Here is a 243,434-nt window from a genome sequence, read left to right as displayed (position 1 = left end):
TCAGATTCATGTGACAAGATTTATCTCTGCTAAAACCGTGCTGAGCCCTAGCCTGCTCTAGGTTAGGATAGTGCTGGGGTTAATGAAAAGCTGAGTTCCTGGTTTGGGCTGTGCTCTTTGGGTGCAGGAAGCTGTTAGTCGAGCTCTTTCCCTTTCCCGCTCCTCTCTGTGTTGCACTGCCTTGCTGGATTTGGCTCTCTTAGCATTTGCAAACCCAGTGTGTGTGTGTGTGTGTTCCTGAGGAGCACGTCTGCAAGTGCCGGACGCTTTGTGGAAGTGAAACCTTTCCCCTCCTCCCCTGCCTTCAGTCCTGTGTGCCTCAAACGTCTGTGGCGGCCGAGCAGGATCACTTATAACTCTTATCGCTATGTCTTCTAACCTATAACATACTTCTGAAGCCGATATGGCTGTGAATCTTTAAAAGCCTTATACCTACAGAATGCACTTGCTGGGCCTCCAGTGGAGTAGCTATTAATATTTAACTGAATCCTATCTGCCTGACGTCTCTCCTTGCAGTCACGGAGATATCTTGCTGCAAGTCAGCAATTTCAACAGCCAAGGCAGGGCTGGCCTGCTCCATAGTATGGGCACAAGCTTCCTGCTCCTCTGTTGCATACCTAGGAGCAGGGGCGGATTGTGGGAAAATATTGGCCCGGGGGATTTTTCTCCATACTGGTCCATGGGTACCCAATTACCCACACAATATAATTTACATATACATGCACACACACACTTCTTAAAATGAATAAGCATAAAGAAATTTCCCAGTCCCACGCTCCTTACCTGCGAACCGTGCAATTCTACAATTAGGCAGGGCCTGAGGCCAGTCAAGGAACAAAACTGTAAGGCGGCACCAGGATAAAGTGTCCTGTCTGGCCAGCTCCCTCAACCCTCAAACAATCCACGTTCCCAGAGGAGTGGCAGATCGTGTCAGTGATAATATTTCTAGGAATCTGGCGACCCAGCCACACTGTCAGGAACCCCACCACCTGTCTCCCATGTTTCCCCAGCATCTGTGCAATGGGGAAGTGGGAGATGGGTGAATGGTGGGGGATGTGTGTGTGGGGTGTCATAGGTGATTTTTACAGCCTTGTTCCCTCTCCCCCAGCCGTACCCACACACAATTCAAAATTATGCATTAATAACAGAGCTTACATGAAGACGGACATAAAAAATCACTTATAAAAACATGTATATATTTACATGCACTACTTAAGTACCAGCCAAAAAATGCTTCAGAAAAGACACTAGGAATTCATATGGTATTAGGCCTTCTGTAATACATTTTGGGTGTGGGCTTGACCCTTAGATAGCCATTAAGTAAATTGAATTACAATATAGTAAACCTCCTATACCAAAACAGCGCTAGTTGTCAGCCTTCAAACAGTAACAGTGTTGCCTTCCTATGAAAAAGGCAATACTGCAAATATTACACTAGGCCCTAAAACACCAATACAGCTGCTATTAGGAAATGGAACAAGCCAAACTGCTATAGATCCCTACACACTAGCAGAATGCAGACAGATCTCCACCAAATACAGAATCAAAAGAGACCATGAAGCATAAACAGAAACCTGTAGACAAAAACTGAAAAGGAAACTGCAACAAGATAGACACTGTATGGAGTGCAACAATGGAAAAACTGAAACATTACCATTCCTTACAAAACATTAAACAATAAAATCAAGTGTTGCGATGCTGCCCGCGGATCTAGCCGCGAGTAGCCTCTTACCTTCCTTGCCAGCCTTCCCAGTGCTGTTCCTTCACGGCCTGGAGGCCGCCGCTGACACCTCCATCTCCACGCAGCATGAGCTGCTGCCGACCAGGCCTCCCATGTGGCCTGGGAGCCATCGCCACCACTCCTTCTTCCGTGGCCTGAAGGCCGTCATCAGCGCCGACTCTTCCGTGGCCAGGAGGCTGCCCTCGATGCTCCTCTTCATGGCCTGGAGGCCACTGCAGACTCCGCCACCTTCCTTGCGGCCTGAGCACTGCCTCCTCCTGCTTCTTCGCGGCTAGGCTGCCGCCAATGTTCTTCTTCTGCAGCCTGGAGGCCGCCACCGACTCTGCTGGTTCTTCGCGGCCTGGAGGCCACCTCCAACATCCTCTTCCGTGGCCTGGTGGCCGCTCCAGAGCTCCTCTTCATGCGGCCGAGAGCCACCATCAATCTTCTTCCTTCGTGGCAGGGAGCCACTCACTTTGGGGCCTGCTTCCTCTTCATTCAGCAGGCCATCGCTCTCCATACTCCTGCCTCTTCCTAGGCACACTGCTGCGCCTCCTTGCGTTATTTAAAGTGCCAGTAGTGGGCAGTCCTCCTGGGCTCCTCCTGCTGATGTTCCAAGGCGTTTCCTCTTCAGCTCTACAAAAGGGCTCAGCCTTCAGTTAGTCTTCGTCTTCGCAAGGAGTTGGTCATGGAGTCGGACCTCTCCTGGATCTTCAGTTCCAGCTCTTCATTCCAGGAGTCCTCCGTGATCCTTCTTCACTTCTTCAAGGCACTTTGTTCTTCGTTGGTCCTCCTTGTCTTCATCCCTGATTCTTGAACCTCCGTCATCGTCTTCATTCCATGTTCTGGTCTCTTGTCGGATCCCATCCTCTTGTCTTCATGTGTCCCAATGTCTCCGTGTCTTCAGATGTCCTGATGTCACCATGTCTCCAGATGTCTTCCCATCTTCAGATGTCCTGATGTCTCCATGTCTCCATGTCCAGATGTCTCTCTATCTCCGGATGTCCTGAAATCCCCTTGTCTTCGAATGTCCAGACGTCTCAGCCTCCTGATGTCGTTGTCCGTCATGTTCCAGTTGTCCCTGTGGTCCTCCTCTCGAGGCCCCTGATATCCAGATGCCATAGACGTCCTGATGTCCCGAGGTACCAGTGTCCATTTATATCCGATGTACTACATTCCAACCCTGATGTTCCAAGTCTTACTTCTGATGTCCTTTGTCAGGTTCCGATCCTGAAGTACTGTCAGTCCTTAAGTTATGGGTTAAGCTCGCTCGCCCCGGACCTCATCTTCAGCTGACCTTCCTGGGAGTAAATCCATTTCTATCCGGTGTCTGAATTTGGTGGCTGGAGCCCCCTTCCAGCAGGATCTGTTTTCGAGCACTGCCCGGATTCCTCCTGGTTCCTAAGCCTCTATCTTTGTCTGAGTATCCCGAGTCCTTTTCCTCGCCTGAGTCTTTCCAAGTTCCAAGTCCTCATTGGAGTATCCGAAATCCTCGCCTGACTCTTCAGAATCCACTTCTGATCTTCACCTACGTCTGAATGTCTCGTCTGAGTTCCAAGCTACCTCATGTCCTCGTCAAGTCTGAGTTCCAAGCCACCCCACGTCTTCGTCTCGTCTGAATCTCTAAGTACCAAGTGTCCTCGTCTCGTCTGAATTTTCAAGCATCCTCGTTTCATCTGAGTCCCAAGCTCCACGTGTCTTCATTTCATCTGAGCCGCCGAGCTTCCTCGCCTTCTTCGAGCCATCAGCCTAGTCTGAGGCCGAGGGCTCGTCTTGTTTCAAGCTCCACTACCATCGCCTGTCCTCGACCTCTGTCAGTCTGCCGCATCTGCCGCTACCCAGTGGCAGGTTTGAAAGGGCTATCGAGTGGCCAGAGGGCTACCCCAGAGACCAGCATTGCGTTGTTGGGTCTCTACCAATACATGCAGGTTCGGCAGAGGTTAGGGCAGTGGTCAGCCTGCTCTTCCCATGCTGGGGCACGTCTTGCCTGCCGCTGCGCTTCCACGGAGCTCCTCTCTGCAGTCACATCATAGTTCATGGACACACATCCCCTGGAATCTGGAGCGCTCCCTAGCGCTCCCTCCCGCAGATTCCAACATCAAGAAATATAAAACAATCATGGCCTCCCCATCAGCGGCTCTTCTTTAGAGCATCCCGAAACCAGAGGTTCTCAGCGCTGGTGGGGAGGCCAGGTCCCACCAGCCAAACAAGCGTCAGGGCTGAGAGTGTGGGATGCACTCTTTCTACCCCCGTGGCATGCCCATGAATTGCGTCTCACTTCCTGCAGGGGTACTTTGGGGGGTGGGGGGAGGGGCATTGCTACTGTGCAGCTATCCTGCTCGTGCTGCAGGGCTTGTCATCGAAACACAGCCCCGTGATGCCCTCCAAGCAAGCAGGAGCAGACGAGACCACGTGATCAGCTAGAGTGGTCCACCAGGGGAAGCCGATCCCCCGACAGGCTAATCTGCCCCTGCCTAGGAGGGGTCAGGTTGGTGTTCTGGCTGACCGCACAAGAACTGCAGGAGACCAAAGCACTGGTAATGAATGATGACTCCTTCTCTAGCATAATGTCTCCAAGTGGGTTTGTTTTGTGCACTCTATGTCAGGAATCAACCTCACTTGTAAACCAGGGGATGCTGGGTGCGATCTCACTCTCTCAGATTTACTGCTAGTTATCATCTTAATTCTTGCATTCTGCCAAAGAGAGCTTGGGGGGTGGGGGGCAGGCATGGGGAAGTGTGTCCTTTATACATACTTTGACAGGAATCAGTCTCATAAGCCAGAGCATTTTGGCTCAATCTATCCAGTTTACTGTTAATGCTCTGTTTAATATTTGCAGTGAGCCAAAGAGAGCCTTCTTCTGCAGTTAAGAACATAAGAAAATAAGATTTGCCATACTGGATCAGGCCAAAGATCCAACAAGCCCAGTATCCTGTTTCCAGCAGTGGCCAATCCAGGTCACAAGTACCTGGCAGGATGCCAAACGGTTGATAGATTCCAAGCTGCTTATTCCAGTGATAAGAAGTGAATTTCCCCAAATCCACCTTAATAATGGTTTATGGACTTTTCTTCCAGGAACTTGACCAAACTATTTTTTAAATCCAGTTACACTAACAGCTTTTACCATATCCTCTGGCAACGAATTCCAGAATTTAATTATGAGTTGAGTAAAAAATAATTTTCTCCTATTTGTCTTATATGTATCACCTAGTAACTTCATTGAATGTCCCCTAGTCTTTATACTTGTTGGAAGTGTAAACAACCGATTTGTGTTTTTCCATTCCACTCTACTCATTATTTTATAGTCCTCTATCATATTTCCCCTCAGCCATCTCTTCTTCAAGCTGAAGAGTCCTAACCTCTTTAGCCTTTCTTCAAAGGGCAATTGTTCCATCCCCTTTATCATTTTGGTTGCGCTTATCTGTACCTTTTTTTTTATTCTGATATATCTTCTTTTGAGATGTGGTGACCAGAACTGCACACAATACTCAAGATGAGGTCGCACCATGGAGCAATACAGAGGCATTCTGATATTCTCTGTTTTATTCTCCATTCCTTTCCTAATAATCCCTAGCATTCTGTTTGCTTTCTTGGCCGTCGCTGTACACTAAGCAAGGGATTTAAACATATTATCAATGATGATGCCTAGATCCTTTTCCTGGGTGGTGACTTCCAGTGTGGAACCTTGCATTGTGTAGCTATAATTTGGTTTACTCTTCCCTACACACATCACCTTGCACTTATCCACATTAAATGTAATTTGCCATTTGGATGCCCATTCTCTCAGTCTTGCAGGGCCTTCTTGCAATTTCTTACAATCCTCTTGTGTTTTAACAACTTTGAATAATTTTGTGTCATCAGCACATTTGATCAACTCACTTGTCGTTCCCATAGCTAGGTCATTTATGAATATGTTAAAAGGCAGTGGTTCCAGAAGGGATTCCTAGGACATTCCACTATTCACCTTTCTTTTGTATCTGTGGACACCCGGGCTAGGGTGAAATTGGCTCTACATGCAGGGAGGAGCCCTGCAGGTTCTCATCACTCACAGGTGGACCCAGGCGAAGCAGAAGTCAGTCAGGAGCTTCACCTTTACCAGCCCAAGTTCCCCTTGGGTTGAGCCTTTGGGTGCCGAGGCTGGCAGGACTTAGGCGAAAGTCTCTGCTGATGATGTGGTCCAAGGGCAGGCTATGGTTGGAGGCAAGCGGCATTCAGGCATATCTAGAGTCCAGGCAAAGGGTCGAAACCAGGTATCCATCTGTGGGAGAAGAAGAGGGATGGATAGGGTGGAGGCAGGCTGGGCAGGCAAGGCAGCAGTGGGCTGGACAGATGGAGGCAGGAACACGCCGGTCTGATGAAGGCAGGAACAGGCTGGGCAGATGAAGGCAGGAACAAGCATCTCACACTACTAGACATAACTGAACCTACTGTTGAGCCAGAGAGCGTCGGAAGAGCTGCCCTTATATAGGGTGACAGGAATGATGTCATCAGTAGGGGCCTTTGAGAATTTCCCAACGTGGTCCCTTTAAGAGTCCTGTCATTGGCCACACATGCGCCTAAGGGGCACGGCAGAGAGAGGAGTTGGCGGCATTTGTAGGCATCCTGCTGACAGAGGGATCGGTAGTATCCTGCCGCATGTCAGGAACAGTGGCAGCCGGCTGGAGTGTGCTGGCTGCGAAGGTAAGAGTGATGGCTTGTGGGGACAGCCTGTGAGATATCAAATGCAACACTTTCTCCATTGAGAAAATTGACGATTTAGCCCTACTCTCTGTTTTCTATATTTTTAACCACTTCTCAGGCCTCAGCAGAACATTGCCTCCTATCCCATGACTTTTTAATTTCCTCAACAGTCTCTAATGATGGACTTTGTTAAATGCTTTCTGAAAATCCAGATACGTTGTATCAACTGGCTCACCTTTATCCACATGTTTATTCACGCCTTCAAAAAATGTAACATAGGGTAACATATCAAGGTGCACTTGGAATTTCTTCTTAATCAGGCCGTGGTGCCCAATACAATTAGGACTATTTCTGTATCTTTCTTCCAAATTTTCTTCATCTCTGTGTCAAGAGATGGGGCTAGTGAGCTCTTGGGCTGCTGTTAAGTTGATAGAGCCTATTTTGTGTGGGCACAAGATAGGCCTTAACAGGCGGCAGCTGATACACCCCAAGGCAAAGTCTGAGGCTGAATAGTGGTCAGGGCATTTACATTTATTAAAATTTATGATTCGCCTAACACATCAGGCCTAGGCGATGAACAAGTGAACATACATAATTGAGCACAAAATTACATATCACAGTTAAAACAATGAACAGAGCGCAACAGACATCTTTAATAGACAATCTAAAATAAAAAAATAAAATTAATAAAATATTAAATAATATTAAAAGTGTAAAATCAAAATTAATAACATTGATCAATAAAATAAATCATAACTTAAAATTAAATGACATGAAGAAAAAAAAAAGTAAAATAGCTCTGTGCTTCTAGAAATAGGCTAATTTAAAAAGAAAAGTCTTAATTTGCTTCCTGAAACTCTTCACTGAGTCGCACTTTCTGATATCCATTGGAAAAATGTTCCATAGGATAGACCCAGCAACAGAAAAAGCACATGCATGAGTCATATGCAATCGTGCGACTTTTGGTGAGGGAATCTCTAGTCCTCGTTGGGAGGAGTGCAGTGTTCTTGTTGGTTGATAGAACTTCAAAATTGTATTAGCCCAGTGACATGATTGATCATTTAGAAGCTTAAAAATTAACATTCCTACTTTGTATTTGATTCTTTCTTGTATTGGTAGCCAGTGTAGCTCAATTAAGGTTGGTGTGATATGATCATTTCTCTTCAAACCTGAAAGAAGTCGTGCGGCAGAGTTTAGCAGTAGTTGTATTTGGTGTAAAGATGTAGCCGGAATCCCTAAATAAAGACTATTACAGTAATCAATTATAGGAAAAATGGAAGCTTGTAGAGTTGTTCGAAATTAAGAGGGATGGAGAAGCTTTTTAAGACCAGAGAGGACTTGAAGCCTATGGAATCCTTGTTTGATTTGGGGGCGAAAAGAAAGAATGCTATCAAGAAATACGCCAAGGCTTTTGATATGATTCTTTGTTGAAAAAGAAATACTGTTCAGGGTGATAGTCAGGGCAGGCTGAGAGCAAGGCAGAGTCAAGATACTGGCTGAGGTCAAGACAGGCAGAGAGCAAAGCAAAGTCAAAGTCCAGACTGAGGATGAGGCAGGCAGAGGACAAGAAGTCAAAGTCCAGGCAAAGATCAGCATGGGAAGTCAGTCCAAGGAAGACACAACAAGGAGGCAGGAGCAGGCTGGAACAAGGCAGGAAGACTGGAAGAACAGGGTACAAGCAGGACAGAGGCCACTAGTGCTGCAGTGAGCAGGGTTCCTATTGGAGAGGCAATGGGTATTTGCTTCAAGCTTCTCTTTATACTAGGCAAGATGTGATGTCATTGGTGCGTGTCACAGGAAGTCCAGGCACAGGACCTATAAAAAGGCTCAGGAGCTGCAGGAAGTTTCACCAGGGTCCTTGGATGCAACATGATGCTGGAGGCGATTCAGACTAGAGGGGAGGGGCATTGCACTCTGATTGCAACTGTAGGCTATTTGATTATCTTTTCTCCGTACATTGCACAGAATAGTTTTCAAAGGGGTACGCACATAAGATATGTGCGTACCCCCCGAAAACCTGCCCCAAGCTCCCCCTGCGCGCGCCGAGCCTATGTTACATAGGATCGGCGGCATGCGCAAGCCCCGGGTTGCGCGTAAGTCCCGGACTTTCCTGGGGGGCGTGTCGGGGGCATGTTGTGGCGGCGCGTCATCCAGGGGCAAGGCCGCGGGCATGGTTCCGGCCCGGGGGCGTTTCAGGGGTGTGGCCGAGGCCTCTGAAACTGTTCCTGGGCCGGGGAATCGCTCGCCGGCGGCCGGGCCTGGGCAGGCGTAACTTGGGAGAGGAAGGTGTGGGGGGTGGAGGGAACGGAGGCAGGCTGCGCGGCTCGGCACGCACAGGCTGCCGATTTTGCGCAGCCTTGCGCGCGCCGACCCTGGATTTTAAAAGATACGCGTGGCTACACGCATATCTATTAAAATCCGGCATACTTTTGTTTGCGCTGGTCGCGCGAAGAAAAGTACGCGCGGGCGTAGTTTTTTAAAATCTACACCTGTGGGTTGCTCCAACGTTCCTGATCCTGTCTTATTCCAGTGTTCCTGTTTCGGCCTTGCTCCAGCCTTGTTCCTGTTCCTGCCTGCCCTGCCTCTTCCAGCCTGCCCTGCCTTGTCCAGTCCAGCTTCCTGTCCTGCCTCATCCATGTCCTTCGCTTGTCTGCTTGATTTTGACCTCTACTTTGGACCTGGACTACTCTTCTGCCTGCCGCCTGCCTCTGACCTCTGTTACGGACCTTGACTGTGCTTTGCTTACTGCCTGCCCAGACCCTTGGCCTGACCCCGGTAACTGCCTGATCGCTGCCTGCCCAGGCCCAGACTCTTCCTTCTTGACCACCCTGTGGGACTATTGCCTAAGTCCTGCCGGCCCCTGGAACCCAAAGTCTCAACCTGTAGGAAATAGGGCTGGTATAGGTGAAGGTCCAGCCTTGTCCCAGCCCGGGGTGTGTTTTGCCAGCTGTTGGCATAGGTCTAATAGGTTCACCTACTAGGCTGCGTCAACCACGTCACAGCACAAGGGTCCACTACCATCACAGTGGGCCGGCAGTGGAGTTATTTATTGTGAGTTTGTTGTATTGTATCTTGCTCTTTGTTGTGCATTGCTTTGGGTGGCCCTTTAAGGCAGTATACAAAATCTTTAAAAGAAATACAGTGAAGAGCTAGAAGAGAAGAATGTCACTCTCCTCTTAGGCGAACTTAGGGGGTCACCTCTGGCGCCGACCAGTAGGGGGCGCTGAAGAGCAGCCATGTGGTGCTGTGAGTGGAGCCTATCCCGCTTGCGGCAAAAGAGATTCGTCGGGCTGCAAGCAGCGACCAACCTGCCCGCGGCCCTGAGAAGCACACAGTCGGTGGCGCAAATAAGGTAGGAGTCAGGGTGAGAAGAGGGTGGGGGGTGGTGGAAAGCAGAAGGATCGCCTAGGGTGCCTAATACCCTTGCACTGGCCCTGAGATCAGGGGTGGGAGCTATAAATACATTTACTTACCCCTAGGTGCTGAAATGCCTTCTTACAGCTCTGCACAAGAGATGGAGGCTGCAGTGCTTGGCCTAGGAGGAGGAGGGAGCCTGCGTTACAGGCTAAAGCGTACAGGGAATCTTTAAAGGTGCTCCTGCCTATTTGGTTCAGGAATAAATGTCACTTGGAAATAGCAGGGGATTAGAAAGTTTCAGACCTTAACTGGGGTCAGAAACATCAGTACTAGAGCACCCTATCGGGGAGCCCTTTCCATTAGAGACAGGACAACTAGTTTCTTTACTGTCTCCAGCACCCAGATCACATGGGATAAAATGAAATAGAAGAGAGTCACTTAGTAAGTTTTGGCACCTCTTCCACATTTCCCTGCCCTGAAGGACCTTCAAAGATGGATTTTTATGATTGGGTGGGACATGCTCTGGCAAAGATAAATGACTTGTTAATCTCCTCAGGTGTAGGCAGCTGTAGCGTTTAACTCTGTACTGGTTATTTTTTTATCCCTGTGTATGGGGGAAAAAACCCCCTAAACGCTTATGTTTTGGGTTTGTCAGTCTCTCTTGTCTGCACTGATGTTACAGGCAAGGAGTAGTGGTGGGCAGGTGGACAAACTCTAAACATAAGTTCTGGTGAAGGAATTAGTCGGGGGGGCCGGAGGAGCGGGCCTGTTGAGGGTTCCTAGTCCACAGTAGCCGAAGAGGAAGTGATGTTGTCGGCAGCCCAAACAGAGGGGGCTGGTGGAGTTCTCCAGGCCTTACCGCTGTGCCTGCCTCCCTTTCCTCTCGGGGGCATTTTCTCTCCTACCAGCTCCCCCTCAGGCAGCCCAGAGAGCTTTTATTCTAAGCAGCAGCAGGAGCCGTCATTCTGAAAATTAAGGGGGGGGGGGGGGGAGGTAATTAATAGCCCAAGGCTACAATATTAAAAGGTTAAATGGAGACAATGATAAGACTTTAATATTTTACATCCCTAGTATCCACGACAATTCCCGTATTCCAGTCACAAGATGAAGATGAGTTTCTCTCCCTGATCCTCTTTTTACCTTCTCTCTCCCCGCCGAATGCAGTCCTGTGTCCTTTGGCCCAATCCTGGGTCTTCACCTTCTCTCTCCTCTTTCACCGATTACCTAGTCCTCTCTTTTCTTCTCCACCCTCTCCAGGGCAATCTTTATCCCCTTCCTTTTTTTTCACCCAGCCCTGTAGGAGGAGTAGCACCTCATTACTTCATATAGCTTCTTGTATTAGATTAAAACCTTTCTTTTCAAATTAGCTTTTTTTAGTTAGTTCTTAATTTCTGGTCTGGTTTTATTTATTGCTCCTAATACTGTCTTTGTTTTATGAAGTTTTATCTGATTTTATTATGTTACGATTTATTTGCTATTTGCCTTTTATGATATGCTAGAATTGTTTTATTTATTATTTATTGCCCCCTTATACTGTTTTTGTTTTATGATGTTTAAATTTGATTTTATGATTTACTTGTCATTTGCCTTTTATGATATGTTGAATTGTTTTATGAATGTCTTGTACATCGCCTAGGCCTTTTAGAGTTAAGCGATTCACAAATTCTGAATAAATGTAAATGTAAATGGTATAACTCACTCAGAGATGGCAGATTGGTAAGAACAATGCAGGATCTGCGTGGCACCACATGGCTCATATCACAGCATGGAACCACATGACAAGGAGAAAAGATGCTAGTAAAAATACCACTCCCTTCAACCAGGAAGGAGCAGAAGGGAGAGAGGATTGGGGCCTAGAGATTGGGGTAAAGCTCGCGGACAGCATCTGGCACCCCCAGAGCATTTTTATCCAACTTGCCAAACACCTTCCTGTCTGCAAAGCAAACCACCTGCGTCGGCAGGAAAAGCAGCCAGTGTTGGCAGGATGCCCATCCCCCACCAGCAAGAGGAAATCTCATGGGGGCAGTGGCCATTTCTGGTGGGGAGCCCAACCTCCGCCAGCAGCAAGACGGAATCTCGTGGGAGCAGCAGCCATTGCTGGCGGGGTCCCCATCGCCCGCTAGCAAGACAGTTTTGCACAGCAGCAGCGGGAGCAGCGACCAATGCTGGCAAGGTCCCCAGCTCCCGCCAGTAAAACAAAGCCTGGCGCAGCAGCAGCCAGTGCTGGCGGGGTCTCTAACCAAGGCTGGTGGAAGCACTAGGCCTTGGTTGGGCACCCCGGTTCTGGGAACGGCGGTGATGGCATCTTCTTCTCTGGTGCAGGCAGGAAGAAGCTGCTGCAGAGGGAGTAGGCTGCAACATGGGCCCGTGAGGTGGAACGGAGGTGGCCCCAGGGCAGCGTCTGCCAAGAAGAGCAGGAGCAGTGCAGTATCTGTAGAATAGGCGAAAGGATGAGAAGCCTAAGCAGAGCAGAGAGGGCCTACGTGGCACAAGAAGTCAGAAGGCAGAGCATTTTGGGGCCCCTGCACCCGAAGGAGTTGTTCTGAGGGCCAGGCTGTTGAAGGAGGACACTGCTGCTGCTCTTGTGCTTCCAGAGTGGGAGTTAGTGAAGTGAGACAGGGAGTGTTGTGTGTATGACTGAACATGTGTGAAAGTGTGTGTGTGTGTGATTAAGCATGTGTGAAAGAATGTGTGTACCATAACCCTTCTTCTCCCCCCACTAATCCATGACCATCTCAGGGTACCTGGAAATCAAAAGTTTCCAGGTATGGAGGTTGGGCTTTTTTTTTTTTTTTTTTTAATCCTTAGTAGTTTTAATTATTAGATGTTTTATGTGTCTGCTGTTTTGAAATATTTTATTTGTATTTGGAAAATTAAAAAAAGATAATCTTTGAGTTTTTTAAATTATTGTATTTGTCAGCGGTTTAGAAATATGTATTTTTATTAGTATGGTTTCACTATTATGACTGATGTTTTATATTTCTTGATTTGTTGTATGAAGAAGGATAATTTTTCTGTTTCTCCATTGTTGTACTGCATATAGAGTCTGGCTTGTTGTTCGGCTTTTGTGTGCAAGTTTTTATTTATACTTTATGGTTTGTGTATTTAATGAGTGCCTGTTTTCTGCATGTGTGACTGAGGTGAGATATTCTGCTAACATGTAGTCTTTGTGGAGGGATCTATAGGAGCCTGGCTTGTTCTGTTTTCCCAAGAGAAGGTGTATTGGTGTTTTAGGGCCTGCTATAATATTTGCAGTATTGCTTTTTCATAGGTAGGTTTGTTTGCAGTTAGTGTGGTTTGGTATGGGGGGTTTACTATAATATACCGGTAATTATAATTCTGTTTATTTATTTATTTATTTAATTAAAAGTTTGCCTATACAAGCTATGGCAGATCTAAGCGGTTTACAACTAAAAATATATACATAATCAGAAATAAAACAATCCCATTAAAATAAACATTGGGGGTTGGATAATGGATTGGGGGGGAAGATTTGTGTTCATGGAAATGGTGAGGAAGCCGGACTCATGTTTGAGAGTCAGGGAAGGCTAGTGAGAATAGATAAGTTTTAACAGCTATTTTGAATTCATTTTTTATGGTACATTGTTGGATAAAATTGGGTAACATGTTCCAGAGTGTTGGGCCCACTATGGAGAAGGCGTGTTTGCGAGTTAGATCTAATCTAGCGGTTTTGACGGATGGAACTTTTAAATAGTTTTTATCTGTTGAACGTAAGTGACAAGGAGGTTGGTAGTGATGTAAAGATGAGCATAACTAAATAGATGATGCATTATGTAGTAGGTTGTGAATAATAGTTAAGGTTTTGTATTGGATGCGTTGAAGGATGGGTAACCAATGTAGTTGTTTCAGGACTGGGGTAATATGTTCTTTGCATGGAGTATTGGTAAATAGTCGGGCTGTATGGTTTTGGATCAGTTGGAGGGGCTGTAGAATATAGTCAGGAGGGCCTAAGTAAAGAGAGCTACAGTAATCTAAACTAGACAGAACTAGAGCTTGAAGTGCAGAATGAAAATCACTTGGAAAGAGAAGGGGTTTGAATTTTTTCAATAAGTGAATTTTGTAGAATGAGGCTTTTGTAACAGCTGAAATATTGGTAGACATGGATAGTTTAGAATCTATAATGACACCTAGATTAAAAGCTTGTCTGCATATGGGAATGGAGCAGTTTTCAAATTTAAATTCCGGTGGAGGGGCACAGGCTTATTGTTTTTAAATAAAGAGTAGCTAGTGACAAAGTGTGACTCCAAGACGTGTTATATGGAAGGATAACTTGGATGTCATCGGTATATATTTTGAAATTGAAATTGCGGCCGGATAGGAGGTGACATAACGGTAACAGATATATTGAATAAAGTTGCTGAGAGGGCCGAGCCCTGGGGAACTTCAGAATCGGTGAAAGACCAATCTGAGTGGTGGAGGCCGAGATTGACTTGTTGTGGGCTATGCGACAGGAAAGAGTTGAACCATTGGAGGACTTTGCCATTAATGCCAATATTTGGAAGATTGGAACAAAGAATATTGTGATCCAAAGAATTGAAGGCTGCGGAAATATCGAGGAGTATGAGAATATAGTCTATGTGGGATTGAGTCAAAAGATGAAAGCAGGAGAGATTCAGTACTTTGTCCCTTACGGAATCCATGTTGATTTGGGTGCAATATATTGTTTCTTCAGTATAGTTATTTACTTGATGTAGGACCATGAATTCAATTATTTTTGCTGGTGTAGTTAGTGAGGCAATTAGTCGATAATTAGTTAAGTTTGTTGGATCAGTTACTTTCTTTTTGAAATTGGAAGAATGGATGTTTGTTTTAGGGAACGAGGGAAAGTACTGGAAGTCAGTGATAAATTAACTAGTTGAGTCAAGGATGGTGAGATTGTCTCACAGAACATAAGAACATAAGAACATAAGAAATTGCCATGCTGGGTCAGACCAAGGGTCCATCAAGCCCAGCATCCTGTTTCCAACAGAGGCCAAACCAGGCCACAAGAACCTGGCAATTACCCAAACACCTAGAAGATCCCATGCTACTGATGCAATTAATAGCAGTGACTATTCCCTAAGTAAACTTGATTAATAGCAGGGATGTCTAGGGATGTCTAGGGCAGGGATTAAAAAGGACTATTGGATATTTTTATTTTTGAGAGAATTTTTATTTTTACTTTTGGTATCAGTGTTGATGGGGGAGAAGTCAGTCCAGGAATAGATAGTTGCTGATTGGAATAAAAGGTGGCTGAATTTTAAAGATAAATTGGAAATGTTATCTTTAAAATGATTAGCAATGTCGTTACAGAAGGAGTCAGAAATATGGTCAGCGGAATCGTTTTTAGTGGAGGTTAGTGATTTTACAATACTGAATAGAGCATTATTGTTGCCATCGGCAGCTTGTATTTTGTGAGCCTAGTAGGATTTTTTATCAAGATCAATTTGTTTTTTATATTTGTGTAAGTATGAAAAGTAAGCGTTTTTCTTTGTCCCCACCCCCACCCCCACCCCCGCACCTTCCCGGTAAGTTTAATCATTTGAATTGTCGCATGTGGCCCTTTGTTTGAAAGGTTTGGGGCCCCCTAGGATAAGGAACCAGGATCAGGGAAGTTGGGGAGAGGGAGGGAGGATCTGGAGGGGAGCATGGAGAGAGAGGAGGGTGGGAGCATGAGTTGGTAAGAGGCTCACAGCAGGTATGTTCTTTTCCTCCTCTTGTTTCCTCTCATGCTTCCCTTCCTTGCCTTTCATCCACTGCTGGCCAACATTTCAGGCATTTTTTTTTCACTCCCCCAAGGGATTTTATGCCCTCGACGGCTGCCCCCACTTACCCACTTCTAGCTATGGTCCTGGACTGAAATATACTGGATTTGGATCAGGTACATTTCTTTTTAATTTTATCAACAATCAGCAGTTGATATTTTATTTGTCTCTGACCCGATCACGACAGGGCCGAAGTTAAGCTTTTGATGCTCAGGCAGGACTGCAGAGTGTGGTGGGTTCCCCCTCTGGGGGCCGGAGGTGCCCGAAAGCAAGCAAGCAAGCAAGCAAGCAAGCAAGCAGCAGGAGGCTCCTCCTCGGCCCTGGAATTTGGCGCCTTCAAAGTCTGGCGCCCTAGGCCGTTGCCTATACAGAAATCCAGACCTGGATTACGTTACAAACCGGTTTCTGGAAGTCTGGTCGGTGAGGAAGGAAGGACAAGGGCCTGCTCAGAGTGCCGGGATCGAGGAGTTCCCTGTCTGAGGTACAGTAGATCTGGCTGAGAGAAGCTTGGTTTGCCTTCCCTGCCCTTTGCCTCCCCATCCTCTGTCCTGGAGGTGGGGGCGGTGCAGTGCTCAGTTCTCACTATTGCTCAATGCTTGGGGAGCAAAGGCACCGGTGCCTCGGGAGTGGCCACTGATGAACTCTCTCGCACCTAGCACGTGAGAAACTAATTGAGCTTCTGTCTCCCTCGGGAGGGCAGATTCAGCGGGTCCATCCTGTTACAGTGTTTCCCTGCAATATCTGGGCCACATGGGAGCCCCTTCCCTGCCTCCTCCCCGACTCTGTGGCGTGTCTGTGTGAACAAAATGTTCCAGAAGGCACTGGCTGTGCTGTGGCAGGTGAAGCCGCTCTGAGCAGGAGGACTCTTGAGGACGTTTTGTTTTTTGTTTCTATTTCTTTCTCTCCCTCTAAAGCTAGGCCTGGTTGAGCTGCCAAAGCCACAGCATTAGCAAAAAGGTCTTAAACCTTGCCTGTTTGGTAGATCTGTTGTGTCCTCTCTGGTCATATTCACAGTTCTCTTTTCTTTTCCTCGGTAATATATATATATATATATATATATATATATATATATATATATATATATATATATACATACAGTATATGTAACCCCTGTGCTGGGATAGTGGTACCAGAGGCCATATCTCAAATACAGTTTCAGGTGGTAAACTCATTGTAATATTAAAGTGCCTTACTTCAGGGTTACCTGAGTGGAGGAAAGATAACTTTCAAGGCCCTTCACATTGCAAATACTTATTTCCCAGTTTACAGTTCTTGTATACAGCACGGATGAGTGCTCAAGACAAATGGATGTTGATGGCCCTATTAGTTATTCCCGCGCGATCCAGAAAGCAAAATGTGCAGCGAAGCCGCACATTTTACTTTCAGAAATTAGCGCCTGCCCAAAGGCTGGCATTAATTTCTGCCGGCGCCGGGGAAGTGCACAGAAAAGCAGAAAAAACTGCTTTTCTGTGCACCCTCCAACTTAATATCATAGCGATATTAAGTCGGAGGCCCCAAAATTTAAAAAACAAAATTTAAAATCGGCCCGCGGGTCGGAAGACGTTCACTCAATTATGTTGGCGTCCGTTTTCCGAACCCGTGGCTGTCAGCGGGCTCAAGAACCGACGCCGGCAAAATTGAGCGTCGTCTGTCAAACCCGCTGACAGCCACCGCTCCTGTCAAAAAGGAGGCGCTAGGGACGCGCTAGTGTCCCTAGCACTTCTTTTTACCGCGGGCCCTCATTTAAATACTGGATCACGCGCCCAGAAGAGTGGCCTGGGTGTGCGTTGGGAGAGCGGGCGCTCGCCTCGGAGCTCCGGCTCTCCTGCCGATTTTACTGTATCGGCCTGATACCGTGAAATGATTAAAATGTTCTTTACAACCGTTTTGGTTCAATAACGATGTTACAAGTGCTTTAAATAAACTTGTGACTTCTCACAGTCTTAAGTTTAAGAGGTTAAAGCCAATAAAAATGATTTTGGGGGGGGGGGTAAAGATGTTAAAGCCAATTGATTCAGTCTTTTATCTGATGTTTCTCCCATCCCATTGGTTTGGAGGGGATGGAGGACCTGGGCCTGAGATGCCACCTGGTCAGGGCTCGGGTGACCGCGGTTGGGGACTTGCTAGAAGCGCCTCCATGAGAAGGTGCCCAGCGCTCTCCAAGTTCTAGCAAACACCATGCTTGGTGGGGGGGGGGGGGGGGGGGGGTGGCCATGCAGGCCACAGATCCCCGCCCGAACACACCCCTCGGCGCTGCTGGTGGGGCCTAAGATGCCAGAAGGTGGGCCCTCTCAGGAAGCTCAACCTCCTCGGGTTCCCACAGCCTTAGTAAGCTGTGGGAGCTGCCCCCAGCGAACTTCCGAACCGTGTCTTGGAAGTTTCCGGGCCGGCTGGTGACCCATACTGTGCACCGCCTCGCCCTCACCTCTCATCCCGACACGCCCTGGCGGGAGGTGTTGGGACCAGGTGGTGGGGATGGGGGGGGGGGGGCGTCACCGTTGGGGGGGGTCATTCTACTCCGGGATGATCCCCAGCTATGAAGGGGACCGCTCCTGGAAAGCTGGCACATGGGGACGTGGCCACCGGCCGGTTTAGGGCGCACGTTTTCCGGGCAGACCCCTCCTGTCTTTTCTGTGGGCAGGAGGAGGATTTGTTCCACCTGGGGCTTCGGTGTCCCAGGCTGACCCCATTCCTATCCTTTTTTTTTTTAATAATTTTTTTATTTTGCATTTTTCAATAATTCCAGACTGCTCTTTTGGGGAGATCAGTTTACATTTCGGGAAGTTTAATATTCTAATATTAGTATTTCTCAGTTCATTTTCTAGAACTTCCAATCTTCTACTTGCTACCATTTCGCCTTTTAGGATTGAATTTTGGGCTATCTCAATTTTATTTATTTTTTCTTCCAAATGTGTTGTTTTCTCCATTTGCCCAGCAGTAACCGTTTTTAAATTGGTAAAAGAATCTTGAGTACCTTTTAAAGTGTCTGTTATGGACATTAAAGAATTCTGGAGAGTAAAAATAGCGAACCATAAAGACTCTAAAATTATACTTTTTGTTTTTTCCAACAGTTTTAGTGTAAGAAAAGGTACCGTTTGAAGCACAATATTTAAGTCCTCTGTACCTCTAGATAATTCTGGTGTTATTACCAGGACGGTTCCGTCTCCTCCCACAGCTCCTTGGCTTTCGGAGGGTACCCCTCCCCCCACTGGGGTGGAAGTCCTCGATCCACCCTCTATAGCAGGTGTCTCGATCTCCCCTGGTAAGCCCACCTCAAGTGTACTCACTCCAATCAACGACATCCGTTGTTGGGAGAGTTCTGGGCTTGCAGCTTGTATCCTTACTGGGGGGGGGGGGGGGGGGGGGGGGGGAGTCAGCGGCGCTCCAGGGCTCAAAGCTGTTTCACCCGCTAGCGACACCATCTGCACACCGGACGTCGCAAGCACGGGACCTCTCTGGAGTTCTTCCTGCCTGGGAGTAAAACTCCGAGATTGAAGTCTGCACCAAAGTCTGCACCAAAGGAGAATTAGCAGCACCTGAGGGAGTCTCCCTTATCCTGCCTTTTTTTTTAGTATGCGGCATGGCGTTTATTCCATGGAAAAAATGATGAGGTAAATTTCAAAAAGGCTCAATTGCAGGAGCTCCAATTCTGCGTCCTCTCAGTTCGACACCATCTTGGATCTCCTGCTCTTCCTATCTTTTTGAAGGCTTTATTTCTGGGCTTTTGGTTAAATTTCACCCCACACCTCCTGATTTACGGGCATGCGTCCAGGACAGGGCCTCTGCACGAGAGGGATGACCTGACCTGGTCAACTTTCTCCTGTCTGTCACAAGACATTCAATCTGGCAGTTGAGGAAGGAGAGGTTGGCCAAGGGTAGGTCCCTCGACTGCTGCAGGTGGATTCCAACCTGCCAGCAGCTGAAATGAAGATGAGGGCCTGGGGCTGCTGGTATATCCCAACCAAAGAAGAGCTGGAGATGCCTGCAGGTTTGTCTGAGAGGGAGCTTGTGTATGTGAATATATAAGAAAGAGAGGAGAAAGTTTGTGCATCCCCCTCCCACTACTCCTGGACAATCACAGGGTTACTGGATATCAAACGTTCTCAGGAATGGAGAGCGTGAATTTTAAAATCCTTTTTAGTTTTATTTTTCAAGTGTTATTTACTGTGTCTGTTGTTTTGAAATATTTTATTGGTGTTTGGGACATTTAAAAAACCTTGTATATGAGTTTTTAAAAATAATATTATTAGTATGTTTTTAGTATTATGATTATGTATTTATTTTATTTCTTGATTTTATTGTTTGATGTTTGAGGAATGATGATGGTTCTGTTATTTCATTGTTGTACTGCATAGAGTGTCTGGCTTCTTGTGGTTTCCAGTTCAGATTTTGTCTGCACATTTGTATTTCTACTTTATGGTTGCTCTATTCTGTATTTGGCGAGGGTCTGTTTATGTTCTGCATGTGTGACTGAGGTGAGGCATTTTCCTAATAGGAAGTGTATTAGTGTATTCGGGCTTTCAGAGGGTCAAGCCCACACCCAACACACATCACAACAGGCCTAATACCATATGGATTCCAGGTGTGTTTTTTTGCAGGGATTTCTGGTTGGCATCACAGCAGTACATGTAAATATAATGCAAGTGCTATTTCTACATCAGAATACAGTACCTTGATATTTTTCATGTAAAATATAAATACATAACTCTTAAGTGTGTGTGTGGAATGGGGCAGGGGGTGGTACATTGTGCAAGGCTATAAGGTTCACCTGGGGCACCTAATCCCCTTGCACCAGCCATGGGTTCAGGAGAGGGGTGACAGTTTTTAAAGTTTGTATCACTGAAGGGAGCTGGGCTTTTTTTTTTGGGTGGGCCCGGGACAGAGAATGAATGAACGGGGGGGGGGGGGGGGTGCAACACAATAATTGTGAAAGTACCAGATTCATTAGTGTGTCAGCTTATTTACAGCTATATTTAACCCCTCTAAATAATTTAAATTATAATAATAATCACTGAGTCTTATCTCTTAGAAAGCGATCTAACTGCTAGGGATCCAGAAAAACAAATGTATTATTCTGATAAGTTATTAAACATTTACATGGAAATTTAAGGAAGAAACTGGCACCTATATCTAGAGCTCTTTGTTTAAAAGAAAGAGTTTCCCACGTGCTTGAGTAGCTCTAGAAACATCTGGGAAAAAACCGGATTTTTTGTCCACAAAAAGCCAATTGTTTATTCTGAAAGTATTTATAAAAAAAAGCAGATCTTTATCTTGTTAGAATATTATCAGTAGAATCTTCAAGGAAAGTAGAGATTCCAGGACTCTCTAAAACACCCATTCCCCTTTCCTGAGCAGTGATCGCTTTCTTATTAGGAAGGTAATATATTTTTTGATAAAACTGGAATCTTATCCTCATCAAAAGATAACAGGGTGCATTGACTGTGAGCTGGGTAGAGTTGCTGTCTTCCATCTGTTCCACAGTTAGAACTGGGGAAAAAAGCCCTAATATTGTACAGTACACAGCTCAGATTTCTTTATCTCAGACAGTCCTGAGCTAGATATCATATTGCCTGTTCTCAGTGTTTCACTTTTTGGTGGGGGCTGTTCTGTTCCTACACGTACATTTCGATGTCTTCTGGTCCACACTCCCTAATCCTAATACATTGGGTGGATGTAGCTGATGAAGAGGACTGGGGAAAGCACTGAACCCTGGGGCACTCCAGAGATGAGAGCCACAGGTGTGGATGTTTTGTTGGCCCATGAGGCAGACTGTAATCGTTTGCCGTCTCCCATCCCTTCTTTAGTCACCTCTAGCCTCTCCTCTTCCATGGCTTAGTACATAAAACCCACAATTCAATAACATCCGCTACCTAGTACCCCTTTAATCACGTATCTCTCTTCTCCATCCTGTTTAGTCTCCAGTAGTTCCCTGGAAACATTAATTGTAGATTAATTCAGCAGCTCTGCCTTTCCTGGGGTTTTCTCACTCGCATGAAGCACTTGCCCCACCCATTCTTGTGCTAATTTCTGCTTCGGATCTTTACTAAATTTATTTGCTTTTTTAAATATTGTAAGAATTTTGTCCTTTTAATTTGGGGAGTTGATTCCTTTCAGAACACGGAGGGATAGAATATTAATTGCATTCATTACTCAGATCTTTGATCTTCGACATACTTGTTCCTATCCTGTACTAGGTCTTGTAAACACACCATTTATCTCTTACCCTATTATTAGTATAAGGTTATAGGAGAAAGTCTGAAGAATTTAACGCTACTCCCATGACTTCAGTGGTTTGGAATTCAAGCCGGTTCTCTTCCTTTTGCAATTTCCAGTCTCTGTTGGTTGTTTTATTTATTAAATTTGTTTCACACCTGATCATATTAATGCTCCAGGCATGGTACAGTATAAAATTTCCTTTCCAGGAATCAGTGACATAAAACAATAATTAATAGGCAAGCAAAACATACATTGTGCAATACAGACAAACCACTCTATCTACTAAGTTGCAATCAGCATCATAGGTAATAAAGCAGACTATAAAGATGCCCGAGATCTCAACTTCAATAGAGAAGATCCAAACTCAGGTTTTTATTTTATGCAAATATTTTAATTAAATAATAATGCAAAATTCTGCAACAAAGCTATTATAAAACAAACCGGGTCCTATTTTCTTCACTCTTTAAAAAAGGGCTTTAATTCCCTTTCAGAAAAGAAAGGTTAAGATGCATGGGGATAACCTGCAAAGAGCGGCAGTTATTACAATAAGCAACTTGCTGGGTAGACTGGATAGACCATTTGGTCCTTAATCATCCATCATTACTGTGTTGCTATGTAATCAGATTCCTCTGCTCCAGAGGAAGCCTGCTCCATAGTGAAGGACTGGCTACACTAAAGGCTCTACCACATACAACTAATCTCACATCCTTAATTAATGATCTGAATCAAAGAATTTATTGTGAGGATCTCAAGGGTTGCATAGGAAGGTACGGCTGAAGCCATTTTTAAATACAACAGGCCCTGTGCCTGTAAAGTTTTATATACAAGGAGATCCATATTCAAAAGCCATTTAGACAGATAACATAATAGTTATCCATCTAAATAGCTTACTCAGATATAGTCAGCCCTTAACTGGCTAAATTCTAAGTTCTAGCCGGATAAGACGGGGGTGTTCCGGGAGCAGGCAGGAGGGATTCTGGGGAGATTGTCAGACAGCTCCGTTGATAAAGCTGGTGGTTAGCAATCTGTTGTTATTTAGAATAGTTGTGGATGGATCCTTGGACCAGTGGCAAATGATCACCCCCTTGGGGGAAATCCCGAGAGGGACCACTGGTCAGGCTTAGTGTAGGAGACAGACACACACTAGTTCTTTTATTAAACAGTATATGGAACCACCAGAGGTGGCAGTAGTGAGCTGGAAGCACCCGGTTGGGCTGTAGTCCCTCAGGTACTGGAACAGCGATCCCCAGGCGGCTGAGCTGTAGAGAAACTAAGAAAGTGAGTAGGCAGTATATGCAGAGTTCTGGAACAAGTCCTTGATGGTAACACTCACACAACAGTCTCTTGAGGCAGCCCAGGAGATGGTATGCATTAGGCCCTCGAGGAGCGAGTACCTGGTCCCAGGGAAAGCTCTGAGAGATAGATGGAAACTCACTGATCTTATAAGCAGCAATGACTTCTTAGCAGAAATGGTATTCTGGAGCAGGTCCGGGACGTGGGCCCTCGAGGAGCGAGTACCGGTTCCGGATTGCGAGCTGAAAAGAAAAAGAGAGAGCGAGGCCCCCAAGGAGTGAGTACCTCTAGTGAAGTCCGAGGAGGCAGAGTAGCTAGGGTTGCGGAGAGCGAATCCCATCCGCAGTGACCAGGAGGAAGCTAGGTAAACCAATCCCTTGCTAACTCGTCTTGTTAGGGAAAACTGAGACCTTAAATATCTGGAGCTGGTGATGTCATCTCAGGGGGACGCCCCTGAGATTCGCGCCAACGCTGGTACATCAGTCGGGCTGCACGCGCGCCCTTAGACATCTAGTCAATATGGCGGCTTGCAGCATTGAGCCGGTCCGGGAACAGTGGAGGAGGACGGCCAGGAGGTGCTACAGCAGCTAGCCTTCCACCAACCCCGAAGGGAGTTGCCAACGAGGTAAGGTGGGTGGAGCAGAGACGTCGGACAGCGACGGACACAACAGAGATATGGACTTAGCCATTTACCTTCTGTGGCTAACTCTGGTCAAGTTGTGTAGGGCTGTTCTAAAGTTAGTCAATTATACATAACCGGCTAAATTAATATACCCTGCTGATTAGCCGGTGATGTATATCTATATAACCAGCACAGCCGCATAGCAGCTGAAAAAGGACTCCAAAGTTTGGAAGTTTAAACTGCACCCTATATTCCATGGGAAGCCAATGTAGGCTCTTCAGAACGACTTCTATGATCTTTTAATGAAGAATCTGTCACAATTCAGGCAGCAGCATTATTAATTTCCTTGGTGACCTCAGTCTACTTCCCATCTACATACCTGGGAACTCTCTGGCTCCTGCTCTCAACCTGGTCCCCACACTGCCATCATCACACCCACATCACATTCTCACAAGTGGCCTTAGGCACCTGGATGCTGAAAAACTCACTGCTGCTACCAGCTTGACGCTGCCTCGGGATCCAGTGTTCCCAGTCCCCCCTGCAAGGACTGACTCGAGCAGCTCATACCGCTACCTCTCTCTTTAGGAGACCAACATTACTGCTGCACTCACTGCCAGGCAGGAGAGAAAGAATAAGTAGTGTGCGTGAGAGAGGGAGAAAGCGTGGGTAGGAGAGGGAGAGAAGAGAGAGTGTGAGCATGGGTGGAGAGGAAGAGCGTGAGCACGGTTGCGAGAGGGAGAGAAGTGAGAACGTAGGAGAGTGTGAGTGGGCAAGTGTGTGGGGGAAGAGGGAAAGAAGTGTATGAGAGTGAACTTGTGTGCGAGTGTGTGTGTGTATGAGAGAGGAGAAAATGTGTGTGCATACCACCCTCCCACCTGCAGTAATCCTCGACAATCTCAGGGTGACTGCAAATGGAAAGCTCCCAGGTGCTGCCCATCTGTACGCAGTAGAGGCTGGTTTGCCAGAGCTTTCATCTCCTCCACCCTCCGCGGCGCCATGGAGACTTCAGATTCTGATCTCGGTTTCCTTTGAATTCACGCACAACCAAATTCTTAACATTGGGAAGGGTCATTTTCAAACACTACCCATATCGATGCACAAGGCACCCGCAGACATCAGCCCAAAGGTTCAAAGCAGACGTGCATAAGTCCACCTTGAAAAGGTGCGCATTTTCCCGGTACAATTGGGCGCGTGGCCGACCTTCTCCTGGATGCGTGCCCACCTGTGCGCACAGTCAGGCTTGCTCCTTTCCAGAGGTAAGTCTTTGCATGTTAGGTGCATTATATGCACTTGTGAAAGTTGAAAGGATGCGTGCAAATCCTTTCCGTGCCCCCAGCTTCACATTGCATCTTGCAAATGCCTGTACAAGTAAGGGCATAATAGAATTACACACGAACGTTTACACAAAGCTAATTTCCAAAGAGCAATTTATGCACATAAACCAGTTTTCTGCACATAAACGCTTTTGAAAATCCCATGCAGGATATTTTTCTATATTCCATTTTTCCCCTCCCCCTTTTTTTGTCCCTGCATCTGTTCTGTTCTCTTTCCAGTTGTCTCCGTCTTTATCTGATCTTGTGTTTCACTTTTCTTCTGTTCAAGTCCATTCATTCCTCCTTTAATGTAGACATGTTTTTTCCTGGCCATTGCTAATTACTTTGGGGTTAGCTCTTCCTGTGAAACTGAGATAACAGACATGGAAGAAATAAAAGAGAGAGAGCCTGTGCCACAGAGAAAGTCTCTCCAGGAAACTTGGCCAGGCTGTGCAAGTTTCATTGTTCCGGGGCCTTCCTTCCTAAATTTTCATCCAAGCTTCCTCTGGTGAATCTTATCAGTTCCTTCGCTGACAGTCCCTTTCACAGGCCTTCTCAGTCTATTATGGTTTGTTTCTTAGACTGTATTCTCACCCCCTCTGCATTGGGTAAAATCCCTAATGTGCAGGGTTCTTGTTTCCTCCCAGTCCCAGAAAAGCTACATTCCCAGTTTCTTGAATGGGGTTATTTGCTTCTGCAGGGAAGTTAAACACACTCTCCCTTTAGCAGATCAATTTTAATCTGCAAAGGGGGTGGAGAATTTGATTCCCTTCTCTTTCAATACTTTTATGACTTATCCCAAAATGTTGTTTTGTTTTTTTTGTCCAGCAGTTTCCACCTACTCCTTTTAACACAGTAAATGGCACAAGAAAAAAAATCCATCAGGTCCATCCAGTCTGCCCAGCATGTGTTTTTTAGGGTAGTAACTGCCACTCCATGTAGATTACCCATATTAACCCCCTTCTCTTCATTTCCATCCTTTAGCTGAGACCCATTTTCATTCAAAACTATTCAAGGCCATTCCCCCCCCAGTTTTCTTCCTATCTCTCATTTCAATTAGCCCAGTCATCGCAGTTACAATCTTTGATCTGGAGGGGGGAGGGGCGAGCATGCAGCAGGGCTTTTGGAACCCTGTAATCATGGGCTCACAGTCTGGCCACTAGGTGTCGCCATTGCACGATGACCAGCACTCTCCCTCCCAGCAGGGGGGCTGTGAATGCAGTCTCCACACCATCCCTAGCCCGGGCTGGCCCAACACAAGAAGCAGAAGACCTGACCCAGGAACTGAATCCTGCACCCCTGCATTGCAGCACTGCCACTGACAGGGCAAGTATCATGGGTGGGGCTCATCGTCCAGGCCTCCCCTTCCCACTGGTGAGTAGGGGGAGCGGCGTTTAATGCTGTGCCTGCTGCCAGCTGGCTTCTCTCTAGTGCCAGGGCCAATGCAAAGGGGTTGGGTGCCCTAGGCACCTTCAGCCTTGTGCTGCCCCCAGCCACGCCCCCGGTCGCAGCCCCGACTCCAGGAGTAGGGACCACATGCCGCCACTCCTCCACCCCTCAAAAAAACTCACAAAACACCTGGTCCAGCGGGGAGCCCGGGAGCAATCTGCTGCTGCCGGGTCATCGGCTGCCACTAATCAAAATGGCGCCGGTGGCCTTCAGCCCCTACCATGTGACAGGAGCTACCGGTGCCATTGGTTAGCCCCTGTCACATGGTAGAGGCTAAAGGCCACCGGCGCCATTTTGGTTAGTGGCAGCCGAAGCCCTGGGAGCAGCAGATCACTCCCGGGCCCTCCGCTGGACCACCAGGGGGGCGTCGGGAGGGTGGCACAACGGGGGGGGGGGGTAAGCAGGGTAAGGTGGGGGCTGGGCAGAATTTTGAAGGGGCACTTTTTGCCCTTTCAAAATTCTGCCACCTGAAGTGGCCGCGAGCAGCAGCGGCACCCCCTGAATCTCGGCGCCCTAGGCACAGGCCTAGCTCGCCTAGTGGTTCCTCTAGCCTTGCTAGCAGTTTGAATGCACAGAGGCTCTTCATCCTTGTGGGTCTTGCCAGCACCAAGTGTTCATACCACCAGCGTGAACTCAACCAGTGTAGGGCTGCAGCCATGGCATAATTACTGCTATCTTCCTGCCGGCCAGAAGAAGAGGGAGAGGATTGCACAGGCGAGTGAGGGACTCTGGCGCAAGAGAAACACAGAGGAGAAAAGATCACAGGAGGGAGGGGTGGTTCAGGGAAAAGATTGTGTGGGGGATGGGTTTGGGGGAATGAGAACATCATGTCCTCCCTACCCCCCCAACAATCTTTTCTTTAAATAATTCATGCTACAGCTGGGCCAGATTTTGTCTTATTCTTTGTACATATTTAATGATGGCAGATTCTTTGCCATGTCTTCCACCCCCCATCCTGCTATTCGAACAGTGGATATTTCAAATGCACAGTTGCATGCAGGAGCGAGGAGGTAGGTGGCATCCTGCACTCGATGTTGGAAGCAGCAGCTGGACAGGTTAGAGGAGTCAGGGCTTTGGGGCACAGAGAGAAAGGACTTGTTTTTTTGGGGGGGGGGGGAAGAGAGCAGAAACTGAGAAATTGATAGGGGTAAATGGGGAAAGCAGGGGAAGAATGGAACTCAGGTACTAGGGGAGGGAAAATGGGGACTTGGGATTAGGGGTGAGAACAGGGACTTGGGGGAAAAACGGAACAGGAACTTGGGGGGGGGGAGAGCAGGGATTCTGAGATTGGGTGGATCAGTGGGGTCTCAGAGATAAGAGTGGGAGGGGCAGAGCAGGGAATACGGGATGGGGAGAATCTGAACTCTGAGACTGGGCAGGGGTTTGGGGTGGGATAGCGGGGACTTGGCAGTTGGGTGAGGATGTGTTAGATGTGCCGGGGGTGGGGTGGGGGTGGGGTTGAAAGCTGATTTGTATGATCTGAAGGACTGGAAAGAGGGTGAGAGACAGTGGAAAGAGATAGGGGTGATGTGATGTGATGAGAAATAGGGGATGGGCTAATGAAAAAGGTTATAGGAGGGTGGGTAGGGGGTAAGAGACAGGAAGATAGGCTGGAGGCCAGGGAGGGAATGGGTGACAGGGAAACAGGTAATCATGCCAGTGAGCTCCAGTCCTGCTGTATCTGGTCTTACCCCAGGTGACATCACTTCCAGTCCTCAGACTCTCACACTGATGGCGAGGTGTCATGAAGGGGTGCCCCTTTAGTAGATCTTTGGAGATTGAGTGGGTTTAGTTAATTTTAGGGTTCTTTGTATATCTGGTCTTGCTATATATTTTAGGCCTTTGGCTAACTTCACATTCTTATGATTCATTTTATTATTGGTCTGGAACTTGCTTAAGTCTGCCTCAATCATTTTCTATTTTAGGAACCTTGGTTTTCATTTCTGTCATGTGTCTCTCGCACCTGTCCTTAATATATAAGAATTAGTTTTACCAGAGGTAAATCTTGGCAGACAAATCTGATCAATTTCTTTGACTGGGTGACCAAAGAGTTGGATGAAGGGAGAACGCTAGATGTAGTACACTTGGATTTCAGCAAGGCCTTTGCCACAGCTCTGCACAGGAGGCTTGTAAATAAATTGTGCGCCCTTGGTATGGATCCTAGCGTGACTGACTGGGTTAGAAACTGGCTGAGCGGGAGGAGACAAAGGGTAGCAGTAGATGGAGTTTTCTCGGGGGGGGGGGGGGGGGGGGGGGGGGGGGGGGGGGGGGGGGGGGGGGTCTCAGGGATCGGTCCTGGGATCAGTTCTTTTCAACATTTACATAAGCAACATAGCGGAAGGATTATCGAGAAAGGTTTCTCTTTTTGCTGATGATACCAAAATCTGCAACTGGGTAGACAGATGTTGAGGTGTGGAAAACATGAGGCAGGATCTAGCAAAGCTGGAGGAATGGTCTAGAGACTGGCAGCTAAGATGTAATGCTACAACATGCAAAGTAATACATTTAGTATGCAAAACCCAAGGGAGAGGTACAGTATTGGAGGTGAAATTCTTCTAAGCACAAAAGAAGAGTGGGAGTTTTGGGTGATTGTATCTGATAAACTTAAGGTGGCCAAACAGGTGGATAGGGTGACAGCAAAAGCCAGAAAGATGCTTGCCAGCATAGGGAGAGGAACTGTCAGCAGAAAAAGGAAGGTTGATATTTCCTCTAAAGAGGTCCCTGGTGAGACCACACTTGGAATTCTGGAAAAATCACCTTCAAAAGGATATAAACAGGATGGCGTTGGTCCAGAGGGTGGCTACTAAATCATTATTGGTCTTTGTTCTAAAGCATATGGGGATCGACGTAAAGATCTAAACATGTATACATTAGAGGAAAGGCGAGATAGGAGAGATATGATAGAGACATTTAAATAACTCACAGGTTTCCATGCACAGGAGGCGAGCCTTTTTCAGTGGAAAGGAAGCTCTAGAACAAAGGGTCATGGAATGAGGGTGAAAGGGGATTTATCTTGAGTAATCTTAGGAAATGTCTCTTTACAGAGAGGATGGTGGATGCATGGAACAGCCTCCCAGTGCAGGTGGTGGAGACCAAAACAGTATCTGAATTCAAGAAAGCATGGGATAAATACAGGATCTCTGAGGGAGTGATGGGAACTGTAAGGTTAGATAAATTGGACAGATGGGCAGACTAAATGGGGCATATGGTTTTTTTTTCTGCCATCATGTTTCTGTTAATCTTGAGAAAGGCAAATATGCTGACAGTGTTAAACACAGACAGAAGACTGATCAGCCCCTTGCCTGATTTCTATGCTGCGTGTATCCCAGACAAAAGCACTTCCCCCATTCGGCTTTATTTGATCTTATATGTAACCCCTGGGCTAGTTATTCCTGGATAGTGGTTCAAGGGGCCATATCTCAAATCACAGGCTGGGTGGTAAACTTCCCTTGATATTAAATTACATTATTCTCCAGATTTCCCTGAGTGGGGGGGGAAGACAAGTCTTCTAAGCCTTTTTGTATTTGCATTTAATTAAATCTCAGTTAGTAACTATTGTATACAGCAGTGAAGACTGTTTAGTTCATTAAACAGTTAAAAAAAAAAAAAAAAGCACACTGGAAGCTGTGATGGTTTCCAATAATAACTTTACTGAATTGTTGTGGAATGATGAAATTATCTTTATATCGATGGGTCTTCCATTTAGATGTTACAATCAAGGTTTTGGAATACATTTGTGACCTCTTTAATACTTCACTTTTAATAAGAGATGTAAAAGCCAATTGTCCAAATTAATAAGTATAGTTTTCCTCGTCCTGCCTCCTGGATTAGGGTAAATTTCTCTCCCCTGTAGATGGTGATTATAATGTTTAGTCTTATTTAAATACAAAGTCTCATCTCCTGCCTCTCAAGTAGTTCTCTCTTTCTGAGAAGTTCTCTTCCAAGTACCAGCCTGTTAGTGCTGTTCCTTCTCTCCCATAATCTTCAGTAGATATACAAGGGCCCTTGTGGGGGGTCCATCCAACTCCTTTCTTCCCTCTCTTCTGGATAGCTGTAAGCCTTCCTAATTGTGGTTTCAGACGATCCCAGGGTCCTTCTCGGTGAAAAGAATCTCTTCCATGGTGATGTTACACCAAAAGCCTGAGCCCCTAGTTCATGGGGAGACCCGGGAAAAGGAAAAAAAAAAATCTTTTTACAGAAAAGAGGGGAAAATGCATGAGCCCAGGAGGGTGGAAAAACTCCCAGCTCAGCAAAAGGAAAAGTTTAAAAATTGGCTCTTCAAAAATAAAGGAAGGCTTCTCTGACTCCATATCTATCCTAGGTCTCGTTTTGAGAACCCCAGAGGCCTTACCCCCTTTAACATAATCCAAAACAGGGGAAAAGCATGACCTGTTGTCCCTAGGAATTATAACAATGCCATATAGTGAAATGGTGGTCAGAATATTTATGGCAGCGGAACTCACCATTTGCACTCTACGGGAGCTAATTATCCACGTTATTGTTAAGTTTCCTCCCCACACAATGGAATATTTTGTATGGTTCCTGGTAGAGAACCAAGGAGCTCTGTACCCGGGGCAGTTATAATAAGGCAGGGTAAAGTGGCCGCCTCAGGTGGCAACATTTTGGAGCAGCAAAAAGTGCCCCAAAATGCCTGGCAGCCGCCTCACCTTCAGCCGAGAAAGGATGAGGCCCCGTGCCTCGCCAGAAGCAGCGCTGGCAGCAGAAAAGGACAGGAGTCGTGTGCCACCTGTGGCTGAAAAACCGGAAGCTGCATGGCCGCTGGTGGCAGAAGTTAAAGAGGAGTTGACGCTGCCGGGAGAAGGAGGACAGGAGGAGTCAAGCGCCGCAGGCCGAGCACAACCTGCCGCCGGCCAAAAAAAACTGAAGAAGCCTCAGGTGGAGCCTAACCCGCTGGCGGGGAGCCCAGGCCAGGCTAGCAAAAGGAGACCTGGTGGCCCCGCTCGGGAGGACATCAGCCTGCGCGGAGGCTGGGCCCCGCCCTTAAAATTAGACCTGGCAACCTCTCAGGACATTGGCTGTTGGGGACGTTGGGCCCCACCAGCAAAAAAGAAGACTCAGCGGTTCTGTCAGGGAGTACATCGGCTGCTGGGCAGAACAAACCCCAACAGCCAACAAAGAGCCAGAAAGGAAGAGGGATGGATGAATGGAGGAGACTGGGTGAGAGAGGGGAGGGTTAAAAATTGGTGTGAATGGGAGGGGAAGTCTGGAGAGGAAAGGGAAAGAAGGACAGGGGATGAGAGAGGGAAAGGTGTTAATGGAGAAGATGTGTAGGGGAAAGAATGGAAAGGGTGGTGAGTGGAGGGGACAGAAGGGGAGGGAGTTTGTGCATAAGATAGCGTGTGTGAGAGAAAGGGAGCACACGTGAGAGAGCATGTGAGTAAGGCAGGGAGCAAGAAAGCAGAAGGGAGCGAGCATGGGAGAATGAAATAGAGCAAATGTGTGAGAATGCATATGAATAAGGGAGAGGGGAGAGAAGGTGCAAGTGTGTGAGGAGGAAAAGGGAGCGACTGCATGAATAAGAGAGGAGAAGGGGAGAAAGTGATCAAGAATACGAGAGATTGTTTAAGTAAGAGGAGAGGGGAAGGGAGGGAGAAAAAGTGTCAGTAAGAGAGAGAGGGAGGGAAAGAGCATGTGAGTAAGGGGGTGGGAGAAGAGAAAGTTTGTATGTCTGCCACATTCACTTCACCTGCCTCTAATCCACGATGTCGTCTGGGTAATTGGATACTAAACGTTCCCAGGTATGGTGAGTGGGAATTTTTTTTCCCCCTTATTAGTTTTAATTATTGGGTGGGGGGGGTGTCTGATTTTAAATATTTTATTAGTGTTTGGAAAATGTTTAAAAATTATGACTTTTTAATTATAGGATGTTCTATCCATTGCCTGCTTTAAAATGTTTATTTTCTTTATTAGTATGATTTTACAGTGATTGATGTTTTACTTTTTTTTTGTTTGATATGAGGAATGATGTTTCTGTTTTTCAATTGTTGCATACAGGGTCTGGCTTATTGTAGTTTTTGTCTGAGTATTTTTAATTTTTCATTTATGTTCTCTTTATTTTGTATGTGGTGAAGGACTGTGACTAATGTAAAGTATTCTGCTAATTTGTTTCTGTATAAAGATCTATAGCAGCCTGGTTTGTTCTATTTTCCTAATAGGAGGTGTATTTTTTTTTAGGGCCTGGTATAATATTTGTAGTGTTGCCTTTGATACTGTGGACCATACCCTGTTGTGCCAAGAGTTGAACAACATTGGAATTGAAGGCAGTGTTCTCAAATGGTCATCTGCCTTCTTATCTAATAGAACATTATATATTATCTAATAGACAAACTGGGCAATCATATATCCGATATTTTCCATATCGATACAGGTGTCCCTCAAGGCTCAGCACTCTCGGCAACACTATTTAATATCTATATGATCCCACTGTGCAAACTGCTGGCAGATTTAGGAATTACATTCTTTCTATATGCCGATGACATACAGTTCTACATTCCATTTTCCAAATCTGTTGAAAATACAGTATTGATACTTTCAGCCTATATGAAAACAACTCAGCAGGAGCTATCACAGTTTAAACTAACATTAAAACCCTAAAAAGGCTGAAATCATCTGGTCAATCAGAAGCTCTTTAATAGCTAAACCACTGGCTCTAGACCTTGGTAATTTCCAAATTACTCCCTCAAATCAAGTAAGGGATTTAGGTATCCAGCTAGATGAGAACCTTACTATGAAAAAGCACATCATTACAGGTTAACACCAAGTTGTGGATATTACATTGGCTGAAACCTATATTAACTTTTGAAGACTTCAGAACTGTATTGCAAACTCAAATTTTCTCAAAGCTAGACTACTGTAACTCCTTATTTCTCGGTCTTCCCGCATACCTCTTAAAACCATTACAAATACTACAAAATGCCTCAGGAAGGCTCTTGTTAGGATCCAGGAAATTCAATCACATTACACCCTCGCTAATTTCTCTACACTGCCTACCAATACAATCCTGAATCTATTTTAAAGTATTATTGCTAATTTTCAAAATCATTCATTCTAGTAACACCAGTTTGATAGGTGTGACATTACAACCATACACGCTGCAGCGAACACTAAGATCCCAAAATAAAGGATTACTGACTGTTCCAATAATACAGAGCACACACCTGATGCAGGTAAGAGATCGTGAGTTTTCTATAGCGGGCCCAAAATTCTGGAATTCTTTACCTGACATGCTACGTATGATAACTGACAGAAAGAGATTTAAAAGTGAACTAAAAACATGGCTATTCAAAAACACATACAACCTAACTTTAACATCAGAAAGTAAAGATCTACAGTAAAAGGACAGGAGATACTAATGATGCTTGAGAAGCAAATTAACGAGAGATTGTAAGAACCTCAATACAAAAGACAGAATAATATGTGAAATCTGTTATCGTGTCAATTTTTATTTCTATTTTATTTTATTCTATTTTATCTTGTACTTCACGTCCCATGTCCTTAATCTTTAACTAATATGTATTTGAACAATTCAATTGATAGATATTGATGCCTGGTAATAAATACGTCCTATGTAATCTGTCATTATTTGCAGATTTACACCTGTGAATGTCATTATTGTAAACAGTTGTGATCTTTACTTAGAATGATGGTATATAAATTATCTAAATAAATAAACACTGTTTATGTGCTTAAAGTCAGTACTGTTTTGGTATGGGAGGTTTACCATATTGTAACTGTTGTAGATCAGTTTACTCATGGCTTTGAAGCTAACACCCAACACTTGTTACAATAGGTTTAATACTATATGGATTCCAAGTGGGGTGTTTTTTTGTAGAGTTTTCTAATTGACACCACAGCAGTGCATATAAATATAATATATATCTTGTAAGTGTTATTTTTACCTCAGAAGACTGTACTTTGAATGACCTTTTTCATGTAAACTGTCAGCAGAAATGCATTAAGTTTTAATTGTGTGGAAAGAGTCAGGTTTGGGGGAACAAGGTTGTAAGGTTCATCTAGGGGGCCTAAAACCTTTAAACTGGCCTTGAGAGCGTGCCGTACACCTATACCCACCATTCAACTATCTCCCACTTCTCTGCAGTGCAGATGCTGGGGAAGGAAGAGAAATATGTGGCTAGGATTCCTGGGATTGTGGAAGGGTTGCCAGCTTCCTAGAAGTATCATCATTGACACTCTATTTGCCTCGCCTTTGGGAACCCTGACCCCTCTCCCTCCCCCAGGCATTTCAGATCACAAATGGGCCAGACTCTAAGGGGAACCCCCTCCCTTCTCCATGATTTGACCTGTGCGGGGGAAGGGGGCATGCGCCACGTCATCCCTCGCCTCAGGCAGCAGGTTGCCTTGAGCCGCCCCTGACTCTACCTACAAATTGCATGGTTTGCATGCCCAGTAGCCTCTGGGCCCTCTTATGGCCTTTGGTATTGCTGGCACTATGCTTGGTTGGGGATTGCTCCCACTGCCGTCTTCCGAGATGATGGTTGATGCTGAGGTTTCTGACCTTAAGCAAGTGAATTGGGGAGTGCCAGTTTTTTCTCGTGGTCCTTTAACATAAACAGCAGTTGTCCCTAATTTTTGAGAACGTGACAAGTGGGCACTACTTTAAATTGAGAGTGAAAATGAAACTTTTCAAGCCCATTCAGCTATATTGGTGCTAACTATGCAGCATTTATTTTGGAACATATATGAATATTGCTGACGCAGAACCCATGAATTAAGGGACTTACATTGTTAGTGGAACAAATGCTTAACCACATATTGGGGCCGATGCAATAAATTTGCATAGAAAGCGGGCACTGAACAGTCAGTGCTTGCTTTCTTAATGCGCCTCCAGGCGCCACCCCCGGGGGGTGCCCTGCAATATTTAAATTAGGGATCGTGTTAATAAGGAGGCGCTAGGGTTGCTTGCGCGCCCCCAACGCCTCCTTGCTAACGCGAACCCGATCGGCATTGGCGGTCCGCCGGTTAGGAAAACTGATGCTGAGTTTATCAGTGTCTGTTTTCCTAAACACCTCACAGTCACACAGCCGGGGGGGGGGGGGGGGGGGTGTCAGGAAACAGACGCTTGTCATTTGAGCGTCTGGTTCCTGCACCCGACTGCCATTGGGGTTTTTTTTCTATTCTTTAACTTTATTTAAGTTTGTTTTTCCTCCTACTTAATATCGCAATGATATTAAGTAGGAGGCAGTACAGAAAAGCTGTTTTTTTGCTTTTCTGTACTGGTTTAAGGAGCGCTCAGCAATGACCCTTTCTGAGGTAGGGTTTGAGTTCTGGGCATAGAGTGCTGTTTTGGTACGGCAGATTTGCTATACAGGTTCCAAGCACCTATTTTGCAGAATTTTGAGTTACTTTACAAGTAAAGTATTTGGCAATGGAAAGAGTTTGAGTTGCTGTTACTGAGGTGACACCAGAATTTGAATTTATGAATATGACAGCAGATAAGGACTATTAAGCCCATCTAGTTTGCCCAATTCCACCCTCAGTTTAATGCCATAGACTCCAGCTGATCACCAGCTGTCCTTTCCCCTCTTTACCACTAGGGATACTCTATGTTTATCCCAAGCTTTCTTGAATTCCATTACTGGTTTTATCTCCATCACTTCCCCTCGAACTCCTTCCATGTATTCACCACCCTTTCTTTGAAAACATATTTTCTTAGGTTGCTTCTGAACCTGTCCACCTGGAGCTAGATATTATGACCTTTTGTTCTAGAGCATTCTTTCCTCTGAAAAAGGTTTGCCTCTTGTGCCTGATTTATACTTTTGGAGGTTGACAGGTGGTAGGGGATGCAGTCATGATCTATGAAAATTCTATATGCCTTGTATTTTAGCAAACCTCCACCCCAAGGGTTTCCAAATCCAGTCCTCAAGACTTACCTGACTAGCCTGGTTTTCAGGATATACACAAAGAATATGCATGATATGTGTTGCCTCTATTGTATGCAAATCTATTTCATGCATATTCAATGTGGATATCCTGAAAACCTGTCTGGCTGGGTGTGTCCTGAGGACTGGGTTGAGGATCACTGCTCCACACCATCCCTTTTATATTATCATCTATTTTCTTGACAATGTAAGAACTGTACTACAATGGCTCTTGATGGCTCCTCAGTACTCAATTAAGTTGCCAAGGTGTGATGTGCTCTCTCTGCTCTGTAGAGACTCCATGGGAATTGCCATTAGAATTTGACCCTGGTTTAGGATTTGTAAGAGGAGTTGGAGCATACTATATTGCCACAGCACCCCCTGTGCAGCTGCTGCAGTGGTGGGCGCCACCTGAGAACAATGTGGGATTTTTGTTTGGAATTTGAATAGAGGATTTTTTTTTGTTTGTTTCCAATTCTGTGTTGGCTTGGGCAATAGGCATTCTCAATTCTGTGTTGGCTGGGATACGACAGGGGTTCTCACTTCAGTTCTTGAGACAGGCCTAGCCAGTCGGGTTTTCAGAATATCCCAATGGACATACATGAGATATCTATGCATACAATGGAAGCTGTGCATGAGAATCTCTCTCATGCATATTAATTGTGGATATCTTTAAAACCAGACTAGCTAAGTCTGGGTTAAGAACACACTACTGGTCCACACCCGGTGGTGGCAGAGCATGTCTCAGTATTTTGGATTTTTTGGACTTTATTCTGATTTTTCCTGGTTCCTCTAGTTCTGCTCAGGGAGCAGATGACAGAAACCCCCTATTTGCTGATTCACATCCACTGTTTGGAGGGTGGTATCTCTGCCTTTCGTGTAGCTCTTGGAGATTATTATGTGATTTGTCCTTTTGTTTCAGGAGGAAGTTCCTGTCAGGAGTGGAGTAAGAGAGAGGAGTTTTCCTTGCTATTGACTTTCAGCCAGAAAGATCCAGTCGCCATCGGACCGAAAAGAGAATTTTTGTGAAATACATCTGGAGACCCACCAGGAGTCTCTATTCCCGGAAGAGAAAGAACCAATAGGATTGGAGGCACTGAATCACCTCAGGTATTTCTTTCCTTTTTGTAAAGGGAGAACCATTCCACCAGGGCGCCCTTGGAGCCTTATTTTCCACATCCTGGAGGGGGAGGATACCCCAGAGCATACATACTGAGGGACACTTACACAAACCAAGCTGAATATTGATCATGGATGTTACAGTGAGGAAATATGTGATCCCAACTTGCAACCACTGACAAAGTTTTACAGTAAATTATTTTCTTTGGAAAAGACATCCTGACTGTCCTGTTTTATTCTGGCACCAGCAACCTAAGGAAGTAAGTTAATAGATAACACCCACAAAAAAAAGACTTTTATCCTACACCTTGGACCCTGGAGGTCCCCCCCCCTCCCCTGCCCAAATCATTCAGAAAATCTACACAGTTAGCAGTACTATGTCTGGACTTAGCTCTGGGACTGAGTGTGACCCTCCACCTTCCTAGAATACCCTAGAAGAATGGCTACCACAGTAAAAGACAAGTTTTCTCCAATGCTAAATGTCTCTCTTTGAGCAGCCTTGACTCAAAGTCTCTGATATCGCTTTTCTTTTCCCCTTTCAGTACAGTAAAAATGTATTTATTTCTCCTTGACCTATTTTCTAAGTCGTCTCATCCTTCTTTCCCTTGGCTAGTTTCAAATATTAAAAGTGTGTCACTCTGTACCCTGGCGCCATCTCCTCTGCTTTTTTACTAGCATGTGCTTCTCCCGCCGCAGTTTCATCAGCTTTACTAGTGCTGTTTTTCACCACCTCTGCCTTCTCCGCTGGTGTGTTCAGGGCAGCAGCAGCAGTAGTGTCTGCCCTTCAGGTCCTTTACCAGTTTCCAGTCAGAGTGGCATTGTGTTTGCCCCTGTCTCCTCGCTCCACGACGGCCGCTGGCTGCGCGTTGCACTGCTGTTCCGCAATTCTTCCTGCTCTTTCTCCTTTGTCCCAGGATTCCGTTTCCGAGCCTTGTCAGTCAACTTCATTTCTAGGTTAACCCAACAGAATTTTTTTTTTGTTTTTGTTTGATAAAGGCTCACACAGTGGTTTAATTCTGATTTTAGCTCTTTTGTTACTGAGCAGACACGGAGCTCCTGTTTATTTCATGTTGTCACCACCCATCCCGATTAAAAAAAAAAAAAAAAATTAGCTAACTTTTATTAGAGGCCTAAAACAGAGGGTTTGGATTTCTATTTTATGTGGTGTGGTTTTTGTGTGTGGTCGCGCATGCTCAGGCCCAGACACCGGGATAGCTATAGCTTGCACCACTGGGCAACAGCCTCAGTAATCAAGGAGCAGGACACAGAAGGCTTATAAAGTGCATACTTTATTCTTTTCTATTACAAAGTGGAACATAAAATAAAGTCTAAACGAAGCAGGCTTTGGAATTTTAAGAAAAAAAAAGATCACAAAACCTAATAAACAAACTAAGATGCTGAAGATGACAAAGGGGCATCTATGTAATCATCCATTACTGGCAACGATTAATATTAAAGTGTGGTATCTTTAAATCATGTTTTTACAGAGATAACAGAAGACTGGAAAAACAATAACTCCAAACCATTAGCAATACCCCAGCTGAGAAGTGCAGCATCCCTCCCTCATTCTATAATGAAAGAGCAGGTATTAAATATCCTTCCTCTTTAGAACAGCAAATCCATTCCGTACATCACATCACCGATAAAAGTAATCAGAGCGTCTTAAAACTTAGTAAAAGCCACTGTGTAAAAGGGAGCTCCTTGGGTGGCTGAGAGAGGACTTCTAGCGCGAACCTCTGTTTACTACAGTCCTTGCTCAGGATTATGGAGCTACCCTGGGCTTCCAGATGATCAGGGGGATGCAGCCTTGGTTTCTTAACTCTCTGTTTTAAAACTCTAGGCTTTCCAGTCCTTATTCCCCTCCCCCCAAATCAATAGCACGGGTCCGAGCATAGCATGAGAATACGAGCATTTTTCATATTTTTTGTAAACCAAGTGAAAAAATATATGGAAATCATTCGACTTGCCCTTGGCGCCCTGAAAACAAAAGAGCAAGCAGTAGCGCAAAGTCTTTGAAAAATGCTTTTAATTTGCATTAGTGCTGCTCTTTTTTTTTTTTTTTTTTTAATAAGAAAAAAAACAAACCAAAGTATTTGAGAATAATGCTCAGAAAAAAAAAATAGGTTCTTTGGGCCTATGGGGGCCTATAGGAACTGCTTCCACAGTGTTTCAAGTTCTTCCCAGGCTGTGCAGCAGGAATGGAGCCGCCAATCCTATTGAAATGGCTCCAAAGGTCTCGTTTTATTGCAAGTGACTTTTAAGTGTTTGCACACTTAATAATATCATAACTGTTCCACCTTACAGCATCCATACTCTCATAGTTGATGACATGACTGCTACAAGCCTTAAAAAAAAAAAAAAAAAAAAAGAGTCCTTCTAAAATATATTCTCGGTCATGCCCTTGCAATACTGTTTTGAGAACTCTAGGAATAAGGATAAGAACTGAACAGTTAAAATAAGCATCATCTCCCAACCACTGAGGCTGTGCATAAATGTACTCACGTGTAATCAATCGGGTGCTGGGCAGGCTCCACCCCCCCCTAACCACAACTCTTCCCAGGCCATGCTACACTGGCAGAGCCGAGAGAGGAAGGAAGCACAGACTTCCCCACTGCGGGGCAATTTTTCTACACAGAAACATTTCCTTTAGGAACTAGGCTAAGGAACATAACACTCATTTCACTGTTTAGTCAGGTCAAATGCGAACCCAAACTTGTACAGGTAAAAAAACCCCAAAAAACCCAAGAGGCCGATATTCAGCCACGTGGAGTCTGGGCAAAGTTATCTGGATGAACTTAAATCAGATATTCAGTGGCATGGACGCACTGCTGATTCTATCTGGCTGCCTCGAAGTTAGCCAGATAAGTTTATCCGGCTAAGTTTAGGCCTGACTCTTAGGGATAATGCTGAATATCTGTATTATCCACCTAAGCTATCTGGATAACCTTGCTCTGCTTCAATATGCTTCCAAGTTATCCAGATAAAGTTTATCTGGCTAAATACTTAGCGGGCTAACTCAGAGGTGGCCCCTGCAGCGGGAAATGGACACACCACAGTTTATCCAGCTTGCAAAGTCAGCCTGACAAACGATTTGAATATGTACCTCAAAGCAACTTGTGCACTTACCCGATGCACTACCTACATTTATCTCTCTATAACATTTGATTTCCCCCCAAATCCTCCTTCCTCAGACAAAGATGCTGCACTTCCTGACACATAATACATTATATACTTAAAAGATTATTATACCACACACATATAATATATTCTATATATTTTATCTTTAATACCTGTGTATTTGATATATGGCAACATGTGCACATATATATATACATATATCTATAAGTTTACCCATACACACACACACACTTCTAAGATGGAGAATTAATCTTCTGCTAACACTGGCGTGCTATCTTACTTCAGCAGGCAGCAACAAAATCAGGTTTTAGAAGCCAACAAAACTTAGCGGAAACTTTTAAAAACAAATGGAAAAACATGGGGAGAAAAACTACGTGCCACCTCGATTCAGGGAGAGCGTCCTGTGATGCGAGGTGTCTTGTGGGACCCAGTTAGTGCACCTGCTTACTAGCTGGCTACTGCAAATCATCTTCTCCTGGGCTGCTGCCTGTGAACGAGCTTTGATTAAAAAAAAAAATAAATAAAATAAAAGAGACCTTTCATCCTCCGTAAGCCAGGGTACAGAAATAATACAGCAGGTAACTCCAGGCATTTCACTTGTCAGTGCCGACGCAGGGTGGAGGAGTGGTTAGAGCAGCAGGCCGCCAACCAGGGAAGCCAGGGTTCAAATCCTGTTGATACTCCTTTGGCAAAAGTCATTTCACCTTCCACTGCCTCAGGTACAAACAGATTGTGAGCCCTCTGGGATAAGGGAAGTGCCTACATTATATGAACGTAATCCACTCTGAAATGTCACGATACATGGAATATAAATAAAGTTATCATTATTATTGCATACAAGACCACAGTCATCAAGCCACTAAAAGATATTTGACTGAAATACTGATTTAAAAGCAATAATTCTTTCATGAATTGAAAATAATGAAAATCAGGAAGTTATCATGGGAAGAACAATCTATTAGCATCCACAACACGATATCCCATTGCTCAGTAAGCTATAAGAAACTGATACCTAATCCTTTCTTAGATGCTAGGGGGCCTGATAGTCAGTAGGGATGTGAATCGTTTTTTGACGATTTAAAAAAAATCGTCCGATATTTTTTAAATCGTCAAAAATCGGTACAGTCCGCGATACAATAGAAATTTTCACGATTTATTGTTGGGGGGAGGGCGGGAAAACCGGCACACCAAAACAACCCCTAAACCCACCCCGACCCTATAAAACTAATCCCTTACCTTCCCCCACCCCCCCCCCCGAACCCCCCCAAAACATTTTACGAGTACCTGGTGGTCCAGTGGGGGCGGCCAGGTTTTCAGTGGACCACTAGATCACCAGGTAAGTCCTACTTATCCAGTGCTATACGCGCTTTCAAAATATCAGGCCCATAGTGCCTAAAAAGCAGAACTGAACTGGTGACTGCGACAACCAAACAGAAACTGCTGCCAATCCACAGGGAAGTACCACAGCAAAACTGCCGACACGGGAAAGCACGAGCCAGTCTCGACTTCAAGAGAACGCCAACAAAGGTGGTATTATGAAAAATTAAACTATTACACTCTACACTGAAAACAGTGGCCGGCGATATCGCAGACACAAAAACTGAAGTCAGTAGTTCATCAACACGGCCATGATGGTCGTCAGCCAGCATGCAGGATCTTTGCGGCAGAGAAATGCTTGCATACGTTGGAGAAAATCTGCCAAGGGCACGGGGAAAGAAATCTGAAAGTGTATAGAAATTGATCAGCAAAGGATGAAGGCTGTCCTCAGGTACAGCAGTCTGAGAATGACTGGCAAACCAGAAGGTACACAGGGAGGTGGCAGAAGACTGGTGGAATCCACCCGAGTTTCAAAACGTAGCTGAATTCAAGAGGATGAAAAGTTCCTAACATGAGCCAGAGGAGAACTACCTCATCCCCAATTACTTAGTAGTTCCTTACAGCCTAAATATAACTTATACTGACATATTGCTTGTTAATTTGGTTTGCATACTCGGCTTATTAATCTTTACTGGATAGCACGTACTTTTAATTCAAATACCTATTAAAATTCTTTGCTAGGGACTAACCATATCTTTCCTTATCTTTAGGATTTTAATTAATCAGAGAGAATGGCTTTAATTCACAATGCAACAATTGTGGTGCTTATGTCCCAAGTCCTATCATTTGGAGAACCAAGGGCTGTCCCTTTTGCCTTCAGCTGTCTAAAATTAAAATGGAGCTGATCCATCTAAGGGAGCAATTGGCCAGGATTCAATTAACCTCCCCTTCCTTGAAACATCCATCTGTCACCCATCTCCCACATCAATTATGGAATCCCAGGGAAAAATGTTTTACCTTGGGCTCAGGTAGAATCAGACATGTGACACTCAGGCACCCACCTTCCCCAAGTTTACAGCAACCTGTACCTCAACCCCTGCTCCACAGAGTTATCAGACATCCAGGATTCAAAAACCCAGAATCAATTGGATAACAGTAGGTTCTGGCAGAAAAAGACCTATGACGGTCATGCAAAGGGAAAATAATCAATCAGCAAAAAAAAACCCCAAACAAACCAGAAAACGTTCTTAGGAAGTGTAACAAAACAAGGGAGAAAAATTGGAAAGCTATGACTACAAATGCTTGCAGTTTGGGCAATAAAATCCCAGACCTGCAGGCCTTAACGGTGGAGGCAGACTTGGACGTTGTTGCTGTCACGGAGTCATGGATCACTGATTCTCATGACTGGGATACGTCCATACCGGGCTATAACTTGTTAAGGAATGACAGAAAGGACAAAAAGGGGGAGGAGTAGCACTTTGTGTCAAAAATAATATCCAAGCAACTGAACTGCAAAGAAAGTGGGGTAGAGAAGAAGCATTATGGGCCGTCCTAAAAAAAAGGATGGTGCATCCATTTTTACTGGAGTGGTGTACAGGCCTCCGAATCAGACGGAAGAACTAGACAGAGATCTGATCAAAGACATTATAAAGGTGGGAAAGAAGGGGGAAGTGTTGATTGTTGGTGACTTTAATCTGCTGGACTTGGATGGAGAATCCCTTCTGCAGAATCTAACAGAAGTAGAGAGATAGTGGATGCCCTGCAAGGGGCTCTTTTCAAACAAATGGTAACGGAATCCACGAGGGAGGGAGTTTTACTTGACCTAGTGCTGACTAACGGGGATAATGTCTCTAATGTCCAGGTGGGTGCTCACCTCAGCACCAGTGATCATCAAGCAGTATGGTTTGATATCACAAATAGGATACGGAGAACTGACACAAAGACCCGAGTTTTGAACTTCAAAAAAATGGACTTTGTCGAAATGGGGAAATATCTGAAGGCAGAACTTGAAGACTGGGAGAGGTCGAACAACAGTGGGCCAAACTAAAAGCAATTACAAAAGCAACAAATCTATATGTTAGAAAAGTAAACAAAAGTAAGAGAAATAAGAATCCAATCTGGTTCACAAAGGAGGTAGCTGATGTAATAAAAGCAAAAAAAGCAGCTTTTAAGAAATATAAAGAATCCCAAAAAGTGGAACACAGGGAGGACTATCTGGTGAAACTGAGGAAGATGAAAAAAGTAATCAAAGAAAGCAAAACATCAGGCAGAGGAAAGGATTGCCAAAGAGATAAAGCGAGGTGACAAAACATTTTTCAGATATATCAGAGAAAGGAGAAAGGTACATTGTAGTGTAGTGAAATTGAAAGGGGATAAGGATCAACGGGTGGAGGGAGATGATGAATTAGCAGAAATATTAAACAAATACTTCAGTTCAGTGTTCACAAAAGAAGACCCTGGAGAAGGATAGTCACTTGTTATCAAGACTGTAGAAGGGGGTGGAGTAGACAAAACTCCATTTACGGAAGAGAATGTATGGGAAGCGCTAAGAAAACTGAAAATGGACAAAGCCATTGGGCCTGATAAGGTTCACCCCCAGAATACTGAGGGAACTCAGATGTGCTGGCGGGTCCACTGTGTGACCTGCTCAATAGATCCCTGGAAAAGGGTGTAGTGCCTAAGTGACTGGAGAAGAGCGGTGGTGGTCCCGCTTCACAAGAGTAGGAGCAGAGAAGAGGCTGGAAACTACAGGCCGGTTAGTATCACATTGGTGGTGGGAAAATTAATGGAGACTCTGCTGAAAGAAAGGATAGTGAACTATCTACAATCTGGTGGGTTGCTCGATCGGAAGCAGCATGGATTCACCAAGGGAAGGTCCTGTCAGATGAATCTAATTGATTTCTTTGATGGGGTGACTAGAGAACTTGACCAGGGAAGAGCGCTCGATATAATTTACTTGGATTTTAGTAAAGCTTTTGATACGGTCCCACACAGAAGACTCATCAACAAAATGAGAAGCTTGGGAGTCAGCTCCAAGGTGTTGGCGTGAATTACAAACTGGTTGATGGATAGAAGACAAAGGGGGATGGTAAATGGAACCTACTCTGAAGAGAGAATGGTGTTAAGTGGAGTGCCACAAGGATCAGTGTTGGGACCGGTTCTGTTCAACATTTTCGTGAGCGACATTGCGGAAGGGTTAGAAGGTAAATGTTTGTCTATTTGTGGATGATACTAAGATCTACAACAGAGTGGACATGCTGGAAGGAGTACAGAGAATGAGACAGGATTTAAAGAAGCTGGAAGAGTGGTTGAACATATGGCAGCTGGGATTCAATGCCAAGAAATGCAGAATCATGCATCTGGGGCGTGGTAATCCAAAAGAACTATATGCATTGTGGGGTGAAGGGCTGATGTGCACGGAGCAGGAGAGAGACCTTGGGGTGATAGTGTCTAACGACCAGAAGTCGACGAAGCAGTGTGACATGGCGATAGCCAAAGCCATAAGAATGCTGGGCTGCATAGAGGAATATCTAGTAAGAAAAGGGAAGTGATAATCGCCTTGTACAGGTCTTTGGTGAGGCCTCACCTGGAGTACTGTGTTCAGTTTTGGAGACCATATCTCAAAGGAGACAGGATGGAGGGGGTTCAGAGAAGGGTGACAAAAATGGTGGGTGGTCTCCATCAAATGACTTATGAGGAGAGGTTGAAGAACCTGAATATGTACACCCTGGAGGAAAGGAGGAGCAGAGGTGTTATGATACAGATCTTCAGATACTTGAAAGGTTTTAATGATCCATGGTCATCAACAAACCTTTTCCATTGGAAACAATTTAGTAGAACTAGGGGTCACGATTTGAAACTCCAGGGAGGAAGACTTAGAACCAATGTCAGGAAATATTTCTTCACAGAGAGAGTGGTGGATGCCTGGAATGCCCTTCCAGAGGAAGTGGTGAAGACTAAAACTGTGAAGTTTTTCAAAGGGGCATGGGATAAACACTGTGGATCCCTAAAGAGCTAGAGGATGGGAATAAATAAAAAAGCTAAACCGGCACGGAGCGGCAGTTACTACCCTTAAGAGAAACATGGGGGTGACCTGCACAGAGCGGCATTTACTACCCTTAAGAGAAACATGGGGGTGACCTGCACAGAGCAGCATTTACTACCCTTAAGAGAAACATGGGGGTAACCTGCACGGAGGGCAGTTACTATCTTGGGAAGCTTGCTGGGCAGACTAGATGGACTATTTTGGTCTTTTTCTGCCATCATTACTATGTTACTATGTAAGTGTCTGCAACAAGAGACGTGCTTTAAACATATTGGATCTAAGCAAACTGGTCACACTGCTGAAAATGAACACTGCAAAAAGAGCAACTTCTTTACTGATAACACCTCAGATATTAAAGGAACTAGTGATGGAGGCTGAAGGGTCAATGATATCGAAACAAGAGGGGCAATTTTCACCCACTGTCAACCCTATGGTGTCTCAAATACCCTCTGGGAAAGGAGGTCATGACTGCAGCATGCCCTCAATAACAGAAAACAAGTTGGTGATAAATGCGATTGGAGCCGGTACGTGTTTTAAAGGCAAACGCATTAATATATTAAGAGCAGACAGCCTCAGTTAATGTTCATATACTAACGGCTGGCTGTTCAGTATTGTTAATGTTAAGTTTTCTAGCAGTACTGTTTATGTCTGGGGTTCAAGGTAGTACTTGGTTTCCAGGGAGAACATGCTTTCTGGTACCGGCAGGTTGCATAGAGTTTTGGTTCTATGGCCCCAATGTAATAAGGTGCGCTCAGCATGCTACTGTTTTAGTCTCAAGCACAGCACATTGCTTGGGAACCTCGCATGGAAATCCCATTCAAATGACATTAGCTATTTCCCCCACCCCTTCAGTGCAGAGAGATGAGTAGGGTATGCACACGCTTTCTTAGCGCTGGAAATTTACCTCCTAATCCAAGGTGGAGTAAAATTTCCAGGGACAGTCTATAGGCAGAAGCGGGAGCTCTGGGGCTGGGACCTGGAGTCGGGATTTTATGTGTAGAAGACATGCTTTGTGCACACAGAGCAGGCATTCTGCATATACAATACAATTTATATGCCTATAACTTTCTGCGATGGACATTTTCCGTGCATAAATCATACTTTATGTGCACAAAACAAGCATAAATCCTAAAAATCTTTTATGTGCACAAAACGTGATTTGTGCTAGTTTTAAATTTAAACTTGGGCATATTGCAGAGACTCTCCTGCGTCACTGTGTGCTCAGCCTATGTTTTAACTCAGGTCTGTGTGCAGATTGTGCAAGTCGGGGCACTTTTTAATTCCTGATGCATTAACTCACTGCATTCGGAGTTAACAAATATTTTTAGTGAATGCATCAAGAAACTGCGCCGAATTTCAGGGCAGTTTGAAATACTTCCCTTATTACATCGGGCTCTGTGTTAGGAGACGTCCACATGTGAAAGATAATAGGGGGATGGGGTGAAAATCAGCCTCACACAAGTAAATGCAACATTTTTGTTTTGGCTTATTAATGCTATTCTTTTCGGTTTTATCTGGCTTTTTTTTTTTTCAGGGAGGTACAGCATGGGAGGGAAGGTAGGAGAGTTCACGAATGAAATCATCAGAATACTTTGAAAAATGGAATCCGTCCCAGAGAACATGAGCATCACGAGAGTGAGACAGCAAACCGCTGGAAGAAGCCAGACACGCTGGCCAGGTAACAAGCCAGGAAAATATATACACACATCCTGATAATGTTATTCTAAGAAATAGAGAACGGTAATAATAATCTCTTTGAATCTAAATATCCTAACTCATTTCCTGAAGAAAAACATTTTGTTTTAAGCATCTCGGTTTTCTGGAGTCAGAGGCTGCCCTACTGCATGAGACACCGGTGCAGGAACTGGAGGAAGAGAAATTAAAGCTGGACAATGTGTATTGTTGTAGCCAAGGATGTGAGGGGGAAAACAAAAAGGAGGCATTGCAGTTCTGAGTCATACAATAATCATCTTTCAAGATTACCAGTGCCCTCAAAGATATGGATGGAAGGCATATAATTGTTCTTCTACTAAGAGGTATTATGAACCTAACAACAGGAAATATATATCCAGCAGACTGATTTATTTTGAGAACTCCATACAAATATATTATCCATTCCAAACATACCACTGATTCTCAGAGTAGACTAGAATATAGATCTTGACCCATTACTCAATGAAGTCGTACCCCTGAATTAGCTATGGGAGGCTATGCAATAGGCTAATGGATATATGAAGTCCAATTCACCCCACTGACGGGGATTATTCCTTTTTTCTCACCAGCACATGAGACTTCCTCCAAAACTGATCAGTTTCTGGTATCAAAGAATCTGATTTTTGAAAAGTCACAAGACTGTTGGAGTTGGCAACACTGAAGTCACAGATCACGCTCTAGTAACATGTGAAGTCCTGGGAGTGGCTGACAACGTAAAAGCTCAAAAAAAGGTGACCTAAATTGGGGGCTGCTGAGGGAGGCAGGTGAAAGACTGAAATCTGGAAAGAACCACAGCATTTCATTCTGTCCAATGCAAGCTCAGAAAATAGAGCTAAGGCTTTTGGGGAGGCCTGCAAAAGCCAATATTCGAGGTCATAAGAACATAAGATATGCCATACTGGGTCAGACAGAAGTCCATCAAGCCCAGCATCCTGCTTCCAACAGTGGCTAATCCAGGATAAAAGTACCTGGTAAGATAGTATACAATAAATAGATCCCATGCTGCTCACATACAGTGGTAAGTAGTGGCTTTTCCCCCAAGTCTACTTGGAATTGCACACAGCATTCTAGGTGCAGTCTCACCATGGAGCAATACAAAGGTACTATGACATTCTCCATTTTATTGATTTCACTCCTAATAATCCCTAACATTCTGTTTGCTTTTTTGACCGCTGCCGCACACTGAGCTGAAGATTTCAAAGTTTTGTCCACAATGATGCCCGGATCTTTTTCCTGGGAGGTACCTCCTAATATGGAACCTATCATCATGTAACTATAGTGTAGATTGCGTTTCCCTATGTGCATCACTTTGCATTTGTCTACATTAAATTTCATCTGCCATTTGTATGTCCAGACTCGCATGGTTCTCCTGCAATTTTTCACAATCTGCTTGTGATTTAATAACTTGGAATAATGTATCAACCGCAAATTTGAGCATCTCATTTGTTGCTCCCTTTTCCAGATCATTTATAAATATATTAAAAAGCATCATTTCCAGTACAGATCCCTAAGGCACCCCACTGTTTACTTTTCTCTACTGAGAAAACTGACCATTTAGTCTTACTCTCTTTTTCCTATCCTTTAACCAGTTCTCAATCCACAATAGGTCATTGCCATGTATTCCATGAATTTTCATTTTCTCAGGAGTCTCTCATGAGGCACTTTTGCCTTCTGAAAATCCAAATACACTGTATCTACTGGCTCACCATTATCCATGTTTATTAACCCCTTCAAAAAGTATAGCAGATTGGTGAGGAAAGATTTCCTTTGTGTTAATCCATGCTGGCTGTATCCTATTAAATGTTCTGTGATTTTGTTCATTAGAATAGTTTCCACGATTTTTCCCAACACTGAAGTCACTCACTGGTCTATAGTTCCCTAGATCTCGCCTGGAGTCCTTTGTAAAGATCGGGGTTACATTGGCCACCCTCCAATCTTCAGGTACAATTGGTACGATCCCAAATATAGGTTACAAATCACCAGTAATAGATCTGCAATTTCATTTTTTAGGTCTTTCAGAACTTTGTTTGTATATCATCTGGTCCAGATGATTTGCTACTCTTTAGTTTGTCAATCTGCCCTACTTCATCTTTCCGTTTCACTGCAATTTGTTTCAATTCTTCCAAATCATCACCACTGAATACCGTTTCCGGCACGGGCACTGCCCCAACATCCTCTTCAGTAAACACTGAAGCAAAGAATTAATTTAGTCTTCCCATGTTGGCCTTATCTTTCTTAAGTGACCCTTTAACCCCCTTGACCATTTAATGGTCCAACTGAATTCCTCACAGGCTTCTTGCTTCGGATATATTTTTACAAAGTTTTTACTTGAGTTTTTGCCTTTATGGCCGGCTATTTTTCAAATTCTCTTTTAGCCTACCTCATCAATGTTTTATATCTAACTTGCAATGCTTATGCATTTTCCTATTTTCTTCACATGGAACCTTTTTCCAATTTTTTTAAAGAAGTCCTTTTGGTTAAAATAGCATCTTTCACCTCTCCTTTTAACCATGCGACAGTCATTTGGCCTTCCTTCGACTTTTTTTAATGTGTGGAATACACCTAGTCTGCATTTCCAAGGTGGTATTTTGAACAATGACCATGCCTTAATCTTTGGAGCTACACCTTTCAGTTTTTGAAGTTTTCTTCATTTTTATCAGTGTTTCCCTTTCGAAAGTTTAATGCTAGAGCTGTAGATTTACTTAATGTCCTTCCTCCAAGAATTAAGTCAAATTTGATCACACTAAGATCATTGTTGTCGAGTACCCCACCACCATTACCTCTTCCAAACCCTGAGTTTCATTTAAGAATTAGATCTAAAATGGCGCCACCTCTCATTGGTTCCTGAACCAACTCTCCATCTAGAAACCTGACTTTCCTAGAATGTCCTGATGTTAAAGTTACCCAGTCAGTATTTAGGAATTGAAGTCTCCCGTTATTATTGTGCTACTAAATTTGTTAGCTTCCCTGATTTCTCTTAGCATTTCATCATCCATCTGTTTATTTTGGCCAGGTAGATGGTAGTATATTCCTATCACTATACTCTTCCCCATCACACATAGAATTTCCACCCATAAAGATTCTATTGTACATTTAGTCTCCTGCAGGATCTTTATCCTGTTGGACTCTACGCCACCCTTAACATTCGCTCACAGAGTTGATCCACCTTATCATTGCGATATTATTTCTACGCTGTTATAGCACTGTTCTGTTGGTTATCCTCCTTCCGCCAGGTCTCTGAGATACCAATTATGTCTCTCTCTTCATTCAATGCTATACTTTCTAACTTTCCTATCTTACCTTTTAGACTTCTGGCATTAACATACAGACATTTCAAAGTAGGTTTTTTGTTTGTATTAAAAACCTGCTTTATCAGTTAACATGGGCCTCTCTTGCTTTTTTTTGGAACCTCCCTATCAGGATGCTCGAACACCCCTGTTACTTTATTACCCTTTGAATATGCTTCCCTCTGAACCATACGCTACCTAGCGACTGTCTGCTTTCCCTTATTGTTCTAGCTTAAAAGCTACTCTATCTCCCTTTTAAAGGTTAGCGCCCAGCAGCCTGGTTTCACCTTGGTTAAGGTAGAGCCCATCCTTTCGGAATCGGCTGCCCCTTCCCCAAAACGTTGCCTAGTTCCTTACAAAACTGAATCCCTCCTTCTCTGCACCATCGTCTCAACCACACATGGAGACTCTGGAGATAGCAATAAATTATCCCAGAAAAAAAGAACCAAACCAAAGAAGAACCATCTTCTACATAAGATGCAAACTATCTTCCAGAAGCTGACAAGGAAACAGGTAGAACACATTAGTACAGGGGTCGGGAACCAATGGCTCGCGAGCCAGATGTGGTTCTTTTGATGGCTGCATCTGGCTCACAGACAAATCTTTAATAAAAAAGTAAAAATCTAACAAAACCCCCCACCCTCCTGATGGCCCCCAAGACCTCCAAAATTAATTTACTACAACCCCCCACCCTCCTGACCCCCCCCCCCTCAAGACCTGCCAAAAGTCCCTGGTGGTCCAGCGGGGGTCCAGGAGCGGTCCGGGAGCGATCTCCTGGACTTGGGCTGTCGGCTGCCAGTTGTCAAAATGGCGCCGATGGCCTTTTGCCCTCACTATGTCACTGGGGTCGACCAATGGCGGCGGTAGCCCCTGTGACATAGTAAGGGCAAAGGGCTGTCGACTGCCAGTAATCAAAATGGCATCGACGGCCCTTTGCCCTTACATATGTCACAGGGGCTACCGCCGCCATTGGTCGACCCCAGTGACATAGTGAGGGCAAAGGGCCATCGGCGCCATTTTGACTATTGGCAGCTGACAGCCTAAGTCCAGGAGATCGCTCCCGGACCGCTCCTGGACCCCCGCTGGACCACCAGGGACTTTTGGCAGGTCTTGGGGGGTCAGGAGGGTGGGGGGTTGTAGTAAATTAATTTTGGAGGTCTTGGGGGGCGCCAGGAGGGTGGGGGTTTTTGTTAGATTTTTACTTTTTTATTAAAGATTTGTCTGTGAGCCCTGGACCCCCGCTGGACCACCAGGGACTTTTGGCAGGTCTTGGGGGGGTCAGGAGGGTGGGGGGTTGTAGTAAATTAATTTTGGAGGTCTTGGGGGGCGTCAGGAGGGTGGGGGGTTTTGTTAGATTTTTACTTTTTTATTAAAGATTTGTCTGTGAGCCCTGGACCCCCGCTGGACCACCAGGGACTTTTGGCAGGTCTTGGGGGGGGTCAGGAGGGTAGGGGATTGTAGTAAATTAATTTGGCAGGCCTTGTATGGCTCTCACAGAATTACATTTTAAAATATGTGGCGTTCATGGCTCTCTCAGCCAAAAAGGTTCCCGACCCCTGCATTAGTATCTTTAACAAAAAAGCAGAGGGAGTAAGCTACTGGCAGAACAACTAAAAAATTATAAAGAAACCACAGTGGTATTGAGCATAATAGATCTTAAAATTAAACAAAACTTTGCAAATTTTGTACTTCTTTTAAGACTTATTATGAAAAGCTTTATTCAGCTTGAGTTCTAAGTGAAGAGCCATGGGAGCAGGGCACAGAGGAGACTGAGCTACCAAAATTAAGTGATTATTTAACAGAGGGGCACTAACCAAGCAGATATCAAAAGAAGAGATAGCCATGGCAATTACAGCACTACCAGTAGAGACGTCTCCCAGAGAAAGCAGGTTTCCAGGAGAGTTTTATAAAACATAAAAAAATGAGCTGGAACCTATTTTGCTCCAAAACTACCAGGAGATAGAAACAGGATAGCCTTAATTGCTGTTATCCCTAAAAAACACAGCAGGGATCATAATACAGTAGAAAACTATAGACCTGCCTCTCTCATAAATACAGATAAAATGTATGCCAAGATCCTCACTCATAGGATGGAACAGGTGTTAGTAAGTGAAAGTAGATCCTCAGCAAACAACATGAGACCATTTGTATCCAATGTGAAAGGAGAAGGATTCCCAAGAGCCAACTGTAAGCATTCAAACCACACTGAATGGCACTACCTGTTGAGAGTTTTTAAAGCCTACAGCCTGGGCACTGGTTTTACTCAGAAGAAAATGCAATCCATTTTTATCAAGAGCCATATGCCAGAATGCAATGTGATGGATTAAGATCAGGAACCTTGTGGGTTTAAAAAGGGCACAAGACAGGGATGCTTTAGAGTTACTGGTAACTGCAATCGGGAATGAATTGTGCATATCAGAAATTAGAACAGCTCAACAAGAAGACAAAAAAATAATGTACGCAGGCGACATCTTACTGGAATGGACTACGAAGAGGATGGAATATTTGGAATTATTAAATCTGGGATTAAGTAACATATAATATATTGGATAATATCAACCGCTTTTTAGATAGCATGCAGGCTAAATTTAAAATGTGGGGGGAAACTAGAAGCACCCAAAAAGACAGTACTAAAACAGAATTAGATCCTGGGAATGACACCCTTCTGTGTACCTGCCACCATTTTGCAAAGAATGAATGCGTGCTTTAAACAATTTATCTGGGGTATTCCTTGGCCTAGATTACATATCACCAAGTTACAAGTAACAGGGGAAAGAGGTCTTAGATTGCTGAATATGGAATTCTAATATCTAGCTGTCTCCAAGACATCTTAGAGTCAAAGGGAGAACCTTTTAGAGTCATTTGGAAAAGGAAGCGGCATAGTTTGGAAAACCATGTACCGTAGCAATATGAAAATCACCATCTCGCACAATCCCATTTTGAAATAAAATAAAAAAGCATGAGTTAGAATCAATAGGTTACCAAGAATGGACCATAAAAGGCTATTAAATATTAGTATTTGGTAAAATCCATATATAAGCATAGAAGGATAAACTGATCTACTGGAAGGAATGGGAAGATTGGCAGGAGGGAAATCACACGTCTTGATCATACTATGGACAGTAATGGGACTTTCTTTGTTCATCTGCAGATCTTCATGAAAACTAACTCTTCAGTTTCATCACATTTTCAGAGACTTAAAGCTAGGCTCCATCCTGCTGGAGGAATCTTGCTATACTCAGGCCTTTAGAAAGCCCCCTAGGAAACGACATGCAGCATCGTGGCTCTATAAACTCCTCTTGGAAATCACGTAGCCAGATTTATTACAGGATGCAAACTGAAACTGCAGTGAGAATCAGAATGAATGATTATAAACACTGGAAAACTATCATGGCATCCCTTGCCGGTTACCAGAATTGTCCCAGAGAAGTTAAAGCAAAACTGTTCAATTCAAAATAGTACACAACTGCCACTGGACCTCCGATAAAGTTACAAAAATCAGCAAAAAGAGATCAAGTGGACTTGCTGGAGATACAAGAAAACAGAGGAATCTCTCACAGCTGTATACAACTTTGATATTTCTGGAAAAAAGATTAGTCGTTGATTTAGAATACCTTGAGAATGACGACATACAACAAATGTCCAGGGTGGTCAGAAATAACTTGTGGACGTGTAAGCGGCGATGGTCAGCCACTGCTCTAGCAAGTGCCAAAGGACTACTTCCGAAATTATGGGAAAATGGATGGCCTCGTTTCAGATGCTGAAAATGGCCACGTCCCAATGCCCAATATATGAGCAGGACAACAATTTGCTGATATTTTCCAAGATCTAGACCTTGTTCCTAACTTCCCAGCACGACTGATAAAGATGCCTCAGCCATTGATCCAAAGTGGAAGGCCAAATCTGCAGTGTGATCGCCTCCTCCTCATTTTCTTTTTGGAAATATCATTGTAACGCTTGTAAATTGACATTTGCAATTTTTGGACCGTGTACTGGAATCTGAACAAACGTATCTCCTCACAATGTATCACACCAGATTTTATTTAATTTTTACAAATACTAATCAAGATAAATATTACAAAAATAATAATTACTGGGAAGCTAATATCACAGACCCCTCGTTTATTTGCTAATTCTTTTCTCAAACATTGCTGATGCTGGCTTGGCCAGAACCCTACTCACCAAGAGCAGCAACCAAATGCTGAAAATCCAATACTCTACCCATGCCAGATTCCTTAACGGCTTATTGATAGTATTTAAGGATCTAGACACCTGACTCTTCCTCTCTTCAAGAGACCACTTCAGTACCCATGGCCGCTGCCTGCCCTGCATCAAAACCCAGGGCACTATGGGTATGCTTGGCCAAACCTTGGTGAGGAGAGGGAGGGAGATCGATGGGGGTGATTAATCGTCACTCTTTCCTTGGCCAGATATGGATGCCAATCATTAGTCTGGGCAGAAATGGTCCTGAACAAGGTCAGTAATTTGTATTCTTGTTCAACCCTTTCCAGAGGTCAGCAGAAGCTAAACACAAGCCTAATTAAAATGGCTAGGGTCTGTCACTTTTACTTAAATATAAAAACCCTCTGCTCCATAAGTGCCTCCATCCAGGCAGCCTGATGGCACAGGGGTTCTGTGTTGGCACCAGACAGTTTGAGCAAATCCTAATTTGGTTTCCTGCTCTGGGCAGGGCTTGGTGTTGTCAGGCCCTGCACTGGGGGGGGGGGGGGGGAACCTGATGGCCCAGTTAAGAACAATACTGTCCCACCTTTCCAGCTTCAAGAAGTTATGAAGGGGAGTGGGGAGAGAACGGCATGTGGGCCAAAAGGGGCCTTAGGTGTTAACCTTGGTAAAATTAATCAAATGTCAAGATTTGCTATTATAAATGCCCCATTAGTAACGAGAGAGAGAATAACCTCCACAACATGTGAACTATTTCATTCACTTCTCCTAGTGAGATGAAAGGGCTTCTTTCTAGAGCCCCGGTACAGTGCACGCACCCACCTCTCTCTCTGCCTCGCATGCTCAGAGCTGTGCTTCAAGGGTCCTTGCTGAGTGGCATTGATCCCCTAGTGCTTCCCAGCAGCTCGTGCGCAGGCTCTCCCCCCCCCCCCTCCCCCCCTCTTCTTTGCCTTTGGCCGATGAGATTTTCGTTGACGAAGCAGTCTTCCTGGAATGGGAAGACAAATTTGGGAAAATGTTTTCCCAAAGAGCCAGAGAACTCTCCCCTCCCCCAACCCTATAGCGCTGTGATAATCAAACCTAGAAGGGATCCCCTGATGACACGTTAACAGACAGCACTTTCTGACAAATTCAGTAAGACTACCAATATCCCTGTGGCTTCAAGTCAATTTTTTCTGTACACACACATTATTAGCACCTGCCTGTATGTACATTAGTACTGCTGATCAGATTTATACAGTAAAGCACAAAAAAAACAGATACAACCAAAAATGATTCATTAGCGGACCATCATAACACCAGAGCGGCTACTTTGTAAAAACTTTTCTCTGCGAGAACAGTCATATATAAATCATAGGTCCAAGGGTCTTTTATACTTATTTTTGGCTTACTAAATGTGCAATTTATAAATGACAACAAATTATCCAAAAAAAAAGGTTGTTTTTTTTAAATAGTCCAGCAAGTATAAAAGATTCTTGGACCTATGATTATATATGCCCGTTCTCACAAAGAAAAGGTTTTACTAATTAACCACTCCGGTGTTATGATGGTCCTCTAATGAATCATTTTTGGTTGTATCTGTTTTTGTGCTTTGCTGAATTCATAAAATGTTGAGTGTTTTGATTTAACTTTCACTCTTACTGCTGGGATTATTGATGATGACATATATTTACGGTGCCGTAGGCAAATGGTCTAATCCAGTTGGCTGGTGATTACCGAACATCTGAATCCATGCAACAACCACTGTTTCTTTGTATCTTCCTCTCTCCAACTCCACTCCCCACTCCCCCCCCCCCCCCCGCCAGCATACATGCCCCTTTCCTCCAGCAGATGCTTGTGCCAGTCCCAACTGGCTGAGGGCTGAAAGGGTTGTCATCTCTGGAGCTGAATCCTACAGTATCAGCCAGATATGTGCACCTGCACCTAGACCACCCCCCTCCCCTATGGCCCAGATGTGATACTTGATACCTTCCTGTGTGGCTTGCACCTGAAGGCTACGATTCCCTGATGAGAGCTTGGGAGAGACACCTTTTAAGAAAGAACGAACTGCTGCAAAAAATTAAACTGGTTTTAAAAATCCTCCCATGTTTTAACTGATCATCAGTACATCCATGTGATCACCATCAGCCAATCAGATTGATTCATTTGTGTTCCAAAAATATTATATCTATAAGATAAGACTGGTCCCTGCCATCCATACACACACCTCTGTATTTCTGGGCCTTTCTCCTTAGTCCTCAGACACGACCTCTGTTCCGAAGCCTCTGACACCACAACCTTGCTTTGTGCTAATCAAAAGACTGAACTTTCTCAGGCCACAGCAGCAGAAGAAGCAAGAGAGAGGGAAGGGAAAAAAAAAAACCTCAACACGATGCACTGGTCCTGGCTGAAGCGGAGCGACGATCTGTGACACGACTCTCTCCTGCAGAATACACGGAGGGAAACCATGGCCACAGTGCCCCATCCACTCCTCCCCGTCTCACTAACCTTAACAGCAAAAGGGGAGGGGAAACAACCTAAAACGGGTACGAAAATCCTTTCCCGGTGTCAAGTGACCAAACAGCATCTCCCCCCCACCCCAAAACAAAACAAAAAAAAAAAAAAAGAAGAAAAGCAACACAGGGGGTTATGTTTGTTTTTTTTTTTTCTCCCTTTCTTCCAAATCTAAAATCAATAATCTTCCCATTTCATTCTGCTGACTGGAGAGCTTACCTCTCCCTCTCTCTCTCTGTTAATCTGCTCCGAGTTACATGGGCCCTCCCTGAGGGTGAAGGAGGGGCTGTGGGAGAGGACAGGTGGGGAGCACACTCTTCCCCCCCCCCCCTTACACGCCGTCCTGCAATAAGAAGTTATATTTGCCAAAGTCGTCGTCGCTGGGGCAGAGCAGCATGTCCTTGCGCGCCTTGGCCAGCTTCTGCTTCAGCACTTCTCGCCGGTCCAGCCATTCTGCCAACTCCTCCTGGCTGTGGGCGCACGGGCACTTCTCGCCCTCTGGGCACGACTTACTCTTCTGGTACCTTTGGGGGGGGAGGGGGGAGGGAAGACGACAGGAAGGCCGTGAGCTGCGGGGCCTCGGTGCATTATGGAAGGTCAGGGTAAAGGGGAAGGCCACCTCTTAACTCACAGAGACCCAGAGAAGGTTAGGCCAGAACACAGGGAGGGGGACGACCTGCAGTGTCATTACTCATCCAAAAGCAGAAACAGAATATTCTATTAAGAGGCAAACTCAGAAAATGGAGCATCTCCTTCCCCCCCAGACTACTTTCTGTTCCTGCTGAGCACCAACTTAGTGCCTGTTTTACAAGGCCCAGCCTTCTTGGTGAGGAGGGACTGGGAAGGAGGCTGTTGAGATCCTGAAGCCTGTTTCCTCAAGTTTTAATTAATTAAAGGGGGAAAACCCCATTTATTCCATGTACTCTGGCTGCTTCAGATAAAAGCTGACTTACCCGAGGCTCTTCCTTTTCTGTGATAGCAAGGTTTGTCCTACTCAAGTCAATATTTCGTTTCCTTGCTACTGAATTTTTAATTTTTTGGGAGTGGGGAGGGAGGCAGCAGTTTCCTCCTGCTCCTTTTGGACTTCTACCTCAATTAGAACCAGGGCTGGCATTTGGTATCATGAGCCTTCATTCTTAACTACCCAGGGATCTTCCCACATTTTATATCTCCATCCAAAATGAGACCAGCCATTGCCAAGACAGTCCATGGCCAGGAGTCACATACCAAGGACCCCTCCGGACATCTGCCACTGTGGTCCCCAAGTCTGACCACTAGATGTCACCATAAGCAGATGACTGGGGCATCCTCCCTCCCAGGGACTGTGAATACTGCCCTCTGTAGTACCCCCAGTCCCATCCTGCCTGGTGAATGGAAAACCTGAACTGGGTCCTGCACATGGCAGTTCACAGCATTGCCAGAGTTGGCCCCCAACGCTACTGCATTTTTAAAATATTTATACACATCATAATTTCATCCCGATACTGATTTTACTATTTGTGTGGTTACTCCCTGTCCTAGGATCCTTATCTCCAGTCACTTCCCTGCAACCTGGTTGGAACCACCTGCACTTCCTGAAGCCCTTTTATAAGCCAGGTAGCCAGCACTTCCTGTGGGCACTGACTGATTATGTCATCTCTGCTCTAGTATAAAAGGAAGTACAGTACTACCACCCAGTGCCTCAGCAACAGGTCTCCTGTTGTACTCCTGCTTGCAGTGCTAGTTGCTTTATGTTCCTGCCCCCTTTCCAGTATCCCTGCCTTGTTGTGTGGCAGCCCTCCCATTCAGTCCCAGTCTTCATCTCCTTGGCTTTGCTCTTCACCTGCTGACCTCGGACCGGACACTGACCTTGCCTTGCTTGCCACCCGTTTTGGACCTGCCTAGGCTTTGAATACGCTTTTGCCTGCCTTGATCTCGGACCGGACACTGACCACACCTTTGACTGCAGCCTGCCACAACCTCAGCTTGGACTCTGAGCTGAGGTCAGAGTTTGAGCTGAGATTGCCCTATCATTGGTCTGAATCATGTCGGGGGGGGGGGGGGGGGGGTGAGAGAGCCACCTCAAGGTACTCCCACTGCACATCAGCCCAAGGATGCACTCCCTTGCCTAGTTACAGAGATTTCATAAAAGCAAGATTGCTTGAATGGCAAGTGCAGGTAGAGAGTGGAGTTAAGTGTGACATTCTGAGTAAGGGTTTGGAAGAGTAGGAGCAATTCGTTATAGGAAATTTGGTTCTTACCTGATAATTTTCGTTCCTATAGTACCATGGATCAGTCCAGACTGTGGGTTATGCCTTCCTTCCAGCAGATGGAGACAAGAGAAAAACTTGAAGAGCAACCCCCACTCTTAACCTGGTGTGCCACCTGCATCTCTTCAGTATTTCTCTGTCTCCAGCAGATGGAGGTGACAAACCCTGCAGTCTTGCCCTTTTATTTGGTTACAGGGAATGTGTTTCCCCCCCTATTCCTTGTGCTAGGATTCTCTGTCCTGGTAACACAAAGTAAGAAGGAAACAGACCTTTCCAATACACAACCTGTTTGGTAGGGATTGTCTCAAGTTTGACTTAAGAGGTCTTTTGCAATTCATTTTCGGAGCTCTTTTCCCCAGTGAATCCCTGGCTCAGGAAGAGAAGGCCCTGTCTTTGGAAGGACAGGGATAGAGAAGACCTGCCGATACCATCTCAACCCCCAGTGGATGGACAGTGGTGATTTACCGCAGGAGAGCCCCATTTTTTATTTTTTTTGGTGAAGATCTTGCTTTTTGGTTTGGGAGGAAGTTTTGCTGCCACCCCTTCCCACCCAAGAGTGCGTGAACTCTTCCTGTTGAAGGATCCCCTAATTTACCAACTGGAAAGCAAAACTGTAAGTAAGAATGGTTTACTGCACCTCCATACAGGACTGGTGAAGCAGTGCTTAAACGAGGATGTCTGGCACTATTTCGTGGACCAGAATGTCCTACTTTTACCGTTTCTTAGGTTAGTCCTCCTCCCTTCCCTCCCCTGTAGCGACCTCTCCTCCGCTGAAGAGAGCTGTCCAGCTCAATTCAGCAATTAACGGAAGAGAAAAAGTGAGAAAACTAATTTAGGAGCCAACACGTGCCAGGGAGGGATCCGGACCACCGGATGTTTGTTTATTTATAGCTTTTCTATACCGTCGTTTAGTAATGCACCATCACAACGGTTTACAGTTAGGCACAAAATATGTCTGGTTTCTAAATTATCTATAGGGTGCCAGTTTTATACAGTAACATAGTTCAATAATATACTCTAAGTTAGAAGTGGGATGGATTTTTATTTATCTGATTATTAGGATAATCATATATGTATATACTGTTTTAAAATTAATATTTAATTGTGAGTAAAAATAATAAAAGTACTAAAAGAATAAAAAATAATACATACTGCTATTTTACAGGTGACTTTCAGCTGTATGTATTTGTTGTTTTTCAGTGCACCTCACGGTTACGGGATGGGGGCATACAAAAGGGTCACCGACCCCCAGCCCCCCACCTCAACCAGATAGGGTAGGGGTTCCTTATCAGCAACCTCGACCCCCTGGGAGGAAGGCTCTTAAATTTAAAATAAACCAACCAAAAATTCCTAAACCAAAACTGCAGGGTTCAAGCCTCAGTCCTGCCCTGCTGGGAGACAGAGAAATACTGAGAAACTGCAGGGGGCATCAGCATAGATAAAGCAGTGGCAGTTTTATTTTCTCTGTCTCCACCTGCTGGCACGGATGTATAAACCCAGGAGTCTGGACTGATCCGGTACGTACAGGGAACGAGGATTTCTGGCACTATTACGTGGACCAGAACGTCCTACTTTCACCGTTTCTTAGGTTAGTCCTCCTCCCTTCCCTCCCCTGTAGCGGCTTCTCTTGCCTTCCCCCTCATGTCTGCTTGTGCATTTTTTACTTCATCTTGTTTAAGAGACCCTGGTGTTCCCGCCCCTGTGCTCCTCGACCCTTCTCCCCCTCCTTCCTGTGCCCCTTGGTCCTTTTCTCTCCCTTCTCTGAGCTCACTAGTGGTGCATTCAAGGACGCTCCTGAATCCTCGCTTCGATACCAACCCCTTAACCTACCAACATTTAAACTTTTCACTCCTCTGATTGGTGCTTCCTTTGATCTATCAATGCACTGCAGACATGCACTGTAGTAACATGTAGGTAAAATGCTATTTGCATGAGCTTATATTAAACAAAATACAGCATAACGGATTTCATCCCCAGTAAAGAAAGTACAGGATTTCTCCTGGAGACCATATATTAAAATAAAATGCACCCAAGCCTCTACACTGAGTTTTATTTAGAAATGCTCCTTCCCAAGCATCCCATTCTGGAGTGTGTTCCTGTCCTGTAAGATATATTCTTGCGTTCTTTATAGATTCTGCGCGGGGCAGCACCGTCGCAGGTTTCACCTCTGAATTTTGGGTGTCACACTAGCTCCAGGGCTCCCCCAATGTTCATAGGCTCTGGGATGGTAACTAACTATGAAACAGATAACGTGCCTTCTCCAGCACTTAAAAATAGATAATTTAATTACTGTTAGCTTTAAAAACTTAACATTAATCAAATAAATCTGTTTCCACTATTAAAGAGTTCGCGTAAATCTGCTCATTTAATTTCACACAGCCTAAGCACAGCGGGCAATCCTGGAGATAAAGCGACATGGGGGAGAGGGAGGGATGCCAGTAATTATTTGGCGGGGGGACGGTGTGTACACTGGGGGAAGGAGGGTCCTTATACAAACCTGCTGCAAAGGCGGAACTCGCCCATGGGGAAACGGAAGCGCCAGCCATCCCCCGCCTCGCTCTCGGAGGTGAACACCTTCTCCTTATGCTTCTCTGTCTGGATGTGCTGCTGCCACTGCCTCTCGCTGTTGCTGTTCTTGCCGCACAGCCAGCAGTGGTACCCCGTCTGCCGGAGAGAAGGCAAACTCAGGAAACACGGCACTCCTTCCGCGCCGGGTGCCAGAGTCACGCCATCCCGCGTCCCCCTCACCTCACCGAGCCTTCTCCTCAGGCACAGGAGAGATGGGGGGGGGGGGGGGGGGGATGCTGCGGAGTTACACTGGAGCCATCTGCTGGCATCCCTGATATTACCGACGTATTAAGTGATAATCGATTGTTTCAGTTTGTTTGGGTTTTTTTTAACCTCGAAGCACCTTTTGAAATGGACTCAGGACAAAGTGGATGTTACCCATTGGGCCTGTTCCCAACAGCTTGTATGAAGCGAAGGGCGCATCGCCTGAGAGGCAGGATTAAACCCCATGCACATCTCCAGGCACGACCCTGTATCCCCTCGCATAATCTCTGCCTTCTCACCGGAGCAGGCACTCTAGTTGTTTTAGCATCTCTGCCTTCCCATTCTCTAGCTGTGTTACAATTCTCAAACATCAACTAAAAAATAAAAAATAAAAAAAGGTCCTCAGGATGCACAACTGGAGTGCTACAAGCAACTGAGGGACCTCACAATCTGGCGGGGGAGAAAGGCACGAGACTCAGGGAACCTAAGTCAGGTGAGCCATCAGGGCAGGAATCAGGCACAAATCCACCCAATTTTGTGGAGAAAGCCCCTGGGCAAAAGGAGACAATCCCATCAGCTGGCATTAGCCACTTTTGAACAATGTGAATGTATAGATACCAAACATTTGCCACTTACAACACACACTGTTCAATATCACTGCATTCTCCTCACACCCTTCTCCTAGCAGCCGGCAATCACAAGTATTACAATGATAGGGAGGCAGAGGTGAGGGTGGTAGATTAAACATCTAATAGAGTTAGGGACCGGGGCATCTCTACCAAAGTCTTAAAATGATGCCTAGTGGCGAGTGTTAAAACCTGATAATAGGCAGAAGGGAGACCCACGGAGGAAGTGAGAAGATAACATAGTTACCATAACGTCTGCATAGTCTGTGGGCATCTGGATCTGCTTCTCTCCTTCCCGGGGGGCCACTGGCGTCCCCTCTCCAGGCCTCCCTGGGGTGTGCTTCTTCAGCCACATGTCATAGATCTGCTGTATGTCCAGCACTGTGTACAGACGACAGGAAGAAGATTCGTCAGAGCTTCATGGTCCATCACTAGTCACCAAGGCTCCATCACATGCACAAGCCCGGATGGCTTTACACATGCCAAGAACCAGAGGACTGTTAGCCCAAGCCACGTGGAAATGTTGTGGCTTACTAAGTGCCTCTAGATTTTTAAATGTTACCCAGACTTGCAAGTTGTATTAGCAGACTGGGGGTCTCAGTACTGGAATAGCAGTAGGTGCTGCAGGTTGGGAATGAGGTGCAATGGTAAGAACATAAGAAATTGCCATGCTGAGTCAGACCAAGGGTCCATCAAGCCCAGCATCCTGTTTCCAACAGAGGCCAAAACCAGGCCACAAGAACCTGGCAATTACCCAAACACTAAGAAGATCCCATGCCACTGATGCAATTAATAGCAGTTAGAGATGTGAATCATTTTTCTGACGGATGAAAATATCGTATGATATTTTCAAATCCGTCAAGTATCGGGGGGGGGGGGGGGGTGTCCCCGAAAGCGATAGGAAAACCCCACAAAGTTTTCGGGTGGTTTTCTTATCGTTTTGGGGGGGGGGAAGAAAGGGCATACAGAGTAGTGCATGTAGCGCCCTAAAAACAGAAGCCGAGATTGGTAGAAAAACAAGAGAGGAAAAGGTGATGGAGGAGAGGACTTAACTACACCGGCACATACATTTACTCTCTTTCATGAAGGTCCACATGTCTCTCTCCTCGGGGCTGTGAGCGAAGGTGCAGTTGCCCACATACTGGCATTTCCTGTTGTTCTGGGCATGGATACACAGCTGCCAGGGGACAGAACAGACAGATCTGGTTACTGAGGCAAAACCCAGCACATGAAACGCACTCTTCTGTGGCTCATTGGACTTGTCTAGCACAGTCACAGAGGTACAGTCGAAAAATGATTACTGGCTTTCCACCTCGATCCAAAGATTCACTTTCTCTCTTAACTCCCCACACTGCTCGCAGATATAAAGGCAAACCCCCACCTGCAATGCTGAACCACCAGGCCACAGAGCTTGCACATTCACCTTCCACAACCCATGCTTACCCTTCCCCTCCCAGGACTTCACATGTAAAAGGGATATTTGTAAGGTTACTGAAATGGGAATCTGATGGTGGCAGCCATTATTTTACAGCTGTGCTGTAAAATAATGGCTGCTGCAGCAGCATAGAGACTTGGTCCAGCTTGCCGAGTCAGTGCCTGATGATGTTGCTGAGTCATAGTAGCTTCAGGGTGCAAATCTTTGCTGCCGCAGCATGGGCATAAACAAGTGTCGGCACACCATGGCCTAAAACCCAGCCTTCTTCATTAGGGGGAAAAAAAAAAAGTCTCCATCTAGTTCCCAGCAGTCAGCATCCCAATTTGAATGGGTCACCCTTGCTGGCAGTCTTAGCTGAGGAGGGCAAAGACTGCATACAGGCTTGGAGACTGGAGGTCTCCCTTCCAGAGCAGGGTCGGGACACTGGTGGGGGCCTTGCGGGGAAGCTCACACCCCTGCAGATAACGTTACATGTTCTGGGGATAAATGGAGAACCCGAGTTTCCGGAACTGGCGGTTCAGCATTTTTCACAAGTACTAAATTCAGTAAACATACATACGACAAAAGCCAGGCAATGGGGAGGACCAAGTCTCAAAGGGCTGGGTAAATAGGTATTTGCCCTAGTTAAAAATGTCCCCCTCACAGCAGCTAAAAGTACACCTTGGCTCCTGCTGTAGGCGCACTTTTAGCCAAATCAAAAACGAGGCATTCCCAGGTATGTCTTTTAAGGTCATGGAGGTAAACAGTGTACATACGTTGGCGTTTTCAACTGCACATGCGCTGTTTTACCCTCAAGTCACCATTCCCAGAAATAACAAGTGCAAATGTATTGCCCCTCCCCCCCCTCGTGAATGCTCACATCATAGTGCTGCAGGAAGGAGCGGATAGCCGGCAGGGGGCGCACCGAAACCCATTTCTTCTTCTCCTTAGACATCACCAGTAGCACTCGTCGCTCCTTTGTCCAGCTGTGAACGGATGCAAAAATGGAAAAAAAAAAAAAAAGAGGGAAAGTATTTAATGAGGATGGTTGTGACCTCCACGGAGGACTCCATCCTGACTCCAACCTGCTTAGCTGTTCCTTTGGGAGACCAGGGGCATGGAGAAAAGCTCTGAAAAAATGACAGGAAGTCCTGAGAAGTGTGGGTCCTGGCCTAGATTTCAGCTTAAGCTCCTGTTGCTTGGGTTAAGCTTTGAGACAAGATTGACTGCAAACACTGTTCCTACAGCAACTCCTAGTGGCCGACGAAAGGATGACCATGGAATTAGCTGCCCAGATGCTTTATCCTGCTCTTGGCCTCAAGAGGGCGCTGCACTATTTGATCAGTATGTGAAAATACTGATGGCTATGGATGATAGCTCCTTCATTTATCTATTGTTTCAGTCTAGTCGCTATACCAGAAAAGTACTCATAGCGGCATACAGCGGTCCATAAGTAAAATAAATGTAAGACACAAAACAGTACAATCACCACACAAAATATAAATTGAAATACTGAGGCTGATATTCAGGCTATGTAGCCAGAAAAGTAAGGACTTATCCAGCTGCAATCAGCAGTCGCCACTTAGCTAGATAAGTACTTATCCAGCTAAGTAGTTAGCTGGATAACTTGTGGGCAGAATGTGGGTGGATTGGGGAGGAGCTATTTATATGGTTATTTTAGCTGGATAAGTGCTGATATTCTGACTTGTCCAGTAAAGTTACCCAGATAAGTTAAACCTGATCAATAGCAGGTCTGAAGTTAGCTGGATAAGACTTATCTGGCTAACTAGTGACTTCACTGGAGATATTCAGCAGCATAGATGTGCAGCTGAATATTCCAAGTAAGTTATCCAGATAAGCTTTACCAGGCTACCTTACTTAGCTGGCTATGTCTGAATATTGACTTCATAATAACAACGCAGACAGACCGACCTAGAGATAAGTCAATAAAAGCAAAAGCATACAGATCAACTTACGACAACAGTCTCAACCCTTCAGTAGCAACCCAAGGACAGACAAACTAAGATTGCATCTTTTAATACATCCCCAAGTTTCATGAACTAGGTACTTCAGCAATAGACCAAACATGAGGGAAAAGCAGAGAGAAAAATTGCACTTTTTAGTAGCTTTCTGAAAGTACCACAATCATGGGTATTTTTTTTTTAAAACTTTTTATTTCTTCACATAGAAATGCGACAATGTACAGATAATTGTAATATATGTCAAAAACACCGTATTGAAACAGAAGATTGTACAAAAAGATCAAATGCTGCAATTCATAAAATAAAATAATCTCTAACAGGGTCATTTTTACACTTTTTTACATTTTATCCCCAGCCACTATATCCATAACATTCACACCCAAAGACTCACACATTTATACCATCCATTCATGAGGAAATATTTTGCAGTAGACCTTGATGATCATACAAGGACTAAAGAAAATTGTAGAGACCAGAAACACCTTCCCATAAATACCACAAGCCCATATGGGCCCACAACGAAAAGACTTACCATATATCAGAGAATCCACTCAAATCTAATGAATGTTGCAGTTTTTGAGGAAACAACTTAAAAAGTATCTATCCATAACTGAATGTAATCCTTATGAACCTTTTTATGAAAGTGTATGGCATCAAAGCGCTCTACCAGTTTTTGATACCACATCGAACCAGGACTAAAAGCTTTAATATACACGCTTTGGCCAATAAAATCTGGATTAGAACATATTCAGCCTGATATTTAGAGATACCGGGAAAGCCCGCAGAGAAACCAGGAGCAAAGAGTCACCAGAAAAAGGCAGTTTACAATGAGTTATCCTCTCAATCATTTTGAACACTATAATCCCAGGAGGGAAAGAGTACAGGACAAAGAAGAAAGATGTGCAAAAAAAGAGCTTCTATGTATGTGACATTTAATACACATATCTGACTCTATGAGATTCATTTTACATGCCTGGGTCGCATCTATATATTTCATACGCAGCAACCTGAACTGCATTTCCTGAAGTTTGGCATCAACAGTTCTTCTAAAACCCATGTCGAAATGACGAGTCATTTGTTTCTCAGTTATAACAACTCCAGTTGCTGAGGACCAAGTTCCTGGCAAGAGCAGAAATTAAATAGGGAGTCTCCAGAGTAAAGCGCAGATTATGCCACTAGGACAAAGTATTATTGTACTGCTTGGATTTTTTTTTTAATAATGTTAATAGAGGAGTCCTGCGAAAATACATTTGTTGCTTGAGAGATCATATCATTGTCATAATGCCCGACTTGTAAGTACATATAAAATTGACTGGATCTTACTGTGTATCGGGAGACTAATTGTTCAAACGAAATAAGAGCACCCTGTTTTGAATTACAGACATCCCACACCGCTTCCACCACTTGAAAACTGAATTTTGTAACCCAGGGTGAAACTCATGATTGCCCACAAACTCTTATCAGTTCAGTAGCATTTGGATTTATACCCCACCACTTACATAGAAACCTCCAAGCCATCAACACAGGTCTAATCAACACATGTCGTCTGACAGATGGAGGCAGAGCTATGTCTCTGGTATGAAGCAGATTGACTGCTGAAATCTGGGACGAAACATTTTCAGTTAAGTCAGGTACTTCAGACTTGTACTGTCCTCTGCACCATTCCCAGCAAAAGCGAAACTGGCAAGCAGCATTATAATATCGGGAGTGGGAAAGCTTCAAATCTCCATAGTTTTTTGGTTTTTTTTGAGCGCATAAAGATAGACATTTTTAGAATAATAATTTTAGAAACTTTATTATTAGAAATAATAATAATTTTAGAAATTTTACCCTGCCAGATAAAAGCACCCACAATGGAATGTAGACAAGTTACATCTTTAGTTCTCAGCCAAACAGGTAACATCTGTAAATTATACAACAATTAGGTAACAGACATTTTGGAGTGCACAGCGTCCAAACAATGAAAGAGGAAGATCTTTCCACAGCAAAAGCTGTTCTTCAAAGGAAAGAATTAATTTGATGATATTTAGCTCATATAAAGCAGATAAGACCCTGGGCACCCAAATTCCCAAATATTTTATACTGCTCATTGACAAGTTGAGGAAAAAAACCCCTTTCCATTCACGTTATAAGGCAGTCGAGAATGGAAAGCTTCCGATTTAGAAAAATTAATTTTCAACCCTGCAAAATGTCCAAAATCATCTAACACAGTCATAAGCTTTGGAAGCGATATCTGAGTCTGTCTGAGAAATAAGAGCATGTCATCAGCTAAGAGTTATATTTTATGTTTCTTACCACCTAAGTGAAATCCTTCAATCTCTGATATACTTCTGATGCTAATAACCAAAGGTTCCACCATTACAATATACAGGCAAGGGAGAGAGAGGGCACCCCTGCCTAGTCCCACACTTCATAAAAAGGCATTTGTCATTTTGTCATTTATTAAAATACTGGTGGAGGGATGAGTATATAATAACTGAATCCATAATATAAAAGTTGAGGGATACCATACCTTTGCCAATACCCAATGAACATTATCAAACACTTTTTCAGCATCGAGGCTAAAATTAAGCCTTGTGAGTTAACGTGATCCACCGAGCTTCTAGCTTCCAAAAGCTTCCAAATGTTAGTAACTCCATGCCTATTCTTAACAAAACCTGTTTGGTCATCAGCAACTAGATGAGGAGCGACTGTATTGAGACAGTTAGCCAAAATTGACGCTAAAATGTTTTAAGTCCACATTTATTAAGGAAACTGGTCTATAGGTCCCGGGTTTTGAGAGGTCTTTACCAGGTTTGGGGAATACTACAGTCAAAGCATGGTTCATATCAGCATTAAATTCACCACGATCCAGACAGCAGTTATACATCTGAAACACCAGATCTTCTATCTTATCATACAAAATCTTATAAAATTCGCCGCCAAAGCCATCCAGACCTGGCGATTTGGCCAATTTTAAGGAAGTGATAACAGCAAGAATCTCAGATACTGAAACAGGTTTTTCAAGCATTTGTGTATGCAATTCTGATACTTGAAGGCGGCTAAGATTTTTAAATTATTTTTCCTTAGTAGCCTCCACACCCGATCTTGCTGCATACAGTTGACAATAAAAGTCCAACATTGTCTCGGCAATCCTCTTCTTTTGAGGTATGGGTATTGCCACTCATCAGATAAAGTCAGCATGGCTTTACCCAAGGCAAGTCTTGCCTCACAAATCTGCTTCACTTTTTTGAAGGAATTAATAAACATGTGGATAAAGGTGAACCAGTAGATGTAGTGTACTTGGATTTTCAGAAGGCTTTTGACAAAGTTCCTCATGAAAGGCTTCTAGGAAAAGTAAAGAGTCATGGGATAGGTGGCGATGTCCTTTTGTGGATTACAAACTGGCTAAAAGACAGGAAACAGAGAGTAGGATTAAATGGACAATTTTCTCAGTGGAAGGGAATGGGCAGTGGAGTGCCTCAGGGATCTGTATTGGGACCCTTACTTTTCAATATATTTATAAATGATCTGGAAAGAAATACGACGAGTGAGATAATCAAATTTGCAGATGATACAAAATTGTTCAGAGTAGTTAAATCACAAGCAGATTGTGATAAATTGCAGGAAGACCTTGTGAGACTGGAAAATTGGGCATCCAAATGGCAGATGAAATTTAATGTGGATAAGTGCAAGGTGATGCATATAGGGAAAAATAACCCATGCTATAGCTACACAATGTTAGGTTCCATATTAGGTGCTACAACCCAAGAAAGAGATCTAGGTGTCATACTGGATAACACATTGAAATCGTCGGTTCAGTGTGCTGCGGCAGTCAAAAAAGCAAACAGAATGTTGGGAATTATTAGAAAGGGAATGGTGAATAAAACGGAAAATGTCATAATGCCTCTGTATCGCTCCATGGTGAGACCGCACCTTGAATACTGTGTACAATTCTGGTCGCCGCATCTCAAAAAAGATATAATTGCGATGGAGTAGGTACAGAAAAGGGCTACCAAAATGATAAGGGAAATGGAACAGCTCCCCTATGAGGAAAGACTAAAGAGGTTAGGACTTTTCAGCTTGGAGAAGAGACGGCTGAGAGGGGATATGATAGAGGTGTTTAAAATCATGAAAGGTCTAGAACGGGTAGATGTGAATCGGTTATTTACTCTTTCGGATAATAGAAAGACTAGGGGGCACTCCATGAAGTTAGCGTGTGGCACATTTAAAACTAATCAGAGAAAGTTCTTTTTCACGCAACGCACAATTAAACTCTGGAATTTGTTGCCAGAGGATGTGGTTAGTGCAGTTAGTGTAGCTGTGTTTAAAAAAGGATTGGATAAGTTCTTGGAGAAGTCCATTACTTGCTATTAACTGAGTTGACTTAGAAAACAGCCATCACTATTACTAGCAATGGTAACATGGAATAGACTTAGTTTTTGGGTACTTGCCAGGTTCTTATGGCCTGGATTGGCCACTGTTGGAAACAGGATGCTGGGCTTGATGGACCCTTGGTCTGACCCAGTATGGCATGTTCTTATGTTCTTAAAGCTATAATATAATTGTTAGCCTTGGTGGGTTGTTTTTTTTTTTTTTTTTTATCAAGTGTGCTAGCATTTTTCCAGCTTTATTTCCTTGCCTGAACATGAAACACTTATAGGGGTAGATTTTAAAAAAGTGCGCCTTCGCGTACTTTTGTTGGCACACCAGGCGCCAACAAAAGTACGCTGGATTTTAGCAGATACGCGCGTAGCCGCGCGTATCTGCTAAAATCCAGGATCGGCGCGCGCAAGGCTGCCGATTTCGTGTAGCCGGCGCGCGCCGAGCCGCGCAGCCTGCCACCGTTCCCTCCAAGGCCGCTCCGAAATCGGAGCGGCCTCGGAGGGAACTCGCTTTCGCCCTCCCCTCACCTTCCCCTCCCTTCCTCTATCTAACCCACCCCCCCGGCCCTATCTAAACCCCCCCCCACCTTTGTCGGGGGATTTACGCCTCCCGGAGGAAGAAGTAAATCCCCGCGCGCCGAGACACGACCTGGGGGCGGTTCCGGAGGGCGTGACCACGCTACCGGACTGCCCTGGGCCGAAACCATGCCCCCGGGCCTGCCCCCGAAACACCGCATCCCGCCCCCAAAACGCCGCGCCGATCGGCCCCGCCCCCGACATGCCCCCGACACACCCCCCTCAAAAAACCCCGGGACTTACGCGAGTTCCGGGGCTCTGCGCGCACCGGCAGGCCTATGGAACATAGGCCTGCCGGCGCGCAAGGCCCTGCTCGCGTAAATCCGGGCGGATTTACGCGAGCAGGGCTTTTAAAATCCGCCCCATATTGTACTATATGTTATACTTCCCTTTGGTATAACAAGTGGTTCAGCGATTTTCTGAACTTGGGAAGAGTGAATAAGATATTTCTTAAGGGACCGCAACTGGGTATATAATCACAAGATTTCTAGATCTATTTTTATGTGCCACATAGGCTATAACATGCCCCCGCATAACTGTCTTCCCCCCATTCCAAAAAACTTCCTCAGAAACATCAGGCATAGCGTTAAGATTCACGTAATCATCCCATTTATCTTTTATATGTATTTATATCCTAATTATTGAAAGTTACACTATTTATGCTGTTATACTATATAAGACACTCTGTAGGACATATCGTTGTTCCCGTTTAATTTACTGTAAGAATTATCTTTGAATTTAAAATGTAAAATAAGAAGGCCCTGTCCTCTTAGAACCAAGTTACAATGTAAACCGATGTGATATTCCAGATCGAACACCGGTATATAAAAACAAACAAACAAACAAACAAATAAATAAATAAAAGCATGAAAATTAGCATCCTCAAATATCATAGATGGGAATCGCCATCAATATGCAGAAGACCCAATGGAACCTAAAGTTAATTCAAGCAGGACTGGGGTATGGTGACAGACAGTAAAAGTATCAATGGAGGCGGTAATTATTTTAGGAAACAGGGATTCAGAAACTGAAAAATAATCTATTCTAGAGAAGGCGTTGTGAACGTTCAAATGAAACAGTCCAGCTCCATAGGATGAAGAGCATGCCAAATATCTATCAACTGGAAGTCCTTTTGTAGAAAAAACAAGCCCGCCTTCAAGCTTAGAATGAATAGGCTTCGTATCTAAAGAGGGACATATTGGTAAACTGAAATCACCTCTCATGCTAAGTTGATGTTGCAAAAACTGCCCCAATTCAGCAACTAAGATAGAAAAAAAGGATTGAGAAAATACATTTGGGGCATCAACATTACAAAAGACTAATTTGTGGTGTGCTACATAGACACTCAGAATAAGAAACAGACCCTCTTTATCCACAATTTTTTTGCCCAGAACAAAAGGATATGACTACTGACCCGGAAAGAAAATTCACAGAGCACTCTGAGAGGGATAATTTAAACCAGTACAAAGCCATATCCTGGACCTTGTACGACCACAGATGATCTAATAGGATTCCGTGGCTGATTGTGTCAAACGTGGCACTAAGGCCTAACAGTATGTTAACAGAGTTTCTGCCTTTGTCCAGTATGTGCAATAGGTCATCAAAAAGACACCCAGGTCTGATCTACACTAATATGTGTACATGATATGTTCATTATTTCTTTCCCCTGAAGAGGGCACATCTGTGCTGAAATGCTAGCATTGGGATTCACCAACATGGTCTCGCTTATGATTTGGAAACGTGACATTTTAGTGATCATTAATATGGTATTTGTCTAGAGTTTGGAAAGGTGAGATTTTGTTTGTCGAAGTCCAGATAGTGATTGTGTTTCCTTACGGGACATTATCTATCATCCTTCTTTAGAAGTTTAGTACATCTTCTTCAGTTTGCTGGACTATCTTTTTTGTGTCTTTACACAATTTGCTAATGAATTTGCTGAAGAATTTGAAGTTCTCTTTTTGTTTTCAGGCTTTAAGCTTGTTATGAATGTTTATAAGAGAGTCTTTTCATGCTCATTTTCTGTTCATACCCCAGATAAGTCCAGACAAGTGGGTTTTGCATCCCTACCAGCAGACAGAGGCAGAGAATAGGAACTTTCAGGTACTGCTACATAACCGAGAATGCCACCTGCAGTCCCTCAGTATTTCTCTGTCTCCAGCAGATGGTAGAGGTGCAAACCTGTAGTCTGAGAGTAAAAAAAAAAAAAAAAAAAATTGGAGAATTTAAGAAGCAGCAAGAGAGAAAGGAGTTAGTGCTCCCTGAGGTGTTAGGCACCTTTGTGGGCCAACCCTCAGCTGGAGCCGGGTGCGCCCGAGGAGTTGGTAATCCCTGGCTGGCTCTGCCTGCATCTTCCCAGGGGACTGATAGCCAGGGATCCTGGTTCCCTCATCCCCGCAGAGGGCTTCTCCCCAGATTGCCCACTGGCAGCAGTGGAAAATGACAGCCTTTGTATTCACTTATTTTTTTGCTGTCAATTAAAAAAATAAATAAATAAAAAGTCCTTTGACTGGAGCTGAGGGTTAGGGCTCTATTGCGGGCAAGCCTTGCTGCGGCAGGACTGCGATCGCATCGGGGAGAGGCAAGAGCGGTGGCGAAGTGGCCCCTGAGGGGGGAGGCCACAGTGCCCCTCGAAAAGGGTCAAGGTGGGCCTCTTGGGGGCCTCTAGAGCCTTGCTGCATCACCTGGGACTTATTCGGCCCACAGGTGAGATGGACCACGCAGATGCCAAGGATTTTGCACATCCAGAGGATCCGTTTGAGAATGGTAAACACCTGGGGGACGATCTGGGAGATGACTCAGTGGTTGTCCTAGGAACAGGTGCACCGGGCAACGATCTAGGGGTGAATAATAATGTGGACAATCTAGAGGAGACTCTGGTGAATGAAGGGGATGACCCAAGGATCATTTGGTTATTTCAGAAGGAGGAGTTGAGGCCCCTTATTCTCCATGTCTTGGAGGGAGTACCCTTGTTTCTGCCCAAGGTTGTTTCCTCTTTTCACCTTAACCAAACAGTGGAGCTTCCCGCATTTCCAAATAGGTCCAAGATGCCAGAGGCAAGGGAGCTTCATTTGTTGGATGTTCGTTGGATACTGTTGCAGTATCTGAAGGTCACCAACAGGTTCCGGGGGTCTGACCATCTATTTGTATTGTTTGGCGGGCCAAAGAAGGGATGTAAGGCTTCTAAGGGTACTGTTGCTCGTTTGTTGAAAGGAACTATTTTTTCAGCCTCTCTCTGCAAGGGTCGAAAGGGACCAAAGGAGTTGCGAGCACACTCTACTAGGACACAAGCAGCCTCTTGGTCTGAATGTCAGCTGATGTTGCCAGAGGAGATCTGTTGGGCGGCAACATGATCTTCGTTGCCCACTTTCTCTCGGCATTACCAGTTGGTTGTTCAGTAGCTGGCGGAACTGAGTTTTGGCGAAAGTGTGTTGAGAGCAGATCTTTCGCATTTCTGCCCAATGTAGGGGTGCTTTGGTACATCCAACTTGTCTGGACTGATGTGATGAACGAACAGCAAAAGAAAATTGTTTCTTACCGGCTAACCTTTGCTTCTGAAGTACCCCAGATCAGTCCAGAGACTCAGCCCCTTATTTACGAAATACCGAAGACCATTCAGCTTGCATGGATGCAATCTGAGGATTTTCATTATGTATATATTCAGAACCTATTCAGATGATGGGTATATATTCAGAACCTTATTCAGATGATAGATAAGACCGGACGGCTTGGCTATACCAGGCACGTCGTCAAAAGGCTTGCTGATGCGATCCCGTTTCCATCTTAAAACTTATATCTGAACATTTCAAAAATATTTTTTGAAAATATTCATTGAGAATACGTCAAATATTTCGGATGGTGAAAGATTTTGATATAGTAAAAGTTGATCCCTTTTGTTTGTGATTGATATATTCAGAACCTAAACAGGATTACCAAGTTTAATTGGTTCCATGGAGTTGAAGGATTCTAGTTCAGAGGGCTCCAACCCTTGGTTTGATGTTCACCCTGAGAGGACAGGGGATAGTTGTGTTTCATTCTAATTTGGCTTGGATACAGGTCAATACTTGGCACTCTCAGTTAAGTAGCAGTGCCTCAAAGTTTTTATTCTCTGCCTTCATCTGCTGATAGGGATGCAAAACCCACTTGTCTGGACTGATCTGTGGTACTTCAGGAACGAAAATTAGTTGGTAAGAACCAATTTTTCTTTATAAGTGCTTGAAACAAATTTTTGTCAGGTTGCATTGTATACATATAATTATTTTTCCCTTTATGTTTTTATTTGTGTGGTTGTATGACAGTTTTTTTTAATCTGATTAACTTGAATTCTAATAAAGTGATGTTTTCAATAGATTGAATATATGTAAAAGAACTGTTTATTGTATTATTTCTTATTTCTGGAATAAATTAAATGCATTCTTTATAAAACTGGGGGTTTTTTGCTTACAACCCTATATTTTGTACATATATTGGATTTCTTTAGGCTTGTTTTATTGCTTCTCCTTTTTCGTTGTCATTCAGTTACAGCTCTTTCAATCAGCTTACTCGAAAAGGACAAGTCAGCTACCAGATGATTGTTATCAAACAAACTGAGCTGCTTTAAAAATGGAGAGAAAACTGCATCCTTCAAACTTCAATGATGTGAGGTGAAGAAATGCAAGAAGAGATCTGGCAAGGGACTATAAAGAGAGAGGCAAAGATCTTGGCCAGTTTAGTCCATTGCTGATCTCCCAGAGCAACTCATGCAAGCTCAGAATATGGCCTGAAGGTTGCCACACTATCCGCTTGGGGGGGTGGGGTGGGTGGGGAGCAGTACCCACATATGCTAGAGTCAAAAAATACCTAAATATTCCACTGGCTACATGAACTAGATGCAAAGATGAGCAGTGTCTGCAGCAGCGCCCAGCTGGAAGAAGCATTCTAACCCTTATCTTTCCCAGCCAGACTGGGGTCCGTCTCTTCTACAGCTGATGAAACAGGTTGAGAGCTGTTTTCATGCAGATTTCTGAGCTTTACCAAAGAGCGCAGGCCCACAAAACCCATCTCCTGACACTGCCCAGGGTGCCACCGCTACTGCTCTCACCAAGGTCACTAATTGGTTCCGTGTTTTTTTTTTTTTCTTTTAAACTATTTAATTATTTATTCGCCTTTTTTTTTTTTTTTTTTTTTACAGAACAGGCTGATCCAGTCCTGGTTTTACTCCCACAGCACACAGGGATTTGTGCTGTGGGAGTAAAACCAGGCAGGCATTGAGGTAAAACCAGGAGCTGGATCCCTGGCTCACATGAAGAGTTTTGTCTGTGCTTCAGGACATTAAAAACTCCATCACAAGCAGAAATAAAGTGTATGTACCCGGTACATATACTTTATTTCTGGATTGACCTTAAATACACACATGATCAATGATACAGCCCCATATACTCAAAATACCCTGAAGAGCATTAAGCACGCCCTGTAATGCCTGCCCTTCGTCCAGCCCATTACCTGTGCCGGGCCTTGGCACTGCAGTACTTCAGGTCCTTGTCTGGCTCCACTACCTGCCCATTCCGCCAGCACTGCCCACATACAAACTTCATGTTCAGATCAAAGGTGCTGGGTGTAGCAGTTTTGGAAGGAACCTGGAGAGGAAGGAGCAAGGAGGAAAGATAGCAAAGGGGGAAAAAAAATCATCAATGGTTTCTGAACTCCATGGCTAAAGCAATTTTTTTTTTGGGGGGGGGGGGGGGGGGGGGAGGGTTTGCAATAAAAATGTTTCAAACCAAACCGTCTTTTACCATATACAAACAGGGGTTACTATATTCAGCACAACAAGGGCTTCCCACTGGTGGAAAGCATAGATCTATACCTACCCAAATTTTACCCATAATCCTTCTGTACCTGGAACTAAGATGTTTTCATTCTTATTGAAACATACTGTAGACACATAGAACATGATGGCAGATAAAGGCCTTATTGCCCAGCTTAGCTTTACAATCCCTTCCTCCCCTTCAGAGCTCCTCTATACTTGTCCTGAACTCGGACCCTGTTCCTGTATCCACTGGGAGAACGTTTCCTTACATTACTCCTGATTTTACCCACTTTCATTCACCTCACATGACCCCCCCCCCCCCCCCCTTGTTCCAGAGCCTCCTTTCTGTTCACAGAGACCTGCCTATTCCAAATGAGTTCTCAGAGACTTAGAAAGAAGCAATATCATCTCCTTTTTCCTGCTGGCTATTCCTCGCCTTAAGCACCCAAGCATCCTGGCTTTTGCTCTTACCTTGTTTGGCTACCTTAAGATCATTAGATAGAGTCAGCCTCAGATCCTGCTCTTGTTTCGTGCATAGAACTTCACCCCCTATACTGTACCATGCTCTTGAGTTTTTGGAACCCAAATGCATGATGCTTTTTTTTTTTTTTAGGGTTAAATCTTAGCTGCCAGACTCCAGACCATTCGTCAAGCTTCAATAGATCCCTTCTAAAGGTTTTCACAACTTCCAGGGTATCTAGGCAAAACATTTCTTGATAGTCCTTATGTGGTATCGTTTATGAAAATGTTGAACAGAACCAGACTGAGGACTTATACCTGGGGTACACCACTGGTAATTCCTCCTTGCTCAGCGTGAGCTCCATTTACCACACCACTGGGTCCAAATCACTCAGTTTCTAACCCAATCAATTTAGGGCCTATACCAAGGGCGTTCATCTTGTTTATAAGTCACCTATGCAGAGCTGTGTCAAAGGTCTTATTTGAAATCAAAGTACACTACATCTAGTGTTCTCTCCTGATCCAACTTTCTGGTCACCCAGTCAAAGAAATTAATCACATTTGTCTGGCAAGACCTACCCCTGGTAAAATCATACTCCGTTTAAGAGGGATTATGGATAACTGGGAAAGGACAACTGTCACTATCCCTGAAACTTTCATTCTGTGTAGCTTCCAACAACACAACTTGTGGGAGGATGCTTTACTGTCCAGGCAACAGGAAAAATGGGCAGCGACACAATATATCCACATTCTGTGCACTTCGAACACAATATCTGAACAACAAGGAACCAAAATACAGTTATTACTAAAACACCACAAAATGAGGATTTGGAAAATATAGAAGCAATGCCTTTCCTTCCTAAAATGTTATTGTTTTTCTCATAATTTCTCTCAAAGCCAACTGTGTGGAAATACAACATGTTTAGTAATAATGCTCCAGTGTCATGAGGATTTGTGTGAACAAACAAACATAGAACCTGAGGGCTCATTTTATCTGCCCAAATTAAAAACAAACCCATCCTATTAATCTCTCTGCAATATCGCTTACAAAAATATCAAATACAACCATCCCCAAGATTGATCCCCAGGGGAATCCACTGATAACTCCTATTTCCTTGGCGCAAACTCCATTTCCTACTAGTCTTTCATCTGTCTCTATCACTCAACTGGTGCCTTACTCTGAGTTACCTAAAAGGCCCATCCCTAGACTGGTCAGTTTATTTAGTCTCCTATGCAGGACAGTATCAAAATCTCTGCTGAAATCTAAGGATACCACATCCAGGGCACACCTCCAATCTCATTCTCTAGTCACCCAAAGAAATTGAAAAGATCTATCTAACACAATCTCCCTTTGCTATTTAGGACCTTGCAAGTCACAGGATTCAAAATACTTCACTTTCGTTTAGTGTGGTCTCCATTAATTTTCCCACCACAGAGGGGAGGTTAACTGGATTGTAATTTCCTATTTCTGCCCTATAATCCCTCTTACGAAGAGGCGTACCATTCTCCCTTTTCCAGTTCCACAGAATTCAAAAGACTGACGGGTAGACCTTCTCTGCATTTCCTTAACATTCTAGGGTGTATCTTAACGTTTCTCAACATGGTCCTGGAGGATATCCACAATGAATATGCATAAAATAGATCTGCACGCATTGGGCAGGACATGCATTTTCACTATGAATATCCTAAAATCTGACTGTCTAGGGGGGTACTCCAGGACTAGTTTGAGAGATGCATGTACATCCCCATCCGGCCTCAAATATATTCCACTTTTAGGTTGTTAGTTCCATGCAAACGCATGTTTTTGTAAAAGGTGTGGCATCTACAACACTACAATAAGCATCCCCTCCGACTACCTGTGGTCATTCTCCAATCCCTTGTTTGGTGAACAAAATTATTTGAACAGTATTATTGCTTTGTCCTTTTCCTGTGGATCAACACACTGCAGCAGGAAGTGATTCTGTAGCAAGGACCTACTCTCCAGATGATGTATTGTCCCCTCTCCACCAAGGACGTGTCTCCCAGTGCTACTGTCCAGGAAGGAAGGGTTAGGTCGCCTGTCACAATTGGTGATTTATTAGGAATGTAGCTAGCTGGGTGGTTGTGGATGTGAGAATCGCCTGGTAACATGCCTGCCTGATGCGAAGGTGGCGGACCTCACGCATTACCTACATAAAGATTTTAAACAGTGCAAGCAGGAGCCAGCTGAGGTGGTACTTGTGGGCATCAATGATATAGGAAAATATGGGAGGGAGGTTCTGGAAAACAAATTTAGGATCTTAGGTAAAAAGCTGAAATCCAGAACCTCCAGGGTAGCATTCTCTGAAATACTCTTTATTCCATACGCAGGTCTCCAGAGGCAGGCAGAGCTCCGGAGTCTCAATTCATGGATGAGACGATGGTGCAAGGAAGAGGGATTCAGTTCTGTAAGGAACTGGGGAACCTTTTGAGGAAGGGGGAGTCTTTTATGAAGGGGTGAGCTCCACCTTAACCAGGGTGGAACCAGGCTGCTGGCGCTAATCTTTACAAAGGAAATAGAGCAGCTTTTAAACTAGAACAAAGGGGAAAGCCAACAGATGCTCAGCAGCGCATGGTTCAGAGGGAGGTATCTTCAAAGGATACTAATTAAGCATTAGAGGGTCCAATAAAAACAAAAGTAGTCCATGTACCTATAAAGTAAAGAATCACCTGAGCTAAAAGATTCCAAATTATCCCTATCAACTGAAAAACAGGTTGTTAATACAAACAAAAAAATGCACTTTGAAATGTCTATATGCCAATGCCAGAAGTCTAAGAAGTAAAATGGGAGAATTAAGAGTGTATTGCAGTGAATGATGAGATATACTTAAATTGGCATCTCAGAGGCATGATGGAAGGATGAGTATCAATGGGATAGCAAAAAGCCCACTGTTTGCAATCACAAATTCCAAGACTGAATACATTGTCAAACAAAACACAAAAAGTCTTGGTAGCAATTTATTAACTGATGAGAGGAAATCATCATGTAAATGTGCGTGGGACTGCCACAAGTTCAACCTAGAACTACCTACATAGGTTAATTCTAATTTGGTTCAACTTTTTAACTCTGTAACACCACAATCATTGCTTGTTGAATATCCATAAAGAGCAGGTTAGCTAGAAGTACACTTTCTGTCCCAGAGTAACCAACTCACTTAACTTGTGGAATGAAACTTTAAGATCTTTCCCGACATGGAAGCGGAGGATATGCATTCAGAAGATCCTTACCGCAGTAGCGGGCAAAGGCGTCTGAGGCTGGCTTCCTGTCGCTCCTGTACAGGAAGCAGAAGTGGCTGACTTTGCTGTTGCAAGGGAAGGCAAAGAGATTCACATCCGGGGTTCCCCACAGGTGAAAGATCCAGTCTGGAGACAGAGATCCAGTCTGGAGACAGAGAACTCCTGAGGGACTGCAGGAGGCACACTGGGTTAGGTACAGTGTCAGTAAAACTTTCTTTGTCTCCATCTGCTGGCAGGGAGGCAAAACCCAGGAGTCTGGACTGATCTGGGTACGTACAGGGAACCTGCGATTCCTAATTCCTGCGGTGAGGTTAAGGTCTGCATCATGTAAGCTAGATTAGGAATGGCCAACTGGTATCCTGCGAGCCACATGAGGCTCCCTGAAAGAAAAACTGAAGCTCTTTGAACTCCGCGGGCAGTCGAAGAGTGTTTTTTTCCAAGGTATGCATGTGCACAGCCACAAACTTTATACCTGGGGCTGTGCAGGTCTTGGTGAGACAGCGGGAGGAGCTGTGCCATCACTGCTGTAACTCCTCCCTACCAGCGCTAGTATCGCGAGTGCATGCAAAACTCACAGGCCCTGCAAAACAGGGGCAGAAGCACTGGTTCAGCTGCCCAGTAGAAGAAAGATGGTGCCCCCAGCATGGGAAAGGAGAAGTGCACGAGAGGGAGAGAAAGAGTGTTTTCAACATACAGAGGTCGGGGTGAGGATGCTGGGTGAGGGGGAAAAAGAAGTAGCAGGGAAGATGCTGGGAATAGGGGGAAGGAAGGCATCCTGCATTTCCTGCCTCTCTATATTAATTATTTTGTTTAGCTCGTGTCAGTGGGACCTAAGGGAGGTAGGAGATGGTGTCAGCAGAGGGAAAGGCAGGGTCAGCAGCCTGCAAGGGCAGAAGGAGGCAGCACTTCATCAGCCCAGAGGAGAACTGGTGGAGACATGGTAAGAAGAATAAAGGGGGGAGAAGAAGGGTCAAGAGAGATGGGGTTTTGAGAGACAGAGACTGGTGGGGCAAGAGAGAGACATTAGTAGTGAAAGGGTGGGAGAGAGACCGGTGGGGCCAGGATGAGAGAGATCGAGTCTGGTGGAGCCAGGGTGGGAAAGAGAGAGCAAGTGACATTTGCAGTGACACAGTGCGAGAGAGATAAGAGAGAGAGACTAGTGGGACCAACGTGGATGAAACGAGCGAGAGAGAGACTGGTGGGCCAGGGCGAGAGAGGGAGAGAAACAGAAGAGGAGGACACTGGTGGGCAATGCTCTCTGTAAGCTCTGCATGTGCATATGGGTCATGGAAGACGTGCATACAGGTGAACAGCCTACACAAGAAAACAGAATGATGTTGCAGAGAACACTGCACTTTCTTGAACACACAGCCCATAAAAAATGATAGGGAACATTGCTGATGAGGCTAGGATGGGGGGAGAGTGAGAGAGACTCGTGGGGCCAGGGGGACAAGGAGGAGGTTGAATGATTTGGCCCTTTCTTTGGTGACAGAGGTGGGGGGGGGACGGGGGGGGGGGGGACGGACAGGGAAGGGACCCTAAGCCACTCTTCAAGGGTGAATCTCTCTGCTGCGCATCAAAACACCCTGAGGGAGCTTAGGGAGTACCCTCTCTGTGCCTTACATGTTTGTATTCCATCACTATAAAGCCTTCCTCTCTCCACCCATGACACTCAAATTATGGAGACTCCAGTGCTGAGACTGCAGAATGTAACTAATCTCCTCTTAAAATGACTTAATTCTAGTGCAAATAACCTCAGTTTGAACAGCCTTTCAGTATACATAAGCCCCTACATCCCCTTTATGAGGGCAGAGCGTCTTTAGGGTGGAGTGGGGTTCAGCGACCTAAGCAAACGCGGGCTTCTCTCCATTATTCCCCCTACTCTCCACAGGCTGTGGCACATTTCTACCTGCGTATCTCAGGTCAGCAACACCGCGCCACAGCAGCCTCCTGCTCTCTCCTCCTCAACCTTCCTCATGCTAGTGCAGTACAGAGTACCTGGCACCACAGGTCTGTGCGATTAATGCTCCACCCGCAGCGCTGACGTACCGGAGCGCCGCTGGGCTTCCCCGCTATCAATCAGACTTTTCCGTGCCGGCATTTCGAAGCAGCCGTGCTTTTCCAGGCTGCCGCATGCTTCCGCCCCTCCCATACTGGGTGTGAGACAGGCAGAGGAGCATTCCCCCCCCCCCCCCCCCGGGACCAGGACCATTGCTTCAAATGCCCCCATCGCTACCCAGTTCCATGGACAGAATGGGGACCGAGCCAGTGACACACGGAGCTGTAACTGGCGAGGTACTGCCCAGCAACAGAGAAGCCCGAAGCCACGGGAGCTCAGGATCCAAGGCACCAAAGAACATCAGTTAGAATCATCTGCCTTAAGACCCATCTCTCATCTCCACATCCAGCCGGGAACTACCAACCCCAGGGCTCTGAAGGAATTCCATTTGAAGTGACCAAGCATAGCAGTGACCTTAGCGGGGGCTTCATTTGGCATCACAGGATCCTTCCCTTTAGTCCCATAGATGTCTTCCCTCCCTTTCATCCATGACCCTAAAAAGTGTGAGTGGGGGAAGGGTTTGGGGCCAGACAGACAGATACTTCTCCTGCCCTTGCCTGAAATGCTGCAGTGCTGCACTGTCTTGTCCGGCCCTGCCAAGCAGAATTTCTTTAATAAAATAACGCTCAAGCATGTTTCAATGCCCCTCTTTCAGTAACCCTTAAGACCTGGCTGATAAGATGTCTGGTAGGATTAGGCAGCTAAGAGAGTTCGGCTATAAAGAAAGCTTCTAGCTTTATCTGGATTGCTGTGCACCCAATGAATCAAGGAAAACCAGCTGCAGAAAGCAGAACAAACGGTCAAAACCCCCCTCCGCCCCCCCCCTATAGATACAGACAGTCTCACACACACACACACAGATACACACTTGGATGCAGGCACAAACACAGGGACCTCTGGGACTCACTTTGTTGCGAGAGGCTCGGTTGGCGCTCACTTCCAGTGCTTGCCAGTATTTCTTGGCTTCCTGCAGAATGCCCTCGTGGGTCATCCCTAGGGGGGAAAAAAAAAAAACAAAACAAGAGCCGGGTCATGTCCGACAGCAGGGCCAGTGCTTGAGAGTTGTACGGCCTGAGCACTGGGTTTTCTACTTCACTGCTTCCAGGGCTGCAGACGCCATCTCCTCTCGCACAGACCTGTCTGGGCGCTCATGCCCTGTATCTCATCACCCTGAAGCCCTCCCCAGGTGCCCCAGGCTGCGAGCGGAGCAGGAGCACCGCGCTCTTCAGAAGACAGTGGGAAGGATGGATGGGGGGGGACGGACGGACGGACAGGAGGAGCTGTACCTGAGTGCTGCTGCAGCAACCAGACCTTGAGCTCCATGAAGCTGTGGGCAAACAGGCAGCTGTCCTCCAGCAGGCATCCGTAGCGCACCTCGTGCCGGCACATGTCAAACTGGTAGTGCTTCTTGAACGAACGGATCTTACTGTACTTCACCGTGCTAGAGCGCAGGATGTGAACCAGGCACCTGTGTAGCCAACAGCCAGAGAAGTACTTAATATATCTTTACTCTGCTTTCTATTGCGCAAATTCTTAATATGATGTTGATCAAAACAAGGAAACTAAAAGCAATCCCCCCCCTACACTCTCTCACCCCTGAACGAGCAGAAGCACCACTGCAGGGGTCTGCGTCAAGAGCCAGCGATGGCACAGAAAAGCAAAGTTACTTACCCGTAACAAGTGCTCTCCACAGACAGCAGGACAAATCAGCCACACAGGCGAGCAATGTCATTTGACAGCGCCGAGACAGAAAAGCTCTCTCAGAGTTCAGAAAGAGTGAGAAGGTTTTGAGTCTCTTCAGACTTTGAGGCAAGCTAACCTTCAACTCTCAGAGGAAGAGAATGGAACTGTGTGGCTGATTTGTCCTGCTGTCTGCGGAAAAACACCTGTTACAGGCAAGCAACTTTGCTTTCTCCATGAACAAGCAGGACAGTAATCAGCCACACAAATGGGGACTCCCAAATGGAGGAATACATGTATCTGTTATGTTTTTATACCAGCAGTGGAACATGCAACTCGTAATTTGATAGAGGCTGCAGGGAGAGTTGAAGGAATTAGTTAAACTTTGGAGAATGGCTTGGCCAAAACTGCTATCTTGGCAAGAAGCATTTTCAAGCTAGTAAAGAGCAGTAAAAGTATGGATAGAAGACTAGATAGCAGCTTTGCAGATTTCTTCTATGAAAGCAGAGCGAATAGGGGTTAAGGAAGCTGTCATAGCTCTGACTTGGTGGGCTTTTACCTTATTTTGAAGCTGTTGTCCTCATTGATTATAACAATAAGAAATGCAATCAGAAATCCACACAGTAGAGAGTTCTTTTGTAACTGAATACCCTGTTTACCCAAGATGAAAGAGAGAAATAGTTGGGAAGTCACTGTTCTCTCCAAATAGAAAAATAAAGCTCTTCTGAAGTTCAATGCATGCCCTAACTGGCAACACGATGGATTGATTGAAGTGAAATGGAGAGACCACTTTTGGTAGAAATTTGGAATGAGTTTTCATAACTACTCTGTTTGGAAAATTTGGGTATACAGTGAGTATGAGACTGCTGCATGCAACCTGCTTACTCTCCAAGTAGAAGTTACTAAGATGAAAACCAAAATCTTCCAAGAAAGGAATTTTAAGTCTGCTGTTGCTGGAAGCTCAAATGGTGATTTCACGAACTGAGCCAGAACTATATTTAGATCCCAAGTAGTAGGAAGATCTTTAAATGGATGTTTAAGATCAGTTAGACCAGGGGTCGGGAACCCATGGCTCGCGAGCCAGATATGGCTCTTTTGAGGGCTGCATCTGGCTCGCAGACACGTGTCGCCATACTTCGCGGTTCCCCGCTGACCCAGCTGCTCCCCGGTCCTCCGTCGCCCGGGCTTAAAATGCTGTCAGCCCGGGCGGAACGCGGCAGGACAGCTGGAGTCAGCGGCACCGGCGTGCTCTCTTCTCCTCCCCCCCCCCCCCCCCCCCGCGGCCCGGAAGAGGAAGTGGAGAGCATCGGGTGCCTGCGCGGGAAGAAGAGACCACACTAGCGTGGTCTCTTCTTCCGCGCAGGCACCCGATGCTCACCACTTCCTCTTCCGGGCCGCGGGGGGGAGGAGAAGAGAGCACGCCGACTGGAGTCATCCGGGTGCCTGCGCGGGAGTCATCGGGTGTCAGCCGGGTGCCAGCGCTGGAGTCATCTGGTGCCTGCACGGGTCTTCCCGCGCAGGCACCCGATGCTCTCCACTTCCTCTTCCGGGCCGCGGGAAGAAGAGAGCACGCCGTGCTCTCTTCTTCCCGCGGCCCGGAAGAGGAAGTGGAGAGCATCGGGTGCCTGCGCGGGAAGAAGACTGCAGCGCGGCTCGGAGGAAAATGAAAATCTTCAACCGCGGCCGATGGGACTCCGCCTTCGCCTCCGCGAGGGCTGAAAATGAAGGAGGGTAGCGTTGGGAGGTGGCTGCTGCTGCCGCGAGTTCCCGGGGGGGGGGGGGAGAGAGAGAGTGAATGAGCGAGCAAGCATGTGTGATTGAGATCCTGTGTGTGTGAGTGAGAGATTGCATGTATGTGAATGATTGAGAGCCTGTATATGTGAAAGAGAGTATGTCTGTGATTGAGATCCTGCCTGTGAGAGAGAGAGCATGAATGTAAGTTTACCATTGGGAACCTGTATGTGTAAGTTTGTAATTGAAAACCTGTTTGTTTGAAAGAGTATGTGTGTATGATTGAGATCCTTTGTGTGTGAGAGAGATCATGTGTATGTATGATTAAGAGCCTGTGTGTATAAGTAAGAGAGAGATCATGTGTGTCTGTGTCTGATTGACAGCTGGTTTAGGTGATGGAGCATGTGAGTATGTGATTGAGAGCCTGTGTTTAAATGAGAGAGAGAGACCATGTGTGTCTGTGTGTGATTGAGAGCTGATTTAGGTGAGGGAGCATGTGAGTATGTGATTGAGAGCCTGTGTGTAAATGAGAGAAAGAGAGGACATGTTTGTAAGCATGTGAATGAGAGTCTGTGTGTGAGAGAAAAAGACAGCATGTATTTATGTGATTGAAAGCCTGTGTGTGTGTAAGCGTGAAAAGATAGACAGCATGGGGTAGATTTTCAGAGCCCTGCTCGCCTAAATCCGCCCAAAACCGGGCGGATTTAGGCGAGCAGGGCCCTGCGCGCCGGGAAGCCTATTTTACATAGGCCTCCCGGCGCGCGCAGAGCCCCGGGACTCGCGTAAGTCCCGGGGTTCTCGGAGGGGGGCGTGTCGGGGGGCGGGCCCGGTCGTCGCGGCATTCCGGGGGCGTGTCGGCAGCGTTTTGGGGGCGGGTACGGGGCGTGGCTACGGCCCGGGGGCGTGGCCGCGCCCTCCGTACCCGCCCCCAGGTCGCGGCCCGGCGCGCAGCAGGCCCGCTGGCGCGCGGGGATTTACGTCTCCCTCCGGGAGGCGTAAATCCCCCGACAAAGGTAAGGGGGGGGTGTAGACAGGGCCGGGTGGGTGGGTAGGTAGGGGAAGGGAGGGTAAGGTGAGGGGAGGGCAAAGGAAAGTTCCCTCCGAGGCCGCTCCGATTTCGGAGCGGCCTTGGAGGGAACGGGGGGAGGCAGCGCGGCTCGGCGCGCGCAGGCTATACAAAATCGATAGCCTTGCGCGCGCCGATCCAGGATTTTAGTGGATACGCGCGGCTCCGCGCGTATCTACTAAAATCCAGCGTACTTTTGCTTGAGTCTGATGCGCAAGCAAAAGTAGGCTGATCGCGCTTCTTTTAAAATCTACCCCCATGTGTGTAAATGTGTAATTAAGAGCCTATATAAGTGAGAGAGAAAAAACATTTGTATATGTGAGTGACTGAGAGCATGTGTGTATAGGTGTGTCATTGAGAGCCAGTGTGAGAGAGAGCGCTGGTATGTGACAGAGAGGAGAAAGTTCCAAGCAAACCACCCCACCTCCTGCTAATTCAGAACAATCTCAGGACACCTGGATATCAAACGTTCCCAGGTATGCAGAGCAAAAAAATTTTTGTATCCTTATTATTTTTCATTACTGGATCTTTGTGTCTGCTATTTTGAAATATTTTGTTGGTATCTGGAAATGTTTTATATGAGTTTTTAATTATTGGATATTCCACTCATCAGCTGTTTCGAAATATGTTCTTTTTGTTAGTACAGTTTTACTGCTGATGATTTTATATTTCTTGATTTGTTTTATAAGGATGTGTGATGTTTCTTTTTTCCTTTGTTACACTGCATACAGAGACTCTGGCTTGTTGCAGTTTCCAATTCAGTTTTTGTCTGCATGCTTCTTGTTATGCGTTTTGGTCTCTTTATTCTATGTTAGGTGAGGGACAGCACGTGATTCAGGTGAGGTTTTCTGCTGGCGTGTAGTTTCTGTGTAGGACTCTATAGCAGCCTGACTTGGTCCGTTTTCCTAATAGGAGATGTATTGGTGTCTTAAGGCCTGGTGTAATATTTTCAGAGACTTATTGTACTTTAAAAGTGTGATCTTACATAAAATGCACACATTTACTTGTATTTAGTTTTAAACATATTGTATGGCTCTCATGGAATTACATTTTAAAATATGTGGCGTTTATGGCTCTCTCAGCCAAAAAGGTTCCTGACCCCTGAGTTAGACCTTTCATGAATCTGGCAACTGAGGGTTGCTGGGAGATTGGAATTCCTCCTGAGTTCTGGTGGTACGTTCCTATAGCACAAAGGTATGATTTTTGGTGAGTCAACAGCTAGCTTAATCTATTATATGTCTCTGTTGTTGTTTATTGTTTTCATTTTTTATTTATTGTATTTTTGTTATGCTGATTATGAATGTTTATTTGTAAACCACATTTTATTTTTACTGATAATGCGGTATATAAATTTGTTAAATATATAAGATGAACTCTGACCAATTTAGTTTTTAATCCTGAGTCAGATAGGCTTAAAAGGTATTGAAGGTGTGTTCTTAGGATTTGCACACAGTATTCCAAATGAGGTCTCAACAGGGACTTACAGAGGGGCAATATTACCTCCTCCTTTCTACTAGTCATTCCTTTCCCTTTGCACCCAAGCATCTTTCTGACTTTTGCCATCACCTTATCCACCTGTTTGGCCAAATTAAGATCATAAGACATTATCACCCCCTGATCTCACTCTTGTTTCATAATTAGAAGAATTTCTTATTAATCTTCTCCCATATTGGGAATCAATTGCAAAGAGGTCACTGGAAAGATCGGCGGGACAATTACAACCAAGGAACGATGTCAAAATGTGAACTTGCTCATCGCCACGCCATGACTGGCGTCAGTAGTTATAAATTTATCACAATATGCCTTGACGACTGAAGAAGAAACAGTTTTGTCTAGAGGTTTATCGTTTGTCCCCTCGGTCCCTCTTGATTCTTTTCAGTTCCATGTGGATTTTGAGAGACTTATACACGCACTCTTTGAAATTATATTTCATCCAGTTTCCTGTCCGTCTTTTTCACGAGTACAGGATAAATCAAGGTGGTGTCCTCCTGGTCCTTTAGACAGTATTCTAGACAAGTACAAACAATTAGTCCTAAAAAATGTTGATCATCCACAATGTTTCAGGTTTGGATAAAACAGGACAAGATGGGTGCAGCTGAGACAAAAGCTTTGAGCACACTCAAGTCTGATAGCTCCATTGTGATTAACAGTGCTGACAAGGGTGGTTCAATTGTGATTCAGGATAAGAAAACTTACGTCTCACACATCCTAGAACAACTTAAGGATTGCACCACTTACAGAGCTTGAGACTGATCCTTCACCTTTTCTATGAAAAACTATTGGTGATAGGCAGCTCTAGAACAGGGCTTCCTTACCATTACAGAAAGTACACAAAGATTTGGAAAAAACCACAGGGAAGACCCATCATCTCTGCTAATGATTCGGTTTTGGAGAGACTTTCAATCTATGCTGATACTTTTTTGAAGCCAATGGTCACTAGGATTGGTTCTTATATAAAAGATACCACCCACTTCATCAATATTTTGGAACAAATTGCTTATGACTGTACTGACTATTATTTAGTGACTCTGGATATAAAATCCTTGAATACATCGATCCCTCAGGAAGAATCACTATTAGTCATGCATGAAGTACTGGAGAACAGAACATGTCCACATCAGGTCCCCACCAGCTTCATCATAAAACTTACTAGATTAGAGTTAACAAAAATTTTTTTTGTCTTTGAAGATGTTTTTTATGAACAAATTTCGGGGACAGTGATGGGTGGCACAATGGCCCCTTCGCTTGCCAATTTATATTTGGACAAATTTGAAAGGGAATGGGTGGAACATTCACCATTTGGAGACAACATTAGGATGTGGAAGAGATTAATCGATAACATTTTAATGATTTCGTCTGGAACTGAATGCGATCTTTTACCTTTTCAAAGTGGTTAAACACATGTGAGGATCATCTGCAGTTTTCGATGAATTTTGATTGGTTTAAGATCTCTTTTCTCGATGTGATGGTGATCAAAAATTAAGCAGGGACAGATCGTAACACTTTTTTACAGTATTCAAGTTTCCATCCTCTCCACTTGAAAAAGAAGCCTTCCTTTTTCTCAGTCCTTACAAATACGCAGAAACTGCACAGAGGAAAGTGACTTCAAAATTAATTTCAAGGAATTGGCCAAATTATTACAAAGGGGCTATCCTTATAGGTGTATTAAACAGGCCTATAAGTGAGCGCTTTTTTCCAGCCAGGATTTATCATCATCTAGGGTGAAATCCACAGGTGAGGAGGAACAGACATTAACTTTTGTAACTCCATTTTCACGGCTATGCCAAGGATTATGAAGATTATTCGGAAACACCAACACATATTAAGTGTACACCCTTGTTTCAGGGAGCACACCATTCGTGTCTCCTACACTTGTTCGAAAAATCTTAGGGACTATCTATGTCCCTTTTTTTTTTTTTTTTTAACAACAATTGGATCATCATCAGATATGAACATTGTGTAGGGGATAATTCAAATGTGGCAATTGCTCTATTTGTGATGTTACATTTCAAATCACGGAGTTCCACAATCCATATGATCAACATGTTGTTTATCTATATAAACATACCACATGTTGTTCCACCTTTGTGGTATATGTAATTTTATGTCCCTGCCCATTGTTATATATTGGCAAAACTATTAGACATTTTCGAGTGAGGATGTTAGAGCACAAGAGTTATCTGAAAAGATGCAAGATGGAAGCCCTTATTGTTTTATATTGCATGCAACAGCATCATGACTTTTCTAAGCTTAAGTGTTTCATCACTGATCATGTGCATCAGCAGGTCAGAGGAAGTGATTATGGTAAGTGGTTAGTGTAACTGGAACAGCATTGGATCTATTGCCTCAACAGCCTGGCACTTTACAGTCTGAACACAGCTTTGGAATTAAGTTCTTTTTTGTAAACATTGCTCCTTTTTGTAAGCATTGCCTTGTGTGAGCATGGCACCTGATGGACTAATCACAGTAATTGAATGAAGTGATTTTTTTGTAACTCTGTTTGGTAGCATTGGCTGCAGCAGCTAATAAGGGTTGTGCAACATATTTATTTATTTATTTATTTATTTATTTATTTAAACATTTTTTATATACCGCAGTTCTAGCAACAATATTGCTAATCACTTCGGTTTACAAGTAACTTTGGGATGACAAAACATATGTATGTCTTACAGAGAACAGGAATATGAACTGGGAATGGTTAAGATAAATATAAATATATATAACTTCCAAACATTAAACATTAGATTATTATATGACATTTTCAACAATGAGTATGAGTCTAACATAAATAGCGGTTTGCTTATCGAGTGTTAGTCCTGTAATGTGTCAGCCGTCGTTGGGGGGATTTGGTGTATCTGAGTTCTTGGTTGATTAGTTAATTAGGCAGTTGGGTATCTGATGAGATGATCCTGCGGTGATAGTGGAGATATAGATCCATTCATACAAAGGCTTGGGAGAAAGGCCAGGTCTTGAGTCTTTTTTTGAAGTTTATTGGACATTGATCTAGCCTAAGGTTCGGAGGGAGAGAGTTCCATAGGATAGGGCCTGCTGCGGAGAGTGCTCTTTTGTTTGAAGATGTCTTTAATGGAAGTGTTTTTAGAGAGCCTTTTTGTGCAGATCTTCGTGGACGAGAGGATGAATGCAGCTGTAATGGGATTGTGAGGTCTAGGTGTGTGGTTTTGTAGATGGCTTTGTGGATGGTCGAGAGGGATTTGTAGAGGATTCTTTGTTTTATGGGGAGCCAGTGGAGATTCTTTAAGATTGGAGTAATGTGGTCCCTTTTTTTGTTTTGGTTAGAATCCTGGCAGTGGCATTTTGCAGCATTTGTAGAGGTTTGAGGGAAATAGCTGGGAGGCCAAGTAACAGAGAGTTGCAGTAATCCATTTTTGAGAATATGATTGCTTGCAACACAGATCTGAAGTCATGAGGGTGGAGTAAAGGTCTGAGACGTTTTAAGACTTGGAGTTTATAGAAACAATCTTTCACGGTGTTGTTGATGAAGCTTTTGAAGTTCAGTTGGTTGTCCATGATAACTCCTAGGTTTTTTACCATGGGCGATAGAGTAGTTGTTGCCACAGGATGTGCGTTGGAGAGCTGGTATTTGCCTTCTTGAGTGATGAGGAGGAATTCAGTTTTGTTGGCATTGAGAATTAGGCAGAGATCCGCAAGCAGCTTGGAAATGGAAGTGAAGCATGAATTCCAGTACTGGAGGGTTTCTTGCAGTGATTTAGTTATTGGGATGAGAATTTGTATATCGTCCGCATATAGGTAGTGTTTTAGATTCAGTTTAGATAGTAGGTTACAGAGGGGGAGCAGGTAAATGTTGAATAAGGTCAGAGATAAGGAGGATCCTTGAGGTACTCCAAGGGTTGTAGGAATGATTTAAACCAATTGAAAGCGGTGTTTTTGATTCCAATTTCTGCTAGACGGTTTAAGAGCATCTCATGGTTTACCGTGTCAAATGCCGCTGAAAGATCAAGGAGTATTAAGAGGCACGGTTGTTTTTTCTCCAGGTTGAGGAGAATGTTATCATTTAGCGAAATTAAAAGTGATTCTGTACTTCTGGATTTTCGGAAGCCGAATTGAGTTGTAGCTAGAATTTGGTTTTTGTCTATGAATTCGCAGAGTTGATGGTTTACGATTCTTTCAAGGATTTTTGCTATGAGAGGGAGATTTGCAATTGGCCGATAGTTGGCTAGGTTTTCCGGTGAGAGATTTGGCTTTTTTAGAAGTGGTTTCAGCGTGGCAAGTTTGAGTGGGGTTGGTACTAGGCCTTGAGTAAGTGAAGCATTGATAATTTGAGATATTGGTTTAGCAATGACTTTGGCACTTGCTATGAGAAGATTTGCCGGCATTGCGTCAAGAGGGTGTGAAGACGGTTTGAGTTTCTTTAGTATGTTTTCAATCTCAAGTGAGGATGCAGGTTCGAAGGTATCCAGGATTGAGGTACTTGGTACATGAAGTGATGAAGCTGCTGAGGTTGGAAGTTGAGGGGCCAGATTATTGTGAACTTGAAGAGGTTTCACATTATATATATATATATATATATATATATATATATATATATATATATATATAGCTGCACATTAATGAGCTATAAATATGTTTTCATTTAAGGGACTCTTTGAAAGTTGGAATGTTTTAGAGGTTCAGTACATTTATGACTCATCAGGCATGAGGCTATGGATCCATACAAAGATATTCTCCTTCATTGATTTTTTTTAGACATTATTCTTGCACTTCCAGTAATTTTTGGGAGTTTTAATAATGTACAGTACTGTTAGTTTTTTCAATTAAAATAGATAAAAATCTCTAATTAATAAAAGTAATTTTCAGAATGTGCAATTGATTCCCAAGATGGGATAAGATTAATAAGAATAGTATTAATTAAATAAATAATATATAAATAAAAACAAGTTGATTGGATTTTATCCCTGTGAGCATGCTCTCAGTCGGGCAGGGTTGAAAGGCAATGCTCATGCGCCAGCATTTTTGTCTGCAAAAGATGTGAGAGCTGTGAGCTCCGGTATAAGGAAAAAAAATTGCTGGATGCGTTCGTTAACAGTGAGTACGAAGAGGATTTTTAGCAGTGTGATGGATTGTACTTTTGGCAATATGTATTTTTTTGATTGTTGTTGCATTTTTCAGATGACGTTTGGAATTTCTCTTTGAGATTATAATGCCCTGATGAAGACTATTGGGGAAACGCTGGCCAACATCAGCATTTTATTCACAGGAACTGAGAGGAATTGAGAGTAATATTGAAGTGGTTTTTTTTGAAGAGAACTTCGATTCAGCTAAGTGATTTTTTCAAATTTCAAGTTGATCATTATTTTTTGCTGTTATGTTATGTGTGGAAAGCTGAAGTATTTTTTAAGAAAGCTCATTTGTTCACATACACTGCTCTTGTTTTTGTAGAAAATGTGTTTTTTTGAAAAAGACTTTTATAAAACAAAATTCAAATGATATTGATATAAATGAGTGCACATAAAGGTTGGTTGGAGGCTTTTTTGACCTATGATTGAAATAGAGCGAGGCCTCAAAGTGAAAGGCACTTGCTATTATTCTGAGGTCTTTTTCCTCCATTACTTTTGAATTAGAGTTACAATCCGGTGGATGACCAGTAGTATATTTAGAAAAAAAAATTTCTGGGAGAACACTGTGGTGTTTTTTGTTTTTTTTTACCTATTTGCTGATGACATCCAAATGTACATCAAAATGGGGCCCAACCAAATTGCATCAATTGCAAACCTCAATTGTTTTGACAGCAGTAGCCCAATGGCTTATTGAATGTAAACTCAAGCTAAACCCCTCCAAATCAGAACTCCTCTGGCTCAGCTGACAAGGTCATCCCCTATGATTGTTGCCTTTCCAGTCAGGTACCCTGATACAGCCTAAGGAGACAGTACTGGGCCTAGGAGTTCAGCTCAACCAAAATCCTACCATGGAATTTCACATTATAAAGGAGGTAAGGACTTTTTTTTATGTATCTGCCAGCTGCGCAACTACCTTGACAGAGTCTCACAACTGCAATCCATGCAGTGCTCATCAGCTGAGCTGACTACTTCAACTCCCTATATAATGGTCTCATGCAATAAAATGTAAAGTGTCTCCATCTCCTTTCCACTAGAATTAAGAGTCAATTGACCACATTAAACTTGTACTCCACAAACTGCACTGGCTCCCTGCCAAATGCAGGATAACATTTGAAAACTCTCTGCTTCATATACAAGTGCATGAATAAGCAAGCACCCAAGTATTTCTCTCAACTTCTTTCTTCCTATACACCTCACAAGAGATCTCCAGTCCTTCTCTGGCTTCTACTAGATTGTGATCCAGTAGACGTTGTGCTTTCAGCACCACAAATTTAGAACAAGATACCTCTACCCCATGACTTGAGCCTTGCTACTCTACTTTCAGAAAAATAAAGCTAAGGCATAGACCTACCCTGCAGAGACCCCATTCCCCCTATTCTAACTCCTTTTCTTCCGAATAAGGACTTGAAGTTATATATATTGGATTCCCTATGCTTTTCCCAACTATAAACATCTCAACAGCACTTTGTTTTTAATTCTGCCTTCAGTCATTCTTGCTAATGTATAAATATATAAATAGATAATACCTCAACCTTTGCTAGATCCCTCATAGTTTCCACATGTTCCTGGGTGTCAACCCTACTGCAGATTTTGGCATCATCCGCAAAAAGTCAAAACCTTTCCCAATAGTCCTTCACACTCTCTCTCATGAAAATGTTGAAAGAACAGTCCAAGGAACATTCTCTGTGGCACATCACTAGTAAAGCCTCTCTCTTCAGAATGAACTTTGGCCTAGATTCATCAAAATGCTATAAATTTCGCATGGATAATGCCTGCGATAAGGAAAAGGGTTGTGTTTAGGATTATGTTTGGCGTAGTATCGTGATACATCTATCTTCGCAAGCTGCGAAGTGCCCCGACAGGCTTTTCCTTATTTTTGGGCCAGATGGGCTTTCCATCTTTGAAGGCAACTGTAGCTACTGTGATTTGAAACTGAGGTTGGTGAAATAAGTGACCCTTCAACAGATTTGCAGGATCTCTCTACCATGCCAGAGAATGGATCAGAGCTTTGGATGATTTACTTTGTGAGAAAGTGGCTGAGCCCATTTCATATTGTACCATTGAAAAGAGGTAACATGAACTGTTGAAATTATGTGACCTAACGCCTTAATGAAGAACCAGGAAGCACCTATTTCCAATCTGAAAGAGTTATGATTATTTCAGTCAGTTCTTCTATCCTATACTCTTGACGCTAAAGGGTGAATTTTCAAACACTTGTGCGCATAAAAATGAACATATATGCATATAAGTAGCATTTACTTGCATATGTGCTATTTTAAAAACCTCAAATATATGTGCGTACTTTGCTTTTGTGCATCCATATACATGTGTAAAAAGGGGGCATTTCAGGGCAGGGCCAACATTTATACTCATAAGTTGCTATTTTAAAAGACACGCATGTAGATTTGCCAACTTACTTGCATAATTTTACACCTACTAATTATCTTGCATAAGGTGTTTATCGTGTCGTGTGCTATTGGCTGAGTGAATGATCTGGGTGAACTGAAGGGAATTCAGATTGAAGATCCAGGAGGGTTTCAATGACCTGGGGAAGGACTGGGTGAACTGGTGGAGTAAAACTAATAATTTCACTTATGCGCACATATTTTAAAACAGTGGTTCTCAACCTTTTCTTGGCCAGGACACACCTGACAGATGGTTCTCACATGCGTGACACACAGAACGTGACCATCACGGGGCTATATGTAAACATGCACTCTGCATCCACAGGAATCCCCTCAACCCCAGCAATGAGTGCAGAGCAGAACTAGGGCATTACCCTGTACAACTCGCCATACAAAAAAGATATTCTGGTTCTGATGACATCTCAAAAAAGCAAAACAAACTCCCTTTACTACCAGGCAAAATAGCCTTCCTTATGAAAAGACAGTAATTTACCACTAATGCATATCCTATTGAGAAAACACAACAAAAAAGACTGATACAAATGCCTACATGCTAGTAAAATACCTCACCTCGGTCACATACCCAGAACTGACCTTCAAGTACAGAAAAACCACAAATTATAAATATGGAGACAGAAACTGGAATGGAAAACCAAAAAAGCCACTCTGCATGCAGTGCGAACCTGGAGAAATGGAAAGAGAAATATAGCACCTAACAGACTCTCAGGATTTGCAGTAATGCATACAAACTAACCCACACAAAGTTACACCTGTATTATTGAACACACTCAAACAGTAACAATCCTATCTAAGAAATACAACTATTAAACCAGGCCCTAAACACTAATACATTTCCAATTGGGAAAACAGAATAAGCCAAGCTGCTATAGAGCCCCACACAAAAATAATTGTAAAACTATACTAAAAATGTTACAAAACAGCTGCTGAACAGAATAATATCCAACAATTAAAAACTCATAAAAATTATTAAAACATGCCCAAATCTCAATAAAATGTTTCAAAACAGTAGACATCACATAATACCCAATAATTAAAATGGCAGTCAATCAAGAAAAATAAATTTCAAAAGCCACCTTTACTTACCCTCTCCAGCAACTCTCCTACTCCTTTCCCTTCCAGGCTAATAGCACTCACCAGAAGCAGCAAGGACTGCTGAAGCTCTGTCCTCACAGTCCTCTTCCTTAGCGCCCACAACCAGTCACTCACACATACACACACACACCCCCCAATTAGACCCCACGACCAGTCTCTCTCTCACATATGCACACTAGTCATCTTCCTGACCAGCCTCTCTCTCAATCACACTCATGCTCTCTTATATACAAGCGCTCAATCACACACAAATGCTCTTGCACCCTTTCACACCAGTTCTCACCAAGGCACCGATTCACACCCACAAGCTCTCACCAAGGCTTCCATTCACACCCACACACACCAGCTCTCACCCTGGCATCCATTCACAACACATAAGCTCTCATGCAGGCACCCACAGACACAAGCTCTCACCCATGCATGCATTCACACCCACAGACACAAGCTCTCACCCATGCACCCATTCACACGCAGACACACAAACTCTCACCAAAAGCTGCTTCTTCCTTCACTGCAGGGATGGGCTCCAGTTCCGCCGCAGATTTACTCCGGGGGGGGCCCTTCTTTTTTCGCCACCATGGGGATGGGCTCCCGTGGTGGCCTCAGTCGGGGTCGGGTTTCCGATTCGCCGCCACGGGGATGGGCTCCCGTAGCGGCCTTGCTTGGTTGGGGTTGGGTTTTCCTCTTTGCCGCCACGGGGATGAGCTCCCATGGCGGCCTTGCTTCGTTGGGGTTCGACACTGCCATTCTTCCCACCCCCAGGCTATGTGATGCCTGTCTCATCGGCCAATCAAAGGCTTCCTCCCTTCTTCCTACTCCCACTGGCAGGTAGAAGGGAGGAGGCTTCTGATTGGCCTGCGTGGGGGCAGGCAGAAGGAGACTTCCCATTGGGCAGTGGGGTTAAGAAGTGGGGTTAAGTTACCTCTGTAAATTTTTTACGCTGCTATCCTTATCTCCTTCCTCCCCCAGTTCTACAACCTTGTTTTATTGTAACATTTGCTTCCTTCGCACTTGTTAAAAGAACAGTTTTTGCACCCCCTGTTATATGTAAACCGGCATGATATGATCTTACCATGAATGCCGGTATAGAAAAACCTTAAATAAATAAATAAAATAAATAAATAAGAAAGGAAGCTTCCAATTGGCCCTGCGGGGGCTGGAAAAAGGGAGCAGGAAAGTACAACGGGGCAGTGGGACACCGGGAGATGCGACACACCTGCCAGTTTTTGGCGACACACTGGTTGAGAAGTGCCGTTTTAAAATATACAGATTTCTGCAATTAATGGAGACTCTGCTGAAGGAAAGGATAGTGAACTATCTATAATCCAATGAGTTGCTCAACCCGAAGCAGCATGGATTCCCCAGGGAAAGGTCCTGTCAGACAAATCTGATTGATTTTTTTTGATTGGTTGACTAAAGAATTGGATCGAGGGTGAGCTTGATGTGATTTACTTGGATTTCAGCAAAGCATTTGATACGGTCCTGCACAGGAGGCTTATGAATAAAATGAGATGCTTGGGAGTGTGTGCCAAGGTGTTGGAGTGGATTGCAAACTGGTTGACAGATAGAAGGCAACGTGTGATGGTAAATGAAACCTACTCTGAAGAGAGAACGGTGTTAAGATCCATAGTGCCAGATCCCAGCCCTGGGTCTGACTGCAATGGAAGACCAAAAGGAGCAGGAGGAAAACTGCTGGAACGCTGCCCCCCACCCCCCAAAATAAAAAGAACACTACAGGTGTCAAGTATCATGCAGGTACTTCTTGGAAGTACTTAGGACCCTCATTTAAATACACCTTGTACAAATCACTGTCAAGCTGCTAATTTTGTAATTCTTGCAGCATCTCCTTTGTGAATCTTCTGCATCCCTAAATCGGGAGCAAACTCTCTCCCACACACCAACAAGTAGATTTTAACAGCGTTGATCGAGAAAAAAACGTCCCCATACACGCGTAAGGGGGCTGCGCGCGAGCAACGCAAATTTTTTAGAAACCAGGTCAAGAATAAGGAAGCAGAAAGGGGATGGGGCCTGGGCATTCCAGGGTGGGGCCAAGACTTACACGCGTAAGCCCGGAATTCTGCAAGAGTTTGAGCCACAGGGATCCTGAACATCGGGGGAGGGGAGGGGGGGGGGGGGAGAGAGAGACTCTGACAATCTGACAGTCTATACCTCTCCCATTGTAACACAGGCACTTTCAACTCAGGGTGGGTTGGGGGGGAGGGGGGAGCGGTGTTATATTGGTCTGCCTAGGGCACAAGGGTCTGTAGACCCTTGTAACACTGCCCTGCCCCCCAAACCCACCCTGGGTTGAAAGTGCCCCTCTTACAGAGAGAGACTGTCTCTCTAACAGAGGCTCAGGCTCTCTTTCTCTCCCTCCCCCTTAATATGGTCACTTGTGAGAGCACATGCGTAAAGGCTGCACATATATGTGCAGCAAGGATATTTTAAATGATACATGTGTACTTGGCATGCACGATATAAAACTGAGCGTATCTTTGTTCGCGTGTCCAATATGCACATTTATGGGCGCACGCGTGCCCCTTTCAAAATTTACATGTAAGCGAGTACAATTGGTCCATTCTAATTAAGATGTCACAAATGACATCACACAAATACTGCATGAACCAATCCCATATCTACCTGTGATCCTCTTTCAAACCCTGCTGCTCCCAAAAATTCAGGCAAACAGTAAGGAAGAAATCAGGAAATACAGCAAATGCATTAACTGATAGAATGTGAGTAGTGGTGCAGCCATGCAAGCTTCCGAAATACTACACACTACATTTTAGGTTCAGTTTCTTTTCATATCATTTGATGCATGCAAACCCAGTAGCCCTGAGATTATGGAAAAGGGAGTATTATTGATGCTGAAGTCCAAAGATGTGATCAGATGACATGACGGCGGTTTTCTCACATCAACACAGGCGGTATAAGTACCGTTCCATGGACTTATACCGCCTTTATTCCAAAAATATCTCATTGCCTGTCAGGGCATTTCAGCCACTTCCTAGGTGCACGGGCATGAGCACGGACTGATCATCTTCTGCTGGAAAGCATGCCACCCTTGCAGCAGTGGTGGCACCTTGCAGTCGCTGGAGGGACTGTAGGTGTCTAACCTCATGGGCGTTTCAGCTCCTCCTCGAATTTGTTTCTAATCAAGAAGCTAAACTAGGCTCCCACTTGCCTGTCCCCCAGCACTTCCCGCACACTCACTTGTGGTTTTCAAAGCTGTGCTGGGTTACGAGGTTGGCACAGACCACATTGTTCTCCTTGTTTCTTTTGCTGATTATTCTGGGCTTGCTGTCAAAACAGATCTGAAAAAGAAGAGTGAAAAAAAAATCAGCTACATACAAAGCCTGGGTGCTAGTTTACAGGGAAGGAAGGAAAAGTCATTTTTAGGGACTTTTAACTTAATGATCTATGTTTATATATTCAGTGCTGAGAAAATGTTTGTGAACTCCCTATGATTAGATCCTAATCTAAACCCCGATAAGAAAGAAACTTACCTCCGCTGAAGAAATAATTCAGACAAAAAGGATATATGTTAACTATTTATTCAACAAAACGATTCAACGATAAAGTATCCTTGGGTGAAAAAGTATATGAACCTTCATTCAACAACTGGTGGTGCCTTCTCCAGCTCATCAGTCTCTCGCATCACCCCGATGCATTCTGGCCCATTCTTCCATACAGAAATGCTTCAACGCTGTGACACCTGAGGGCTTCTTTGCATGATTAGCAGTGATGGATTTAGTATTCTGCCATCCCTAAGGCACTGTTGCTGCTCTGAGCCCCCTCCCTCCACCTCCAAAAAAAAGATCACAGGGAGTAGTCAGTCCAAGGCACAACCCCACAGTTTCCTGCAGCAGCTCAGGGGTAGATTTTCCAGCAAAACTTCTGAAGCACCCTGGCAAAAATTTCCATCCTTTATTTCATGTTATAAAAATTAAGTCATTTTTTAAACTTGCTTGTGCCTGTACTTTTTTTTTTTTTTAATTTCAAGAGAAAAAGATCTCGAGTATCAGTAGAGAGAGGAGTTTGTCAGGATGTGGTAAAGGCAGTTAGCATTGCTGGGTTTTAAAAAAAAACAACCCAAAACAAAACACATTTGGACAAACTCCTGGAGGAAAAGTCCATAAACTGTTATTAAGCAGGTAGACTTGGAGAAAAAGCCAGTGCTTATCCTTCAGCATTAGCAGCTTGGGATCCTGCCATTTCCCATTATCGTCATTGGAGGTCACAAACATTTTTTCTCAGCATTGTATATACACACAAACATTCATTCTGTCTGACCTCACTATCCACCGGGAAGGACGTCATAGTGGCAACTGCTGGAAAGAATTACGACGAATGAAGTTGTGTACAGAGTCTATAAAATAAAACCACCCTTAAGATAACGTCCTCTTCCCCCGTCGGCAGCTTCAGGGAATACAGGGCCTCTAACAGCCTGCTCCTTTTGCTTCAAAAGACACGAGCTGGGCTACCCTTTCCCCGAGCACGTCAGATGGAAAAAGCTGCTCTGTGATGCCGCTTCCTGACCCAGGATGTGAACAGTGAGGTCAGCGGCATTCTCGAACAACGAGAGCTGGGGATTCTCCTCCTTTCAAGGGACATGGGGAAAAAAAAAACCAAAAAACTTTTCACTAGTTCTGTGCTGTCCTCAGCAAAGTTGCTGCCATCTCTGAGCACTACCTTGGAATAGCACAGGGAAAAAGGCACCAAACCGTACAGCTCCAACTCTCTTTACTGTCCCCTGCCCTAGTCCTCCAATAAGCCTCGGTACACAGCTCTCATCTCGGGCCTTTCTTGGCTGGGTCGGCGGGTAACAGCTTCTAGCAGACCACTGCAAGCGTCGCCCTGCAGCTTCCCGCCACAACCTACAGTAATCCGCACTGCGGCCAGGGATCCCACAAGGTAGCACAAGCAGCACCGCCAGCGAGCCACCAAACAGGACCCTTCCCCTCCCCCCTCCTACCTCACACAGGAACATGAAGATGCCTTGGTGATCATGAAGGAGCTTGCTGACGGTCAGGCTGCTGCCCTTCATGCCGGCCAGTGGGTTGAAGAGGAGGTCGCGGTTCAGTGTCCCCCTCCGCTCTTCCGTCCACACGTCAATCTCTTCCTGGTAGTACCCGAAGGTGCAATTGTCACCATATTTGCAGTCTTGTTTGTTCACTATGTCTAGAAAACCACACACACACACACAGAGCAAGGGGCTGAGGATCAGAGCTGGCAAACGTGAAGTCCTCGGGGTGTACACTCACCTCCTCCCCCCCCCCCCCCCAGCAGGGGCGCAGTGTGCCAGCCAGCGCTCTAGCGTGTGCAGACGAGTACGGCTCCGAGAGACTCAAGAGTGCGGAGCAAGCCACTCAGCACAGCTGTTCTCACGGGAGCGAGTAACAGGAATTAGATCTACTTTATGGGATCAGCCGGCTGCTTGTGACCTGGATCGGCCCGCTGTCACGAGACAGGATGCTGGGCTCGATGCACCTTGCTCTAACCCAGCACCCTGCGCTTCTCACGTTCTTTAAGAGCAGCCCATCCACTCGGGCCAGTGGAAGAAAACGTGCAATCAGGTTAAACACATTTTACGTCGGGATTTTTTTTTATATAATCTGTGGAGTTCCCCCTCCCTCAAAAAAAAAATCGTATTTCTGTATTTTAACTATTACAGAAAGAAAAGATGCAGAACAGAAGCATCCAAGCAACACTGTATCAGGAACACTGTATCAGGAATGCACTGTATCAGGAATGCACTGTATCAGGCATGCACTGTATCAGGCATGCACTGTATCAGGAACACTGTATCAGGAATGCACTGTATCAGGAATGCACTGTATCAGGCATGCACTGTATCAGGAACACTGTATCAGGAATGCACTGTATCAGGAATGCACTGTATCAGGCATGCACTGTATCAGGAACACTGTATCAGGAATGCACTGTATCAGGAATGCACTGTATCAGGCATGCACTGTATCAGGAACACTGTATCAGGAATGCACTGTATCAGGAATGCACTGTATCAGGAATGCACTGTATCAGGCATGCACTGTATCAGGAATGCACTGTATCAGGCATGCACTGTATCAGGAATGCACTGTATCAGGCATGCAGCACTAGAATAAAGCTGACATGGCCTACCAAAATTCAGCATTCCTTACTCGGCTTTTTATCTTGAGCACAACAAGTTACAGTGCTGAGCACAGAAACATTACAACTGAATCATTTATGTACTAAGAAACTGCATCCTGTTAACTGCCAAAGCCAATACGGGTTGGATAAGGTGAAGGCATGGGCCCCCGCGTGTCCCCGGGACGGTCTTCCCTTTGGTAAGGGGCAGGCGTTCTTTTTTCCACAGCAACACCTGGGTATCTGTCACAAGGCAGGGCCGCCTTCTGCAGCCTCCTGCTTGTGGGCATTTACTTTTTTTTGCAGCATGGTCAATGGGAGCGGTGGTTCATGCTCATCCACACAGTATATTTAATGCTCGCATTCTCTTCCCACTGGCTTTTCCAACTTTTCATTCCTAATATCTTGATCAGGTGTAACACAAGCTAGGAAATTCATTCCCACCCCCCACCCCCCCAACTGACATTCATAAATTCTCAAAGATGGATTTTCTGTGACAGAATTTAAATGTACACCCTTGCTCAGTAACAATATCTCCGACATACAAATTCCAAATAACCAGAGCTTGAATAATCTTAGATTTCTTCACCGACAGCTGAAAAGCAGGCAGAGAGTCTTGAACACAAAAGACCAAATATGCCCCTAAGCAAATCAAACTCTGGAGACAAACCAACCCACCCTGTTCAATATTAACCTGATGGCAATCATCCCAGATATGCCTTACCTGACATGTTTTTAGGTCTGTCTGCTGATTAGTTTTATGCTAATATTTCTTGATGACTAGCTATGATTTTATGTTCCTGAGTTTGGTGTTGCTGTCTGAAAGGCAGAATACAAATGCAAGTAAATAAGTAAATATCTGGAATTAACCAGCTCATGCAGAATCAGTTCTCTCGGCTTCACTTGGCCCACTCATGTTTGGCTCAATACATCTTGGCTCCAAGACCAGTCTTCTACACGCTGGCCGGCTCTAAACGACGACTGAAAATTGTTGATATTTTCATGTCATTTGCAAACAAAAGCACATCCCTGGTAATAGACACCTTAGTAACAACCGACAGTCTTGATGTCTCAGCTACTCTGGAACACTTGCAGGAAGAAAACGCTTCTTGTGCAATGCCGCTGGTTTCATCCAACTTACAGCCTCAACAGAGACAGGACATTGAAAACAGGTAAAAAATGTAAGAGTATTTCCCAATGGTTTATGCACGACTCAGTTACACCAACAAGCAAAATCTATTGGGGTTGAATTTTTCCAAAAATTCTCATGCAAAGGATTTTTTTTTTTTAACCTGGTATCCCGCTCTTTCAGCAGCTCTAGGCAAGCAACAACAAAATGTCCACAATCAAATCATTTACAGAAAAAAAAAAAACAACCCACTGCTTTATTTTTCAGATCAAAGACATTTAGAAATTTTCCTCGGAGATCTGCCTGTTGGATAAGTCTGATTATTGTCCCTTAGGATGAACTTTAGCTCTCTGTCAGGCCGATACAGAAAGAAACCCAGGAGAGCGTGCGAGTGCCCGCTCTCCCGGTGCACGCACAGGCCAGTGTCCTGTGCGCGCGATCCAGTAAATAAAAATATGCTAATAAGGGCCCGTGGTAAAAGGAGGGGCTAGGGACACTAGCTCGTCCCTAGCGCCTCCTTTTTCATAGGAGCGGCGGCTGTCAGCGGGTTTGACAGCCGACGCTCAAGTTTGCCGGCGTCGGTTCTCAAACCTGCTGACAGCCACGGGTTTGGAAACCGGACGCCGGCAAAATTGAGCATCCGGTTTTCAACCCGCGAGCCGATTTTAAATTTTTAATTATTTTTTACTTTTGGGATCTCTGACTTAATATCGCCATGATATTAAGTCAGAGGGTGTACAGAAAAGCAGTTTTTACTGCTTTTCTGTACACTTTCCCGGTGCCAACAGAAATTAATGCCTACCTTTGGGTAGGCATTAATTTCTGAAAGTAAAATGTGCGGCTTGGCTGCACATTTTACTTAGTGAATTGCGCGGGAATAACTAATAGGGCCATCAACATTTTCAACGTGCTAACTTTACCCCTTATTCAATAAGGGGTAATAGCGCGTCGAAAACGCGCTTCCAACCCCCCTCCCCTCCCCCAAAACTAATAACGCCCGCAACATGCAAATGCATGTTGATGGCCCTACTAGTTATACGTCTCATACCATATGATTTTTAACTGCAGACCTTGCACCATGCTGGTGGCCTTTCTCTGGACTGCTTCCAGGCTGTGGAGAGACAGCCTCCAGAACTGGACACCATATTCTAGCTGAGGTCTCACTGCTGATCTATACAGAGGCATTATCACCTCTTTTTTTTTTTTGCCTCCTTTCCAAAGGAAAAGAAAGCTAATGAGATTGCTATGCCTCCACTTGCTCTCCCCAACACCTAGAGAGAGCACTTCTGTTGCTGTACTACCATCCTGCCTGGACACTTGCCTTCCCTTCACCACCGTTCCTGCGCCTCGGAGCCGGGCAAGCTCCGTGCTGCTGACATCATCAGGGCGATGGCTCTTAGGACCCGCAGCGATGAAGGAGCCTGACAAAGGGGCACACCCCTTTTGTTCACTCCTGAGTTTTTCCTTCTGTCACTAACTTTTAGCCTCAGCATTTTAGATTGCTATCTCCCACTCTCTTCTCTTTTCAATCATGGAAATCGCCACTGTTCTTGGAAACGGTAAATATGGTCCTTCTGCTGCACAATCTTACAAGACCCATTATCCCTCTAAAAACCATCACAGAGGTTCACTGGCTTGTATAATGCCAACTATAACTGCAGATACCATTATTTTCTCTACTGTATCTATTCTTTACTGCAATGCCCAATCAGTAAGGAAAAAAACACCAGTTATTTTTGATCTGATCGACAGTAAAAAAAAAAAAAAACCCGGACTGTTTTTTTTAATTACAGAGTCATGGCTCACTGAATCTGATAATGTGACAATAAATAATCTGTCCAAAAGATTATACCGCCTTCTCTAAACCTAGACCGAATTGTAGAGAAGGCGGCCTCCTAGCGATTGTAAAATCTTCCCTTTCCCCAATAAAGAAAGAACTGCCATCTATCTATCCCTATGAAATTCTACCCATCACCACCTCTGCGTTAAATATAGGCATCATATATTGTCTCCCTGGTCTTTTACACTCAGATTCATCTGGTCTGCTTGAATTAATATTCACATTACCATTACATCTATCACAAACAGTTTTAGTTGGTGATTTCAATTTACACATCAATCTTTCTCCACCACCACCAGCCGCAGTTTCTTTTTTACATGCCATGGCTGGTTTAGGATGGTAGCAGATATTTAAAGATCCTACACATATCTGGGGCCATTCTTTAGACCTTGGGGGGGGGGGGGGGGTTATAACTCTCTCTTTGCCTCAATATCTTCTGACAAAACTCACATTAATCCAATACCATGGTCGGATCATTATCTCATCTATTTCACTCTGAATTTAGCTAACCATGCTGCCTCCTCAAACCACCATTCTCAGGTGAAAAAAAGAAAACATGTTTCAGCTGAAGTTTTCATGGAAGCTTTCATCCCTAATATGCCATTATCTCCATCTAAATGTGTCAATGACTCAGTTTTCGCCTGGAACTTCGCTATTATAAAAACTCTACATTCTGTGGCTCCGATAAAAATCTTTTCAGTGAAATCCAAACCAAGTGCCCCCCGGTATTCTAAGTCGCTCTGCTCACTAAAGACCTTGTTACGACAAAAAGAGCGTCTATGGTGTAAATCTAGACTTCTGACTCAAGGAACAAATACTGTTGCACTCTCCATCTAATAAAAAAGAAATCACCATTGCTAAAAAAAAATCATACTATGCAAACAAAATTTCATCTGCTAATGGAAACCCTGCCATACTTTTCAACATATTCAAATCCTTGACGACAACTCATCAAAACCTTGACAAATCTATTGACCAACTGTTCTTCAATAAGACTGTCGATCATTTTAAAAATAAAATTGATATGATAACGAAGGAATCCTCTCATCTTCCTTTCCCAAAATCTTCAAACCCCCTGCCTGATCGCAACTGGTCTACTTTTTCCCCAGTCTCATCAATTACACTGCAATCAGTTTTAAAAAAGCAGAAAATCTCCAGTTCCCATTAAACCCTGTTCTGGCCTCCTTTTAGAATCAATTGGGGAAGTTGCTACTGATCATTTATGTAAACTGGTTAATTTATCCCTAGAATCTGGATCCTTTCCTGATATCTTAAAACAGACTTCAATTCTTCCAATATTGAAGAACAATCCAAAACTTTGCGGATCTCAATGATTTAAGACCAATCACTTCTCTTGCCAAACTCATAGAATCCATTGTGCTGCATCAGCTGACAGATTTCCTTTTTGATCATGATATCCTTCATCCCAATCAACACGGCTTTCGCCAAGGTCACTCTACTGAAACACTACTGCTATCTTCCTTCGATACATTTTTACGCGGTTTTGACTCAAATACACACTTCATCTTAGTCTTTTTAGACATTTCCGCTGCCTTCAATACTTTGGATCACCAAATTTTATCATTAAGTTTACAATCCATAGGAATTAATTTAACTGTTCTTGACTGGTTCCAATCTTACCTAGCCAATCGTACACAACAAATTAACATTGGTATGCATTCTTCCAAACAATATACAGTTTCTTCCAGCGTTCCTCAAGGTTCCTTTCTAACCCCCATTCTCTTTAACATTTACTTACGCCCCCTTTGTCACCTACTCTTCGTGCACGACATCCAATTCAAAATATATGCTGATGATAAATTCAGACATCTCACTATCAAAACATATTTCCGCAACATTTAAGAATTCTTTTTTTAAACTGCAAATGCTTAAACATTTATGTCCCCCTTCTATTCTTCTGTGATTTTCGTACAGTATAACAATCCCTAACTTTTTCTGGTATTGACTATTGTAACGCCTTATACCTTCGCTTCCTGGATATTGCTATTTGACCTCCACAATTAATACAAAATTCAGCCGCTCATATCTTATCAGGTTCACCTTTAAAAAACCCACATCACACCAGTCTTGTTCTCTCTTCACTGGCTCCCAATTAAATTTAAAATTCAATACAAAATACTCTATTATTCACTCACTTTTACTCAATCCTTCATCGCTCTGGCTATACTCCATTCTCCGAATTTATAAACCAACAAGGCACTTGAGATCTCTAAACAAAAATCTCCTTGACATACCTTTGGTTCGATTGGCTAGACGTGATATGACTAGAAAAAGAGCCTTTTCCGTCGCCTGTCCTTTATAATGGAACACCTTACCGGACTCACTTCGTTAAAGTTCCGATCCAAAAGTATTCAAAAAAAATCACTAAAAACTTATCTCTCAACATATCTGATACATAACATACTTAACCTTACACCAATCACATTTGCACAGATATGTTTTTCTTCTCCCCCCCTTTTTGTTCTATTTTATTTTAACCCAATTTTAATTTATTTTACTCCACAATTTATTTAACTTTGCTATTTTTGTACGTACTATTTCTTTTATTTATGCTTGTATTATCATTTTATTGTAAACTGTTTTGACCAATTATTTTTTTTTATTGAAAATGTGGTATATAAATTAATTTTAAATAAATAAGGTTTTTGCTTGGTGTCCTAGCCATAGCAAAATTTCAGCATATATCAGGAGGAACACAACGACTCTGAAAGGGGTAGGGTTTTTTTGGGTTTTTTTGATCCGTGCATATGCACAAACCGTGGACACACATCCCAAACAGGTAGGCCCCTTACTTTTGGGTAGAGCTTCCTGAGTTCGATATTCATTGCCACTTAGCTGGTGAAGTTCTGACTTAGCTGGCTAAGTGGTGCTATATGGCTACTTCAGCCGCACTGACCAGCTGCCACTTACCTTTGTCTAACTGGCTAAAGAGTTAGCCAGGTAAGTGAGAGGCAGGAATGGGGACTTTCCGAGGCAGAGCTACTTATCCAGCTAGGTGCCGATTTTCAGTCTTATTCACCTTAGTTAGCCAGATAAGTCTAGGTCAGCTATTTGGCTGTCCTACATTTAGCCAAATAAACTTCTCCAGCTAACTATAAGACAGCTGAGAATATTCAGCAGTTCAGCCGCATCGCTAAATATCTCAGCCAAATTAGCCGGATAAGTTTATCTGGATAACTTGCTCAGCTGGATATAGTGGCTGAATACTGGCCTCCTTTTTCTCCTGGTTATGGCCCCTCCCTATGCAATCCAGCATCCCTCTGGCTCTGACTGCCACCTTAGCACCTGGTTCCACTACCTGGAGATCATCAGACACTATCAGCCCGAGGTCCCTCTCCTACCTAGCTGGTTCACATCAGCTTCTCATCCCCATCACGTACCACTTGCTTTTTACATCAATAATACAATAACTAAAAATTCAAAAAGGAACCAATCTTATATGCCTTAGAGGGGATGTTATGGAGGTGTAGGATGTGTGCCTGCCTAGCTCGGGATCCCAACCTCCTTATTTTGTTATAGAAATGGGTTCTTTTTAAACTTTGCATGTCGGCACAGTTGTTCCTGCTTCACTATACCTCATGCAATTGGAACGCCAGTTTTCAATGGATAATCGGCAGGTTTATGGCCTCCAGACCGCAATGATAGGAGAAAGAAAAAAACAAACTGGTGAATCAGAAAATGGTGGCCGTCTCAGTGTCCCTCTGTCGCTTGGAACAATGGAAACTAGAGATACAGAAGTAGCAGCAGCGATGGTAGCTGTTTTAAAGACAAATAGGGTCATTTTCCAAGGTGTGATAGCCCATTATCGCAACAGTAAAATTAAAATTAGGAGAAGGGGTGGAGTTTGGGAGGGGTTTAGGGAAATGGGGTGGCAGCACCACTGCCGGCGATAATGTTTTGGACATTATCGCTGGCAATAGTGCGGGAAATAGCACCACCTTTTAGCATGGGGCTATGGGAGTGATAGTGTGAGGCATGGCCGCACCACGGCAGGTAAAACGAACGTGTCTGACCTAACAGATCGTGTGCACACATTGGAAACAGAGGTAATGTCACTAAAGGCAGATTGCGATCACAGAGTCCTTAAAATTGATGACTTAGAAAATCAATCGCAAAGGGGTAACTTAGGCTTTATTGGATTCCCCGAGAACATCCATGATTATGAGCTGGCTGAAGTCCTAGAAGAATGGCTACCACATGTGCTGCAGCTCAGTAGAAAAAAAGATGGCCAACTCAGAATAGAAAGAACTCACCGCCTGGGGCCAAAACTAGAGCAAAGAATCAAGCCGAGACCAGTTATCCTGAAAATGCTGAATTCCGAGCATAAGTTGGAAATTTGCAGGCTTACCGAAATAACTGAAAGCTTCTCTACGAAGGAGAACAGGTATTGATATTTCAAGATTACTCGGAGATAGTTACTGCAAAATGCAAGACATCTGCACCGATCTGTGCTCAATTAATCAAGAGGAAATTGCAATTTATGTTGCCCTTTTCTGACAAAACTAAAAGGACATCTTTGAAAATAAGCTGATTTATGAATTGGTTGGTGATGCTGCAGCGTTTTTTAAGTCACTACTAGTAGACAGTCTGGCTGAGATCAGGACATGGCTGGTAAGGAAAATAGCCCCAGGGAAAGATAGCAGGAGAATTGGCTAAAATGCTATACAGGCAGTGATGCTACTTGAATAAACTTTGAGGTGTTTATTTTTCTACCCGCCGAGTCTTTGTGGGAGTTATTAGAACATTTTAATTGGATAAAAAAATATCCTCCGCTGCCTTGTGTAAATAAACATGAGACCCTAGTCACAGCACTCTAAACAAGCTCCCTTGACTGCATAAAAGCTATGGATCGATCTTCTAATGACAGTTAAACAGCAGATGACCTGGATCTTCAGCAGTTAATACAAAAGCTGGTCGACTCTGGGTCTGGATGATATGCTGCAAACATCGCGTTGGATATGGTGTTAAGAGTTTTGGCGCTCAATGTTGGAGATCTTTAAATACGATTTTGCCAATAAACATGGGTCCTATTGGGACTCTTGTTGCAGTTCAATGATTTAATCGAAGGTTAAGGACTTCTTTTATAGATCCTTTTGACAGACTGAGAGGATCTGGAAAGAGGCTCGTCACAGAATAAACTGGTTCAAGTTAATATGGTTACAGTATGAATACTAAATGGATTCTTCTGGAGGGTCTCTGATCAAGCACTTTTGACAATTGTCAGAGACAGTGGAGAACATCTTTTTTTTTTCCTTCTCTCTTTATTGATACCTCATATATTGCTTGGTTGGTGTGATGGTGGGAGGTGGGGATCCACATGTCAATAGCAGGCTTCTACACCCCTTTAGTAAGATGACAGTGTATGGGAGGATGGAGGTAAAAGGGGGGGGGGGGGGGGGGGCAAGATGTCACATGGGGAGTAGGGATGGGAGTTGTAAACCAGAGAGTTAAGGGTAAGGTAAGGGTGAGTTTCTATCACGTGAAGTCTGGTTGGGGTGGAAGAAGTCACTGGTTAGAGTCTAGGCTGGGGGCTCAGATCAAGACTTGGGAAGTGTTAATGAAGATGCACAGGAACTGAATATGAATAGATAGCAAGCATAATGCCTCAAACATTGCTTAAATATGTTATTTGGGATGTATCCGAGATAGGTTCTATTTATAAGCACTATAAAATATTGCAAGCTTTGCGGCATCAGAAGGTGAAAATAGCACTTCTCCAGGAAACACATTAGATGAAGGTGAACATAAGAAACTTAGGTAGGGTTGGGGAGGTGTTTTCATCACAGTCGCAAATGGAAAAGCAGGTGTAGCGATTTTGATAGGGAAACAATTGCTTTTCAAGCTACCAAGATTGTAACTGACCCAGAGAGGAGATTTTTGTTGATTGTAGGTATTTTATTTGGTCAGAGTGTAACCATCTATAATGTTTATGCCCCGAATACTTATCAGCACTTCTTCACCCAGCTGGTGAAACTACTGCCTAGCAAAACTCAGGGTCTCCTTGTGATCGGTGGGGGCTTTAATTGTGTTCGAGATCCAAACATGGATAGGTCCTCTGGTACTCGTATGGTGGGGGATCATCCATTGAAAGGAGAATCTTAGGTTTGTGATGGCTTGGACCTGGACAACACTTGGCATATCCTACATCCATTAGATAAAGAGTAAATGCATATCCCTAGAATTCATGGGTTACACTCACAGACTGTTTGTGGGAGGCCAGGCCTTCTCGAGAGTAACTCGAGCAAAGATAGGGCCCCTGGAGATTTTCGATCACTCCCTTGTGTGGCTGAAAGTTGAAGGTTTTCGCCTTGCTGAGGTGATAGTAATGTGGAGATTCCCGAGGTATTCTCTACAGGGGCTCAAGATTTAGGGAATTTCTAAGTAAGAAATGGGAAGACTACATAGCTTTTGATGCAGCCCATAGAAATACACCAATCCTCTTTTGGGAAGCAGCAAAAACAGTTTTGCGTAGGAAGATAATTTCATATGTAGCGGCCCAGAAGTAGACATTGACAAAGGAGGTGATACAACTTGAAAAGCAACTGCAGTATATAAAGAATGCATATGAAACTAATGTGACAGCAGGGAAAAAGCTAGATTTTTGGAAGTATAGTCAACTCTAAATTCATTATTGCATAAAAGGGCACAAAAGTCTCTCATGTACTATAAAGCAAGATTCTATCAGTATGGCAACATTCAGGGAAAATGTTGGCGACTAACTAAAAACTGGGGAGGAGTGCGATATATATTTTCACTAAAAGTTCCATGTCAACATGTTACAATGTATTACGCCCCTGAGGCGACAGTTCAGTTCCCATGTAAACCGGTGCGATATGTATTGTATACAGGAACATCGGTATATAAAAATTAAAAACAAATAAATAAATAAATAAATAAATATAAAAGCCCTGAGAAATAGTATGGGGGGAATTAAAAATTCCACTAAAGATATTTGTGAAATTCTTTGCTCATTTTACAAAGAGTTGTATAGTACTACTTCGGTAGATGAAAGGCAAATCGATGATTACTTGAAGAAAGCTCAGTTACCAACATTGACTGATTCCCAAAAGGAAATATTGAATGCCCCTAACTCAGTTGGAAGAAATCCAACAGACTATTTGGCACACTCACCTTCTTAAAGTCCTAGAGCCAGATAGATACCCCGGAAAATTTTATAAGCTAATGGGAGATAGAATATTACCACTCCTAAGCACGATGTATGAAGAGCTTATTGAGAAGGGATTTTTTCTTGGTCACCATATTTGGCTTATATAATGGTATTGCATAGACAGAGGCGAGATCCATTATAACCAGGGTCATATAGGCCAATTTCACTGCTAAACTTTGAAGTAAAATTATTAGCTAAGATAATTGCAGATCGTTTAGCTAGGTACTTATCATCATTGATAAAGGAGAACAAGTTGGGTTTGTAAAGGGGAGGAGTTCGGTATATAACGTTCGCTACATTTGCTTCAATGGAGATCAGTGCCAGGCAAAAGCTACCATTGCTTCTTTTAAGCTTTGATGCTGAAAAAGCATTCAATCACATTAACTGGAGATTTATGTTTGCAATTCTCAAGGCAATGGGTATAGAGTGTTACTTTAACAAAGTGGTGAGGGTGCTATACAGTAAGACGACGGTCTCAGTGTTAGCAAATGGGGTTCAGTGAGAGAGTTTTGAACTTAAGAGAAGTACACATCAGTGTTGCCCACTATCCTCTCTTATTTATTCTTATGTTAGAACCTCTTTTAACAATGATTTGGGAAAATAAGGCTATTAGGGGAATTAGTGCAAGGAATGAGAGTTTCCCAATATTTAAGCTTTCAGCTTTTGCAGACTATGTCTTGGTTCATATTATGGAAGTGAGGACCTTCGCTGCCGGCTCTCCTAGAAGAGCTTACTAAATATGGTTCATTGTTTTGTCCTTATTAATTTTAAACCCTGCCAAAGGCAGAAAGAAGTTAGGATCTTATATGGGCATCAATTTCCTTTTAGCTGGGTTAGAGACTCATTGAAGTACTTAAAGATAATATTGTATAGGAATATATCCAAAGTGCATAAGGAGAACTATAAATGTATGCACACTCAAACTACGAACCTTTTATATTCTTGGATGGACCTCCCGCTTTCATTAATGGGGCGGATACATTTATATCAGGATGATGATACTCCCGAAATGGTTATATTTGCTCCTGAAGGTACCTATGTGGTTGAAAAAAGGGGAAATTGGAGGCATAGAGCGACAAATTCGGCAGTGCAAATGGTGGAAGGCTAAGCCCTGTATACAGCTTCTGATGTTAACAAGGAAACAAAAAGCAGGGAGGCTTAGGATTGGCAAATATAAAATATTACAACAGGGCTCGCAACTTGAGACATGTAGGCGATTGGATTATTGGGACTACATTTTTTACTCCCCTGGAATGGAAAAGAGCTTAGTGCGGCCTGAGGAATTACGGTATATCCTACATAGGTCCTGTTTGGCATTACCAAAATATCTCCAGGAAAGTATCCTCTTGGCTCCAATAATCCGAGAACGGCAATGGTTCTCTGAGAGGGTAGGGTTGGATTTATCGTTATCTCATTTTTTATCCCAAGTTTTTCAGGAATGGGGGGGGGGAAGGATTGTTACTTTTATATCATGCTTTGTCCGAAGAGGGTACTATTCTACCTTTTCCAGACCTGTGTTGATTTACCTGTATTGGGGAATGATGATTTTTCTCCAGGATCACAACAGGAAAATTCATCTTTTCCTGATAATTTTCATTCCTGTAGTATCACAGATCAGTCCACACTCCTGGGTTTTGTACCCCTGTCAGCAGATGGAGTCAGAAAAAGGTTTATTGAAACTGCTATATAACCAAGTGTGCCACCTGCAGTCCCTCAGTATGGACCTGTATCTAAGCCAAGATGCCCATAAATCAACTAAATTTAACAGCCCAACCAATACCCCACAAACCGGAGGCTGGTGACGCTGAAACTCTCTGGGAAAGGAACCCAAGCACAAAACAGCATAGTGACCAGCTAACAATTCTGAAATAACTATAAACCAACAGACAAACAGAGCAGACGACTCTCCCCCCTTCTTACTATGGGCGGGTCTCTGGACTAATCTGTAGTATTACAGGAATGAAAATTATCAGGTAAGAACCAATTTCCCTTTCCAGCATGTACCCAGATCAGTCCAGACTCCTGGGATCTACCTAAGCCCACTAAACTGGGTGGGACCTGGAGAGTCTTGCTTCCAGAACACTCGCCAAATCCAGCTGCAGTTGGAGTCCCGACATCCAAACAGTAGTGTCTGGCAAAAGTGTGCAATGACTTCTAAGTCGCCACTCTGCAAGTCTCCTGCGGTGACACCTGCTGGTCCTCCGACCAAGAGGCTACCTGTGAATGCGTCAAATGAGCCCACAAACCTGTAGGCACTGGCCAACCTTTAGAAACATATGCTAAATCGATTGCGTGCTTGAGCCAACGCGCAATAGTAGCTTTGGATGCTTGACGTCCCCTCTTCGGACCATTCCAAAGTATGAAAAGGTGGTCTGAAGTATGAAAATCATTAGTGACCTTCAGATATCTTAACAATGCCCTCTGGACATCCAAAAGTCTCAGCTCCCTTGCATGAGGAGCAGGGATCCAGGTCCGGAAAGCCCGGAAATTCCACAGTCTGGTTAACATGGAACCCTGACACCACCTTTGGCAGAAAGGAGGGCACTGTGTGCAATACCACACCCGGCTCTGAAAGCTGCAGAAAAAGGTCCTGGCATGACAAAGCCTGTAGCTCTGAAATCCTTCTTGCCGAACAAATAGCCACTAAAAAAAACCACCTTAAGAGTTAAATCCTTCAAAGTTGCTCTCCTTAGCGGTTCAAAAGGAGCTGCACATAAGGCTGTAAGCACCAGATTCAAATTCCAAGACAGACAAGACTTCCTCACTGGAGGTCGCAAGTTCTTCGCCTCTCAAAGAAAATGCACAACATCTGGATGCATGGACAGAGAACCATGCATCCAAATACCAAACCCTCCTGCAGGAAGGCCACAGCAGAACCAGAGCGACAATGCCCTCCGCACCATGCTCTCATCTTCGCTAAAGAACTGGGGTGTCTTCGCTTTATCCCTGATCGCCATGAGATCGATATGAGCTGAGCCTCAATGCTCGCAAATTAGAGACATTGCTGCCTTCGACAGCTCTCATTCTCCCAGGTCCAACAACTGGCGACTCAGGAAATCCACCTGAACATTGTCCGCCCCACCAATGTGCAACGCCGCTAACCTCTCCAAATGTTGTTCTGCCCAAAGGATCGATTCTAGTGCCTCCTGAGCCACTGGCCAACTCCTGGTTTCACTACCACCATCGTTATTGTTCAAAAGACCCCTCACTGGACAACCTCGCAATCTTGGAAGAAAAGCAAGTAATGTGAACCACACCACTCTCTTCTCTAACCGACTGATAGACCAAGACACCTCTTTCTTTGACCATCGGCCTTGTGCCAACTAATCCTGACACACAGCTCCCCAGCCCATGACACATGGCATTGGTAGTGACAACCACCCAATCTGGAACTTCCAATGGTATTCCATGTTCTAGATTGTCCCAAAGTAGCCACCAGGAAAGACTCTCCCTGCCTTCCTCCTCGAGTAGAAGAGAAATATGAAATTCCCCGACAAAGGATTCCACCGGGAGAGAAGAGTCCTCTGAAGAGGCTGCAAATGCACGAATGCCCAAGGGATCAACTCCAAGGTCGAAGCCATGGAGCCCAGGACCTGTAAATTGTCCCAAACCTTGGGCACCAAAAGTGACAACAGACGCCAAACCTGATCCTGAAGCTTCTGAATCCTCTCTTCCATGTAGAAAACTCTCCTCTCCCGTGTGTCAAACCATACCCCTAAATACTCCAGGGATTGACGGGGAACGAGCTGGATCCTTGAAAAATTCATTATCCAGCTCAGTGATTGCCACCGGCACAGCACCTGTTGCACAGACCATCGACAGAGATCCTCTGACTTTGCCCTGATGAGCCCTGATGGATGCATTAGTACTCCTTCCCTTCGTAACGCCGTCACCACCATCACTTTGCTAAACATCTGCGGCGCTGTTGCTAGCCCAAAGGGAAGGGCTGGAAACTGAAGATACTTCCTGAGAATCATAAACCTCAGGGACCTTTGGTGGTCCTGCCTGATGGCTATGTGCAGATAAGCCTCTGTAAGGTCTAGAGACACCAGGTATTCTCCTCCACATACTGCCACGATAACTGACCTCAAAGTTTCCATGCAAAACAGTGGAACCCTGAGGGACGCATTTACTCTTTAAATCCAGAATGGGCCAAAATGATCCTTCTTTTTTCGGTATCATAAAATAGATGGAATACCACCCCATTCTCTGTTCCTCCACGAGAACTGAAACTATGGTCCCCAGAAGCTTTAACTAATCCACTTGTGGGCTGTTTCGAGAACGGCCCACAAGGGGAAATGACAGTCCCCGATGGGACAAGCAAATTCTGAAGCGTAGCCATCTCTTACTACCACGAGTAGTGGGCCAAGATTACCACTGGTCCATGGTAATCTTGGCCCACTACTCGTGAAAATGCGATAAACGCGCTTCGACAGCTGGAACCAAAGAGTGGACTGGCCTCACATCATTGCAAAGGCTTAGTACCTTCCTGAACCAGTGGCAGAGTTGTCCCTGGAGGGTCTTCTGCCCCACCTGAAAGGTCTGCCCCAGGACGAAGCCTTGGCAGAAAACTTTCACTGCGGACCTTCAGCTCCCTTGGATGGATGAAAACTCCTATTATCCCGAAATCTAGGCCAATTCCTCATCCATAGCAGGTGCTTGGCAGACACTGCTGACATCATAGAACTCTGGCCAAACAAGACAGACAAGGAAAAAACAAAAAACAAATAAATACTTCCCTGCATCCTTGTGGAAAGGACAGGATCACCAATCAATCAAACCGCTGCTTTGTGTGAGCTGAGGGATCTGGACCACCAGATGTCAACCCCACTTGCAGCAAGCTAAGGAAGGGTAACCAATCTTCTGCTCGTTCGCCTTGACCAGGGAGGATAGCCCCACCAAGGCCTTGCAACTCCCTGGGAGGCTCCACTGGAAATCCACACTCTCTTCTTTCCTTTAATTCTTTTTTTTTTTCCCCAGACTGCAGGTTTTGCACTTTATCCATCTCCATCTGCTGGCAGGGGTACAAAACCCAGGAGTCTGGATTGATATGGGTACATACTGGAACCTGAGTATCAGGAATGGGGGGGGGGGGGAAAGGATTGTTACTTTTATATCATGCTTTGTCCAAAGAGAGGTCTATTCTACCTTTTTCAGACCTGTGTTGACAATTTAATCATTCTCCAAAGCATGGTTTTTCATATTTATAGTTAAGGCACTATATGCACCCATTGAACCTTAAAGCTTAGGAGGGACAGCAGCATGAGATAATGTTAGAAATTTTGATTTGGAAGACCCAGGCCATCACAATCTCTTTTTGGTATAGAACTTTACAAAATCTGCAAAAAGGGCTTGGTTTTGAGGAAACAGAGTGGGGTTGGAATAGAGAAATGAATATGGAAATGTCGGGGCATTTTCTCTTTAGGTTAGTGATGAGGACTCAGTCTCTTACACCCAATATTTCTTTGAGGAAAACTCAATATAAATTTCTTCTTAGAGCATTTTACTCCCAAACTCAAGCACATAAATGTAATTTGATGGCGACTAATCTATGCATAAATGTGGGCAGTGGACAGGAATGCTGGGCCATAGTTTTTGGAGTAGCACTCTTATGCAAAGTTATTGGAGAACAGTACAAAGATATACTTGGGAGGTGGGTAATGGAGAAATTACTTACCTGATAATTTCGTTTTACTTAGTGTAGCCAAATGAACTCAGAACCAATGGGGTTATACTCCCCTGCCAGCAGATGGAGACAAAGTCAGATTTCAAAGCTGATGTCACCCTACATACACCCCTGCAGTGACCTCAGCCCTTCAGTATTCTCTTCAAAAGCCACTGTGGACCCACTAGTGAAAAAACGATTAAAAATATGATTTAAAATGGATAACCATAACTGTACTTAACCAATCATAAACACTGAACCCCAGTAAGAATATGGGTGCCTTAACCTAGGGACAGGATGAAGGCTTACCCTTAACCTCTCTTGGATTCAATATCCACTCCACGGGTGAATCCTTGGCACAGTTCTTGGGCAGCCATGGGTGGGATGCTGAGTCCATCCATCTACACTAAGGAAAATGAAATAATAAGATAAGTAATTTCTTCATTTCCTAGCGTGTAGCCAGATGGACTCAGAACCAATGGGATGTACAAAAGCTACTCCTGATCAGGGCAGGAGGCTGCCCGCAGTCCGGTTAACACCGCCCTTGCAAAGGCTGCATCCTCTAGGGCCTGTACATCCAGGCGATAGAACCTGGAAAAGGTGTGCAAGTTCCACCACGTCGCCACTCAGCAGATATCAGTGGGAGATAGCAGTCTAACTTCTGCTCATGAGACCGCCTGAGCCCTAGTGGAATGAGCTTTAACCTGAGAAGGTAATGGCTTTCCTGCCTCCACATAGGCTCCTGTGATCACTTCCTTAATCCAATGAGCTATGGTAGCCCCCGACCCTGGATCGCCCTGCTTCTTTCTACCATGAAGGACAAACAGGCGGTCCCATCTTTTGGACTGGTTCTGAAACTTCCATATACCGCACCAAAAGTCTACTGACATTCAAATGAAGGAGGCGGAATTCCTCCGCATCCTTGTGCTTATATAAGGATGGCAACGAAATGGACTGATTCAAATGAAACTCCGAGTCTACCTTGGGCAAGAAGGATGGAACGATATGAAGATGTAACACTTCTGGAGTCATCCGGAGGAATGGTTCCCAACACGACAATGCCTGCAGTTCAGAGATGCGATGTGCCAAGCATATAGCCACCAGGAACACTGTTTTCAAGGTTAACACCCACAAGGAAAGACTGCACAGAGGCTGAAAGGAGGGCCCTGCCAAATTCCAATACTAGATTAAGATTCCACAAGGGAACCAGCCACCCCTTTCAGAAAACAGGCCATGTCTGGATGAGCGGACAGGGAGATTCCGTTCATCTCGACCCTGAAACAAGAGAGAGTTGCTACTAGCACCTTCAAGGAGTTAAGGGCCAAACCTTTATTCAAGCTGTCCTCCAAAAATTCCAGAATAAGTGGGATTTTGACCACCTGAGGGGTGACACCACGATCCTTGCACCAGACCTCAAATACTCTCTAGACCCGTACACACACTAGGGACATAGATAACTTCCGAGCATTGAGTAAGGTGACAATTACCACTGCAGAATATATTTGCTTCATCAGGCAAGCCCTGTCAAGGGCCAGACTGTAAGACAGAATAGAGTTGGATCCTTGTGAAGGACTGATCCCTGCTGTAGCAGGTCCCTGTGCGGTGGGAGGCACAGGGGGGTCTCCACATGTCTGCCTGGGCCAATCTGAAGCTATTAGTAGGACTAATCCCCTGTGGCACTCGATTCTGCAAATGACCCTGCCCAGCAGGGGCCACGGAGGGAAGGTGTATAGCAATTCTTTTTCCGGCCAGGTTTGAACGAGATCGTCGATCCCCAAGGACCACAGATCTCTTCTGCAACTGAAGAATCGGGGAACCTTCGCAATGTGAGATGTGGCTAGCAGGTTGATGGATGGGAGGCCCCAGCAATCTACTATCAGTTGAAAGGCTTTGGCTGACATCACCCACTCTCCTGGATACAGATTCTCCCTGCTTAGAAAGTCTGCTCTGATGTTGTCTTTCCCTGTGATATGGGAGGCTGAGATCATCTGCAGATGTATTTCCACCCATTCCATAAGGAGATCTATCTCCTGTAACACATGCTGGTTCTTGATTCTACCCTGGTGGATGATGTAGGCTACCATTGCTGCGTTGTCCACATCACGCGGCCTGCTTGACCCTGGAGTCTGTAGCTGAATTGTAGACACGCCAATCTGATTGCTTGGGCTTCTAGGCGGTTGATGTTCCAGAGGACCTCTTGTTCGGTCCAACATCCTTGGGCTGACATTTCCTGAAAGTGAGCTCCCCAGCCCCAGAGACTCGTGTCTGTCATGAGGACCAGCCAATTCGGTGAGGACAGGGGCACACCACTGCTCAGATGAGCTTCCTGCAGCCACCACTGGAGCCGAGAGCAAACTCCCATCGGCAAGTAGAGGCGAATCGAATAGACTGCGGGTTCCAATGTGACAGCAGTGAGCGCTGGCGTGGTCGCATGTGTGCCCTTGCCCTTAGCACCACTTCCAGGGCTGCCGCCATCAAACTGAGAACTTGGAAATAGCTCCACACTGTCTGGCGTACTGTACTCAAGTGACACATCTGGGACATCAACTTCCTGCTTCCTTGTCCTGCTTGGTGTCGAACCGTACTCCCAGATATTCCAAGGACTGAGAAGGCTTGAGACTGCTCTTGTCCAGGTTTACTACCCAACTGAGTTCCTGCAGCAAGGAGGTCACCTTTTGGGTCACCCAGCATCTTTCTTCTATGGACTTGGCCCGGATCAACCAGTCATCCAAGTATGGGGGCACCAGGATTCCCTCTTTTCTGAATGCTGCCTCAATGACCACCATAATCTTGGAAAACGTTCTGGGGGTGGTGGCTAGGCCAAAGGGCAATGCCCAGAACTGATAATGGCGACCCAGTACCGTACCGCAAAGTGTAGGAAACACTGGTGTTCCTGTCGGATTGGAATATATGTAGGCAGGCCTCAGATAGGTCCAGGGAGGTTAGGAACTCTCCCGATTGTACAGCCATTATCAGAGAGCGTAGGGTTTCCATGCGGAAATAATTCACTCGTAGATGTCAGTTGACATTCTTGAGGTCCAGTATGGGATGAAAGGAACCTTCCTTCTTGGGTACGATGAAATAGATAGAATAACGCCCCGTATTTTTCTAGGGTGCAGGTAATGGGATTATAGCCCTCATCTTGAGGAGCCTTAGAGTAATCTCCACTGCCTGCTTCTTGTGCTGGAAGCCCCCAAAGAGACATCATGAATATGTCCTGGGGAGTGCTGTGAAATTTCAGCGCATATCCTTCTCTTTTGACCTCCAGACCCCATCTTGACCCACCACTGGTAGAAGAGGGACAGCTGACTCCCTATCTCCTTGTTCCGAGGGTCGGTTGTCAAAATTTCATTGGGGGTTCAGGATGAACCTGAACCCAAGCCTGCCCTTCTCTTGGGCTGTCAACAACAAAAGGACTGAGACCTCCCAAAGGGCGAGATCTCTGAAATGTCGAGTTTCTATAAGGGCAAAAACGTTGGAAGCCCCTGGATTGGCCCTGACAGACAAGGGGCGCTATAACTGCTTCCTCTTACCTTCCGGTAGCCGGGGGACTTGCCCCATTTACTGGCCAGCTCTTCCAATTCGCTTCCAAAAAGGAGTGATCCTTTAAAGGGCATCTTTGTAAGATTGGTCTTGGAGGTTGTATCTGCTGACCAATTCCACAGCCATAGCTGTGTTCTGGCCACCACCACTAAGGCCACTCCTCTGGCCGAAGTAGATACTAGATCCAAGCCCGCGTATGAGTCAAGGAAGTACTCAGATCCGGGGTACTACCCGTTAAGGCTGTGGCTAACCCATCCTCTGAATGGGAGGAGCCGGGCTTAAAGTCCGGGGAGGCCAACTCTCCTTGGGCTTCCTCACAGTGCTGACATAAGTTGGAATCCAGGTGACCGTGAAGCCCAAATATGACAAGCAGCGCAGAGAGAAAGGCGTTTATGCTTCTTGGTTGCCAAAGCCATTGGCGGTGGTAACTGTGTTTCTATTGGCTCGCGCTTACATTTTTTTTTTCAATTTATCTGCACAGATTTTGAGTGCTGCAGCAAGGCGCATGCATAGCCTTTGCGCCCGGCTTTTTCTGGGTTCTGCGCTTAGTTATTGTGTGCTTGTGTACGTGCATGGCACACGCGCAGAGCCGATGCACTGTGTATATCGATGTTCTATGGAGGGCAATATGACACACAAAGACGAATGAAAGATGGCACCGCTGCGGCCTACCACACGGTGTGCCGAACAAGCCTAAAGCAGGGCCTAACCCACCGGGAGCTGCTCAACCCGCTCAGAAGCCCACTTCCCCTTACCCCCATGGTATTGGGAACGACATTGGTATGGTATGCCGAGCAAGAAGACCAGAGGAAGTCTTACCGAGACCCCTCCAAACGTTACTGAACTGGGAGGTAATTTTTTTTTTTTTTTTTTATTTACTTACCTGGGCTCAGCACTTAGTGGCCAAGTTGAGATGGTCTACGGCTGCGGGGGTAAAGGGCTTTGGCTGTCATGCCGTGCTCGGCTTCCTGCACCCACTGCCTTTCAGCTGCTTAAGCAGCAAAGTCTATGCCGGGAACTGGCTACAGGACCAAGGCACACCTCTGAGGGATCTCGGAAATTGCCTCAGGAATTCTCAGCTGGGGGAGGGACCTTTAGGTATCACCGCAGGAGAGTGGGGCTCAATTTTCCTTCAATTTAGAAAGTAGAATTTCTCCTTCCAAAAAATGCAGCAATCCCCTAGGGAGAGGTACATCCACCATCTGCTGGAGATGGAGAATACTGGGGAACTGAGGTCACTGCAGGGATACATGTAGGGTGAAGTCAGCTTTGAAATCTGACTGTCTCCATCTGCTGGCAGGGGAGCATAACCCCATTGGTTCTGAGTCCATCTGGCTACACGCTAGGAAATGCTTGCTTTGGAGACGATCATGCTGTTATTTGATGATATGAGAACTTATTCATTCCCCTCTGGTTATGCAAGACTATGGTGCAAGAAAGTGCAACTATTGGCTAAGAACTATATTCTACAAAAGCCTAACTTAGGTTCTTACATGACCTATCAGACATGTCTGTTAGAAAAATACATTGAAAAAATGGATATGACTAAAACACCAGTCTTTCCTGAAAATCTGGAACTTATATCTGCAATTTTTGTCACCTTGTGCCAGAAGTTTAATAGTATACATCGCTTGATACATACATTGGATGGTTTGCTAAAGTTGATTACGTATTTTGACTAGTGGTATACTCTCCTAAAACATAAGTCTTGAAACTGCTAAGATGGGGAGGGGGGGTTTGAGGAGGAGGTAATGGGGTACAGTTTTGTTTTGTTTTTAATTAATAAATGTTGCATTCAGCATGGGCTGGAAAGTATACACCAGCTCATGGCTCTTCTCACTTGTCATATTCTACAAATGTGTTAATAAAATAGATGTAAACATATGCCTAACAGAGTCCACCACAAACTGGATAAATTGACACTTGTATACAGAGACCGTCTTCCATTGACAAGCCTTTTGTGTCACACGTGCTTCAGAGACATGCGACATGGGAAGCGAGGCATGTATCACATAGGTACAGCGCCCTTCCCACCACAGCCATGTTGGCAACTTCTCACCTTTACAGAGATAATAAGATCCTACAAAGTTGGTTTTGGTTGGGCGTGGACGGATCCTCTTCCAGGTCTTGTCCTCAGAGCTCCTTTGTCGTGCAAGTAACATGTCCCTTTTACACTTATGCTCCAGGCCCTCCTTGTGTGTGTAGTCTAGGGCTTTCGGACCTGCAAGCAAGAGGAGGAGGAGGAAGAGGAAGAGGACAAGAGCAAGAACAATATGAGTCAACCAGCAGCAAGGTATGCGTCTATGTCCAGATTCAGGACTCACTTATAGCAAAAACACTGGCTAGAAATAAAATAGCGGCAACAGCTTCTGTGATATGGATTCTTGAGCAGCAAGTAAAGTTAAAGCTGATTGCTCTAGACTGGAGACTAGATTTTCATTTTCATCCACAGAAAATTTAAGTGGGAGGAAGTGACGTCATCGACAGGGATGGCAGCCTGATTTGCGAGCTCCTGGAGCAGTCTCAATAATCTATAGCAATTGCAGATGTTCTTGAGCATTTTTTTAATCATCAGGTACAAATACTGAGTTTTAAGTACTCCGTCATGGCCTCCAAGAAGAAAAATATTGATTTTCGCTGTTTTTCTTATTGCAAGGATGGTGAGAACACTGCTGAGGTATGCAATGAAGGGGCAAGCGATATCCAAGATGGCGGTGAAACAATGATCAAGAAGGAGGACTCAGAGCTCACTGATCCTGCTAGCCACACCGAATCAGCACACCCAACGCGATCAGAATTTCGGGAATGGTTTGCCAGCCTACGCAAAGATATTAAACTCTATCGTCAAGAGATGATGGAGCATATGGATGAAATGTGAGAGAAGCTAGCCTCAATAGGCCATTGGGTGGATGAGATGGATGTGAGACTTTATGGCCAGACCGAATTTTCTAAAAGTATAAAAATCACTTGTCAAGACCTACAAGAGGAGAATCAGATGTTAAGACTGAAACTAGCAGACCTAGAAAACAGAGCGTGTAGGAGTAATCTAAGATTTCAGGGCATCAAAGAATCCCCAGAGAATGAGGACTGCAAAGAAATTATCACATGCTTATGCCAACACTTCCTAACTATTTCCAATCCGGAACTGGGTTTTATCTAACCCAACTTCCAGCTTGATAGAGCTCACCGAGCATTGCGTGCTCCACTGGCTAACAAAAGTCGTGATATAGTGGTCTGCTTTCATCGATATACAGTTAAGGAGATCATAGCACAAGCGGCTAAAACACAAAATAGTTGCTGTTGGGAGCACCAGGATCTCTCAGAACATGTGGATCTATCACAAGCCATGTTGCAAAGCAGACAGGAGTTGCAGGAAATTACAGCGTTTCTCAGAAAGGAGAACATTAAATATCGTTGGATGCACCCTGTTGGACTTTTCTTTACTATAGATGGAATCTCACAAAGTATGCTCACTGGCTGAAGCCTTATCAATATTATCACTGCGAGGCTTTGTCAGCATGGCTCCACCCTCTAAACCAGCTAAGTCAGCCATCTTGAGATCAGTAAAAACAACCTGGCAGAGAGTAGGAAAGTGCAATAGCAGACTGCGCCGACAATCCGGTGGCTCGGTGAACAGCCAGGGCCCAACCTGATTGCTAATCTAATGAAGGGGGTACTCCTTTCCCTAATTGATAACTATATAGAACCAGTTTATAATACGCAGATATCATGTCGGATTGGTTTTATTGTGCTCCATCTGACTTTGTAATGCTTTTTTCTGAAATTTTCCTTTTTCTTTTCTTATTTATTTTTTGCGCTGTCTTGCAATAGCAATAATTGTTTATACACTGCTTTATGACGAGGCGGCTTCTGGATCTCCCCTTGTCACTGATAATTCCTCCCAGGAAGGGAGAGATTTTGGCCTGCAGGGAGGTTAGAGCAGGATTGTTATGGTTTAGGGGAGGTAAAAAAGTTCATAGATGGGTTATAGCTGCATATTTGTACTTTTATGTTAACTTGATGCACAGTGCACTGCTATCCAAAAGTGCTATGATTACACGTAGCATCAGCATAAGTATATTTATTTATTTATTTGTCGTGTTTTGTATACCGTCATTTGGTTTCGCCATCAGAATGGTTTACAGAAGGTAAAATACAGTGTATAGTCGTCCAGTCAATTTATACATTTGTGATAAGTTGCGGTTAGTTGGTATAACATGTGCAGATACAATTAGGGTGGGGTTAGAGCAGGGGTGGGCAGTTCCGGTCCTCGAGGGCCACAAACCAGTCTGGTTTTCAGGATATCCCTAATGAATATGCATGAGAGAGATTTGCATGCACTCTGCCTCCGTTGTATGCAAATCTATGTCATGCATATTCATTAGGATATCCTAAAACCTCGACAGGTTTGTGGCCCTCAAAGACTGGAATTGCCCACCCCTGGGTTAGAGGGTGAGGTGGTTGGGTAGGAAGTAAGTGGGATAAGTCGAACAGGTCAGTTAGTGAAATAGGCCAGACAAATAGTTAATATGCAGTTAACTATGCTCTTAGGATAATTATAAATGTCTTGGAATTTTGAGAGGTCGTAGAAATGTCATTGTTCATGGGATGGACTGTATTTTCATGTTTCTGGTGTGCAATGGTGTCAGGCAGTGCGGTTGATGGTGTGAGTTTGCATAGGCTTTGGTGAACAACAAGGTTTTCAATTCTTTTTTGAAGGTTTTTATGTTGGGTTGCGTTCTTAGTTCGGTTGGGAGTGAGTTCCTTAGTGAGGGGCTGGCGATGGATATAGTTCTTTCCCGGGTTGTATTTAGTAGTGTGCTTCTGGTTGGGGGTATTTTCAGGAGGCCTTTATTCTTTGAGTGTAAATTGTTAGTACTTTGTAGTCTATTCAATATTTTATTGGGAGCCAGTGTAGTGCTGAAAGAGTTGGCATAATGTGATCATGTAACTTTGTTCCAGTTAGGATTCTGGCAGCTGCATTCTGCAGAATTTGGAGTGGGCGGATGGTTGCGAGTAGTCAAGGTTGGCGAAGATGAGTAGCTGCAGGACAGTTCTGAAGTCATCGTGTGAAAGGAAAGGTTTAAGGCGTCTGAGGGTAAGTAATTTGTGGTATCCATCCTTAATCTTGTTAGTTATGTGGATTTTGAAGGATAGGTCTTTGTCAATGGTGATTCCTAGGTTTCGAGCATGCGTGACAGGGGAGATTGATGATTTTGGGTTTCCTTTTTTTTTTTTTAATTTATATTTTATTGAATTTTAAACAATTATTACAAGAAATCAAATTACAATATGTGTACTCCAGATCCAAGCAAATATACATTATCATTCAATATATATCATTCAAGATATAAAAGAGAACATTTTCCATGCATTGATCAATACTCATATTGAATAAATCTTAAAGAAATCTGAGGAAGACCAAGAAGAAACAGGAGCAATACTACTAGGAAATAACTAATACTAAATTAAGCCATGCTGTGAGTTACACCCATCATTTCTAAATCCAACTACTATACGGAGTGTTCCTAGGATTGAGAATGTGAATCTAAATACAAATGTAGTTGCTCCGGTTCATTAAAGACATATTTAGAATCCCTAAAGGATAGTATACATCTGCAAGGAAATTGCAAACTATACTTTGCTCCACACTCAATAGCTTCTTCCCTCATTACAAGAAACGTTTTCCTTTTCAATTGAGTCTTTTTTGCAATTTCCGGAAAAATTTGTACCGGCTGACCATAAAATTTCAACTTTTGAAATCTAAAGTAAGATCTTAATACATTATCTCTTTCTGTTATACATGAGAATTGAATCAAAAGTGTTGATCTTGTATTTATATCTGACAAAGGATTTCTCCAAAAATTCAGTCAAGTTTAAATCTGTATTTATATCTTGCTTTCTTGATCACTGATTAAGATTATTTTCACTTGAGAGATGTTGAGGCAAATAGTAAACCCTCGATATTGCTGGGAGGTTATCTTCTGAGTATTTTAAAATAGTAAGCAAATAGCTTTTGAAAAGATCTTTTGCTGACATCATCCTCGTTTTAGGGAAATTTAATATTCTCAAATTTGCCCTTTTCATTTGGTTTTCGAATGCCTCCATTTTATTCTCGTGCATCTTCTCAGATGTATTAAACTTACTTGGATCTTTTCCATATTTTTCATTTTACCCTCCATCTGATTAAGACATTTTTCCAAGTTATCTGTCTTCTCCTCCATTTTTTGTGATTTCATAATTGCCTCTTGTACTGTTACAGTCAGGGTGTTAATAGACTTGCATTGACATCAATATATTCCTAATTTCTTCCAGGGAAGGTGCTAAAGTAGGGGTAGAGAAAGTCACCAGGAAAGTTCCATTCTCATTTCCTACCTCCATTGCACCTTCTCCTTGATGTTCTAGGCATTGTGTTGCTTTTTCTCCTTGGTTCCTGGAACCCGATTCCACCGGGTTCTCCGAAGAGACAGACAGACCCTCTGCTCTTCTCTGGAATCCAGGAGTAAGTAAATTTTCCGACATGAATGGTTCTTCCTCTCTACCAGATGGAGGATCCAGCGTTGTTGGAGCCCCCAGCGTTGTTGGAGCCCCCGTGCTCAAAGGTGTTTCGAGGGTCAGGGGGGTGGTAATTGCTCCTTACCAGCCCCAGCGACTCCGCCTCCAGGGTTCCTCGATGGTATCTTGGCAAAAGCAGCCTCTAACTTGGCTGCCGAGTGTCCGCTTCAGGAACAGGTAAGCCCTCTCTTAGACGGGCTTTTCTTTTTGTGTGTGGCATTATATCCAGAAAAAAAGAGCAAAGAAAATCACCTTAGAGAAACCAAGAAACCTTCGGCAAGCTGGGAGCTGCTGCTTTTGCGTCCTCACACAACGGCGGCCATCTTGGTCCTGGGTTTTCCATTTTGAGTGGTTACATGAGAGTGGTGGTGTTCTTTCTATCTAGTATGATTATTTCGGTTTTGTCGAGGTTTATTATGAGTTTTAAAGCAGATAAGCATTGTTTGATTTCGGTAAGAATGTAGGTTAGTCTTTTGTAGGTTTCGTCTAATGTATTCTGTATAGGGATAAGTATTTGCATATCGTCAGCGTATAGGAAATGAGTCAGACCAAGTCTTTCGAGAGTGTGAAAAATTGGTAGAAGGTAGATGTTGAATAGTGTTGCTGATAGGGCAGATGCTTGGGGAACTCCAGTGGTAAGACTGACTTTGTTCGAAAGAGTGTTGTTGTATAGTACTTGGAAATTTCTGTGCGATAGGTAGGATGCAAACCATTGTAAAGTTATCCGTGTGATTCCTATTTCCGATAGTCTGTCAAGAAAGATGGTATGGCTGACTGTGTCAAAGGCTGCTGATAAGTCTAAAAGGATTAATTAAAAACTTTGTCCTTTGTCGAATCCTCTGAGTATGGTGTCATTTAGTGCGAGAAGTAGTGTTTCTGTGCTTAAGTTTTTCCTGAAGCCGAATTGTGAAGGGTGAAGTATGTTGTTGAATTCGAGGTGGTCTGAGAGCTGTGAGTGTACAATTTTTTCTATGATTTTTGCAATGAAAGGTAGATTGGATATAGGGTGGTAGTTTTGAAGGTTCGCAGGATCTAGGTTGCTCTTTTTTTATTAGAGGTTTAATGATTGCTGATTTTAGGCATTCTGGGTAGATTCCTTCTGTAAGTGAGAGGTTGACAATGTCTGTGATCATTTTGTTTATTGTATTTTCAACCAGTTTAATTGTAAGAATGGGGATGCTGTCAATGGGATGGTTTGCCGAGTTCATATTTCTGTTGATTTTTTGAATTTCCAGTGCGGAGGCGGGTTGAAATTCGACCACGTTGTGGTCAGTTTATATGGTATTTTTAATGTTTGGTTGTGTGTGGTGGGGCTGTTTATTAATTTTTTGATTTTTTCAATGAAGAATTCAGCAAATTCATTGCTTTTGATAGGGTTGTTAGGTATTCCAGGGTCATTTGCTGGTTTGGTGAGGTTATGTACAATGGAGAATAGCGTAAGAACATAAGAAAATGCCATACTGGGTCAGACCAAGGGTCCATCAAGCCCAGCATCCTGTTTCCAACAGTGGCCAATCCAGGCCATAAGAACCTGGCAAGTACCCAAACACTAAGTCTATTCCATGTTACCATTGCTAATGTCAGTGGCTATTCTCTAAGTGAACTTAATAGCAGGTAATCGACTTCTCCTCCAAGAACTTATCCAATCCTTTTTTAAACACAGCTATACTAACTGCACTGACCACATCCCCTGGTAACAAATTCCAGAGTTTAATTGTGCGTTGAGTAAAAAAGAACTTTCTCCGATTAGTTTTAAATGTGCCCCATGCTAACTTCATGGAGTGCCCCCTAGTCTTTCTACTATCCGAAAGAGTAAATAACCGATTCACATCTACCTGGTATTTATTTTGCTCAAATAGAAATCTTTCTTAGCGTTGTGAATACGTTTTTTGTAGAATGCCAGATAGGTTCTGTATGTGGAGCGTAGAAGGGCTGTTTTATTCCTGCGCCATGTTCTCTCTTTTTTTCTGCGCCATGTTCTCTTTTTTTTTCCTGAATTCGCGTTTGGCTGTTCTTATGCTGTCGTTGTACCATTGATTTTGTTGTTTTGGGTTTTTTATTGTCTTTGTGATGGTTGGGTTTATTTTGTCTGCTATGTCTTTGGTGATGTTGAGCCAAGAAGTTGTGGCGGTTTCTGCTTTTGTTAGGTCGATGTTTGTGATTTCTTCTTGTAGTTTTAGTTGAAGTGTATTGCTATCAAAAGGAGGTCGGTAGGTGGTTGCTCTTATGTTGTTTCCATCCCTGGTGGGTTTTATGTTTCATGTCAAGGTGGAATGGATAAGGGAGTGATCAGACCAGGGGATTTCAGTTACTGTTTAGTGTGTTCTTTTCTTACTCTCAATGGAGTCACAACCTTCTATAAGTTATGTTCTACTACACTTTATGAGCCTCCTTGGTTGCTGGAGAACTTTGACAAACTTATATCATCTTTTCAAATGCTACAACAAGAGTATGATGCCTAATTTTTGCTTCACCTCTATCAATGTCAAGGGTCTCCATACACACCAGAAGAGGAGCATTCTATTTCGAGAGCTTGATCTGACCAAACCTGAGATACTCTTTATTCAGGAGACACACTTATCACGACAGTATGAACACCTCTTATGCTCTCCTAGATTCTCCCAACAATATTTTGCCCCTAACAGTAATTCTGCTAAATATACTGGAGTCTGCACATTGTTCTCCAAAGATTTTGTACGTGAGTGCATTCTCTGTATTCCAGACCCTTTGGGTAGATATCTTTTAGTGCAAATAGTGGTTAATGGGAAGACATATACTCTGGTCTATGTATATGGACCAAATACAGGACAAGCCTCATTTCTTCAAAGGCTAAGCCTCCAGCATACTGCAGAAATCCTGATTGGGAGGGGGGACTTTAATATGGCACTATCCCACACTTTAGATACCTCTAAAGGACATTCATACCTAGCTAAAGTTCATGTAGATCCATTCAAATTATTTATGGATAATCTACAGCTAGTTGATGCTTGGAGACTTAGATATCCCCATTCCAGATCCTACACTTTCTACTCTAAACCCCATGATTCTTATTCTAGAATAGACTATCTCTTAGTCAACAACTCATTATTTCATAATGTCTTGCATGCTGAAGTGGGAATTATTTCTCGGTCAGATCATGCCCCTTATCTCTTGATATACACTCCCCACATGCTGACCGAGGTAGACATTTCTGGCGTCTTAATGTCTCCATACTCCAGGATATTTCTTTCACCAAAGATATAGCACCTGCAATCCAAGAGTTTTTCGCATTAATGCTAATTCGGTTTAATCTCCACTTATAGTATGGGATTGCTTTAAAGCCTATATATGTGGTCTTTTTATATCTCGCTCTTCCTTCCTTAAAAAGAAAAAGGAGGAGACATGTATCCAACTTAGGAGTAAACCCACAACGATGTGTGAAACAATGGGCAAACACATTAATATGAACACAATCCAACAGGTGTGTTGCAAAATCAATTGCAAAGGTCCTTGTAAAACAAACCAGAAAAAACAATTTAAACAGGAAAAGTTCAATAATTCCAAAATGCCAAATCTTTATTAAAAGACTGACAATTTAGGAGAACCATATTCTTACGGACAAGCACTCTACTATTAAATCTCAGATTACACTCAATCAACTTATCAAAGCAAGGGAGGAACTCCATAAGTTGGAATCTGAATGGATTCCACATTCTCTAGAGATAGCGCGGCAACAGTTCTTTGAGGGAGGAGAAAAAGCTGGAAAATTGCTAGCTAACAAGTTGAAAAAGGTTGCCTACCAAAATCATATACTAAAAATAAAAAATGAGACTGGTCACATTCTTTCCACTAATGACGTAATCAGGCAATGGTTCCTTAATTTCTATCAGAATCTCTACTAAAGCTAAGAAATATCTTTAATTTATCTTTATTATAGAGGTCTGGTTATATTTTTCTGTTTTTGTATAGTGCTAGCCTTAATTGTCTATTTTTCTAGATATTAATATTGCTGCTTTAAATTGCTGTGTGTTTGTCTAAGTAAAACAAAAAACAAAAATATACAAAAAAAAAAAGTTTGGGCTAAACAGCTATTGGAAAGTGACTCTGAGCATTCCAGGGGGTAATCAGGTTCAGTCTGCTTTGAACTTGAGACAGCCAGAAAGCCAACTTCTTGGGGAGAGCCAAGGAAAAAGCTTAAATTAGCTAGCCAAATCTGGGGAGGGTCTGTTCAAAATCAATAGCAGATACAGAGTCCAGTGAACAGCTCTGGCTGGGGCTGTGTGTGGAAGATGGCTTACATCTGTCTGTGGCAGGTAAACAGATCCTAAGAGATAGGATTTTAATGTATGTCATAAGGCATTTAAACTAGAAGCTGGGGATGGCAGAAAGGATTTAGAATGTCACCCCCCAAATACAAATGCAATGGAAAAAGGTGAAGTGGATAACAAAACTCAACTAAATAAGGCACAAAAGGAGTCCAAGAAAAGCAGTAACCTGAACGAGAAAAGCTAGAAAGCTATAAGCACAAATACTCGTAGTTTGGGCAATAACATCCCAGATCTACAAGCCCTAATGGAAGAGGCGGACTTGGATGTTGTTGCTGTCCCGGAGACATGGTTCACGGAATCTCACGATTGGGATACGGCAATACCGGGCTATAACTTATTAAGGAAGGACAGAGAGGACAGGAAAGGGGGAGGAGTGGCTCTTTATGTCAGACACAATATCCAAGCATCTGAGCTGCAAGGAAGATGGGGCAAAGAAGAAGCACTATGGGCCGACCTAAAAAAAAGATGGGGCATCCATTTTTATTGGAGTGGTTTACAGGCCTCCAAATCAAATGGAAGAGCTTGACAGAGATCTGATTGAAGACATCCAAAAGATGGGAAAGAAAGAAGAAGCAGTGATTGTTGGAGATTTTAATATGCCGGATGTAGACTGGAGAATCCCTTCTGCAGAATCTAACAAAAGTAGAGAGATAGTGAATGCCCTGCAAGGGGCTCTGTTCAAACAAATGGTAATGGAACCCACAAGGGAGGAAGCTATACTCTATTTAGTGCTCAATAACTGAGATAATGTCTCTAATGTCTGGGCGGGTGCCCACCTCAACACCAGTGATCATCAAACGGTATGGTTTCATCTCACAAATAGGATACGGAGAAGAAGCATGAAGACTCGAGTTTTGCTGTTCAAAAACACGGACTTTGATGAAATGGGGAAGTACCTGGAGGAAGAACTAGAAGGCTGGGAAAACAAGAGAGATGTGGAACAACAATGGACCAAACTAAAAGGAGCAATTACCAAGACAACTAATCTATATGTTAGAAAAGTAAAGAAAAGCAAAAGAAAAATGAAACCTATCTGGTTCTCAAAGGAGGTGGCTGACAAAATAAAAGCTAAAAGAACAGCGTTCAAGAAATACAAAGGATCCCAAAGGGAGGAGCACAAGGAAGAATATCTGATGGAACTGAGGGAGACAAAGAAAGTAATCAAGATGGCAAAAAGTCAAGTGGAAGAAAGGATTGCCAAAGAGGTAAAGCGAGGTGACAAAACATTTTTCAGATACATCAAAGAAAGGAGAAAAGTCCAAAGTGGTACAGTGAGATTGAAAGGTGAAAAGGATCAATGTGTGGAAAGAGATGAAGAAATGGCAGAAATATTAAACGAATACTTCAGTTCGGTGTTCACTAAAGAGGACCCTGGAGAAGGACCGTCGCTAGTTAACAAGAAACTGGAGGGGAGTGGAGTAGATGTAACTCAGTTTACAGAAGAGATGGTATGGGAAGAGCATGGAAAACTAAAAGTTGACAAAGCCATGGGGCCTGATGAGGTTCATCCCAGGATACTGAGGGAGCTCAGAGATGTGCTGGCGGGTTTGCTGCGTGACCTGTTCAATAGATCCCTAGAAACGGGAGTGGTGCTGAGTGATTGGAGAAGAGCGGTGGTAGTCTCGCTTCACAAGAGTAGGAGCAGAGAGGAGGCTGGAAACTACAGGCTGGTTAGCCTCACCTTGGTGGTAGGAAAAGTAATGGAGTTGCTGCTGAAAGAAAGAATAGTAAACTATCTACAGTCGGAAGAATTGCTGGACCAGAGGCAGCATGGATTCACCAAGGGAAGGTCCTGTCAGACAAATCTGATTGACTTTTTTGATTGGTTGACTAGGGAATTAGATCGAAGAAAAGCGCTCAATGTCATCTACTTGGATTTCAGCAAAGCTTTTGATATGGTCCTGCACAGGAGGCTGGTGAATAAAATGAGAAGCTTAGGAGTGAGTGCCGAGGTGGTGGCCTGGATTGCAAACTGGTTGATGGACTGAAGACAATGTGTGATGGTAAATGGAACTTACTCTGAAGAGAGAGCGGTGTTAAGCGGAGTGCTGAAAGGATCGGTGTTGGGACTGGTCCTGTTCAATATCTTTGTGAGCGACATTGCGGATGGGATAGAAGGTAAGGTTTGTCTTTTTGCGGATGATACTAACATCTGCAACAGAGTGGACACGCCAGAAGGAGTGGAGAGAATGAGACGGGATTTAAGAAAGCTGGAAGAGTGGTCGAAGATATGGCAGCTGAGATTCAATGCCAAGAAATGCAGAGTCATGCATATGGGATGTGGAAATTCGAAAGAACTGTATTTGATGGGGGGTGAAGGGCTGATGTACATGGAGCAGGAGAGACACCTTGAGGTGATAGTGTCTAATGATCTGAAGTCGGCGAAACAATGTGACAAGGCGATAGCTAAAGCCAGAAGAATGCTGGGCTGCATAGAGAGAGGAATATCTAGTAAGAGACAGGAAGTGATAATCCCCTTGTACAGGGCCCTGGTGATTCCTCACCTGGAGTACTGTGTTCAGTTCTGGAGACCGCATCTCCAAAGGGACAGAGACAGGATGGAGGCGGTACAGAGAAGGGCGACCAAAAAGGTGATGGTCTTCATAAAATGGTTTATGAGGAGAGACTGAAGAACCTAAATATGTAATCCCTGGAGGAGAGAAGGAGCAGGAGTGTTATGATACAGACTTTCAGATACTTGAAAGGTTTTAATGATCCATGGTCAACAACAAAACTTTTCCGTTGGAAAAAAATCAGTAGAACAAGGGGACACGATTTGAAGCTCCAGGGAGGAAGACTCAGAACCAATGTCAGGAAGTATTTCTTCACGGAGAGGGTGGTGGATCCCTAGAATGCCCTTCCGGAGGAAGTGGTGAAGGCTAAAACTGTGAAAGATTTCAAAGGGGCATGGGATAAACACTGTGGATCCATAAAGGCTAGAGGATGGGAATGAAGAGAAGAGCCATGGGGGTGTAGTACTGGAATGGAGGCTACTGCCTGATGATTACTACCCTTACACAATAAGCCTTTGCAACTCCAACATTGCTCTCTGCTTCAATGGCAAGGGGAAATGTGGAAAAGGGGATTTGCATTCAGATCACAACCAACAAGGACTGAACTTCACAATCCGGGTAAACAAAGAAGCATGGGGGTAGCTTGCTTATTACTGCGGTTACTACCCTAAACCAATTTAGCCTGCTATCACTTTGAATGCATATACAGAGTCACTCTCTGCTTCTATGGCAGGGGGAAATGTGGAAAACAGGTTTTACATTCAGACAACATCCAACAAGACATTGATCTGTGCAGTCTGGGCAACCAAGCATCGGATCACTTGCTTGATGCGGCGGTTACTACCCTTAACCATTAAGCCTTATGCTCAACTTGGATGCAACTCCAACATTACTCTCTGTATCAATGACAGGGGATGGCAGGAAATTTGAATCAAACGGTTACCAACAAGGGCCCTGAACTTGGTGGTAAATGAAACAGATAAGTAAAGGAAAATAATGAAACAGATAAGTATGGGAAAATAAGTGTGGAAGCTTGCTGGGCAGACTAGATGGGCCGACTGGTCTTTTTCTGCCGTCATTTCTATGTTTCTATGTATACTCTTCAAATCCCTCGATCAATCAGGAAGTCATCAATGCTTATTTACAATCTATTGCTCTACCTCATTTAACATCAGAAATGTTTCGATGCCGAAATCACTTCCCCAGAACTTCTAGCGGCTATTAAGGATATGAAGGTGGGCAAATAAACCGGTCCCGATGGACTTACAGTCAAATTCTATAAACAATTTGCCTCCTATTTAGTGTCACATCTGCAGAAGTTATTTAATCATCTCCGTACAGGAGCTTTATTACTTCTGGCGGGGAAAGAGGAGAGAGATCCTCTCCCTCTCCCACTGAATCAGCATTGGGTTCCGATGGAGGCAAGATGGCCGCGGCTCTCGCGCCAATTGGGAGCGTGCTGGGCCTCTGCCTCCAAGCAGACTGCTCGGCTCGATATCCCTTCGGGCGCGGCAAGGCTGACCCCCGGCCCGAAATCAGCCGCTGCGAAGGCCCCTCGCCCCTGGGGATACACCGGGAGCAGAGGCCTTCGCGGGAGAGCCGGGGCCCCGGCTCCCCACAAGCACCACAAACGGACCCACGCGGCATGAAGAAAGCGCGCGAAGCAGCTGGGTGACACGCCACCCCCTCCCGGAGGCCCGGGAGATCAAGGCAGGCTAGGGCTGAAGAATAGGTGCGCTTTTAAAATACACATTTTTTTTGTTTTGTTTTTTTTTACACACTGTCCCTATTATTAGTTTTAATCAGCCCCCAAAAACAGGGGAACAACCTCCCTGAGCTACCAGACCAATCATACACCAGAGGAATTTACTTCTCTGTCTAAGCACCGCCCCAGAGGAATGTTACTTCTCTTAGGTGATAAATAAGGGAGAGAATGACCGGCCCACCGGTAAATCCTCCCCCGCAGGTCACCGGGTCAGGGTAAAAATCTCCGGGTAAATGGCTGTAGGGAAATGCCCTGCCTCGCCTGACTGTGTCCTTTTTTTTTTATCTATGCTTTTGAAATTGATCTAGTCAAAGGATTCTTCCTTAATCAAACCTGTCAGAAGAAACCTTCCAAATTTAGATAAGATTAGGATCACAGGTTATGCTCTTTCAATCTGCTGGAGTCAGAGAAATACTGAGGGATCGCAGGTGGCGCACCAGGGTATATTGGGGGTGGGGTGCCTTTCCAACTTTTCTCTTACTCCATCTGTTGGAAGGGAGGCATAACCCAGCAGTCTGGACTGATCCTGGTACGTACAGGGAATTCACATTTCCCTTGTTTGCTGGGGTCAGCCAGGCCCAGGATGTAGAAGGAGCACACACAAGCCCAAGGAGGGCTTCACTGAGGGTGCAGCTCAGAAAAGGTGCGCCCTCCAGTCCTGAGGATAGCAAGGGCAACCCATCCATGGAGGTTTGGGGCAGCGGCAGAGAGATCACTAAAGGCTCAGAAGATACACACACACACACACACACACACACACACACACACACACACACACATTTAAGTCCTGAGCAAAAAGTCATGTAGCAGCTTTTTTTTTTTTTATTTATTTATTTATTTATTTTTAATTTTTATATACCGATGTTCCTGTAAAGAATACATATCGCACCGGTTTACAAGGAACTGAACAGACGCCTCCAGGGCGGAAATACATTAAAACAGTCGCCTCAAGGCAGAATACATTAACACAAGTATACAGGAAAACTATTAAAAGAGAACTTTCATAAACTCAATTAAATGTAACTGTGAACCATAAATCAGGAACCATAAATCAGGAACATATGTACAGAGGTAGGTACATGCTTTTTGCATAAGTCTTGCTCTCCTTATCAGTTGTGCCCAGCAGACACCCTGGCAAGCCTCCTTGAGTCCCTACCCACCTCAAGTTGCAAGTATTTTGGATCCCAAGAGCATGGAGAAGACGTTCCCTGCCCTAGGGCAAAGCACAGCTGTAAAGCACCAGAAGACTGCGTGCCCTGTGGGGAGGATGCAGGAATGAGAAATGCCTGCACGAAAGAAGTTAGGGGCTTTCAGGAAGCAGCGGAGACTGTGTCTGTGACTTTTGTGCAAAACGAGGAAACTGCGGCAACACAAACTAGAACTCCAGGACAGAAACCTGAACGGTAAAACACATTCAGCACAGGGTGGTGCGAAAGCTGGACGAACTGACGGGTCTGCGATGGTTCACATGAAGGAAACATTCTCAAGGCTGGCTCTCCGTGCCCAGCTCCCTTCCCGCTGCTGCTGCTGCTAGATGGCATAGGACAGCTGTGCCCACTCATGGGGGCTGGGCTGCTGGCGGAAATCTGACACAGAAATGCGCCAGGGGATGTGGGTCGGAGCAGTCAGAATAAGCCTTGCCTTGGGGATCTTCCCACAGTTCAGGTGGAAGGCAAAACTGGAGCAGGGTCAGAAAATCAAGCTGGAGGCCATTTGTGACGATTTTATGTTTGTGAGGTACTGATGCTGCAAGACGAGCAGGTGAAAGGCAATAACTCAAAAGGGCGTAGGGTGAGATGTGATAAAGGCTTTTTCCCCCACTTTGTGTCTAAGCTTAATACATCCGGCCCGCTGGCCGATCATTCCAACCCGCTTCTTCCGATCGTTTGCTAGTGCCTCTAACGGACTGAAAGCTGATGGGGAGGGGAGAGGAGCGGTTCTTTCAGAAGCAGCCATGAACAGCCAGGGGGACGGGGAAACCGTCTAATGATGTCACCTCCTTAATCACTCAGAGACCTGAACACATTTTCACCGGGCAACAGCTGTCACAGTCAACCAGGACGCTGAACAAGTCTGAAGCAGGCAATCTGAAGGTTTTCGATTCTATTTATTTAGTTGGCTTTTATTACTCGAGGATTTTACAGCAACTCAGCTGGAGACCCCCTTTTCATGCACACCCTATTGCATCTCTTTACTATATAATACCGTACATTTCGCTTTGATACTGTCGTAATATATAACTGGTTAAACATCTCAAAAATACTCACATGTAACCAAAACTAAGTCTTCCCCCATTCACTCCCACCCACCAATACTAACCAAACGAAACAAAAAACAATTGTGACATGCATTGCCGTTAAAAATTACCTCAGCGGCAGGATTTTAAATCATTGGATTTTAAAAGCTCAGGATTAATAATACGGCTCCAGTACTTATGGTATTCACACCTAATTTCACTTATGGAATGATAAAGTAGCTTGCATCTCTTTACTTACTCGCACAACATTTGCTTGCTCAAATAAAAAGATTTTGCTGCGAGTCTCACCCACGCAGACTCTGGTCTTTAGCTGGAGGCCAGAACGTGCTGCGACAGACCTGGGAAATTCTGGGTGGAGAGGACGGGGATGGAGGGGACCCCTGGCTTTTTACCTGTTTTCTGGTAGCACTGGTGACAGGCCTGGCTGAACTCATAGGTGGACGCCAGCGGGTTTTTCACAAGCAGCGTCATGCCCGGCAAGACCGTGGAAGGCAGGTGGGTCAGGAGCGCATCCAGTCTCATATTCACCACGTTGTTCAAACCAGAGCCATATGCCTGCAGAGAGAGAAAGAGAGACAAAAGTAACAAGTCCCGTCAGCACTGCTAATAAAATTATGACGGATGAGGATAATTTTTTAATTTAAAGCGCTATGGTTTTTTTACAATGAGAGTTTGTAGCTAAGCAACAGTTTATCCAAACAAGACTGGGAGAAGAGAATGAGCCAGTGGCTGCTATCGGACAGAATGGGAAAATATGGGGGGGGGGGGGGCAGGGGTGAGAGGGAAAGTACAAATCCAAATGACAGTTTTGTACATCTCTGAGAGTTGTCAAGGAGACCTGGGTTCCAATCCCCTGCTCAGGCTCCTGCTGGCAGGGGCTGGGAGCACCTTTAGCCCACAGTCTCTGGCAGTGGGGAGAGGGAGAAAGAAGTTGAGCACCGCTCTTAATGCTGACATCCGATCATCGGCCCACAGAGGAGCAGCACTGGAAGCAGCACTTTGAGAAAGCTGCATCCCACGCTCTACGCCACCGGAGGGCACTGCAGTGCATTGCTCCCTTACAAAGGGGACATGGGAGGAAGACACAGTAGAATTAGGGACACAGGGACAATATTTTACAGCTTGCGCAAGGAAAATAAATTATGTGAAAATAATAAAGAGAAAATATTAATACAGAAATAACATAGGGAAAAATAGAGGAAATACTTTGTCAAAATAAGACTATTGGGAAGATATTTCTAGCGAAGTAATATAAAGGAAACATCTATATCTATATACACGTGGTGTAGGGAGGTACTTTTCCATGCAGATTTTGCACCAGTTCTCAAAGGGAAAGTATACATGTGCTTCACCTTTGAAAACTTGCCCCAGGAAAAAGATCAGTGAGAGATTTGCACTTGTTTTTTCCGTAGATACCTTTTTTTTTGCAGCCAAAACAAGGCACGGTTTTGGAAATGTAAAAAACTTTGTGCCTTGTTGCCTCCCTGCCCCAACTTGGCCCAGGGAACACCTCCATGAAAACACAGGCAAAAAGGACAGGCATCGTGGCACAACCTGTGCACTTTCACCCACGTACAGAATGGTCAACTTCCAAAAAGCCCTTCTAGCTGGATAAAGAGCCGTTTGCGTGCGGGTAGATGGCTAACGCAAGTTGCACTCATAACAAGTTAGTTCTGGATGACTGGCTGTTTCTAGAGTGATTATCAGATGGTTCCCAGCCAGAGTTCCTTAATGCTTCATGCCTGGGGAGTGTCACGGTCCCTGTGTGGACAAGCTGCTACCTTTGAACTGGAGTGACTGAAGAGGAAGCAGGGTAGCAGCTGGCTGGGTGACAGAGTCTGCCCTGTTGCGAACGCCTTCATGGTGGGAGGGGGGAGGAGGGGATGCGTGCGGCGGCTGCTAAAGGCGGGTTAGGAGAGCAGACCTGGGGATTCTCACTCACCGCAGGCAGTGGCTTCAGACTGGCACTGGCAGGCCTGGACTCCTGCAGGACAGGGTCTTGATCAAAAAGAGCCACCACACACAACAGCAGCAACAAACAAAAAAAAAGAAAGAAAGAAAAGACAGTAAGAAAGAAATCTGATTCACAGAACTTCGGGAACACCTTTTGTCTTAATGTTGAGGAAAAAATAAAACCTTGGACAAATTTATGAGACACCCCCCCATCTGATCCCTACATACCACAAGTATATAGGGGATCCCTGTACCCCCACCCCCAAAGGTCCTGCACTGCAGCTAGCTTTTCTTCCCCCCCCCCCCCCCAGCATTAATGCAGATCTGCTCCTATCCTACCCAATCCCACCATATGATGTAAACGACTTTCAGCGTCGCCATGCAGCCAATAACTCAGCAAAATTTGCAAAATGTTTCAACGTAGAAGCTTTATAGCGCTAAGGAGCCAAGGCCGCCTGGTAAAGGGGTATTCTGTCAGCAATCCCGAAAGTTTGAACCTTGAACATCTGTTAACCTGATAGAAAGGCATTACTTCCTCCCAAACCACCGGGCTGGGTTTCTCTTAACTGACTTTTGTTTTAAAATCCAGGAAGAAGTTTTCACCCTGCTGGCAAAAAGTGGCAGACACTCCTTACCCCCCTTGGTCAGTCGGCAGACCTGGCAGGGCCATCTCTTTACATACTGTCACTTCAGGATTGGGGAGGGGGGAATTGCAGGTTTCACCATCCCCTGGGGAAAACAGCCAGATGGCCCTCGGACTCCCTCTTCCAGGGCTACCAACTGGCTCCAGGTCATGTGGACAGGCTGAAACAGTCCCGGGTTTACTTCCAATTCATTCAAATAAACACATAGCTCGTACTCTTTTTTTTTTTTTCCCCCAGAAAACTTAGAACTATTCATCCATAACTGCAAAAGGGTTAAAACCAGGGATGACTCATCCTCTCCAGATGACCCGGAGTCAGGGGACGGGAGCCTGGTTTCCTCCTCCTCTTCCACTGAACGTGACCTTCATCCCGAACTGAAGAAGTATCAACATTAAAACTCAGATTTGCTACCAGTCAAATGCGCTGCAGCCCTCTAAGATTCAACACACTAGGGCAGAGAGACTCTTACATCCTCTGCCTGCATGACACCATGGGGATAATTTGGTTGCTCCTTGCATTAGTGTAGCTCCAGTCCCCAGGCACAGAGCAGCGCACGCTGCCAGCGCTGTGCAACAGTGTTAATTGTCAGGGCTGCCTACTCAGTGCTCTCACGGGGTTTCTTTTTTCACATTTTCATACTAACAGGTCAATCCAGTAACGAGTGGTAGGAAGAGCTGCGTTAGTGCCCGGCGCACCCGCGGTTGCCCCATGCACAGTCCAGCTCACCTACCACTCAATCCTGTATGTAAATAGCTTGCAAATGCAAGATGCGTCTAAGAAGCGTCCGTGAAGCGTTAGGCCCGCACAACCCATTTTACTGTACAGAGCGCTATACAGCGCCTATACAGTAACCTGGGTGCGCGGGCCTAAAGCTTCACGGACACGCTGGTATCTGTCATTTCAAATGTCAGGTACCAGGAAGTGGACGGTTCTCAGACGCTCGGGATTGTCAGCCTTGCTCCGGGAGGAGGGGAGAGAGGACTGGCAGTGTAAAGCGACGAAGCGACTTACTTTTTTTTGCAGCCCCCCTCCGGAGACGGACATCGGTGACGAGGGACCGTGGCTCCCCTCCCCTGCCTCCAGCTGCCCGCGAAGATAGACGCATCGCACGGGCAAAAGCGGCCCCTGTGCGTTTAATTGGTCGCTCAAGACGTGACGTCACATGCCGTGACGCCAATCGTCGTGACGTCACATCCTGAGCGGCCCAATTGCACGCACAGGGGCCGCTTTCGCCCGTGCGATGTGTCTATCTTCGCGGGCAGCTGGAGGCAGGGGAGGGGAGCCGCGGTCGTCCTCGCCGATGTCCGTCTCCGGAGGGGGGCTGCAAAAAAAGTAAGTCGCTTCGTCGCTTTACACTGCCAGTCCTCTCTCCCCTTCTCCCGAGGCAAGGCTGCTTTTCGCGCCTTGCCTCGGGAGGAGGGGAGAGAGGACAGGCAATCCCGAGCGTAGGATTGCCAGTCCTCTCTCTTGCAACTTGTTTTTTCTTCGCTTTTTTTCTTTTTCACTTTTTGGATTTTTTTCGATTTCGTTGCTTCGGGAGGAGGGGAGAGGACTGGGGCTGCCTTGGAGACCAGCACCCATGGACGCGGCCAGAGCAGGTGAGCGGGGGCTGGGGGAAAGTTTACCGCCTACCCTTACCCCCTGCCTCTAAACGCAGGGGTAAGGGTAGGCGGTAAGTTAGCAGGTTAAACGCGCGGCAAAACGGCAGGGTAAAGCGATAGTCGGGGCGCGGGTTACAGGATGGTAGGGAATAGCTAATTCGATCGTTTACATGTAATATACATGCCGCGTGCGGAAGGGGTTACCCGGGGATTTAAGGACGCGGTAAAAGTAGGTTAAAGGGGATTGTGGATCGCAGGAAGGGCTAACGCGGCCGGAAAGTGAGTAGAAAGTGGGTTAGGAGCGGGGTAAACGCGGCCGCACTTTACTGGATTGACCTGTTTGTGACTCCGGGTAAAAGAAAAAAACAAAAAACACACACACACACACACACACACACACACACATGGAAGGGATTTATCTTGAGGTCCATCTTCAAAGGCTTCGTGAGGCTAATTTTTGAGTTACCCAGACAAAAACAGAGAAGTGAAACATTTCTCCTCGCTCCCTGGTTAAATTTTGTCCAGGTCACTCATTACCTACCCAAAATTCACTTGGAGAAAAGGAGATGATGAGGGGGTGGCGACATTTTAGCCAGCCAGTGAGCACAGATATCCAGTGGTACCCAGCTAACGTAAGCCAGGTAAGCCAAGTTGGACAAATACCCGTCCTAAAATTACCCAGATCCCTTTACCCAGCTATATTCAGCAGAGTACTTAGCTGGGTATTCCACTAAATATCCAGGTAAAGCTACCCAGGGGAACTTTCCCACTCACCGTCTCGCTGAATACGGACCTCCTTGCTTTCAAATGCCCCCATATCCCACCACCACCCCCCCTTTGGCAGGTAACTAACTTGTTACTTTGCTCCCTGAGCACACTCAAGTGGCTCCTCAGCAAATGGGATTCTACAGGACTGATCCACACCCCCTGCCCCCTCCCCCCTCCCCTGCTTCCTACCCTCACAGATGAGGGTGACGGAGGAGCCGGTGGGCCACAAAGCAGTGAACAGCTGATGACATTGATGCAGCCTGTGAGTGTGTGTACTGCAGAATGACAGGCACAGGAGGATGTGTGTGAGATTTCGAGCCTGTGCGAGTGTGTGTGTGAGTGAGTGAGAGATTTTGTGAGGGTGTGTGTTTGTGTGTAAAAGGGGGCGTGTGCGTGAAAGAGAGCGCCTATGTGCAGGGGTGTATATGAGTGTGCAAGAGAGAGGGAGCCTGTGTGAGGGTGAATGAGAGGACAGAGGGAGCCTGTTTGAGTGGGTATGCGTATATGTGAGAGAGAGAGGAAGCCTATTTGAGGGGATGGTGTGTATATATGTGAGAGAGAGGGAGCCTGTCTGAGGGTGTGTGTGTGTGCTTGAGAGAAGGACAGAGGGAGCCCGTGTGAGGGGGGGGAGCGCGTGAGAGATAAGGACAGAGGGAACCCGTTTGAGTGTGAACGTGTGCGAGTGTGTGTAAAAGAGAGGAGCCTCTGTGAGGATGTGTGTGTGTGAGAGTGGGATAGAGGCAGCCTGTGTGAAAGGCTGTTATGAGAGCGTGGTCAAATTCTAGGAGTGGAGGGCCACGGGGTGAAGATAGTGTAAGGGGTTGAGCCTGGAGGGGGAGGGGAGAGATAGTGGAGAGTGGAGAATTAGAGCCTGAGAGGGCAGAGTGAAAAGGGTTCTGGCCAGGGGAGTAGGGAGAGAGGGTGGAAGGGTCACTTCTAGCGGAATTCTGCTCAAACTATTTAAAACTCTGCATCTCTGAATAATAATTTTTCTGTACTACTTTTTTAAGTTAAGAACTCAGAGACTGTGATGTATATTGTGTTATTTTGACCAGTGTAAAGTATGCGGAATTTTAAAAGTTCGTGTGCAGAATTCCCCCAGGAATAAAAAATGCCCAAACAGAATGTGAACTGTTCAGGAAATTAGAGCAGAGGCAAAGGGGGGAATGCGAGCGCCTCAGCCTGGAGGCCTCCCTCCCCAACCAAAGGCACCGCTCATAAGCAACTAAAGCCCACGAGTGTTCGACAAGAACGAATGCCCGCAACCGAAAGAGCACCAACAGGCAACGCAAAACGGCCCCCGCACACCCTCTGCACCGATTTATATCTTGCCATAGGGGCCACCGCAGCAGCGCCGGGTTGCAATTTTATGTTCCCTGCAGCAGAAAAGAGAAACCGACAGGTTTGTTGTTTGGCGATATCCCGATTGTTAGTGTCTCTGGCAAACGTCAGGTGTGGGCAGGCAGGACCCCTTTCTCCTGCAGTCGTTCCCCGGTAAAATAGCAAAAAAGAGAGAAAACGCCGCAGCGGGTCTGCGTGTATTCACATTTCTTTTCTGAATTTATTTTACCGGCTGAAAACATAAACCACACCCCCCCCCCCGCCCCCCACACCCTTGCTGCTCCAAACACAGGGGATCAATGTCAGCCCATTGGCCGTGTCGCACCAGTGAAAGGTTTGGCGTTAACAATAACAGGAGAGGACTGCTGAGAAAACGGCTAACTCCTCTCTCCCCCCCATAACAATCTGCATACCACCTGCTATTAATACTCGTAACATGGTCAAAATTTACGCATATTTACAGCTTACATTCATCTACTTTCTAAAAAAAAAAAAAAAGCCTATATCTTTTAATTAACGAATGCACATCATCGGAGTCCGTTAACTCGCGCGACATCCTCATCCTGCTCGGTTGCGAGCACCTCCCTCAGCCGTGGCCGATTTATAACTGCCCGGTCCCGCGGCGTCCAGCACCTACCGGTGGGGAAGGAGTCCAACGCGTCCAGGGAGCCCCCGCTGTTCTCGAAGCTGTCAAGCCTGTCCAGCCGGGACTCGGGATACTGCAGCAGGTCCAAGCTGTCCAGAGGGCTCAGCGAAACACCCACCCCTGCTCCCGGGGGGTCGAAGGTGTCCAGCATGGAAAGCTTCCCAAAAGAGGCGGGAGGCAGCGGGGAGGAGACGGGGATGTTGCCCTTCACCACCGGGGGCAGCATGGGGGTGCCTCCCGGGAACACCGGTATCAACTGGGGCATCTCGCTGGGCAAATTGGTGGGGATAGTGCTGTGAAGCAGAGACTGTGGCAAGAGAGGGAAAAAAAAACAAAACATGTTAGGGTAAAGAGATCTCTGGCTCCATCTGCTGGCAGGGAGGCAAAACCCCAGGAGCCTGGACTGATCCAGGTACGTACAGGGAACTTACATTTAAGTCATTTCAAAAATGTAAATGATCATCCTATCCCAATACTTTTGAATCTCAAGACATTCCCACCAAATCTGAAAAAAAAAAAAAAAGGCCCCGCTCTCCCGCAATGTTTCCAGCAAAGATTTCCAACAGAAGGGAAAATCTTACTGTATGCAATCTTTCTGAAGTTACATATCACCTAAATAGTATTTCATAACCATTTTCAAGAATAAGAGAGGAGACTGAACTTTTCTCGATACCTAGAAAACAAAGCGTTCCCCTGATCTTCATCTACTTCTCTCCCAAAATCCCTTTCCCAAGCTAATATTTGTTTAGTTTACCCAATCGATTCCCCATTCAACAAAGACTCTGGTTCTAAAATGAGCCCCTTGGAGATCTGAGGTTTATCACACATGCCTTCAAATAGTGATTTCCCTTTCAATAAAGCACTTATAAAAACTTTTGCACTAGAAATAAAATGGTGCACCTGAATATACTTTTGGTTCTCAACTAGATAACCAAAAGTAATAAAAAGGTGCCTTGTTCCTACAAATGACCAAGCTAATTCCTTATGTTTCCCAATTCTTCAAACGATTATATTGAATTCCCAGCAGAAAGTTTTTATTATAGCTAATTGGTGTTACAGAAGAGTGAACCTTCTTACCAAATCATTTGAACCTTCCACTGGTCCCAAAGTGGCAAAGCATGTGTAGTAAAAGGGCAACCCATAGCACAAGGTCTATGAGCGTGTGCAGGCAGCCACACCTAGGCCTTCAAAGGAATGCAGCCCAAAACAACTGCTCCACTGCCAAGTCCTAGCCTTACTGAGCCAATCTAATATCACTCAAAGGTGTGCAGCCCCCCAGTATTTCCTGAAATTCGGGACCTCTAACCCTCCACAAAATTTAATCTGAAAAAGCACTGATCTCGCCACCTGAGGGGGTCTACTTCTCCAAATAAAGCCAAAGATTTTCTTCTGCAAAAATGTAAGATTCTTGTCAGGAATCCCTACTGGCAACATCTAGAATATATAACACAGGCGAGGCTGATGCCAGAGGATGTGATAAAAGCCATTAGTGTAACTGCGTTTAAAAAAAAAAAAATGTTCAGACAAGCTCCTGGAGGAAAAGTTCATAAACCACTAAGGTGGAGTTGCAGAAATCCACTGCTTATTCTGGGGGTAAGCAGCTCGGAATCTGGAATCTAATCTATTCCTTGGGATCCTGCCTGGTGCTTGCGACCGGGACTGGCCACTGTTGGATACTGGGCTTGATGGACCTTTGGTCTGACCAAATATGGCAAAGTCTTATGTTCTTATGAGGATGCCACGACTTTTTAACTGCCACAATTCTTCCGAACCAAGACAGCCGATACTGCAACCAGTCATCTAATTCTTGGGAAAGATTCTCAATAAGGGGCATGTAGTTCAAAATAGTTTATCCAAAGCCCCCTCCAATTTTAATCTCATTTGGCCTATTTAAAGGAATACTTTTCTTTCAAATACAACATTAACTGAGATGGGAGAGTAATGGACAAATTGTTTTTTTTACTGCTAATTTTCTTTCCTTGAGTCTCACCAGACCAGTCCAGAGATGGAGTTTTTCTCCCATTCTAGCAAATGAAAACAGAGAACAAAAACTTCATTGCACTCTTGGTACTTAAGTTATTTTGCCACCTGCAGTCTCTCAGTAAATCTGTAACAAAGCAGAACAATAACCCTCTTTCTTTCCTTGAGCAGGAGAAATTAAAAAATAAAAATAAAAAAATCAATGAAGCCCCAAATTTAAACTTGAAAACACTTTCCTCCAGAGGGTCTGAACTCCCAAAGTAAAACAAATGAAAAGCATACCAACAATATAAATGCACATCCAGAAGAGCGGTCTTCAGAATCCAAGGGCAGGATTCTGGACTGGTCTGGTGGGACTCAAGGAAAGTAAATTAGCAAGGAAGAACCAATTTTTCCTTCCTTATCATGCTCCAGACAAGTCCAGATGAATGGGATGTACCCAAGCCATCTTAAACTGGGCCAAAACCCGAAAGACCTACACCAAACACCTCTGTGCCTGATGCCTGAACATCCAGTCGGCAATGTTTGGCAAAAGTGTGCAATGAAGACTAAGTCACCACCCTACAGACCTCCTGAGGTGAAACTGACACTTGGCCCAAGAAGTTGCTTGAGCCCTAGGAGAATAGGCCCGAAGACCTTCTGGAACCTCTAGGACTTTGCAAATGTACACTGATGCAATCGCTTCTTTGATCCATCTAGAAATAGAAGCCTTAGATGCCTTCTGCCCCATTAGGACCACCAAACACCACAAAAAAATGACTTGATCTCCGAAACCTATTTATGATCTTCACATATATCAGGAGAGTACTATTGACATCTAGAACAAAAAGACACCTATACACACATACACAGAATGAGAGAATGTGTGTGTGTAGGTGTTTCTGTCAGACAGAAAGACACACACACACATACTCTATCTCAGGAAGAAAGTAGGTCTCTGAACCAGTGTGTGCAGGTGTTTGTATCTGACATTGGCTGGAAATGTGGGTGTCTCATTACTTGGCAACTGGTTCAAAAGCTGATTGGTTGGCAAAAGACTTTAATAGTATATATGAGAGATGTAATCAAACTTGAAGGAGGGGAATGCTCACCTGTGATCTAGTGTTATTAAGGATAGGGATCTATTAAGTTATTTAGAAAAATAATGCAAAATTTATGTTGGATATTTTTTGGCTCAATTTTGCCAGGCTCCAGGTCACATGATATATATAAGAACATAAGAACATAAGAAATTGCCATGCTGGGTCAGACCAAGGGTCCATCAAGCCCAGAATCCTGTTTCCAACAGAGGCCAAACCAGGCCACAAGAACTTGGCAATTACCCAAACACTAAGAAGATCCCATGCTACTGATGCAATTAATAGCAGTGGCTATTCCCTAAGTAAACTTGATTAATAGCCATTAATGGACTTCTCCTCCAAGAACTTATCCAAACCTTTTTTGAACCCAGCTACACTAACTGCACTAACCACATCCTCTGGCAACAAATTCCAGAGCTTTGTGTGTTGAGTGAAAAAGAATTTTCTCCGTTTAGTCTTAAATGTGCTACTTGCTAACTTCATGGAATGCCCCCTAGTCTTTCTATTATTCAAAAGTGTAAATAACCGATTCACATCTACTCGTTCAAGACCTCTAATGATCTTAAAGACCTCTATCATAGACCCCCTCAGCCGTCTCTTCTCCAAGATGAACAGCCCTAACCTCTTCAGCCTTTCCTCATAGGGGAGCTGTTCCGTCCCCTTTATCATTTTGGTTGCCCTTCTCTGTACTTTCTCCATCACAACTATATCTTTTTTGAGATGCGGCGACCAGAATTGTACACAGTATTCAAGGTGCGGTCTCACCATGGAGTGATATAGAGGCATTATGACATTTTCGGTTTTATTAACTATTCCCTTCCTAATAATTCCTAACATTGTTTGCTTTTTTAACTGCTGCAGCACACTGAGCCGACAATTTTAAAGTATTATCCACTATGATGCCTAGATCTTTTTCCTAGGTGGTAGCTCCTAATATGGAACCTAACATCGTGTAACTACAGCAAGGGTTATTTTTCCCTATATGCAACACCTTGCACTTGTCCACTGAAAGATCAGTTTGGTGTGCTTTTGGGAACTGTTGAAATACATGCTGCAGGGAAAGTGAACAAAGGATTCAGAGTGGCCTGGTTTTGAAAAAATCCTCCAGGCTGATATTTTCCTGCAATTCATCCCTGCCTGACACCATATTCAATCATCTTCCAAAAGTGTACAAATGCCAAAGACGTGGAACTCTTCTGGCTTGCAATAAATTAGGAATGACCTCCTCAGAATAATATTTAAATCTCAGCTTTCTCCTTTCAAGAGCCAAGCGCAAGATAAAAGCAATGTGTCTGTTCCAAGACGTGTGTCATAGATGCGCTAATCTCCTTACTGCATCGGTGGTTATTTTTATGTACACAAAATGTGCACCACCCACGAGCAAAACATGCGCTAGACTAGGCGCACCTTATTGCATCAGTCTGCGTGCATCTTATTATCCTATCTTTTTACTAAATTTTGATATTAAGTTATTGGGAAAAATTGTAGCTTTAAGATTGGGCAGGTTAACCCCTAATTTAGTTCACGAGGATCAGTCGGTATTTATACCCGAAAGACAAACTTCTGACAATGTTCGTTGTGTATTAAATTTAATCTGGTATGCTCATAAACAGGGGTTGATCCGGAACCCAGACAGTGTAAATAACCACCCAAGAAAGAGATCTAGGCTTCATAGTAGATAATACATTGAAATCGTCGGCTCAGTGTGCTGCAGCAGTCAAAAAAGCAAATAGAATGTTAGGAATTATTAGGAAGGGAATGGTTAATAAAACGGAAAATGTCATAATGCCTCTATATCGCTCCATGGTGAGACCACACCTTGAATACTGTGTACAATTCTGGTCGCCTTATCTAAAAAAAGATATAGTTGCGATGGAGAAGGTACAGAGAAGGGCAACCAAAATGATAAAGGGGATGGAACAGCTCCCCTATGAGGAAAGGCTGAAGAGGTTAGGGCTTTTCAGCTTGGAGAAGAGACGGCTGAGGGGGGATATAATAGAGGTCTTTAAGATCATTAGAACAAGTTACGAGTGGATGTGACTCGGTTATTTACACTTTCGAATAATAGAAGGTTTAGGGGGCATTCCATGAAGTTAGCAAGTAGCACATTTAAGACTAATCGGAGAAACTTCTTTTCCACTCAATGCACAATAAAGCTCTGGAATTTGTTGCCAGAGGATGTGGTTAGTGCAGTTAGTGTAGCTGGGTTCAAAAAAGGTTTGGATAAGTTCTTGGAGGAGAAGTCCATTAACGGCTATTAATCAAGTTTACTTAGGGAATAGCCACTGCTATTAATTGCATCAGAAGCATGGGATCTTCTTGGTGTTTGGGTAATTGCCAGGTTCTTGTGGCCTGGTTTGGCCTCTGTTGGAAACAGGATGCTGGGCTTGATGGACCCTTGGTCTGACCCAGCATGGCAATTTCTTATGTTCTTATGTTAACCTGCTATATTGCTCTATCACAGACAACACCCGTGGCAGGGAAACCATTGGTTTTAAAAGAGAGAGGATAACATCGTCGGCATATAAGGTTATCTTATACTGCTGCCCTCCACACCGTATCCCATGCACGTCCCCTGCTCTCCTGATCGCCTCCGCCAGGGGCTCCAGACTGATAGCGAATAAAAGTGGGGATAGCGGACAACCCTGCCTGGTTCCCCGCCATATCGGAAATGGTGCTGTGTAGCTATGATTAATCTTTAGACACGCTAGTGGGTCTCTTATAGAGCTCCCTTACCCATACAGCGAAGGAGCCACCCAGACCCATCTTATTCAAAACAGCAAACAAATAGGGCCAGGAGACTACCAAAGCCTTCTTGGCGTCTAGTGTCAAACACTGCTGGGGTATGATTGGAATTAGCAATATGGATCAAATCGATTATTTTCCGGATGTTGTCGGATGTAGCTCTGCCTGGTATGAAGCCAGCTTGATCTTCGTGCATGAGTTGCCCAATCAGTCCTTGCAAGCAAAGCACCAAAATTTTGGCGAGGATTTTCAAGTCAATATTGATGAGAGAGATAGGCCTATACGAAGCACAGTTTGTAGGATCTTTCCCCTGCTTAGGTATTATAGTTATACCCGCTACATTCCCATATGGGAGAAGATGCTGCCCTCTCGTAACTTGTTAAACATAGCTGATAGTGGGGCCCGCAGTTGGGTTCTGCATTTTTTGTAAAAAAGGGGTGTGAACCCATCCAGGCCAGGAGATTTCCCTGTTTTTAGGTCCTTAATTGCCCAGTCTACTTCAAAGGGGGAGATCCGTTTCCCCACTTGAGCCTGATCAGATTTGGATAACTCAGGCAGAGGAATGGCTGCCAGGAAAGAGGAAATGGCCTCAGCCGTTGATTCCACCTCAGGCCTATATAACTCCTCATAATACTCCTGAAATCGAGTCCTTATCTCTGTCTGCTGTAGAAGCATTTTGCCTGATTTGTGTTTAATATGATAAAACCATCTCTTTTATTCTTTTTATCTGTAACCGCCAGGCTAACAGCTTGCTATTTTTATCCCCAAACTCATAATGTCTCTGCTTAAGGATATCCAGGGTGAAAGCTATTTCTGCCGCGTCCAATGCCGCAAGCGCCTCCCATTTTGGGCTACTAATCTAATGACAGTGAACCCTGGGTATCATTTATGCCTCCATTCTAGGTCCCTTAGTTCCTGCAATAAGTCCTCCCTACGGATCCGTTGTTGTTTTTTATATAGGCGGCAAGGCTAAAAAGATGTCCCCGCAGTACCGCCTTCATTCCCTCCCAGATGGATATGGGTGAGACTCCAGCTACACTACCGAGGGAAAAATAATCCTCCAACACATCCGCTATACGGTCACAGAAGCTAGACTCTTTCAGAAGGGAATCATTTAGTCTCCAGAATTTCCACACAGGGTCCCTTGGCTGCATAGACAAAAGCCAACAGATGGGAGCATGATCGGACCACGTGATTGATTCTATATCCGTCTGGAGCGTCTTCCCCACTAGATCTTTTGTAATTAAAAAATAGTCAATTCTGGTATATGAAATGTGGGGATGCGAATAAAAGGTATAGCTCCTGCTATAAGGGAAGTGAAGCCTCCAGGTGTCCACCAATTGTCTGGTGGCCATAAAACGTTTCATAGCCCTTCTAGCCCTACCTGTCCCCTTAGAAACCCGGGCCGAAGTGTCCACTTCAGGTGTCAGAGCCACATTAAAATCCCCCGCTATGGACTATATTATTCCCAGGATAATTAACTAGATGCTGAGTCACCTCCCCCAGGGTCTCAACTTGCATAGATGGGTGACAACATACACTCACCAACACCATAGGCCTATTATGTAGGGTGACCCTCAGGATGAGAAAACGTCCCTGGGGATCACAATAATTGTCGTGTACTTGGACCACCAAATTGTGCGCAAAGAGGATTCCCATCCCACTATACCTCTGGTGTATCGTGGCAGGGGCAAAAAATTGTAACGGGTAGCACTGGGAAGCCATTAAGAGCTCATCCCTATGGCGCAGGTGTGCGTCTTGCCAAAAGCTATTGTTGCTGAGAGTCTTGTAAGTTCTTTTATGAGCAATTGTCTCTTAAACAGGGAGTTCAGGCCTTTAACATTTAACGAAATACACTGAAGGTCAACCATTTGAACAACAGTAGCCTACTCCCACAAACCTTTCCCTTGAGGAAGGGAATTATCTGGATTGCTTAAAGTCAACAATAATTAAACCCCTATTAAAAAAGAACAACCTGGACCCAGAAAACTTACTAAACTATCGACCCATATCCAACCTACCGTTCATTGCCAAAATCAGGGAAAACGTCATCCACAACCAGTTCTCTGAACACTTAGAAAGGAACAACATTCTACACCCCTCACAATATGGCTTCAGAAAAAACCTAAGCACAGAAACACTACTACTCTCATTAAATGACACCATACTCCGAGGTTTCGACAAGGGCCAAAGCTACCTGCTAATCCTCCTGGACTTATCAGCTGCATTTGATACAGTAAACCACACAATCCTTCTGGACAGACTAACTGAAATAGGAGCCACCGGTAAAACTCTACAATGGTTCACATCATACCTAGCTCACAGAAGCTTCCAAGTGACATTCAACAACACCCTCTCGAAGAAAGGAACCCTCAACACAGGAGTCCCACAAGGATCAGCACTACCAGCAACACTATTCAACATTTACCTCCTTCCAATTTGTTACCTTCTAGATTGCCTTAGTCTGACACATTTCCTATACGCAGATGACATACAAATACTAATCCCACTACACAACACCTTGGAAGCAACTTACAATGAAGCAGCCAAATATCTATAAAAAAATTAACAACTGTTAATGATCTAAAACTCCTAATAAACATAGATAAAACTGAAATAATCATCCTAGACAGGAAAAACAACAATGCTACTACAACACCTCTCAAAATGGAGAACCCAAAATCTTCAATTTCGCCAGTCACACGTGCAAGAAACCTGGGAATCAGACAGCGAACTATCCTTCAAGAACCACATCACTAACAGACTAAAAGAAGGATACCACAAACTACTAACTCTAAGACGACTCAAACCCTTCCTTTCTCAAAACGACTTCAGAACAGTTTTACAACTACTCATTTTCTCCAACCTCGACTACTGCAACTCCTTACTATTTGGCCTACCCCTCACCACAATCCGTCCACTACAAATCCTACAGAACACACCCACTAGAATACTAACAGGAACAAAAAAACATGACCATATCACCCCATCCCTCATGACACTGCACTGGCTCCCAATTAAATATCGAATAGACTACAAAATACTAATAATACTATATAAAACCATCATAGGACTGCAATCCAGCTGGTTATCTAAAACGATCGAACTACACGCTCCAAAACGAACCCTTCGCTCGACAAACAAAGATCTCCAAAAAATTCCTCCCACTCGAACCACACGACTCACCACAATCAGCAATGTCTGTGGAAATCGCCGCGACTTTCAGTGCCTGGCCTTCCACAATCCCCTCTAGATCTTCTACCCGATGGCCCAAGTCTTGCATTTATATGCGGAGATTTTCCATATTTGCATGATCATCTTTCAATGAGCAGATATCTCTTTTTATTTCAGCAAACCAATTGTCAAAATCCTTTTTTGTGAGAGAGTTCATATTTGCGTCCCGGGTCTGTGTAGCTGGTGGGGTCTGTTTCGGCTGTTCCCCACCTTTGTGCCTGGCTGGGTCTCCTCCCAGAGCCGCAAATCGGGATCCAGCGGCATCATAGGAATATTGAGCTAGATCAACCAGTTTTTTCTTGCTAGCCATATTGGTGAAAGTTATATGCTTCAGATGCAATAGTTTCCTGAGGAGATTACTAACGTAAAGGGAGAAAAATGCTCTAAAATTGCTGCGGAGGAGGCAGAGAGACAGGGCTAGACGTCCATGCTGTCTGATGAAATCATTTCCTCCCCTGCAATAAACTTTGAGCACCAAAGACACTCATTTTCCATTAGGGAGCCCTTTTTTCGCCGCTCTGATTTTATGCTCATTTCAACACTGTATCGGACGCAAAGGGTTGTGGTTGTGTTCATATCACACTCATACTGGGTGCCTGTTTTCTGCGTGCATCTTATTGCATCAGCCTGAGAATGTTAGTCTTCTCCTCTTTAGGTACTATCATAGTCCCTGCTATGTTCACAGGAGGCGGCAAATCACAGTCTTCCAATAACACATTAAACATGTGGGATAAAGGGCCGACCAAAACTTTCCAAAAGATTTTATAAAAATTTACTAGAGAAGTTATCTAAGCCAAGTGATTTTCCTAAATTTTAAGCTCAGTGTAGCTTGAAAGACTTCAAATTCTGTGATTTCTTTATTCACTTTCTCTTGAATTATCTGTGGAACCAAAGGCAGCGTGACACCCTCTAAATAAGAATTCATACCTCACTCAGAAGTTCAGATATCTGAATCATAAAGATGCATAAAAAGTTGGGCAAATCAATCACAAATCTCCACATTCCCTACCAGTAGGAACCCCTCTCTATTTTTAATGTGAAAAAGATATAGTTCATAGATCTACATTTCTTCAGCCTTAAAAGCTAGTAATCTGCTCACATTACCATATTCAAAATATTGCTGACATGTTAAATTCAATTGGTGAGCAATATGCTTAGCATGAAAAGAGCATAATTTACGTCTATTAACTTCCAATTGCCTAACAATATCAGGATTCAGAGATTTCTTATGCAATTGTTCTTGTGGCTTAATTTACATAAATTAGAACTGATTTGTGCTTTTTTATGCTTTTTCTTAACAGCCCAAGCAATCAGCTTTCCCCAGATTACCACTTTAAAACAGTCCAAAATTATCTGTGGTGAAGACTCCTCATTGTTAATTTGCAGATAATCCAAAATATCTTGTTATATTTGTTGACATATATCACTATCATTTAATAAACTCTCATTAGGAAACCAAAAGTGTCTGCTTGAGTCTCTCTAGGCAGAGCAAAGGTTATGGTCAAACCAAGTGATATTCCCTATTTCAGCTGTGGCTATTCCCGAAATCAATGCTTTATCCACCAAACAAATCATCAATTCTGGAACAGGAATTATGGGGTTAAGGGGGAAAAATCCCATTTAGTTAGATTTAATATTCTCCAGACATCAATAAGATTCAATTTCTGAACTAAACTTCTTAACCTCAGACTATGGTGCAAAATACCTATACTCATCTCCCCCCAGAGTTATCTATCGATGGAGATCTTGTAATATTAAAATCTCCTCCAATAACATTTCCCTCCAGGAACGTACATAAACTACCACTTGAAAAAAGTTCCTTGTTCATTGTTAGGGGCATAGAGTCTGTATTTACTATTACATATATCTGAGAATCAACTTTCAATTTAACCATGATAAATTGTCCCTCTTTATATTCTGAATGTCTAATATTAAATCCTTTGAAATGATTACTCCCACTCCCACCATATTTCTTTTTCTAGTACTAGATGGAAAAAGCAGTAGTCTTCATATAAAAAAAGGAATGTGCTTAGAATCGGCACAGCCCAAAATTTCCACACATACCTTATGTAACTACCAACATTTGGGCCGATGCAATATGGTAGAGTGCACCATTAGCTCCCATTTGGCCATGCGTTTTCCACGCGCTATTTTTACCCCTTATACAGTAAGGGGTAATAGCGCGTGGAAAACGCACGGCCAACCCCCCCGAAACTAATAGCGCCTGCAACATGCAAATGCATGCTGATGAGCCAAAGGCAGAAGTTAATTTCGGCCGGCACCGGGCAAGTGTACAGAAAAGCAGAAAAAACTTCTTTTCTGTACACCCTCCGACTTAATATCATAGCGATATTAAGTCTGAGGCCCCAAAATTAAAAAAAAAAAAAATCAGCCCGCAGCTCGGAAGACAGACGCTCAATTTTGCTGGCGTCCGTTTTCCAAACCTGTGGCTGTCAGCGGGTTCGACAACCAAAGCCGGTAAAATTAAGCGTCGGCTGTCAGACCCGCTGACAGCCACCGCTTCTGTCAATGAAGAGGCGCTAGGGACGCGCTAGTGTCCCTAGCGCCTCCTTATTACCGCGGGCCCTCATTTGAATAGAAAACTGCGCGCCCAGGAGAGTGGCCTGGGTGTGCGTCGGGAGAGCGGGCGCTTGTCTCGGAACGCCGGCTCTCCCGCGCATTTTACTGTATCGGCTGGATTTATAGCACCATAAAAAGGAAATCTTTTCCACTCAGAACAGTTAATGACTTCTATTTCCCCAAATACCTCCCCAAGCAGGTCTGTCTGCCTAGTCCAGCACAGACCAGTCGTTAAAAAAAAACCAAAAACAAAAAAAAAACATAAGGAATGGCATCATCGACCAAGATTCCCCTCAAAACAATTACATTTCTTCCAGGGAGCTTCTTTTCTTATGCTGCCATCTTGGTGGCTGACGTCACTTCCTCCAGAATGTCTGTACAAATCTTAACAACCTTTCCACTACAAAACAGCTTCCAATGCTCGTAGAGTGTCTGGTAATGAGCAGCAACTCCATGCACCCTGTGAACAGGCCTTGAATGCTACAAAAAAATGCTTCAACCCCTTTTCTCTCTCCCTCCCACACCATGAAATATTAGAACGGAGAGAGCGGACTTTCAGCAATTGTACTTTTTACCTTAAAATTCGGTTTTTGTTGATGGACTGGAAAAAAAAAAAAAAAAAAGCCCACAAGAGCATTTTTATATTTGGCTACATGAGATGTTTTGACTTTCAAAATTTAAATTCTAATTAGCGACCTCCGTACACAAGAGGCACCTCTTATTGTATCATCAGTTGGGTGGCATTTGGGAATGTGACCTGCAGTGTGGTTTTGAGTTGTTCTGGTCGCCCAAACTGTCTGGGAATGACTTTTTTAACCAATGAATAAAAGATACACCTAGGACATTCTATCAACCTTAATCCTCTCTGGGCAGAGTTACCTGACAGCAAATGTCTATTGCATATTAGAAACCAAAATTAGTTCGAACCTTTTTGCAGATTTTCTTTATTTTACCATATTTCCAAGCAGCTCTGTGTGTGTGTGTGTGTGTGAACTGGGGAATTTTTAAGGATACGTTCCCTGTGTTGCATCAAATAGGATTGCTCAAAATGTAATGGAATATTCTATGTAGGATATTCCATAAAAGTCACAAGACCCACAGTAAAGTTCACAAACATCCCTACTGATTTATAGCCACGATGCAAGGTCCATGCAGAAGCGAAGAGGGAAGCCTTGACTAGCTTATCTCCCATCTCTTACCAGCTGTGATGCATCAGTGATGGAATCCAAGATGGAGTCTAGCTCTTCCCCGATGATGTCACCGTCCGGGAAATCGTCCACGCTCTCAGGCACAGGCAGGCGGTCCGAGAGGAGGAGGGTGGTGGCTGAGGCAGACAGGGTGGTGGGAACCGGGGGAGGAAAACTTTTGGCATCGAGAGTGGAAGGGGCAGAGGCATCGCTCACTGGGATGGAGGTAGCGAGGGGGGCAGGGATGCACTTCAGCTCCACAGAGAAATCTACAACAAAATGCAGCAAGGTGGAATGACAACACTTCTTACAGGGGCCACCCCCTATAGAGCAAACAAGCTAGGACAATAGGCTCAAACCAATAGGCTCAAACCGGTTTTCAGGCCTCCCTTAGTCAGTTGGGTTTTCTGAATAGCCCGAATGAATATACATGAGAACGATCCACTAGAGGCAGTGCATGCAGATCTCTCTCATGCATATTAGTGTGTGATATCCTGAAAACCTGACTGACCTGGGGGGGTGGGAAGGGAGGAGGGGAAAGGTGAAAGCAGCCTTAGGACCATTTTGAGCACCACCAAGCTAGGAGACAATCTCTTAAAAAGGGGATTTGCTATTACTGCTATAACAAGCAGCATAAAATATAAAGCTTACCGTGCAGGACATCACCTTATATATTATGGGGGGTGTGATAGGAACATGGAAGACACTAAGTCTGGACCCTGAGCTCAGTTTTCTCCCTAGTGTTCCTCCGCACCTCACTCTTCAGTACTCCCTCTTCCAGTGGCAGAAAGAGCCTACAGCCTCTCCTAAGATAGTATCCCCCACCTTAGGCCACTCTCGCCTCTGGAGCCAATCCCAGTCAACCTCCATGCAAGAGTGCACTGCGTTACCACAACCAGACTGCATGATAAAGAGGAAGCCGCTGTACTCCCCCAGTACCATCCGCGTAGACAGCGCCATACACAATTCAGGAGGACACAGAGTGATAATTTATATTCAGAGTCCGTGCAGAAGCAGGAGGGGGAAAAAAAATCCCTACAACCAAACAGTTTAATCATCCATTTCCTACCACATCACATTATTAGTAGCTCGCACACTTGTAGACGGAGCCTGCCAGGGGCCGTATTACAGGCACTGCACACATTATTGAGCCTTTTCTGAAGTGGCTAGATCTACCAATGCATCTCCAGACATGTAGGTCCTGAACGTGCCTCTCCGGTTCCAGAGACATTTCAGCCAGACCTCTGAGTATGAAATAGTCCTGCCATTCCCTCATCTTCCTCAGCAGCTTCCTTCCAGTGCGATTACACAAAGTGTTACCCCGCAGCCACCTCTGCTAGAGGTGGCTGGTTCTCAGCTGTGAACCATGGTGCACGATGCTCACTGGCAGGGCACAAAGGCTCACACATTAATGATAAAGCCAACTGTCTGTTCAATTTTTAATGATACAGCTACTGAAAAAAAAAAAAAGAATTGCTGTGGGACGTTATTTCAAGGGCTTGACGTGACTAATTGCCTACCCCCTGCCAAATGTCCTCTTTGTCTTCCCAACCCTTTCGAAAAGTCAATGGAATAAAGCACATAGGGTGATGCAGTCCTACCTGTCTCTATGTCATTGATGGAGCCCAATCCATTCGAAGAGGTCTAGAACACAAAAATAGGCGTCACACTTGGGTCACCCAGAAAGACATCTGCTGTCTGCATTTCTACAACCCCAGAGCACTTCCTGAAACATCAAGCAAGAAGCCGAAGAACAAATGCAGCCACTTCTGACTTGCAGGGCAGGGCTGGCATTGTGTGCACACTGGGACACTGCATCATGTGTGGGGAGAAAGAGAAAGGTTGAGACTCCCTTCAACGGAGAAATAGAAGGGTTTCGGGGCCAATTCTGGAACTCTGCTCCTCAAGTCGGCTGGGGATCCCGCAGACGCAGTATTCATGGTGGGGGAGGGAGTCACAGTTCTCGCTGAATGGCGACATCTAGTGGCTGGGTCCAGGGCTCACGACTGCAGGGTTCCAGAAGGAGCTCTGGTGCACGTCCTGGGCCAAGACTGTGACTGCAGTGACTGGAACAGACGTACGATCAGAGAGGGGGAAAGTAGGGGAAAAATCTCAGGATAGCTGTGAATGAAGCTTCATGGTGCCAGATTCATACCCTGCTACTAAGAGGAGGAGGAGGAAACGGAAACTGCCAGGTCAAAAAATAAATAAAGGGGGGGCTTGAACCTGATCTACCAGCCCAGGAGAGAGAACAGGGAGAGAAAGAATTAAAGAGAGACAGAAAAACAGTACCTGCTTAGTTAAACTTGTCGATGTCCCATTATTAAGCAGCCCGAAGGCTTCCAATTCCTGTGGAGGGAGGGAGGGAAACAGCACATGAAAGCGACAGAGGAGCACCTCAAGTCCTGGGCAGACAGCCACCCTCCCCGTAACATAGCCCGAAAGCTCCCAGCACCATCACCCCCACCCCCACCTCCACCTCCATAAACCTAACCACTTCCACATACAGCTCCCTGTCACCAATTCCCCTCTCACAGATGGGACTAGTCACGGATACAAATGCTGGAAATCAGCATCGCCTACAAGCAGTTCGATTTTGACACAAACGTCAAAGAACGAGGGCCAAAAATACTTCTGATACAGTGCTAAAATGGAAAAGTTACGGACATTAGTGGAATTAGCTTCACAAAATATACATTTAATTGGCACTGAAATGATTTTGCTCCACAACGCTGAACATTCCAACCCAGGCAAGAAGCCAATCAGATCTCTAGGACTGAACTATGGCACCTGGCAAAAGGTTTTCCTTCAGAAAACGCCAGAATAGATGCACGTTCAACATAATTCACAGATATTATATACAGCGAGGGAACAGAGCGCGCCAAACACCTTGGACATTTCTCTGCTCTGGCATTTTTTTAGAATTTAAATCGCCCGCAGGCTGCTGCATGCCGTAAGTTCCATTTTGACCGAATGAAATCGGTTCCATTCGTACAACGTGGCACTGGCCAAGGAAGGTCAGTAACTGTGTGCATACCCAAGCGCAGAACATACCTGGGATCTCTTGTAGGCTTTGCGCACTCTTAACCCCAACTTCTGCGCCAGCTCCTTGCCCAAGCTAATGACACTTTCATCCTGGGGGGAAAGAAGAACTCCATGAGCACCTCCCTCTCCAGAAAGAGGCAGACCTTCCCCTCTGCAAAGGGAGCGCAAGCAGCGACGTGTATTGAAAAAGAAATTGCTTACGTTTACTCGTTAACCGGAAACAAAGGCAAACAGAAAAAGGTCACTCCAGCGGACGATCAACTGCACAGTGACTTTGTTTTATATAAGTGATTTTACCCTGACACGATCCCAACAACAATTTAGAACTGGAGCGCTTCAGAAACGAATGTGCAGCCAGCTCTGGGTGGGTGACCAGGAAAGAACAAGCTTTCTACCCATAAATCATGAGCTCCCCGCCCCCATGTGTACGTGGCAGGTCCGCCACCAGGATAACAAGGCCGAAGACGCACGTGTGGGAGGGAGAGGAGGCAGTGGCTGCTGCAGTCATAGGCTTCTTGGTGTCTCCCCAGCTCATTCAGGGCCCGGGCCTTCCTGAAGAGTGCACGGATATTCTCTTTGTCCAGGTTCAGCGCTTTCTCGCTTTCTTCCAATGCCTTCTCATACAGCCCCTGGGAAAGGAATGCGCCTTATAAGATAACATGTTTTCTCCCATATATTCAACTCCCCTGCCCACTGCACTTTGTTTATATTTGTCATAATTTTTGGGGGGTTCCATTTGTTGGAATGGGAGAGTAGGCTAGGGCTGAAAGCAGCGGGCTGAGAACCAGGGAAGCCAGGGTTCAAATCCCACTGCTCCTGCTCCTTGTGACCTTGGCCAAGTCACTGCACCCTCCACTGCGTCAGGTACAAACTTGGATTGTGAGCCCTCTGAAGACAGGTAAATACCTACAGTGCCTGTATGTAATCCGCTTTGAAGTGCCTGACAGGCAGAATATAAATTCCATAAATAGAGCTGCAGCAGCTTTGAAAGGTGCTGCACTGACAATGCTGGAAATCACTCTTCCATTTATTCCCAGAATAGGCACATTCCAGGCAGGGGCAAAGCGAGTTTCCCCACACAGCCCCTACCTCTGGAAGGAGCACTTCTAGGAACTCCAGTCTCCAGGCCTGTTGCCTGTGCCAAGACATAGCCACAGCGGTGGAAATCAGGGTCAAAAGACACTAGCGGTGGTCAGTGTTATGGACGCTCATTCCCTGGGGCCTAGCACCACAGCATCCACTCGTGTCACACAAGTGAGTGAAACATTGCTTGTGCTCTAGATGCACACACAGCACACCAACTTTCACAGCCCCAATGTCATGTCATCCACCAACTGAGGGGTCAACAGGTACCTTAGGGGATCACAATCAGATCCCAACAGCTTTCAGGGCATTCAGCCCTTCACTCGCCTTGCAAACTGCAGGACCCAGCAGAACCCCAAAGCGACATGGAAAGCGGTATAAAATTAGATATTTTCTCTAAGCAAAGAAAAAAAAAAACAAACAAACCTAAGAATTAACTAGCAAGGGGCTTCCGAAACCTGTCCTGGCAACACCACAGCCAATCGGGTTTTCGGGATAGCCATAAGAAATATGCATGAGGTAAATTTGCATATACATTGGGTGTCCAATGTATGCAAATTTACCTCATACATATTCTTTGTCGATGTCCTGAAAACCCAACTGGCACTGGGGTTGTCAGGATGAGTTTGGGAATAACAAGTGAGAGCCAGCGCCAGCTAACCAGAGATGGCGGTCACGGGCGCAATGGCAAGTTAGAACAGACACTCGAGAAAATCAGCTGAATTACTTTTATCAGACATCGGGCAAGCGAGTCAATGTTAATTTCATGTAAATCAGGTTGGAACAGTGCTGCTGACCATCTGCACTTGCTCAGATTGATGGTATAGAAGCTTAAGTGGTATAAGCAAGTTTTTTTTGGGGGGGAGAGGGGTGGGAAGGACGACGCTGCTGCTCACCATGGTGAAATAGCAGGCGGCTCGGTTCACGTGCAGCTTACACACCAGCTCCTGTGCAATGGTCACCTCGTCCGTGGCTGCATACTCTGCCACGTTCAGTCCTTCTGTGTACTGCCCCAGCGCCAGCTTGGTGTCTGCCTCCCAGTACAAGGCATTGCCCTCGGCAAACAAGTTCTTAACCAGCTTGTGCAGAAAGGCCTGGCGGGAGAAGCACATTAACAACACTGTGAGGCAGGAGGGTCATGGAAGGCTGCCCCTTGCCCTTTATAACAGAACTGTTGCACTCTGCATGTCTGCATGTGAGCAGGAGATAAGAGGTGGGGGAGAGGCAAGAACACATGGAAATGCTGAGAGGTTACAAAATATTCTCATTAGTAAGTCTGTTCCCTTAGTCTAGGTAGTCATGTATTGGATGCTTAACTAAGAAAATATTTTCCATAGAGGTTTACCCATTCAGTTTCTTCACGACTGGCTTATAATTTAGCATGAAATTCTGTAACAAATTAATTCAAACAGCCCCCAAGCTTAATCCACAAGGAAGGCCCAGGAAGGCTTTGTAGTCTCCCTTTGACAAAAGACGAGGCTACATACTTCCTGCACAGGGAACAATATACACTAAACTCAGGAAAGCTAAATTAGGTTTACCTGATGATTTTCTTTCCTTGAGTCCTGCTAGATCAGTCATTATGTATGGGATTTCCCCATCCTTCACAACTGATGGAGGCAAAGGGCACACCTCTTTTATGACCTCACTCTGGATTTATAAGGGAGGTGTGCTACTTTCCAATCCCAGGAGCCTACTGATAAAGTTCTGTAATCACAAGAAGTCCCTCCAGTGCCCCATTCTGTAATCTCTACTATCAGGAACCGAAGTCCGCTCCAAGTGAGTCAAGAGCTGAGACGAGAGAAAGGCAGACAATGGAGGGCACTACCAAGCTACTTCACATGATACCCTTAATCCCAATGAACCTTCTCACCCTTGTTTTCCTGGGCAGAATCTGGACTGGTCTAGCAGGACGCAAAAAGAAAAAAAAAATCATCAGATAAGTTTAATTTAACTTTCCTTATCTTCCTGCTAGACCAGACAATACTTACGGGAGTTACCTAAGCTTCTCTTTACTGGGATGGGCAGAAGACAAGACTGTCCTCAGCACTCATGCTCCAAAGAAAGAGTCTGCCTGGTGCTGTACGTCTGCAGAGAAGACCTTGTGGCGGTCCTGCAGATTTCATCCAGAGAAACTGAGGATGCCTTGGTCCATGATGCTGCTTACACCCTTGACAAGTGGGCTCGCAGGACTGTTGGAACCTGCCTGCCCGAGAGCATGTATACCGAGATTATTATCTCCTTGATCTACATGGCTAAAGCGGCTTTGGATGCTGCTTCTCTTTTCTGAGGACTGCCAAAATAACACAAAACAGTTTGTTCTTCTAAAGGCATTTGTTTCCTTTAGCTATTCAACAATATGTGGCATACATCTAGCTGATGTAGGCTTTCATATTTTTTTCTTACTTTCTCTGACATTAAAGGCTGGTAGCGAAAGATTGGTTAATATGAAAGGTAGATACCATCTTTGGTAGAAAGGATAGTACTGGCCAAAAAGTTGCCACGTCTGAGGAAAAGACCAAGAAAGCAACTCTAAATTAGAAGGCCTGCAACTCTCATATGTGCCTTGCCAAGCAGAATGCTACTAGAAAGACGGTATTCAGGGAAAAGTCTTTTATCGAGGTCTGTTTGACCAGCTCGAAGGGAGGCTTAACCAAGGTACTTAAGACTAAGTTGAGATCCCATTTTGAGCAACTAAGGATTTGAATGGCGGGCATATCGATTTCATACCTCTCAAACTGTTCAATATCTGGGTGTGCTGCCCCCTGGGAGCCTTTAACTCAGCCCCTATAACATGAAATCGCAGCCACCTGAGCATTTCGGGAATTAAGGGCCAGTCCTTTAGCTAGGCCCAACTGTAGGAAGTCTAAAATATGGGGTCCGCTTGTTTTCCATGGGAAGATGTCATGCTTACTGCAGAACTCTTCAAACAATGGTCAGATGCTGATATATGCCAGTGATGCGGAGGGCTTTTCGAGCTTTTACCATGGTTGAAATCATGGCTGAGGAGTAACCCCTAATAAAAGCTTGGCCCTTTCAAGGGCCAAGCTGTAAGACAGAACAGGGCTGGGTCCTCCATTAGAACTGGCACTTGCAGGAGGAGGCCCGGTTCCTTGGGAAAGTGTAGCAGAGATCCTGTCAGCAGTCTGCACACCAAGGCCTCCTCAACCAACCTGAGGCTACTTGTATTACTGTGGATGAGTGGTCCGCTATTCGTTTTAACCACCTGCCCATGAGAGGCCACAGTGGGGAAGATATACAGTGAGCTGGGTGGCCATGGGCATAGAAGAGAGTGTCTATGCCAATGGAGTTCAGCTCTGCCCTGCGACTGAAGAATGCCTCAGCCTTGGCATAGAACATGGAAATGATGGCAAAAAAGGTCCAAATGACCCATCCAGTCTGCCCAGCAAGCTTGTGCCAGTATCTGCTGCACTGTGCAGGTTATTCTCGTGCTTATCAGTTTCCCCAGACCGTAAAAGTCAGGGCTTTCGGATGCTGTTTGAATCCAACTTCCCTTAACCCTTGTTGTGGAAGCAGAGAGCAATGATGAAGCTGCATCAAAAGTATCAGGCTTAGTGTTTAAGGGTAGTAAAAGCCGCATTAATAAGTTACCCCCATGTTTATTTGTTCTCCAAACCGTAAAAATTGGAGCCCTCGTTGGTTGCTGTCTGAATCCAATTCCCCTTTTCTTACTGCCATTGAAGCAGAGAGCAATGATGGAGTTGCATTAACAGTATCAAGGCTTAATTGTTAAGGGTAGCAACTGCCACACCAGCAAGTTACCCCCAGTTACCCCCATGAACTCTTTTCTTTATTTCCATCCTCTAGCCTTTAGGGATCCACAGTGTTTTCGTCTTCACCACCTCCTCCGGAAGGGCGTTCCCGGCATCCACCACCCTCTCCGGGAAGAAATACTTCCTGACATTGGTTCTGAGTCGGCTTCCCCTGAGTTTCATTTCATGACCCCTAGTTCTATTGATTTCTTTCCAATGGAAAACGTTTGATGGTTGTGCATGATTTGCTATTTTATAAGCAATTTACGCAGGTAAATTTGACAGCTTACTCGCATATATTTACTCCTGTTCAATGTCTGGAGTAAGTGATTGCTAACTTCTTAAAAATGAAATAGTGACTGAGCGGGGGGGTCGGACTTCAGGCTGAAGAGCCAGAAGGGTCTTCACGAGCTGAAGATGGACTGGGGGAACTGGTAGACTAATTGGTAAAACTGGTTATTTCATTTCCGCACACGTTAGAAAATCTCCCAACTTTCATGTGTAAAAGCCGACTTATGGAAGGTAAATGCATTTAATTATGTACATCCCTTTAAAATCTGAAGTTAAGATAAATGGGCATATCATTTTCACACACTTATCTGGCTACATTCTGACTTATCCAGCTAAGGAGCGCCTTTGCTACTACTTAGATGGATAAGTTCCAACTTATCCAGACAAGTTCTGACTTTTCCAGCTAGTAGCAGCAAGGCATTACTTAGCCAGATAAGTCTAGACATGCTACTTAGGCAGACAAGTAGTGCTTTTCAGACTTATCTGGTTAAGTAGTGGCTTTCTTGGTACTTAGCTGGAGAAATTGGAACTTATCCTGTTAAGTGCCGCTTCTTATCAGGATAAGTTCAAACTTGCATTTTTTTACATGTGTGTTTGTTTGCACGCATCTGTGCATATATTTTATAACCTGCACATATCATATGCATGTAGATTATAAAATACTGCAGTAACTGTGTGTGCCCGTGTATATTTATTTATTTATTTATTTCAAATTTTTATATACCGGCATTCGAGACAGCAGTCACATCATGCTGGTTCACATAAAACAGGGGTGCATAGAAAACATAACTATAACAAAGGTGCTGAAAAGGCAGTTACATATAACAGGGTGATAAGAACTTGGATGAGAAGGAAGAGAAAGGATAGGTTATTAAATTACATATGTAAAACAATAGAATGGATAACCAAGGTGTAGTTGGAGATTAGTAGACTATGTTGGCGTCCGGGAAGGCTTGTAAGAATATCCAGGTCTTTAGTCTTTTTTTGAAGGTTGAGATGCAAGGTTCTGTTCTGAGATTTGAGGGGATGGAGTTCCATAACGGAGGGATGGCTGTAGAGAAAGCCCGGTCTCTTAGTGTGCAGTGTCTGGTAGATTTGGACGGTGGTACCTGTAGCGATCCCTTGTATGCATCTCTTGTCGGTCTTGATGAGTTGTGTAGTCGGAGGGGGATCTGTAGGTCTATGGGAGCCAGTTGGTGGGTGATTTTGTATGTGGTGAGAATGGCCTTGTATATTATTCTAAAGTGTATAGGTAGCCAATGGAGGCTCTTTAGTATGGGGGTTATGTGGTCCCTTCTCCTGGTATTTGTCAGAATTCGTGCAGCTGCATTTTGCACCATCTGGAGTGGTTTAGTGTATGAAGCGGGAAGGCCGAGTAGGATGGTGTTACAATAGTCTAATTTTGAAAAAATAATTGCTTGTAGAATGGTTCTAAAATCTTGGGCATGGAAAAGAGGTCTAATTCTTTTCAGCACTTGTAGTTTGTAGAAACAGTCTTTGGTGGTTTTGTTAATAGTGGCTTTGAAATTCAGGCAATTATCAATTAGGACTCCTAGGTCTCTCACTTGTGTGATTTTTGGCGTGGCTTGTTGTGCAGAGGTGATGGTGTTATTTTCTGAGGCGATGAGCAGGAGTTCAGTTTTGCCGGAGTTTAATACCAAATTTAAGCTGGTGAGGAGGAGTTTAATTTTTTGAAGGCATGTATCCCAGTAAGCCAGAGTTTTTGCGAAGGAATCCTTAATGGGTATCAGGACCTGGATATCGTCCGCGTAAAGGTAGTGTTTGAGGTTGAGGTCGGTGAGAAGTTGGCATAATGGTATAAGGTAAATGTTAAATAAAGTAGGAGACAGGGAGGACCCCTGTGGGACTCCTACTGACGACGGATGTTGAGAGGATTCTTTGTTCTGTATCTTGACCTTGTATCCTCTATTGCTGAGAAATGATATGAACCAAGATAGTGCTGTGCCTAAGATGCCTATAGAGGCTAACTGGTTAATGAGTAAGGCATGATTGACGGTGTCAAAGGCTGAAGAAAGGTCCAGTAGGATCAGTAAGAAGGCTTGCCCTTTATCGAGGCCCAGGATGAGGTGATCCGTTAAGGAAATGAGGAGGGACTCCGTGCTTAGTGTTTTGCGGAAACCGTATTGTGATGGGAATAGGAGGTTGTTTTCTTCAATGTAGTTTGAGAGTCGGGTGTTCACCAGTTTCTCCATAATCTTAGCTATGAAGGGGAGGTTGGCGATAGGTCTGTAGTTGTTTGGGTCATTAGGATCTAGATTAGGTTTCTTCAGTAATGGTTTGAGAGAGGCCAATTTTAGGTCATCTGGGTAAGAACCTTGTGTTATTGAGCAATTTATGATGTCTGACAGGGATTTGGAGATGGAGTCAGGAATTGATAGAAGCAATTTCGAGGGGATGTGGTCCGAAGGGTGAGAAGATGGTTTCATTTTCCGTAGAATACCTTGGATCTCGATGGAAGAAGTTAGTTCCAGTTCTTCTAAGCGGGAATTTTTGAAGGTAGTCTGAGGTGGTATAGAAGTAGATGCGGTGTTAGAGGGCAGCTGAGTTAGAAGTTTGCTGATTTTGTTATTGAAAAATAGCGCTAGTTCTTCCGCTTTAGATTTGGCTTGGTTGAGAGCGATTTCTGATGAATTTATTTGAGTGAGGTTGGAGACGTAGCTAAAGAGGGCTTTAGCGTCGAAGATTAGGTGGTGGATCTTGGATGCGTAGTGGTTCCTTTTGGATCTTAATGTATTGGATTTGTATTGGTGAAGAGTAGATTTATAGGTAGATAGAGTGATGGTGCATGGGTTTTTACGCCATTTAGCCTCATTTTGTCTTAGCAATAGTTTAAGCTTTCTTAGCTCTAGAGTAAACCATGGTTGTCTTTTGGACGAGTTGGGGTGAGGTTTTTTTGTTGTTAGGGGGCATAGCTTGTTGGCTATCGATTCCGTGATGTTGTTCCAAGATCGAAGCGCTGAATTCGGGTTGGTGAAGTCTACTTGGGTGAGATGTGATAATAAGTGATTGCTAAGATCTTCTGTGGTGCATGTTTTCCTGTAAGTAAAGCAATGTGAGGGTATGCAAGTTGGACTGGTATCTTTTATTGAGAATGAGGAAGTTATGAGGGAGTGATCTGACCATGGTACCTTCGTGCAGGTTGGGTGCTGGACCAGTTTGATTGCTGTATTGATGAAGATAAGGTCTAACGTGTGTCCAGCTTTGTGTGTGGGTTTGTTAACTAGTTGAGTGAAACCTAAAGCGGAGTATGCTGTGAGTAAGGCTTCGCAGTTGGGTGATAATTTGGCGTTGTCGATGTGTAGGTTGAAGTCACCTAAGATTATCGCTGGGGCATCTAGATTGATAAGGGAGGTAGTTAGTTCAACCAGGGGAGATGCGTCTGTTTCCAGTAAACCTGGAGCAGCATAGAGAAGTAAAATTTGGAGTTTGTCTGATGTGAAGAAGCCAAATTCGAGTTTCGAGTCGGTATTGGAGGAGTGTTGAGTGAATCTGAGGACCTTTTTTGTAGCTAGGAGGATTCCTCCTCCTTTTTTTTTTCCCTGACGTGGGATGGAGAAGAAGTTGTATGTCTCTGTGGGTAGTTGGTTAATTATTGCAGTGTCTGAAGGTTTGAGCCATGTCTCAGTAATTGCGCATATGTCCGGTTTCACATCGATGAGATAGTCATTTAGTATTACTGATTTTTTAGTTAGGGATTGTGCATTGAATAGTGTTAACGTAAATAGTGTGAGGCCTAGCATTTGGGTAATGGGAGTGATCATGATTGGAGAGATGGATTTAAGGTTCTGGTAGTGGGCGTGTCGAGTTGAATGTCCTTTGGAAGGTGGACCGTGAGGGAGGATTGGGATTGGAAAGGATGGAGACATTCTTCTTAGTTTGCTGGACTGGATGCTGGAGTGGCTGGACTGGATGCTAGAGTGGCTGGACTGGATGCTGGATGCTAGAGTGGCTGAACTGGATGCTGGATGCTAGAGTGGCTGGACTGGATGCTGGATGCTAGAGTGGCTGGACTGGATGCTGGATGCTGGAGTGACTGGACTGGATGCTGGAGTGACTGGACTGGATGCTGGAGTGACTGGACTGGATGCTGGAGTGGCTGGACTGGATGCTGGATGCTGGAGTGGCTGGACTGGATGCTGGAGTGGCTGGACTGGATGCTGGATGCTAGAGTGACTGGACTGGATGTTGGATGCTAGAGTGGCTGGACTGGATGCTGGATGCTAGAGTGGCTGGACTGGATGCTGGATGCTAGAGTGGCTGGACTAGATGCTGGAGCGGCTGGACTGGATGCTGGAGTGACTGGACTGGATGCTGGAGTGGCTGGACTGGATGCTGGAGTGACTGGACTGGATGCTGGAGTGGCTGGACTGGATGCTGGATGCTGGAGTGGCTGGACTGGATGCTGGAGTGGCTAGACTGGATACTATGGTGGCTATAACGGGTAGTGGCTTTAATGCAGGCAGTAAGTATCGTAGAGGTTCAGCACTTTTACTGTTTGTTACTATTGTATTATTGAGGCTGTAGTCATAGGCTGTAGTCACTTTCGTGGGTATGGGTCTTCCAGCTGTAGTCACTTACGTATTTTGAAAGCTTGCTGAAGATGGCGCAGGCTGGGCGCAGGATGGTACTTGCTAGGTGAGAGCTGGGAGAGCGTGAGCTGTATGGACGCTGGAAGAGCTCTGGTGCTGTAATGTTATGAAGCTGCTCGGGGAAGCGAAGATCGAAACGAAGGGGCGAAACAAAGGGGCAGGCCCCTTTGTCGCGCTCCTTCGGCGCGTGACGCTCGGCGCGTGACGCCTAGCTTGCTTTAAGTTTTATAGATTGACTGCCACCTTAGTCGCTCTTCTGTGACGTCATCGGCCGTGCAACTCGACTCGTGGCAATTCGATGCGGCAAGGGGAGGCCGGCTGGAGGTAAGTAATTCCGAATTGAGCGCGTAGATTAAAGCCTCGTAGCATATATATGCATGTATATGCATTTTTGGGTGCACGTGTGCAGCTTTTAAAAGGTATCCTCAAAGCCTGTTTAATACCCACTGTGCCTCTTCCTTTGACCAGTGCCCAACCTCCCTCGCTGGCATCCTTGGTAACTACAATCCAGCCAGGGGGCTCTAGAGCTATCCCTTTCAGCAGATTGGAAGGCTGTATCCAGCAGTCCAGGCTTCTCTTCACCTGGAAGGAGGGCAACCAACATGGCAGGAGGGCCTGCTGTAATGGTCTCATATGTGCCCTTGCCCATGGAGCCAGATCCAGAGCTGCTGCCATGAGGCCAAGGAACTGGAGGTAGTTCAATGCCCTGGGTGAGTCTTGCCCTTGAAAGGACCGTACCCCCCTTGAATCAGCTTGGACACACTGTTGGGAGGCAAATGTGACTTCCTTCCTTCGTATCGAAGCGAGCTCCCAGAAATTCTAGGGCCTGATTTGGTTCTGGATTGCTTTTTGCAAGATTTCTTACCCATCCTAGCTGCTCTAAGAGCTGGACTACTTCTTCCAAGAACCTATGGCTCTCCTATGCTGACTTGGTTCTTATGAACCAATCGTCCAGAGGGCTGCTACCACTACCACCATGACCTTGGTAAAGATCCTGGGTGCGGTCGCTAGACCAAAAGGCAGTGACAGGAACGGAAAATGCTGTCCTGAGACACAGAATCTTAGTAGGCCTTTGGTGGATAATCCAGATAAGAATATGAAAGCAAGCTTCCGCTAAATCCAGAGAAGCCAAATACTCCCCTTGTCTCACTGAGGCCAACACTGACCTTAATATCTTCATTTGAAATTGGCGCATTTGTAGGCACCTGATGACCTTCTTTAGGTCCAGAACTGGCTGGAAGGAACTGTCCATTTTTTGGCACCACAAAGTATATTGAGTAAGTGCCTTGTCCCCTTTACTGGCACCATGGCCTGAAGGAGTTATAGTTTCAGCAATGCTCCCTTTACGGCCTCTCTTTTGAGCAGATTCACACAGAGGCACACTACAAACATGTTTTGCACCTGTGAGCTCAGCCCTGTTGGACGATGTCCAGGACCCATTGATTTGATATTATTCGGATCCACCCCACGTAGTTCCAAAAAAAGCAGCCACCTACTGGTAATATCACGGTGGTGGGAACCTACTGCACATCTCTGTATAGGGTCACATTAACCTGAGGCTGCAAGATTTCACCCTTAGCGGCCCCTCAAAAAAAAAAAAAAACTAGGTCTTGGACTTCCTGGTTTGCTGCAGCATATATCTACCCGCTCATAACCCCTGAAGTGTTGGTGCCTTAGCCCTTGTGTACCTACCCTGGGCTTACCTTTGGGCAGCATCTGGGGCTTAGAATCACCTAGATCCTAAACAAGCTTTTCCAGCTCCTCCCTGAACAGTAGGCCTCCTCTAAAAGGCAACTTACCGAAGTGGGATTTGGACACTGCATCTGCAGCTCAGTTTCAGAACCAGAGCAGCCTCTTTACAGCCACAGCCTGGAATGCCATCCTTATCTTTGTAAAAATTTGTTAATCGCCTTAGCAAAGCACTAGGCAATGTACAAAAATAAATTTCATAAATCACAAACACAAAAACTTAAAAGTCAATCAATAAAACAGATAAAATAACATACAAAAATTCATAAATCTAAAAAAAAATAAAAAAAAAAATCACAGTGTATGCTAAATACGCCACCCCTGATTCTATTCTTGCCATCTCTTCTGAAACCTGGAGCTGCTGAACCCAGCATACCACTGCCCGAGCCACATAATACCCACATATAGCGGCCTGCAAGGCCAAAGCATTGGAGAAGAATACCTGCTTAAGAACTGAATTGATTTTCCTATCCTGAGCGTCCTTCAGGGAAGCCCCACTTTCAACCGGTATGGTTGTTTTGCGGGTAACAGCTGAGACTAAGGCATCAAGCTTGGGAATTCTTAGGAGAGTTTCCCTATTATTTACTGGCAAGGGATAGATCTTATTCAAAAGCCTTCCACTCTTTAAGCCCCCCTGGGGCATGTCCCATTCTGCCAGCGCCATCACCCTCAGCGCAAGATCCAAAGAGAAGGTTTTTGATGGCTTGCAAATTCCCTGTAGTACGGAGTTCCCTTCCATCTGATCGTTCCCTTAAGGATCAGATATCTTAAGGGTGGACATCACATTAGTAATAAAGGCCATTAATTTTTCCCTATGGAATAGGCACACCACCACAGACTCCTGCTCCTCCAAAGAGCATTCCTCCTCTTCCAGGGTTCTGAGGGTCTAGAATGATCTGAATCCAGATCAAATCCAGAAGATTTTCTGGACCCCCTGAGTGAGCATCTGGCCAGAAAAGCCAAAGTCTCTCATTGCCAATCGAGCCCTTTTTGGGAGAGGACCCCTCTCCTCTTGGACTTTAGAAGGCCTAGGCTGGGGGGACAAGGGGACCCAGTTCCAGCCCCAGCCTCTGAATAGCTGAGAAAGCCGATACATAACAGGATCCTCTCCTCAGGCGGCCGTGGAGTCCTCAACCCCTGATCCGGTTCCTTACTGTGTTTCGCTATTGAAGTAGACTTAGGTAAAGGATCTCCTGGTTGCAGGCCATGTGGTGCTCAAAGGCCCTCTGGATCTGACATACCAGCCCCTCCAAATCCAGCTGTATTCCCCCCCCCCCCCCCCCCCAACAGGCTGCCTGCCTGTTCCTGCCCTTCCTGGGTGAGAGAGGCCAGTATTGCCTGCAGAGGCTGCTCCACTTCCTGGTCAAAAACCAGGCATAAGGAGTCTGCTACTGCTGGCACCTTTTGAGTGCCATCTGCCGCAATCCTCCAGCCTCTCATCGTGGCCTTTGCGCCTTCTTTTTCACATTTTTTTTCTTTTAAGGGTGGGCGGGAGTGCCATGGATAAAATGGTGTTCAAAGCTCTCCTCCACCATGGCTCTTTTTCATTCTTTAATTTTTTGTTTGTTTGTTTTACTAGCATGGCATGTGTTGCGGGGGAGCCTTAACACCTGCTTAAATAATGTGTTGCTCAAGCTCTGGCATCCCATGGCTGACTGGCTCGAACCGTAGCCTGCCCCAGGCTTTGTCACTCCCCCAAACTCCTGCCGCCGTGCTACCACTCTGCTACAACTGACAAAAATCAGCCAAGGTGTTCAATCACGTGGCTTCTCTCCCTCTCCCATGGGGCCTCAGAGGGGGGCTAAAAAAGATGTACTAACCCCTCCTAGGCTCCTGTGACGCTGACAGCCATGGCCCCTTTCACCAAATGTCGAAGTTTTCTGTTTGTTGGGGGGGTTTTTTTTTAGGCTTTAATCAAGCCCTGCTATGCCCCAAAGCAGAGAGGAGAGAGAGGAGGCATACACGGGCCGATACAGAAAACCTCGCGGGAGAGCCGGCGAGCACCCGCTCTCCCGTCGCACGCCCAGGTCCTCTCCTAGGTGCGCGATTCAGGAAGCCAAGATACGCAAATGAGGGCCCGCGGTAAAAAGGAGGCGCTAGGGACACTAGCACATCCCTAGCGCCTCCTTTTTGACAGAAGCGGCAGCTGTCAGCGGGTTTGACAGCCGACGCTTAATTTTACCGGCATCGGTTGTTGGACCTGCTGACAGCCACGGGTTCGGAAAATGGACGCCAACAAAATTCAGCATCCGTTTTCCAACCCACAGGCCAATTTTTATTTTATTTTTTTAGATTTTATTTATTTATTTATTTTAATCTTTGGGGCCTCTGACTTAATATCGCTATGATATTAAGTCGGAGGGTGTACAGAAAACAGTTTTTTCTTCTTTTCTGTACACTTTCCCTGTGCCAGTCAAAATTAACTTCTGCCTTTGGGCAGGTGTTAATTTATGAAAGTAAAATGTGCAGCTTGGTTGTACATTTTACTTTCTGTATCGCACGGGAATAACTAATAGGCTCATCAGCATGCATTTGCATGTTGCAGGCGCTATTAGTTTCGGGGGGGGGGGGGGGGGAGGGTTGGCAGCGCGTTTCCACGCAGTATTACACCTTACTGTATAAGGGGTAAAAATAGTGCGTCAAAAATGCGCGGCCAAACGGAGGCTAAAGGTGCGATCGGCCGAACCCAACAGAGAGGCCACAAAAGGAACACAGTGGGGGGGGGGGGGGAATAAGGGGAGCAGCCCACAGCCCTATCACACAGCACAGGTTCCCAATTCTCTGGAGGTGGAGAAGAGGGAACCCCCCTACCAGGGTACTCACCAGTCTCCTAACGGTACTGTGAAGAGGGGATCCTTTTTTTTTTTTTTTTTTTTTTTTTTAAATGTCTCCTTCCCAGGAGCAAGCTTCTACCAGGGGAAGTAGCCCCGGGAGCTAATCATCTCAATCAGGCAGAGGACGAACCAAGACCCTGGGAGCTTGAATACGCGTCCTCATGCATCACACCTGCTGGAGACAGAGACTACTGGGTTTGGACCAGGATCACCTCTCCCAAATAAGCCCAAAGTGAGATCATGAAAGAGGCGTGTCCTCAGTCTCCATCAGCTGTGGAGGGGGAAATCCCATATGTAACGACTGTCTAGCAGGATGATAAGGAAATGCTTTTTCTTTCAAATGACGATGCCATGAAATGGATGTCCTCAACTTTTTTGATGACACCATCTACAGCAAGAACACATCCTCAGATTCATGGTCCAAAGCCCACCGTGTGGGAAACTAGGCACTTTGCAGGCCATGGTCCCTTTTATTGGCGCACAGATTATCCGAAGTTGATGTTGCAACGTGAGCTTTTCAGACCACACAGCGCCAGTCTTCAGACGGCAGATCCAGGAAGGAATCTTCTCTCCCACCCATACTGGTGTGGTAGGGAGAAAACCCACCACCACAGCAGAGACAAACCACCAGAGCTCTGTGGCTCAACAGCAAAAGCAAAAGTTCACCAAGTACCAGCAGTTCAAGTTCCATTCAAACGAGCACTTGAAAGAACCCAAATATGATTAAATACAAAAAGCTCCCACAGACAGGGGTGTCTGTTATCCCCTTTATTGCTCATTTTAGAGGTTTTAGACATAATGGGCCACTTACATGGGAACTGGGGACCCTTTTCTTTGAAATGGGTGACACCTCATATTAAATATTTACGGGTTTATTTACATAAGGATCCAAATGAGCGGTAGCAGGCCAATATCCCTTTCATAACTCGAGAATTACGCCATTGTATTCTCAGTTGGATGAACTTCCCACTGTCCTTAATGGGGAGAATAGCATTGTTTAAAATGTCTCTTCTCCCTAAGATATTATATCCACTGCAAAGTTGCTAATAACGTTATTCAAAAGAGATCTTAAGACTTTATTGCAAATTTGTACGAAATCTGTTTGGAAAGATAGTAGGGCTAGAGTATCTATAGGGAGGTTGATGGTCCCCAGGTTGGAGAGAGGATGGGGGTTTCCTAATATTCGCTATTATAACTTGGCCTGTTCACTGCACGCCCAAGGAGATTGGTTATTTGGCAGTTGTTCTTTTGCAGATGTTACCGAGGAAACCTGCTTTGTTCATCCATATAGTTTTTTTTTTTGTTTTTTGGGTTTTTTTTACTACATGCGGGGTCTAGAGATCTTCCCAGTCATCTAAGTAATAATATTCTTATCCAATATTGGTGCATGGGTGGCGATCTTTGCAGAAATTGCTATTGCTTCCTTGGAAATGTACTCCCTGGTTTTCGATCTGTGGGAATCCATGGTTCCCTGCAGGTGAGACTGATAATATATATATATTTTTTTTTTACAATTGTCACAAGAAAATTGAAGCAGTGGAAGGAAGAGTGACTTGTGTTCTTTAATGACCGACAAAAGAACTGGAATGAGTACATCAGGACCAATGGGAATCCTCTGCAAAATATTTTGGATTGGTTCTGGATACGCAGCCCCAATTTATAGCCAACTCTCTCCTTGGCAGCAGGAGGCTGACTGGGGCCATGCTACTGAGGCCTGGACTAGTGGCAGCAAAGTCCTCTCTCTCTCACGTCCAGGGCAGCACTGGACATGCAGGCACCAGATTTTAGGTGCTCTGTATTTTTCCAGCCCTGCTGCAAAGATTCCGGTAAGAAGCCAAGACCTTGGTCTATCTAATCTCTGTATTTGCTCTATTTTAAAATGTGCCCTGCTATTCTGTTTTGGCTTCAAAATAGTTTGGAGCAGGGAGAATCAACTGTTAAGACTTTAAAAGTTTGTGTTTTTTTTTCTTTTGGATTGTATGTGAAACATAAACCTTCCTCCATATTTTTACTTCCTTCAGTAAATCAGTGCAGTAAAATGGTTCATGCTAATATCTTAGCCAATACGTTTCCATTCACAATTTCATTACCCACCCATGCTTGGAAATCTGAATCATAAAAAAAACAAAACAAAAAAACCCAACAATAACAAAAAAAAACCACCTGTACCTCATAGTCTTCGTGACTCCCAGGAAAGGGTACTGTAGACCTAGCAGAAAGGAAAGGGAAGCTTATTATGAATGCATACTACCTACAATGACAAGGTCATCAACAGGCAAACACTTTGGTTCATGGGATTCAAATCACAGCAAACAAAAAAATTGTATATGGCGTTTGTTTGGGCTTTTTTTTTTTTATTGGATTAGCTTACTATATTTCTTGACTAGCTTTATAGGGAGTTAACATGCCCTTCCTCAGGTCCCAAACGGACAGCTCATTCTACTTGGGATCAAAGGAAGTGCATGTTAACCTCCTAAAGCTAGACAAGGAATGTAGCATGTTAATCCAATAAAAAAAATAGCACTTTATTTATTTATTTATTTTTGCTGTTTGCACGGAAGTGAAGGTTAACATTCAAGTGGACTAATATGGCAACCGTGCTACTTTATCCAAATCATGGCAAGAGAATAAATGGGCCATACTCCTGAGGCACTGAAATGACCCCCTTGGCTGCTGGTGCCATCCTAGATCAGTCCCCTTAGTCAGAAAAAGACATGCGGTCACCTCCAAGGTGGATGATCTAGGAGCATGATCCCGGGCACCTGCACTGCTCTACAGTATCCACGGGGCAGCGGGAGGGGAGGTACAAGGGATGGGGTTGGGAAGGAGTGAAACGGAAGGAAATATTTGTTATAAACCATCCAACTACAGTAGGGCAAACTCCATAGCACAGGAGATAACATCCATGAGCCAAGGCCACGCAGAGTCAGGGGCTGGAAATTTTCTCTTTCAAGGCCCAAGAACTTTTCTGAGCCTTAGTTCCATGCCTGTCTACCCTTAAGACTCTTAAATCCCTGCCAAGAGGAAACATATTCCCTTCACATGCATCGAACACAAAAAGGCAGCCATTGTGCTTAACTTACTGAATAAATTGGAGACCCTTCTCAATTTCCTCTTTTCTTCTCTGCCTTTCCATTTTAAATCGCTGTAACGTAGAACAGAAACAGTTAAATAAATGAAGTCACGCAAGCTGCTTCATGAGTGGACTTGGATGCTGGATGTCAGCACCATGAGGTTATGTCAACAGGCACGTCAAGTCGCCCTTCTCAGCAAACTACACTGTCCTGGAGGGAGGAGAATACCAGGAGCAATATGTTTGGTGATTTTTGGGCCCAGAAGAAACAAAAGGTTTATCCGCTTTGGTCCTCCAGGGCTGCACACAGCAGGCCTGGATTTCAAGTAACCAAGCTTTGCAAAAAGCCTTGTTTTGAGACCCCCATGTATGACCTGGCTGAGAACCCCTTGCACCAAACAAAGCTCAAAACAATAGGTTAAAAAGTCAATAACTGTCCCAAACACAATATTAGCAATTACAGCTGTTAAAACATTTAAATTATAGTGGATTCAACTCTCAGAAAGCAGTCAGTAACTGGGGTTTATTTGGTTTTCTCCCTCAACCATCTCTGCCGCTCTGCTCACTCCTCCTCAAATGGCATTGCCTAGGTGGCTCAAAGGGCCATTGCTGGCCCAGGGACTGGCAGGATGCCTCCTCCAAAGCACATCCTTAGTGCCGCTCATTGGCTGGTTGGGCCTGCCACAGAAATGGCAGGCATCTTCCCTCCCTTCCTGGCTATGAGCACACCACTTCTATGACACAGCCAGGCTCCACTGAACCCACATCTGTGCCGCAGCACCACAGCCTGAGCCATGGGGCTAGCATTAGGCAACGGCTTTTAAAAAAGGCCATTTTACCATTTTTTTTTTTTAAACCTATCACACAGGAGCAACTCAAGGTGAAGAGCTGAGCGATGCGTGGCTGGCCTCACAGAGCAGCCCTATGGACAGAATTAAAACTCAGATGTAAACCATGTTATAGCCATCGAGCTAACAAAGTACCAGGTTTATTCGCCTGCTCATAATATCTTTGTTTCATAAACCTATATGTTTTTAATATTTGTTGTATTTGTAGTTTAGACAATTTGTCTCCAGCTAATTGTAAAGCTCTATATGTTTTCCACAAACAAACTATTTTATATTTATTTTCCAGTTCCTTTATATTGGATTGTACTTCCACTTAAGCTATCTGAAACTGTCTTTTTTTTTTGCGACTTGTGAAAGATATAAATTTCACCTCTAAGTTCTGCTTTCAGTGTTTCCCAATGCAGCCGTGAATCACATTCTATGACAGGGTAACGAGACTAAAAATCCTGAATATTTATTTTATTTAAAGGTGTTTTTATTCCACTTATAGTGATAGATCATGCTAAGCAGATTATAATAAAAGTAAAATCTTAATAAAAGATAAAATGTAATCAAATAAAACATTAAAATATACAATCAAATTAATAAAAGAAACATCCTAGCTACTACAACACTATTACTTAAAAGCTTGTGAAAACAGATACACTTTTAGTTGTTTCCTGAAGATACAAATATCATTAATTGCCCGAAAGGTTACAGGCAGAATTCCATAAGCTTGGCCCTATCTCAGAAAAGATCTCTCTCGTGTTTCATACAATCATGATGCTTTACTGCAGGGATTACTAACAGATTTTTATCAGCTAATCACAGGGCAGGATTTTTAAGGCACTGCGCGCGTAAATCCGGCCGGATTTACGCGTGCAGGGCACTCACGCGCCATCGCGCCTATTTTGCATAGGCCGCCGGCGCGCACACAGCCCCAGGACAAGAGTAAGTCCCGGGGCTTCGTAAAAGGGGCGGGGGAGGGGGCGTGTCCCGGGTCAGGGGGCGGTTTGGGGCGGGACCGGGGGCGTGGCGCCGGCCTGGGGGCGTGGTCGAGGCCTCCGGACCAGCCCCTGGGTTGGGTGATGGCGCGTCAGCAGCCCGCTGGCGCGCGCAGATTTACGCCTGCTGAAAGCAGGCGTAAATCTGCCAACAAAGGTAGGGGGGGGTTTAGATAGGGCCGGAGGGGGGGGGGTGGAAAGAATGTTCCCTCCGAGCCGCTCCGATTTCGGAGCGGCTTTGGAGGGAACAGGCAGCGTGCGCCAGACTCGGCACACGCAAGTTGCACAAATGTGCACCCCCTTGCACGCGCCGACCCCGGATTTTATAAGATACGCGCATATCTTATAAAATCCAGCGTACCTTTGTTCGCGTCTGGTGCGCGAACAAAAGTACGAGCTTGCGCAAATTTATAAAATCTACCCCAGCATGTACGGCTAGGAATATAATATTTCAAAAGATCAGCTAAATAGGAATAACTTTTCAGTTAAATTATCAAAATCCGCCCTCCCCTCTTCAAATATGATAAATTGAGTTTCCATCTGTTATGCATACCCCTATCCTTATTAAAGTCTACTGTTAAGGATATTGGATGATCAGATGCATCCACACTATTCCCAAGTATAAATGGACTAAAATCTATCCTGCTGTATGTATCATGTCTAGGTGAACAACAAGGGGTAGATTTTATAAATTTGCACGAGCGCGAACAAATGTACGCTGGATTTTATAAGATACGCGCGGCTACTATAAAATCTGGGGTCGGCGTGCGCAAGGGGATGCACATTTGTGTTACTTGCGCGTGCCGAGCCCGGCGCGCTACCTGTTCCCTCAGAGGCCGCTCCGAAATCGGAGCGGCCTCGGAGGGAACATTCTTTCCACCCCCCCTCGCACCTTCCCCTCCCTTACCCACCCGGCTCTATCTAACCCCCCCCTACCTTTGTTGGCAGATTTACGCCTGCTTTCAGCAGGCGTAAATCTGTGCGCGCCAGTGGGCTGCTGGCGCGCCATCACCCGACCCGGGGGCTGGTCTAGAGGCCTCGACCATGCCCCCGGGCCGGTGCCACGCCCCCTGTCCCGCCCCGAACCGCCCCCTGACCCCGGACACACCTCCCGGACACGCCCCTCCCACGAAGCCACGGGACTTACGTGCGTCCCGGGGCTGTGCGCGCGCCGGCGGCCTATGCAAAATGCGCGCGCCGGCGGCCTATGCAAAATAGGCGCGCCGGCGCGCAAATGCCCTGCGCGTGTAAATCCGGCCGGATTTACGCGCGCAGGGCCTTTAAAATCCGGCCCCAAGTGTAATCCCGACTAGCGGGATATTTTTCTCTCCAGAAGTCTTTTAAATCATAAAATTGAATAATGTTCTGTAGAGCTAATGGGAGGAGCTATATCAGCTACATAAGACTTATCAAGCCATGAATTAAGGCATATGTTCCAATCTCCCCCCATTTATAACATTAGTTGTGGGAAAAGATTTGAGTTTATCAAATAAGAATGTGAAGAAGTCTTCTGTGTACTGGTTAGGACCATATAGATTAACTAAGACTAAGGATGTATTCACCTTCCAGTATTACATACCTCCCATCTGGGTCTCAGAATTTTTTTTGTAATGTATACTGATAAATAAAAATCTACCGTTGACAAGTACCTCTACTATGAGTAGAATATGAAGATGCAATAACCATTCCAAAACAAACTTTTGCCAATTTATCGTGCTCTTTAGACAACATGAATTTCCTGAAGAAAAGCAATGTAATCTTCCTGCTTAAGAAATTGTAATATTCGGGTTCTTTTAATTGAATTGGATAATCCCCTCATATTGGGGCCGATGCAATAAAAAACGCGGAAAGTGGGCACTGAAAAGTCAGCGCCCACTTTCTTAATGCGCGCATGGCGCCCGCAAGGGGGGGCGCCATACTTATACCCAAATTAGGGGGTTGCGCTAGCAAGAAGGCGCTAGAGTCACTTGCGCGACCTTAGCACCTCCTTGCTAACACGACCCCGCCGCGGCTGCCGGTTACGAAAACCGATGCCGGTAAACTCGGCATCGGTTTTCATAACTGGCCGTCTGCCAGTAATGAAAACGGACACAGAGTTTATTGGCGTCAGTCTTCATAACTCGGTCTGCTGAGGTATTTTTTTAAGTAAAAAAAAAAAAAGAAGTACAGAAAAAGCAGTTTTTTCTGCTTTTCTGTACTTCTACATGCGCTCAGCTATGAACATCTGCTCCAGGCAGGCGTTAATATCTGAGAGCAAAATGTGCGTCTGAGACGCACATTTTTTTTTTTTTATGCGGAGAGAATGCCATTTGCATGTGATGAGCGCTACTGCATTCACTCTGCACTGTATTGCATCGGCCTCAGTAAGAGATAGACAAGGTGTCAGTGACAAATCTGAACATAAGGTTGGCTTTTTGGCTGCTTCTGCACACTGCGCCAATGGTTTCAGTGTGTGGTTCACAGTAATTCTAAGATTCTTCTCTTGATAGCTTTCTAGAGTGTACCTCAATAGTGTGTACTGGTAGTTTGGATTTTTTTCTCCAAAATTCCATTTGCATGCTCAATTTCCCAATTCATCTAGCGTCTCTTGAAGTTTTACACAATCACCTTGTATTTTAAGTCATCTACATAGTTGGCATCAACTATTCCATCTTAGATCATTTATAAACAAATTGAATAGTACCAGACCTAGCACCAAGCCTTGGGGCACTCCGTGATATCCCCTCCTCCAGTTTGAGAACGGACCATTCTGTCCCACTCATGGCCCTTTAACCAGTTACTAATCCATGAATGTAAGTTGCCCCCTAAAGCTTCCAGAGTAATCTTTTATGCAGTATTTTGTCAAATGCCCCTTTAAATTCCAAATATACAGTGTTGACCAGTTCACCAGCATCCAAGTGCCTTGTGTTGCAAACAACAGGTGCATGAGCCCCTTCTTGCCGTGGCGCAACCTTGTGGGCTGGGCCCTAAGTTCTGCGTGGACGTCGGGTGAGCGAGTCTTAGCACAGGCCAGGTTATGACAAGAGTCCAAGAGGCTATGTGAGAAGCAGAAGGCTTGATGGAGGCAATGCTGACTAAAGACAAGGCTGTGGATGAAGCTGAAGACTGAAGCGGGGCAAGGCTGGAGACAAGGACCAAGCTAGAGACCTCCTTGCTGAGGCAACAGAGACATGATGTCAGAAGAGCCCTTTTATGGGGCAGAGGATCGTGACGTTATGCGAGGGTGCCGCTGGTTTTCCCGCCATAGGCGCTTTAAGACTTCGGGCACATGCAAGCCTAGGGGAAAAGTCCAGGGGGTGGTGAGCATAGTGGTGCCCTGCCGCGAGTGCTGCTCGATGGCATCTCGCTGCGGCCTGGCCAGCCGGCCGGTGAGTGCAGCCACTCGCCTCCTGCAAGCAGCAAAATGTAACACCTAGTTACACTTTCAAAGAATTCTAATAGATCTGAGACATGACTTGCCTTTCTGAAATCCATGCTGGCTAGTTCTAATTATACCACTTCCTCCTATATGCTTACCGTAATTTTCTTCTTAATTGTCTCCACCATCTTTCCCGATATTGGATGTCAGGCTTACAGGTCTATAATTTCCTAAAGCCCTTCTTAAAAACTGGAGTAACATTGGCCACCTTCCAGGCCTCTGATACAGCAGCTGCTGTTAGTGACAAACTGCAAATCAGTGGAACTGTGTCTGCAACTTCCAGTTTTACATCTTTTAGAACTCTGGGGTGGATTCCATCTGGCCTGGGGACTTGTTACAGTTTAGCCTATCTATAATTCTTACCCCAACATCCTCCCTGGTGAAGGCCAACGCAAAAATAATCATTCGTCTTATCCGCTATGGCTTTATCCTTCATAACCCCCTTAACCGCTTGGACATCCAGAGGGCCAACGGCCTTCCTTGCTGGTGTCTTACTTTTTATATACTAGAAAAATACTTTTATTATCTCTCTCCTCAACGTACAGCAGTACGCACGTTGGGCACCATTTTATAAGTGATAAGTAGTAGTAGCTTCCATGCCAAGCTTCTTTTCAAAATCCCTTTTGGCCTGCCTTATCAATGTTTTAAATCTACTCTGACATTGTTTGTGCTGCCTTCTATTTTCATCGCTTATGTCCCTTTTCTGTTTTTTTCTTTTTAAAGGAAATTCTTTGGATTCTAACCACCTCATTCACCTCATTTAGCCATGCTGGCAACCGCTTGTTCCTCTTCTGCCCTTTTTTGATGAGGGGGATGCACTTCAATTGGGTTTCCAAAATACTATTTTTTTAATTATCCCATGCTTTATGAATATCAGGAAACAATCTAACTTCCATGAAGGTTTTAACTAGATTTAGAATAATTTTTTTTTTTTTAAAGGACACATGCCCAGTTTTTGTCTGGCTCCAAAAGGAAAGAAATTATGATTGTTCTGGGCAGATATCTCCATTGAAGACTCCAAATGATTTCTAACCAGGTAAGATAGCCTCAAACATCAGATAGTAAACCTTGGCAAAGGGAAGTAAATTTTTCTTAAGAATCTGTGAACACTGCATCACAGAGGTTTTGAAGAGATCTATAACCCAAATTCACTTGACGTTTAGGAAAATTAATAGCACAAAGACTTTTTTTTTTTTTTTTTAACTTGAAAGAAGTTTTGACTTGATTTACAAAACAAAGCATATATACCACAGAAAATATATGGTATAGCCAACAATGCAATTAAACTAATCTAAACTAATCCACATCATTATTCTTTGCATTGACTTACATGTTCCAAGATGAAACATAGAATGTTATGTATTTCTTTATAAAAAGATTTTATTTTTAAACCAGCTTAATAAATAAATCCCATCAATATGCGAGGTATTAAAAGAAAGGACAGAGATCAAGAGAAAAAGAGGAGAAATAATCACTGGATTGGATCTATCTTGGGACCCAGAAGTTTATCTGCTTGGGATACCTCTGACACTGGGCTCTCCTATACAATGTATTCTTGTTAGACCAATGCATTGTTCTACTGTTTCTTCTTTTTTGGAAGAAAAACTGTTCTCCTTCAGTAATTGACTGGCAGATTAAAACGTAAGAGGTTTGTACTATGGAAAAACTCTCTGTGAAAGGAACAAATACACTCAGTAAGTTTCAAGTAAGACAGAAACCCTTCATGCAGAAATGTACTTGTCATTAAACCTCAGAGGATCTTCTTGTATTTTATTTAATAGTCTCCTTATTTCTTATCTTCACTCTTTTTCTCTCATCTTACCAATTCTGTGTTTTATGTTACAGGTGAAGGACTTCAAAGGGGCATGGGATAAACACTGTGGATCCATAAAGTCTAGAGGACGTGAATGAAGAGTGGGTGGCTCGCAGGAATGACTACTGCCTGGAGATAATACCCTTATTATCTCCAGGCTACTGCCTGGAGATAATACCCTTATTCAACAAACATACACACGGTTAATGCGACTCCAACATTGCTCTAAGACTCCAACATTGCTCTAAGCTTCAATGGCAAGAGGAAATGTGGAAAAAAGGATTTGCATTCACTAAAAGGCGGGGAGTAGCTTGCTTGTTACGGCGGTTACTATCCCAAATCAAATAAGCCCGTTACTTTACTTTCAATGCATATCCAGCATAACTCTCTGCTTCAACGGCAGGGGGAATGAAGAAAAGTGGATCTATATACAGACAACAACCAACAAGGACTGAATTACATAGTCTGGGTAAACAAATAAGCATGAGTGTAGCTTGCTTATTGCAGCGGTTACTACCCTTAACTAATTAAGCTAGATATTTCACTTAGATGCAGTTCCAACACTGCTCTCTACATTAATGGTAGGGGTGGAAGGGAAATAGATAAGTAAGAGAAAAAAAAAAAGTGCGAAGCTTGCTGGGCAGACTGGATGAGCCATTTTGTCTTCTTCTGCCGTCATTTCTATGTTTCTATGATGACTTTCCAAAGTTGGTATGTTTGGACAGCCACATCACAAATGAGCCACAGTTCCCTCATTCTGACATGCTCTACATTTGTTTGAAGTTTCAGGGGGAAAACATTGCATGCACCCCAGCTAAAATCATAAAGTCAGATACAAAAACACAAAGATTTTTTTTTACTCTCAAGGAATTTTGCACAACTTCCAGCCTCCTCATTATCTTTGGCCACCAGAGTTTTAAACATTTGCCACATACTTCCAAATGACCCAGACTAGGCAATATCACAGAGAGGATGCTTGCTGCCATAAACCATTAGTGTGGCCTCGAAGAAGACTTATGTTCTTATGGATCTCTACCAGTCCAGCTTCAGTTTCTCTCCATCTATCATCCTGTCTCTTAGCTGCGCTATCCTGGATGCATGAACGCTCTTTTAATGAACCAATCCAAAACGGAAGTCCTTTTTTGCTCAGCAACTAACTGCTCGTGTCTCCTCTTGGTTTTCTTTCAATTAATTCTTTACTTCTCTCAATCTCAGACTCTGCAAAAAAAAAAAAAGGCCTCTGTCTCTCACTGGACTCTGCTGTCTCTCTTATTGCTCATATTTCAAAAGCATGTTCTATTCCAGCATTCTCAAGCTGGTCCTGGTGTACCTCCTAGCCAGCCTGGCTTTCAGGATATCCACAAGGAATATGCATGAGACAGATCTGAATGTCTTGCATGCCACGTCTCTTTTCTTTAGTTTGCTTCCCAGGCCACTTTCAAAGGCCTCATCTTTACTTTCAAATGCATCCCTAGCCTAGCTCCTGACTACCTCTCTGCTGGAAAGTGCCTCTTCTCCATTCCTTCTGAATCACACTCATGCCATACTATCCCACACACTAAGCGGGCCTTGTCTCGCCTTTTTATGCCTTCTTTCTCCCACCAGCCTGACGTTCGAGTGGCCATCGCTGCCTCTGGCATTCTTCCAAACAAAGTTGAAACTCAACTCTTCGAACTAGCGATTTTATATTACCAGCTAATCCTTTGATTAACCTAGAAACTTGCCTGCGTTACAGCGCTCCGGTTCCAGCTGGACACGCCCCACTCTCTACGTCATCAAGGGGAGATGCTGTTTAAATCGCAGTGGCACCGGAGGGGCAAGTTTTGCTTGCCTGTGTCCTCCGCAACAGCTTCAGTTACCAGGACATTTTACAGCGATTTTATATTACCAGCTAATCCTTTGATTAACCTAGAAACTTGCCTGCATTACAGCGCTCCGGTTCCGGCTGGACACGCCCCACTCTCTACGTCATCAAGGGGAGACGCTGTTTAAATCGCAGTGGCGCCGCGGCGTCGCGCAACGAAGGAGCGAGACAAAGGGGCACGCCCCTTTGCGAGCCCCTTCGCGAAGCCTGAGCAAAGCCTGAGTCATCTGAATCCTGTTTTGTATTATACCTCTAAACATAGAAACATAGAAACATAGAAATGACGGCAGAAGAAGACCAAATGGCCCATCTAGTCTGCCCAGCAAGCTTCACACATATTTTCTCTCATACTTATCTGTTTCTCTTAGCTCTTGGTTCTATTTCCCTTCCATCCCCACCTTTAACAATATGAAGATCCCTACGATGATGGGACAGGGTCGGTACAATCCGTTACTATATCGGCATTATCCATCCTACAGTTCTAATGCTGTTAGCAGACATTGTTTGCATACTATCACACTTCTGCCTGCTATTATTTCTGTATTGTTTACGGCTTTATCTGTTATATATTGTAATGCCCAATCAATTAGACAAAAAACACCTATCTTTGCTGATATTCTAAAAGAGGAAAGACCCGATTTTTTTATTAATCACGGAATCATGGTTAGCTGAATCAGACACGGTTATTCTAAATAGTTTGTGTCCAAATGATTATACGGCTTTTTCTCTGTCTAGAGCAAAGCGTAAAGGTGGAGGAATTGTAGCGTTTATAAAAGCTTCTTTAAATCCTGTTAGGAGACTGGAAGCGGACATAGAACCATTTGAAATACTTATATTAACCACATGTTCATTAAACGTAATCATTGTTTACAGGCCCCCGACTATATTAGAAACTTATCTATCTAAATTTTTAGAATTTATTACATCTCTAAAACTGAATCTAGAGAATACTATAATACTTAGCGACTTTAATTTACATATAAATGCTATTCATAAAACCATAAATACTATCTCTTTTTTTAGAATCCTTGAAGGGTATGGGATGGTCACAATTAATTTCAGAACCTACTCATAACAAAGGAAATACTTTAGACTTAGTATTTTTTAACCCGTCATTTGTCACTATTCCTCTAGACAGTCTAAAGATTGAAAAAGTTCCGAGGTCAGATCATTATGTAATATCCTTTTTGGCTGAGATTAAAAAACAAGATAGAGTGATAACCACAAATAAAACTATAAATATAAGACAGAAGTTTACTACCGAAGATTTTCTCACAGCTTTTGAAGACAAATGACCAGTAATACCCCAAGAAAATGCTGAAAAAACAGTTGACAGTTGGAACAAGTCTATCAGTGATACTCTTGATTCAATAGCACCAATAAAATCCATTAAAATTCATAAGAAAAAGTTAAACCAACAATGGTATACGAATGCTCTACACAATTTAAAAATATTGTTAAGACAAAAGGAGCGTTTATGGAGAAAATACAAAGACAGTCAGACAAAAAATAATTATCTTGCTACATTAAGAATATATAGACGAGAAATAGATGTGGAAAAAAAGAAATTCTATGCTAACAAAATTAAATTAGCAAATAGAAGTCCAACTGCTTTATTTAATATTGTTAAATCTTTGACCTCCTCTCCGAGCTCAGATTTCTCAGAGATTGATAATGATACTTGTGATAAAATAGCCTCATTTTTTCAATCAAAAATCGAAAATATTACATCTGAATTTAAAAACCTACCCTATCCTGTATACACAAATTCTATTCCATTGTATAACTGGAGTTCATTTGAAGAAATTTCAGTGGATACAGTTCAAAAAATAATAAATAAGCAAAAGCCTTCTAACTCTCCCTTGAATCCATGTTCTGGTGTTGTCTTTAAAGGATTAGGAGAACATTACCCTAATTTAATATGTTCAATAATAAACCAATTGTTAGAATCTGGAAATTGTCCTTATCAATTGAAACGAGCGTCTATAACCCCAATTCAGAAGAAAAAATCAGAATCATTTCTTGATTTTTCTAATCTTAGACCAATTGCCTCATTGACTTCCCTGTCCAAAACGTTAGAATCATGCATTTTACATCAACTAAATGAATATCTAACAGAACATGATATATTACACCCAAATCAACACGGATTTAGAAAAGGCTATTCAACCGAAACCCTGTTGCTTTCCTCATTTGACACATATATTAGAGGATTTGATTCAAACACAGATTTTATGCTTATATTGTTGGATATATCTGCGGCGTTTGATACGCTGGATCATAAGATTCTTCTGTCCAGACTCCAAACGATTGGACTGCAAAATACAGTATTCAATTGGTTTCGCAGTTACCTAACTGATCGTAGCTATCAAGTAAGGTTTAAGAGTAAATTATCTCGAACCTATTTTCAAACTACAGGAGTTCCTCAAGGGTCCTCTTTGTCCCCAGTGTTATTTAACATCTACCTCCTGCCCTTGTGTCAAATTCTATCGGCACTAAATATTCAGTTTAAGATCTATGCGGACGATATACAACTTTTTGTCCCATATTTATTTATTTGCTTTTTTATACCAACATTCGTTGGGGTACATCACATCGGTTCACATAATAACAGGCTAAAAGCATGACGGGGTCAAGCTGTTTTTACATTGTAACATTAGGAACATATAAATCCTCCTGGGCCGATACTATCTCTCTATGCAAGTTATACATAAATACCATTGAGCAGTGGCTAAGTCATAGCAGACTTAAACTTAATACTAAAAAAACTGAGTTTCTATTACTTAGTGTAATCGAAAACCCAGTAAATAGTCCACCACCTTCAATCACATTAGGAAATGAGGTTATAGAAATTTAAAAAGTTGCACGTAACTTGGGAATACAAGTGGATTCTAAGTTATCATTAACAAATCATGTTTCTCACTTAGTAAAAACCTCTTTTTTCAAACTACATACTTTAAAAAGGTTAAAGCCACTTTTGTTTAAATCTGATTTCCAAAACAGTTCTTCAATCCCTTATATTTTCAGGATTGGACTACTGTAATAGTCTTTTCTTAGGTTTGTCCGATTCTACTCTAAAGCCACTACAACAGATTCAAAACGCTGCAGCCCGGTTACTAACAGGCTCACCAATAAGGTACCATATCACACCCATCTTATCTGAATTGCATTGGCTCCCTATTAAACATAGTGTTAAATACAAGGTTTTATCATTAATTAATTCATTAATTCATAATCCTGATTCCTCATGGTTATGTTCCACGCTAAGGTTATATAAACCAACGAGAAGTCTTAGATCTGCTAATAAGAATTTGTTAGATGTTCCTACAGTGAGATTAGCGAGGTTCAATTTAACTAGAGAAAGAGCCTTTTCGGTGGCGGGTCCCTTAATGTGGAACTCACTTCCCAATACGCTGAGACAAACTGTGAATCACACCGAATTTAAAAAATTAGTAAAAACGCACCTATTTAAAGAAGCGTTTGGGGATCCAGGCACAGGAATATAATCAATCTTGAAATGTCATACACTATTTGCAGTCGCTTAAAGAAGCGTTTGAGGACTTAGGCACAGGATTTCATAACTACCTTTAAGCCAGTACACACTGCTCCATTTTATCTACAGTTAACATCATCATATTGCAGCAGATATCATAGGACATTAGATTTGTTCCTTTCTAGTCTTATTTTTATTCCTGACTTTTTCTTATCTTTGTAAAATAATTTAGTATAGTTAATTTTAATTACTAAGAGATATTTATTAGAGTTAGGGTTTAATTGAATTTATTGTATTTTTCTTATCTTCACTACTCTTGCTTTACATTTTTATTGTTTTTTAGTCTATTTTATTTTAGTTTATTTACTTTATTTACTTAATTCCGTTGTTATTATTTATATTTTATTTACTATTTTTATTTTATTTTTATTTTTTTCTTTTACTTTAAATACTTGTTTATTTTTGTAAACCGTTTTGGTGAGCGATCTCGCTTTTGAAAGACGGTATAGAAATGTTTTTAAATAAATAAATAAAAATAGTTTTATCCTGAGGCACCGTTTCCTCAGGTTTGTTGCGTTATTCTCCCTGTTGCACTTCACTTGGCACCATTTTGTTCTTATTGCTCTTAATTGTTATAAGGCACCCTAGATGAGGCCAAACAAAACCACATAGAAATACAAGAAAGAAAGAAAAACATTTACATAAATGTTATTGCATTTGTCTCACAAAAGTTGAGTATCCTGTAATCGAGGATCCCTGCTCATTGTATTTTATTTACAACTTACGTGTATCTCTTAACTAAAAGAGCTCCAGGCAATGTACGTATTATGCATACATAATGCAAAACAAATCATCAACAATAAAACAGTAATTAACCTTCAATGAAAAATTAAAATAGGGCAAATACATAATAAAAACTACCACCATTAAACTAGCAAAATCAAACAATAAAACTCTGTTGGGAATTAAATTGGTAGCCTCAAACTGTTACAACTGATACTCTCCCATATATTAGTATGTTGAAGTCCCAACTAAATAAAAAAGCCTTTGGCTACTTTTGAAAAATGTTGCTACAAGACTCCGTTCGCAGTCCTTCAGGTATCTGATTCCATAGGCTTGGGCTTGCTACTGTGAAGAGTCTTTCTCTGGTTTCCACCAGCTTAAGCATTCTAAGACTAGGCACATCTAACAGACGCTACCCGGAAAATCTTGAAATTTCTAGCAGGGCGATGATATTTTTAAGAGTCAAGAAATGCAAGTAGGCGCATCACTACTTAGAGCTTTATGGACCATTGTTAATTTTGAATTTCATCCTCCATTCCTTTTTTTTTTTTTAATTTACTTTTTATTAACAATAATAGCATGTACAGAATACCACAACAGAACACAGCCAAAATCAACAAGACACTGCGTCAAACCACAAATTGCAATTCAGGACAAAATGCTGTTGGATTTGTAATGAGTCAAATACCCCTGAATCCACCACCCCACCTCCCCCTGAACAACCCTCCCATCCCCTTCCATATCCCCCAGGATTAGGACTCAAAGAAAGAAATAGACCCTCCAAAAAGACCCTAAATCAATCTATCCCCTAACCTAAACCCCTGAGAGCCCACCAAGAGATAAAGGAACGCCAGGTTTTCTCAAACCTCGGAATATCATCATGGAGATGAGCGGTCAGTTTATACATTGTAAAAAGTCGAGACAGCCTCCACTCCAAGTGGGATTTCTGTGGCACTGCCACTTTCCACCACCAGGCAGCCAGTTCACTCCTCACCCCCACAATAATATATCCAATGAGATGCCTAAACTGTTTATCAATATCAAGGAGGCACAACGAGATCAGAAGTAACCCAAGGGATTGGGGTAAGGTAATGTCAGTGATATCAGCTACAAGTTCTAAAACATATTCCGATACTTGGAAACTTTAGGGCAGGTCCACCAAATGTGGAAGAAACTGCCACAGCCCTCTCAATTGTGCCAAAGAGCTGGCGTCCCCAAATAAATCTTTGCTAACTTCTCTGGCATGAGATACCATCTATATAATAATTTGTAACCGTTTTCCAAAATCAGGGAGGATACAGAGCTTTTCCCCAGTGCCTGACAGCACTTATCCCACTCCGCATCTGCCAAGGTGACAGAAAGATCAGATTCCCAGAGCAGAACATGCCTAGGTTTACAGCCAAGGTCCCCAATGAGTAAAAGATAAAGTTGAGAAATCATCTTATCTAACTTATCTGCTCTAGCACAAAAGATTTCAAACATCAATTTGCTACTACCTAAGTCTATTGCAATCCTCCTGGATCAGACAAAGGAAGCTAGTTGTAGATAAGGGAAGCAATCCTTCTCCTCCAGGGGACAGAAGTGACGCAATACTTCAAAGGAAGAGAACGGAGCCTGCTCCCAAACCTGTCCCAGTCTCTCAATACCTGGAAATTTCCAGTAAGCTGCTGCAGTGAGTGAGTCACCCGGAGGAAAATCCTTATTATATAAGAAAGATGTAAAATGCCAGTATCACTTATCCTCCACTAACCGAGTAGGATATCTTCGCCAGACCCTCAATGAATGTACAGTAAAAGGGGAATCCCTGCCAGACTCCTGCTCTGAGACACCTGCATGCCATACTACTGTGTCTAAAGGTGGTAGCCCAAATATAGCCCTTTCTAAATCCATTCAAACCTTGCACTTACTTCTATAATGCCATTCACAAGTCGCTTTTAGCTGAGCAGCTGCATAATAAAATTCCAAGTTTGGGACTCCCACTCCACCTTGACTTTTGGGCCCAAACAACTCTGCCTTCAGAACCTTAGGCAGTCGTCTCTTCCAAATAAAATGCATCAAAGCCCTCTGCCAATCTTTAAGCACCCGAGAAGGAATCGCCACTGTCAGAGTTTGGAAAAAATAACAGACACGGGAGAATATTCATCTTAACAGAGGAAATTCTACCAAAGCAGACAGCGTAAACTCGTCCCACCTCTCCAGATCTCGGAGAATCTCCCTAAACATGAGAGTATAATTTAAGATAAACAAGGTAGATAAATCAGATCCCAACTAAACTCCCAAATACTTCACATATCCAGAAGCCCATCTAAAGGGAAGTGATTCACATAATCTCTCTACCTGTGCTCCAGTAAGTGAAAGATTTAAAAAGTTCAGACTTGTCCTAATTTACCTTAAACCCCGACACAGAACCAAAACTCCTCATACTGCCAAGAAGGGCCAATAGGGATTTTTTCAGGATCTGTCAGAATGAACAGCAAGTCATCTGCAAATAGTCATTTTATATCATTTCCCGACCACTGTCACCCCCTGAACAAAATCTGAATTTCTAACAAGCCAAGCGAAGGGTTCCAAAGATAACGCAAAAAGGAGAGGGGACAATGGACATCCTTGGCGGGTACTACGGCCTACATCAAACATTACTGAGTAGCTCCCATTGACCCTGACTCGAGCTTTAGGTTGATCATAAAGCGCTCTAACCTGGTCAGGAAGGAGGAGCCCATCAAACTTCTCAAGGACCTGAAAAAGGTAAATCCCAATGAACCCAATCAAAGGCTCTCTCAGCATCTACCGCCAAGAGAACAGTCGGCACTTTATGATGCTGAACCCACCAGCTGAGATTCAGGACCCTCCGGACATTATCCGCAGCAAGTCTGCCAGGGATGAAACCAGACTGGTCCCCATGAATGAGTAACGGAGCAATTAATCCCAAACACGTGGTCAGTATCTTCGCTAGAATCTTTAAATCCAGGTTTATGAGAAAAATAGGTCTATAGGAGCTGCAAAGTGTAGGGTCTCGCCCCCCCTTTCACCAAAACATTAATACCTGCCATATTTGCTCCCGCCACTAAACAGCCCCCATCTAAGAAAGTTAAACATAGAGGCCAGAGGTTGCACAAGAACTGACTTACAGGCTTTATAAAACTTGGAAGTATATCCATCAAGGCCAGGAGCCTTACCTAACTTCAAGTCTGAAATAACATTGTTAACCTCCTCGATCCATATAGGTGCATTCATGTGATCCCTAGCATCAGCTGGTATGGATGGGAGGGATATAGCCTGCAGCTAAGTATCAATGGTGGAAGCAAGTATGCCACTATACGACGCATAAAGCTCCCCACAGAATTGCGCAAAGCAGTCTGAAATCTGTTTAGTATCATACAACATATTACCCACCTTGTCCTTAATTTTAAGAATTTGGTTTTGCGTTGATTGGGATTTAAGGCGATGGGCAAAAAGTCGGCCACTCTTATTACCAAATTCAAAAAATTGTTGCTGTACTCTAAGCATTTGGAAGCAATCTCTGCTAAGTCCAGAGCCTGCAACTCTTGCCGAGCAGCATCTAAACCCATTTTAATATGAGCCTCCCTGCCACGCTTATGTTGAATCTCCAGTTTACCTATATGAAGCAGCAAACTCAACTATTGCTCAGCCTTCTTTTTTTCCAGAAAGGAAGCACAAGAAATGAGTTTCCTCCTAATCACAGCTTTTATCCCCTCACACAAAATTGCTAGGTTAACATCTCCCATATCATTAAAGGAGAAATAATCCTTAATGTTTTTAATAAGCACTTCTGTAAACTCATTTGAGCAAGGAGAGAGAATCATTTAACCTCCAAAAACTACTCCCAAACTGCCCTCTGCCCACATGGAGCTCCATATTAAACGCATGGTTAGACCATATAAATTGTCCAATACCAATGCCGTGTACCACTCCCACCAGCATTTTAAGGAAGGATTCCACAGCCTCCATATATTCTGAAAACTCCAATTATTAATCAAAGTTTTCCAAATGCTCCGCTGAGAACAAGACGCGCCCTCGGTACCAGATGAGTTGTCCAGAAAGGGATAACAAGTGATGTTAAAATCTGCCCCCTAATAAGACTTGACCTTCTGCCCACCCATGTAGAGTATCCTTTATAGGCTGAAAAAAACAGACTCCCTGTTAGCATTTGGGGCGTATATGTTCACCAAAGTGAGCAGCTCCCCATTAATGGGACACCTTCAGGAGCAAGAACCTACCATGAATATCACAAAGAACAGAGGTCACATCTGCAATTAAATTGTGGGCAAAAAAATCCCCACCTTAGTCGCCAAAGCAAAATATTGGATAGGATATCTTTTATCACCCAATAGGTGGGAAAATCTGGCTTTAAGGTGGGTTTCTTGGCAAAAACTCCCATTTGCTCCAAGGCTGCCACTTCCTTAAAAAGCAATTTTCTTTTAACAGGGGAATTAAGACCCTTACAATTTATAGACATAACCTTCAGAATCCCCATCAGTGTGAAGACAAGAGACAAAATGCAAAAAATGACAACCCCCAGACTTCCCAACCCTCTACCAAACCATCCTCATGAACCTGCACTCAGGGTGCAACTAATAAACAAGACCCTAGAAAATACCACATGCACCCAATCCCTGGAGATAACCAAACTCCGTCGTCCCCCTCCCCCCCCTGATTCCCAAATCTTAAGCAACACCTCACCCCACGAGGTGCATAACCCCCCTAGAAGGAAAACACTACCAAACATGGCATGAGCCCACAAACTCCAAACTCGATACTAGAAAAAGAAAGTTAAATTAAAAACAGCACATCCCAAAAATCCCTTAGATGGCAACAACTACATCCCTAGCCCTCAAAAAGGCAGGGCTTGAATTCCCTCATAAAAAACAAAAGAAATTGCCATGCTGGGTGAGACCAAGGGTCCATCAAGCCCAGCATCCTGTCTCCAACAGAGGCCAATCCAGACCATAAGAACCTGGCAAATACCCAAACACCAAGAAGATCCCATGCTACTGATGCCAGTAATAGAGGTCATTCCCTAAGCCAACTTGATTAATAGCAGTTAATGGACTTCTCCTCCAAGAACTTATCCAAACTTTTTTTGAACCCAGCTACAATAACTGCACTAACCACATCCTCTGGTAACAAATTCCAGAGCTTAATTGTGCATTGAGTGAAAAAGAATTTTCTCCGATTAGTCTTAAATGTGCTATTTGCTAACTTCATAGAATGCCCCTAGTCCTTTTATCCGAAAGTGTAAATAACCGAATCACATCTACTCGTTCAAGACCTCTCATTATTTTAAAGACCTCTATCATATCCCACCTCAGCCATCTCTTCTCCAAGTTGAACAGCCCTAACCTCTTCAGCCTTTCCTCATAGGGGAGCTGTTCCACCCCTTTTATCATTTGGTCTCCATCGCGACTATATCTTTTTTGAGATGCGGCGACCAAAACTGTACCCAGTATTCAAGGTGCAGTCTCACCATGGAGGGATACAGAGGCATTATGACATTTTCCATTTTGTTAACCATTCCCTTCTTAATAATTCCTAACATTCTGTTTGCTTTTTTGACTGCTGCAGCACACTGAGCCGACGATTTTAAAGTATTATCCACTATGATGCCTAGATCTTTTTCCTGGGTGGTAGCTCCTAATATGGAACCTAACATCGTGTAACTACAGCAAGGGTTATTTTTCCCTATATGCATCACCTTGCACTTGTCCACAATAAATTCCATCTGCCATTTGGATGCCCAAACTTCCAGTCTCACAAGGTCCTCCTGCAATTTATCACAATCTGCTTGAGATTTAACTACTCTGAATAATTTTGTTTCATCTGCAAATTTGATAACCTCACTCATCGTATTCCTTTCCAGGTCCAAGTACAGATCCCTGAGGTACTCCACTGTTTACCCTTTTCCACTGAGCAAAATTGACCATTTAATCCTACTCTCAGTTTCCTGTCTTTTAACCAGTTTGTAATACACGAAAGGATATCACCCCGCAATGAATAAAAGAGAAGACATAATACAAAGCAATCACCAAGTCCAAACCCAGAATAAGTCCTAAAGATAGAAAGATCATCCATCACCCTATGCCACTTAGGCTGATCCATCTTCTTTTCCAGATGAGGCCCACTGGCCACTGCAGCTCCCCCATGGGAAAAGAGATATCAACTGAGTACAAAACGTCCACTGCAGTTTCCACTGTTTTCATAAACTGAAGCTCAAATGTGAAAGTCTAACGATAGCGGATATCCTCACGCTTCAACAAAGTGAGAACATCCCTAAAGGAGCTGCGCTTATGAATGATGATCAGTGATAAATCCTGAAAAATATCCCCAGGATGATCTTTCCACATAATTTGGCCTTTCTTCCTGGCAAGCATTGCCACTTTCTCTTTTAAATTGAAGTCATGAAGGAGTGAGATGTACAAACAGCACAGAACACCTTGATGAAGATTTGACATCATTTGGAATGAGGAAAGCCTCACAAAGATGAAATTTTGTACAATGTTATCTCACCCTAGAAGATGGTACCCTGTTACAGAGTCCATCTAGGTTGAGAGAACATAGTAGAAATTGCAACTTTGTGAGACTTTCCTCACTCCAAATGACGTCAAATCTTCACCAAGGTGTACTGTGCTGTTCGAACATCTCACTCTACATGCGCAACTGGCTCCTGAACTCTAAATCACCATCAACACCTCACCTCGACCTGTTAGATGGCCCTCCTATAGAGATATAAATACTTCAGAACTATGAGATAGTGTCTGTCTCTCTCTCTCAAAACATGCCCCTTTTTATAATACATTTATTTAGCCAGCTAAATGTTTTGGAATATGGACCTGTAAGTCAGTGGTCCCCAACCCTGTCCTGGGGGCCCACCAGCCAGTCGGGTTTTCAGGATATCCACAATGAATATGCATGAGAGAAAATATGCATGTTATGGAGGCAGTGCATGCAAATTTTCTCTCATGCATAGGCATTATGGATATCTTGAAAACCCGACTGGCTGGTGGGCCCCCAGGACAGGGTTGGGGACCACTGCTAAGTTTCCAGCGCTAAGAAAACACAAAATAAACCAGCATACTTCTCTGCACTAGGGGTAACAGCTAATGCTACCATCAGCATAGAATTGCTGCGTGCACATTTTTTTGTGCACAAAACTCTTTGCTGCATTGGCAGTAAATTTTGGGCACAGAAAATGTGCAAACAACTACAGGTAAAACTGTGCAATCTGCTCAGCGCACCTTATGACATTGGCATCCTAAACAGGAAACCTCAAAAGAGTCTGGGTACAGGAAAGGAGAAAACAGTCAAATGATGTTAGAAGATGAAACATTAAAGAAAATAAAACATTTTTGGCAAATATAGATATATATATATTATATGAGAGAGAGCGAGAGAAAGTTTCCCAACCTAAAACTCGAAAGTTAAAGTCTGGCAGCCCCAGATGCATAATAATGGCATTTTTTTTTTTTTTAACTAGGGCTCCATCTCGCCCAGCTCTAAGCACAAACAGCCAATTTATTCCGTGCCAGGTCTCCTGAAGTGCTCACGATGGAGGATACAAGCGGCTGCAAGGAGAATATCAGGGAAACCGAGCTCCCCCCCCCCCCAGTTATAAGCAGGCCTGGAAAAGGCCAAGGTCTCCCGAGATGACAGCGTCTGTCGGCCGCAGGCCCCGCCCCCACTGCACCTTACCCGGAGCCCTAGGAAAGAAGCAAGGGAGCGCAACAAATGGAAGGGGGCGGGCACGTTTAGCTAAGTGCCCCCTCCCACCCCCAAATCAACATTTTCTCTCATTTTGTAACAGTCCCACGCACAAGAGGATTTGTGTGTTTTTCTTTGATTAGCAGGTTTGTTAATCGTATACCTTTTAGATGGCATGAGTAGCTTTTGTATATATTCCGGAGGGGGAGGCCCCAAAACGTTTCCGATGATCTTTTGACTCAGGCATACAAGCTGCCCCGCTGGCTCCCAATCTCGAAATCCCAGGTAGCCCATGCACTGTGAAACTACAGCCTGACACGGAAAGCGGACAGTGGACAGTCCCCTCCCCCCAAATCACCACCAAGTTAAACCAAATCGCACACCATTTAATGGCCCAGAACTTCAAAACAGGGGGGACGGGGACATTTCTCTCATGCTTTTCTGTCACTGCAAAACCTCACTGGCTCTGTTACATCACTAAAGCATTTCAGGGAAATCTTTCTTTTTAAAAATGAGTACCATGGTTTTATATATTAGTGAAACAAACGTCTGCAGCTAGTGGCTTGCCATTGCTGTATCGCTGGAAACTGAGCAGTCCCTCCTCTTCCTCCTGCTGCCGCTGCAGCCATGGGCTTCCTGTACGAGATCTGCACAAGATGCCAGGCGACTTACCCTCTGCTTTCTACTTCATGCACTGCACCCTTATCAATGGTGCTCTTTAGGCATTCCAATGGCTGGCATCTTACACAGCCAAGGCTGTGGCCACAGCTTCTATTCATCCATGTGCCTGTTTTTTAACTTTCATTTCCAGGTCTCTTGCAGAGTAACTGCTTCCTCTCCCTCTCTCCGATTGCTCCTCCTCTTATCATTCTCCACTCTTGGGTCCTAATGCCCTCCTGGTAGTCTCTGCACTCGTCTACTGCAGACTCGCCTTATGTGGGACATGACTAGTACACTCCTAGATGCTTATTTCAAAGAAAAGTTCAATCTATTTTTTTTCCAACTTGTGGTGGGCGAACAAACTTAATACTTTTTTTTTTCAAAGGATGATTGAATTAGGAATTTTAAAATATGCAGAACTGGACAAATAGCTACTGTTAACCATTGGTTTCTACTGCTCACAATCAGTGTCAAATCTGTGCTGCTAATTCCACATAGCCGGAAAATGATAGCTGTCACGCCAAATTATTTATTCATTTATTTATTTATTTAAAGGCTTTTTTTATACCGAAGTATAGCTCGCTGCCTTCACTCCGGTTTACAGGATAACAACTTATTACATTTCATAACAGTAGAACCATGTACCATATTTATTTATTTATTTATTTATTTATTTATTTGGTTTTTATATACCGGAAGTTCCTGTATACAATACATATCACTCCGGTTCACATTTAACAGAGATAACTATCGCCGGGAAGGCGGTTTACAAGGAACATATCGTATATAATAAACATATTAGAACTGAACAACTTTAAACATTTTGTTAAACAATATTACTGAGCAAGGACTTACAATGAACAATCAGGTAGTGATTAACATGTCATATAAAGACTTGTGTACTTCATCAATCGTTGGGGGGGTTACATTTTTCTTACTTGGGTACTTCATCATTCTCTGTGAGAGTTTAGGTATCTCTTACTTGGGTAGCCTTGGGACTGAAGGGAAGTAACTTATCACAGAAAGCAGTGAGATGCAGAACAATTGAATAAATAAGAGTAACTGAATTGGGAGTCTGTGGATAGGCATGGGGTGTCTCCAGGGTTGTTGTCTCTAGAGGTAAGTATGTGCATAACGGAGAGTGTTTATGTGTAAGAGCAGTTGTGAGCAAATTAACCAACGCCATCATTGAATGCTTGGTTATGAGTTCCTTTTTGAAAGATTTGATATCGCTGAGTGAGCTTAGGTAATCTGGTAAGGAGTTCCATAATTTCGGTCCCGCAGTGGAGAAGGCTCTGTTCCTAGTGTTGGAAAGCTTTGCTAGAGGAAGAGATGGTATTACTAGATGCAGTTTACTGGCGGATCTTGTCGTGTGTTGTGATTTGCGTTTCTGGATCATGTTATTGAGGGCGGTGTTGTCTGCTGTGTATATTGCATTGTGTAAGATTGTTAAAGATTTGAATTTGATTCTTTTTTCGACCGATAGCCAGTGAAGACTTCTCAGAACGGGGGAGATATGGTCAGATTTTTTCTTGCCGGTTAGTACTCTAGCTGCGGCATTCTGTGGTAGTTGTAGAGGTTTTAATGCAGTTTTTGGGAGACCGATCAGGAGAGAGTTGCAGTAGTCGAAGCTGGTGAAGATAAGGGATTGCAGGACGGTTCTGAATTCTTGTTGGTGTAGAAGCGGTTTTAGATGTTTGAGTATGTGAAGTTTGTGAAAGCCTTCTTTTGTTTTCATTGCGATGTTCTTTTTGTAGTTTAGTTCATTGTCGATCCAAATGCCTAGGTCCTTTACATTGTTCTTTAGTTGTATGCTAATGTTGTCAATTTGTAAGGAAGGCATGAGGGTTATTTGTCCTGCGTTTTTTCTTTCTATGAGGATACATTCTGTTTTGTTCATGTTGAGGCATAGCTTTAGGTGGTTCAGCATGTTTCTAATTGAGACAAGGTGTAGTTAGCTGTTAGTCTCAGTGCATCTTCGATAGTGGTGGTTATTGGAACGAGGAGTTGAATATCTCCTCATTCCAATAAATTACGGTTATAGAAGTTGTGAAGATTTTTGTCTTTATAACTGCTGCTTTGCAATTGTTAGGACATTGTATTACAACTCGCCAGAAAGTTCTATAGAGCTTCCAGAACAAAAAAATATTTCATAAATGATTTCATAGTTTGTGAACCGCTGATACACGCTTGAGGTGTCATGACACTGCTTGTACAAGTGTGGGTACATTTAACAAAGTCTTCATAAATTTGTATCTGGTTTATTTTTGCTTTTTTCACTTTTGAAATTGTAAATATATAAAATAATGTATGGAATTTCAGTAAAAATGTTCTTAAATCTTACTTTTTCCCCCCAGTACATAGCTTTTTAGTGATGCTGAATAATTCAGAAGCAAGCTGGGAACTACTGATTCATTTGCTGATTTGTAATCTCCGCCTGATCATAATGTCTGGGGGGAAAGATACCACATGGAATATCCTTTATTATAAATTATTCTGTTTAGTATTTGAATTTGTCACCAGGCTTTCAAGCCGATCCAATATCAGCACGCGTTAAACGGACGCTCACAATTGAGCATCTGCTCTCTTTATGCGCGCCGATCCACCTCTCCCAGAGACCCGATTTAATATTTAAATGGGCTGTTGCGATAAAAAGGAGGTGCTAGGGAAAATGTTGGGTTCTTAGTGCCTCCTCAGTATTGGGTGCCCAGGAGAGGTGGCTGTCAGCAGGTAGGAAAATGGATGCTTTGTTAATTGAGCGTACGTTTTCCTAACCTGACCACCAGCACCCTTTTTTTTTTATATATATGTTTTTCCTTTTTCGGTACCTTCGATTTAATATTGCCAGGATATTAAGTCAGAGGAACTACAGAAAAGCACTGTCTTCTGGTTTTCTGTAAACTTTTGGGGTGCCTCAAGAATTAACACCTGCTCCAGGGTGAGCATTAATTTTTTAGAGTAGAAATGTGTGCGCTGGGGGGGGGGAGTAATAGCTAATAGCCTCAGCAACATGAATTTACGTCATGAGCGCTATTAGCTACACGCTCAACTGGACGCGCATTTTGGACACACTAACCCCCATTTTGCATCGGGGGTTATGGATGCACATTCAAAACGCTCGTCTAATCTCGTGCGCTGGCCGCAGCGCACGGTATTGCATCAGCTTGTTTATGAATAAGAAATGTACCCAAGGCGGGATACAACATAGAATTAGAGATCAGTAATAGCAGATTTCAATTAAGAAGGAGTAAAATAAGGAATGAACTACCATAGTAGGACAGAAGCTAGAGGCCAATCACTAATAATGAATTCTGAAACACATGATATGAACATGATATTAGATTAATAATAATGCATACTTAAATTATATTCATGAGTTTGCATGGAAACTTAAAATCAGTAGTAGTGCCTAGATTTAAAATAGATATATGTCTCAGTAGGCAAAAAGATAGACCCAGCATTCAAAATGTTATTTGTCAGTTTAATTGCTCATTGTAGGGGGTAAGTTCCACCGCTGAAGGCACACTTATTCCGAGAAGTTTTTCGTGACTCGAGTACATTTCAGTTTTGCATTTTATTGTTTTCTTATGCTTTGTCAATGTCTATGCTATTTGTATTGTTTTTATTTCTTTGATATGTGTTGTTTGTTTACACTGCACTGTTTTTGTTTTTATTTGCTGTGATGTTATTTGTTTGCATGTTTTATATTATTCATCTACTTTTGCAATCCACCTAGAACAGATGTTCTGGGAATTAGGCAGCATATTAAATGCTGTAATAAATAAAATAAATATTAGGCACCCTAAACTTTTACACAAGCACACACGCATTCACACACTTTACTGGCAGCTGCTCCTGCACAGCACTCCCTCTTTCTGCTGGCAGCTCTGGTGCAGTGCTCCCTCCTTTGGCAGCAATGGCTCCCACACAGCATCTCCCCTCAGTCCCCCCATGGTCTTCCCAACCTCTATCTTTCTGCCTCCTTTTCCCCCTTATCCAATATCTGCCCTTCTTCCTCCTACCCCAGTATCTGCCCTTTTGCCTCCTTCCTGCATCTGTTCCCTTTCTGAGCATTCATCCTTCTTCATCCAAACACTTCCCCCGGCCAGTATCCATCCTCTCTGCTGCTCCCTCCCTCTCCCCTTTCCCTAGCATGTACCTCCACTGCCGCTCCTCCCTCTCTTCCTTCCCTAGTAGCAGGAGCCACAAATTGCCACTGCTCCCCACTACTCCATACTGGCACTACAAGAATGTTCAGCCACGGGCTGGAACTTCCCACTGCTGTTCTTGTGATGCATGAGATCCGCCAGTGAGAAGTGCTGGCTGGTCTGCGAGTTTTGAATATTCTTGCAGTGCCAGTAGAGAGTGGCGGGGACCAGCAGCACAGGCTTCCACTGCTCCAACCACTGGTGGATTGTCCATCTCTTTGTCTGAGGCCTGGGGTTGCCCGGCAGCTACACTGCTCAGCCCAGTGGTTTCTCCTGCAATTTTTCCACTGGCAGCCCCCTTGCAGCAATTTTGCTGCTGCAATCTCCATCCAACTTTTGGCACACTTGGCAACTGCCTAGTTCCCTAATAGTAGAGCCAGTCCTGCTTTTGGACAGAGGGTAACATTCAAAGCAACTTCCGCAGGTGAAACCGTGGTTTACCCATGGAAATGGGGTCTTTCAAACTTGCCCACCCTATGTGTTGATAAAATTGCATGCGTAGGGCCACAATGTGCATACTTTTACCCATGGTGAAAGGAGGCACTCTCGATATTGGGGTATGTAGATAACATAAGAACATATAAACATAAGAACATGCCATACTGGGTCAGACCAAGGGTCCATCAAGCCCAGCATCCTGTTTCCAACAGTGGCCAATCCAGGTCATAAGAACCTGGCAAGTACCCAAAAACTAAGTCTATTCCATGTTACCATTGCTAATGGCAGTGGCTATTCTCTAAGTGAATTTAATAGCAGGTAATGGACTTCTCCTCCAAGAACTTATCCAATCCTTTTTTAAACACAGCTATACTAACTGCACTAACCACATCCTCTGGCAACAAATTCCAGAGTTTAATTGTGCGTTGAGTAAAAAAGAACTTTCTCCGATTAGTTTTAAATGTGCCACATGCTAACTTCATGGAGTGCCCCCTAGTCTTTCTACTATCTGAAAGAGTAAATAACCGATTCGCATTTACCCGTTCTAGACCTCTCATGATTTTAAACATCTCTATCATATCCCCCCTCAGTCGTCTCTTCTCCAAGCTGACCAGCCCTAACCTCTTTAGTCTTTCCTCATAGGGGAGCTGTTCCATTCCCCTTATCATTTTGGTAGCCCTTCTCTGTACCTTCTCCATCGCAATTATATCTTTTTTGAGATGCGGTGACCAGAATTATACACAGTATTCAAGGTGCGGTCTCTCCATGGAGCGATACAGAGGCATTATGACATTTTCCGTTTTATTCACCATTCCCTTTCTAATAATTCCCAACATTCTGTTTGCTTTTTTGACTGCCGCAGCACACTGAACCGACGATTTCAATGTGTTATCCACTATGACACCTAGATCTCTTTCTTGGGTTGTGGCACCTAATATGGAACCCAACATTGTGTAATTATAGCATGGGTTATTTTTCCCTATATGCATCACCTTGCACTTATCCACATTAAATTTCATCTGCCATTTGGATGCCCAATTTTCCAGTCTCACAAGGTCTTCCTGCAATTTATCACAATCTGCTTGTGATTTAACTACTCTGAACAATTTTGTGTCATCTAAGGAACTCTAATGACTGGATGATTAGGCAGTCTTTCAGGAAATAGGTTGTTGGAACAAACATGAGCTAATGCACCTGCGGTTGTTGGGAAGCACTAGGAGAGCGGTTCCACTTTCCAGGGGTTTGTGTGTTCTTGGACCATGGCTCGACCCCAGATGAAATCCGAAGAGGTGTCAAAGCAGGCGAGGCATGCCCAAGCATGGGCTGGATAGGAGCAAGGCTGGAGTGAAGACAGACGATGGAATCCAGAGCGAACACAAGGCTGGAGCGAAGACAAGGATGACTGAAGGTACAGACCCTCCACCGGACCTGTATGCTTCGGAAAGACCAACAACGCAATGGTGGTCCTTTGAACAGTCCTCCGACTGTTCTAAGCCCTTTCGGACTTGCCGCTGGGTAACGGCAAGAAGTGGCAGGCCAGACGGAGGCCAGGGGCAAACGAAAACCTTGGACGAATACTCAGGCAAAGACATAAGTACTTGGACGAAGACTCAGGCGAAGACATAGGTACTTGGATGAAGACTCAGGCGAGGACACTTAGACGAAGACGAAGGATCACGGTTCTGTAGACAAGGTATCAGGAGCAAGGTTCAAGAGCTGGGTTGAGACTGCGACGCAGTTCGCCCTACACAGCCCACCCGCGGGGCTGGTCACGGACTACGCTGGGACCGACGTAGACTCTAGACGAGATAGTGGAGTCACTGAGAAAGGCATGTTGCAGGAACTGTAGAGGCCTGCAGTGGGGCGCGCCCTACACAGCCGCCAGTGGCTGATCGTGGACCACGCTGGTACAGTACAAGTTCTGGCAGAGTCTTTAGCATGGACGGAGCAGGCACAAGGAATCCGAGGGCCAGCAAAGTTCAAGACACAGGACCAAAACAGGACTTGGCTTCAAGCAAGGATTACCCTTCGGAGGCTTGAGCTGCGGTAGTGAGGATGGCATTGTATCACGAAGCGCCCTACTCAGCACACCAGTGGGGCTGGTTGCGGACCACAACATGGTATGCCAGGAAAGGTGACGATGAGGAACCTGGGGTTCAGGACATCTGGACTGAATCATGGACATCAGGAGCAGGAGACGGACATCAGGACTGGATCACGGACATCAGGAACTGGAAGACAGACATTAAGACTGACTGTGGACATCAGGAGTGGAAGACGGACATCTGGACTGGATCAAGGACATCAGGACAAGACAAGGAGCTCCAAAGAAGAACAGGAAACACAGGACCTTGAAGAAGTGTTTAAGTCAGTATTTGATGACCCTGCTTGGTACGCGATAGCAGGATCAGCTTTGGTTCATTAAAACAAGGTAACAAACCTTTACCAGACTTCGCCATTGAATTCAAGACGTTGGCTTCTGAATTACATTGGGACCCTAGGTGCCTGAAAACCCTATCCTTTGAAGGCCTGAACTCCCGGTTGAAAGATGAACTGGTGACTCGTGAGATGCCCGAGACCTTAGCGGAACTTATGCAGTTGGCAGCAAAGACTGATTGCCGAATTCACGACAAAGTTCAAGAGGTCAAGAGTCCCAGAAGACCACTCCAGGGAGAGATTCGTGTCAAGTCTGTACCCAGGCCTACACTCCCAGGTCCTGCTGCTGGCGAAGAAGAACCAATGCAATTGGGCCGCAGTCATTTGACTTCTAAAGAGAGACAAGTCTGAAAGAGGTTGGGACTATGCATGTATTGTGGACAAGCTGGTCATGCTGTACAAACATGCCCTATATGTCCGGGAAACTGGCAGACCTAAGTCCTGTGGGAGAACTCTTCTTAGGTCTAACTGCACCTTCTCCTCCACTCTCTCTTCCCTTCCTGTATCCTTGTTCTGCGGACCTCTAGAATACCAGACTCTTGCCTTAGTGGACTCTGGGGCAGGGAGAAGTTTCATTTTGAAGTGTCTAGTGGAACACTTGCGGATCCTCACCACTACCTTGACGTCTCCACTACTCCTATCTTCTATTCATGGGTCCTGCTATCATGGGGAGCCCTTACCGGGCGAAGTGACCCTGCTCACTGAACCAGTGAGCTTGCGTACCTGTGCTCTTCATACCGAGACTATTTCTTTCTTTGTGCTAGAGAAGGCCATGCACCCTTTGGTACTTGGGCTACCGTGGCTGCGGAAACATATGCCACAATTCAACTGGACCACTTTGGAGCTTTCACGTTGGGGTCCAGACTGTCATGGCAAATGCTTAACGGAAGTCTCTCCAATACCATGCATGCCATCTACCCCGTTGTTGCCTGGGTTGCTGCCTCAATATGCATCTTACCAAGATGTATTCTCAAAAGAAGCTACTGATGTGTTACCTCCACAAAGATCATACGACTGCGCAATTAATTTGAAGCCAAATACAGAACCACCCAAAGGAAGGGTCTACCCCCTCTCCATAGTGGAGAATAAGGCGATGTCGGAATACATCCAGGAGAATCTCCAGAAAGGCTTCATAAGACCTTCTAAGTCTCCTGCTGGCACAGGATTTTTCTTTGTGGGGAAAAAGGACAGATGGTGATGGATTTGTGGATAATTCTAAAGTGTATTGGCAGCCAGTGTAAGTTCTTGAGGGTGGGAGAGATGTGATCTCCTGGTGTTAGTCAGAATTCTCGCAGCAGAGTTCTGGAGCATCTGAAGGGGTTTAATGGATGCGGAAGGGAGACCAAGTAAGATAGAATTACAATAGTCTATCTTAGAAAAGTTTTTATTTTAAGGATATGGTTTTGACTAGACAATTTCTTCAATTTTTGGGCCAAAATCTTTCCAGCCTTGTTGCCTCCCTCAAAGTAAGTCTGGTGGGTGATATTCATTGCATGGGCAATGTGGTCTACTTCCAGCCTATAAAGGTCTTCCCTCGTCTTGGTTAGGCGTGCCAAAATTTTGACATTACTGGTTCTTATGTGTTGGCTGGACAGGTTAGCAATTTGATCCCGAAACAAAGAACAGGCTGACTCCCTCTGTTTTTTCAAATAGGAGGAGCGAGATATGAAGTGTCCCCTGGTAAAAGATTTAAAGGAATCCCAGAGTACAACCGGTGAAGTCACCGAATGAGCATTATCCAGTAAGAAGTCCCGTATAGTTTGAGTAGAGGACTGTACATATGTTAAGTCATGCAAAATGGAGTCATTTAACCTCCAGAAGCGACATCCGTGGTCTCCTCCTTGTAATTTCAAAGTTAAGAGTATAGGAGCATGATCGGACCATGAGATTATACCTATCTCAGTTTGGAGTAATGAATGGTATAGTGTTTTATCAAGAAATAAATAGTCAATTCTTGAATAGGAGTTGTGTGCTGGAGAGTAGTATGAGTAAGAGTGTGAGTGAGGATATTTAACTCTCCATGGATCTATTAGATTTAGGTCCTCAAGGAGTTCCTTAAGGGCTCGAATGTGGACCATGGGGGTATGAGAGTGCCCCTTGGAATTGTCCAAAGAAGGGGATAAAGGCACATTAAAATCTCCTCCTAGAATCAGTTTCCCTTCTGTGTGTTGGAGCAAAAGTTGATGAAGGGATTGGAAGAATGCAGCCTGTTTCCTATTCGGGGCATATACATTAAGAAGAGTGTAGGTGCAGTCACATACAGAAATGCATAACAGTAGATAGCGACCAGAGGATCCCTGATACATTTTGTACAGGTAAAGACACAATTTGAGGCAAAAAGAATACCAACCGCTGCATATTTAGCATTTTTATTGGCGGGTGTATAATATTGAGAGCTAAATTTAGTGGACTTCATTAGAGAGTCATAGCGAGCAGTAAGGTGGGTTTCTTGAATAAAAACCACATCCGGATTAGCAGTTGCCAGCTCTCTGTAAAGGAGGGCTCTTTTTTGAGGAGAGTTAAGCCCCTTAGCATTAACAGAAAGAAATTTAAAACTCGCCATGACTGGGGTATCAAATAGTGAAACCGAAAAAGTTTAATCGAGCAACCCAACCAAAAAGAAGGACTAGTATCGACAGTGGTAGCACCTCTTTTGGTGATTAGCATATACCGATGGAATTTAGATAAACATGTGGAATATATTGTGAAGTACATGATCAGCAGAAAGATAAAACTGGCCTGTGGAATAGCATGGAACCCCCGAGGGTTGAAAAATACCCTCAAACACATATAAGAGCCTGCACAAACCTCCAAACAGGCTCGGTTCTCCCCTATCTCAGGGGGGGTGATGTAGTATACCACGCTGGGGTAGTGCGTGACTACGCCATCTCCCTTGGTATCTGCATCTAATATTATAAAAGTGAACATTTACAACCATAACAGCTAGAAACACAGATAAAACTAAGGCAAAGATATTCTGGGCACCCATAGAACAAAACACAGGAATGTCTTCAAGAGGCCCATGGTGACAAAGCTATTGAACGGCTTTGCTCTGAAAACATCATTGAAGCACTGTATTGTGTAGCCCAGAATTCAGGTGGGAGCTTGTCTAATGGAAGGACCCCCAGATTGACGGCGCAACCGGCTGTTGCATTTGCCCACCCTTTGCCAGGTTGGAAAAGGTGTGCGAGATATGTTTTCTGAAGGAGGTTTATCCGCCTCGTGCGCGCTAGAGAATCCGCAGGTAGCGAGATGTTGAACGGCTTCAGATGACTGAATATGGCGATAAGCAATGCCTTCCAGGTTATATGCGAGGCCAAAGGGATATAACCATCAATACTTTATATTTTTGCCACGTAGAAAAGTGGTGAAATATCTGAAAGACTGGCGGTTGTGAAAGGTGGCAGCTGATAGATCAGGAAATACTGACATATTGTGGTCCTCCCACGACCATGCGCTGCAAGCTCTGGCAGCTGTCGCAATTTGTTCTTTGACAGTATAGTCAGAGAAGCACACTATGATATCCCTGTGTCGATTTGATTGAGGTGCTTTGAGAGCTCTATGCGCTCGATCTAATCTGATATCCGGAGGGGTATAGTCCTCTGATAGATTAGCCTCTGCTAGTAAGTGCAGGCAGAATTTTTGAATAAGCTTGAAACAGTTTTCAGGGCCTTGTGGTTCTGGGAAGCCAGGAAAACGCAAATTATTGCGTCTTGTATGGTTCTCCAGATCTGCTAATTTGGAATGCAAAGCGAGATTGTCTGATCGGAGGGAATCGCAAACCTGTTTGTTGGAGGAGGAAAGCTCCTGATGGCTCTCCATGCGCACGTCCATGTCGTCTACCCGGTGTCCCAGGAACGTTAGATCTTCGCGCATTTCCTTGACGTGATCGAGAAGCTCTTTTCAGTAGGCTTTGATGTCTGCTCGGATGCTTGAGAACCACTCGCGAAACTCAGCGCGGGTAGGGTGATCCGATGCCTGAGTATCTAGTAAGTCAGCACTCGGGTCTTCTGCGTCGGAATGCACTGGGCCTGGATCGGCGCCATTTTGTGTTCCCTCCTCGCGCTCGGCCTGGAGGGAACACAGGCCGAGCGCTCAGAAGCGCGGCTGCCGTCTTTTACAAAAGAGAAGCGTTGTAAGTCCGGGTTTTTCTTTTTAGACGCCATGAGCAATATTTCTGGTGCTCTCAGAATGTAGTCAGAGATGGTTGTAAGACTAGATGGAGTCAGATGCAGTTAAGTGTAGCGGGAGATGGCAGGAGCTCCAGAATTAAGCTGCCATCTTAGTGCGTGACGTCAGCGCCCCCCCCCCCCCCGGGTCTCACCCTTTCTACCACCGCTGCCTCCACCCTCCAGGTGTGAGACCCCATCCCATCCCTTCCCTTTCATTCACTGTTCTCCCCTCCTTTCTCTCCCGACTCTGCACCCTTCTCTTTGTGCCATCCATCTCCTTCCATCCCCCCTCACACCGCCTTTCATTCATTCCTTTCCCCTCACATCCACCTCACTCATCCCTTTCTTCCCCTGTCACATCTTCCTCTACTCTCTCATACCAACCTCTCCCCTCCCTCGTCTGCTTGGTCCAGCCAGGTCTTCTTTGGTGGGACCTTTCCTCCCAGTCAGTGGCTGTGCTCCTACAGTGCCCCATTGTTCTTTTTACTAGCGACAGTAGCATGGAACAGACTTAGTATTTGGGTAATTGCCAGGTTCTAATGGCCTGGATTGGCCACTGTTGGAAACAGGATGCTGGGCTTGATGGACCCTAGTCTGACCCAGTATGGCATTTCTTATGTTCTATGGGTGAGGCTTGACCTCCCCATAGCACACCCAGTAGTGGTTTGCCTGATGCCACTTTACCTTTCTCCCCTCATTAACCCACAGCTTCTTACCCTTCCCACTTACTCACTCATATCCTTTTCCCTTTTCTTTCCATCCCCTCTCGCCTTCCCTTTTCTTTTACTCTCACCTCATCTACAACCCTTTCCCTCTCCCTCAGCCCCCCTCCACTCTTTTTCCTGGCAAGCTTTTGCTCTGCAGACAGAGGGTTGAAACCCAGCTAGCGCACCATTATTCTTTTTGCTGGAGGGGCCTGGTATGTCATCAAATCGCTCTGCTGCACCAGCGTGGAATTCTCTGCCTGCCGGTTAGGCAACAAATTGCGCCGTCCTTGTCCTGCCGGTGGGGTGGAAACTTCACCGGCACATTTCTAAACCATGCTGTTCTCATCCTGCCGGTGGGGGTGGGAACCTCACCGGCACATCGCTAAACTGTGCCACTCGCTTTCATGAACACTTGTGCCGTGCCCCTCCGGCTTGAATGTGCTGATAGCCCAGGCAGGAACGGCAGCAGCGCTCATTGAAAAATGGGTACTTCTCACTGGGGTGGAGGAGAGGGAGGGAAGAGCAGCGGGAGACCAAGACATGCGTGACAAACCTGCCGATGCTTGGCGACATGCTGGTGTGTTGCGATACACCGGTTGAGCACCGGTGTATCGCAACACACCAGCATGCAGACTAGATGCTGTTGTGGTCCTGACCGCCCCTCTCATGTTCGGGGTCAGGCCCGCTTACCGTCTCTTCAGTTCTTTCAGGAATCTGCTTGAATCCCGGCTCGACAGGGCCTCCGCCAGAGGAGTTCCCATGAGGAAGACGCCATTACAGGCCTACCCTTGCCTGGCCTCGCGCGCGCGAGGAGGGTTCTCTTAAGCGCACAGCACCCGGAAGCCCGGCTCCGCCTCGCCTGCTGACGTCACGCCCCGCTCCAGATTTAACCGGCGTCCAGTCTCCCACTAGACGCCTTGCAACGAGGTTTCCTGCTGACTAGTTGCTTCCTGTTCCTGTCCTTGTTTGCTGACTCTCGTTGTCTCCTGATTCCTGATCCCAGTTTGCCCAACGGACTTCTTGCTAGCCTGCTGCCTGCCTTGATCCCGGTTTGCCTAACGGACTTCTCACTAGCCTGCTGCCTGCCTTGATCCCGGTTTGCCCAACGGACTTCTCGCTAGCCTGCTGCCTGCCTTGATCCCGGTTTGCCCCACGGACGTCTCGCTAGCCTGCTGCCTGCCTTGATCCCGGTTTGCCCAACGGACTTCTCGCTAGCCTGCTGCCTGCCTTGATCCCGGTTTGCCCAACGGACCTCTCGCTAGCCTGCCTTGATCCCGGTTTGCCCCACGGACATCTCGCTAGCCTGCTGCCCGCCTTGATCCCGGTTTGCCACTGACTCCTGTGCCAGCCAGCCGCCACTCCTGATCCCGGGTTGCCTTGCGGCCTTCTCTGCTACCTAGCCTTCTACCCGCTGCCGGTTCGGACCCCGCCTTCATCTGTGACCTGCCTGCCAGCCAGCCATCTGCCTCCCCACCAGCAGCTATCTCTGAACCTTCTGACCTTTCTCCAGACCACCCTCGGGCGTACCCTCTCTGGACTACCTTGAACTGCTCCAGTCCCCAGGGCCTGGGTCCCTATGGGCTCCTCCCAGGGGGATTCCAGGCTCCGGGTATCCTTGCCAAGCACTGACTCTGCCTCCCGGCCTGCTCTGTGTAGTACCTGCAGGCCGGCCCAAGGTTCCACTTCCTGCGTTACCACTGCCCAGCCATAACAGTTTGCAAGGCCATGGACTCGGCGGAGGCCCCCACTCTACAGACCATCCCAGGAATGGCGCAGCGTCTCCAACAACAACAGCACTGTATTGACGCCCTTGCAGCCACCGTGGAACAGTTGGTCTCCCGCCTGGAGACACCACCGCCAGATCCACGTCCAGCTCCGCCTCCCGCTCCGGTCTCCAATTCCATGCCGGTGACCCAGTTGCCTGCCCCGACTCGCTATGCTGGGGACACCAAAGCATGCCGAGGCTTCCTGAACCAGTGCTACGTCTGGTTCACCCTGCTGCCAGCACAGTTTCCCTCGGACTCCGTCAAGGTGGCTTACATCTTCTCCTTGCTGGATGGTAAAGCACTGGACTGGGCCTCTCCCATGTGGGAGGGGCAGGACCCGCTTCTGCATAACCTTCAGGAATTTGTTCTTAACTTTCGCCAAGCTTTCGATGACCCTGCTCGTCAAACCACAGCCGCCTCTGAACTTTTACATCTCAGGCAAGGGGTGCGTTCAGTGGCGGACTACACCATAGACTTCCGCACCCTTGCCATGGAGGTCGGTTGGCGGGATGACTGCTTTCGGGGGATATTTCTTGAGGACCTGGCTAGCCGCATCAAGGATGAGCTGGCCGGTCGGGATCTCCCAGATGACCTCAATGATTTAATCGACATCGCTGGTAGGGTGGATCGCCGGCTCCAGCAACGAGACAAGGAGACGCGCTCTTCCTGAAGGTCTCCCCCGGTTCCCCAGGGACACGCCCGGCCCATGGTACCCAGGGCACCACCCACATCCTCCACACCCGGGGAGCCAATGCAACTGGGCAGGTCTCCGTTGTCTGCAGAGGAGAAGCGGAGACGCCGGACCCAGGGCCTTTGTCTCTACTGCAGAGGAAAGGGTCACTTCCTTGCCAGATGCCCGGAGCGTCCGGGAAACGACCGTGCCTAGGTCATCCTGAGGAGCTACTCCTAGGCTATACGGGCTCAGCTCCTTAATGCACCATACCGGTGAGACTCAAATACCCCGGAGGGGAACTTCAGACCCGAGCCTTCATCGACTCTGGGGCCGAGGGTAACTTTATTGTAGCGGACTTGATAAACCAACTATCGTTACCCACATGGCCCAAGGACCCTCCGCTGCGCATCTCGTCTATCCGAGGCACCTTGCTTCCGGGGACCATCTCCTGCTGTACGGATCCGCTGACTCTCCAGACCGGCCTGCTTCATACTGAAGAAATCTCGCTACTGGTTTTGGAACGGGCTGTACACCCTCTGATCCTGGGACTACCGTGGCTGCGCCGCCACTCCCCGGTGATTCAATGGGACACACTCCAGTTGACCCAGTGGAGCCCCTTCTGCTTCACACATTGCCTGCAGATTCCATGTCCCCCGTCACCGATCCAGCTCTGCTCATCCCTTCTGCTTCCAGAGCCGTACCAAGCCTTCGCGGATGTGTTTTCCAAGGAGATGGCTGAGATCCTACCGCAACACCGACCGTTTGACTGCCCTCTTGACCTGCTCCCCGGTACCACACCTCCCCGGGGCCAGGTATATCCATTGTCCTTGCCTGAGACCACCACCATATCCCAGTACATTGCCGAGAACCTTGCTAAGGACTTCATTCACCCCTCTTGCTCCCCCGCCGGAGCCGGCTTCTTTTTTGTGGGAAAGAAGGACGGCTCACTCCGCCCTTGTATCGACTATCGAGGCCTAAATGCCATTACCAAGAGAGATCGCTACCCACTTCCGCTGATCCCCAAGCTCTTGGATAGGCTCCAAGGGGCCAAACTCTTCACTAAGCTAGACCTCCAAGGGGCCTACAACCTTGTTCGCATACGTCCCGGAGATGAATGGAAGACTGCCTTCAACACCAGGGATGGGCACTACGAGTACCTGGTGATGCCCTTCGGACTTTGCAACGCCCCGGCAGTCTTCCAGAACCTCATGAATGAGGTCTTGCGTGAGATGCTACACTCACACGTCATCGTGTACTTGGATGACGTCCTGATCTTCTCCAAGGATCTGGAATCCCATCGTCGGCACGTCAGGCAAGTTTTACAAGCCCTCAGGGACAATCACCTTTACGCCAAGCTCGAGAAGTGCGTCTCTTCGAGGCGGAATCGTTACCCTTCCTGGGGTACATTATCTCGTCCACAGGGTTCCAGATGGACCCTGAGAAGGTCTCTGCCATCACGAACTGGCCCCGCCCAGTTGGCCTCAAGGCGCTGCAAAGGTTCCTGGGGTTTGCTAATTTTACAGACATTTCATCCCTCGCTACTCCCATCGAATCGCTCCCCTTACTGCTCTGACCCGTAAGGGAGCCAATGTCAAGTCATGGCCCGACACTGCCATCGAGGCCTTTGCAGATTTGAAGGAAGCATTCTTGGCCGACACCTGTCTCCGTCACCCGGACCCGGCACGCCCCTTCATAGTGGAGGTTGACGCCTCCAGCGTTGCTGTCGGGCCGTTCTCAGCCAGCATTCCTCATCGGGCCAACTCTTACCCTGCTCATACTACTCCAAGAAGTTCTCACCAACCGAGGCCAACTACTCCATTGGGGATAAAGAACTGCTAGCCATCAAGCTTGCCTTCCAGGAGTGGAGGCAATGGCTCGAGGGGGCTAACCACCCGGACACAGTGTATACCGACCATAAAAACTTGGAGTTCTTGTCCCAAGTCCAACGCCTGAATCCTCGTCAGGCTCGGTGGTCCTTGTTTTTTAGCTGCTTCGACTTCACTCTCCACTACCGCCCTGCTCCCAAGAACATCCGGGCTGACGCCCTGTCCCGGTCCTCCTTGTCCGAGGAGGATCCTGAGCCTCCACAGTTCATTCTGGATCCCGACAAAGTCCGACTCTCTGCCATGTCCGTCTTCACGCAAGACAGAACCGTGGTTCCCCAACGCCAACGACTGAAGGTTTTGCGTTGGGCCCACGACTCTCTTACCGGGGGCCATGCCGGTCGAGAACGAACATTGGAGCTCCTTAACCGGTACTACTGGTGGCCCAACGTGCGGCAGGACGTCCGCACCTACGTGAGTTCTTGCCCTACCTGTGCCCAACAGAAACCCAGTCCAGGACTTCCGTGCGGCCTCCTGCAACCTCTTCCGATTCCCACGGAACCATGGACCCATCTCGCTACGGACTTCATGGTGGACCTGCCGCCATCACACGGGAAGACCATAATCAGGGTCACCATGGATCGCTTCTCCAAGATGGCCCACTTTGTGCCCTTGCCCAAGTTGCCATCTGCACCCGAACTGGCCCTTCTCTTTGCACAATACATCTTCCGAATCCATGGGCTCCCCCTGGACATTGTCTCAGACCGGGGCCCTCAATTCACCGCTCGCTATTGGAGGGCTCTCTGCAAATGCTTTAAAGTCCAACTCAGCTTCTCCACTGCCTTTCATCTGCAGAGCAATGGGCAATCCGAAAGGATGAACCGCACCCTAAAGACCTTTATGCGCGCGTTCATTAACGAGAGGCAGGATAACTGGACTGGGCCTGAACGCAGGCCCCGATGATGGCAGCGGCTCCAGCCGCTGCAAGGAATTCCGGGGGCGGCTCCAGCCGCCACTCCAGCCCGTGGATGCGGCCTGCAACCCCAGAGGAGGACGGTGACGTCATCGGCAGCTCTGTTGCCGCAAAGAGGACGCTGAAAGTCCCACGGCACCGGCCACGGTGAAGACTGATACCAGAGGCGGCCTCCGGACCGCAGGGGAAATCGAATCCGTGGCTCTAGCCGCACGGCAGGCCCGACCCTCGGTGGCGTCCGTGCCGTGTCGGGCGAAGAGGAGCAGCAACGGTGAGTGCCTGCTCGCGGGGGGAATCCGCGGGCAGGGTCCATAACACCTGGTGTCATGACAGATGTCTTTTGAAGATCTCTTCCTGTGCCCTTTATGCCCACTACACCTTCATTACCTTGGCATACCCACCTCAATACGCATCCTTCCAGGATGTGTTCTCCAAACAAGTGGCAGACGTGTTACCCCCACACAGGATTTTTTATTGTGCAATCAATCTGAAGCCCACTCAGAGCCTCCCAAGGGAAGGGTATACCCCTCTCGGTAGCAGAGACTAAGGCTAAGTCAGCCCATATTCAAGAAAACCTGCAAAAAGGGTTCATTCGACCCTCTAAATCCCTGGCTGGTGTGGGGTTTTTCTTCATTGGGAAAAAAGATGGCTCCCTTCACCCTTGTATTGATTACAAAGGTCTCAATGAGATCACCATCAAGGATCATTATCCTCTACTGCTGATAACAGAATTATTCGACAGCCCTCAGGGGGCAAAGATCTTCTCCAAGTTAGATCTCAAAAGGGCCTATAACCTGGTCCACATCCATCCCGGGGACGAGTGGAAAACAGCTTTTAACACCCGTGATGGACACTTCGAGTATCTCGTCATGCCCTTCGGCTTGTGCAATGCACCAGTAGTATTTCAAAATATGATGAATGACATCCTGCGAGACCTTCTGTAAAAGTGTGTAGTGGTGTATCTAGATGACATCCTGATCTTCTCACAGGATATTCAGATTCATCAAGAAGATGTAAAAAGGGTACTGCAGAGGTTACGAGAAAACATCTGTACGCGAAGCTTGATAAGTGCGCTTTTCACCAAGAATCTGTACCTTCCTGGGTTATATCATCTCCAAGGAAGGTTTTTAGATGGATCCCCAAAAGATGAAAAGCATTCAAGAATGGCCTTAACCCACGGGGTTGTAGGGGTTACACCGCTTCCTTGGCTTCACAAACAACTACCGTTCATTTATCAAGAATTATTCCTTCTTGACGGTTCCACTCATGGCCATGACCAAGAAAGGAGTCGACCCTTCCAAATGGTCTCCTGAAGCTGTGGCGGCATTTTAGACTCTTAAAGAAGCCTTCCAAAAAAAACCTTGTCTTCGCCACCCCGACCCTCATCGCCCATTCATCATCAAAGTCGACGCCTCCGATGTCTGAGTGGGAACAGTCTTGAGTCAGTACAGCGACTCCAATGTCTCCATCCTTGCTCATTCTTCTCAAGACGCTTTTCTCCTGCTGAAAAAAATAATGGAATTAGAGACAAAGAACTGCTCGCTATTAAACTAGCTTGAGGAGAGGCGCCCCTCGCTGGAAGGCGCTCAACATCAAATTCTAGTATACACCGATCACAAGAACTTGGAGTATCTTCGACATGCACAGCGACTTAAACCACCGGACAGGCCAGATGGTCACTGTTTTTCAACAGATTGACTTCCTGCTCAAATACCGTCCAGGAGACAAAAATGTCCGAGCAGATGCCCTTTCATGTTCATTTTCTCCAGAAGACATGCCCGATGAACCTCGCTACATCATCAGTCCCAAAAGAGTGGTCCTTGTGGCCACCCATGCAGTTCCTCCCGGTAAGACAGTGGTGGCTCGGAATCTTAGGAAAAAACTGTTAAAATGGGCGCATGACTCCCGTTTGGCCGGCCATCCTGGGCAAAGCCGTACACTCGTCATGCTCCAACGTTACTATTGGTGGCCTACGATGAAGGAGGACGTACAAGCCTATATGTCTTCCTTTGCAAGATAGAAGCCACCTGTTGGACGCCCCTGGGGGCTCTTACAACCGCTACTGGTCCTTGAGGAACCCTGGACACACATTGCGACCGACTTCATAGTGGACCTACCACCCTCTGGAGGAAAAATACAATTTGGGTAACAGTCTATCATTTTTCAAAAATGGCACATTTTGTGGCCCTGCCATATTTACCATCTGCTGCTGAACTAGCGAAGCTTTTTGTCAAGCACATTTTTCACCTCCATGGGATGCCCAAGCACATCTTATCTGACAGGGGTGTCCAATTTACCGCAAAATTCTGAAGAGCGCTTTGTCAAACGTTTGACATCTCACTGGACCTAACCTCTGCTTATCACCCACAATCTAATGGACAAACTGAAAGAATGAACAGGACACTTAAACAGTTCCTACGATCTTATGTGAACACAAGACAAAGCGACTGGGCGGAATTGCTACCGTGGGCAGAGTTTGCCATAAACTCACATCCTGCCACGGCTACAGGGTTCACCCCTTTCCAAGTCGTATACAGTCATCAACCACTACCTCCTTTACAGCTACCACTGTCTGTGGCCTCACCAGCAGCTCAATCCACTGCAGCGGAGTTACAACAGCTCTGGAGACAAACCAAGGAACTGCTCCTCAAGGCAGGCCAAAGAGCTAAGAAAACCTACAATGCTCATCATAGGGAAGGCAACCGCAATTTCAACCTGGGGACAAGGTCTGGTTGAGTACTAAATTTCTTCGCCTCAAACTACCTTCAGCACGTTTGCACTCGCTATGTCAGACCCTTTGCCATCCTCCACCAACTGGGGAATTTGACGTAAAGCTTAAGGCTACCTCCATCCATGAAAATACACAACGCCTTTCATGTAGCTCTGCTAAAGCCGCTTGTACTCTCTGAGCTTTCTAACAAAACTCCTGAACCAGCGAATCTGGATGCTGAGGAGGACATTGAATACAAGGTCGATGTCATCCTAGATGTTCACAAAAAAGGAAGCCTTGGGAGTATCTTATCTCCTGGGAGGGATACGGACCTGAGGAGAATTCATGGGAACCCCTTGTCAACATCATCGACAAAGATATGATCCGTCGTTTCAATCAGACGCATCCTCAGAAACCCAAATCCCCTGGAAGGAGGCCTGAAGGGGGGCCTTTGAAGGAGGGTACTGTTGCGCCCATTGGTCGCAGATGGCTGTGCCCTCTCTGTCTCACCTCTTTTTTCTCTCTTTCCTCTCATCTGGGCAAGATGGCTGCCTCTGCCTCTTCTCACCGACCTCTCCAGTGTCCCCGGACCGGCATGGGCGATTGCGTTCACCATATTTGCACTGAGGCCTCCTAGGGCACGCGTGCGTATGCCGCCCTCTCTTTTGAATACATCATGGCGGGAATCTCGGGGGTGTCCCCACCGCATGACGTCACTACTCCGGGTACTTAGCCTCCGATCTCCAAACCAGCTATGAGTTAGCAAGGATTCCGGTCCAGCTAATTTCGACCGCATTCAGAGACTTTGCTCTGAGTACTCGCTCCTACCAACCCCTCCGGGGTTACGCTGATTCCAAGGAAGCCTAGGTACCCACTCCTCAGGTACCTTGCTGCTCCTACCTACCCTCGGGGATCTCTCGTTCCAGCAAGGACACTCAAGACACCTGCTCCTCGGGGGTCTTGCTTCATTCCTATTTCCTCTCCAGGTTTACCCTGCCTCCTAGGACGCCCATAGGTACTCGCTTCTCGAGGGCCTTTACTCCATCCCTGACTCCTTCCGGGTTAATGTGCTTCTTCAAGGACTTCCCTACCATACTCTACGGAAGCCATCCTTCCAACCGCATTACCAGCCCTGTGAGTACCTTCACGCTTCATTCTCTCTGCCTTGTCTCACCTCTGAACAGATTCTCGGCGTACTCCGCTCCGTGGACTACTACCGGATCTACCACTGCTGGTTGCGACATCTGACTGGGTTCTCAGCCTATCCGGCTCTGCGGACCACTACCGGACTCATTACGTCCCAGCATCGGGCAAGACCTTCTCTGCACTTCTACATCTGTGCCTGGATTGAACCTTGTCACCTGAGACAACTCCTGGCTGAAGAGAGCTGCCTGCTCCTCAGGTCATGCTCTATTGCGGTGTAATAAAAGCTTCCTTTCTCTTTGTGTTGCTTACTGTAGAGTCAGCCTATTGCTGTATCTCCTCACGGGGCCCCTCCCCATGGGAGGAGTCATCGATACAGCAACCAGGGGTCCACAATCATGTCACAACCACAACATCTGCTGTCATTTAATATGTTATTAAATTAGAGAGAGTCTCGAGGGTTGTTGAGAAATGAAGGTGTGGGGTGGGTTGAGGAGGAAAAAAGATACATGAGGATGAGAGAAGGTTACATAAGCATGGGTGTGTGGTAACTTGGACGATAGCAGCTTGGAAATCAGCCAGAAGGATTAAGGAGGCAGACTCTAGCTGTTTTACTTTATGTGAAATTTTAATTTTCAGTGAAAGAAAAGTCAAATGAAAAATGAAGCTCACCTTAAGTTCAGGAGGCACACAGACATCACACATAGCACGTCTTTGCATATAATGGGTTCCTGTCTGGTCTGTGGGACCTCTCTAACTCTTCTAGACCCTGAGTTCTTGTACACTGGTGAGGGGCTCCTCCCTTCACCCAGGATTCCTTGCAGGTCTGGATTTTAAGGAAGACCAGGTGAGACAGCTGTGCCTGGTCTTTTAAGGTGGTCTGAGGTAGTTTCCTATAGACTCCCTCACATACCATCCCTCTCAGCTCATCCTTATTCAAGTGAGTTCCTGCCTGTATCAGGGACACCTTTTTCTGCCCTATGTTGTATTTTATAAATGAAGGGCTATAGGACCAGGAACCATCTCATCACCCTCGCATTGGACTCCTTATTTCTATTTATCCAAAGTAGCAGTTACTGATCCATTATGAGCATTAACTGCCATCCCAGCAGGTAGAAGCACAAGGCCTCTAAGCCCTACTTGACTGCCAAGGCCTTTTTCTCAACTGATGAATAATGCCCTTCCCATGGCATCAGTATTGCAGAGGTGGACCCTTGGCCTGATGTGGGGTTAGTGCTACCTGTGAGGGAAGGCCCCCACAGGTCCCCACCATTGGGAGACGAGGCCGGACAGGAAGCAGAGGCAAACAGGAACTTCGCCAATACCGGCCCTCATTCCCCACAGGTTGAGCCGTTGGGTGCCGGGGCCGGCTGGTCTTAGGTGGGTCTCTGTGTGGATGATCCCAGGGATGGCCAAGCATGGAGCAAGACAAGGAACAGTGAGGATCCAGTCCAGGGGCCATAGCAGGCAACAAGAGACGTCAGGTCCAGTCCATGGGTCAGAGGCAGGTGGCAAACTCATAGTTGGGTCCAGTCCAAAGGGTCAAGCCAAAGTCAGTCCAAAGAGCAGGGTGAAGGAACAAAGGCAGGGCAGGAAACGGAGAGTGGAACTCAAGATCAGGAACAAGTGAAAAATGAAGACTGGAACCCAGGATTAGGAACAAGCAAGAATGAAGACTCTAACTCAGGACTAGGAACATGGCAACTCAGAAAGTACGCTCAGGACAAGCAAGGCGACCAGTTGCCTTAAATAGTGCCAGACCGATAACATCATCAGGGAGGGCCAGCAGACCTTTCCTGCCGTGGGCCCTTTAAATAAACTAGGGAGGCGCGCACATGCGCGTGCCTATGGGCCAAAATACAAGAAGCAAACAGCGGCAGTGTCTCTTCCGCACTTTGAAGAGCGCTAGCGGCAAGCAGGGCCGTGGAATGGAAAGCTGCATCGGGGCATTTCCCCTTCATCGCTGGGGAGTCGGAGCCTGCTCCTGTTGTGGCAGCGTGCCATTGGGTGAGAGAGACCAGTTGCGGGCTCCGCAGCTGGCTGAAGTAATAGTACCCCCCTCTTCTAAGACCTCTGCTGAGGGTCAGAGTGACAGGTAGTACCGACTGTCAACATCTTCAAGGCTCCAATGGTTCTCCTGTTTAGAAACAGCAAGTTCCGTAGTCCAGTGGTTAGTTTTGCCCCCTAGTTCATGCAATTTCGGGGTTTGAGGTCTCACAGAAGACAGAGGGAAAAACATTCCACAGCTGCTTCAACCACTAACCGGGACCCCAGATGAAGAAAGGCTAATTTTGGCTTTCCCATGGTCCTGACAAGCGGAAAGAGTTGAAAAGGGACGCCTTCTTCCCCTCTCTTGTTGCAGAAGGGCTTGCAAATACTGAATTTCATCTTCCTTATAGGTCAAAAGGGATACAAATCCTTTCATAGCTAGGTTGTGTTCCTTTACTAAAACTTCGTGTTTGATTTACCTTGAGTTAGCTGTTCCTTCAGCTGTCCGAAGACAGCCCTCAAGACATTGTTCTGGAGGGAGCAAGGATTGGTCTGAGTCTCCTGAGACCTTTTACCCGGGAGAAGAAGGTTAGGGAGAGCGGTAGCCACGATCAACGAACAGGGAGGCTCTTCCGGTCCTAGATAAGATTCCGAGCACTGCGGACTCCACTGGATAAGATCGGTCGTGGACCAGTCAAATTGCGGTTGATGCTTTTGCAACCATGACAGGCCCAGAATAACTGGGTTAACAACGTTAGGAAGGACGTAGTGTTAGGATTCGTAGACCCTTGGCCCGAGGTGGAGGTTGATATTACCTGAGGGGTGGAGCCCCACAGGTCCTCACCGTCGGGAGGCAAGGTCAGCTGCAGCAGGGGACGTGACTATAGTTCAGTAGAGTGAGAATGTCCTGCTTCACTGCCACGTGATCGCAGGTACCTGCACTGAGATATACTGTGAGGCGTCCCGAGGAGCAGTGCGAAGAGACACAGTTCAGAGGAGTCACAGTATTTAGGCAGGACTTGAGAGACAGTGTACCAGGGCAGGAACCTCCAAAAGAGAGGAGCTCTAGACAGGCCCTGAGGAGCGGGGAGCGCAGAGACAGGAATTCTGGAGGAGTGATGCAGAGGGATGGGACAGCGTAGCAACAGAGTCTCTGGTGATGACGTAGGGGCCGCTCCGAGGAGCAGGGAAGCGCAGCGTCAAGTCTCTGATGTAGTGACGTAGGCTGCCCCAAGGACCGGGGAAGCGTAGAGTAAAGCCACTGGTGTAAGACGTCGAGACTGCCCCGAGGAGCGGGGACTGTTAAAAACCTTGAAACTTACCCTGCCTGGTTTCCTCCCCAGAGATAGCCAGTGATGAAACAGACTTTCAGTTTCAAAACATAACATTTATTAAGTAGCTTAGAGATCTTATAAGAGCTGACAGGATTTGTTTATTTCAAAGTTAAGACAGCAGAAACGATAAGGAATCAAGATTGTGTTTCCTTATGGGCGTAGAGGAGCTAAGTATCACAGAATCTAACTGTTCACCTAAACATGCCAACCTACTCGTCATTTTAAATTTGCCTTTGTCTTTTAAGTACTGGTAAAAAGGCTTGCACGTCCCTCCCCTTTCTCATCTCTACATTTGCTGGTAATTTTCCTTCATGTATTCCTCAGATGTTACATATCATGCTTATTCAGTAGTTCATTGTTCTTGTAGTTTCTCAGGCACTTTAGACACTTTCTTATCGCAAACTCATTCTTTTCCACACTATTGCACAGCTTCTGCTTCTCTGTCTCTGGGCTGGCCATGACATTGTATTTCCGTTACTAGTCAACATGGGGCAGTTTTTCTTAAAGCAGCAATTAACAACTAATTTAAATCTTCAAGACTTCCCTGAGGTTCCCGCCATTGGGCCTTTAAAGAGAGGCCCGGTGGTGCGGCGCACGCCTAGGAAGGCCCAGAGTCGGCGTGTGGGTTGTCGGCGTCCCAGCCGCCACGAGGAGTCTCGAGAGTCTAGAGGTAAGCTGCGACAGCGACTAGCCACAGCCGCGAGTTTCACCCGGAGAGGAGAGCAGGGCAATACATGACGTGAGTTGGGTCAGTCACGGCCGCCTCGTCATAACACATAGAAGGAGATGAGTTCCGTGTGATCAGGCCCAATTTTCAGCGCAAGGGGCATTGTGGTCAGAGTCACCAACTGGGGGAGGAAGTATCCATGAACTGAAGAAAGAGCCAAAGGTAGAGTCAAGGGAAGCATGGAGATCTGATAATGGTCCACAAACTCCTGCTGTATAAAGTTTCCCCTAGTGCCAGAGTCCACTAAAGCCTGGATGGCAAAACAGATGGGGGGTTGTTCCAGGGATGTTGGCAACAGGATTAAGTATGATGTCTTAGTGAGACCAAGGATTACTGGTTCCAAGGTCTCCCATCGTGGAGCTATTTCCTTCCTTTCCAAGCACTGAGACAGCATGTGACCTGAGTTCCCACAATAGAGGCAAAAGCCTAATTGGCGGCGCCGAGTCCTTTCAGCATCCATGAGATGAATACAACCCAGTTGCATGGGTTCCTCTAAGGGATTTCCCGAAGACAAGGGGCTGTCATAGCCGGAGGGGAGTGGTTCCCTAGAGTGACCCTTCTGAGTTGAACGGCTTTCCCGGGCGCGCTCTTGGAGTCGTCTGTCGATCTTCCCCATGAGATCAATGAGACCTTCGAGGAGCTGGGAAGTTCTCATGCTATAAGTTCATTCTTAATCCTGGGGGCTAATCCTTCCAGGAAGATGGCGTGTAAACTGTCACCCTGCCAATTTAGTTCAGTGGCCATGTTACGATTTGTGGATCCTTGGGCCGGCTAGAAGATGGTGATGCAACACTGAAGGGAGTCCCACAGTGGAATCGTAGCTGGGAGGCAGACTTGAACCCGAGGACCAAGAGAATCTTCACCACTGGAAGCCCGAGGTCCCCCTGGGAGAAGCCCTTGAGGACCCGAGCTGCTTGGACTTAGGCATGGACCCGGGGATGAACGTATGAAGAGTCTCGGAAGCAGAAAGTGAGAAAGGACAGAACCAGGAGACCGACAGGATCTTCACCACTGGAAGACCGAGGTCTCCCCAGGAGGAGCCCCTGGGGACCCGAGCCACTTGGACTTAGGTGTGGTCTCCGGGGATGAGAGTCCTGAAGCAAAGTCCGAGTTGAGGCAGGCTGCAGATGGGAGAGACGTGGAGGCAAACCAAGAGTCGGGGCAGGCGGCAAACAGCAGAGACCGAAGGCAAGCCAGAAGTCAAGACGGACAGCGAAGCAGGATTACCAGTGAACGAACCGAAGTCAAGAGCCAGGAAGACGAGCCAAAGGGAGACAGGAGCGGAGGCAGATGAGGATGGAACTGGAATCAAGAACAAGGCTGGAACAGAGCAGGAATCAGGAACACGCCGGGACAGGAACAAGCAGGAATGGAAGCAGCAACTAGAGAACTCCAGGGAGTGAACCTCGTTGCAAGGCAAGGAAGGAGAGCCTGAGCAGGGTTTAAATAGTGGCCAGTGTCTGATGTCACTTCGAGGGAGGAGTGAAGTATTCCCGTGCTGGTCCTTTTAAATTGGCCTCCCCTGCGCACGCGCGCACCTAGAGGGTGGAGCCTAAGCTAACCCAGGAAGTAGATTCGATGGCGTATCCCTTATGGAGATGCCGCAGTGAAGAGGCCGTGCTGCGAGCAAGGAGGAGCGGGGGACCGCCAAGAATCGCTCTGGGACCGTCGGGGAGCAAGGTAGGAGCCCGACCGTGGTGTCCCGCAGCCGGGAATCATAATAGGCCATGGTTCGAAATTTGATTGCGTAATCAGTTAAGGAGCGAATCCTTTGGCGCAAATGTAGGAGATCAGAGCCCATGGCGGGAAACCTACCTGATTCCTCAAAAACCTGTTTGAAGGCCGAGACAAACTGTGGGAGATTCGAAAGCAAGGGGTCTGAGCGTTCTCATAGGGGGAAAGCCCAAGCCAACATCTTGTGATCCAGAAGGGATAAGATAAAGGTCGTTTTGACTAGGTCATTTGGAAAAATTGCTGACTGAAGGGCAAAATGCATATGACACTGATTTAGGAATCCCCAACACCGCTTGGGGTCTCCTGTGTAACGAGGCAGTGCTGGCAAAGAAATGGCCACCCAACTGGAATCAGAGACTGGCATGGGTGACACAAGGGGCAGTGGTGGAGCATTGGGTTGGGTCAGGGAGTCCTGGCGAGCAGCAAGGCGGTTCATATCGGCCTCCACCAGTTCTAAGGCCGACTGGAGATTTTGCAGTTTCAGAACAAGCCCAGGGGTGGCTTTCAGCGCAGCCAGATCTGCTGGGTAGGAATCCAATCAGGCATTTAGGCGCTCGATGGAGGCCACCAGTGCCTCGAGGTATTGTTGCTGTTGCTGGATCTTAAGGGCCAGGCCTGGAATGGCCTGCAGGGTGGAGGCCTCCGCAGAGTCCAGGCCTTGGCAACCTGTTGTGAATGTCGACCCTTGGCCCGAGGTGGGGTTAACACTACCTGTGAGGGAAGGCCCCCACCGTCGGGAGGTGAGGCCGATTGAGAAGCAGTGGCAAACAGGAACTTTGCCAATAACGGCCCTCTTTCCCCGCAGGTTGAGCCCTTGGGTGCTGGGGCCGGCTGCTCTTAGGCGGGCCTCCGTCAGATGAATTCCGATGGATGTTCAGAGTAGGCGGCCAGGGACCAGCAGAGGTATCGGAGGGACCTAGACAGGTCCGGACGATGCACGAGTTCAGATGCCCAGGCGGCAATGACAGACCAGAGTGCAAGGGTAGGTGACGCCCGGGTAGTAGAAGGCCGAAGCCTAACAAGGCCAAGTCCGAAGAGATACCAGAGGCGAGGTCAGGAACAGGTTGGAGTCGGGGCAGGCGGCAGTGCTAGGCAAGTACAGCGGAGCAAGGGTCAAAGCCAGTAATCAGTCCTGAGCGTAGTCCAACGAAGCAAGGGTCAAAGCCAGTAATCAATCCAAGGTAGAGGCTAGGTAGGAACCAGGAATGGAGTCAGGAATAGGAATCAGGAACGAAGTCAGGAACAGGAACGGGCAACGGAGCACATGACTAGCGTGGAGCCCTGTTGCCAAGGCAAGGAATGAGTAGCGGGCCCTGCCTTAAATAGTGGGGCCCGATGATATAATCATCCGGGGCCGCGGTTTAGTTTCCCGCTTCTCCCCCTTTAAAGGCCATCAGGGCGCGCCTAGGAAGAGGCAGGATGCTGGACGGCGGCGTCTCCCCGCGGCACACGTGGGGAGACCTGCCGGGAGCCAGAGGGGTCTGCGGAGCAACTGGGAGCGCCTGAAGAGGCTACCCACCACTGCCAGTGATGACAGGCCAGGTCCAGGAGCCAGGCGCCGGAAGTGATTAGGCCCAGTCATGGGCCTGCCACGGCCAGGGCACGCAACAACAACTTTAAATAATTTTGTGTAATTTGCTAATTTTTACATCCTTCACTCTCTATTCCAGATCATATATAAATATATTAAAAATAACGGTCCCTGTGCAGATCCCTGGGGCACTCAGCTATTTATCTTTCTCTATCGAGAAAGTGGCTGATGTTGGATACAAATTGTACGCTGACGATATCCAGTTTTATCTTATTAGATCATCAGTCCATGATGCCTTACATAAGATTTCCCATTGTCTGTTTACTATTAAAATTTATTTTCTTTTTTTATTTTATCTTTATGCAATTTTACAATAATTACAAGATATTAAGCTTGAAAAAGAAAAATCAGAGAATACAATATTCATTAATCACTTAAGTACGTTCCCAACCACCAAAAATGTGGTTTCTCTGTATTTAAAGTCCACAAATGGGGGGGGGGGGGGGGGGGAGAGAATAACACAACCTAAGGAAAACATAGTAACACAACAAAATCTCAGTAGCTTACAGAGACTAATACTTTATATGGAACTTGGGACATCAATACTGGGTTCAGCTGTGGTTACAGGAGACTTCCCCCCCAGAAATTGTGTCAGTTGGGGGGGGGGGTCATAAAAAAATATACGTATTATTTGCTTATTTTATCATGCATTTGCATGGAAAATTAAGATAGAACACCCCCCCTCCCCAATCTGTAAAACCTGAGATCTCAAGAGGAGGAATACCTTCCTCCTCTTCTGAGTTTCGTGTGAAACATCTGGGAAAGCCTGAACATTACATCCTAAGAATGTATCATTCCTATGTCGCAAACATAACTTTAACAACCACTCTTTATCAGGTTCTAATGCAACTGTTACTATTAGCATAGCTGGTTGCACAAGATCAGTGTCCGAAGTCTCTAATATTGCAGAAATATTCATTGGATCCTGAGTCGTAGCAGGAACAAGAGGACCTTCAGCTTGTTCCATCATTCCTCTAGGTTTGGGTAAATAGAAAATCTTGGATATCGGTGAAAAAGTACTCTCTGTCTGCTGTAGCACTTCTATAAAGAACCGTTTAAAGATTTCTCTAGGTGAATTGTAAGGAACTCGAGGAAAATTAATAAACCTCAAATTTCTGTACTTTTCCTTTCTTTTATAATTGTTTGCTGGACTTGTTGTATCACTTTTATTTGGTCTCTATTTGTCGAAATTTGTATCTCCAGCTTGGTATTTGTATTATTTTGCACTATAGCCTGTTCTTCCAAATCTTTTATCTTATCATGTATAGGTAATATTTGTTGCAAAATAGAGAGCCTTATTTCAACAATTGTCTCCCAGATTGTTTCAAGTGTTATGTCTTACCACCGCAGGTATTCTCTCAGTCGGGCGGTCTTGAGTAATCCTAGCTGTTTCTCCCACTGAAGTTTCTCCCTTCTCACTCCAGGCTGCTCCGATGTACTCTGTGGGCTCTCTGCATTGCTCGTGGCCCCGACTGACCCTGCAGGGCTCTGCCCCGTGACGTTTTGGTCCGACGGCGATTCCCACAGTCCCTGGGCACTCCTTACCTCAGCAGGGTTTCCTGGAGGGGTTCCTTCCGCGGGGCTTAGAGGTGATATCGAGCCTGGTAGAGAGGGGAGCTTTACTTCCTCTCCACCTCTCTCCAGCGACTGCACTCCCGCGCGACAACATGAGCGTCCATGGGTCCGGATATCGGCATCGACACAGGGGCTGCAGGGTAAGGCTCACCCCGTGTTTTTCACTTTCTTCCCATAAGAAATATTGCAGCAAGAAATCAAAAAATTTTAAATCCCCCCAAGGAGCTCAAGGCCGAACAACGCTACTGAGCGGCCATCTTGGATCCGCCCCCCCCCCCCCCCCCCCCCCCCCACTTTTAAAATTCTATTGATTACAAATAGGCTTGTCTTGATTTACGTAAAACTGAAATTGTGCAGCTGGCACACTTCCCAGTGCTCGATGTGCTGTCCTTTGATGACATTTCCATCCCGACAGCCTCCCAAGCATGGAATTTGAGTATGCTTTTAGATTTATCTCTTTCTCTTTGCCCCCAAGTAATGTCAGTAGTGAAAAATTCTTTCTTCAAATTATGACTGCTCAGAAACCTGAAACCTTTTCTTAATGACTATGATATGTGAACTGTCATTAAGTCACTTGTGATTTCTTCTGTCGATTACTGTAACGCCCTCTATCTTGGCTTTCCTCCATCTACCATTAGAGCTCTCCAACTCATCCAAAATGCAGCCGCTCATACGATTACCAATACCCCCATTTGTGAACGCATAGCGCCTGTCTTAGTCAAACTTCATTGGCTTACGGTTTCTTGGAGAATTCAGTTTAATCATTTCCTCTACTGTCCTCTGTGGTTCCATCCCCTAGACTTGGGGTGGCCAGTCCTGTCCTAGGGAACTCATTGCCTCAGTCTCTCAAATCTGAATCTTCTCTGTCTCAATTCAGGAAGGTGTTAAAAACCCATTTATTTATGCTTGCATTTAATGAGTAATTGCTTTTTTTTTTAGCTTGATTTGATTCATGGATCCCTGCATCATTACTGGCCATTGCCTGTCATTCCAGTGTCATTCTGCACTTCACTATGATGCATTTGAGACCACATGCTGAGAGATTCCTTACAGACACTTTGCTAGTGGGTTCAATTGACACCTGCCAGCGCCTTTATTACAATCTCGCGTAGCCCTTTTCTTTGAATTGCCACTGTTTCCAAGGGCACACAAAAGAATTTATAACTGGGGCTGACTTCTCATTTCTCATGCCCCTCTTATTGATTCCCAAGGGGTGGGTCCTTTTTATGGGGGTGAAAGCAGACCTTCTTGGCCCAGGCAATAATGATATTCCCTGTGTGTGTGTGTTACCATAGCTCTTTGGTCAGGTACATTTATAAACTCGGCAAGACTCACTGGATGGGTGTTCAAATTAAAGTTTACTGTAATTCCGCTTAAAAGAATCAATAGATGCAAAATATAAAGTGTCCAGTTACTTCCAGGGTCCCCAGATTTACATGAGCCAGGATCCTACTGCTCTCTCTTTTTTTTTTTTTGAATTTGAAATGTTTTATTGCTTAATATTGCAACATTACAAATGTCAATTCTGCATATAAATGCACAACTTATTATGTACTTGAATAAGAGTAATGAACAGCACAATAAAGACAACGTAAAGCAACAAACGCCTTGTCAAATGTCAATTAACTCACTTATGCACGGTATAAAAAATGAACACAGTAGTAAATCAACAGGTACCTATAGTGCATAGATACAAGATTCAATTCCCTCTACCCTCCCCCCTCCCTCTCTGTTTAACATGAGTGTTATATAGCATACAAAAATCAAAGCGCATAATATTAAAGAAAAATTGCCTTTCCGATCCTTTACAAACTCCTGGGCCTGGCTTTCCTTTTGAGACTCTTCCCTTGCTTAGTGCGCCGAGGCACCCGCTGATGAATCCTGGCTTCTCTTCCAAATAGAAAACAGTCTCCATGTACTCCTGAAGTGGTTCTCAGTGTGCCGAAGATAAGCTGTGATTTCAGCCAGTCTATAAATTTGCTCCACTTTTTGTTGAATATCCGACAGCGAGGGAAGTCGTGGTGATCTCCATTGCCTTGCTATTTCAATCCTGGCTGCTGTGAAAATAAAGTTAACCATGGTATTGGTGTGTTCCTTTCCTTGATGTAAAGGGAAACCCAGTAATGCTTGTTGAGGAAGGACTGAAATGGGAAAATAATATAATTGGGTTAACCAAGCTTCCAATTGTAACCATAGAGGGCGAATTTGTTTGCAATCCCACCACATGCCTACTGCTCTCTTAACTCTGTTGGAGGCTTGGAACTGACTTAGTCTCCATGAAGGGGATGATAAGGGTCCCACGGTGGCTGAGGTCCACCTGGCAGCGTCCTGTTTCCCACGGGTGGAAACTTAAGAAGTTTTTCTCCCTTGATAGTTCCTCTTTAACAGGTAAATACGGGCTGGAAAGGCCTATCCTGGAAACAGTCACTAAAAGTCTCCAGTTCAGGGAAAAGGAGGGGGGCAGAAAAATTCTCCCTTTCCCAAAAGGTGGAAAAATACAAAGTTGCAAAAACTTGAAAAAGGATCTCTTCTCACAGCTGGGTGCTGCAACTACCTCTTATGCTGGTTGACAAGGTGTACAGCAGGGGCATAGCGACCACAGTGCACATTTATTTATTTATTTATTTAAGTTTTTTTATATACCAACATTCAAGACGATAGTCCCATCATGCAGGTTCACAAGAAACAGGGGTGCAATTAAAATAAACTTTACAATTTGAACAATAGTGCAGAAAAGCAGTTACATGTAACAGGGAAACAATAACTTGGAGTAAGAAGGAAAATGAAGATCAGATAATTATATATATATATAATAACATTATAAGGGGTAGCTATTAATGCTATTACTAGCGAAGTATGTTGATTGAAGGGAGTTAAGTAATGTTGGAGTTAGGAAAGGCCTGCGTGAACAGCCAAGTCTTGAGTCTTTTCTTGAATGTTGAGATGCTGGGTTCCATTCTAAGATCCGGGGGAATGGAGTTCCATAAAGTTGGACCAGCTGTGGAGAAGGCCCGATCTCTAAGCGTGATGTGTCTGGTAGTTTTGGCTGGAGGTACTTGAAGTGATCCTTTGTAAGCATCTCTTGTCGGTCTTGTTGAGTAGTGTAATCGGAGGGGGATATGGAGATCGATTGGGGCTAATTGATGGATGTTTTTGAAAATGGTGAGAATGGCCTTGTAGATTATTCTGAAGTGGATAGGCAGCCAGTGGAGGCCCATCAGGATAGGTGTTATGTGTTCTCTTCTCCTGGTGTTAGTGAGTATACGGGCGGAGGCATTTTGGACCATTTGCAATGGTTTGGTGTGTGATGAAGGGAGACCAAGCATGATGGTGTTACAATAGTCCAGCTTTGCGAAAATGATTGATTGTAGAATCGTTCTGAAGTCATGAGTGTGGAAGAGAGGTCGTATTCTTTTCAGCACTTGGAGCTTATAAAAGCAGTCTCTGGTGGTTTTGTTGATGTTGGCTTTCAGGTTTAGGTGATTGTCAATTAGAACTCCTAGGTCTCTCACTTGTGTAGTGTTTGGTAAGGTTGGATGAGTGTGTGTGAGGGAGCTGTTTTCTGGTGTGATGATTAGAAGTTCCGTTTTTGATGAATTTAGTATCAGGTTGAGACTTGTGAGAAGCTGTTTGATATTTTGGAGGCAGGTTTCCCAGTGAGACAGTGTTTTTGCGAGTGACTCCTTGATGGGGATCAGGACCTGAATATCGTCGGCGTAGAGGAAGTGTTTGAGATTGAGGTTAGTGAGGAGTTCACATAAGGGTAACAGATAAATGTTAAACAAGGTAGGAGACAGGGATGAGCCCTGAGGGACTCCTACTGACGCGGGGTGAAGAGATGCGGGGTGCACAGGCACCATCACCTTTAAAATGGGGTGTGCCATGTCCCACCAACTTGGTAAAGCCATTGCGTCTTCTCTAACTCTCCCCCTAGAGCCGTAAGTGCTGCTGCCCACCACTAATGTTCCCTCTCGTGTGCGGGAAAAAGTTCTACGCTCGCGCAAGCGTGCAGCTCTAAGTCACACATGTGCACATCTTTTCCTGCAGGCACGTACAACTAACCTCCCTCCCAGTGTAGGATGCCTGGCTAGGCCGTGGTGATACCCATCCCTCCATAGCTCAAATTGCAGAGCAGGCCAGCAGGACCGTGGCGACACCCATTCCACCACAGCCCGAAGTGAAGAGGAGGCCAGCAGGGCTATGGTGATGCCCATCCCGCCACGGCCTGAAGTTCAGAGGAGACTGGTGGTGCCGTGGCAGTGCCCATCACACCATGGACGAAGTGCAAATGAGACCGTCGGGGCCATGGCGGCACCCATCACACCACGGCCTGTGCTATTCATACGTCTCACTCTACATGCGAAACTGGCCCCTAAGCCCTAAACAACCACCAACATTTTACTTCAAGCTATTAGCTGCCCCTCCTATAGGCATATAAATAGTTGCTTACTGTGAAGGCCTCCCCAGAGGCACGCTCTCTCTCTCCTTCCTCAGTGCAGGATGTGACTTTTTTTGATGAATGATAGGGTTAGATTGTAAGCCCTCTGGGGATAGAGAAATACCTACAGTACCTGAATGTAATCCACTTTGAAGTACTGAAAAAAGTGCGAAAAGCAGAATATAAAAATCTAAATAAATTAATGCCTCCTCACTTCCCAAATTAAAATGTGTGTTTGGCTTGTGCCAAACACACATTTTAAGGTTTTGGCGTATTTTTTTTACTCCCGATGTATTAACATAGCATTAGCTTACTGCATCAGGAGTTTAAAAAATAATCTGGGTGCTAAAATGTACGCTGAAAACCATCTTGGTAAGACAGGTTCCTCCAGCGGGGCTGTGGCGCAGCCCCGCTGGAGGAACCTGTCTTACCAGCGGGGCTGTGGCGCAGGCCATCCCGCCAAGGCCTGAAGTGCAGAGGAGGCCGTGTGTGTGTGTTATGGTTTCAAGGTGTTTGAGTGGATTCTTGGGTAATGTGGGAGATGACCACGCCCACAGGGAGGAGCCCCATGGGGAGCCACAGTACTGGGCTAGACTCAGGACGCACAAACACAGAGATTTGTCTTTTATTATACAGCTGATGTGTTCCACCAGAGGTGGCAGTAGTGAGTTGATCCAGAGGTAGCAATCCAGGGCAGAGGGAACATGTCTTACCAAGATGGTTTTCAGCGCACATTTTAGCACCCAGATTATTTTTTAAACTCCTGATGCAGTAAGCTAATGCTATGTTAATACATCGGGAGTAAAAAAATACGCCAAAACCTTAAAATGTGTGTTTAGCACAGGCCAAACACACATTTTAATTTGGGAAGTGAGGAGGCATTTATTTAGATTTTTATATTCTGCTTTTCGCACTTTTTTCAGTACTTCAAAGTGGATTACATTCAGGTACTGTAGGTATTTCTCTATCCCCAGAGGGCTTACAATCTAACCCTATCATTCATCAAAAAAAGTCACATCCTGCACTGAGGAAGGAGAGAGAGAGCGCGCCTCTGGGGAGGCCTTCACAGTAAGCAACTATTTATATGCCTATAGGAGGGGCAGCTAATAGCTTGAAGTGAAGTGTTGGTGGTTGTTTAGGGCTTAGGGGCCAGTTTGGCATGTAGAGTGAGACGTATGAATAGCACAGTACACCTTGGTGAAGATTTGACGTCATTTGGAGTGAAGAAAGTCTCACAAAGATGACTGTTCTCTCACCCTAGCTTGATGGTACCCTGTTATAGAGACCACCACCCTAAACCACCACTAACACCTCATCTTGACCTATCAGGTGGCCCTCCTTTAGAGATATAAATAGGGGCACACAGTGAGGCCCTCCCCAGAGGCTCGCTTTCTCTCTCTCTCCCCTTCCCCAGAATTCGGGCATAGAGTTATTCCTGGTGTTAAAACAGTATTTTTTGCATGTGTTATTGCCATATTGAACTTTGATGAAAGATGTGGTAAGTTTGTAACTGAACAATGGAGGGCAATGTGACTTGCCCAAGGAGCAACAGTGGGACTTCAATTCTGGGCCCCTGGTTCATACCCTGTTACTTCAGCCTGCTGCTCTAACCACTAGGCTATGCCTCCACTCCAGGCATCCCTGATAGACTACTGCTGCTGCCACTTAGCTGGATAAATACCAATTTATCTATCTATCTGGAAGCAGCTGCATACATTAGTTCTTATCCAGCTATCTGGAATTGGTCACCACTACTTGGCCGGCCACCACCAAGTTAGGGCCAGAGTCATTAAGGTTGTTCTCCCATTTGTGTCAATAGCAAAAACCCTTAGGGGCAGATTATCAAAGGGTTACGTGCGTAAATCCAGGAGGATTTACGCGCGTAGGGGGGTTACGCGTGCCAGGCCTATTTTCAAAAGGCCCAGCAGCGCGCGTAAAGCCCCGTGACGCGTGTAAGTCCCAGGGCTTGCAAAAAGGGGCTGGGCGTGGCCAGAGGCCTCCAAACGGCTGCTGTGCTGGGGGATCGCGCGCCGGCCTACATCTGGCAGGCATAACTTCTGAGATAAAGGTATGGGGTTTTGTTTTTTTTCAGGCTGGGGGGCGGGACAGGTAGGGGAAGGGAGGGGAAGGTGGGGGGGGGGGGGGAACGGGGAAAGCCAGCTGGTCTCCCTGAGGGCTCGGTGCGCACAAGGTGCACTAGTGTGCACCCCCTTGCGCGCGCATGTTATAAAATCAGGCGTACAATTGTGTATGCCAGGTAGCGCGCACAAATGTACGCCACGCGCGTACCTTTTTCCCATGCATTTTTCCACTCCTTGTATATTTACCCTCCTACACCTTATTTAACAATTTATTTTTTCACTTGAACCATTGTTAACCTGTGTTACTTAGTTGTTATTGTTCCTCTCATTTCACTCCTTCTTCTATTTTGTTGGGGTCCCCTTTCCGACCCCCAGTTATTCTTAACTTCCCACCTCCCCCCCCTGTTATTTGTAATTTCCACCTTTTTGTTATCGTGTAAACTGACATGATGTGTATTTTAATGTCGGTATAGAAAAACTGTTAAATAATAAAAAATAAATAAATAAATACCTTTTAAAATCTGCCCCTTAGTGAATCAGGTACTTAGATGGATAAGTATATATTTATCTGGCTAAGTCACAGTGGCAGCCACTACTTATCTGCCCCTTCGTGCAGCCACTGAGTGCCTATCCACACCAGCGTACCTCCAGACACTCACTCAGCCACGCCTGCATTCATCCAGCCACCCCAGCGTGACTCCAAGCTCTCCAGCATTCATCCAGCCACACCAGAGCAGTAACACGATTCTAACAGGACCCATTATGCCAACGCCATCGTCTCGTCGGAACCTTAATTCCCCATCACCTCAAATCCTACTCCGGCAACAAATCCTGCCACCACATCTACAGGAAGAAAGACTAACTCACCAAATACCAATCAGACATCTCCGTCGCCAAACCAGCATCTATCCTACGCCAGAACTACCATCAAGAAGTCGCAGTTCCCTCATACCAATCATGATCACCCCTCTTACCCAGTTCTTAGGACTCACACTACTCTCGGTAACTCTATTTAATGTACAATCACTGACTAAAAAGACGCACATCCTCAACGATTATCTACTGGACTCAGAACCCGATATCTGTGCCATCACAGAAACATGGCTAAAAAACTCCGACATCGCACTCATCAACCAATTACCTATACACAAGTATGAAATACTATCAACCCACAGACACAAAAAACGAGGGGGAGGCTTACTACTAGCAACCAAAAAAGAACTCAAACTTACTCCACATACAATCAAGTCTGAGTCCAAACTGGAACTGGGCTTAGTCAAATCACAACATCTGCAACTACTACTAGTCTATGCTCCTCTGGGATTACTTGAAGCGGACGCCTCTCCCCTCATCGAATCCATAGTGAAGCACATCGACTTTGACCTCCCTACCATGATCATGGGAGACTTTAACTTACACACCGACGCCTCACCCCTCTCCCCCAACTGCGAAACCCTCCTCAACTCCCTCAGTGCAATGGGATTCACGCAGATCGTCAACAACCCGACTCACAAAGGAGGACACACGCTAGATCTCATCTTCATCAACGCAAAAATCAGTTGCTCATCGACACCCACCTGCACCCCAGTCCCCTGGTCAGATCACTTTCTGATAACCACCAAGATCGCCGCTAAACAACAAACTTACAGCCCGCAACTTCAGTCCACCATTCACTACAGGAAATCATGTGCATCCGAGACCCTCAGCGACCATCTTACGAAAGAACTCTCTAACCTGGACTTATCCAACACCGATTCTGCAGTTCTTTCATGGCACAACATCACGGAAGCAGTGGCTAACAAGCTATGCCCTGCAGTCTCCAAAACAATAAACCTTGAAAAGAAAGGAAATCAACCATGGTTCTCCACGGAGCTAACACGGATGAAACAAATCCTTCGCCACAAAGAAAATAGATGGCGCAAAGCCCCCAACTCTGTTACACTCTCATCTTACAAAGGAACACTACACCATTATAGGACCTCAATCCTAAAGTAAAAAAGAGAATACTATGCAAGTAAAATCCACAACCTCCAATATGACGCCAAGGCACTTTTCTCTTATGTGTCACAAATCACAAAGTCATCCCCACCAACGATACCTGATGAACAAGCACAATCCAAGGCCAATGAACTTGCTTCTTTCTTTCAACAGAAGATTAAAAATACCCTGGCTCTCCTACCAACCAACACCACCACATGCTCTACATTCTCCACCACTCACACCCACACTGGAATCAAGCTCGACAACTTTGATCTGACATCTCCCGGGGAGATTGAATCCCTCCTTAAGAGACAGAAACCATCTAGCCATCCAGCGGACAATATACCATCCAAACTCCTGCTACTGATTCCAAACATGATCGCAGGACCTCTAGCTAATATTATAAACTGCTCATTAGCACAAGGGAGATACCCAGATAGCTTAAAATCCGCTTCTCTTAAACCCCTCCTCAAGAAGCACAACTTAGACCCCAAAGAACCTGCTAACTTCCGCCCCATCTCAAATCTACCGTTCTTAGCCAAACTTACAGAGAAACTGGTTAACACTCAGCTGTCAGAATATCTAGAGGATCACAACATTCTATTCCCTTCCCAATACGGATTCCGCAAATCTCGCAATACAGAAACACTCCTCATTTCCTTAACAGACCATATCATTCTGGGATTAGACAAGGGCCATTCCTTCCTTCTAGTTCTTTTGGACATCTCGGCAGCCTTCGACACCGTCAACCACACCATCCTTCTGACTCTCCTAGCAGAAATAGGTATATCAGGTTCAGCCCTCAGTTGGTTCACGTCTTTCCTTAGTAATAGAAGTTTCAAAGTTAAAATAAATAATAAAGAATCTCCTTCGTCAAGGTCCTCACTCGGAGTACCCCAAGGATCATCGTTATCACCCACTCTCTTCAATATATACCTCCTCCCACTCTGTCAGCTTCTAACAGACCTTAACCTTATTCATTTTCTGTATGCAGATGACGTGCAGATTTTGATTCCGATAACAGAATCCATCGCAAAATCACTCTCGCACTGGAACAACTGCCTAAATCGGATCACCAGCCTTCTTAACAGCCTCAACTTGGTCCTTAACGCATCCAAGACCGAACTTCTCCTCATCTCCTCTAACCAAGACAACCCACTCCCACAGACCAAACTTAACACCCAGCTCATGCATACCCACGTACGAGATCTCGGGGTGTTACTAGACAACCGCTTAAATCTCAAGCAAATGATCAACACCACAACCAAAGATTGTTTCTACAGGCTTCAAGTCCTAAAAAGACTCAAACCCCTACTTTTTTTCCACGATTTCAGAACAGTTCTGCAAGCCTTGATATTTGCTAAAATCGACTACTGCAGCGCACTCCTCCTCGGACTCCCCAGCTCTACCACCAAGCCGCTACAGTTGATACAGAACGCTGCGGCAAGAATCTTGACTAACACCAACCGGGGAGAACACATATCTCCCATCCTACGTAACCTACACTGGCTCCCAGTGAAGTACAGAATCCTCCACAAATCACTCACTTTAATCCACAAAGCCATCTACAATCACTTGCATCTGGACCTCGAATCCCCCTCAATCTCCACCTCACCAACAGACCGACTAGAGAAATATATAAAGGAACCCTACAGACCCCACCTACAAAAGCCACACGTCTCACCTCAACTAAAGACCGATCCTTTTCAACAGCAGGCCCAACTATCTGGAACAACATCCCAGCTGACCTCAGAATGGAACCCTGCCTACCAACATTTAAGAAAAAACTTAAGACCTGGCTTTTCCGCCAAGCCTTCTCAGATACCCATGACACACAATAGCCGACAGAACTTCCTTCAGGAGCAATGGATCTCCATATTACCCCTAAGTCCAGATTAAGAGCCCCCTGACTCTGCCTTGTTTATACTAATAATTTCTCCGCTATCTCTAGCCTTTCCTTCCTTCCAGCAGTCTATGCTTCCAAGTTTAATTTCCCTGTTAAATGTAACTTTGTTTTTTCATGTTCAACCTATTGTTTTTGATTACTGTACTTGGTTCAGTTCCCCAATTTGATGTAAACCGATCTGATATGGTCTCTACCATGAAGGTTGGTATAGAAAAGTGTTAAATAAATAATAAAATAAATTATCTAGATAAATCAGTGCTTATGCCGTTGAAGTGTTTCAGACTTTTTTTGTCTTTTTTAAAACTTTTTTTTTTACTTTTTTAAATGCCAGTACAGTAGCACTGGAAACTTAACTCTATCTCTGACTAGGGCTTAAATTTCCAGTACTAAGAAAGACCGCATTTGGCCAGCGCACTTCTCTGACAAGCCAATGCAATAAAACCACGCGGTAAAATGGGTGCTCAAATTGAGTGCTCATTTTACTAACGTGTGCACAACCACTTCTCCTGGGCGCCTGATGCAATATTATCAAATGATCTGCCATGCTAAAAAGGATGTGCTAGGGGAAATTGTGCATTCCTAGAGCTCCAAATCATTGGGCGCC

General features: G+C 45.0%; 1 protein-coding gene across 1 annotated transcript; it reads right to left on the bottom strand.

Annotated features, from left to right (window-relative positions):
* Positions 1 to 54,958: 54,958 nt before the first annotated feature.
* Positions 54,959 to 202,609, bottom strand: ZC3H7B (zinc finger CCCH-type containing 7B). The gene is made up of 23 exons (XM_029590240.1): positions 202,439 to 202,609; positions 180,859 to 180,920; positions 179,945 to 179,984; positions 165,415 to 165,612; positions 163,906 to 164,064; positions 163,445 to 163,525; positions 162,683 to 162,739; positions 161,992 to 162,034; positions 160,403 to 160,659; positions 147,577 to 147,892; positions 142,575 to 142,630; positions 141,025 to 141,187; positions 125,295 to 125,456; positions 102,713 to 102,918; positions 100,951 to 101,051; positions 84,433 to 84,614; positions 84,054 to 84,139; positions 77,070 to 77,203; positions 65,550 to 65,655; positions 64,324 to 64,432; positions 63,503 to 63,636; positions 62,355 to 62,521; positions 54,959 to 58,132 (listed from the first exon to the last, which is right to left on the bottom strand). The coding sequence occupies exons 2-23, from the start codon at positions 180,909 to 180,911 to the stop codon at positions 57,940 to 57,942; spliced, it is 3,003 nt and encodes a 1,000-aa protein (XP_029446100.1). The 5' UTR covers positions 180,912 to 180,920; positions 202,439 to 202,609; the 3' UTR covers positions 54,959 to 57,939.
* Between the last annotated feature and the right edge of the window lie 40,825 nt (positions 202,610 to 243,434).

This window comes from Rhinatrema bivittatum, chromosome 2 (genome assembly GCF_901001135.1).
Source record: "Rhinatrema bivittatum chromosome 2, aRhiBiv1.1, whole genome shotgun sequence".
NCBI lineage: Eukaryota > Metazoa > Chordata > Amphibia > Gymnophiona > Rhinatrematidae > Rhinatrema > Rhinatrema bivittatum.
The sequence above is the reverse complement of the archived record's forward strand: the minus strand, read 5'-3'. Positions and strand labels throughout refer to the sequence as shown.

Bases quoted from the DNA above. Each gene is read 5' to 3' on its own strand.
- ZC3H7B (XM_029590240.1), bottom strand. From the start codon at position 180,911: ATGGAAAGGCAGAGAAGAAAAGAGGAAATTGAGAAGGGTCTCCAATTT. The intron at 179,985-180,858 runs GTAAGTTAAGCA...CCTTTCTGCTAG, and splicing joins AAGGGTCTCCAATTTATTCA to GTCTACAGTACCCTTTCCTG. The intron at 163,526-163,905 runs GTGCGTCTTCGG...CTTTCCCCCCAG, and splicing joins GCCTCCTCTCCCTCCCACAC to GATGAAAGTGTCATTAGCTT.